Consider the following 247,500-nt stretch of genomic DNA (forward strand, 5'->3'; position numbering starts at 1 on the left):
TGGACAAAAATGTATAGCTCGATAAAAACAATAAAAAAGGAAACAGCAAACTCCACAGTGGTAGGACTGAGCCAGCGACCTAGACCAAAGCTGATGATTTCCAACTAGAAAAAAAGGAAAGAAAGAGAGAAAGAGAGAAAGAGAGAAAGAGAGAAAGAAAGAAAGAAAGAAAGAAAGAAAGAAAGAAAGAGGGAGGGAGAAAGAGAGAGAGAGAAAGAGAGAGAAAGAAAGAAAGAAAAAGAAAGAAAGAACGAACGAACGAACTGTGGTCTGGTAGGATACAAGGAATGCTCTCATTTTGTGTATTTGTTAAGGTTTCATTTGAATCCTATGATGTAAAATTTTTCAAGCAGGTTTCATGTGCTGCTGAGAAGAATGGTCACTCCCTACATGTTGGGTGAAATATTCTATATATCTGCTAGGTTCAGTTGGTATATGGCAAATTTTTCTTGGAAGGTTCTTTGCTTATTTTTAGTTTGGAAGGTCTATCAGAATATTAGAATACAGTCTTAAAGTCTCTCGTATTATTGTCTTAGGACCTTTGTGGTTTTATGTCTTTTAGTGTTTGTTGGATGAAACTGGGGGCTCCAATATTAAATGTATGAGTATTTGCAGTTGTTCTATTTTCTTGATGGATTATTCCCTTAACATGTAGTGCCCTACTCATCTCTTTTGATTAGTTTTGGTTTGAAAATATAAAAATAGCTTTGCTTATTTGCTTATGTTTTCTGTTTGCTTGATAATTTGATATCCATCCTCTGATACTCAGTTGTTGGATGTCTTTGAGGGATAAATGTTTTTTAGAGACGATAGTTGGCTCTTGGTTGTTGGTTCTTGTTTTTGTTTGTTTAAACCCAGTAGGTTATTCTGAACTTTTTATTGGTGAGTTGTTATAGGCATTTATATTTAGGGTTATTACTGAAAAGAGATTGTTATTTCCTAAGAATTTGTTGGATTATTGCTATATTCCTTCTCTGCTTTAATTTTGGAGGTTTGCTGGTTTGTTGTGGAAGACATGGTTAATTTTTCCCAATTATTTATTTATCTGTTTCCTTCATGGAGTGTATATTTTAATGTGTTTGTCTTGAAATATCCTTATTTCTCCATCAATTTTGAAAGATAACTTGCTTGGCATAGCATCCTTTGTCCACACCCATTTACTTTCAGAGCTGGAAATATATTATCCCTTATTTTGCGGACCCTTGGGGCTGTTGAAAGGTCTGAGGTTATCCTGATATTTCTGTCTTTGTGTGTGAGTTGTCATTTTTCTCATACCACTTTTAGTATTGCTTCTTTAATTTGCATTTTTGACATCTTGATTATGTGTCTTACAGAGATTTTTCTCTGGTGATATCTATGTAGAGTTCTAAATATCTCTTCTATTTGTATGTCTACTTCATTCTCTAGGTTTGGGGAAGTTTTCTGCTCTAATTTCATTGAATGGTCTGTCTATTCCTTTTTTCCCAATGTGTTATTTTTATTGATTATTTGGGAATTTTCTACACTTCATCCCAATCACACTCAATTCCCATTACTCCCAAGTATACCCCCCACCCTGTGTCTCCCTGCAAAAACAAAACAAAACAAATACACTAAATCCAATTTGTGTTGGAGCATGGTCAAAGTACCAGTGGCCAGTCCCTTAAAGAAAACTGAGTTCTTCCCCCCACCTCACCACATTCCCTGCCAGAAGCCTTCAACTGTGCAGAGCTATACTTCAGTATCTTTGCAACAATTTTTAAGGACTCTCTTCAGTGACTTCCTGTCTGAACTGTTTCTTCCCCTACCCACCCCCCCCCCTTTGTGGAAGTGTTGCCTCAGAAGCCTTCAATGTCTCTCATTCTCAATTTTGAGTTGGCAGTCATTGATACCACTGCAAAAGAAGCTTCCCTCCTCAGAACAGCCAGTGGTAACACAGACTATCGCATTCGATATGACTTCAATTGAGCAGCAGCATGAATCACAGATACCGACATGGTCTCCTGTGGTAGCCCTGATCATGAACATCAACATAGCCTCTGGAGGCTACAGATCATAGACACTAACAAGGCCTCTGGTGGGAGCAGAGAACACAGACATCCACACAGCCTCCAGTGGCAACACTTTTTGGCTTTATCTCTGTTCCTCCTTCTACACTATGAATTTCCAGGTTTGGTCTCTTGAATGTAACCCAGAATTTTTAGAAGTGTTATTTATGTTCCTATTTTTTAATTTAAATTTATTTATTTTTAAACAATCTTTCCTCATTTTACATACCAATCCCAGATCCCACTCCCTCCCTCCTCCCATTCCTCCAACCTTCCCCCCAATTTACTCCTCAGAGAGGACAAGGCTTCCAGTGAGGGAGTCAATAAAGTCTAGCAGTGAGGCAGGACCAAGGACCTCTCCCCTATATCTAGCTGAGCAAGACATTCCTCCAAAGAGAATGGGCTACAAAAAGCCAGTTCAAGCACTAGGGATAAATCCTAGTCCCACTGCCAGTGGTCCCAAGCTTCCCCAGCCATACAACTGTCCCCCAGATTCAGAGGACCTAGTCTGGTCCTATGCTGATGCCCCTGCTCTCAGTCTGGAGTTAGTGAGCTTCCATTAGCTCAGGTAAGCTGTTTCAGTGGGTATTCCTGTACAGTCTTGACCCCTTTGCTCATGCTCCTCTCTCTCTCCAACTAGACTTTGGGAGCTCAGTCCAGTGCTTCACTGTGGATCTCTGCATCTGCTTCTATCAGTTGCTTGATCAAAGTTCTATGATGACAATTAATGTAGTCATCGATCTGATTACAGGGGAATGCCAGTTCAGGCACCCTCTCTACTATTGCTTAGGGTCTTAGCTGGGTTCATCCTTGTAGATGCCTGGGAATTTCTCTAGTGGTAGGTTTCTTGCTAGCCCCATAATGGCTCCGTCTATCAAGATATCTCTTTCCTTGCTCTCCGTCTCTGTTCTTTCCCCATCTCGACCATCCCATTCCTTCTAGTTTTCCTACCTCTTCTCCTTTTTCCCTCCTCCTCCCCCTCTGCCTTCCCTTCTCCCCCCCCACCCCCATGTTCTCAATTTTCTCAGAAGATCTTGTCTATTTTCCCTTCCCAGGGGAATCTATGAATGTTTCTCTTGGGGTCTCCTTGTTACTTAGCATTCTCTGGGTTAATGGACTATAGGCTCCTTATCCTTTGCTTTACAGCTTGTATTTACCTATGAGTAGGTACATACTATGCTTATCTTTCTTGGTCTGGGTTACCTCACTCAGGATGGTTTCTTCTAGTTCCATCCATTTGCATGCAAATTTCAAGATGTCATTGGCTTTTTACCACTGAATAGTACTCCATTGTGTACCACATTCTCATTATCCATTCTTTGGTTGAGGGGTGTTGCAAAAGTAAGCAGCGGACTGCATTCCCGCAGGGATTCCGGCTCCCTGGCTAGTTTTACACCCAGAATAATTACATGGAAACTGTATTCTTTTAAACACTGCCTGGTCCATTAGTTCTAGCCTCTTATTGGCTAACTCTCACATCTTGACTAACCCATTTCTAATAATCTGTGTAACACCACGAGGTGGATGGTGGCTTACTGGGAAGTATTCAGCATGTTTTACCTGGCGGCTGGTTCCATAGCATCTGAATGTCTCTGTTTTCTTTCTCCCAGCATTCTGTTCTGTCTACTCCACCCGCCTATGTTCTGACCTATCAGGCCAAGCAGTTTCTTTATTAATTAACCAATGAAAGCATGTTGACATCCAGTTATGCCAGCAACATTTGTTGAAGATGCTTTCTTTTTCCTATTGTTTAATTTTAGCTTCTTTGTCAAAAATCAGGTGTTCATAGGTGTGAAGATTAATATCAGGGTCTTTGATTTGATTCCATTGGTCTACCTATCTGTTTTATGCCAATACCAGGCTGTTTTCATTAATATATTAATTATAATAGAGTTTGATGTCAGGGATGGTGATGCCTCCAAAAGTTCCTTTATTGTACAGGATTGTTTTGACTATCCTGGGTTTTTTTGTTTTTTCATATGAAGTTGAGTATTGTTCTTTAAATGTCTGTGAAGAATTGTGCTGGGATTTTGATGGGGATTGCATTGAATCTGTAGATTGTTTTTGGCAAGACTGCCATTTTTATTACCTATATAAGAGCATGGGAGATCTTTCCATTTTATGATATCTTCTTCAATTTCTTTCTTCAAACTTAAAATTCTTGTCATACAGTTCTTTCACTTCTTTGGTTAATGTTACCCCGAGATACTTTATGTTATTCATGGCTATTGAAAAGGGTAATTTTCTTAGGGCCTTGAGACTGGGCTGTCCAGTTGGGGAGCTGGTCACTCATCTCTTGGTCCACTCTGTGCAGTTAAAGTCTGTGCCTCAGAGTGCTGCTGAGGTCGCAGGGGATGGGAGGATGTTTTTTCTTATTTTTTTATCAATATTATTGATATTGTATATATCAATAATACAATATGACTGTATTATTGTCTTCCCTTTGTACTTAACTCTGAAATGAGGCTTTTTTTCTGGTGTGGTTTTTATTTCTTTGACCATTTCTTTCATTTTTATTATTTTTTCAGTGTTTCCATTTCTTTGCTGAATTTTTTGTCTCATATTTTAGACTTTCTCCTCCAACTTACTTCTTCCTTCACTTAGGAGACTTTCACGTTGAGGTTTTAGATTTTCTTACTTCATGCATCTGTTCATTTGAGTCTTCTATATGGTCATTAATTACCATAAAATATAAGACTTTGAATTCTTTTTCAGACATTTGTTATCTCTGTGATTTTGGATTCCATTATAAGAGAACAGGGGGCTGGAAATGGCTCATGGCTAGGTAATTGTGTCATATTGTGTTTCTTTGTTGTCTTATGTCCATCTGTGGAAATAATCTGTCTTCCAATTTTAACTTGTCCATCTTCCAACTCTATTTGGTTGCTTGGTTTTCTATGAGTATTCCTCTATGGATGGCCACATGAAGTTCAGCTATAGAGACAGATGAAGCTCAGTGTTAATTCCTCAGCGAGGACTCTGAGTTGGTCTGGTCTTAGGTAGATGGCAGCAGGACCATGAGTAGGACTGCATCCTGATCACAGTGGCAACTAGATGGAGTCAAAACCCTAGTCACATACTGACTCTGTGAACTCACTCAGGGGTCCCATGATGAACTCTGCACGTTCCTGGACGGCAGGGCTCTGAGGAGAAAAGTTGTTCACTAGTGAAAAGTTTTCATGTCACTTCATCTTTCTCTCTAGGGGATAGGGTGTGGGTTATATTTATTTATCCATTACTAGTCAACCAACCCAATATTCATAAATTTAATCATTTTCACCATAAATAAGTTGAATCTCATATTCTTTTTATAAACTGTAAATCGCCCGGCAGACGCTCTATAAATTGTACATAGTCCAGACGCTGAAGCTCCAGCTCAGGGGCTGCATCCTCTTCTAGCTCTAGGTGGTTATGTAAATTTGGGCATGTGGACCACAGCAGATGGAGGATACATAGAGAAGACTTCCAGAAGGGAAGATTGGGTTGTCACCACATCTCTGATTGAGATCCAAGCACACATAAGATGAACTGGAATGTTCTTCTTAAGGCTAGAAAGTAGGATAAAGCCAAAGCAATGAGAAAGGTGTGTGAGTAACCAGAAATGACTTGGCCATCAGGAAGAAATGTCTCTTCCAGGGTAATACGACACCAGAAATAGGAAAATCCCAAGTGGCCAAGATATGTGTTCACTGTGGGAAATCAAGAAGGGTTGGATAAATATAACTCAGAAGGTGTTTCAGGAACCCCTCGATACCTAATTGCAGAGCTGAAAATTTCCTTTGCACTTGAGAACAAGACATCCGTGTCTCCTCATTTCCCAGAAGTATGATTTACAAAGCAGAAGCACAGATATAGAGACACACATGGTGCTATAGGAAACATTCCTAATACCACCCTGCAGTTTGAGAGGCAAAGCCACTGTAAATCACTTCTAAATTGTGTTTACTTGTGGGAAAGATGGTATTTATTAACTATGTTCATCCTAGAAACATGGGTAAGAACCATGGGCCTTGAAAACAATCAACCCCCTTCCAAAATTGCCAAGGTGAAATTGCCGCAGTCCAAGTTAAACCTATCTTAAGTCTCCCGCAAGCCCCAGCCAGCTTCCTACAGGGCACGCATTCCATTTCGGAGTGGTGTGGTTTCATGGAAATTGTTACTATTCCTCCACTTGTAAGGAAAGGAATGATAAGAATAATAAATTTTAAATGATCATAGTTCTTTGTACAGCTTTTCCCGTGGATATTTGATCCCTTATTTTAACTGATATATGACATGATAAATATTATACCGCAGGAGCCCAAAGTTAAGTTGTCAAGTCTTACAGCTTCTATTCTCACACTCATGAAACATTATATTTTGTCTATAAACCCAATAACTCACTGGACAGAACACAGAAAAGAGAACTGAGATACTCCTACAGCAAGACAAATCAGCTCCTAACTGACTTCCATGTGACCCTAAAAATGTAAGTGAACCCAGACAACACAATACAGTAGAGGCTTAGCTACTCCAGCTGACCCTTGTCTAAATTACTGACCCAAAGACCCATGAGCAGATAAAAAGGCTCAGTACTAATTAATTCTGTTTGTTTTGAACATACACACGTAAGACCGATGGAAATGTAGACCAAGTCAATCACAGTAAATCCTGGCCCATAGCATAGGCCTAACCTAATCAATGCACAAAGAAATTGGTTTAGGAGTAATCCAGTCAACAAGAATCTTTAGGCCTCCTGAGGAATACCATGCCACAACTGTCCTTCCTCACACTGAATAGTGTATTGTGAGGTAAAGCTTAGAACTACTACACTCACCTGTCTAGTATAACACGAGTCAGCTGGAGGAAGAACGCATTACATGAGAAGTACAGAACACTGCAAAGACATGGAGTCAGACCTCAAACCAAGCCTCTACCAAATTACACAGAAATTCCTATTACCTGAAGACTTCCATAATTACATAAAACATGAACCACCTAGGGTAGTTAGGCCACTTGCATTATAATTCATGTTATCTGAGATTGGAAGCACACAACAGTCATGCTATTAAAGGTCTATGTACTTTCCAACAGACTTCGGTTGCTACTGCTTCTGTTGTTGATGTTTGTCATATTCTTGCTCTTCTGTATCTCACGATGTCAAATCCATCACTTCCAACACTTTATTAAAATACAAATCATGTACTTGTCTTCACAAAGGCTAGTGGCCCCAACACAAAAGCTGTCGCCAGCACTCATGCATTGCCTGGAACATAGTAAATATTCAGAAAAGGAAGGGCAAAATACTGTTATGTACCCTAACATCCTGTATTAATTGCAAAAAGGCATTATTTATTAAATAGAAAAATGTGTTTCTCACCCATCCTTTTAAAGGATAATGATTTGGCAAAAGACTCAGAATCCAGGCCCCAGAGTTATAATATGAAAATGGTCTTGGGTAGAAGTGGGAGGAGGAGAGATCTGAACACTGACTGGAAGTCATCCTTGTCCCAGATTTTCCCCTCATTAAGCTTTTCCTTGATGCTAGGAATCCCACTTTAAGAACCCTAGGAATCAAACACACCCTCTCCTAATTGTTTATTACAGTCTTTGTGGGTTTCAATTACTGCTCATTAGTGATTCTCTGCTGTTTGCACAGAGGCTGGTATGAATATGGAAATAACAAAAATCTCAACTGACTAACTTTTAGTGGATTAACCTGTGAAGCCGCTGCTATGTTAGTATGACGGAGAAAATGAGGGACATTATTCAATGGTGATACATTGGTGGGCATGGTGACATATAGCTGTAGTCGTAGCTACTTAGGAGACTGAGGCAGGAAGATCGTTTGACGTTAGGAGTTAGAGAAATGCACAGGGAGCAAAGGATGTAGAAAAAATATCAGTGAGATCTCATTTAAGGAAATAACTCCTTAGAGCAAATGTTACAGAAGGTGTTGGAGAGAGCGAGCTATGACTTTCACACGAAAGTCTATTTCTATTTAAATCAGGGTTCCCATGTTCACTGGCATCTCTGGCCTCATAAAAATGAGCATAATCAGAGCTAAAGAAACAATTTCGGCCCCTCTTTTTGAATTATATTAAAGTGTATTAATTGTAGCATATGTTGGACATTCTAGGCGCAAGGCTCTTGAAATATATAATCTTCACAATGATTTTGCAGAGGTATTATTATTTTTTATGAATAACAATTTGCCTATTTTGTACATGTTGGGTTATGTCCTGTGGCTACCTTGCAAAATACTTCTGAGATTCAGTTGTCTGGAGAACAAACAAGGTAGCCAGAAAGCTCTGTTAGGAATATGTACAATTACTGCCACCAAGTTTTCACTTCTACCCTTTAATGTTTTTATACATCGAAGCTTTACACCATGTGACTTCTCTTGGGTGAAGTTTACAGTCCTGATTTAACAGTGCTTGGTCGTTTGACTTGCCTGTGTCAATGGAACGTAAGTATAGACCGTGTATATCATGTCAGGTCAAAGACTTCGGTTGCTACTGCTTCTGTTGTTGATGTTTGTCATGTCCTGAATTAAATCTAGGGCCTTCCGGTATGCTAGACAATAATCTACCACTGAGCTTTAAAATCATTGGATGGTTTTCCCTGGTCTCTGGAAGTCTTAGCACTCTCCTGTGAGAAAGGGGGGAACCTTTGGAACATCTTGAACCCAAGTCAAAGACTGAAGCTCATTCTAGCTAATCAAGCTCAAGTGAGTTCAGTCAGACTACAACCTTATCTGCAGATTTAGCAAGAGGAAAAATAAAAGTTGCTGCAAGCCACTGAGGTTTCTGTAGCTATGTATGCAGTGTTACTGTAGCAAGGGCTGACTAATAAGACCCCAAGAAACATTAGTCCTCCAAGGGACATGTCAGTCATTAGAGTCCCGTTGAGTGAAAAGTCAGAGCATTGTGTAAGCAGAAAAACTACCTAAACTCACACCTGTCATATTTCATTTTATATAAGGAAAAGCTGATATCCAGAGATCTGAAACTAATTGTCTAAAGTTTCACAGTTCATCTACTGACACAATTGCAACCATCTTGGAAGTGGGTTGCCCAAACATCTCACTTTGCTCAGGGAAGTTCGAGTTGATACCCATTGACCCACATAATCATCAATATACCCCCTTACTTCCTTACAACACTCCTGATTTAAATTATAAATTATTGGGCTAACCTACTCACTGGCTAACTAAACAAACTGATTTTGGAAGTTGTCAGTAAGAAGATGAGTTCAGCTGTAAAGAAGAGAAAATCCAATTCAAACAAGAATAAATAATACAAGGGGTTTGTATTATTTTGTGTTTTGGTTTTTTATTTTTATTGTTGTTGTTTTGTTTTATTTTTTGCTTTAAGTCTGAGGACAGTTTTAGAGTCCAAAGATAACACCTAGGTCAGACAAGTAGTAAATCTCAGCAGCTACCTGGAAGAGGAAAGTAGAGAGAAGAAAGAAAGAAACAAAATAGCCATGTTGTTTAAGTCAGCATGGAAGTCAGACACATGGTAGACTGTAGGAGGAGACCACTTGTTTGTCCTGGCTTCCCAGATCCGAAATAACCACACAGAAACTATATTATTTAAATCACTGCTTGGCCCATTAGTTCTAGCTTTTTATTGGCTAACTCTTACATCTTAATTTAACCCATTTTTATTTCTGTATATCGCCACATGGCTGTGGCTTACCAGGTAAAGTTCCGGCATTCATCTTTGGCAGCTACATGACTTCTCTCTGACTCCGCCCTTCTTTCTCCCAGCATTCACTTCAGTTTTCTCTGCCTAACTAAGTTTTGTCCTGCTATAGGTCCAAAGCAGTTCTTTATTAATTAATGGCAATCACAACATACAGAGGTAAATCCTACATCAGTAGACAAGCAGTCACGTGGGAAAGGAGCTCTAGTAAAAGAGTGAGAAAACCCAACGTATAAAAACAAAGAAGCAAAAATAAAAACATAGCTAAGTTCTGTCCCACATCTGAAAGAGAAGGAAAAAGGAAAAAGTAGGAAGGTGAACAGACTTAGAACTTCTTGACTGTTCAGCTTGTATGAACTACACTTGATACAGAGATTTTATAGGTAGGGTAGGAACACCAAAGACTTAACTTATTTTGATCTACTTGTTCCACATGTCACTTTTGACAAAGGAAGAAAGATTCCTAAAGAAAGCTTTGACACAAATACCGAGGCTTGATGGAGAACCAAGAACAAGTAAGGAGAAGAAACCGAAGCCTGGATGTTAAATGTGCTATGCACTGCATCTTTAGATCGAACTGAACTGCTAAAAACTATTCCATTCCCATAGCCCTATAATTAATTCCCGAATCCCTTTATCTTCTGCTCATCGTTTCCATGAAACCCTCCTGGCCTTTCTCTAGTCTCCCTTCATTCACCCACTCATCCATTCATCGTTCTCTTTACTGATCAGTTAGGAAATAAAATTAATAGTAAAAGGTATCTTTTCTGTGTATCTATTGGCTTTAAAATTTTTTTCATACAATATATTTTGACCACATACTTTCCCCTCCCCTAATTCCTCTTAAATGTTCCCTACCTTTCTATACACTCAAATTTATGTTATTTCTCTCAAAAAAAACCTCCACAAAACCTAAAAATAAAATAAAATAAAATAAATCCTTCCAAAAAGCCAAAACAAAACAAAAGCACACACACACACATCAGAGACCATTTTGTGTTGGTCAACTACTCCTGAGCATGCTGACTGGTGTCCATGATGCTGGAAGGTATCATGCAAACCGTCAGCAGAGAAAAGTAATCATCAATATCACTTAGCTATGACCCCTGCGATCTAAAATAGGTACCAGCCTGCAAGATACACCAGTAAAACAATGACACAAATGTTATGGAAGTAACCAACCACATTTTAAAATTGGATTTAAAGACCAGTCCATGAGATGAAACACATAGGTAACATTGTTGTAGTGGACAAGAACCCGAGACTAGATAGGTCATGGACCTTGGTAGAAAACTTACTATCATTCTGGAAAAGGAACATACAACAAAATGACTCCCGATAACATACTGCTATACCGGTAGATCATAGCATAACTCAGCCCTCATCAGAGAAGCTTCTTGCCGTAGACAGTAATTAACACAAAGACCCACAGCTGAGCAATGCACAGAGCATAACAAATGTTGAAGTACTCAGTACTAACTGGGATGTCTTTATCAAACCCCTTTCCTCCAGGCTCAGGGAGCTATGCAGAAGAGGAAATAGAAAGAGTATAGGAGCCAGATGTGGTGGATGATCTAAGAAACAGTGTCTTTCATACAAAAGGACTGATGCACCTAGGAACTCACAGGCTGTGACAGCACACACAAGACCTATACAAGTCCAAGCCAGACACAATTCCAGTGTGAAGAAGGGGGAACAGACACAAAGTCCTGTTGTGGATTATAGTAAAACAGTACTAGACTAGCTCGGAATGGAGCATAATAAAGGTCTCTTTATTTAGAGGTAGACTCACAGGTCAGCAGTTGTCTGCATGAGCAGGGAACAGGAACCGAATCCAACAGTCAAGGGGCTGCACACGTTTTTACATCTGTATATATAGTACATTTGACCACACCCAAAATGGGACAGTATGGTTCCTGCTAAGAGACAGAAACTCTGAATTTTTTTTTTTAACAACATGCCTGGATTTATTTAGAGATGGATAGCTATTGTCTAACTCCAAAGCCAGCTTTAATTCTTAAGTGAGTTGCAAATTTTATTATACTGAGAAGTAGACATTAAATTAAATAAAATTTAACTAGGTAATTAAATTTTACCTTGTAGATTTTTTTTGGGGGGGTGGCGATATTTTTGACAGCTATCTTTTTTTTTTTTAGGCATCTAGATGTCCAAGGTCTCTTGACTTTTTGAAGATGGGTACTTTTCTGCAAAGATAAGAACAGAACCCTGCCCCAACCCTCATGAGGTTTCCTTACCACTTGTATGATTGCCACCTCTGCAGATGAGCTGCCATTTCTCTTTTTTAAGAGTTTTTTTTTTTTTCTAAACCGAATTTTTATTTATTTTGATGGTATCCATAGCTCTTCTTCTCCTGTGGAAACAAGAGCAAAATCTCTTCCCCAACATAGCATATCTCCTGGTTTTTGAGGCCAACACATCTTTGAAATATACCTGCTGATTTAATTTAGAAATTTTTTTATTATTCAATGTCTCTCTGTTGCCATTGCTCTTTTTCATTAGCATTAAGAAAATTTAAAGTTAACAAAGCCTTATGCAATCCATTTTGGGGGTATTTTTTATCCCTTTCTGTTTGTTTAACATAACCTTTATAGTTTGATTTGATCTTTTTATAAATACCTGACCTCAAGGATTGTTTGGTATACCTGTAATATGCTTTATATTATAATAGCAAAAAAATGTTTTAATTTTTAGAGACATGTGCTGGACCATTATCTGTCTTTATTTGTGCAGGTATACCCATGTTGGCCATGGCCATAACTTCTAATTAATGCATGATTACTGAATTAGTCTTTTTTGAGCTCAAAGCAGTTGCCCCTTGAAAACCTGAATAGGTGTCAATGGTGTGCTGTATATATTTTAATTTTGTAAAGTGGAACACATCCATCTGCTAGATGTCATTCCTTTGAGTACCCTTTGGGCTACTCCTTGCAGGTAGCAGTGTTTGGTTATAGAAAGAGAAGCAGGACACCTCCTTATAATCTCCTTAGCTTGTTGCCATGTAATAGAAAACTCTCTTTTTAAACCTTTGCTATGGACATGATTTTTTTTATGAAAATTTGAGGCCTTTAGCACATTTCTGATCAATAATTGATAAATTTCTGTGTTACCTTGTGCTAGAGGACCTGGCAGACTCGCATGGGATCAGATGTGTGTTATGTATATGGGACAAAGTCTATTTCTGATTATATCATGAGCACCTGCCACACCTACTGCTTTTTCTATCAATATGTGTAGTTGTCCCAGTGGCTAATGAGTTGTTTTGTAGGTAAGTGAAAAAGCTAGGAAAATGATCATGCTCTACTCAGAAACACACACCATTGCTGTGGGACATCAGGGCTCTCATCTGATATTCTTCTATTTGTGTCTCTTCATAGTCTTAGCTTGAAACAGGAAATCCATGGCAGCCAGTCATCAAATGAATTAGAGTCAGTAGTTCTATGTATCATAGATAGCATGAACAGATACATCATCCAGGGAGAGCAAATGCACTTCTATTAGTTCTAATTGTCTCTTGGGTAAAAATACTTTTTTGAAAAAAATCTTGAAGGTAATTATGATACCTTATAGCTAGTCTGTATTATTTTGATACATTTGAAAAACATTATATTAGAAAACTCGTGCCCAAATTTTTAAAATGTAGACTATGCATAAAAAATTATTTTCCTATGTCCACAATTCAATTCCACATTCCCCTGCCCCGGAAATGCATTAAGAGTTTATGGGATCTACTTCCAAAAACAAATTTCTCCTTACACACTATAAAATAGAGTTATCATTATACATTGTAACACAAATAGAATCATCGTATACTCAGGTTAATATTTTCCCTTTCCACTTAAAACTAGTAAATTAAGTCAGTACATTTATATCACGTGTGTGTGTGTGTGTGTGTGTGTGTGTGTGTGTGTGTGAGAGAGAGAGAGAGAGAGAGAGAGAGAGAGAGACTGGGGATTAAATACAGGGTCTCACACGTGATAGGCAAGTGTTCTAACACTGAGACATACTGGCTGACCACAATGAGGACTAGCTCTTTTTACTCAATTTGAGGTACGAAACATCATTTTTGTGATTAAGGCTGTACAGTTTTAGAAAGGCAAACAAACCATAAAAACTGTATTCGCAGTGCAGCTAGGTTTTAAACTCAAGGTCCTGAGAACTGTAATTTTATTTTATGCCTAGAGCTCTTGCTAGTAATTAAACTTCTTTCTGAAATATTGGATCAAGTGTTGGAGTAAGTCAATGATATTAATAGAAAAATCCTATATCATACCCTAATCTAAGTCAGCTGTTATTTTCCCAGAAATCTGAATTCTTTGGTCCTTCTTGAGAAGGATATGAGTTATCATAGATTTGCAGTTGAATGGTGTTATGTCAAGATCTGCAAAATCCCCTAAGAACCAACAAGGAGACCAAGTCCCGTTTGTAAAAGCAAAGAGCCTTTATTTTATACAAGTTTGTAAACTCAGTCTTTCTGCGTGTCCAATGTATTGGAATAATGGGAAAGCCCCGAGCTCAGTTAGAGTTGAGTTTTTATAGTAGTAAAGGTGGGGGGGAGGGAATTCTAAGACTCAGGACCCCTGATTGGCTGACATTTGTCTAGGGATGTCCTAGTGAGTGTGCTGGCAGGTGATCCTATTTACAATGGTTGGAACTTTCGGAATTTCCTTTGGATGGTCTGTTCCTGGGTGGTGCCTGGGTAATCTCAGTTTATGGTCCTTCCTGCAAACAGGTATTGCTGCAGGGTAAACTGCTGAGACTCAGCCTCCCTTAAGCTTATCATGGTTGGGTCCTACACTGGCAGGTGATAATGGTTAGAAGTAAAGAACTTCCTTTGGGTGGTCTGTTCTATTAAGCTTAACAGGGCTGGCTGAGTCCTACAAATGGCAACATGTTCACTGGTCTGTGTGAGAGAATGCTTGAACTGAGAAAACAACCAATGTGCCAGAAACAAACATATGTTACAGCTTTTCTGTTCTTTTCCAAATTCAAGGCTATAATCTTATAAAATAATACACCCATCAAATGCTGTATGGAGAATAAGCAGATAAAATACACCCCAGTAGCTAAGAAGAATAAACCACAGGAAGAACATTTTAGGAAGTTGACCTTGCTTGGCCTGAGAGATGAAAAAGAGGGTGTGTCCTAAAGTCCCTAAAACTTACTTTTCGGAACTGGCTCCATACCACAGTCACCTAGCTGCATGTTAAAGATGCAGCACTCATACATGACCCTAGAGAGTGAGACGCCATTGGTGTATCCGATGATTCTAGCCTCAACAAGACTCCTTGGAAATGCATAGGTAAAGGGAACAATTCAGAAATTTTCTAAAGTAAAAGACGCTAATACACAGTGTTTTCCTTCTTTAAGATGCATTGTCATCAGTTCTTTTCTCTTGGCTTTATTTCTTTCCCCTGCCTCCTTTTTGAATACTTACAAGATATTCAAAGTGTCTATTCTATGCTAAATGCCAAGATTCCAGTGCATTCTTTCACATTTATCATAATAGATTATTGTAATACCTTTTGTGCTGACTCAGATGAAAGTCAATTTTCATTGGAATTTAACAGTGAAATTAAAGTTCTAGAGTATGTGATTATGGGCCAATTGACTTTTTAGTACTTATATTTCATACATACATATACACATACATGTAATATAGATATGACCCTTGAGCAATACCAGGAACATTTTTTGAAACTTCTTCAGTAGTGCAGAAATTAGTAACCTTTACACTCAACTTTCTTTCTTCCAATGAAAGAAACAAAGTGACTTATCAAAAGGATGATTTCCCACAAGAATGGTCACTATTTGGCATCAGAATTTACCAGAACTTTCTGGAAGGCTTTTTACTCTTCTCTTCTCTAATCCTACAGTACATTGAGGAAGCTCACTGCAGTTCTGTTAAGAATTTTTTTATACTGAGTGTCTTAGATTCTACAGCTTGCATGGAAAGTTCATTAATTCATTCAATAATTTTGAATACATGCAATATTGTAGATATCAGAAATAAAATAAGATAAATAAGGCAGACAACATTTATGCTTTAGTGGTATTTACAGTCTGACGGGAAAGAAAACAAATGATTATGCAATCTAATACAGCAATTGTGAGGTTTTATACAACTAAGAGAGCCAGTATATGCATATACATGCATGTATATGTAGTCCATGTAGTCCATGAGTCTGTATGTATTTGTACATATACTCATATGTACATACTCATATACATATGAGTCTGTATGTATTTGTATGTATATACCTATATACAGATACAGTCTGGCGCCTCTAATATGAAAATCTAAATCCCAAATGCTCACAATTCAAGTTTTTGAATGCTAAATTATGCCCACAAGTAAAAACTTATTCCACGAATCCTTAGATGTGGAGTCCAGAGTGCAAGCATATGAAGAATACTGTGTAAGATTACCTTCAGGCTATGCATATAAAGAGTAAGTGGACCATAAACCAATTTTCTGTTTAAAATGGGGTCCCATGCTCCAGATTTCCAACTTCACAATATGCAAATATTTCAATACTACATGAAATTGAAACACTTCTGGGTGGTGGATATTCCATCTGCATAAAAAATTGTGATTATCAATGTTGACTATGAACTTGACAAATCTGGACACACCTAGGAAGCAAGCCTGTAGGCACACCTGTGAGGGACTGTGCAGATAAATTTAGCATCTGGGGTTACCTTGAATAGGTTAAGGCAGAAGAGTCACCTGAGTAGGGCAGCACCATTCCCTGGGGTTAGGTCCTGGACTGGGTAAAAAGAAAGCTCTGGTCAGCTGCCTCCAGCTCCTGCTCCCACTCCCGGGGCTTCCCCACCACAATGTATTCTCCTTTAAGTTGTTTTTGTCAGGGTGCTTTATCAATCAACAGAAAAAGTACCTAAATCAAATGTAAAATTGTCATTATGTGGAATAGCTTACAAGATTATAGGAACTTGAAAAGCAAGTCCAAAATTCATAGAGGTACCTGTAGCAGCCAGTCATGATAAGCTAAATTGAAGCAGGCCACCCAAAGGAAGTTCTTTACTTTTCCAACTATTATCACCTGCCAGTGTAGGACTCAGCCATTGTTAAGTTTAATGGAGGCCTGAGTCTCAGTAGTTTACCCTGCAGCAATACCTGGTTGCAGGAAGAACCACAGACTGAGATCACCCAGGCACCACCCAGGAACAGATCATCCAAAGGAAATTCCTAATGTTCCGACCGTTTGTAACCTGCCAGCACACTCACCAGGACACCACTAGACAAATGTCAGCCAATCAGGGGTACTGAACCTTAGAAATCCCTCACCCCCACCTTTACTACTATAACAACCCAACTCTAACTGAGCTCGGGACATGGAGAGATCGAGTTTGCAAACTTGTATAAAATAAAGGCTCTTTACTTTTATATATGGGACTTGGTCTCCTTGTTGGTTTTGGGGGGAACTTTGCAGATCTGGGCATAACGGTGCCATTAGAAAGCGAAGGCTGGAAATTCTCAGACATGATCTGCATCTACAGTTCATAGAGAAATGTCTTCATCCTCAGAGAAGCTCCGGTCATGCTTTTAAGGTCTTATGATGTCTTGAATAATGACTACCACTACAATAGTGGACTTTTTTTATATGTATATTAAAAGACAGTTGGGGCATCTATTAGATAGTTCCACAGTTAAGGGTACTTACTGCTCTAGCAGAGGACCTGAGTCCAGTTCTCAGAACCAACAATGGGCAGCTCACAGAACAATTCCAATTCCAGGGGATTCAACAACCTCTTCTTGCCTCCACGGGCACCTGCATCATTCACATATACACATACACATAAATTTAAAAATAGTAAAAATATTTTTTCTTTAAAAAATGATAGTTGTTTGGAAAAATCTTAAGAGCCCTCCACAGATGCAAAATAATTCCAATTATACCAGATTAGACCAAATTAATAATGCCTACATTTAATGAATGCAGTGCTCTCGCGGTGGCCAGAAGCATGGGGGTGGTGAGACAGAGAGGGGGAGTTTTATTCCTTAAAAATATAATGCTGGCGTGACCACAGCCGCTAGTCCAGGCAGAGACAGCTAGAGTGGTGCAGATTCCCCACAGCCAGTCGCAGAGCGGTTGCTCATCCCGGACAGGCCTGGTGCTGCCATGCAGCCGGGAGAGTCACCCAAGCGGGTGGGTGGAGACGGCAGATAAAAGGCTTACAGGACATAGTAAATAGACATAAGGCTGAACATTTATTACTTAAAAAGAGAAAGAAAGACAGAAATAGGAAAAGGGAGAGAGAAAGACAAAAACACGTATGCACACGCCAAGAGAGGAAACAGAAAGAGAGAAAGATGGCAATGAGAGGTCAGAAGTCGCTGGGAGTGGGCGTGGCTTGCCCCTTAAAGGGACCAGAGACCAAAAGAATAACAGGGAGACCATGCAAAACTTGTGATCACGTGTTCCTTTTTCCAGCAAGAACCTAAATAGCCTGTGGGAGAGGTCCTGACCCTCCCTGGGGAGGGAGTCAGCGTTGGTGGGGAGGTGGAGTCTACCCAAAACAACTCCCAGGCCAGGGGCTGGGGTGATGTTTCCAACTTAATATTACAATAGTTAAGACCTGAAAAGTGAGTTACAACCAGAAAAAAAAAAAAGGCAGACAGAAAATCCAAAGATATAGGAACAGTATTAAGCAAAGGCCCCAAAATCAGAGAGAACATGGCAGGTGGAATTTTCTTGCCATCACATTTATTTCTGTCATTCTTGTTATGATTGTTTGCCACTTTAAGAGACAAGCCACGCCACTCCCTGTGGCCCCTCCCCTCCTCTCGCCATCTTGATTCTCTCTTTGTTCCCTTCAGCCCCCATGCTCCCCTTCTTTTCTCTTCCCCCATCTCTGTCCTCTTCTTTCTCTTCTCTCTCTCTCTCTCTCTCTCTCTCTCTCTCTCTCTCTCTCTCTCTCTCTCTCTCTCTCCTCTCTTTCCCCCCTTCTCCCCTCTTTCCTTCCCATTCCATAATTCAACTATTAAATATCGAATTCTATTCTGTATGCTGTGTCTGTCCATGTGCCTCCCACCCGCTCACCTGCCCACATGCTGCTCTTCGCTGGGAACTTGGGACCAGCCCGCCCGCCGCTGCATGACTGGGCCCTGCCCAGGGCTGGTGGCTTTCCAGGTCAGGTAACCTCACTGGTGCCAGGACCAGCCCGCCACTGCATAGCCATCTCTGCCTAGGACTGGCTGCTCCCAGGGCCCGCTGCCTTCTGTCACATGGCCCGTTACCACCATTCAGGGACCTACAGCATTTCTGCTGCCTACTGCCACCGGCAATCTTGCAGCATTTTTTTTTTTAAATCATAACAATTCTGTCATTTTTTTTTCAGAATCCCTTTAGTAGAATCCAAGTGTTGTCCTCCGTATATAGTTATATTAGATGACTGTAGTGTTCTTAGTGCTGAATCAGATAAAACTATGTTCTCATTTTACTTGCATTTCTAACTGCAGATGACATGAAGCTCCTTCTCATATGCCTACTTGACATTGGAATTTTCTCTTCTGTGGACAGCCAGCTTATAATTTTTGTCCATCATTCTTCTGAGTAGTTTCCATTTCATTTTTGATTATAGAAATTAGACATAAATGAAAGTGTTTTATCTTTATATACATTCTCCTAAGGAACAGCAGTCAAAACGTGAAGGGTTTTCCTGACTGAGAACAAAGGGACCCAGTTAAATCAGAGAGTGGCTGAGGTGATCTGGATTCTAGACCAGATCTTGCTTCTAATCAAAGCCTCTCTATTAAGCAGGAACAACAGAGGTGAAAAAGAAAGAAAGGAAGGAAGGAAGGAAGGAAGGAAGGAAGGAAGGAAGGAAGGAAGGAAGAAAACTAGATTCTATCAAAAAGCAGTGTTTCTACGGAGGAGAAAATTCTAGAACTCTGAATTGAAAAGTTTTTGTGCCGCAATAAACCTCTACACCAGACCAAATCAAACCAAATTAGAAAAAAATACCAGGTTTAAAGGATATTAACACTCCCAGGTGGCCTTCCAGCCCCCCAGAGAGGAGACAGGGAAGGAAGACCTACTGGAAAACCACGTGTTTGTTTTCGGGGGGGGGGGGGTAGTTTAAATACCCTGTAGAAGTGGTCTTGAGCATCTCTGGGGAGGGGTCTTTGTTTGGCTGGCATTTTTGGAGGTAGAGTCTAGACTGAGGCAACTGCCAGGGGGAGGGGGCTTGGGATGGAACTTCCACCCAAACATTCCAGACTCTTTGGATATATGGATGCCAGGGCTGAGGTGACACTTTAAACCAAACATCCCAAACCTCTGGAATATATGGACGCCAGTGGCTGGGGGGGTGACACTTCCATCCAAACATGAACTAGGAAGCTACCTACTGACTGTCTTTCCTTCTAGTACAGTCAAATACATTTTACTGAAATATAGACAGGAGGAATAATAAAAAGTCAAATTCATACAAATTATCATAAAGTTATATTCTTTCAAGAAATGAAAATAAGCCAGAAAGGCATACATATAAAATAAAGGAAACTTTTATCCTCAGATTTTAAATAAACAAGCTAAATGTTTTCTAAACAGAATTTAAGGATACACAGTTGGGAGACAGAGGAGAAGCAGGAGTAAATCTAGGAGGAATTACAAGAAGGAGTGAGGTGATTATAATCAAAATACATTGCAAAAAATTATCAAATAATTAATAAAAATGTTAAAAATTTTAAGTAGTTACGAATTTAAGAGTGAGTAGAAGAAAATGAGAGGAGTGGAGGGGAAAGATTGAAATCACATAATACAGCACTCATGTGAAATTCTCAAAAATATAAAAATTTTAACTTAAAAACATAAGTAAATAATAAAAAGTATCAATATTAAAAAGATAAAATAATAGTAAACTTTACAAACAATTTAAATTTGGACCAAAATAACTCAAAAATAATACTGAAGAAAAGAACAGGAGGATGCAAAGTTGGAGTTAGCAAAACCAAAGAAAATATTATACACATGAAAACTATTTTAGAAGTAAATAATAAACTAAAAATAGTATACTAGTAAATAAATATCATGGATCATAAAGACAAAAGTGGGCAAGGGGAATTCTTCAGTTAAAAATATGAAACATAAAAAACAAAAGTGAAGTCATCTGATGCTATTTGTGTGTGCATATGTGCATATTTGCATGTAGCTATGCATGTGCTGTGTGCACATATGTGCACATCAGTTGCCGGTTAACACCAGGTGTCTTTCTTAATGGCTCTCCACCTTATTTGTTGAGGCTGGTATTTCACTGAACTAGGAGCTCGTCCATTTCTCTAGACTAGATGTCCAGGAAGCCTTGAGCTCAGCATCTTTATATGTACTCTGGGGGACTGAACTCAAGTGTTCACGCTTGCATGGAAAGCACTGGGCCAGCATCTCTAAAGTGTCTTAAAGTGAGGTAATTCTAAAAAATATGAAGTGAAATTAACCAAGCATAGAAAGGTATTGCACATTCTCGTATGTGGGAGCTAAGTAAGTTGATCTCATAGACTCTGAGCCCAGAAAAACAGTCACCAGATGCTGGACGCCTAGGAAAGAGAGGGAAAAAGAAATTGGCTACCAGTTGTAAAAATACAGTCAGACAGAAGCTGTTTGTTCTAATGTCTAGTCCACTAAGGTGACTGGGGTTGATAAGAAATTATTGTACATTACAAAATAGCTAGAAGAGGGGATTTTTAGGTTTCCAACTCAGAGAAATAATAACAATTTGAAATGATGGGTATACTAATTACCCTGATTGATCATCACACATTATATACATGCTTCAAAATATTACACCATAAGCCATAAGTATGTATCAATTAAAATGTTAAATTACATATCACTTAAAATTTTAAAAACATTAAAAATAAAACAAATTTAAATTTGATCTCTTTCTTTTATCAATTTAACCTTTTTATTTGTTTTTCTGAAATACCAACTTTATGACTGTATTTTATATAAGATTATATTCATTCATTTTACATTATCAGTTTGGCAAGTTCTGACAAAAAAAATCAATACCAAAATCAAATAAAAGCAAAAGGAAAAAAAAGAAAGAATAAGTAAATAAACTTGTTTTACATAAAAGAGAACACAGGCCACATGGGACAAAGTCAATATAAATAGAAGACTATCTCAATTACATCAGAAATTGTTTTCAAAGTAAGTGAACTAAACATTCCAATAAAAATGATGGTCCAAACAAGCATGGTGTCTCATACTTGTATCCCCGAACTTTGGAGGAGCAGGTAGAAGATGAATGCAAAGCCATTTGCAGCTACCTAGAGTTTGAAGCCAGTTTCACCTACATGTGTCAAACAAGCCATAAGGAAAGCTGCATAAATGCACAACGACCCTGCTTTCAAATGTTTTACGTGAAAACATGAGCACAATGTCCACAGTATGGCTGCAGAATACCAGATAAAACAGCCTTGACTCATGACATCTTACAAGTGACACAGAGATTTCAAAGTCTTCAGAGAGGTGAAACAGAAAAATCCTTTCATTTTTAGTGCCTCTAATAGGATAGACTTGTAGCTTCAAGATACATACAACAGAAATATAAAACTAAAAATATAATTCTCATTGTTGAAGAAGTCAGAACATCTCTCTCAGTAGCCATCTAGGGAGGAAAGGGCAGCCCCCAAATTACAGTGTTATGAAGATTTGGACCACACCATTAAGCAACTTAGCCTAACTGAACAACTACAGAATATATACCTATTCAAGTATACATAGGACATTTTCCAAAATAAGCACACACCAATCATAAAACAATTCTTAAGTTCAAAAAAATAGAATAATTGAGAGTATTTCTTTGATCATTGTAAAAATAATTTAGAAGTCAATAAAAGAAAAAGTAGGAAATACAGAAATGTTTGCAAACTATGATGCAGCTCTAAATAATTCCTGCATCAAATGAAAATAGAGAATATTTTAGACTTAGAAGGAAAATGTGGTCTGTTGAATTTTGTGGAACAGCAAAAGATAATAATGGAAAAATTGTGTTTCAATACATAGTTTATGAAAAATGAAGGCTCAAGAATGATTTACTTCAACTTCCATTTTAAGAAGCTAGAAAAACACAACATAAATCAAAACAAAATAAGAGATAGGAATAATAAAGATAAAAGAAGAAGTTAATGAAACAGCAGAAAGAAAAATCAGCAAAGCCAAAGTGGCTTTTTGGATGAATACCATCCACACACTTCCAGCCGGAGAAAACATAAATGCAACCCTCAGAAACAGGTACACGACCAGAGGTCCCACAGATAGTGAACAGGGCATACCACCAAAGGTCATACAGATAGTGAACAGGGCACACGACCAGAGGTCATACAGATAGTGAACAGAGCACACGACCAGAGTGAACAGGGCACATGAACAGAGGTTATACAGATGGTGAAAAAGGCACACCACCAGAGTGAACAGGGCACAGGACCAGAGAGCATACAGATGGTGAACAGGGCACACCACCAGAGTGAACAGGGCACACGACCAGAGAGCATAGAGATAGTGAACATGGCACACCATCAGAGTGAACAGGACACATGACCAGAGGTCACACAGATGGTGAACAGAGCACACCACCAGAGTGAACAGGGCACACCACCAGAGTGAACAGGGCACATCACCAGAGTGAACAGGGCACATCACCAGAGTGAACAGGACGCACCACCAGAGAGCATATAGATGGTAATTGTAATAAGAGCACACTATCAATATTTTCTGAAAAATAGACACGTCGCCAAAATTCACATATCAGGAAATGGGAGTAGGACCGGTTGTGAGTCTAATAAAGAAGTTAATGTATAGCTTGAATTGTTTCTGCCCAGCAGATTGCAAAAAAGGAATACATTCAACCAAAAACCCAGAGAAAACTGATGCATCTCCCAGCTAACCTTACCAAAGCTTGTGAGGACGTTGCCAAGAAAGGAAAGAAGAAGCAAAATCTCCCACGTATAGAAGTGTAATCCTAGACAACCGGAAAGCCAATTTCAGAGACCCTGATCACCTCTGCTGCTCGCTGCTTGGCTTTCTTTGCGTTCTCACCTGTACGTGGTATTTATACTTGAAATACAGATTTTTTTCTGCCCGAAAGTCAATTTAATTTGCCACTTTAGCAGAATAAAAGAAATACTCCACGCAATTGTCTTAATGTATGGAGAAAAGCTCTTTAACGAAACCTAAGATTCTTCTTGACACACACACACAAAAAAAAAAAAAAACCCGAAAACTTCATTTATTCTGAAAAAAACTATTTATTTTTTAAGAAATATATCTTTTTTAAAAAAAATGGCATTGCTATCAACATTTAATGTGCTAACAGTGAGTTCTTCTCCCCTGGGTTTGCAGAGAGCAAATGCATGCACCATCACCAGCTCTTTTTGTGCAGAACACCAGCAACTGTCCCCAAGGCATTTCTACGTCAATTAAGCACCAGCGACTTCACTTCTTTCCTGTGAATTTAATTATTCAGGAATGAGAAACATTTCCATGGGTTCATGTTGATTTCCTCTTCAGGGGATTAATTGCTCTAGCAAGAGCTCTTGCTATCTAGATAGCTTTCTGTCGCCACCTAGTGGTGATACTCTACCAGCCTGCGGTTTACCCTTTACCTCATAGAGAATGGAGAAAAGCGGTCATTAGGAATCAAACTGATTGAAAGGTGAAGAAAGAGAGAACAGAGGGCAAGTCCAGGCATCTCCGTCAAGTCATGGCACCTACTTCTCCCAGCCCGTTTCACATACCACTATGAGCAGTGTAAGTATTGGTTAAGAAAAGAGACTCTGAACCCAAACTACCTGGGCCCCAATACCCAAGCTCTATCACTTTGTAGGTTTTGGCTTTTCAAAGTGATAAGCCTTGCTTGCCTCAGCTTCATCACCCATAAAATGGGAATAATACCAGTATCTATCTTGTGAAAAATGTAAGAATCCAAATTGCCTGTACACAGAACTGGATAAAGATACGTGCTGTAAACCAGTTCCACCAATGATAGATACCGTTGAACTCTGCGGACTTTGGAAGGAATACAGCGGAGCTTTGCAGAATATAGTACTTTGAAAAACATGCTAGCGAGTTCTATAAAATTAGATCTGTCACCCTTAACCTAACAACACTAGCAATTCCAGTCCTTGTGCAAGAATGTTCACAACTTCGTTATCCACATCCGTCGCAGATGGAAACAACTCAAAATTACCAACATATAGAAGGCTGCACAAAATCGGATTTGTCTACACAACTGAATATTGATCACCCATTAAAAATAATAAAATACTAATACGTGAAAGGAAGGACAGACCAGGACCAAACAAGTCCAAGTTTTCAGCACAAAGGAGATTTATTTGCCTCAGAGGAACCGAGGGCAGGGAATAAGAGAAGGGACAAAGGACTGCCTCTGGGTAGAGAGGAGACAGATGTGGCCCATAGGCAAACCACAATTTATACAGGGAAAAAAATGGATCCTCCCCACTCCCCACGCTACTTTTCTTAGGATGAGTTGATTTGTTTTGAATGGGCATGTTAGTTAGGGCAGTCAAAAAGGGGGCTTTTGATTGCTGGACTTCAGTACTTTGATAACTGGGCCTTAGTGATCAGCCTCAGAAGGAAGACGTATCCACATAAGGGAACAGACATTGGTGGCTAGCTTTAGGAATGCACTCTCACAGCTTAGCAAGGAAGACAGAATGGGGGAGAAGGGTAAAAGTCAAAACCTGGTCTACAGAGTGGATTCCAGGACAACCAAGGCTACACAAACAAACCCTGTCTCAAAAAAACAAAACAAAAACCCAAAACCTAATGCTCTATGAAAGAAACCAAACACGACTGGCCACTACCGCAAAGTCCCTTATTAGTTCTCCAGGAGATGGAGTTGAAAGCCCTCCTCTTACATGGGTCTGGCTTACTGGCTTCCTTCCAAAGGATCCAATATGGAAACAAACAACTTGGTAGTACAGAGACCTTTCAGGACCAAAGCTGAGATGACATGTGACAAATCCTGCTGACAGCAGGACCACAATATGGTGGCATGGGAAGGGGACTTCATTTCCGGGATGCTCTTTCCCAGACACCCCAATGCCAACCTAAATGTGAACGAAACATTAAACAATTTTTGTAGAATTCAGGCAATTGTACACAATGCCGGGCCCGAACTCTTCTAAATCCTTTATGTCATTAAAAATGGGGCGGGGCCATGAAAAACTGCTATGGACCAAAGGAAACAGGATGACAAAATGCAATGTAGCATCCTGGATTAGATCTTGGGACACAACAATGAAACTGGAAAAGGGACTAGGAAACTTGGAACGGTGCTTGGAATCTAGCTAATGGGTAGCATCCAGCGTCACGCTCTAGATTCAGACTAATATGACCTAGTCGTATAAGATGGCAGGAGGAGGTGGCAAGCACATGGAAACTCGGAACTACCTTTGTAACTTTGCTGTGGATCTAAGATTATTCCAAAATTAAAAGTTATTTTTTTTAAAAGGAAAGAACAGGATAGACTGGAATGAGCTTGTTTTTCATAAATGAAGGGTCCAAGAATAAGAATACAAAAATGTAGTTTCCAAAAATAAAAATGTAGAAATAAAAAAAAGTACAAATTTGTAAGCCTAGGAGAATGAGCACAGACTGTCAGCAGCTTTCTCAGCAGCTTAAGGATGAACTGTTAACAGTGGGTTACTCCGCTTTACAACTCATAGATCTGTTTACAATGCCAAAGCATCTCTCTGCAAACTGAGAGGTAATGAGCTGAGTCAACTTTTAGGAAATAGCTATATGACCTCTGGGTTACGCATTAGCCCTGCTATGTGAAACTGGCAGCATCAAGGGAGAGATCACAGGGCTTCGGTAAACACCACCTGGAAGTGCCAAGGAAGACAATAGATTAAGTACAAATACTAATTTAACTAAAAACTGTTAATAGAGATTGTAAAACAAGGCAATATGTATCTGAGTTTTACCTCAAAATTGTAAAAATTCCCTTGTTCAGACCTAATCTTGGAGCCTCTACTATAAAAAGGTGGGTTCAGAAACCAGCCTTTGCCACAGCCTTACAGAATCCATCTTTGGCTGGGTCTCAGCTACCTGAAAAGCTTTTTGTGCCCCATGGAGATTTTTTATTTTATTTTTAAAATTTTTTCCTAGATTCTGGTTTCTGGAATAAAGTTTGCTTCTGATTTATTAGACTTTGATGGTCTCTCCACATCTTTGTGTGACCCCCCCCCCCCCGGAGCCAACAATAAATATGTTAGCTTAAGAGGATATTTTACAATAATGAAAAGTAGGTATAAAAGTATATTTTCTGTGGAAGTGTTTCTAGTTGAAAACGATTCTCTCATAAATCCAAGGAAGTCACAAGCTAAGTTTCCCTGTAACTTGCCAGAAAAGAATGAACAGTGAACCCAGGGTCAGAGCCCATACATTGAATAATCTCAATTACTTTTACATAGTGTATGCTTTAAATTAGAGCCCGTTAGCCAGGTATAGTGTCACACACATTTAATCCCAGCACTCAGAAAGCAGACAGAGACAGGCAAATGTGAGTTTGAGGCCAGCCTGGTTCACATAGTGAGTTCTAGGACAGCCAGAGCTACATAGTAAGGCCCTGCCTTGAAAAATCAAATAAAAAAAAACAATGCCATTTAAGCATCCTAGATGTATTAACTCGGCATCAAAAAAGAACACTGGGCTTTCCCTTCCAGAAACATGTAAAATGGCCCATGCCTAATAAGGCCTAGAATATGGATTGCTCCCTGTCTTTTTTGGCCCTCCTCTATGGCCAAGATAGAAGTAACTTTCTTCCAGTCCAACTGTTTAGGTTTGAAGGGCCCTTCAGGGCCAGACAAAGAAAGCCCTTGGAACCCACACTATGGTCATAAAATGATTCTCCATCATAATCCCAGACCTATTCAGCCAGCCTGACATCACAGTCAGATCGCAGTGTCATTAGCTCTCTTCCTGACAGTGGCAAAACTTGTCAATGTGAGGTTTGCCAAGTAGCCTACCCCAATGGGATCAACGTGGTAAAGTTCAGATCTGTGATACTGAGGTTAGAAGAGGCCAGAGTTGAGAGGCCTGGTTCATGGGATCTGTACAGAAAGTCTCAGTGACTGAGCTGTATCATTTAATCAATTAAGTGTTTCTTCTAAACATCATGATAAAAAGATAATCACAAGAACCATTAGAGAAAATCACCCCTGTATACAGAATGCCCTCAAAGTCCAGAACCCCTGGCGGTTCCTGATTCCCAGCTCCCAGGCCCCCGGTCTAACTGTTCTGCTGACCGCACAGAAGGCCCGGCCACAGTGCACAGCACACCTTTTCCCCTGGAACTCAATAGCCCTGGCTCTCAGCAGCACAGGGATCTCGGTACCTGCTACATGGACAGGTGCACTTAAGACTGAACATGTTTCACTCCTGCAATGTACAACTCTAGCCTTGAAACACTTGGCGAGAAAAGGAGCAGCTAAGCTAGCAGCTTGCAGTGGGACTCCTTCAGTTTGCGGCGCCCGCCGTTACCAGCTAAGCTCCTTCTTCTTACTGTTTCCTTTCCTTGCTTCCTTCCTGCAAACCAGTGAATGTGGTTTCCCTTTGGGGAGTTAAGCCCATACTTCAGAGCTTGAGAATGTGCTTAGGAGCAGCAATAGACTGGACAAACGGTCACTGCGACTCAGGACACGCAGCAGTGGGTGTACAGAGGTAAGTCTTCTGGAGAGGACACTGAAAGCTCTGGTTTCCGGGGCGTCTTTTAGGTAAAGCTTCTGGACTTCCATTTTTTCCGTATGCGCGCATGTGTGCGTGCATGCGTGCCTGCGTGCATGCGTGCATGTGATGCTGTCCCGTACTGAGAGAGTAGCAAGTGTTCTTAACCTCTTAACCACCTTGCTAGTGGACAAGTTCACACATCATAAATCAAGAGGACTCAGATATGTGGCATACCAGGGATGTAGAGGACGTGTGAACTGTTCTGGTGTCCCAGCAGCCCTTGATACTCAGAAGAGGGGTCCCTTGCCTCTCACTAGGCAGTGCTAGCTCATACCTAGCTGGTCTCTTTTCTAGGTTCAGGGTGCACAGGGATTGGGTCAGAGAAGAGTTTCCCCCTGGCCCTGTAACACCATGCATTCTCTAGAGATGTCCCAGACCTACCTCAGATATTTTTTTGTCCCCACCCACTGGCAAGCCTTTGCCTTCACCCGGCAATTGTGAAATGAAGTCACCTTGCAGGTGGGAAAGAAAAATAGGTCGACCAGATGCCCACGTGTTTTCCCAGCCAGGGCCTCTGGAAGATCAGTGGTGTTCATGCCCTACTCCCTTCTAGCACATAATCCATTGCAGCCTTAGAGAACTCTCCCCTGGAAGCTGAAAGCGGAAGGAAAGTCTTTGTCTTCCTATCTCAACTGCTAGCAGCTTACGGGCAGAACTTTTCTGGGATCTGAACAAAGTCATTCCGGCTACAGCTGGCCTCCATCTTCAATGAAGCTTGAGAACATCTGGGCCCCAGGTCCTAGTGACCAAGGGAAGCTTGCTGAATTTCTGGACTGTCTCTTTCATCCCCGCCCCAGGATTAGTCATCTTGGACTCGTGGGGACCCTGTAAGGGCTTCACTTGGAACTCTCAAATGACTCCTGTTCCTCCTCCTGCTCCAGCTCCCTGGTTTCATCTTCACAGAGTCCCTTGGCAGGGAAACAAACCCTCTGCAGGCACTGCCTACTTCTCCTCCAGATAGGCAGCCTTCCAAGTCCCTGCTTCTGTTCCTGGGGTGTGGCCACCCCTCTCAGGGCTCCCAGGACTCGGGGATTTGTTCCTCTGTGCACCTCAAATGCTCCTTTACCAGATGTCAAGCATTGGTGTCGTCTCTGAGAAGAGACATAGTGATTACAGGAACAAAGAAAGAGTAGGTGCTCCTAACTGTCCTGACTCACCTGGAGGATGTCACCTAGGAATGTCCACCTCCCATGACCAAGATTTTAAGTGTCAGAAAACGACCCTGGAAAACAGAGAAGAACTCCACAAGATACGGCCTACCGATTCCAAGCTGGAAACAACACACAGCATTCCACAGTCTTTTGAACTAATGGTTTATTTATGGGTCTCTTGCTTCCTGAAGGACTGATCCAAGCCAGCTAGGATTATGTTCATTTTGTTTTCTACAGCTAAAGTAAAAAATCTTCACACTTGCTTCTGGACAGCTTCTGTCTGAATACCTGGTTCTCCCCTGCCATGCCAAGCTGCGTCCATCAGCCTAAACAGATCCAGAAGGCCTTGTTTTCCCCTATGCCTATAAATCCTTAGGCCAGTGCCCTAGGTTCCCTCAAATTTCCACAGCCAAAGTAATTTCCCAGCTAGGAATTTCATGTTCCAGGCCCCATTTCCTCTCTTTTCAGTCGTTCCAATCACCCCCATGAGGTAACTCCTCATGCTCCTTCCCCTTCTACAAGTCAATTGCAACACCCATGCCTGTGTGGAGGACTTGGTCACCAACACTACATCCCAGCTCCTACACAGGGATTTATATCTCAGCTGTGTATCTGTGCAGGGAACTCCCAGTGTCTCCTAGGAATCCATGTTTCGAAGGATCCTTTTCCAAGAGGGTGTTGTTACAAGGAGCCACATGCCAGGTTTCTAGTGTTGCTTCTTTCTGTCTTTCTGGGACCTGAGCAAAGAAAGTCTCTCAAAGACTTCTTTGGGCTGCTGCTTTCCTGCAGCAAAGGGACTGCCTTGAATTTCAAAGGTGTCAGGGAATGTGAATAGTTTGGAGGCTTGAAAGTACAGGGACTCCAAGTTTGAGGATTTAGTCTGTCTCTGTCTGTCTGATTGTCTGTCACACACACACACACACACACACACGGGGAGAGAGAGAGAGAGAGAGAGAGAGAGAGAGAGAGAGAGAGAGAGAGAGAGAAAGAGAGAGAGAGATTGATTTGTACTTTCCACCCACCCATCAGGGTAATGGCAGCCCTTCAGGAGATTGAACTCCAGATTGTTTCCACAGCTGCCTAAAGCCAGGGACTTGTTGACACAGCAGCCACCACAGGGCGGGCAGGGCAGGCCAGGTTAGTTCACCTGCTGCCAGGCTCTCTGGGCCAAAGGGTCAGGTACACTGTGGCCCATTCTCCTACACCCTCCAGAGGAACACAGGATGCACAGCAGGCCCAGCATTTTCAGAAGTGTTTGTGCTCTGCAGAGGACAAGCATCCTCACTGGAAGCCCATCTTGAAATGGGCACACGTCAGGGGTTCTTGGTGTCCTTGCCTTCTGCTAGCTAACTCATTGTGATGCCCTGAAGCACTGCAGCTGGGACCCATGCGTATGCCATCAACATACACAGAGTGTCACTGGAAATCATATTTTGTATTTAGGACACTAAACTGCATGCACGCGCACACACATGCACGCACATGCACACTCCCGCAGAAACTTCTTCTCACACATACTCCAGCAAATGAAACTTCTTCCCAAATGAATGCTTCTTAGGACCCAGCCCTGCCTCTTCTCCCCCCCACCGCTGTCCCCCAATGTTCAGGGAAGATTTCAAGGCACAGAGCACCCTGGTCTCCCTGTCCTGGCTTCTGTATCCTCATCCTCTGCAAGGAAAAAGGCATAGCAGGAGTCTTGCTGAAATGAGGTGAACTCTGCTCCTGGCTTGAGAGCTTGGGCTGAGGTGCTTCTGATCCTACAGATGGGCAGCTTGTCCCTCTTCCATTTTTCACAGGGAACACTGTTTTATTGCTTGTTTTATAATTTATTTTTTAATGTATGCATATGGTGTCTTGCCTGCATGTATGTCTGTGCACCACATTCATGCAGTGCCCACAGAGGGTAGAAAAGGACATCAGCCTGGAACTGAAGTTAGAGATGGTTGGGTGCTGGGAACCGAAATCAGGTCCTCTGCAGAGTGAAAAGCACTCTTAATCTCTGAGCCATCTCTCTAGACCATGACAAGTTTTGGAGATTTTTCTATGTTGTTTCATGCATAGCACGTGTCCTTTTCACCTTTCCATTATTGAGTAGTTCTTCACCGTAGCATGAATAATAAAAACCCAGAGTCAGATATTGGGGTTCAATCCAAAAACCAGAAAAGCAAAGAAGCCAATTCACTTGAGAAGTCTTGCCTCTACCAAAGCTGAGCGACCAGACTAAGCAGACAGAGCCTCTCCTTCCTCTCATTTTATATTCCCTCCAGTGCTGGGATTAAAGGTCTGTGACTCCCTAGTACTAGGATTAAAGGTGTAGGACACTACCACCTGGATTTATTTCTACGTTGATTTTGTGTAGCCCAGGGTGGCCTTGAACTCACAGAGATCCGTCTGACTCAGTCTCTTAAATTCTGGGATTAAAGGTGTTTGTTATCATTGCCTGATCTCTAGTGGCTATAGCTTTGCTTCTCATCTTCAGGCAAGATTTATTTATCAAAATATAACTAATATACCACTCCACTTCACTGCATTACCATAACTGCATACCAGTTATTTATTGGTTCTCCTGCGGATAAATACCTTAATTTATCCAAACCTTTTTTGAAAAATATGTTAGGAATTTCAGAGAGATGTTCTATTTTACATTAATTAAGAGGTTATATATTGACATTAGTGTTTTACTATATATAGTTTATTATATATATATAATTACTCATGGTCTTTGTATAATTATTTTTGGATTTTCAAAAGTTTTATTATATATTTCAAATATTTTCAAAAATTCAGTAAACAAATGTTGAACTCTTTGAAATATTTTTATAAATATTTATAACAATATAAATATTTTATATGGAGGAATATAGCCTCTATAGCTATCTTGCTATTTTCCTTTTATTTATTGGTAATAAGCAAATTCTCAATATTTATGATGAGAACTCTGTTATATTTATATTCTAAAATAAGCACAGAGGATTAATTATATGCATATTAACAGAATGCTGTTCTTTAGACTATAATACTACATTCACATGCACACAAACACTTTACAGAGATAAAATAGATATTTTAGATTTTATTTTAAATTCACGGATTAGTTTTTGACTATTATTAGATTCAAAGCTAGGAGCTGATTTAAAAAGTTCTGCTATATAGTAATACATCATTTAGTCAAAATTTATTTTTCCAAAGTTTTCATTTGCTCTAAGATAATAGCTCCTGAAAATTATTTCAGCGTTCAGGTTAAAATACTGCTATTGGAGCAATCCATGTGTGAGTTAGACAATATTTCTTGATCTGTGCCCTTCCTCTATCTTGGCAGGATTTGAAAATTGTTAATTAGCTGAAGTTTTTCAAACTGCACAGAGATTATGGTTTTCAAAGAGAGATCCAAAGGCCTCTATCATAGGGGTCATTGTACAAGAAAGATCCAGCAAAGGAAAAGGAAGGGTTGCTAAGCTGCCACATATCAGGTCATCAGAGAGCCCTTAAGCACTGCCTTTAGAGAGCCATCCAGTCTAGACAGAGGGTACCCAGAGGAGGGTTCTTCTTAGGGATCTGGCAGTGCTCAAATCATTCTGTTTGGAAATTTACAATAAACTGTTTCATATTTAGAGAATCCTATATGTACATAGCTATGTATGTACATAGCTCTACCATAAACAGATACAGGGAAACTCTAAAGGTTTAAGTCCAAACCTAATTGTAAGATTGTAGTCTAAAGGCATTAGCACATAAATATAAAGAAAAGTACAAACTGAGACTTGAGATCCCAAACTATTTGTTTTATGAATTATTAAACTTGAGTTAAGTAGTAATAGTCTCGTCTGTGAAAATTCATAAACCAACATTTATCTAATTCCAGCATAGGCTTTTTACAAAAACTACATTTATCCACAGACATATTTCTTCCAGATTTTCTAACACAGTGGGTTCTCTAGGACAATATATATATTCAAAGAAAATATAGCTAGTTCTTTCTACTCAGACTTCAAAGTAAGAAAATTGGTTTTAATAAAAGGCACAGAAAGACAGTGTAAAAATTACCCTGAAATACTGAACATCTCCAGCTTTATAACCTGAGATTGTATGCTTGCCAATTTATTCAAAGTATATCTCCAAAGATAAGCCTAAACATTTAAATTACAGTTAAAGAAAAAATTACAATTTGGCAACACATTTTATTCTTTGTTGGCAAATCTGCCTTAAAAATATCAATCCATTTTGCTCAATTGGTGTAGGCAGAGGCTACTCATTTGTTCCCAGCCTCCCAGACCCAAAATAATCACACAGAAACTATATTACTTGCAATATTGTTTGGCCAACAGCTTAAGCATATTTCTAGCTATCTCTTACATCTTAAATTAACCCATTTCTATTATTATTGTATTTTACCACAAGGTTTGTGATTTACCAGCAGGTTCCAGCTGGCAGCTACATGGCATCTTTTTGACTCCACCTACTTTCTCCCAGAATTCAGTTTAGTTTTTCTACCTATCTATTCTGCTAAGTCACTGGCTAAAACAACTTCTTTATTAACCAATAGCAATAAAACTTATTCACAGCATACAAAGGGGAATCCCACATTGCCTCCCCTTTTCTAATTATAAAGGAAGGTTTTAACTTTAACATAGCAAGATTGTATTACATATAACAAAACAGGTATCATGCAAGAATTACAGTTACAATATTTATATCTACTTTATCTTTTACCATAACTAAGGAAAACTATAATTATAACTCTCTATTTTTCAACTCCATCAAAGACCCCAGAAGGATATAATATTACCTAAGTTAACAAGAAGTGCATTGTAAACAACTTCCAAAACTCTAGAATTGACAGAGACATCTCACTGCCTGAACAGTCACCCAAAGTTCTTCTGTAACATTGGGGCACCCATCTTTGGCTTACTGGTCCTTAGTATCTAGCAGATTTTCCATGAAGCAGGAAATTTCAAAGACAGTTCCACCTGTATTGGCAGTTTGTCAGTCACTTTCTTCTGTGTCCTGCAGAATGTCTGGCAGACTCTTTTATGAAGCAGGAACTCCAAAGGACTGTCTCACTTTAGGTAAGTTCAGCAGTCATTTCTCTGTGAGTCCTGCATGTCCAGTTCATACAGCATAACATCAAGCAGTCTAGGTAAGAGCAGTTTCTTGCCCAAATTTCTATCAACTCCATAAGGAGCCTCTTCAATGCCCAACATCCTCTTGAAGTAGATTGGTGCTGCCAAGAGCAGAAGTGTCTCATTGACGTGAAAAGTCCTAAGTACTTAAAACATTTTAAATGCCATATTCTGTTAGTCTTTGAAAGGTTTGAAGAATAACTATCCATCTGAAATATATTTCTGTACATCAAGAAACCCTAACTAACATAACTACAAGCTTGCCTATTATAGATGACTCTCTATTAACCTATATTTCTTAATTATACATTACATTTTTAAATGACCTACACAAATACAATACCATAATCAAGAGCAAAAATATAACAAAATAGACCTTAAATTGGTATCAATAAACCAAGATCCATACCAATGCAAAGTATTCATCTCTATATCATATTCCCCTTTAAATGTAAACAAACATTTATAACAATATTTGGGCAATTGGCTGTAGTTCTCTCTAAACTGTGTCTTGCTTTTTGTTGGGTGAAGTAATTTTGGGATATGTGGAGACCTTTCAGAGGGTCTTGGTCCTTCAAACCACATTAGTCTAGAAGGAATCCACAGGTTCTCATCCTCTGTGGAAATAAAATCAGAACTTCTTTTCCAAAGCAACATTCCTTAGACCCAAATTTTGAAGTCAAGATATCTTTAAAGTATGTATGTTAGTTTAGCTTAGCAGTCCATACAATGAAATGTCTCTCTGTACTTAGCTCATTCACAGTCAAAAAATTCAAGGAAAACACAATAATAAACATAATCCAGACTCTCTGTGTATTTTTCACCTTTATGTGGCTTATTCTTCTTACTCTATTACTTTTTCTACAAGTTTGATAATTATTTTATTATCTTTACTCTTTTAATCTATGACTGTCTGTACTCTTTTATATTAAAACTGTCTATACTCTTTTTTTCTCTCTCTTAAGCCTACATAAATTTATCCAACATTGTGGCCCATTTAGAAGTCTTTTTTATCTGAATTTGTCTTTATTGCTTGCTTATCTGTAATTATTTTAATAATTTAAATAATAATTTTTTTAATGCTAAGTGGGCATGACTAGGACCAACTCCATGATCCTGCCTGTTAGATTTGCCCAGCCTAACATGGTGCAGGCATTTTCACTGCTTCTGAGAGCATGCATATCACCCCAGTTCCAGGGTCACAGCAGGTCTATGTCACCATTAAGCAATTTGTAACACATTGAAAGAGGCAAAGCTGTTTGTGCAAGCAGCACGAACCAGGAAGCTGCTCATTTCTAAAAGAAGTTGTGCGGGTTTTTATTTTTATATATTTATTTATTTGTTTGTTTATTTATTATTTTGCTGCTAATGCTGAGTCAGGAAGATCTCCCTTAAAGGAACCACGGTGCCTGTTCTCACTGCCAGCAAACAGAGTCCATCCAGGAAAAAAAAGTGTGGCTACCAAGAAGCTACACTAAACTCTGTTTCTTTGTGTCTAGAATTCCTTACCAAGCTTTTTCAGGTTTTATGTGGATGTACTCAGCCCATGTCAGCACACCAATCTGTAGGCAGAGGCTGCTTGTTCATTTTCCTGGCCACCAAGACCCAAAATAATCACACAGAAACTCTATTATTTGCAATATTGTTTGGCTAATAGCTTAAACATATTTCTAGCTATCTCTTACATCTTAAATTCACCCATTGCTATTATTGTATATTTTACCATGAGGTTCATGGTTTACCAACAAGGTTCCAGTTAGCGGCTTGTATCTTTCTCCTCCAGCAGCTACATGGCAGCTCTTCAACTCCACCTACTCTCTCCCAGCATTCAGTTTAGTTTTTCTGCCTAACTCTATGCTGCTAAGCCACCGGTTGAAACAGCTTCTTTATTGACCAATGGCAGGAAAGCATATTTACAGCATACAAAGGGGAATCCCACATCAAATTGGGACTAATATTTGTAATCTGCTTCAGCCTGGAGTACCTTCTAGAGGCACAGAGGCCCCAGAACTCACACCACATTCTGGCTCTTGCCAGCCACTCAGTGTGTGCTGATGAAGAAGCCACTCACCGCTGAGAATGTCAGCTTCCACATTGTGAAGCATGTTCCCTCACAGTTCTTTCAATTCTGAAATACTATGCAGTTGTGTAAATGTGGTGCCAGCTATCTCTACAATGCTTTTGTAGAACACCAGCTTGCTTAATGCCTTGCAAAAATACAGCAGAGATGGACAGAGATTACAGCGTGAGGTGTGATAAGGAAAACTACAGACCCATACCTCGGAGGACTATTAGACAGAGTTTTAAACATTCTCAGTGGATAGGAAGGGAGGGAAGGGGCACTATGGCCTGTACTGCATGTCTCAGTGACCTATTCCTGTTTGTTGACTTCAATGCTGGGGATCAAGTAGTACCCTTACCCCTTTTTAATTTTCGTTTTGAGATAAGAATTTACTAAATTACTCAGGCTAACCTTTAACTCACTCTATAGGCCATAAAGGCCTTCAGCTTGTGACCCTCTTGCCTCATCCTCCCCAACAGTTAGGGTTACAAGCCTGCTCTACAACTTCTGGTTTTTATGGTTCTTTTAAAAAGGCCTACATAGCCTTTAATTCCAGCACTCAGGAGGCAGAGGCACGGGGATCTCTGTGAGTTTGAGGTCAGCCAGGGCTACACACAGGAACCCCGTCTCAAAAAAAAAAAAAAAAAAACAAAACAAGGGATAGTGAGAGAGACCTACTCTGAGAATAAACTGTCTCTGGATAACATCATGTCTTTCTATAGAAAAAAAAAAAACTTTCACTGTCACTGTCATGAAGCAATTAATACACCTAGAGGTAAACTTCAGCCCTCAGCCCTCTAAGGAGGTCTCTTGTCATGAGTGCCCAGTCAACCACCTAGCATTGGTTCAGGGCCCAGGGTGTGCCTCAACATGTACCAGAGTGCAGTGATTCAAAAGGAGAATGGCAAGAGTCTGTCACCAGGAATCCAAGGTCATTTCCATGAAATTATCAATGGAAAAAAATTAAAAGAGGGTATCACAACATGAACGCTGTGCTCAGTGACAAGAACAAGTGTTGGTAAGTCTCAGAGGGGATGAACCTTGTACACTGACAAGAGATGTGAGGAGAGGCAGGCAGGAGACAGCAGTGGGGCACTCTCTGGGAAGTCTTCATCTCCTGTAAGCCTGTAACTTTCCCACTCCATCCAGCATTCAGAATTATTGTCCTCGGATCCAGAGAAGCACACATTCCACTCTACCAGCTACCTCTGATTGTCCCTTATGAAACCAGAAACCAGAATAATTTTTAAAGTTGCTAGGGAAAATGAGCTGAGTACAATGTCACAACACAATGCTCAACTGCAAGTCCTGGTTGTGACTCTAAGAGCTGAAAATGAAAGATTTCTCAATTTGTTTCACAATAATTAAAATTCTATTTTGGCAGCAGCTAGATGATTCTTTGTTTCCACTGACGGCACTTTCTAGATAACTGACGTTAATATTTTAAATGTTCAGAGTTGTTTCTAATTTTGCAAGTCAAAATATTGAAATATATACTACACACTTGCACTGTACCCTTAGGTTAGAATATTCCGAGAACAACTTTAATTTTGAGACAGTGAGATGGATTGGGGGTGAAGGGTCTTGTTGCCAAGTTGACAATGTATATTTAATCTTCAGAACCCACATGGCAGAAGGAGAAAACAAACTCCCTCCAGTTTATGTCATGTTATATAATCGTGTTATTTAAACACAAATAACTTTGTAATGGAAACTGGGGCCACAAATTTGAAAGAGAAAAGAAGGGGCACATGAGAGGATATGAAGGGAGGAAAAGGAAGGGGAAATAATGTAATTATACTATAATCTTAAAAAAATTAAAGCCATAACATCTTAACCTTCTTTGACAAGGATGTTCATTCAGTAAGACCATAAACATATTCTGCTGGTCTACATAAGCTGACCTCTGCCTTGGAGAGGAGCACAGTTGATATGTTCCACCCTAAATAAGTCCAGACTGCTGTGCCTTTAGGTTTTTACATCAACATTTTATAATTATTGTTTCTTTTTTCCACCATAAGATATTGACATCCCTGTAGCCATTGTTAGTGTGACTGTCTCTAATATTACTTTAACCTATTGTATACATTGCTTCTTCAAATCTACTGTTTTTAAAGGGAGCACATATCAAAATTTTGTAAAGATACAGAAAGAAGCTTTCAAATTAAAACTTTTAGGTTTGAGTGGCATTCATGAGTTTTTAAACTAAAGTTTGTTACATACATTTTCCTTTTATTTCTTGCTTAGAGTTCAGTTTCTCATCTAAGACCAGCTGCTGCTCAAGGCCCTGAGTAATACTTGCCATGATCATGCTCTTAGGAAAGATAAGTCTCTACGTAACTCCAGGGAATAGTTACTAACCCAACACTAATCACATTTCCCATGCTATCCATGCATATAGAACTATTGCATTACCTCAGAATACATAGCTGTAACAATAAACTCATTTGTGATTGTGTGATGGTTGCAGCCTCCACTAAACCACCAACCCCAGGAAAGCAGAGATGACAAGTTGTGCTCACATTATAACCCCATTCCCTAGCTTAGTAGATACTCAGCATTTTATAGTGCCCACTCATTTTGTAAATGGATGACTGAAGTAATAATACATGGCATGTCCAAAGCCCAAAATTCTGTTCTCACTGCTGCTGCCTTGCATGATCTTGAACAAACACAAACCTCTCTAACTCCCAGTTGCTGCATTCAGAAGAGAGTCTTCAACATGAGACTAAGTGTGTTTTTCATCCTCAGGCTCCCATTGGATCCAACCAGGGGAATGCCAGCTGTCAAGGACATAAGCTCAGTGGGAAGCTAGCAGGCCAGGAGTACCAACAGTGGGCTGCTTAGCCTCAGAAAAGAGCGAGAATGGATCCTAGTCCTCAGAAAAATGACTATTTCTAAATTGATATAGTCTTTGGGAAAGAAGTTTCTTATGGAAACTCTCTTTTCCTTGCCTGTGTCTTATATGTGAGTTTAATATATACCATGTTTATGAACTATATCCTCCATTCATCAGACTCTATCTTTTAAATTTATATATAGTTTTTTTTCAGAAATGTGCCTTTTGAATTCGAAAAAATAAATGTGAAAAAGCCCCTTTGCCTGACATATGTTTATGACCAAAGCATCACATTCTAGTGGAGGCACTGCTCCTTTGAAAGCTCAGCATCTTACAGTTCTAGGTTAGCCTTAGTATCTGAAAAGCAATGGCAGCTCCAGAAGAGAATCAGATTCCCTGAGATGAGAATTACAGTTATAAACCTGCCATGTGGGTGCTGGGAATTGAATATGGATCCTCCTGAAGAGCAGCCAGTGCTCTTGAATGCTGGGCAAGCTCTCCAGCCTGTAATGTCCTGAAACTCATGATCCTCCTACTTCTGCCTCATCAGCATATGCTATGGTTAGGCACCACCTAATGAATGTTTAAGTCATACAAATTAATTTTGTAAAAAATGAAGGTTCCAGAAACGGGTAGGAGGAGATGTTTTATAGTTGAAGAGAGACATTTCAAAGGGGTCTTCAAATCCCACTTGCAGATATAATTATCATCCTCATGTCAGTTCCAATCCCCTAGAATACCATGGAAAAACAAGTATACAAACCTAGGTCCTGCACACCACTTTATAATCAAAACCGTCACCTAAGTAGCCTTTCTCCCAGACTCAGGTGCAGCAAATGAGTTCACTTTGGGAGCAGAATTTAAAGGAGCACCATAAAAGCTGGTAATCAAAATAGTATTTCAATACAACACTTTATGATCAAAAAGCAGAATTCATGAACATGTTATGAAATTTTTAATAAGGAAGGAGCTGTATTATTGATTTCTTTTCTTTTGCCTTAGGCTCCAATATGGTTCAGCTCAACACTTTCTTACTCCCCTCTGTTCCAATGCAAGACACCACACATCTGCACAATGGAATATGCAAAGGAGGTCAGTTTGTGCTTGCCACATCACTCTGAGCCGGGGAAGCCCTGGGGAGTGAGCACCCAGAACTATAGCATCAAGACTCAGCAGACAGCACTTCGCAGGATAAGGAGGGTTGTTTCTCACGCTGTTTTCCATTTCTTGCTATGTCCGGAAATTTATAAAGAAAAGATATTTACATCGCTTACAATTCTGTAGGCCCAAGAGCATGGCACCAGCATCTGTGTGGGGCCCCTAAAGGGAGGGCTCTATGCTGCGCATGGGCAAAGACAGTAGAGAAGCTGGGGCAGATTCCTGCAGAAGAGCTGACATGGACAGAAAAGATGCAACAGAAAGCCAGTTTACTTTATTAACAAGCCTCCACAGGATAAACAACTCATCCCTGAGGTAACTACGTTAATCCCTTTGTGAGTGTAAAGTGCCCACAACCTAATTACCCCTTAAAGATCCCAACCACTCTCAACACTGCCATATTAGAGGCTAAGCCTCAAGATCAGTTTTGGTGATGAGAAACCATAACAGCTCCCAAAGGCCAATAAAAAGAGGGTCTCACTGGAGCACAGGCTGTCCTCCTCTCCGATACAACTACTAGCACTCTGCACAGAAATGGCAAAGGCCAGCACGTGGTGTTCACATTTCTCCAAGAACTCACTCCACTTTGCATCAGAGAATCCCGCAGTAGAACAGTGAAATCTCTACTTCTAAACAGCCCTGTAGTAGTAGTAGTAGTAGTAGTAATAAACAGTATTGATCAGTGTCTACCACTCAAAGAGCAAACGCTGTGAGACAGAATGATAAACGGGGTGCAGTAATCTATTTATCTTTACTGAGTACTGGCAAAATAAATGGTTCCAGAGAAGGTTCTGTGCCCCGAGTTTTAGTTATTCCTTAGCTTATTCCTTAAGGGTCAGTGGGGAAGACATGAATGCCATCAGGGCTGTCGCTCAGAAGGGATGGTAGCAGGTGATTCTGCACTTTCCGCTAAGGTAGCAGGGAAAGAAGAAATGATTCCTTAACCAATGTAAATTGGAGAATTTTTCTAGAATTGAAAGGAATATGTCTTGAAAATAAACAGTGAAGGGATGGCTTTATAGCACAACCGCTGGCCAAACCACACACCTCAGGCCTTAAGATGATGTCAGGAAGGAGGGCAAGGCTGATATCAAAGGTCAGCACGTAATATTACCCAGCTCCCAGTGCTCCAACATTACCATTCCCCAATCGCAACCTCCATGTCCATCCTGTGACACTGAAGGCTAAGTTTAGTAATAACATCTCACCATTATTCTAATCTACTAGGAGATTAATAATAAAATTAAGGAACCTTTCAAGATAAAATATCAAGCATTTTAACAGGCAGTAGCTGGGTAGCCCATAGGTGGAGATCCTGCAAAAAAAAAAAAAAAAAAAAAAAAAGAAAGAAAGAAAGAAAAAGAAAAATTAAAAACTCCGTAGGGACTTTGTTCTTATGCACCCAAGTATCTTCGCTGTATAGGACACGTGCACAGAGTAGGCATTTAATAAATAATTGTATGAATAAGCTAATGAGGACTACTAAACTTTTTCCCATGCTGAATTATAGTCACAAAGCAGCTTTTCAGGAGTCTCGAGCCCGGCGGGTCCTGTGTTGCAAACAATTGTCAACAGAAAACAGGAATGTGGGCTGACTAGCAATATAAAAATCATTGCTTCTGCCTCCAGAGAGACCGAAAACTTGAGTAGTCAGTGCTAGCCCTAATAAAACAGGCCTCTAAGATTACGAAAAAGAAATCAGTTGGGGGGGGGGGGGGGAGAGGATGGGCAGAGAAGGGTGAAAAGATAGATGACCTGAACTAATCAGAATCTTCAAAGAGTCCTCTCAAAGAAATGCTTCGTAACAAAAGGCGAGATTGTAGGCGAGGTTATTTCCTTTTCCGACTGATCTGGGGACTCTGTAATGGATTTATCAGACTCAGTTAAAGACTGCAGTTCTGATAACCTCTTCACCACCCATAGAGTGTAATAAACAAACAGACGGGGCAACTGTCAATACACCTTAAAGACCGGCATCCAGAGAGACAGGGAGCACCTAGCCCAGAGCAATGCTCACATGATCAACTTCTAGAATGGGGCCTGTGGGCTACGTGCCCACCTGCGGTGGTGGTGCTCACCGAGGGCCAAGCCAAATCAAAGGTTTGCAGATGGGACTCTGAGCCAGGGAAGATCCTGGAGGTGGCTGACCCAAAGGGCCTGAGCCCACACTCAACGAACCAATGGCCGTGGAGAAGGGGCGGGCCGTCGGGAGTGCTGCAGAGTCGGAGGGCGCCCCAGCCTCAGCGCCACCGACTGGTTAGCAGCCTAGCCCGGGCCCATGTTGGAGCCTCCCGGAATCCAGAGGTGTGCAGCTGCGCTCGCGGGCGCGCTCCTCCTGCTGCTTTTCGCGCTGGTGCTCCGCCAGCTCCGGAGGCAGAGGCGACCGGCGGGCTTCCCCCCGGGGCCGCCGCGGCTGCCATTCATTGGCAACATCTGCTCCCTGGCCATGTCTGCCGAGCTTCCCCACGTCTACATGAGGAAGCAGAGCCGGGTCTATGGCGAGGTAGGCCGCGACGCAGACCCTCTCCCGTCAGAAGCAGCGTCCAGAGGGAATCCCGCCTCGAAGGCCGTGCCCCCGACCGGAAGCCGCCCCACGGGGGCTGTCACACCCGAGGCGCTCCGGGTCGACATTCCCGCCCACGGGCGAGCATGTGCGCGTGCGCCGTGTGGCCTGTAGCCTGTCTGAGCCGCCTGCCCCTAACAGGAACTTCTCGGCCCCGTGGCCCCTGAGTTTGAAAGAAGACGTTGTGAGTTTCTAAGACAGGGTCAGTGTTAGTGCGGGTTGTCATTTAAATTTTTCATTTTTTTTCACATTTAACACTAAACAGCCCTTAATTTTTTGAATCTTAACTTTTCTTCATCGGGGTTCTTAGAATAGTAGTAACCAAAAGCAGTAAAATGCTACCCAAATACATTGGCTATTAAATATGATTTTGGTTAATATATATGAAAGCTACCTTTATTTAGTAGTATTAGGAGTTGACCATAGAGACTCACATTCTAAGTAAGTGCTCTACCCCTGAGACACACACCACTCCAATAGAAATTTATTATTCTTACAAATGTAAATTATCTTTAAACCAGTTATTCTTAATGGCTTCTCATTGAATAGGAAATTAAAATTTTTATACATAAATATTTGAGCTGAAAGGAATTATTTACTATGAATAGTCAAAAGGACAAGGGATATAGGTCTATTACAGAAGCTAAAATTAAAATATAAATGTGTAGAAGACTCATCAAGAAATAGGTTTATTGGATTAATTGCTTAGAATTTGGCATGAATAATTTTGTTTCTGGTACACTGAGAAAACTACATTGTTTACAGTGACAATTTACTATACATCAAATAAAGCTAACCTGTGCTAATAGCTGCTAAACTGCACCGGGCAAAACTGAAGATGTGTGCATTGCATAGTAAACACTGCATTGTTAGGTTTAATTATCACCATACATTAACTCTCTTTAAGCTGCTGCTGCATTTGATCTGTATTCTAGCTGTAGAACACCCCTGAAGATCTCCCATTAACTTAGAGATAGTTCTCAATCCTGACAGTGTCAAAATTAATATGTTGTTAAAATACTAATCATTTTTAGACAGTAGGAGACTGTTACCTCCTGTACTTCAGAAAGGTTGTACGAAGCAGTTTATAGGAGTTATTTTTCCACAATCTCATTTAAATCCCATTTAAATTTGAGATGTATAGTCAAATCAGAACTTTCCTGCCTTTGTACACTGTGAGTTTAATCCTTTATAATTTTTGAAAGAGAAATAGCAGTGCCCAAGATTCATATTTATGTCTAGGCAATCTTATAAAGAAATGTGCTGTAGCATAAATTGCCATTTCTTTGGAGAGTCACTTTTGATTATTTTAGTTTCTGCTGTGATTAGATTCTTAATGTAGACTTTGAACAGCATTCCATAGCTGGCAAAGCTGATATAAGTAGATTTGTCAGACTCTACTCTTACAGGCAATAACGATGATTATTTTGCATTACAGCAAACAGAACTGGCAGTTTATTAATTTATTTTATAGAGAACTTTTATTGAGAACTTATTCAAGGCACTGAGTGGGGTTCTGTGGAGAATTTAAAAATGAAAAAAATCAGTCATTTTAAAGGTATTTATAATTTGGGAGCCAGAAAGATGAAAATGTTTCAGGCTCAAACTAGTATTAAATTAATGTCATGAAAGATTTTATGTGAGCTGTGATGGCTCAGAGAAAAGAGAATAAAAATGTATATATTTTTAAAACCTACATGGAATATGGTCTCTAAAGGTAGTATGGCAACCAAGGGGGGCATTCCAAATGAGGGAACAGATCAAGCAAAAGTAGAAAATGTGGCAGTCACTTATCAGCAGTAGCAGTATGTACATTTGTTTGTTGTTGGTACTTAGTCAAAGATGCTGTAATAATATGCTTAGATATGTTTGCCAAATTCATTAATTCAACATACATGCATCAATTGTCATAAGCTGTGCACTATCAGAAGTGCTGGCAATTTAGTAGTGAACAAGAGATCTCCGTCTCTAGTGGCATACATTCTGTTTGGGGGAAGATGGACAAAATAAAGATAAGTAAAGTATATAATAAATTAGAGTTGTATGGGGCACAACAGATGCCAAACTAGGGTAATGGAAATGGATACTACTGGCGGGTTGAATTTTAAGTTAGTCAGAGCAAGTGTCGTTGCAAGGACATCTTAAAAGGAAATGAAGGAGCAGGCTATGAGACCATCTTAGGAAAAAAACACACCAAGAACAGAGCAAACACCAAGGACAAGAAGCAGCATTATGTGACCTATCATAAGGGTGAACGAAATGCAGGTGGCTTGAACCAGAGCCTAGAGATTGTGAAAGCCAGCTTTGCATTACTGAAACAAAATGCTTAAGATAATAAACTTAGAAAAAGGAAGGATGCATTGTGGGTTGTGTCTTGAATGTTTAGGTCATTAGTTTGACCTCATTACTTTTGGAACTACAGTGAGGCAGTGTATTATGGTAGGAGTGTGTGGCAGAGGAGACTGTTTACATCATGTCAGCCAAGAAGCAAAAAGGAGTGAAGAGGAAGGGCAGGATCCTTCTTTCAGGGGTACACCTGTAACCTAAAACCTCCCACTAGGTCCCTTAAAACTTCTGCCCTTTCCATGTAGCACAAACTAAAGACTGCATCTTTAACATATAAGCCTTTAAGATACATTTAAGATCTGAAGTGATAAGATGTTTGGTCAACTTCTTTTATAACTTCACAGTAGAAACAATATACATGCTGAACAGTTTACGGTGTGACTTGGGAGGAAATCCAGTCAACATGGGTCAGGACTTTGTTAGTCGCCTTTCTCTCTTGCTCAACACCTCACAGAAACAACTTAGAAAGGAAATGTTCATTTGGGCTTGTGGTGCAGAAAGTACAGCTTATGACAGCTAGTGGGTCAATTTCTGGTGTAAAGAGTTGACAGTGGCTCCCCACTTTGTACCAACTAGGAAGCAGGGGCAACTTGGCTGGAATCAGGACCAGGATGACCCTCACTGCCAAGTCCCAGCAACCCACTACCTACTGTTAGCCTCTACTTCCTAAAGGTCCTTTCAGCTCTCAGAACTGTTTGCAGCTGATAGCAGTGTTCAACCACAAGTCTGCGGGGAGGCATTTCACATTCAAACAGGAACTGAACACCTTGAAGGATTTAAAAAGTGTGGTTATTAACTGACGGAGTAAAATTTCTATGTAGAGCTAGTTTGGGTGGAGAAGAAGTTATGTAAAGATGATACAGAAACTGCTAGAAGGCAAGAATGTTTGATGTATTTCTGTTTGCATCTCTGCTAGCACAATTATCTCATAATAGACATTTTAAAACTGTTCAATAAATCAAAGATTGAATAAACCTAATCTTGGACTCTTCCACAGATTAAAACAGTTTAAAAGTAAGTTTTTGTAGTTTGATTGATGAAACTTTGCTAAAAGTTCTCAAGTATAATATACAACTAGATCAAGTAAAATTTCCCCCAGTTCTACTCTCTTAACAGACAACTATCTCAATGTCCTGAGTAAAGGTAGACTATATAATAGCTTTTTAAGTGATTAGTTCTTTTTTTTTATATAATTCCTAGTAACCACAGTCTGAAGATTTTCCTTGAAATATATTCTCCCTCTGTTCTGCCTTCATATTCACGTAGCTTTCAACCCCATGGTCTTACGCCATTCTGGTAAAATGATGATCTTGCTTTATTTCCTGCATCAGTACCACTTCCTGTAGATTAATGCCATTCCTGTTTAATTTTCACTGAATACATTTCTGGGGGAAGACTTTTCTTTGACAACACTAATACCTGCTTTGGGAACTGAAAAGATCTCTCATTTGCTTATCTGGTAGCAACACCCTTTGTGCTAAAATTCCTCCATGGCCTAAAACTAATGCCAATGTGTACAAAATCTATAATTTTCCCACAACATTCTTAATGTACACACTTCTTTGTCCCAGGGCCTACCCTTGTGCCAAAACCTCTGGTGGGACTGATTGTATTCCTTCTTGATAATCTTTATCACTTTTGCTGACTTAGTTCTGAAGAACTCTTGTTATCAGCTAAGACCTCCTTTATTCTTCTGAGGCAGAATTTTTTCATGATTAAATTTACCTTTGTTGTTTACGCGAAGATAAGGCTTATCTCGGTATTTTAGCTGTAAGAAACTCTGGGGCAGTTCCTGGGAGGACAGTGATAAGCAATCCCTAGGATTTATTGATAAACAGGCTTTTCACTGGGTTAGGCCTCCACATTAGGTTAGCTAAAAGACACTTCAGGAGGAATGACATTATAAGTGAACATGAGGTGACCCTATCATGTCTTGGCTAGTTTTTATTGTTAACTTGCCTCACTTGAAGAATTGTCTCAATCACTTTGTCTTAGGGCCTCAAAAGAAATTGTCTTACTGATGATTGGTATTGTAGGGCCCAGTTAATTGGGTATAGGGCACAATCCCTAGTGTGATGACTAATTTTATGTCAATTTGACATAAGCTAGAGTCATTGGAGAAGAGGGAACCTTGATTGAGAAAATGCCCCACCAGATTAGGCTATGGGCAAGCCTTCTCTAGGCTGGTGGTCCTGAGTACTACAAGAACGTAGGAAGAACAAGTCATGAGGACCAGGTCAGTAAACAACTGTCTTGCATGACCTCTGCATCAGTTTCTGCCTTTAAGTTCCTGCCTTCCTTGCATTCCTGGTCTGACTTCCTTCATGATGGATTGTGATGTGAAAGTATAAGATGTAATAAACCCTTTCCTCTCCAAGTTGCTTTTAATTATGGTGTTTTATCACAGTAATAGAAACCCAACTAAGAAGCCTGGAAGGTATACCTGGGCTGCATAACAAAGAGCTAAAACATAGAACCAGGGATTAAGCTAATAAACAGAGTTCCTCTATGGTTCCTGTCTCCAGATTGCTGTCCCGACTTCCATCACTGATGGACTGTGATCTGGAAGTGTAAACTAAAGTAAACCCTCTCTTCCCCTGTGTTGTTTTTGGTCATGGTGTTTATCACAGCAAAACAAATCAAACTAGAACATTGGGCAAACAACTCCAGCAGGTTACAGGATTATCCTGTTTTGCTTTCCCCTTAGATGAAAGGTATACATTGTGTGTACATTGTTGCTGACAGAAGTTTCTGTCCAGCCTGGTCCCTTAGCTGTTCAGTTCCAAAGAAACACACAGAGGCTTATATTAATTATAAATTATTTGGCCAATTAGCTCAGGTTTATTATTAACTAACTCTTACAACTTAAATTAACCCATAATTTTTATCTATGTTTAGCCATGTGGCTTTGTACCTTATTAAGTGAGGCATTCTCCATCTTGTTTCCTCTGTGTTTTGCTGGTGACTACAGACTGAGCCTTTACTCTTCCCAGAATTCTAAGCTGATCACCCTGTCTATACTTCCTGTCTGGTTATGGGCCAATCTACATTTTATTAAATCAATACAAGTGACAAATCTTTACATTATCCCACAGCACGTGGTAAATATCTTTCCTCTAAAGTTAGGTTCCCTTAGAATCCTGGGATTTAGAAAGGTAAATACAATTCGCTCTCTCTTTCTCTCTCTCTCTCTCTCTCTACCCCCTCTCTCTCTCACACACACACACACAAACACACACATGCTTGAATTTCAAAGCTGTTTTTTGACTTTTCAATTCCCCTCTCCCACTTCAAGATGATATATAAATAATGCTAGTTATAAATTTGTCTTGGAAATAAAATGAGATGTCTATGTAGTAAATATTTTGAGATGGAATGAATTATAATATATCAAAATCAAATACATTTTGTTTTTGTTTTGCCTTGTACCTTAAACCTATTTAACAGCAAACCATAAAGTAGAATACAGGGCTCCCCTGTCCAGTACTTTTTCCATTATACCTTATAAAGTGGTTCCAGGCATGGAGTGATATAATTAATCATGCTGTCTAGAGACTGTCAACTGACAAATCCTTATGTTTTTAAAGAAGTGGCAAGTAATAAGAGGGATAGGCTGAGAACATGTAGATCATTTTGTTGATTCACTGTACATTTTGCTATTTGATTGTTGTTTTTCTTCTCAAAGATTTTCAGTTTAGATCTTGGAGGCATATCAACTGTGGTTCTAAATGGCTATGATATAGTAAAGGAATGTCTTGTTCATCAAAGTGAAATTTTTGCAGATAGACCATGCTTTCCTTTGTTCATGAAGATGACAAAAATGGGAGGTATGTTTTTTCAACTGTTCATTGCACCTATTTTTTGAGATCTCTTTTTAAAAAAACAATCATTTTTCTTTTTTTTATACCAATTCCAGTTCACTCTCCTTCCCTTCCTCCTGCTCCCCACCACCTTCCACCCACCTAAGCCCCCATCCACTCCTCGGAGAGGGTAAGGCTTCCCATGGGTAGTCAACAAAGTCTGACACATCACTTTAAGACAGAACCAATACCCTCCTCCCTATATCTAGGCTGAGCAAGGTATCCCTTCAAAGATAATGGGCTCCAAAAAGCCAGTTCAAGCATTAGGAATAAACAGTGGCCCCACAGACTGCCCCAGCCACACAATTGTCACCCACATTCAGAGTGCCTAGTTTGAGCCTATTCAGGCTCTCCTGCTGTCAGTGCGCAGTCAGTGAACTCAGATCAACAGCTTCTGTGGGTATCCCCATCATGGTCTTGACCCCTTTGTTTATATTATCTCTCCTCCCTCTCTTAAAGTGGACTCTGGGAGCTGAGTCCAGTGCTAGCTGTGAATCTCTGCATCTGCTACTATCAGTCAGTTATCTATTTTAAATCACATTCCTTATTTTAAATAATTTTAGTGTAGACAAATTGTTTTGTACTTAGTGAAACCTGGATTTGAGGAACAATCAGACTGCATTCAATAATAGTTTTAGGCTATTATATACTAGTTTTATTGCCATTCAGTTCTAAGAAACATAAGTAATGTTTTAAAGAATTAGTACTTGATAAATAGTGAAAAAAATATAGGAGTGCACAGACATACAACACATGCACATCATGAACCAGAAATTTCCTTTTGGTCACAATCTTGAGTACTTGGTGACAGACATTTTATCATGTACAAGCTTACAGAACTAAAGCAGACTTTCTTAACTACTCGTCGTGCTATACAAATGGAAAGCTGTAGAGTTTATACAAAGGACAGACTTTTTGTAGGACTGAGCAATGGGCAGATTTGGATGACTGTCTGTCTAGTTTACAAGGAAGAAAAGCAGAAAGTTGACACAATCAAGGAGAAAGCAGCAACAGGAAGTCTAAAAAACTGTTGACACCAGAGAGAACTGATATCTGATCTTTTTAGTCATGTTCTTAATTCTGTAACGATACCTCCACACTTACTTTCAAAATAATTTAGTGTCTTGCTTAAATAAGCTAAATGGCAGATAATAACATAATAACATTAGTAAATTTTGAATTCATGTTTTTTTTTATTTCATGAGCTTTTCTATGTCTTTGAACAATTCAAGGCTGTCCTTGACTTTGGCATAGTTACCTTGTGGGTATCATATTCCTTCAGCAGAAGGAAATTTATATTGTAAAAAATCTGGTTTCTTCTAACAGAAACCTTGAATTTGGAGGTATTTGTTAAATCCAAATTAAATTTTGTCCATAGGACATATAAAAATTTGCCTTTTATAAAATATTCTATCATATATATATATATATATATGCACATACATACACACACAAATATCTTACAGGTATGTTTGAGGAAAGCTGAGTAATAGATGTAGGCCTAGTTTATCTTTTTGATTACATAAGACTAGATTGTTTCTTGTAACAAAAAATGATTATTGTAGGTCTTTTCTGCCAGTCCTTTCATGAGGTTTAGCTATGTTCTATGGCTTTTGAGCAACACCAACTTGGGCACAATCATGTACTTAGATAATTGGGAGCTAAAATCACTGACTATCCATCTTTGGATTTTTCCTTTCTGTTTTTTATTCCACAGCATTTTAAATACAGAGAAATATGAATTACACACCATTTTTAATACTTTTCTTTCAGGCTTACTCAATTCCAGATATGGCCGTGGATGGATTGATCACAGAAGATTGGCTGTTAACAGTTTTCACTATTTTGGATGTGGTCAAAAATCTTTTGAATCTAAAATCTTAGAAGAAACTCAGTTTTTAATTGATGCTATTAAAACATACAAAGGCAAACCTCTTGACCTCAAGCAACTAATAACAAATGCTGTTTCAAACATCACCAATCTGATCCTTTTTGGAGAACGATTCACTTATGAAGACACTGATTTTCAGCACATGATCGAGTTATTTAGTGAGAACGTGGAACTAGCTGCCAGTGCTCCAGTCTTCCTGTATAATGCATTTCCATGGATTGGCATCTTACCTTTTGGAAAGCATCAAAAGCTATTCAGAAATGCAGATGTGGTTTACGATTTCCTTGCAGGGCTTATTGAAAAAACTGCAGTCAACAGAAAACCTCATTTACCTCAGCATTTTGTTGATGCCTATTTAGATGAGATGGATCAAGGTAAAAATGATCCGTTATCTACGTTCTCCAAAGAGAATCTAATTTTTTCAGTGGGTGAACTCATCATTGCTGGAACAGAAACTACAACTAATGTGCTTCGCTGGGCAATTCTTTTTATGGCCCTTTATCCTAACATTCAAGGTAAGGATAATCTTGACCTCAGAGTCTCTACTTACATATAGGTCTTGTGTGCTTTAGAGTGTTTGGCCATGCATAAAGCAGTTTTAGAAACTCCAACTATGGTAGCCAAGAAAGAAAATATCTCATAATTATTGTTTTCAAATCTAGTATTTTAGTGCAAATTTAAGATAGGAAGGAAGAAAGCATCTGAAGGCTAGGCATGGTGCTGATAATCCTCTAATCTCAGAAACCAGGAGGCTGAGGCAGGGAAATCTCAAGTTCAAGGCCACCACAGCCTACATAGTAAGTTAAAAACCAACATGAGATATATAGAATAACATTGTGTTTTTTTTAAAAAAAACTTTAAGATAGACCTTAATATGTATGTTTTATAAAGGATGACAAAAGTTTAGAGTCTGGAAGCTACAAAACTGGTATGTGAACTCTGCTTTTTCTTATTTAGGTCTAATATTTCATTATTTTCCTTACTGACAGTGATACTACTCTGATTCTAGGCTAATTACACATTTATTCATAATCCTTTTCTTGACTTTACCAAGAGTGTTGGTTATTACTAATGCAAGATATAGGGGAATATAATTAACTCATGTAGCTACCAGATGATGGAAAATTCAAATCCAGATATACCCATATTCTGTTGATTTGTTATGGGTTATCTTTGTTGTACCCCCCCACAAAAAATAAGTTTATATAATTTTAAGAATTCCATAATAACTTTAACATGTTTCTCTGACAGGACAAGTTCATAAAGAGATTGATTTAATTATAGGCTACAATAGAAGGCCTTCTTGGGAAGACAAGTGCAAAATGCCTTATACTGAAGCAGTTTTACATGAAGTTTTAAGATTCTGTAATATAGTTCCACTGGGGATTTTCCATGCAACCTCTGAAGATGCAGTTGTACGTGGTTATTCCATTCCTAAAGGCACAACAGTCATTACAAATCTTTATTCTGTTCACTTTGATGAAAAGTACTGGAAAGACCCAGACATATTCTATCCTGAGCGATTTCTGGACAGCAGTGGATATTTTACTAGAAAGGAAGCTTTCATTCCTTTTTCTCTAGGTAAGAAAACATTCACATGTATATAATTTTAAAGTATAACAATGATTCATTATTCATACACTCTCAATCTGAAACAACCTACTCCAGAGTGCTTAATTCTGAATACTTAAAATTAATTTTTTAGTATTTTTACTGAAAATAGATTTTTTTCTCACATAATATATTTTGATTACTGTTTTGTCTCCCTCTACTCCTCCCTGTTCCTCTCCACCTCCCATCCCATCTGGATCCACCCCCTTTCTTGTCTCTCATTAGAAAACAAACAGGCTTCTATGGGATAGTAATAAAATATAACAAAGTAAAATATAATAAGACAAAAATTAGCATAAAAACAACAATGGAGTTGGAACAGAACTTGAGAGACGGCACAAGAATAAGAGACCCACTCACCCACACACTCAGGAATCCCATTAACAAAACTAAACTGCATATATATGTATGTATACATATGCATATATATATATATATATATATATATATATATATATATATATATGCATGCAGAAGACCTGGTACAGATGTGTGCAGGCCCTGTGAATACCCAGCTTCTGAGGTCATATGAGCTTTGATCATAACAGATTTAGAGGGCCTTGTTTTCTTGGTGTCCTCCTCTTACATATAACTTTACTTCTTACAGGAGAGGATGGTTTCATTAAAATGATCAACACCTGCTTCTATTCAAAATATCTCTTAGTTAATTAAATAAAGCTAAAGTTGAAAAGCTATGGTTGACTACTTCAGAAACATTTTATCTTATGAATGTGGGGGTTGTAGTCAGACTTCTACACCAAAAATTCAGTAATAAGTATGAGAAAATGAAACCCATATCAAAGAAAGGAACAAAGACAACTCGAAAAAAAGCTAGAATCTTGCCTTCTAGTTTATCATGTCATCTCCAACTAGGAAATTATGAAATTTTTCCTATGAAATATAACATGAATCACAGAGCTTGGAAGATGGGCTACATTTTCATCACTAAGGAAAGTACTCATTGCTGGTTGTGGTGACACATGCCGGTAGGATTTACTGAAGGAAAGTACTCAGTAGGCAGTTGAAATGGGCTTCCCTTTGATGTCACATCCCAAAGCATGTGATATTATAGTAGATCATAAGCTCTATTGCATTGCATAGGAGAAGTCAGAGATGAGAATAAAATCTTAAGAATCCCATGATCTCATATAAGGAAATAAAGGTATGTGTTTCTTCGATGAAGTGCTAGTTTCTAATCTTTGAGATTTGAGAGACTCTTCTCATAATATGATGTCTTCAACCTACTTTAAATTACTAATTTCCCTGAATGACACCCAAATATTAGATGCTAATTTTAGTAAATGGTTCAAACTTATTTCCTTTTCTGTTCAGGAAGAAGACATTGTCTTGGAGAACAGCTGGCTCGGATGGAAATGTTCTTGTTTTTTACAGCATTACTTCAGCAATTTCATTTGCATTTTCCACATGAGCTAGTTCCAAACCTGAAACCCAGGTTGGGCATGACATTACAACCCCAGTCCTACCTCATCTGTGCAGAAAAACGCTGAAAGTGCACAACTGTATGTTGTGTGATGTTTTACTCTTTTGGCTTTTTGAGGGGCTCACCACCCAGCTCCAAATAAATCACACACAGAGGCTTATTCTAAGCTATGAATGCCCGGCCTTAGCTTGGCTTGGGTTCTTGCCAACTTTTCTTATCTTAAAATAACCCATCTACTTTTTCCCTCTGTGGTTTTATCTTTCTTACTTCTGTAATCTTACTTTCGCTCTTACTCTTGGCTCTGTGACTGGGTGGCTGACCCCTGACATCCTCCTCCTTCCTTTCTTCTCCTTTGATTTATACTCTCTGTTTGCTAGCCCTGCCTGTCTTTACTCCTGCCTTGATATTGGCTGTTCATTAGACAGACCATCAGGTGCTTTAGACAGGCAAAGGATCACAGCTTCACAGTTAAACAAATGCAGCATACACACCTTAAAATAATATTCCCCAACAACTATATTATTAGGGTTTAATCAATAATGGTATTTGAGCCAAAGCCACAGTTTTATAAAGCCAGGTGAATACATATGCATTGTTTAAAATAGTACTGGAGCAATAACAAGCATCAACTATGTTATTTTTTTCTAACTTCCATGAATTCTTGTAGAATGTATTGAACAACACAAAGGTGCAGCTGTTATGTACATATTAAAAGGGGCCATGTATGCACTAAAAAGAGTTCTTGTTTATTGTAAGGTTCCTCTGATCTGGCTCCATCCTGGGGAACTTTGCTTTTTGCTCCCAAACTGACTCCTTTATGATCAAGTGTTGGGATTAGCAGACTGTGATATGAGTCCAGGACTAAATAAATAAAACCCACATAAATGAATTTTGACAACAGAAGTATTCTAGATAATGATGGTAGGCAATGGAAAAGCTTTATATTTAATATAGACCCTCCCAATGCTTTCAGATATTCCTCTCTACTACGTATTCATAAAAATTGTGGCATTCTTTCTATAAATAAGAGTTTCTGTGATCCCTGAGCATCCATCCTTAAAGCATCAGTTCAGTATATGCAAATAAAATATGCAGTTGGCTATTTATTCTTTCTTTGTAGGTACAGTCATTACACTGTTTGTGGCACTACTTATTTTTAAAACCAGTCAGAGAGCTCAAAGATTCAAACATCTTACCTTACTGAGGTCTTAGTTTCAGTTAGACAGGTTTTCCCAACAATATTCAAATCAAAAGTCTGCTATAGAGACAGGGTAACTTGTAAATTGGGTCACTTGAGAATGATGAAATGTTATTACTAATTATACCAGGACAAATGGCATATTATCACAGGCCAAAACAAACTGGAATCCATAACTATTTTTTCATTATTGTTTCTTCCAAAGTTCTTCAAAGTGCCCATGTTCATATAACTTGTGAAGAGTTGTAGTCTTAGAGTAAATAAATATAACAATGGTTTGCATGATGATTTTGAATCGAGAGCTCCAGAGAAGGCTCAGCAGTTAAGAAAACATACTGATCTTGAAGAAGACTTGAATTTAGTTTTCAGTGTCCACATCAGATGGTTTACAACTTCCTGTGACTCAAGCTCCAAGGGAATGCAATACTTCTGGCACCCATGGGTATCTACACTCATGGACATACACATAATTATTATTAAAAATAATATTTTTTAAAAATAGAACTTGAATTTAACATTAATTTGCCTCATCTGGTAAAAATTTCCTAGTTTCTGTGGTTCAAATCAGTTTTGTGTTGTAGAACATTATTTTAAGATGTGTTATATTTGTTTATGCTGTGGAATATTTGTTTAATGATGCAAAGATGTGTCGCATATTTTTTGTTGTATTTGTTTAACTCTGTGTGAAGCTGTATTCACTTTGCCTGTATAAAACACCTAATTGGTCTAATAAAGAGCTTAAAGGCCAGTAGCAAGGATAGGTGGGGCTGACAGGCAGAGAGAATAATAGGAAGAGAAATCCGTGGAGAGAGAGAGAGAGAGATCTAGGATGGAGAAAAAGGAAGACTTCAGGAACCAGCCACCACGTTACACAAGACACAGAGTAAGAATGAAAGAAAGGTATATAGGATAACTTAACTGTGGTTTAAAAAAAAAATCAAGTAGGCTTTGTTCTTCTTTCAAGTATGGCTACTGCTGCTTTTAGTATGCACAAGGACTTCATGCACCTCTTCAGAATGGTATTTTGTTTACCTATACTTAGGAAATCGTTGTAATTTTTCTTACATCTATATTCATAAATAATTAAAGGCAGAAGAGCCTTACTTTCACTGCCCCTAATTCTATAGTCAAGAATAAGGGGGTTCAGACAGGAAAATGAAGTCTTCTGGATCATGACAGATACATGCTTTAACTTACATTATTCTTTTTTTTGGGGGGGGGACAGAGTTTCTCTGTAGCTTTGGAGTCTGTCTTGGAACTAGCTCTTGTAGACCAGGCTGGCCTTTAACTCACAGAGATCCACCTGCCTCTGCCTCCTGAGTGCTGGGATTAAAGGCGTGCGCGACCACTGCCTAGCTTCCTTACATTATTCTTATGCCCAATTATTTACACAATTTAGTCTATATAGTCTATATATAAAAATATAAAAGAATGCAAATTACTATGGAATCCATAATAAAAAATATCCATTTGGGCAAATATATACTAACAAATATATTGGGCCTATGCAGTGACTAATGGTTTCTCACTAGTCATAACCTACTAATTAGGATGTTGAAAACCTAACTTTTGATTCAACTTATAGCAACTGAGCATGGGTATTTCTTTTTACATGCTATCAAAGTAATCTTAATTTCAGAAAGTGTAATGACATTGAAAAGACAGAAGGTGAGTGAACAAATCGTGAATAGGGTCATCCATAGACAGCCTAGGTGGGTTTGAGAGCATGTGTATGTTCATAGGACAGTCATGGAGAAAATACAGCACATACAAGAAGACTAGACAAGAAGAGAAAAAGCAAAAAGAAACCAAGCTGTGAAATTCAGAGATTTCTTGATGGTTACAAGCACTTGATGCTCTTGCAGAGGACTCAAATTCAGTTCTCAGCACCCACATGGCTGCTCACAACCCCCTGTAACTCCAGTTTTGATGCCTTCGGCTTCAGCAGGCACCCACTCTCATGTGCACATAACCACACAACACATTGGGGGTGGGGTTCGAGAATGAATTAAAAGTAAACCTTTTAAAGAAAGCCAAGCTGGCAGAGTCCTCAGGCAAATAAATAAACAAAATAAAGTAACAGCCTTACTCTTCTTTTCCTTGCGTTTTGTTCATGTACAAAATGTGCTCCCAATGATGAAATATCTCAATGATTGTGTACTATGATTAGAAGACAGTACTGCTTCCATATGCATATGGTATTGCTGCCCTAGACTAGACATATGTATATGATATTTGTGACCATTTAATTTAATCTGATCTACAAACTAAAATCCTATTTCACTCACCCTGGAGATCTGTGTATTTCCCTAAAAATGGTAATTGGGAAAACATCCGCAAAAGGACTTGCATTGAGAGTTTAATAAATTTAACTAGAGAATCAAGACAAAGTGAGATAAATGGACCAGAATAGCTATGTGTTTTATATCACTAAGGGGAAAAAATACAATTTCAAAAACAATGAGTAATGATGTAACATTGCCTCCTATAGTTGTGCCTAGATTAACCCAATGCAAAGTAGCTTGAGAATATTGTGATTTAAAAGGTAAAAATACACCTCGCCTACTGAGTGTTACTTTAGCCAAAAAAAAAAAAAAAAGTGTATTTCACAGTATCGGTTGTTTCCTCTGCTAATTGTATAATTGACTGGGACCTGTATCTTGTTACTGCTGCCCAGGATCACAAGAATCATGCCATGGAACACTAGCGTGGGCGGGGAACATGGGGAAGGATAAAAATATAAGGTGCCGTAGACACTCAGATTATGTCACTCCACAAAATTAAAAAATTACATCATGAAACATCTGTACTTTAACAGTGGAGTGTTGCTCAAGTGTAGGCCATGCAGTCCAAAACAGCTAAGAAGCCCACCTGGTCTCAAAAACCTCCTATGCCCTTGTTCAGATCCTAAGGACCCAAGCTGCTATCACCTCTTCCTGCCCACTGTCCATAACTGCTGCCATGCCTCTGTTCCTACGTGGGTAGAAACCTGCTGCTCAGCTGTAGGCCAGGCCAGTTAGAAAAACAGAGGCCCCCCCCCACACTTTCCAGGTGCTGGGCCAAAGGCCAGAAATCCAATACCCAACTCTGAGGGAGACTCCCTGCTTGACCAGAGGTCACACCTGGCCACCAGAAATACAGACCACAAAGATCAGAGGACCAAAGAGGAAACAAAAACCAAGGAATAAACCACCCATCCAACAAAAACAAACTCAGAAATTGGTACCTAGACCAATATTCACCCCAAACCCAGACAGATGCCTAGAAACCAGTGTAAGAACACAATAACCAGGGCAATATGGCACCATCAGAGCCCAGCAATCCTACTAAATCAACCCGTCACTATTCTAACACAGCTGAAACATAAGAAAATGACCTTGAAACCACACTTATGCTAGAGGTCCCTAAAGAAAAAATGAATAAATCCCCTACAGAAATAGAGAAAAACACAAACATTTCAACATAAATGCCTTAAAGCCAAGAAAAGAAAAAAAAAAACAGGTAAAAGAAGTGAAGAAAACTTCTCAAGATCTGAAAATGGAAATAGGAACAATAAGACACAAACTGAGGGAATCCTGGAGATAGAAAATCTAGGTGAGCAAACAGGAATTACAAAATTAAGCATCAACAGAGTACAAGAAATGGAAGAAAGAATATCAGGCATAAAAGATATGATAGAAGAAATTGATATATTGATCAAAAAAAGTTAAATCTAAAAAATTCCTAACCTAAAACATCCAGGGAATCTGTAACACTATGTAAAGACCAAGCCTAAGAATACTGGAAATAGAAGAATAAATATCTCAACTTAAAAGCTCAGAAAGTAATTTTAACAAAATCATTGAAGAAAAACTTGCTGATCTTAAGAAGGACGTGCCTATAAAGGTACAAGAAGCTTACAGAACACCAAATAGATTGGACCAGAAAAGAAAACTCACCCACCATACCTCCTGCTGCCACATAATAATCAAAACACTAAATATACAAAACAAAGAAAGAATATTAAAAGCAGCATTGGAAAATTGTCAAGGAACACATAAAGGAAGACCTATTAGAATTACAACCAACTTCTCAATGGAGACTCTAAAAGCCAGAAGGACCTATACAGATGTCTTGTAGAATCTAAGATACCACAGATACGAGCCCAGACTACTACACCCAGTAAGACTTTCAATCATCAAAGATGGAGAAAACAAGATATTCTATGACAAAGTCAAATTTAAACAATATCTATCCACAAATGCAACCCTACAGAGGATACTAAAAGAAAAACTCCAACCCAAGGAGGTTAACTACACCCATGAAAACAAATAATAACATCAGCAAAACCAAAAAAAAAAAAGGAACACACACACCACCCCCACCCCCAATAACAACAACAACAAAATATCAAGAATTAACAAGCATTGGCCATTAATATTGCTCAGTATCAATAAACTCAATTCCCTAATCAAAAGATATAGGCTATCAGAATGGAAGATAATACAGAATCTATCTTTCTGCTGCAAAAAAAGAAACAGACCTCAACATCAAAGGTATACATTACCCCAGAGTAAAGAGTTGGAAAAAGATTTTTTCCAAATAATGGACCCAAGAAGCAAACTGGTATAGCTAACCTAATATCTAACAAACTAGATTTTCAATCAAAATTAACCAAAAGAGATCAAAGAAAAAATTCACCAAGATGATCTCAATTGTTAACATCTATGCCCCCAAACACAAGTGCACCCATATTTGTAAAAGAAATATTAATAAGATTAAATTATATATCAAACTTCACACATTAGTAATGGGAGACTTTAATACCCCCACTGTTATCAATGGACAAAAAGACAAAAACAGAGAAATAATGGAGCTAACAAATATTCTGAACTAAATGGACCTAGTATACCTACTGAATATTTCACCCAAACACAAAGAAATGTACTTTCTTCTCAGCACCTCACAGAATAAACTCCAAAATTGAACACATACTCAGTCACAAAGCAAGTCTCAAGAGATACAAGAAAACTGAAATATTTCCTATATCCTATCAGACCACCACAGATTACAGCTGGATTTCAACATGAGACATCTTACAAACTATGGAAACTGAAAAACTCCCTATTGAACTTGATCAAGGGAGAAATAAATTAAAGACTTCCTAGAATGAAATTCAATGCACAACATACCCAAACTTATGGGATATAAAGTGGTACAAAGAGGAAAGTTCATAGCACTAAGTGACTTCATAAAAAAATGGCAAGATCTCATATTAGCAACTTAACAGCACACTTGAAAGCACTAGAACAAAAAGAAGCAAGCACACCCAAGAGAGTATGATGGAAAAGGGTCATCTGTCTATGTGTAACTTTCATTGGTTAATAAAGAAACTACCTTGGCCCTTTGATAGGACAGAAAATTAGATAGGCGGAGTAAACAGAACAGAATGCTGGGAAGAAGGCAATGAAGCAGACGCTATAGCTCTCCTCTCCAAGATGGACGCAGGTTAAGATCCTTCCCAGTAAGCCACCACCTTGTGGTGCTACACAGATTATTAGAAATGGGTTAGTCAATACGTAAGTGTTAGCCAGTAAGAGGCTGAAACTAATGGGCCAAGCAGTGTTTAAATGAATACAGTTTCCCTGTAAAGCTAGCCGGGAGGCAGGACGCAGCCCTCCACTCCTTTTTCGGAGTGAGCCATGCAGGAGCCAGGCGGGAATGCAGCCCGCTTTTCCTTTTGCAACAAGAGTAGATGGCGGAGGAGCTAGGACTTTCCCCGACCCCATAGACTCCCAGGTCAGCCTGCTCTGCTGGCTCCACCCTGCTAGCTTCCCCGCCAGCCTTCCCAGCTTCCATCCAGAGGGCCTTCGGAGTGGTGAGTTGATTCGGGCCCGCGGCAGGGGCCCGGCGAGGGGGAGCTAGGACTTTCCCCGACCCCATAGACTCCCAGGTCAGCCTGCTCTGCTGGCTCCACCCTGCTAGCTTCCCCGCCAGCCTTCCCAGCTTCCATCCAGAGGGCCTTCGGAGTAGTGAGTTGATTCAGGCCCGCGGCAGGGACCCGGCAAGGAGGAGCTAGGACTTTCCCCGATCCCATAGACTCCCAGGTCAGCCTGCTCTGCTGGCTCCACCCTGCTAGCTTCCCCGCCAGCCATCCCAGCTTCCATCCAGAGGGCCTTCGGAGTGGTGAGTTGATTCGGGCCCGTGGCAGGGGCCCGGCGAGGAGGAGCTAGGACTTTCCCCGACCCCATAGACTCCCAGGTCAACCTGCAGTGCTGGTTCCACCCTGCTAGGCTCTCCCGCCTGCCATCCCAGCTTCCATCCAGGTACAAATTTCTATATTTCTCCCCTCCCACTGAGGCCATAAAATTTCCCCAGTTCAGCTGCCTTGCACACTGGGCCTGCTCTGTAGGGGCATCCCGGAAAGAGGGAGTGCCTGTGCTTCAATACCCTGCCTGGGGAAAGGTAGGCATTCTATCAGTGAACTCCCTGCCCAACAAGGGAACCTGACCCGATACCAGAAGTTCCAATAGAGAGCATTTGATCGAAGATATGGGCAGACGCCAAGGCAAGACCTCCTCCAACAATCTGAAAAACAACATGAAAATATCAGATCCCAACGACCCTACAACAGAAGGATTTGAACACTCTAACCCAGATGAAGTAGAAAAAAGTGCCATTATGAAAGCAATAGAGTCCCTTAAACAGGATATGAATAACTCCCTTAAGGAACTCGTCGAGAAGTATAACAAAAAGTTTGAAGAAATGAGTATAGAAATGGATGAGAAATATAACAAAAAGTTTGAAGAAATAAGTAAATCTGTGAGTGATACCCTGAGAAACCAAGAAAAAACAATCAAACAAGTAAAGGAAACAGTCCAAGAATTGAAAACTGAAATGGAGGCAATGAAGAAAACACAAAACGAGAACCGGCTGGATATGGAAAACCTAGGTAAACGAGCGGAGACTACAGAATCAAGCATAACCAATAGAATACAAGAGATAGAAGAACGAATCTCAGATTCTGAAGATACCATAGAGAAAATAAATGCTCTGGTCAGAGAAAACGGCAAATCCAACAAATTCTCTTCACAAAACATTCAGGAAATCTGGGACACAATAAAAAAACCAAATCTAAGAATAATAGGGATTGAAGAAGGAGAAGAACTGCAGATCAAAGGCCCAGAAAATATATTCAACAAAATTATAGAAGAAAACTTTCCCAACCTAAAGAACGATATTCCTATGAAGGTTCAAGAAGCATACAGAACACCGAATAGATTGGATCAGAAAAAAACATCCCCGCGCCATATAATAATCAAAACACAAAACATAAATATTAAAGAAAAAATTTTAAGAGCTGCAAAGGAAAAAGGTCAAGTAACTTATAAAGGTAAACCTATCAGGCTTACACCGGATTTCTCTATGGAAACCATGAAAGCCAGAAGATCCTGGATAGAGGTACTGCAGAAACTAAGAGACCATGGATGCAAACCCAGACTAATATACCCAGCCAAGCTATTGTTCACTATCAACGGAGAAAACAAAATATTACAGGATAAAAACAAATTTAAACAATACGTAGCTACTAATCCAGCCTTACAGAGAATATTAGAAGGAAAATCACTACCGAAGGAATCCAACATTCCCTACACGACCTACAATAACTCGAACATCTAGCGACCATTCACAAGCACAAATCAAAGAAGAAAAACACATACACTCTACTACCTAAAAAAAAAAAAATGACCGGAGTCAACAACCACTGGTCATTAATATCACTTAATATCAATGGACTCAATTCACCTATAAAGAGGCACAGACTTAGAGATTGGATACGAAAACAGGATCCAACATTCTGCTGTTTACAAGAAACACACCTCAACCACAAAGACAGAAACTTACTCAGAGTAAAGGGTTGGGAAAAGGTTTTCCAAGCAAATGGACCTAAGAAACAAGCGGGCGTGGCCATTCTAATATCTAACAAAATCGACTTCAAACTAAAATCAATCAGAAGAAATGGAGATGGACATTTCATACTCATAACTGGAACAATTCATCAGGAGGAAGTCTCAATCCTGAATATCTATGCTCCTAATATAAAGGCACCCACATATGTAAAAGAAACTCTTCTAGAACTCAAGGCAGTCATCAAACCACACACACTAATAGTAGGAGACTTCAACACTCCTCTCTCACCAATGGACAGGTCAATCAGACAGAAACCAAACAGAGAATTGAGAGACCTATTGGAGGTATTGAATCAAATGGACTTAACAGACATCTATAGAACACTCCACCCAAGTAGGAAAGAATATACCTTTTTCTCTGCAGCTCATGGAACCTTCTCGAAAATTGACCACATACTCGGTAACAAAGCAAACTTCCACAGATACAAAAAAATATTAGTAACTACCTGTGTCTTGTCAGATCACCATGGACTAAAATTAGAATTCAACAACAATGCTCCCCCCAGGAAGCCAACAAACTCATGGAAACTGAACAGTCAACTACTAAATCACCCCTGGGTCAAGGAAGAAATAAAGAAAGAAATTAAACTCTTCCTTGAATTTAATGAAAACAAAGACACAACATACTCAAACCTATGGGACACTATGAAAGCAGTGCTAAGAGGAAAGTTCATAGCACTAAGTGCCCAATTAAAGAAAGCGGAGAAAGCACACATTGGAGACTTAACAGCACACTTGAAAGATCTAGAAAAAAAAGAAGCTGATTCACCCAGGAGGTCTAGAAGACTGGAAATAATCAAACTGAGGGCTGAAATCAACAAAATAGAAACAGAGAAAGCAATCCAAAGAATCAATGAATCAAAAAGCTGGTTCTTGAAGAAAATCAACAAGATTGACAAACCCCTATCCAAGTTAATCAAACGGCAGAGAGAGAACATGCAAATTAATAGGATCAGAAATGAAAAGGGGGACATAACCACAGACACAGAGGAAATTCAGAGAATCATTAGATCTTACTATGAAAGTTTATATGCCACAAAGTTGGAAAACGTAAAAGAAATGAACATTTTTTTAGATAAGTACCATATACCAAAGTTTAACCAAGAACAGGTGAACAATCTAAATAGACCTGTTAGTCGCGAAGAATTAGAAGCTGTTATCAAAAATCTCCCTACCAAAAAAAGCCCAGGACCAGATGGTTTCAATGCAGAATTCTACCAGAACTTCCAGGAAGAGCTAATACCTATACTCCTTAACGTATTCCACAATATAGAAACAGAAGAGTCACTGCCTAACTCCTTTTATGAAGCTACAGTTACCCTAATACCAAAACCACACAAAGACACAACCAAGAAAGAGAATTACAGGCCAATCTCACTCATGAACATCGATGTGAAAATTCTCAATAAAATACTGGCAAACCGAATCCAAGAGCACATTAGAAAAATTATCCATTATGATCAAGTCGGCTTCATTCCAGAGATGCAGGGCTGGTTCAACATACGCGAATCTATCAATGTAATCCATCATATAAATAAACTGAAAGAAAAAAACCATATGATCATCTCACTAGATGCTGAAAAAGCATTTGACAAAATTCAACACCCATTTATGATAAAGGTGTTGGAGAGACTGGGGATACAAGGATCATACCTAAATATAATAAAAGCAATATACAGCAAGCCGACAGCTAACATCAAACTGAATGGAGAGAAATTCAAAGCCTTTCCACTAAAATCAGGAACGCGACAAGGCTGTCCACTCTCTCCATACCTCTTCAATATAGTGCTTGAAGTTCTAGCAATAGCAATAAGACACCATAAGGAGATCAAGGGGATTCGTATTGGAAAGGATGAAGTTAAACTTTCGTTATTTGCTGACGATATGATAGTTTACATAAGTGACCCCAAAAACTCTACCAAAGAACTCCTACAGCTGATAAACACCTTTAGTAACGTGGCAGGATACAAGATCAACTCCAAAAAACAGTGGCCCTCCTATACACAAAGAATAAAGAAGCAGAGAGGGAAATCAGGGAAGCATCACCTTTCATGATAGCCACAAATAGCATAAAATATCTTGGGGTTACTCTAACCAAGGAAGTGAAAGACCTATTTGACAAAAACTTTAAGTCTTTGAAGAAAGAAATTGAGGAGGATACCAGAAAATGGAAAGACCTCCCCTGCTCTTGGATTGGGAGAATCAACATAGTAAAAATGGCAATTCTACCAAAAGCAATCTATAGATTCAATGCAATCCCCATCAAAATCCCATCAAACTTCTTCACAGACCTTGAGAGAACAATAATCAAGTTTATATGGCAAAACAAAAAACCCAGGATAGCCAAAACAATCTTATACAATAAAAGAACTTCTGGAGGCATTACCATCCCTGACTTCAAACTCTATTATAGAGCTACAGTATTGAAAACAGCTTGGTATTGGCATAAGAACAGAGAAGTCGACCTATGGAATCGAATAGAAGACCCAGATATTAACCCACAAACTTATGAACACCTAATTTTCGACAAGGGAGCTAAAGGTATACAATGGAAGAAGGAAAGCATCTTTAACAAATGGTGTTGGCATAACTGGATGTCAACCTGTAAAAAAAATGAAAGTAGATCCATATCTATCACCATGCACAAAAATCAAGTCCAAATGGATTAAAGACATCAACATTAATCCGTCCACTTTGAACCTGATAGAAGAGAAAGTGGGAAGTAGTCTACAAGATATAGGCACAGGAGGCCTCTTCCTAAGTAGGACCCCAGTAGCACAGACAATAAGAGAAACAATGAATAAATGGGATCTACTGAAACTGAGAAGCTTCTGTAAAGCAAAGGACACTGTCAGTAGGACAAAAAGGCTACCTTCTGACTGGGAGAAGATCTTCACCAACCCCTCATCAGACAAAGGTCTGATTTCCAAAATATACAAAGAACTCAAGAAACTAGGCACTAAAACTCTAATTAACCCAATTAAAAAATGGGGTACTGAACTTAACAGAGAATTCACAACAGATGAACTTTGAATAGCCAGAAGACACTTAAGGTCATGCTCAACCTCCTTAGCGATCAGGGAAATGCAAATCAAAACCACTTTGAGATACCATCTTACACCTGTTAGAATAGCTAAAGTCAAAAACACCAACGATAGCCTATGCTGGAGAGGATGTGGGGTGAGGGGAACACTCATCCATTGGTGGGAATGCAAACTCGTGCAGCCACTGTGGAAATCAGTGTGGCGGTTTCTCAGGAAACTGGGAGTCAACCTCCCTCAGGACCCAGCAATTCCACTCTTGGGAATATACCCTAAAGATTCCCTAACATACTACAAAAGCATTTGTTCTACTATGTTCATAGCAGCACTATTTGTAATAGCCAGAACCTGGAAACAGCCTAGGTGCCCCTCAATAGAAGAATGGTTAAAAAAAGGTGTGGAACATATACACATTAGAGTTTTACTCAGCGGTAAAAAATAATGACATCTTGAATTTTGCATGCAAATGGATGGAAATAGAAAACACTTTACTGAGTGAGGTAAGCCAGACTCAAAAAGAGGAACACGGTATGTATTCACTCATAAGTGGATTCTAACCATAATTAAAGATCTTTGAGCCTATTATTCGTGATCCTAGAGAAGCTAAATAAGAAGATGAACCTGATGAAGATTATTTAGCTATCCACCAGGAGGTAGGAAATAGACAAGAGTCCCAGGTAACCTCGGGTGCATGGGGGGGTGGGAGGGTCGATGGAAGGGGAGAGGGTTAGAGAGAAGGGAGTAGGGGAGGAACGGGGAAAGCTTGGTGGCCGGGGATGGGGGGGGGAGGGAGGAAGGATGAATATGGGATTAGGGAAGAATATATTTCAACTAAGGGAGCCATTTTAGGGTTTACAGGAGACTTGATTATATATGGGATCCCAGGTCCAAGGAGCGATCCCCCAGATTGCTCTCTGGACAGAGGAGAGGGTGCCTGAATCGGCCGTGGCCCATGACCATACTGAAGTATATTTTGCTTATCACCATAGATCCTTCATCTGGCGAAGGACGGCGATACAGTCGGAGACCCACATTGGATCACCGGACTGAGCCCCCCGAGGTCCAAATGAGGAACAGAAGGAGGAAGAACATGAAAAACGAAATCAGTACTGCGAGGGATGCTATCACCCACTGATACAAGGGAACGGATCTGATGAGAGTTTACCAAGGCCAGTTGGACTGGGACTGAACGAGGACGTGATCTAACCAGATTCTCGGAATTTGGCCGGATTCTCTGACTGTGGCTGGCCCGAAGTCTTTCTGAAAAGCCATTGACTATGACACTGGGATCTGTTTCCTCTACATATACTGGATTTTGGGGATCCAGTCTGTTTGGACACTCACCTTCCTGGACCTGGAGGGAGGGGGAAGGAACTTGAACTTCCCACAGGGCAGGAAACCCTGACTGCCCTGGGGGACGAAGAGGGAGGAGGAGGGGGAGTGGGGGGAGTGGGAGGGTGGGCGAAAATGGAAACTTTTATAATTTAATAAAATTTACTTAAAAAAAAAGAGTAGATGGCAGGAAATGAACTTAGGACTGAAATCAATAAAACAGAAACAAAGAGAACAATACAAAGAATCAACAAAAGAGTCAGTTCTTCGAAAGAATCAACAAGATAGACAAATCCTTATCCAAACTAAGAAACAGAGATAGAATATCCAAAATTGACAAATCAGAAACAAAAAGGGGGATATAGCATCAAACAAAGAAGAAATCCAAGGAATCATTAGGTTATACTTCAAAAACCTGTACTCCACAAAACTGGAAAATCTAAAATGAACAATTTTCTTGAGAGATACCACTCACCAAAGTTAAATCAAGATCAGATAAACAATTTTAATAGAACTATAATCCCTAAGAGAATAGAAGCAATCATTAAAGTCCTCCAACCCCCTCAAAAAAAGAAAAAGAAAAAGCCCACCGAGCCAGATAGTTTTAGCACAGAATTTAGACCACTGTTAATATTCATCAAATTATTTCACAAAATAGACACAGAAGGAACATTGCCAAATTCATTTTATGAGGACATAATCAGTCACTCTGATACCTAAACCACACAAAAACTCAACAAAGAGAATTACAGACCAATTTCCCTCATGACTACTTATGTAAAAATAATAAAATACACACAAAGCAAATTCAAGAACACATCAAAAAGATCATACACCATGATCAAATAGGCTTCAACCCAGAGATGCAGGGATGGTTCAACATATGAAAATTTGTCAATGTAATCCACCATATAGACAAATTGAAAGAAAAAAAAAACACATGATAATCTCATCAGATATTGAAAAAATCTTTGACAAAAATCCAACACCCCTTCATGATAAAACTCTTGGAGAGATCTGGTATACAAGGGATTGTCCAGGCAACAAGATGTCTCTGTCATTTCTAGAACTTTGGAAGTTGCTTACAATGCACTTCTTGTTTACTTTGGTTATATTATATCCTTCTTGAATCTTTGATGGAATTAAAGACAGATAGTTATAGTTATACTTTTCCTTAGTCATGATAAAAGATAAATTAGATATAAAACCTTAGACTCACAAAGATAAACTAGATGATAGAGTATTTTACTTAATTTACCAAATGTAAATGGATTAAATATTGTTAAGCATAATTCTTGCTTGATAACTGTTTTGAATATATAATTTTACTTTGTTAAAGTGGAAACCTTTTTTAATTAGACAGAAAAGGGGAGATGATGTGGGATGTCCTTCTGTATATGTGTTGCTTTTATTGGTTGATGAATAAAGGTAGGTGGAAAATCCTAACAGAGATAGAGGAAGAGAGTAGGCAGAGTCAGGGAAGATGCCATGTAGTCACCTAAGGAGAAAGATGCCAGACCATTACCAAAAAGCCACAGCCTTGTGGCGATTAATAGAGTAATAGAAATGGGTTAATTTAAGGTATAAAAGCTAACTAGAAATATGTATGAGCCATTGGCCAAACAGTGTTGTAATTAATATAGTTTCTGTGTGATTATTCAGTTCTGGACAGCTGGGAAACAAAAGTGTAGTCTCTGTTTACAATTCCACATGCAAACACATATACATCAACAGGTGGACACACGGAATACAGAAGAATGATATTTCATCAGCAGCAAGGCAGATCTAGTGAGTATTTATCAAGTTCCATACAGTCTTTACAAGTGTCTTGTAAAGGTCTTGAAAATTAAGCATATAGTATATCGAAATTAAACTTCACTAAGTTCCAAATATACAAATAGTATGTATACTATTCTCTGAAAGTGATACAATGTAAAGGTGGGTTTTAAAAACAAAATAAAACTAGAAAACAAAATTTGTCTTAAATCCTAAATTTTTGTTGTAAAATAACCTTTGGTAAAAGGGGAAAAATAAAAATGTGAGTCCTTAAGACAATTTAAACTCTCCATATAAGAATCTATACAATACATTCAAGGCAATATTCCGGGGAAAGAATTCCAAAACACCTATTTCAATAAAAACTGAAATGTTGCAAATAAAGCATCCCAATTTTTAAAAGTAGAAAATAAACAAAAACATAAAGTTAAAAAAATCCTAATAACCTCTAAAGAAATTACCACTTTCAGGCAGGCAGAAATTAATGTTAGGCAAGAGAGAAATAAAACTAATAAATATTTTCCACCTTACAGGTTTAGATCAAGTGTCATCAAATTATTCCGAATCTGGCCTGCTACCTACTTCACATGGGTTATAAGCTAAAAATGGTTCTACACTAAGTGGGTGAGGAGTAAGATTAACATTTTGTGATACATGAGACTATATTACTTTCAAATCATGTCCAAACTCCATATTGAAATACAAAAACATTTTTCGTATGTTTACAGTTTTTGTATTTTAAATGTGTAATTGTGAACAAATCCATATGCGATGTGCTCATCCACTGTCACTGAGCACCCCACAAATCAGTGACAGTTACAAGTTGGCAGAGTTTCTAGTGCTATGCATATTTATAAACAGCACTTCATTTTACTTTCAGATTTAATTTTATATTACCAATCATACTCAACAAGTCATACAAAATCACAAATTCTAAATGACAAGCTTTTAAAGCACAGTTGTGTGTGAATTATTTTGTTAACCAAATAAAGTGATAAAGAATTATGTTTACTAAGCATTATATACCTCTACTAACAAAGAGTGTCTTAGTGATCACTAGAGCAATCAATTCTCATAACATTCCTGACATGTGAGCAACAATCATACTAGGATTTCTATAAAGAAAATTAAGCTGAGACAAAAGTCAATTTGTTTGCTAAGCCAAAAAGTCCTTTGCAACTGTGAGTTAATTAGAATTACATTGTATTTAATTGTAGCAATGAATGTGTCCAAAATTAAAAACTATACATTTTTATTTATTCATTTATTTATAAAAATTTCCACTTCCTCCCCTCCTCCCAATACCCTCCCATTCCCCCCACTCCCTCTCCTCCTCCCTCTTCAGTCCTAAGAGCAGTCAGGGTTTCCTGCCCTGTGGGAAGTTCAAGTTCCTCCCCCCTCCTCCCTCCAGGTCTAGGAAGATGAGCATCCAAACTGACTAGGATCCCAAAAAGCCAGTACATGCAGAGGAAACAAGCCCCAGTGTCATTATCAATGGCTTCTCAGACAGTCCCCGTGTCAGCCACATTCAGAGAATCTGGTTTGATCACATGCTCGTTCAGTCCCAGTCCAGCTGGCCTTGGTGAGCTCTCATTAGATCAGTCCCCTTGTATCAGTGGGTGAACGCACCCCTCGCGGTCCTGACTTCCTTTCTTATGAAAACTATGGCTAGAAATGTTGACACTAGCAGTATCAAGTCACTCCAAACACAAGATATTGCCATCTGAGTCTGGTCAAAGCCTATTGTCAGGAAGTCAAGAATTCTAGCATGAGAATGTTCACTGCAAAAATGACCAACACAGAGACCCTTTTTTGTATATGATTTTTCGTTAAAGATTCATTGTTTTATGTATACTGTATTCTGCCTGCATGCCAGAAGAGGTCACCATTCTCATTATAGATGGTTGTGAGCTACCATGTGGTTGCTGGAATTGAACTAGGACCTCTGGTAGAGCAGTCAGTGCTCTTAACCTCTGAGCCATCTCTCCAGCCCTAGATTCACTGTTTTAATTATGTGTTCGTGTGGGAGTGTGTTTGTGTGCTCAAGAGGCCAGATGACAATACTAGAAATCCTGAAGCTGGAGTTATAGGTAATGTGAACTGCTCAGTGTCAGTACAGAGAACTGAACTCAGATCTTCTCCAAGAACAGAACAAACTTCTAACTGCCAAGTTATCTCTTGTTCAGACCCTATATATTATTAAAATAACAATGAACCATTCTTAAGGTGTAACTTTTTAAGAAGTTTTTATTTTACCAGCTGCAAAAATACTTTCTTGGGAATCTCACAAGAAATCCCATTTATAGTAAAGGATATGACTCAAATTCTGTGTAATCCTTACAATCCCTGGTTTTTATCTTATTAGATAATAAATCCATCCAAAGCACTTCCAGGGCCACCTTATAATCCCATTTGTAAAAGAGAGGTGGGGAGTTTCTTAATACTTTGAGATGTAACATGAAAACAACTGTAATAATATATATGACATCTCCTAGGACAAGCAAGCATGAATCTTCCTTGGGAAGCCCAATCACATTGACTATCCTATTCCTTCCTCTGAGTTGGGTGCCTTTCAATTAACCCCAGTGCTTAAATCTATTTTTAAAATCTCTCTTTAATAAACACCAACTCTTCTGCATATTGGCTCATTCTAAAATTCTTCTCTTCAATCAAGCCATGAAGACCAAAGAACTCCTGGAGAGAGTATTTTCAAAGATGGACAACCTGCTACTTCAGCATAACCTGGTAAAATATGTAAAACTCAGAATAACATTTCTCTCAGAACAGCCCTGTGATGGGAAGGTACATTATTTAATCCCTCATAATATCACCACCTTGTTGTATCTCCAACATGTTTTAAGTATTCTGGCATATGTCCCATGACAACAACAAAATTCCTTTTGCAAACAATATAGGTGATGCCATTCTTGTTAAAATCAAAACATTTTCATATTATTATGATGGTTTTATCTTCAGACAGCATGTAATATACATTACTGATCATGTTTTATAAAAATTATTTGAGACATATGGAGATTGTACATATGGAGATCAGAAGAAAAGTTGTGGGAGTTCTCTTCTTCCACTGTGTGTGTTCTGGGGATCAGGCACAGTTCCTCAGGCTTAGTAGTAAGTATTCTTACCTGCAGAGTCTTCTTACCAGCCCTGAGGTTTCCTTCTTGAAAGATCCATTTACTTGGACTTCTGATTGTGCCCTTTCTTCTTTTTCTACTTTATCTTAGAAGTCTCCTTCTCTATGTAGTTGTTTCAGTTCTGAACCCAGTCTTATTACTCTTCTTATTCTGACTCTACCTTGTAGTTGTCAATATCAAGTGAATCCAGACATTATTAGTCCTTATCTCTCTTCTGAACTCATTGAATTACACCAGAATATATCAAACCCTTCTATTCAATTTCAATCTGAATTAATTTGTTTGCCCTCAACTGCATCTAAAATCTACTCTTTTTCAGGTATTCTGTCTCAGACTGAGTTTCCAAATCAGAAATCTGTCACCCTCCTTGATATCAAATCCAATTAATCACCAAAGAAATTGATTCTTTGTCTTAAATCTCAAGACCATTAATTTCTCTTTTACTCTACAACCTATCCTAGTCAAAACCCACAAGGTCTCCCTGTCTCTAAATCTTGTTCTTCCACTCTGTCAAAAGCAAAAATTAGAAATGTCAAAGGAAAAAAATTATATAACAAATTCAGTTACATATCTCATAGGTTTTTATCTGTCAAATATAAAGCAAAGTACCCTTGAGTCTAAAAAAATATACAAAGCGCTCTCTTACTAGACTATGTGGCAAATGGGTTTTTTGTACGGTGGGAATACGGAAAGAGAACAATTGAAAAGCATTGATTAACAGGGTTAGTTTTTCCTTTTGTTTTGTTCTAGGTGAAAACACGAGAGACTTCCTTACTGTGCTCAATTCACTCAGACTAAAATCTGTTTTTCAGCAAAACAGAAGTTGGGACTCTATTCTCTTGAAGTTTCAGTCTGATTATATAGCACTGACAAGTTTTAGCTGTCTTGTCTGTTGGGGCTGAGGGCAGAAGTTCAAACCCAACAATGATCACCCACAACTTTTTAACAATTCAAAATCGTGTGATAATGATCCCCATATAAAAAATTATTTCATTCAGATCAAAAGTCCTCTGGTTCTTATTTCCTTAAAAGAGTGGAACTTAAATGCCATACCATGCTTTAGAAGAGACTGTTAACCACCCTCTCTCACTAATCAGTCCCTCTTCTTCCCCTCTACTCCAGTCAGCATAAAACTCTTGGCTTGTCCAATGTGGAGATGATTTCCCCTATCCTGGCCTCTGTTTGTGGTTGTTTCTCTTCTACTCCAATCATATCAAAACTAACTGAATTCTTCGGTGCTCTGTGTAAAACATTCCCTTCCCCAGAGAACCACTTCATTCCTGACCTACCTATCTCTGCTAACCCACAAGCATTTAAGAGCTGTTCATAGTGGCCCAGCAATTATAATAAAGGAGCCAACTGGCTCTACTTACCTCTTTTGTAAAGTTTGTTTCTATGAGTTATAATTCAGAGAGAGAATTTTTGATTACTTAAGTAATGCCAGACTTTTGTAAAAAATAAGCAGGTAAGGTCAATACCAAGAGGAAAGTAGGTAAGAGTAGCTGGAAACAGCTTTCAAATAATCAAATAAATAACAATGACAAAAATAGGTTTCTATGGAGAAAAAAAATATGTTAGAAAGCACATAGATATTTCAGTTATATATTTATAACAATAATTTACAGAGCAGATTTGTGATAAAATCCTAATAAAAATTAATCTGATCCTATAGTAAGCAAAATAAGAACTATGAACTGGAGGTACTGTAGAATAGCAGAGTGATCACACAGCAGACAAGCAGCCCTGGGTTCTATCCTCAGCATACCGCACACAAGACTTATAAGGCTTAAGACAATTCCTCAAGTAGGACTCCACCTAGCAGGAGCATGTATATTTTTTGATATATTGTCACATTAATGACTTTCAATCACAATACTTAAAATTTTACATGGGTAATTTCAATAATTTTAATTTGGGGGGGATTTTTTGATTTAGTTTACTAAGCAAGGATTAAATAATTTAAGAACTATTTTCAAATGAGTTTCTAGTAACATTTTTAGTAAAAGTAAAATGTACTTCTTTCAAAACAGAATTTAAAACTAAATTACTCCAATAAAAAATGTAAGTAACAATATTTAGAGACTTGTTTCTCATAATACATGCCTGTACATGTATGAACTTAAACACACATGTATACTGTTTTCTGTAAGAAAGGAAGCAACAGAATAAATACATTTGCATAGGACATAAAATATATTTTAGAGGAATATACACACAGAATGTATATAAACGCAAATTCAATATATTATCAGTTAAAGTTTTATTACTCAGTAATATATGGTGGAACCAATTTACAAATGTGGGTGTGGTAGTAAAAGTGACAGGAAGGAACTCAACACTCAACATGTTTAATAAATAAAGTGTAGTGATTCATTAAATATGATATCTACGGGATCAAAAACCCCAGTACTCAACAGATCTTTAACTGCAGCCTTGTAGACAACCCAAATACCTTAGGTAGGCAGGAAACTCCAGCATCACAATCTATAGGAACTACTATGGAAACTGACAGTTAACTATGTATCAAGTTGAATGGCTCCAAAATATTGTACAGTCTTCAAGAGTAATGAGAAAACATTTTACCATCTTGGTATAATTTGGTTGCTTTGTATAATTTCAATAATTTTTCACAACTAGGGCACATAGCCACTTTCTAATGAGGTTATGTAAACATTATAAATGTGGTCTGTTTTCTTAGTAAGGTATTTATATGCATTTGTATGGAATTATTTATTGAACTATTTATAGTTTTTATGTAAAAATTAAGCATGTATTCCCATCATTTACTTCACCTAAGAATTCAGTTTTCTGTGGAGCTCTAATATTATTACATAGTGATGAGTCATCTCTGTCGTGTTTTCTTGGATCAGAAAGAAATTAACAAAAGAAAAATACCAATTTTTCTATAACCAGACACCTAAGGCTACAAGACACCTAAGACACATATCTAAAGATAACCAATTATTTAGGCAAGGTCTTTGATGGGACTGGTTTCATTTGATTTTGCACTAAGGCCCAAGATTATCTCCTTTCTCTTGGCTTTAATTAAAATGTTGCTCATTTTATAAAAGGTAACATCAATATTAGGAAAATGGTTTTTTTCCTGGCAAATCTATGCCATGTTTATAATAACTAAATATTTAAAATTACTTATCCTGAGCAAAAATAAAAATAAGAACAGTTTTGACTAAAGAATGAAGTTCCTTCATTGTTAAACACCTTTAAAATTCAACCATGGAACAAAATCAGTAAGACTAGAATTCAGACTTCTGATGTCCACAGCAAACCTGAATACTTTAGGCAGAAGTAAAACACACAAGTAGATTATACACAACAATAAAAAGCATCAGAAATTGATGCACCTGGATTTTGTTAAGTATAACAAAGGTCCTCAGTCCTTCATGGATGAAGCTGGGAGAACCACATTGAACAGTGTACTGCCATGAGCAGAAATCACTCAGAAAGACCACAATAAATTCCTTTTTGTATTAGGCAGAGGTTTGTTTTCTCGACCCCAAAACAAAGACATAGAAGATATATTTGGAAATACAAGATGAATCCTGTTTTCATAAAAAGCATTATGGCCACTTCGAAAGCTGAAGTCTCTTGAATTTCCCGTTTTAGCCTTCCCTCGCCATGAAAAGTAAAGAGCAGACTGCCCAGCAAAGCAGCATCATGACCAACTGTTTACACCCAGTGAAGGCTTGGAGGAAAGGCTTTGCAACACATGTCAGCTGCAGCCAACTCTAGTTTGTGATCAAAGTGCTTAGGAGTGAGAACTGCCAGGGCAGCAAGGATTCTCTCACAGTATTAAGGCCTGTCCACATGGGAATGGTCAGTTAATGACTGCTAACCCCGGGCACCAGACCCCAGGCTTCTTCAAAACAAGCTTTCTTCTATTCAAACATTTGCTCTTCCTCTTCATCTGCTTCTTCAATGACCTGAATCTCATCTGCTTGAGGTAAGGAGGTACTCTCCACCTGCAGTTTGTTCCCCTCTGCTTTACGCCTTTCTTCTTCTTCTATGATTTCCTTCCATATCTTGTGGTTTTCAGTGAGGTGGTGCATTAGCTGACAAAATATCCGCCGCCTGCCTTTCCTTCTCTGGGGTTCTGTGAAATTGAAAACAGACATTTATATCAAAGCAAATAAAATTCAATCGCTCATTCCACAAATGCCTAAGAGTCCACTCTAGTCTAAGTAGTTTTGCAAGCTCTAAGGCTATAAATGTGAACAGTAAGAAAAAAAATTATCCACACTATGGAGCTTACATCCTAACAGAACAACAGACAAACAAAGCTGTGAGTGACAGTGGTTGTTCTGTATAGAAACTAACAGATGAGGTCCAGAGAATACTGGGTTGGAGGGAGTATAGTGCTGAAATCTAAGATGAAAATCTTAACAATCCAAAGTTAAAATTCAACTTTGTAATGTTTTAATGCAGTAAACTAAAAGTAATTGCTACTATTCCGGTGAATATTACATATTCTGAAAAACCAGTCAACTAACCCCAAGTTGGCATAAGGTTATTCTCTGCTTTACTAGCCCTAAACACAAGGCATTTGTGTCTGAAGCAGGAAGAGCACTGGTTGGAGGACAGCATCTACAGAGAAGTACCTCCAAGAGATAAAAGCACAACTCTCATTGTGTTATAGTTCTGATTCTTAGTATACTAGGAAAAAAGTGCCCAGTAGATGTAATTTAAATCTTACTTTAAAATAAACATGAAGTGAAATTTCATTAAGTTTCAAAGACAATTTTTAAAAAATTTTCCACTAAATGTCTTTTTCAGAAAAATATGTTGCTATATGACTCATTCTTAATATCAAAACCTTGGTTCTTCTCTCAGAGCCAGGGGCTTATTCTCCTTTTCTCCCCACTGTTTTGATTCGTTGAAGTGGTGCTCCCCGCTGTTCAGATACTCGAAGAGAATGAGACGAGGAGTCTAACTGCTAGGACTCACTTCAGAGAAGGTCAGGTGAGCAGCTGCTGGAGGACAGCATAATTAAGAGTCCCCGTTGTGCTATAGAAGTAGCACACGGCAGTTATCCAAAGCCTGACTACTGAATCTGAACACTCTGACAGAAGTTAACATATCTGTACCGCAGATGCAAAAATCTAAATCCAAATTAAAGAATATTTGTAGTTAATAACATTAAAGAAAATATAGTTTCCTTCCATTCTTACTGGGATTTAGATTGTCTTCTGTTTCTTCATCATCTGAATCTAATGCTTCACCATCATCATCATCACCATCACTTTCAGTATCATCATCCTCTTCTGCTTGTATCCACTGACCAGGCAGCAAGCCAGCAGCATCATAGGAGTTGCACAGGGGCCCCACAATGTGAGTGATAAAAGATTCTTGGAGTTTTGCTAGTTGAGGAGAAGAACGATCCATAAAGGGACTAATAGGCAGACCAAGGGTTGCTTCTTCATCTCCCTGAGCATTTCAAAAAAAAAAATTACATTTAACTACCAAAAGTACAACCATTAAGGTTTACTGTTAAAATTATCTTGCAGTTTTTTCTTTTCTTTCTTTTTGGTGCTTTGAGACAGGATCTCTCTACATATCTCTGGCTGTCTGGGACCTCACTCTCTAGATCAGGCTGGCCTTGAACTCGAAGAGATCTGTCTGCCTCTACCTCCCAAATGCTGGTATTAAAGGTGTGCACTACCACACCCAGAATCTTGAGGTTTTAAAAACACAGTCTACATCAAAATAATCTTTACACAAAACACTAATGACTGTGATTATTGTTAGGATGGAGTATGGCTTGATGGGCACATGTTTAACAGGGGTTCCTGAGACCTGTATCAACTACCAGTACAAGAAAAAAAATGTTATTTTGTCTTTTCTCCATTTGAGAAATTTTAAACAAAACTGGATTCTGATATTCTGTTTATACAAACTAGAACAACTGACAGGGAAGATAGATATATATGTATGTATGTATATATACATATTTTTTAAGTAAATACTAACAATTTTACTATTAACCTGCAACATTCCATATCAACAATTAATAGTTTATAACTAATACATTAAAGCAAGATTATTTGATTTGGAGTGACTATATTTACTTAATTTATGACTATATTTACTTATATTACTATATGTAATATATATGCAATATATCATATCATGATATATAATATGTAACACATTATATATTAATTTACGACTATATAATCATATCATGTAATATTAAGTAATATATGTAATATAATATATTGGATATAATATAACATATTAATATATTACTATATTTACTTATATTACTATATTTATGGCTATATTTACTTAATTTAAAATTATAATGTAATTTGCAGTTTCAATAACAGGTTACACAGTATGGTATTATATAACTCTAAACGTAGGTAAAAGACATTGTACCTCTTATAATACAGCATGGGGTCAGTGCGCATGATCAGACAGACTCAGTTTTATTACTCCTATTTTCTTACACACAGAAGCTCTAACTATGTAAATATCTTCAATACTTATGGCTATTAGGGTAAAGGACTCCAAAGAAATAGAGGTATAAGTGGGTGCTATTTGATATTTTCAAGATAATGAAACTTGAAGCTTGTAGGAAAATCAGTTTTCACCTACATTATGGGGAACAACCCGCCCACCCCCACCCGCAAATAGCACAGATTCTGCAAATGGGTAAAAATCTTTTAAAGTCAAGATTTTTAAAGATATAAAAAAAAGTAGCACGTTTATAATTCAAGTCTTTGAAAACAACTGAGTATCTACTTTGATTTCACTTCTATCCTTTATTTTCTGTCAAGTTTTATCCCATGGATGCTTCCAATGCAAAGACAGTCTTTCTACAACAGACTTGAAAGTGTCTTTAGATGGTTAAATATGTTCTGAGAAGACTATAAAATAACTTAAGAACTACGTCATTTGGTCCTTCCTCAATCCTCATCAGAAGGGATCAACCATGAAGAGTTATGCTATATTTCAGCATCTTTATCAGTTTTTAAGAACTCTCTTCAATACAGTCCTATCTAGACTGTTTCTTTGGGGGGAGGGTTGTTTCAGAAGCCTTCAATGTCTTTCATTCTCAGTTTTCCGGACACTGGGAGTTTGACCATGCTCCTATGAGTAGAAAAGCAACACAAATTGGACTTGGTGGGGGGGTTTTGTTTGTTTTGTTTGTGGAGTGGCATAAGGTGGGAGGGTAACTTGGAAGGAACGAGAAGTGAGTATGATCAGGATTTATTGTATGAAATTCCCAAATAATTAATAAAAATATTATTTTGAGGGGGGAAACTACTTCATTTGGAATCAACTGTTTTAAGTTATAGATTCTCAGTTTGAAAGTGACCTTGAAAATTGTAGTCTGTCCTTATCTATTCAGCTAAGAGTACAATCACCTTATTCCAGGCAAGTAATAAGCTATATATTTTTGTTTGCTACTACAATGTTAGCAGTAGTTTAACTCAGTTGTTAAAAGCACCAGCTGCTGTTTCAGAGGACCTGAGTTCAAGTGTCAGCATCCACATGGCAGCTCACAACCATCTGTAACTCCAATTCCAGTGGATCTGAAGCCCTTTTCTGTCCTCTATAGGCACGAGGCACACACATGGTGCACAGACATACATGCAGGCAAAATATCCATACACATAAAATAAAATTTAAAAAAAATTAGCAGCAAAGGTAGAGTTGAGAAACCACAAAGAGCCAGGGTACACTCAATGTTTAATTCTTTCAGGACAACTCGTACACTTCCTGCAGCAACTGAAGCTCCCAAAGGTGCTTTCTTCATATGGCAGATCTTCAGAATCCCACCAATCTCATGCTTCATCTTACCTGTTCATAAAATTCATTCACGATGCCTTCTGTCCATCTCAAATGTAGATCCCGAGCTTTTGCTGGGCCGTTTATATCTGCGAGTTTGATGCACACCTGGCAGACTAAGAGGCGATCGTTTTCACTGGTCCATTCTATACCATTACTATTTACATCATTGGCCTATTTTGAACAAAAGAGCATCGTTTCAGGTTCTGAGTCACAAGAAGTTTCCAATGTTTGTTTGTTTTTTACCAATTACCATAAAATTGTTTCCTGTCCAAAGAACAGGGAGAAATTTCAGGAAATGCTTCCTTAAAATCAGAATCTGCTGTAATGTAGTTCTACGTGGTAAAATGTCCCACTGAAATAGTATTAAGATTTGGTTTCAAAGACAGTATAACTTTCTATTAAAAGATGATCAGCTTTGGTTTCATTATTTGCAATTATCACAGAGAATAATATATATGTATGTATGTGTATTAAATATATGTACACATGAATCTATAAATCATAAGAATTGTAGCTATTTCTACCTTAAAGAAAGGTCACTTAAAAGAGCTAAGGAAAAATCAGTTCTAGCTTTGCCAGGCAGATACAGTTCAAAGACACGAGTCTTAGAAACTTAACTCTAGCTGGTCAGCAGTGGCACACTCCTTTAATTTCAGTATTTGGGAGATAGAGGAATGCGGATCTCAGTGAGTTTGAGGCGAACCTGACATACAGAGCGAGTTCCAGGACAGCCAGGAATGTTAGTTACATAGAGTAACCCTGTCTCAAAAATCAAAAGAAATAAAACAAAAAAAAAAGAAAGAAAGAAAGAAAAAGAAATACTCCACGGTCTAAAGCTTAACTCACAAGGATATTAATTCAGCATTTAACCTATTCAAATCCATTTCTTCCTCTATAAAGAAGTGATGGAGATGGTAATTTTGTCAAATACTGCCACAAAGATGAATAAACAAGAGTGCCTGGCTGATAATAAAGGCTAAGTAAATATTAATTTACTTAATTGACTTACTTAATTTACTTAATTAAGTTACTTAATTGTTTAAGTAACTGCAATTATCATTATTAGATAGGCAAATTTAGTATGCTTTTTATTTCCTCTTGGAAATAAAAACTGAGGAATCAGAAGTTTCCTGCTAGAGAACAATAGAGGGGCAGGGCATAATTCTCTCAAGAAAGTAAAGCAATAGCCCTCAACTTTTTTTGCTTCATGGAACTCACTGCCACTATCATTGTTGTCAGAGAAGTTTAGTGATTCCAGTTGGCACAGGGAGTATGAATTCTCTGAGGGGGCGCTGTGAGCTGATCTTCCTCAATCCACAGCACAGTGACTACACACACATGCCAGTTTGGGGATGAGGAAATCCTTGTCAAACAGAAGAAAAGAGAAACTGCCCTTCAGCGAGGTCAGCAGTAGAAAATTACTAATATAAAAGAGGCTTCTTAGAAATACAACTTTAATTTCATAAAATGTCTCACGAGGCACTGAGTAAACTCAACTTCTGTTATAAAAACTTTGGATATAATTGGTTTGTTAATTTTTTTAAAAAACTACAATAAAATTCATTTATTTGTCAAAAAAAGCATAGCAAACACAGTATTTTAAGGCATAGTGCTATAATAATAAAAATTCTTTATATCTGTTATTTACTCTTACTTCATGTGTAATGTAATTCCAACTTAATATCAAAAAGCACCTTTCATCTATAACACTAACAACAACAATTTCCCTTTTCAAAATCAGGCACTACTTTACGTAACAAACCTTGGCATTGAATTCAGCAAGGAAGTCAAAATGTTTCTTGAGATCTGTGGCAAGGATGGCTTCTATGACTAAAAAACGAAAGCGTTTGAATTCCACATGATCAAGGTTAAGCAAAAAATTGTATTCTGGGCGAGAAAGATAAAGATTCCAAGCTGATGCAGCATGATGATTTTCTAGAACAGATCTGTCATTGTATAAAACTGCCTAAAAAGAATAAAAAAAATGAGACAAGCATCTTACACATAGGAACTTTAATAACTTAATGTCAAAAACAGGTCAGAAGAGTGAGTACCTACCACAAACGAGGCATGTTTCCAGGATGTTAATATCTATGATTAAAGGTTGTAATGGTTTTACAAATAAGTAGAATGCAGTGCAAAGAGGCTAAGGACACCTTTCCTTCACCTTTCCATCAGATCTAAACTAAAAGACTGTTCTCAAATACTCTGCAACATCATGCTTCCTCCCAGGTGATGGAAAAGTACTTTTGAAGTAAACATTCATTTTGTAAAGCTTTTGATAATAAATCCATTGGGATATAAAACAGGGTTGGGGTACAGCTCTATTTTGTAGCCAACACAGAGTTAACTAAAGGGGAAGAAGTGGCCCAGGATAAGCCAGCGATCCCTGTGTCTGAGGGCAGACTCTGCATTCCCTTCCTGACACAGTTTCTAAGTAGTGAGAAATAAGCATAAAATAGGTAAGACCACAAATATCCTGGTTTCAACAGTATGAGCTTGCTTTCCCCTACCCTCACACCAGTGGAAAACACTGAGGCACATTCATAACCAGTAGAATATCAAATTTCTAAAGGTTCTACCATCTCTAAAAACTAAAACATTTTTAAAACTACTACAGCAGTAATTATCATTATTATTATTATTTTTTAAAAAGCCCATGTCAAGTTATGTTAAAGGTCAGGGATTAAGAAACAGAAACAAAACTCTGTGTTTTTCTGGTCCTTACTGCCTAATCAGAAAGGAAGACACAAAAACAGAGGGAACAGTACCATGTGAGACATACGTGAGCATGATTCCTATACCTGCTATCTGAACATCAATGCCTAGATGTAAGCACACCTGCATGCTCATGTGATCACATTACGCAATGGAATGATCTAAGCTGTTATGACCCACATAAAAGCCTCCCATCAATCTTCAGAGACTTCTAAGCATCATAAATCCCCCTAAAAAGACATTACTCCAAAGACTCCATAAGGGGACAACTTTAACAGTGTTGAAAAATTCATGCTTACTATAATGAAGATCGATAAGCTATCAAAATAGTTCCATCATATCAGAAAGAAGTAATGAAACTCCCAGGTCATTAAAACACACACTGTTCATGGATCAGTAAGATGGCTCAGCAGGTAGTGCTAATTACACAAGCCTCATAATCTAGTTCAATCCCTGGAGCGCACAGTTGGAAATCCCGAAATTTGTCCTCTATCCCCCACATGCACCCACCCCCACACACACACATACACACAGTAACATTTTAACATACTGTTCAAGTATTTTCTGAAGCTAGTTAGCTGGCTTTAAAATCTCTCAGAGTCAGGGCAGTAAAATAAAAGTAAGTTTCCAGTTCCTTTACTATGCAAACTGTCCTTGGAAATTACTAAAGAGAAATAAAATGGAAGCAAAAACCAGAATCAGGAACAGAATCTATATATAATCTCCATACTAGAAACTTCAAATACATGGGGACACTAAGAACAGGCTGAGGAAAGACCACGTCACCTGTTGCTATGAGAATGAATTGTGCTGTAAAGAGCCAAGTCTCTGACTGAGGAGAAACTCTGGGGATGTGAATGGGGTCTGTTTCCTAGCTAAGTGCCACCTACTACACTTCTGTATTGAGAACTGTTTAGTCTGAGTACTGAGACCCATATTAATAACTCAATCTGTCCAGGCAGCTTTCTCCTACCTCGAGGTAAATTCAAGACTTAGGTCACTGAGCATGCCCTTGGAAAGGACTGTGGTATGCCAGTCTCCAATTTTTTCACATGCTGATTGCCCTGACACAAGAGTTTTGCTTCACTACAGACTCCTCACCACAGGTCCAAAAGCAACGTGACCACTGACCTTGTAAACTGCAAATATGTATCCCTGGGTAGGTAGTTTCTCCCAAATAATACTTATAAAGCAAACACATATCAATAATCACATTTAAAGTTATCAGAATCTGACTATAGAAAACATGAGCCATGAATTAAGTCTCAACAGAGAAATAAATTATATGTTCCCCCTAATCCATCTCTCTCTCTCTCTCTCTCTCTCTCTCTCTCTCTCTGTGTGTGTGTGTGTTACACACACACACACACACACACCTACATCATTCAACTTGATATTAAAAGGATTTATCCCCTACATTTAAAACCGTTGGCCTGCTTGCTTGAAGAAGATAAGTAAAAAGATAAACAGAAAATGGCTACAAATAATGAAAGGTAAGAACTAAAGTTAAAACAGAATGCTAATGTGAAGACAGGAAATTCATCAGAAATAGTAACAAGTTCCTATGTAAGGCATATGGTTAGAAACACACATACAACATTGCAGCAATCTCCTACACCAACATCTTAAATCATATTAAATTCTTCGAAAGGCGGTATGTTTAGTTCCAGGACCTCATGTTTAAAGTTATTGTAGTACATTGTTCATGTTGGGAGTTCATACTACTTGATTTAAACTGTGAAGTGACCCAAACAGAATTTGATACTTTATCAGCTATATTTCTTCCATACAAAAAATTACACCAAAATAAATTAGTATAGATCTTTTTATCTCATTTGTATGTGCATATCTGTATATGTGGGTTTGGGGATACATGTGCATGCCATGGCACATGTGTGGAGGTCTGAGGCCAGGTTGTGGCACTTGCTTCTCTTTTTCTATCAGATGGGTAGGCATCTCAGAGATCAAACTCAGGTTGTCACGCTTGGTGGGAGGTATCTTTATCTGGTAAGGCATCTCGCCAGCCCAAGGAAAAGTTCTCAGTAGACTAATAAATTTATATATAAAAGACTGAAGGTCACATTGTCAAGACAAATATTAGGAGAGAGATGGGAAGAAGATAACCCTGAGTGATATTCTTGGCCATTTTAACTTTAGCTACACCATGGACCAAATGAGAAGGAAAAAGAGCCAGCCAGAGTTTTACTGATTTGATAAAAGACAAAAATATTTCTATTAAGATTTTGAATTAATGAAACATGAAATTATTTTATAAACTATTTTTTATAGCTGAAGAAACTGATTTTCCCAAATTCCTTTAGCATTCATCATTATGTGTTTTCATGAATTAATTATAATGAAGAGTCTAATGGTAACATGACTCACAGGAAGGATGGACTACGGAGAGATTTGCAATGGGAAATACAAATTCTCAGAATTATTCTTAAGCTTCTAAAAATTTCTTTCCCACCTGAGGTGCATTTGTCGCCACTAGAAATGCATTTGTTCTTCCTGGGTGATCATAATCGTGCATGGCAGCTGCCACATACAAAGCCATCAATTCTAAAGCGGGAATGTTTGAAGACAGGCAGCCATAACTCTCATCTGGAATAGAGCAACTCTTCGAAGAAATGTAAGCAATCTGTCCTGAACCAAGTCTACCATCGGAATCTGTATGACAAGAAGCAGCAAACCAGCATTAGGGTGTAACTTCCTGACAATTATGCTAAGGATGGAATTCCCCAAATCAGTACTAATTTGTTGAACTTAAATAGACGCGGATGACTTAAAGAATCTACTTTTCCCATTGTTTATCTTGCAGGCCATTAGAGAATTCTGGTGCCAAGATGATGCTTTCTTGCTCAGGCTAATTAATTTGTAGAAACTCTAAATTTTCTAAACATTTATTTTAAAGAGCTAAATATAGTAGTCATATAGAATCCTAGCACCAAGAAGGGGAAGTGGACACGAAATACTATCCCTAACCAAGAAGACCAAGCAACTGATACCTCCTGGAAAAAGGAAAATCAATTTTCTCCAGTGGCGTGTCAGTGGCTGTATATCAATCACACTTGAGGGCAGGCCCCATGCCCAAAGGTAGCTAACTAACACAAAACAGATTCTATATTTTGAGGTGTGGGGGGGGGGTTGCTATTTTTTGTCTAATTTTCTTTTTTTAAGTTTTTTATTTATTTTTTGTTGTTGTTTTCCCCAATTTTTTGAGAGGAGGTGAGGAGGAGCTAGAAGGAATTAGAGGAGGGGAAAGAATATGATCAAAATATATTCAATAAAAAATTAACAAAAATTTTAAATATAAATAATAGACATAGAAAAGGATCTAACAGGACAAAGCCTAAAAATAAAATTTGATTATAAAAACAATATAACATGTAGAAATTTAATATATCACTACACTAAGCTCCTCAACACAGACACTGCTTTTCAACTCTCATCCTCAAAAATTATTCCATATGCTGCCTTGATTACAATTTCTTTTCCTTCTTTTCCCTCCCACAGAGTTCTTTACAATGGAACAGAACAAAACGCCTGAACATGAAACGGCCTGAGACACTGAGAGCTTCTCAGGGAGCACTCTCCTGTCTCCTCCTGCAGAAACAGTATGGTCTCCCTCAGAGTGCTTCTGGTTCAGCACCTCATCTGCTGCCCCTTTTGTTTATTAGCCAAGTCTACATGTTCGGGCTATCATTTCTGCTAAAGGCATTTGAATAAATTGCAAAATATATTTTAAATAATTTTAAATTATGTAATTTTAAAGTGTTCATTATTTTCATACTGTTTTTGTTTTCACTCTATACTAAGTTTTAGAAAACTGTACTCTAACACTTCTAAAAACAATTGTAAAACCAAAATGAATATATGGACATGGATTATGTAGTAAGCAAACTGCTACTAAAAAGACTCTAATTATAAATATCAAGTCAATAGCTTGAACATTTTCTTGTATTATATTCATTATAGGTTCCCTCTTAAGTTTTAAAAATCAAATGGCAAAATATATCCCTATTAAACTAAAACGTTAGTTAAGAATTGTGATGCCTATACATGCCAGCACTTGGGAGTTCAAGGACCATCTTTGGTATGTAGGTACTGTGTTAATATGAAAAATAAACAACAAAAATGTAAAAAGCAAAATGAAATAAAAATTCATTAATTGCCTGGAGCCCATACATATACCTTACTCCTACTATCTTTGTGTTGTATTTCTAAGCCTACTGAATGGTAACTGGGGTAGACGGGGGCGGACACACACACCATGACGGAAGACACACGTGAATGATAATAAGCACGGGAAGACAGCACTTCATTCAGTTGATTACTGAAAGCGGCCACAGCAAATACTGTTAGGTAATTTTCTTTGTCAAGGTTCTACAAAAATTAGGTTGTGTAAGTGTGTGTGTGTTGTGCACGTGCATGCGTGCATGCGTGTCTGTGTGTGTGTATGTAAATAGAGAAGAAGCGGTGGTTTGAAAGAAAATGGCCGCCAAAGGGGTGATACTATTAGGAGGTATGGCCTTGTTGAAGGAAGTGTGTCACAATGGGGGTGGGTTTTGAGGTCTCTTTTTCTCCAGCTTCCCTCAGTGTGACAGTCAGTTGACTTCCTGTTGCCTGCAAGATGTAGCACTCTCAGCTCCAGTACTATGCCTGCCTGCAGGCTGCCATGTTCCCCATTATGATGAGAATGGACTGCACCTCTGAAACTATAAGCAAGCCACCCCAATTAAATGTTTTCTTCACAACAGTTGCAGTGGTCATGGTGTCTCTTCACAGTAATAGTAAACTCTAACTAAGACACGACAAAGCTAATATCCATCATTCAGTGCCCACTGAGTTCTATACACACACCCCTAGAACTCCTTCTGGACAAATTTCTACTCCTTTTCTTTCTAAAGCTGTTAGCTACTGACTAAAAATGAGTACAGATCCTTTCCTTTAAACGTCTCTCTTTCTAGACCAAGTGTGCAAGACTTGTTGCTTAACACACTTTTCATTGGTAAATTTTAACTTTTCCTATTATCCAGCCCACGGATTCCACGGTCCGAGCCTATAAAGCTCTATTCATCTACTTTCAGAAGGCACAGACTAAGATTCACCAGCAAGCCTGGCCTTTTGGTCCTCCTTCAGTTAGCTGGTACCAGAAACTTTCCCAGGAAGTCATAAGTATGGATAAAGGAAGCCGATCATCAGTGGGCACTAAGTACAATATGTTGTAACTTAGTTCCCATGATCAGTTTTCAAAATGCACCGGAATACATTAATAATCTAGGAACTATTACCAAAAGGAGAATAGCAATCTGAGAAAGATAGCTTGATTTTCGGTGGTCTACAGAGGCTCCAGAAAGGACAGCTATTTGTAAAAAATACCATAAGCACTGATGGATTGGTCTTGAAATGCAACTTACACAAGTGGAAAATTTTTCATATGGTTTTCATACACTGGGTAGCATATAAAATCCACAGTTTTAGTGTTAAAGGATTGTAGTGTGTGTGTGTGTGTGTGTGTGTGTGTGTGTGTGTGTGTGTGTGTCTGTGAAGATTTAATATTCAGGTGTAGTTAAGTTTGCCATCAGAACTCAAAAGATCCCTGTAGGTACAGATTTTCAAATTTTCAGCTGTCCATCATTTTGCTGCAAAAATCTCAATAGGTGCTCAGACCCCCTAGCTCCCTAGATCCCTTGAAGCTGTCATCCAACAGGAGTGTTGCAAATAAACCTGGGTTCGCTGGAAGAACTGCAAGTGCTCTTAACTTCTGAGCTATCGCTCCAGCACCCATTCATTACTTCTTATTAGTCCAGAGGAGCTACTCAGCATTATCTCACCAATGTAACAGACAGGTATAAAATAGACTACAGAAGGCGCAAATTTTGTATTCCATATAAACTCTACTCTGGTACATGTAGTTTACTAGAGTATTTCACTCTTTTGTAAGTTCAAATAAGAGATAAAGGCACTTTTTAATACATGGAGCTTATTTAAATAATGATATTTATGATGAAAGACAGTATTAAATTTTTGGAACTTAAATTACAATGTTTGTGAATGTTTTAAAGTATCATTTAAATGCTTCCTTTGGTTTGGTATTACTGTGTATTTTAAACATACATAGTAGACCCGAAACAAAAAGTATCAAAATATCCAATGGTTATTATTAATAGTAGTAATATTAAAATAATAATGGTTATATTGGTAGAATGGTAAAAAAAGAATGTGTTGCATATAGTAGTTCTGGATCAAAATCTAGTTTTTAAGATGGTAACAGGTTAAAATTTTTATGTCATGTAAAACATTGTAACTTATACAATCTTTTATGTGTACCAAAGTTTACTTAAAGAAAAACTTTAGAGATTAAAGACTACTACATAAGACAGCTTGCTTTATTATTTCTAATTAAATAATTAAAAGAAAGATTTGTAGGAATAAGTACCTGCTTCGGTTTCTGCTTCATGATTATCGTTGCTCTGCTGTAAGCCAGGAATTGGTCGTGTTGTCAGATACCAAACAGCATGTAGGACATCTGTGGCATGTATACGATTATGATCTGAAATTACCAAAATACTTTATTATAGAATCATTCTGATTAGGTTTGGCATAAGATGTTTGAAAAGTGAGAAAAATTCTAGTTATACTATATTCCATATTAAAGGAATTTCCCATAATTGTATTTTGTTTTATTTTTAAGATATCTCAGTATATTAAAAAGGGTTTGTTTTTTAAAAGAAATGAGTGTTTTCAGATAAAATACAAAAACACATTAAAAGTCCAAAGAACAGAAAGGGAAGGCAAAGATAACGTAAAGGTATGAAAAATTATTGAGATTTCTGTTTCATGGCTTTTATAACATATGGTATATCTGGATTATGGAGACACAATATAGAAAAGTTCTTGGAACAGGAAAGATGGCCCAGTGGGTAAGAGCACTTCATGTAAGCATGAAGATCTGAGTTCAGATCCCAGGCCCCAAGTGATAAGGTGGGCATAACTGTATGTGAACTATAATCCCAGTACTTTGGTGCAGGTGGGGCGGCTAAGAAGACAGGATTGTGAGAGTTTGCCTGGTCTCCAGCATAGAGACAGACAGGTTCAGTAAGAGACCCTGTCTGAAAGACAGTGACACAGAGGATACCCAAAGTCATCCTCTAGTCTCTTTATGTGCACACAGGCATGCTCATTCACACACACACATACACACACACACAAAAAAATAGTTTTGCTCACTGAACAGTTATATAGTCTGCATACCTATTTTTTCCAAAAACTGAGAAATACTCATCTCTTAGGTTTCCTATAAAGCTTAAATGAAAATTAAAGCTTGAGTAGCTCACTTTAAACTATTAAGCAGTATTATTAGTTATACTAATTTAGGAAAAAATTACTAATCTGTTCATATGAAGGGAACTATAAAAAGGTCTAATACATAAAGAAAAACACATTTCCTAACATGTAATTCCAATCATATTCAGTATAAAATTAAAAGTCATTCCATAAGTCAGAACACAGTTTAAAATAGAAAATTATGGGTAATATTTTTAAATGAACAATTTTCTGAAATTGTTGTTTTAACATTCATGAATACTTAAAAATATAAGACTCAAAAAATTGATATACAAGATTGTATACTGGGCTAAAGAACACAAAGGATAAAGAAGCAGGGAGGGAAATCAGAGAAACTTCACCTTTCACGATAGCCACAAATAGCATAAAATATCTTGGGATAACTCTGACCAAGGAAGTGAAAGACCTATTTGACAAGAACTTTAAGTCTTTGAAGAAAGAAATTGAGGAGAATACCAGAAAATGGAAAGATCTCCCCTGCTCTTGGATTGGGAGGATCAACATAGTAAAAATGGCAATTCTACCAAAAGCAATCTATAGATTCAATGCAATCCCCATCAAAATTCCATCAAACTTCTTCACAGATCTTGAGAGAATAATAATCAATTTTATATGGAAAAACAAAAAACCCAGGATAGCCAAAACAATCTTATATAATAAAGGAACTTCTGGAGGTATAACCATCCCTGACTTCAAACTCTATTACAAAGCTACAGTATTGAAAACAGCTTGGTACTGGCATAAGAACAGAGAAGTCGACCTATGGAATCGAATAGAAGACCCGGATACTAACCCACAAACCTATGAACACTTGATTTTCAACAAGGGAGCTAAAGGAAGCAATGGAAGAAGCAAAGCATCTTTAACAAATGGTGCTGGCATAACTGGATGTCAACCTGTAGAAGAATGAAAGTAGATCCATATCTATCACCATGCACAAAAACCAAGTCCAAATGGATTAAAGACATCAACATTAATCTGACCACTTTGAACCAGATAGAAGAGAAAGTGGGAAGTAGTCTACAAGACATAGGCACAGGAAACCACTTCCTAGGTAGAACCCCAGTAGCACAGACAATAAGAGAATCAATGAATAAATGGGACCTCCTGAAACTGAGAAACTTCTGTAAAGCAAAGGACACCATCAGTAAGACAAAAAGGCCACCTTCGGACTGGGAGAAGATCTTCACCAGCCCCTCATCAGACAAAGGCCTGATCTCCAAAATATATAAAGAACTCAAGAAACTAGACACTAGAACTCTAATTAACCCAATTAAAAAATGGGGTGCTGATCTGAACAGAGAATTCTCAACAGAAGAACTTCGAATGGCCAAAAGACACTTAAGGTCATGCTCAACATCCTTAGCGATCAGGGAAATGCAAATCAGGACAACTATGAGATACCATTTTACACCGGTCAGATTAGCTAAAGTCAAAAACACCAATGATAGCCTATGCTGGAGAGGATGTGGAGAGAGGGGAACTCTCATCCATTGTTGGTGGGAATGCAAACTTGTGCAGCCACTGTGGAAATCAGTGTGGCGGTTTCTCAGGAAACTGGGAGTCAACCTCCCTCAAGACCCAGCAATTCCACTCTTGGGAATATACCCAAGAGATGCCCTATCATACCACAAAAGCATTCGTTCAACTATGTTCATAGCAGCACTATTTGTAATAGCCAGAACCTGGAAACAACCTAGGTGCCCCTCAATAGAAGAATGGTTAAAAAAAGGTGTGGAACATATATACATTAGAGTTTTACTCAGCGGTAAAAAACAATGACATCTTGAATTTTGCATGCAAATGGATGGACATAGAAAACGCTTTACTGAGTGAGGTAACCCAGACCCAAAAAGAGGAATATGGTATGTATTCACTCATATGTGGATTCTAGCCATAATTAAAGGTCTTTGAGCCTTTTATTCGTGATCCTAGAGAAGCTAAATAAGAAGGTGAACCTGAACAAAATCATGTAGTTATCCTCCTTGGAGATTGGAAGTAGACAAGAGTGCCAGGCAACCTCGGGTGCATGGGGGGGTGGGGAGGTTGTTGGAAGGGGAGAGGGTTAGAGAGAAAGGAGTGGGGGAGGAATGGGGAAAGCTCGGGGGATTGGGATGGGGGGAGGGAGGAAGGATGGATATGGGATCAGGGAAGTATATACCTCAACTAAGGGAGTCATTTTAGGGTTTACAAGAGACTTGATTATAAAGGGGATCCCAGGTCCAAGGAGAGATCCCCAGATTGTTCTCTGGACAGAGGAGAGGGTGCCTGAACCGGCCTTGGCCCATAACCATACTGATGAATATTTTGCTTATCACCATAGAACCTTCATCTGGCAATGGATGGAGATAGAGAGAGATCCACATTGGAACACTGGACTTAACTCCCTAGGTCCAAACGAGAAGCAGAAGGAAAGAGAACGTGAGCAAAGAAGGCAAGACCAGAGGGAACCTTCACCCGTTGATGGATGGAGATTGAGACAGAGACCCACACTGGAGCACTGGACTGAGCCCCCAAGGTCTAAATGAGGAGCAGAAGGAGGGAGAACATGAACAAGAAAGGCAGGACCGTGAGGAGTGCGTTCACCCACTGATACAAGGGGACTGATCTAATGAGAGTTCACCAAAGCCAGTTGGACTGGAACTAAACGAGCACGTGATCCAACCAGAGTCTCTGAATGTGGTTGGCACGGGGTCTTTCTGAAAAGCCATTGACAATGACACTGGGACTTGTTTCCTCTGCATATACTGGATTTTTGGGATCCAGTCTGTTTGGATCCTCCCCTTCCTGGACCTGGAGGGAGGCGGGAGGAACTTGAACTTCCCACAGGGCAGGAAACCCTGACTGCTCTTAGGGATGGAGAGGGAGGAGGAGGGGGAGTGGGGGGAGTGGGAGGGTGTTGGGAGGAGGGGCGGAAATGGAAACTTTTATAAATTAATAAACTTTTATAAATTAAAAAAGAAAGAAATGGTTCAGTTGGTAAAATATTTCCTTTCTGAGTTTGATCCCAAGAAATCAGATTTAAAAAAAAAGCCAAGCTCTGTGGTACATACTTGCTAACCTGGTGCTGGACTAGGCAGAGACAGGAAGATCCCTGGGACTCACTGGCCAGTAAGAGTGGGCTACTTGATGAAATCCAGGGAAATGCAGACCTCAGATAGCCTGTCCTACACATGTATGTGCACACCCACAACACAAGTACACATCCACACACATACATACACACAAAATGATATGGTATGTAGTATACAATATTTAAGTGAAAAAAACTGGGGATCAATGAGTATCAATATTATAATCCACTTTATATAAAATAAATTTATATGAAGGAAGGCTTAGAGTACATATATCACAATTAATAAGTCATTTAACACCAGGTAATAAGACAATATTCTTTTAAAATATCTATTTTAAAATTTCTCAAATGTGCATTTCAAAAATTATTTACAGGCTTATCTGAAGAGAAAGACAAGAAGTTATTAGAACTTAACCAGGTATTGCCAATACTCACAGGGAATGTCTCGGTAGCCATTTTCTAATGCACGAAAATAGTTCATAAATTCTTGAGTGGGAATTTTAAAGGTTTCCAATAAACCAGTGTCTTGAAATAAAGTATACATAACCTAAATGTAAAATAAAATGAAACTCACTTTAAAAACCTGAATGTCTCTCTGTAGTTTGGTTTGTGATATATTTAGGAATATAACCATGCATACATTTTATTTTTCTTGTGTCATTGGGATTGAACCCTAAGGCTCCCACATTCTAGGCAAGAACTCTATTCACTGAGTGATGAACACAGTCCATCTTGGTTTTCAGAGTAGAGTCTCACTAAGTTGTCTAGGCTGGCTTTGAACTTGAGATTTTCCTGCCTCCGCCTCTCAAGTAACTGCAATCACATACTGTGGCACCAGGCCCATCATAATTTTTTATTTATACTTGTTGGGGCGGGAGGGTGTCAAATATGTGATGCGAAGGTTCTTGTGGAGGACAGAAGAGGTTGTGGGATCCCTTGGAGCTAACTTTACAAGCAGTTATGAGCCATTTGACAAGGGAACTGGGATCCAAACTCAGGTCCTCTGGAAGAGCAGCAAACATTCTTAATCACTAAGCCATCTCTCCAAATCTCTCAGTGCATATTTCTTTTTTTTTTTTTTTTTTGATTTTTGAGACAGGGTTTCTCTGTAGTTTTTGGTGCCTGTCCTGGAACTAGCTCTTGTAGACCAGGCTGGCCTCGAACTCACAGAGATCCGCCTGCCTCTGTCTCCCAAGTGCTGGGATTAAAGGCGTGTGCCACCACCGCCCGGCCTTCAGAGAATATTTCTAAGTTAGTTTATTGTAAACTTCTCAAAAATTATTTTTACCAAACAATAAAAAGGAAGAAAAAGCAAAGAAATTTTATCACATGTATCATGTCCCAAGTAAAATATTTTGCTGACTTCTCTTTAGTTTTTTATTCCAAATTTACTAAAAAACATTGCAAATTCTAATTTTTTCTCAAGTGTTAAAAAAGGCAAAAAAAACCCATAATTTTGGCCCTAAAGAATTCAATGGAAAGATCGCATATTTGTCACAAGGCATCCTTTTAAATTTTGGATTTCACAGATAGGATATTAAAGGAATTAATGAAAATCATTACATTAGGAAGGCCAAACAATACAAAGACTGATTGAGTGAACTCTGACTCTTGGTTCATTTATGAGATGAACTACTCAGCCAAGGTCTGAAGAGGGAGGGCAGATAAAAAAATGAAGTTTGCATTTCAGTAGTTAGTTAGAACTAAATCATCTTTCAGGTCCTTTCAAACCTTAAGAGTCAAGAAAAAGTAAATCTTTATTACTATGCTAGCCTAAATTAAATCTATTAGTAGAGTCAAATCAATGATTTTCATACATGAATTTTTATATACTTATAATAATATATAACACAAATGTATATCTGTATACTTATCTGCATGTTTTGAGGGCTACTTGAAAGATAAATTTAATGACAATGCCATTTCTGAATCTGTACTTAAACTAGTATCAAGATTGAGATTTTGCTTTTATAAACGTACGAGAAAAAATTACAATAATAGAGATATGAAGACAAACCTGACTGAGAATTCTTCCTGATTTTTCTCCCATCTTTTCTACAAGCTCAAAAATCTGAAAATTCCAGCTGCTCATCTTCTCTATTAACAAGTCATAATCTTCTACTAACATCGGGTCCAGTAGCACTTCCTGGTCAATCTAAACACAGGAGAAAAAACAACTTTATCTTTTACAGATATTTGGTTTTTAGTGAACGTAAGTCATTTATTTTATTCAAACCAATATATCTAAAATATTATCATTTTAATATATTAGTCAATATAAAAGCTTTTTGTTTGTTGTTTGTTTGTTTGCTTTTCGAGACAGGGTTCTCTGTAGCTTTAGAACCCGTCCTGGAACTAGCTCTTGTAGACCAGGCTGGCCTCGCACTTTTTAAAGGACTATTATTGTATCTTATGTATGTGAGCACACATATTTCTAACATCTAAGAGAGAATGCTTAGAACTGAATATTAACAGTTAGCCTTCTTTTCTGTAGTGTTTTTTTTCAAATATTCTTTTATCTTGCCTTCTATTTTATCTATTTGTTAAAAGCCATCTCGAGAAAACTTTAAGCACATCTTCTTAGCAACAGAAGGCTGATGATACTTTAGTTATATAAGTAAGCATTTTATTTCCAAATGACTATGTAAATCTAAAATCCATTATTTTCATTTTAGAAATTATATGCAGCAAAGTATAATGGGAAAAAAAAACCTTGTCTCACTACAGTTATTTTTACTAGGATAGTATCCCAAGTACATGAACGGGATCTTGTCCCACAAACTTCACACTGAACTTAGGAAAACGGTACCACTAGAAGTAACTGTTCTATTTTGTATATTTTGTGTGTGTGCATTCACACGTGCAGTACTTTTGTGTATGAAAAAGTCAGAGATTAATTTTTCTCTCCTTCCATTATGTGGATCCAGGGATCAAACTCAGGTCATCAGGCTTGTCAGCAAGCACCTGTGCCAACTGAGCCAAATTATAAGCCCATGAAAATAATTATTCTTTGTTTTTTAATGACTACACATATGGTCTCTGCATTTAAACACAATTTAGCAATAACAGAATGAAATATATCTACTAAAAAACTAAACATTCACACAAAAGTTAATCTTCGTTGTTCCCAGATGATAGACTATTTCAGTAATTGTGACTTCTCAGTGAAAAATTAAAATTCCATTACATTGCTAATTATGTTCTGTGTAAAAATAATGAAGCCAGTACTAACTCATATCATATTTCACCTTAACATAATGATACTGAAAGCTTATTCTTTACATTTGGTTGCTGTGCCTCTTCCACGGGGTGACTATCACCTTCCAACAATAATTCCCTGCGGTCTTTCTTCACTGTTTCTTCTTGAGTTTCCACAATGTTGAATGGTTCTTTTGAGAAAACAGTGTTATCTTCTTCACCTTTCAAAAAGCATACATAGCAATAAATAGAAACAAAAAGTGTCTTAAATATGGAGGTTTATTACAAAAACTGGTCACTTATTTAAAACTATTCTGACAGAGTGAAGCACAATGTCACTCAGTTTAAAACATTTATTCACACCATCAAGTTCTAGACTGCTGACTCTGTGTAGGGTCTTATGCTCAGACAGCACAAGCACTCCACATCTGGGACTCAGTTCACATATCTATTCATGAATGACAGAAAGGGCCAGATAGCTTTATAAAAGCGAGCATAAGAAAAGGCCAGTCCCTATCAACAGACACCTCTTGACAATTTGGTATAAACAATCCTCATATGAGACTCAGATACAAAAATTCAAAATTCTTAACTATATGTCAATGCAATTAAGCAACATGTAAAACTTCAAGTTATTTCTCTTCTTTTTTGATTAATAATATTCTTTTTCTCAAGTTCCATGGAAAAACAGAGTAACTCCAGTAGATAACCAGTATTTATAATACTGTAAACAGGTAGTTTTCCTATGATGGACTCATACACTAGTAAGTAACAAGAATAAATGTAATTATATACAATGCGAGTGAATTCTTAAACATAAAATGATCAATGAAGAAAGGCAGGGGGGAAATCCATACTCTGTTATTCTATCCTTATGAGATGTCCTTTTTAAAAGTCTCAAAACTCGTATTTGGGCCAGAGAGGTGGCAATGCCAGTCAAGGTGACTGCGACACAGCCTGGCAACCTGAGTTCAATCCTGGAACCCAGATGAAGGTGGAAAGAGAGAACTGACTCCACAAAGCAGTCTGATCCCCACATGCACACCATGATATGAAAGTCTCCCTACCCCCAACCTGTCATTATTCACAAACACACAATAAATTTTTTTTAAAAAATTAATGATATGCATGAGTGGTACACATGAGCACTGAAAGACAGGGAAATTGTTACCTTAGGGGTACAGCTTCAAGGGTGCATAAAGGGAAATTTTAAGATAAACATTTAGTTTCTAAATCTGGATACAGATTACACAATGTAAAAAATTCATCGAGCTTTAAACTCACGATTTTTGTGCTCTTCAATACATAGGACTGGAAATCTTTTGTTCTGTTTATTTACTAAGATAGCTTCTCACTAAACTGCCCAGTCTCACCTCAATTAGCAATCCCTCACCTCATCCACACTATAGGCCTGGTTGTTTTAAAAGCGAAACTAGATTTTCTGTTTGTTTGGGCTTGGGTTTGCCTGTTTGTGTGTGTTGGGTGTGTATGTCTCACTTTGTAGCACCAGCTGGCCTAGAATTGTTAATATGTATCTCTAGCTGGGCCTTGAACTCACAGCAAGCCTCATGTTTCACTCTCCCAAGTGCTAGAGTTATAGGCACTCTTCTGAGTTCTGAAGTGCCCTCACTGAGCCCGGCAGCGTCCTATGCCTGTACCAGCAAACAGAAAGGCTGGTCACTAAGCTGAGGCCAACATGGGCAATTTAGAGAGATACTATATCTCATAGAGAGGAAAAAAGTTTTAAAAATACTCATGAAGTTAAACTTTAGAAGGAGGTTTAAAGCCTGTTGTTTATACTTAATGTCAAGTTCCCTACAAAATGTTGATAGTAACTAACCCAACATGTCAGATGTCAAACATAGTAAGCGATTTAAAAATTAGTGAATTCTGTGCCTAACATACTGAATAGCAACCTTATTAGTTTAGGATCAGAAAATACTATTGTTTGTAAAATACTACTTTTCCAAATAAAACATTCATTTTAAAAGCATAACTGCCTATTTATTACAAGCTTAGTTTTAACCACAAAAAGTTTTTAATTTTTCTTTTTCTCTATCTCTTGAGTACATCATATGATTCTTTTGTTCCTCTGTATTTCAATACTTTGGTGTATATGACTAACCTATGGCTGTCCCATGATTCTTTCATTTTTGAAATACCAGTTGACCATGGGGGGACATTTTTACATTGCTAAATTTAGTTTGATAGAATTTTGTTAAGAATTTTTATGCCTATGTACGTAAGAGAAAACACTTCATTGCCTATTGTAATGATTCCGTGTGGATGTGATGTTCAAGAAATATAAGTCTAAGAGTAAGCTGGGAGGTTTTACCTCTGCTTTTGGAAGACTGTTTGAAGGATTAGTCACAGTTCACTTTTGCTTCTAAACAACCTTATAAAATGCAAATTAAATAAAAAAAATAATTTAAAAACTGTCAAGTCATATACTTTAAAAGTAAATTTTAAGCCAAGCGGTGGTGGTGCATGCCTTTAATCACAATACTCTAGAGGCAGAGGCAGGTGGATCTCTGTGAGTTCGAGGCCAGCCTGGTCTACAGAGCAAGTACCAGGACAGGATCCAAAGCTACAGCAACGTCCTGTCTTGAAAAAACAAAACACACACACAAAAACAAAACAAACAAAAAATAAACTTTATAGTCCAGAAGAAATTGATAAGAGCCTATTTCTTTGTGATCCCTTTTGCCTTCTAGAGTTCATACCTTCTATGATAATTTTTTTTAAAAAGTTATGGAATAGATAAAATTTCATCAACTGCATTCTTGTCTGAAGTTATGTAATCCCTTTCAAACGTCAACTCTGTAGTGCAAGTTTCAACATGACTAATTTCACTAGTATCAATACTAGCCATAAACAAAGACTATATTCATCTATACAACACATTTCTTGCTTTTCAAATTGTGCCCACTATCTGTCACTGTCATTTTAGGAGTTCCTGAAGAATAAGTAAAAATGCTGTACTCTTCTCCACTGTGCAGATGGAGAAATGTGACCTGGGATGTGCTCAGTGTCGAGTATTCACTCAGCACAACGCAACTCTCTGAGTTTCATCCCCAGCACCATGAAAAACAAAAATCCAGAAACGTAAAATTAGGTACGTGAAACTTAAAAACCACTGTATCCTTGAACTTAAATACATATGATTGATGCAATCTCACCTGATTTTCCACTGTGATGATCTGTACCTTCGGGTTCACATGTTGAAACATATTTGAATATTTGATGTCCACAGCTTATAGAATAAAATAGATAAATGTATACAATAAATAAAGTTTTTTTACCTGAATATAATTAGGGGATCTGCCTAATTTTTAAATAAGATCCCAACTGTAACATATCCTAATATACTAATCTGTGAATAAACCTAAATGATTTTATTCTAGGAAGCTCCTTTGTGTTTTTAAAGGAAATAAGTTTTTGAAAATCAACATTAGGGTCTAAGAAAAACCTGCATTTCTATTGGAGACAAAAAAGAATACTAAATCAATAAAGGACTGCAAAATAAGCACTAAGTAATGAATATCAAATAATTCTGTTTACTAAAATGTTATACGGAATAGAATATAACTGGATTTTACCATAGAAGGAGATTATTTATCTGGAAACTAATAGCACTGAACTGAGAAAAACGTTTAATCATAATAAAAAATTACTAGGTTAAATATAGGGGATACAGTCTTAATCTAGCCTTCATTTATAATACAGAATCAGAAAACAGCAAATACCTTTCAAGAGAACCTATACACTGAAACAGAAACAAGAAGGCTAGGGGACTTACCTGCTACACAGATTGCTATCAGGGTTTCTAAGGCACTGGTAGATATCTGCTGCATTGGGTACACTGCTCAGTGATCTCTGCAAAATAATACTTGGCTTTGAAAGGAAATCAGCAGTATCAGGAAAGTCTATGGGTGATCGATTAGTTAGAGTGCCTGCAGACACTGGAACATGGCTTGGAGAATTCACAAGACTCAGGCAGGGCAAAGCACCTAAAAATTAAGAGAGAGGATATATAAATAATTATGTATTTACTATGTGTGTTTTGAGTTTTCATAAATAGCATTTGCCTGCTAAAAGAAAAAAATTTCAATTAAATAATACATTTCTATCTATGCTGGGCTTTGAGGCAATCTAAGAATTTAAGAAGTAGGTGTTGTATTTGTCATTATTAATTACTACAAAGCAATAAGTAGTTATCAGCCTCTGGCATAAGAACACATAGTAGATAAATATTGAGAATTCCTTTAAATATGTGGGCTGTGCAGCATAAATTTTTCAAGTACAAATAGGTCTTAATTTTTACGTTTTGTGAAAGACCCATGATTTCAAGAAAAAAAAAAGTTGATGGTCCACATGACAAAGTATTAGCTATTTTTCCTAATTTCTAACATTTAATATTGAACAACTAAAGTTCTTAACAACATTAAGCAAGTTGATGAAATTATACCAGCACAATGACAGGCCCCTTTAAAAGATTATAAACTAGGAACTCCAGCTCATCCAGAAAACACATGTGTTGTGTTGAGTTTCACAATGGAGAAAAACGTTAACATCTCTGCAACTCAACCAGCCTAGAACACAGTAAAGATAATAACACAAATAAAATGAAGAGGAAAAATCCTTCAGGACCAATTAGCATGTCTCTCAAATTATTGGCAGAATCTTTGGTGAACTCATGGAGTTGAAGTGATGAAGGTTTACCTGAGGAGAGGTACACAGAGCTAATACTTTGGTGGGAATTAAAGATCCAATGAAACACAGGTATATGGTGACTGTCTATCACACGTCTTTAAGTATTCATGTACTCACTGACATTAGGTTGTTTGCGTAGCTTGGTTCTTGTTAATAATGCGGCAATGGACATGGAAGCACAGGCACAACCACAGCAGACCCATTTCCTTTTGGGTTATCTTTAGAAGAACTCCTGCTCACATATTTCTAGCTATAAATTTTGAGGTTTTCAGACTGCTATGGCAATTTTCATCCCTACTATGTAACTATGGGTTCCTTTTCTCCACACCTTCTCCAACTGTGGTAGCATATCATAAAAGTTCTTAAACACAACTTGAGAGAGTTTTTGAGAAGGCAGGGCTCTAAATACATTCTTTTGCATATACATAGCCACTTCAAGCAGCATCAGAAATGAAAATACTTCATTCTACTCTTAAGTCATCTTGGCATCTCTTTTGAAAATAATCTGACTATAAATGTAAAGGTTTATTTCTAAATTCTGTTTCCCAAAACTGGACTTTATTTATGTTAATAACATACTCTCTTAATTACCACTACTTTGTAATAAGTTTTAATGACTGAAATTGTATGTTCTCCTTTTTTTTTCCATGAACAAAACTCCATTCACCTCCCCCCTTTTTAAATGAAATCTTTCCTGTTTAGGTCTTTAACCTATTTTGAAACTCATTTTTCACCATTCCTTCTATTTTTCTGAATTCTTTGGATTGTTCAGCTTTTAAAATCATACCTCTCTACCAGCAACGCTAGTTTTTCTCTATTATATGGATCTGTGAAGTGTTAGTCTGTGTGCAGTCATAACTCTTTTCCTTGTTTCAGTCACGTCTAGAACTCTACATGTTTACATCTATTTACCCACTCTGTACCCTTTTCTGCTATTATTATACATGCATTATAAAATGCTATGAGAAATTTACTGTTACTTATGAATGATTTCCTTATACTTGCCTACTTGGGCTAAAGGGTGCTTTTCATTTATTTATGCAGTTTCATATTGGGATGTAAATTATTTTCATCCTATCTAAGAAAATTTCTTTGCAGAATTTCAGTGAGGTTTGCAAGCAACAAATTCATTCAGCCTTGGTATACAGGGAGAAGTGCTTCCTCGCTTCTTTCCTGAACAGATAAAACGAGTTTCTCTAGCTGGACTGACAGCCTACATTGTTTTTAAAAAAGATTATTTCTTACCAGCTCTTCTCAGACCCACATGGTGAGTCAGTGACACAGACGAGGACCTTGGCTTTGGAACTGTCAGGAGACTTGAACTAAAAGGCCCATTCAGGTGGCACCCATGACTAATAAAAAGAAAAGATAAGAATTTTTAGATCATAAAAATTCCTTTTTTTCTTTTTTCTCTTGCTAAACCTATTAGCCATTTTGTACTTATACATTCAGACAAAAGACTTCTAAAGCTCTTTCTACTAAAAGGGCAAAATAATAAATGCTTATGACTTTTCATTTTATAATGTCTCTAATGCAACTCCTAAGTACTGCCACAGTAGCAAAGAAACACCCACCAACAGTATAAACTGGCATGGGTAAGTTTCCTCAAAACAGATTATGGAACAGATTAAGCCCAACAGGTGTAGTTTACTGATCATTCCTAAAGTAAGTTACCACCTGCAAGTTTTCTTGAAACAGGCTCTGGTATCATCCAATTTGGTAAGTGTTGGGCAGGTCAGGTAAGGCCAGGCATTATGGTTTTTAACAAGGTTTTAGATGATGCAGGCTTGCTGAGCCAGGGCCCACACTGAGAACCACTGGCCTAAAGTTAAGCTTTCCCTTACTTTCTGTTCCCATATCTCACAGACACTACCATTATCCCACTCATTTTATAGACCTGAAATATTTACTATAGATTCTAGGGTTTTCACTAAGAAATTAAATATGGATAATAAACTATTCATAGTTTCTCACAGTACACTAAGATAATAAATAAAACCCAATATATAGTATCTTTTTCAAAGTATCTGAAATATATAAATGCTGCACCTTCCTTCTTTATATATTTAATGGCCTACTTTTTTATATTGGCTGACTCCAGATGTGACCTCAATGACAAGAAATGCCACTCCTGTTAGACATTTATTTAGCAGCTATTTTTCTTCATAGTTCTAAGTATGCCTAACTCTTCACAGTAATTAAACAGGCCTCAGTACTACATTCTCCGTCTACTTTCTCTCCATTTTAGTGTTGCAGGCTCAGCTCTCAGTAAGCCCCTCACTAGGCTCCTTCCATCCTTCCAGCTCTTTCAAACTCCATTTACTCAACAAAGAGCTAATTTTGAACTCAGAGGTATTTATTCATGTTTCTATCACAAAAGGTCCCATAATGTTCATAATTTTAATACTTAAAAGATATTTTGAATGTTTATGTAGTATGAGGGCATTTGTATATGTGTGTTCATAAGTATATAAGCACATGTGTGTGTTCACAGGCAGATACACATGCATGTGTAAAAGCATGCATGAGAAGGCTTGAGCCTGATATAAGGAATCATCATTGATTGTTCTCAACCTCACTCAGTCTTACAATTACCCTCAGAGCTTGCTGATAGGGCTAGTCTAGCTAACCAGCATGATCCAGGAACACTTTGTCCTTCTGAGTCAGCCAATCCAGCATTTATATAGGTGCTAGATATTCAAATTCAGGCCCTTACGCTTGTACACCAAGCAGTTTATTCAATGAGCCATTCCCCAGACCCTAGAATTTCTCTCACTGATTTGTGAGTTCCTTTTGGGCCTGTGTCTTTCTCAGATCCAGTACAATAATTGATAAAAATGTTCAAATGACTTTGGAGGGCAAATAAGTAATAAACTCTTTAGGTTATTAGCAAAATAACTTATCTTGTCTACTCTGAAATTTTGAGTGAGCATTTTTCTTCACAGAATCAACATCATAATCTAACATGGATGTCATACTCCTAAAGGGAAATTGTTAAGCAGTCATCTGTCTTTAAAGATCAGTGTTAGTGTAACAAACTTCAATGTAATTGAAAGACTTCAGTACTAATGGGTGGGAATGGCTAGAAAGCAAAAAGTTTCATAAAACAGGAAATAGGTGTTAAGGAAATTCACAAGCTAAACCAATTGCTTTTCTTTAATGAACAAAACTGCTTTTCTCAGATGATAGCATTTTCTGATAATTGAGCTATCTGGAAATTAAATGGTTATTAGAAACCTTCAGTAAGTCTAAAAAAGTTGTATGCTTATTGTTTTTATGTAGAGAGCTTATATTATTTTCAATGCTTTTTTTTTTTTTTAGTCAGCAACATTTTTGTTGTTTCTGTTCTGTTTTTCAGTCCAACTTAACCCAGTGCCCCTTGTTACTCTTGTTCTTTAAAAGACTGCTCCACGGAGATCCATCTTTTCCAAGTAAGGCTGCAGATCTGTCATAAGGTAACAATAGACTTTCAACTTCCAGACTACAAGCTCAAGAATCATTCTATAGGTATCAGTAAGGGATCCCAAGACTTAATGATTAGAAAGCCATATAATCAAAACTTTGCTTAAGGAAGATGAAACAATTGATGAAGGACATAAAAAATTGTCTATGAGAGGCTAATTCAATAGCCCAAGAGAGTTGTAGCAAAACTATGAAACTGCATAGACAAATGATAAAGGAGAAGATGAAATAGAGGGAAACATTACAACGATAGATTTATCTCCTATCTGTGGAATGAGGTAGAGGGTACAAAGGTAACACCAAGTATTCTAGGTAAATTAATTTTGTAAACAATCACTAAGCCAGGAGAAGAAAGAATTATGCCAAAAAATAAAGGCCAAACAATGATAACAGATTTTTTAAAGTGACAGCTGAGGGATGAGAGGTCTGGCTTCAGTTATATCCAGAGAGGCTTACAACTATAATCATGTAAATTCATAGTCAGGGAAGCTATAATCACACATAAAGTTGAATTCAAATCCAGACCCAAAACCCCAGGATAAAAGAGAACTATAACAATATTAGAGTGAACACAGAGCTATTGTTGGGGACTGCAGACCACCAGACTCTGAATTTCTTATAAACAACTTGTTTTTCTCTGCTCTGAGCAGCCTGCAGCTACTCTAAGCACGAGACCCTGATGGCAGGGGAGTGGGTTCTGATGAGTCTGCAGGTGAACGATCTCAAGAGCTGCCCCTGAGCACAATAAAGGGGTGTCCTTAGCATTCTTGTCTCAAGGATGTCACTATGGTCCCATCTGTCTGACTCTGTCTGTTCGTGTGTCTTAAGATTTTTCAACCTAGTTTCTGTAGCGCATAGCATGGAGAGCACAGAACAGAATTGGTGTAGTTTTACAAGTAGAGGCCCTCAGTGAGATCTCCCTCAGGAATGGAGAGGGTGGATTAAAGATGGGTATGTATGTTATGTGTGTTTGTGGAAGTCTTTAAAGAGACAGAGTATAGACAGTCAGATTATAAGCCACGAAAGGATGGAATGTGCACAGAGAATTTAGATTATATATATTATTGTGGTTAATTTTTTGAATGGAGAAATTTGATTCTGGGAACTGCTAAGAAAGGTATCTTGACTTTAAAATATGGGTCAAAGGATTTGTTGCTTTGGAAAAGAGGTTCTGTTTTTGTTTCCACAAAAGATGAGAATCTGTGGATTCATTCCAGGCTAGCGTTGTTTGATGCACCAACCCCCCCTGAAATGTCGCTGTGAGCACCCCCAAAGATACAGCACCCCCAATCAGCAGGAAGTATTTTAGAGAACTATGCCCAAATTTCCTAAATGATTGTTTAAGTGGGGCTTGGGAGCCTGTCCGCCATTGTGAGCCTGACAAGTGGCATGCAGGCATGCAGGCCCGAGCTCGGGTCCCATCAGCCATTCCTGAGCACAAGCTTACTTCCTGGAGTCCCTGCAAGTGGAGAGGTAGTGGCTGGGGCACAGCTTTGTGAGAGAGGCAACCGACTGCTGTGAGCGCTTGCAGAGAGGCCCAGAGGCGGTGCCAGGAGCCATGGCTGTTCCTGGCTCTGCATGCCAAAGAGTTTGCAGCAAGCAGCAGGCTTTTCTGTAGGAGGCAGAGGCAGAAGACCAGCTTTATAACTGCCACTAATCAACTGATGCTGAGCTTCCTGGGGTGAGACTTTGGGATCACCTCGGGTGGCCGCTATTGTCACCTGCTGCAGCCTCCTCCTTCATGGCTGGAATTGCAATCAGACAGATGGCTGCTGTGACTATCTGGAAGCTGGTACCAGCACTGAATACATAGAATGAGCATGTTTGCTAGGGCATTTCCCAACTTATTGCTATCATATTTGTGCCATGCCCATGCCAATCCAAAACCCTGGTTTAATTATATAAAAAAAGGGGGATATGTTCAGTACTGCGGACCACCAGACTCAGAATTTCTTGTAAACAACTTGTTTTCCTCTGCTCTGAGCAGCCTTCAGCTGCTCTAAGCAGGAGACTCTGATGGCAGGGGAGTGGGTTCTGATGAGTCTGCAGGTGAACGATCCCAAGAGCTGGGGTGTGGCCAGCTGCCTACATAAGCTGCCCCTGAGCACAATAAAGTGGGAATTCTTGGCATTCTTGTCTCAAGGATGCCGCATGGCCCTATCTCCCTGTCTCTATCTGTGTTTGTGTTTTTAAATTTTCAGCCTAGCTCCTGTAGCGTAGAGAGCACAGAACGGAACTGGTGTACGTTTTACAAGCTATTACTAAAACCCTAAAGATTTCTAGATAAAAGTATCATTGGTATTCATATGACTTCGTTTAAATAAAATTCTCTAATATTTAATTAAAATTCAATTAGTCATATTAGACACAGCCCAAATGATCAATATTCACATGTAGCTAAAGGCCACAATTTAGACAGTACAGATATAAAATATTTGTTCTGCATAAATTTATTTTGTATAGCATGGATGGGGTGGTTGCTGTTTATATATTCCTGACTGGCTTAGTTAAGGTTTCCTTGTTGTGATTAAACACCACAACCAAACTGACTTGGGGAGGAGTGAGCTGGGCCCTGCCACACTGATCACTAATCAAAAAATGCCCAATTGGTCTGCCTAAAATGCCTAATGGAAGCATTTTCTCAGCTGATGTTCCTCTTCCCAGATAACCCTGGCTGTGTCAAGCTTATATAATACTAGCCAACACACTGTTTCATCCCAACTATGTGTAAAGTACATTTGGAAATTATTACTGAGAAATTCCAGCTTCTGCATACAAGAAAAATAATATTTAACCTTTAAGGTGTGCATCTCTTTAAAGGAGACACACACGGCACCAATTACTTTTCTGGTCAAGTTTCTAAATCTCTGGTGAAAAATATGAGTTTGTTTCAATAAGTTTACTGAAACCAGAGAAACTATCTACATCGTGAACACTTCTTAACTGAGATTTCTCTAAACTATATTTCTAGTTTAAAAATGAATTTAATATGTCACACATTTTAACTGAAAATATATTGATATAATGCAAATGTGAGAAGTAGAACAAAACCTACTATTTCTGTTCTTTTTTAAAAACATTTTCAAAATTTTATTTATTTATATTTTATGGATGAATGCCATGCATGCATGCCTGCATGCCTGCATGCCAGAAGAGGACATCAGATCCCATTAGAAATGGCTGTAAGCTACTACGTGGGTGCTGGGAATTGAACTCAGGTCCTCTGGAAGACCAGCCTCTGAACCTCTGAACCCCTGAACCTCTAAACCATCTCTCCAGCCCCCTTGTTCTTGCTTTTTAAACTCAAAATATTTCCAAGATTGTGATTCCTTCCTATGGCAAAGAAACTTAATCTTCAGTTCACTTCCTATTTCCTATTTCTATTTCCCCACATCATACTTTAATTTAAAACAAAACAAAAAGCACAAAAAAAATCATGTTTAAGTTCAGGACAAAAGTTGTACTGTTTCTCATTCTTCTGTACTATAAATTATTCATAATTCAATCTACTGTTCTAAATATTAAAGTTCGATGAGAAAGGAATTAGTTTGATCAAATATTATAAAATTCAAACTAATGAATCACAAAAGAATGTGAATTATGATTATGAGTGTATCTCCCATATGAATCTTAATATCGATTTTAACATATGAACAGCTATGCTCTAATCCTGCCATCTACTGTTTCAAATGTTTAACTGTACACAGCTCAAAAAAAGTTTAGCTTGACACCTGCTCAGTAAGATAGTAGCTTAACATGGAATCTCCATTCGTTACAATTCTACTAACCCAGGTAACTGACTGAAAAGTGTCTACCTACACAAGAGATTCCCATCTTTCATGGCTTTCAAAGGATAAAGTATTGAATTCTTTGTTACCAGGTAAAATGGTATTTAATAATACTCATAAAATTTCAGTTCCTGTATTTTCCAAGCCACCTTTTAACTGTGATTTCTGATTTAGCAGTGTTTCATTTCAAGCCAGTTCTTAGGAGATTATATAATATGAAGAAGTCTCAGCTTAAGGTAGAACAGGTGTAGATCATTCTTGCTGCCTTACATGAGCAACTGTAATAAGTCTGAGGAATATTCTTCTTTTCCAAGTCAGGAACTGTGGATTCACCTACCCTGGCACCCTACACAATGGATTGGTGACTGCCTCCAATATTTGAAAGCCGCCCCAGCATATCAGTAGAAACCTTGCCTAGCATATGGCAGACCTTTAGGTCTGAGCCTCAGCAAAAGAGACTGGAAGGCAGGAACACAACATGTTAAATTGATTTTAATATCCCTAAGCAAATGTTTCTCAACCTGTGTGTCGCAACCCCTCTGTGAATTAGAATGACCTTTTACAGGGGTCGTCTAAGACCATCAGAAAACACAGATATTTAGTTATGATTTATAACAGTAGAAAAATTACAGTTATGAAGTAGCAATGAAAATAATTTTACAACTGGAGGTGCCACAATATGAGAAACTATTAAAAGTTTCAGATTAGGAAGGCTGAGAACACCTGCCTAAACACAGACATGCTTTTTAAGATTCCAGCATTTGCTGTACCCAGCTGACCTAAGTCTTGAGAGACTGTTGCCTTCTTTTTAAGAATAAGTTTCTTGATTATAACTATTACTGCTAAGGTGGGTTACACAGGCTTAAAAGAAAACAAGGGGTAACCCAAAACAACCTATTCCTACCATGCATCTGATGTCATGCCCCACATTTGAAAACCCCATATAAAAACAGAAAAAGGAGTAGGCCTATTCCCCCAAAATATTCCAACCATCCCTGGAATTCCCTGATTTTTCCTCTCTTTCGAACAATACCTTAAGCAATACTTCCCTCCAATAAAGTATGTCTATCAAGCTAACCAAAATTCCACAGTGCTACTCTCTAGTAACATGCATGAATTCATCCCTTGAGTTGTATTTCTCTGTCTTATAATTAACTTTGAATCTTTGCTTTATCTCATCTTTCCATTTCTTCTTTGACAGAGACAAGGACTGAAACACCAGCTCGAAGTTTCAGTACAGTTTCTACCTTTAGGTCTTCTCAGGTGTCACTATCTTTAAGAATTTCTACCTATGTTGTCCTAAAAATACTGCAACAACTCTTCCTTGATTTTAAAACTATTTCAAGTTTTATTTGCCAAAACAAAATGGATGCTTTTGGTTTAAAAGGCTCTCAGAATTTTACCTTGAAGCGCCTAGTTCTTGGTGAGGCCTTTTGCCACTGCTGCGGTCCCACTTTGAACAGTGCTCATTACCCAGCAATGCTGATGCTCCAGAGCTCCTCCTGAGCTGTGCAGTTGGGAAACTGGTTCTACTACTCAGTCCCTGTCAAACAATTTCAAACAGCTAAATTAGCATCCTTTAATATGCTATGTATAAGGACACATGAAAATATCAATATAATATGTACAGGTAAAACAAAATTTCACTCTAAGAATCTTCCAACATTTCACTTCCACTTCCAGCTTCCACTTTCCATATTGTTGCTCTATTTATTTTTTCCTTATTAAAAAAAGCTCCTGAACTCTTATGACTACACCTTTAAACATTTTACTCATCATTTCAAGAGAAAGAAAAACTTGGAGCTTAAAAATGGGTATGGAAGACTAACACTAAAAATCAACTTTAGAGGACAAAGTTAGGGCCCAGGATGACCATTATTTTTTATATTTTCAGAAAAGGTATCCAAAGTACATGATACCTAATGTGGAAAACCTACAGGGTTCTTGGTTACTTTTTAAATTATTAATGGTTAAATTAATATAATCTTTAAAATGTTTTTTAAATGTACAAGAAAACTTTTCTACACACTAAATATAGCAGCATAATAATGACTTCAATTGGGGCTTTTATGAGTAGTATATTTTCTGTTTGTAGCTTAGTCCCCTGGCTTCCACCTCCAAGAGCTGCAGTTACAGGAGAGTACCACTATATCCTACGACTTTAAAGAATATCTGACTTTAAAAAAAATTGCTATCCTAGATCAATAAATATCATTGGGAAATAAAAAAGGAAATATACTGAGTGAAAATTCAAGAATATTTTAGAATCATTTCATTAGTTAATGACTATCATTACTTTTGCGTGCTTGTGTTTATCTGGAATACTAAAAATGTCACATGAGCCAATACCATTATTAAGTAAACACTAATGAATACTGGTCACTATTTGTTAAACTTTTTAAAAGTAAAATCATCAATTCTCTATGACCCAGATAATCAATAGTTTTCAAGTCCCTATCTTGCTTAATTTTTCAATACTTCTCAACCCTAATGCTAAAAACTGAGAAAATGAAATTATCAAAAGACCTTAAAAAATTGTATTTTCCTTATCTAGGTTTTGTATAACTAGTGCAATTTGACAGAATTAACTTATTGGAATTTTATCTCTTCTTGGTTAGCTCTAAGCTGTATAAGTAACTGGAATACCATAATCCTTAAAATATTTCTAGTTTTAAATCTTTATTATTTTAGCTCTCAGTAAAGACGTCACAATACAGTGACAGATAATAGCATTATGAACAAACATAATATATATCAAGTTAATATATTCTGTATGTACCAGCATCTAACATAAATCTTATTTTTTAAGTAAAACAAAAAAGTAATTCCATATCTAATTATGGAAAAACCAGCTATCAGTGAGTAAAGGGAGGCAAGGTTTTAAATCTGTTAAAATCATTAAGTAATAATAATATATTATTATAATGGTCATTTGTTCTTGGTTCAAGTGTAATTCCTGGACTCTATAAAAGAAAAGAAATTAATGACATGATTTGCTAGTCACATAAGCTTAGAGCTAAGTTCCCTGATGTTTTCTACTTACGAAAATGATATCAAATAGTTCTTAGCATATAAATTGTAACTTCTAAGTACAGCAGTGCTATTTAAAATAAAGACTACTAAAGGCATAACATTTGCCTAGCATATAGAAGACCCTCAGCACTGGTAAGAAATTAATAAAAAAATGAGCACAGAATTACTTTATTTTGTAAATCTATGTAAAGTCACAGACAGCGTGACAGAATATAAAAGAAGCCGATCCTTGGAAAGGAAATTGTGTATTATAAAACAATTAGAGGAATGTTTTAATGAAAACAAATCATTAAATGAGATAAATAGGCTGCATGATTACTGTATTTTAACCTTGTGGAATTTTCGATCTCCTTTCTCGACTGGATCTTCTACTTCAGAGCAGGGATAGAATCCTGGAAATGGTGTGAGAGGATTAATCTTTGGCCTACAGGAGCCTGAGAAAGCACCCATCAAGCTACTGATACTCCGCAGAGAAGAAATGACTTGTGGGGGAAGGCTTGGGTCAATCAGAAGATCTGACACCATATTGCGAGCTTCATTTAGCACTGAAAGATCAACTCCATTTCCACTTCCAGAATTCTAGAAAACAAAAAGGAAAATTCTGTATTTGATACACATAAAGTTTAACATTAAAAAAAGCACTCTGATTTAAACTAAGGTGTGTCTTATAATACTTAAATAATATAATCCTATTAGTTACAAAATTTTAATCACATGGACTTAGCATGAATAATATAACAAAATAATAAAATTCTAATTGTGGTATATGTGGTGTAACAGATATTGTAAGCATTAGCCTTTTCTTTTTGGTATTTTATTTATAATCTGGTTTTATTTTCTTTAGCCTATTTCATGCTAATGACATTTATTACTTTATAACCAGCACACAACTAAATATGTGTTTATTTTGAAGTTTGCAACCCTGCTACTTCAATAATTTATAGATGACTTCCTTTCCTTCATGGCAAAACTTATAAGCATAGAAAGCTATAACCCTGGAAGCAAGCTGAGTAACTAGGAAGAGGGCCTAAAAGGGATAGGATATGTTAATTCTTCAGTGTTAGAAAATATATCAGATTGTACATTTATGAGTTATGACTAGACTTTGATAAGGGTTATTAGAAAGGAAGAAGAAAAAGCAAAAAGGTAGAGATGCCTAACATCCTATACCTGCCTGTCAGACAAGCCCATGGTTCTGACCATTACTGCTTATTTATCTTGAGATTTCATCAGTAGTTTAGAATCTCTTTAACGGGACACTGAGGATCTTTGTGAGCATCAGTGATGATAAAGTCCATTACATAACTAGTCCTGGAGGTACCCTACTTCAGGTCATGTGTGCCTCCTCCTTAGCTTTATGATTACTGTGGTAGCATATTTTTGCTTACCAAGATCCAGAGGGCATTTTCATCCTAGGGGCTATTGTGGCTATTGTACACACTGCTTGAAAGTAAAAATCAGGGGGCTGAAGTGATGATTCAGCAGTTAAAAGCACTTGCTGCTCTTCCAGAGGACCTAGCTTCAGTCCCTAGTACCCACATGGTGGCTTACAACCATCCGTAACTTACACCCTCTTCTTGCCTTTGGGAGCACTGCATGTACAGACAAATCTACAACTACAAAGCAAAATAATAATAATAAACTAGAAACAGTTAAATATAAAATAAAAATCAGTGTTGAGACAACAAGTAAAATAAAGCTAAGAGAATGACAAAAATGCTGTAACATAAATACCTAAGGTTTCTCTATTATTATGAAAAACCTCAAAATGTTATATGAAATAATCAGTTTCATAGAATAGATTGTATATGTGCACATTTATAATTTAAAAAGACCTGCCAAATTAAAAATTAGCAGACATAACATACAAATCATGGTGTTTTAGAATTATTTTTCTTTCACCTTATACTTCTATTTTCATTTTTCTGATACTGATATATAATACTTAAGTGATCAAAAATGATCTTAAAGTATACATTATTCCATTTCCATTTATACATGCATATATAGCATGTGAAAATAAGAAAAAAATACTAGAAGTCAGGACAGGCTCTCTCTGGGGTACAACAGTGCAAATGAGGCTCTGAGGTCGTAGTGCTGTCTCTCAGTTACACACAAGGTTTAGCTTATGAAAACTCACTGAGTTGTAGTTTTCTGTACATATGTTAAAAATCAATAAGAAATATTTCAGAAAATGAAAGTAGAGAATTTGCTTTCCCAACAGAATGTTTTGACAATTGATTTAGTCTTTCAAATATGACTTAAAATCTGTCATTCTTCCTCTGTAGATCAGTGTCTCATACCAAAAAGGGGGGGGACCTCATCCTTAATATATACTATAATCACACACACACACACACACACACACACAAGCTTATTTTGAGTCATGATTTTTTGTTTATGTTTTGACAAATAAAGCTTGCCTAAAGATCAGAGTGCAGCGCTAAGCCACTAGAGGCCAGGGAGTGGTGACACACACCGTTAATCCCAGGACTCCTGAGACAGAGCCATTCTGGGCTAGAGTTCACACAAAGGTGATCCCAGCACTTGGAATCCTAACCTTTAATCCTGGCACTAGGGCAGTGGAGACAGTGGTGATATGGCTGGGCAGAGAGAGGAATATAAGGTAGGAGGAGACAGGAGCTCAGGGCAGTCTGGGGTTTGGTGGAGACAGACGAAGTTGGTGAATGAAGTTAGAAGACAGGATCACCCCTTCCGTCTGAGCATTGGTAGAGGTAAAATAACTCTCTAGTGGTTGGCTACTGTGATTCTCTCATCTCTCAGCTTCCACGCCCTAATATCTGACTCTGGGTTTTTATTAAGAACAATCAGAATTTGTGCTGCAATGATTACATTAGAAGTACTTTTAAAACAACTACTTTGGTTTGTCTAATTTGATTTTACATTTATATTTAATAAACTTTTAAAATTCACTTTCATGGCTTAGCTCAGGTAAAAAATATTTTATTTTAAAGAAAGCCTATGAGTGTAACTTTACCCAAAGGATGGCTAATTTAAACAGACATGAGTACCATTTGTACTTACCTGGTAATGAGGTTTACACCACTGCTTCAAGTCCCAGTCCCAGAGAATCATCTGTAAAAGAATATGGGTTACAAGCTGTGAACAAACACACTCGAAGTCAAGCTGCACCCTTTTCCTCTGATAATGCCTACAACAAAATTAGGCATCAGAAAGGGAGTCGGAGAGATGAGAATAAAAATAATCTCTTTATAGATTACTTCATTAATTAATATAAATTATAACTGAGCAATCCAAATAATAAAGCATTTCAGAACAAATGCACTATAGTAACATATTAACCTTCAAATATTTGTTATTGGGCTGGAAAGATGAATCTCACAGATGACCCAAGTTCAGATCCAATCACCCACATCAGGTGGCTTACAACTGCCTGTAACTCCAGTTCCAGGAGATTCAATGCCCCTTTCTGAACTCTACAGACATTGCATGCACATGGCACACATACAGACAAACACATGTATAGGAGAAAATTTAAAAATTTTTAAGTATAAAAAAATCACAGAAAAAGGAAAAACAGATCCAAAATCATGTCAAATTAAAACGTAAGAAAATTAACTCTCAGCAGATGCCCCTCTCAAAGAGTCATTTATCATCTTAAGCCGGTGTCCACTTGTGAATCTATTTCTTTACTAAAAGGCACTCCCATAGACAAAACTTCTTGACCCCTAGGTTAAATTACATTTAAAGAAATGGTTTTCAAGTATCAAAGTATACTCCTTTCATTACACAAATAAGTAGTGACTGCTTTTGTTTCTTTCCAAGACCATTGATATAACTCTCAGCCCAGCCTTGCTTTCTCTACCATTTTTGTAGGTTTTCTGGCTACCCACTGGTCTAGTACAGCAAGTCACTCATTCAACAGACAAAGTTAACTTGAATTTAGTAAGCTAGCATGGCCACGAACATTGGTATAACCTAAATTTCTATGAAGTGTTTTGAGTTAAAGTCTCATCTTTTTGCTTAACTAATTCCTTCTAATTGTCATTTTCTACAATAAGTCTAATATTGAATAGGTCTATTATATTTCTAATAAAAATCCTAAAATTTTCTGTATAATTCACTTTTTATGTTTTTATAAACCTTGAGCTTAAGTTTATTAGTTGTAAAAAAATCTTTTTTAAAGGCTTGTTTTATTGTAATGACTGACTGATGTTACATATAACTGAGGTCAGTCTATGCAGACATGTGAGGGAAGTCATGAAAGGGAAGCTTGATCATCCTCTTTAAATGGTTTTTGTGTAATTTAAAAATTGTTTTTGAATTTATAATATATTTCTCCCATATATTCCTCCTCACCTTTTTCTCATTCAAATCCATGGCCTCTTTTTCTCTGCTGTTATATGTGGTACCTATGGCAGAGATTGGTTGTAAGAATCCACTTGTTTTTGTTGTGGTGGTGGTGGTGCTCAGTTTTTTGTTTGTTGTTTTTTGTTTGTTTGTTTTTAAACATATTCCCTAAATGTTATGATATATGCAGTGGTTAATCTCAAGTTCATAGTATCTCCTGAGAAGACAGTGCAGGAGGCGATCCTTCTCATTCAAGTCACCTTCTCGGCAATTTAAGCACAAGCACCCTTTCACTGTGCCCACACACCCTTCCTCTAGCCCAGGTGTATTTTTCTGGCATCAAGCCCGAGAACAGACAGTAACAGACTGAGAGATGATCAGCCCATCTTTGATCAACTTCCAGATCTGCTAGTAGGAACTAGCAGTGGCAATTTTATTGGTCTCATTGGGGTTCAAGCAGACCTCCCTTTTTGTCTCAGTAGAAAACATAAAAGACAAGCCTCTTTTGAATGGCTGAGCATGCTCACGGCAATGGCTGGAGCAGCAAAAGGAAAGGTTGCAAAAAAACTTAATGTGTTACCTATTTGGTCACTATCCCAACATTTCACTAGTTGTTGTAAAGCTCTTTTTGTAACAGAACATAGTTCAGGCTTTGCAAGCCAAATATGATCTTTACAGCATATTCTTTCATGTTTGTTTGCTTTCTTGCTTGTTTTTCCTTTAAAAATCTCTAAAAATATAAAAAAAAGCAGTTCAGAATCAGGCTGTTAAGAGGACAGTCTCAGTGGGCTATAATTTGGTGATTGCTAGTTTAGAAAAGGCACCACCTTTATCATTCAAAAAAGGGCTGTGTTTATTATTTCTATCTCTTACAACATCCTTCAGAAAGTAAAATTACTTCTTCCTAATGAAATTTATTTCTTTCTAAAGAAAATCCAAACATACTATATCCACTTAAGAGAATGAACCCAAAACATGGGTGTGATGAAACTACACAGTTACATTAGATAAACTTAATAGATAAAATTATTACATTTATATAGTTGCTTTTTATGGCCCTAAGTGTAGTATTGCAATAATTACTTTAGGCTGTGACTTAATGAGCATGCAATCTGGATTCTAAAGACACTAATAGTTTAAAACATTAAGACTAATAACCTAAATCCCCGAGATTCTCTTCTACTTCAGACTGGTAGGACCATTCTCTGCATGCTGTCTGTATAGGACTCACTTTGGAGATCTAGCTGGAATATTTTAACTCTGTCCTTATTTTTGTATGACAAAGTTTCTTGATGACTGAGGATATCACTAGCTTAATTACCATTCCTCTCATTACTATGATTTTTCTAAATCTGACGTTTTCTCGAGTTTACCAACAGAATCTATAAAAGAAGTGAAAATAGTCATGATGTGTAACTAAAAATATCCTAAGGGATAGGCCATAATCTACTAATTTTCATTCTGATCTATAAGCTTGAAAAACTGTACTATATCATGTGACTCTACTTCAATCGTTCTTTCACAAAGATACCATCAAATAAATGCTGATGTCTTATTTCCAAGACGCATTAGTCAAAGATAAATGGGTTTATTAACACAGCACACTTGCATTGGGATAGCTTACCACCAAATATTCTCCCACATCACTGATTCATCTGATCAATCAACATTACTCTTTCAGCTAGTTCTACACTAATGTCAAAAACCCTATCTGTAGTCATACCTAGTGTTCTTAGTGGAGGTACCACTGACCCTAAACAAATAAGACTGTGATTCTTGAGACCTTCCCCTCCAAAAGGTCTTAATGAAAAGCTATACAGCATAAATAGATACACTGTATAAAGGAGATGTGCTGTACATTTTTGGTATTAAAATATTTAGGAAAATCATCACACACACAAAAGATGTCTCAAGAGCTTCCTGGCTAGGAATAGGCAATTATAATGAAAATAGGTTGAGAGATTTTGGGATAAAGAAGTCCTTCTGCTTGCTTATAAGATCGATCCCATCTTTGCTTACATTCTGAGTTCAGACAAATGAAAAGCAGCTTACTCAAAAGCCACTGTAATCCTAGAAGTTGATTAAACCTTACAGTGTGTGTGTGTGTGTGTGTGTGTGTGTGTGTGTGTGTGTGTGTGTGTTTCCTCTCTGCTCACTACTTTTAGATCCTCTCTACTGTAGCATTTTCTACTGCAGGTCATTTCCCTTAACAAATTCACTCCACATGGACTGTAATCCCTCTACTTGCTAAAAGTTGGCTTCAAATCAAATTCTTATAGCATCAGTATGTCATTATTTTCAGCTACTTTCTATAGGATCAAAATGATCAAAAAGCAGCAGTTCTTAAGATGAAATTCTCACTTATTTCAAAATAAAAACAAATATAGGAAAAGCCACAGGAAGCTAGTAGAATATCTTTTTGTGTAATTCTAATAATGACAATATTAAGAGATTTTTTTTGAAATGAAGTTTTCTATATAATTATAACAAAGGAATGATGTACCACAAGTCCACATTTAGATCTGTATTTTAGAGCAAATTATGGTCCATAAAAGGATAAATCCAGAAATTAACATCTTCAGCTACATAATGAGTTCTAGTCAAATCTGGTATATATGAGACACTGTCCTAAAAAGTTGGAAAGAGGGAGAGGCTGGTGCTGGATATATAGCTCAGTTGGTACAATGCTTGCCTAGCATACATAAAGTTCTCGGCAACACATACGCCAATTCAGCATGGTGGTGCACATTTTAAATCCCAGAAGTAGAAGATAGTGGGAGGATGATAAAAATTTTAAGGTCATCCTCAGTTACACACATACAATTAGAAGATTTGTTCTAGCTAAGCTCTAGGGAAGCATGGCTCGGTCACACTTAACATGTCAAAGGAACACACATAAACCAACCTGGAGATCCTGTCTACCCAATTAATCAGAAAGTAGCTCTTCTGTGATCACACTCATCATCTGGCAACACCATGAAGTAGTCAGGATACTCAGCCCACCTCCTGAAACAGTAACTGGGTGACACTTTCCATTAACCTAAGGGGTCCACACACTGCTAGGCAGCCTTTCTACCAAATGGATCAGCTTGCCAGTTCCCCCCGGGAGCTGCCAGGATGCCATCTTACAGCCTCAAGTAACAGCTGGTGGCTCCTGCCCACCCTCACATAACCTCAGGAAGCATGCATGTAGCCCTGCCAAGACTAAGAAGTGGTTGGGTGGCTTTACCCATTTACCTTTCATCTCAGGAAAAAGCTAAAAGCCTACACTGAACAACTTGGATCCTGAGCCTTTTGAATGAACACAATAAACTTCAACTTAATAAGTAAGTACTTATCTTATTGCTTGTGGCCCTTGGGTACTCACAGCATTCCACCCACACTGCCATGTATACTGTGACATGCCTTTCCAACACCACTAGAGTTGCTCTACAGACAAAAGACCCACAAATCTGACAGGCACCTCAAAGTAGCAGCAATATGCCACACATACAGCCATTGGCAAAAACCACTCTGCCTAACAAAGTTTCATCACAACTAATGGAGTAATCCCACAAACCCCTACAACTGAGAGCAAAGAAATACATAGCCATGACCACCATTAACCATTGCTGGTTATGATACACAATTACTACATTAATTCAATCATTCTTTAGCCAATGCCCACATATCCTATTCAACCAACACTCTAGAAGCATATACATAAGAAAATTTTCTACAAAAGCCACCTTATTAAATTAGTAAAATCAACCAATCCTCCAGGCAAATATCAAAGTATGAACAGAAGAAACATTTAAAAACTTAAATTAACATCATAAAAGTTCTCTGGCAACAGATAGGAGAAAAAGGGAAACTGCCAGACTACATGAATAATTAAAATGAATAATTCTAAGATAATTTAGTGAGACAAAAGAAATTACAGACAAATCAACAAAATAACAAAAGCAATTCATGATCTGAAAGAATTCATTAAAAATACAGAGATTATTTTTAAAAAAAAACAAATTTTGGAGATAAAGAACTCAATGAATAACAAATATAGCCGAGAGCTTTAAAGACAGGCTAGACTAAGCAGTAGACGGAAGAAAGGGAAGAAGAGAAAGAAGTAGGGAAGGATTTGTAATAGCCAGAACCTGGAAACAACCTAGGTGCCCCTCAATAGAAGAATGGTTTAAAAAGGTGTGGAACATATATACATTAGTTTTACACAGCGGTAAAAAACAATGACATCTTGAATTTTGCATGCAAATGGATGGACATAGAAAACGCTTTACTGAGTGAGGTAACCCAGACCCAAAAAGAGGAATATGGTATGTATTCACTCATATGTGGATTCTAGCCATAATTAAAGGTCTTTGAGCCTTTTATTCGTGATCCTAGAGAAGCTAAATAAGAAGGTGAACCTGAAGAAAATCATGTAGTTATCCTCCTGGAGATTGGAAATAGACAAGAGTGCCAGGCAACCTCGGGTGCATGGGGGGGGGGGGGTTGTTGGAAGGGGAGAGGGTTAGAGAGAAGGGAGTAGGGGAGGAATGGGGAAAGCTCGGGGGATTGGGATGGGGGAAGGGAGGAAGGATGGATATGGGATCAGGGAAGTATATACCTCAACTAAGGGAGTCATTTTAGGGTTTACAAGAGACTTGATTATAAAGGGGATCCCAGGTCCAAGGAGAGATCCCCAGATTGTTCTCTGGACAGAGGAGAGGGTGCCTGAACCGGCCTTGGCCCATAACCATATTGATGAATATTTTGCATATCACCATAGAACCTTCATCTGGCGATGGATGGAGATGGAGACGGAGACCCACATTGGAACATTGGACTTAACTCCCTAGGTCCAAAAGAGAAGCAGAAGGAAAGAGAATGTGAGCAAAGAAGGCAAGACCAGAGGGAACCTTCACCCGTTGATGGATGGAGATTGAGACAGAGACCCACATTGGAGCACTGGACTGAGCCCCCAAGGTCTAAATGAGGAGCAGAAGGAGGGAGAACATGAACAAGAAAGGCAGGACCGTGAGGAGTGCGTTCACCCACTGATACAAGGGGACTGATCTAATGAGAGTTCACCAAGGCCAGTTGGACTGGGACTGAACGAGCACGTGATCCAACCAGATTCTCTGAATGTGGCCGGATTCTCTGAATGTGGCTGGCACGGGGTCTTTCTGAAAAGCCATTGACAATGACACTGGGACTTGTTTCCTCTGCATATACTGGATTTTTGGGATCCAGTCTGTTTGGATGCTCACCTTCCTGGAGGTGAGGGGGGAGGAACTTGAACTTCCCACAGGGCAGGAAACCCTGACTGCTCTTAGGAATGGAGAGGGAGGAGGAGAGGGAGTGGGGGGATTGGGAGGGTGTTGGGAGGAGGGACGGAAATGGAAACTTTTATAAATTAATAAACTTTTATAAATAAAAAAAGAAGAAGAAAGAGATGGCTTTCTGACTCAATGCTAGTGGCAAAAATGGGGTGGTTCTTTTAAGAGGCCCTATTACTGAACACTTAATTGGGGCTTATGAGCTCTGGGCAGTATACTACTCAATGGCAGTATGGACCCAACAACTTCCCAGAGTTGGGGCAGTAAACAAGGCTCTCACCACAGTACCTCTGTCATAAAGCTAGGTTCTTAGGAAACCAAGCAGGGAGAAGCCAGCTGCTGAAGCAGAGGCTTGGGTCCCAGCCATGCTGCTCAACAGTTTAAAGGCTCATGAAGTTAGAAAAAGATTGCAGATATACAATAAAGAGAGATTCAGATGGGAAAAAAAGATTTACATGGATTATAGTGTGTTTAAAAATGTACATAGACTTGGGAGATCAAAGAGAATGTTTAGACAATCATAAAAAAGAAATATAGTTTTAAAATAACAAAAATAAAGTCCTTAAAATAGGTGTAAGTGATATAAAGAAATAAGACACATAAAGATGGAAATGGGTATAGACAATGTAATCACTGTGAAAATTCTCCCTTTCAATACTATGAAATCAAGTGACACTCTTTTTTTTCTCTCTCTCTTTAAAATTAAGAAAAATAGTATGGAGTGTCTGTCCAAAAGTAAACATGGAATTTCTACATGAGCCAGCTATTCTATTACTAGATATAGGTCCAAGGGAATTTAAGTAAGTTTATCAGAGCTATCTGTGCTCCCATGCAGTGTTATTCAAAGTAAGTATGAGTCAATCTTTATTTCCATTTATGGTAAGATAAAGAAAAGGTATCGGATACACATGAGGGGATATAATTCTTCCATGAAAATGGATGAAATACTGTCTTTTGCAATTCATATGTGGAAGCTGAAAGTTCATCATAAAAACAGAACACCATTATACCACTGAAAGTCGGGCACATGACTGAGATCTGGGCCACCACCGGGGGTCATGCTGTTGTCCCAGGGCTACCTTGCAGCAGGGACAATGCTGAACTCATTGTCCTGGGCAATGAGGGCATGGTGACATCCAGGCTTGGGATGCCGCTGAGGACCATATCTGGTTCTGTGGTTCTAATACAACCTGTCTCTGTGGTGTCCATGGCCCATGTTGCCACCAAAAGCACAAGAACCCCCAGCCTCTGAGTCACCACCTGGTGCCATGTTGGAGTTTGAAGGACATGTCACTGCCAGGACCATGCCAACCTCAGTGGCCCACGCTGCTACCTGTGGCTATGGTGTTGTCTGGACCCAAGCTGTAGTAGGGGGCAGGGCTTTCTGTGTCCATGTCCCTGCCACAGCCAGAATCTGTGTTGAGGTTTGTGGCTTCTATTAGCATCGAAGGCAGTGCAGATTTCCAGGGCCTGAACTGCCACATGAGGCCAGGTTGGAGCCCAAGAACTAAGCTGTTGGTGGGCCCATCCAGATCTGAGAGGCCTGCACTGTCACCTTGGGTCATGGTGACATCCAGCCCCAAGCTGATGGCAATGACCACATTTAGGTCTTTGATTCTGCAGCAGCTGGGGTCTGTGTGAATGTCCATTGCCTGTGTTACCACAGGGGCCCATGCAAACTTTGTGTTGAAGTATGAGGGCCCTGCTGAGCATGCCCCACCCTTCACTGGCCTGGACTAGCCTGCTCCCATCCCCCGAGGATAGCTGACCCTCTGAACCTCCCTGGTCCTAGGATGACAGACCCTGATGACCCCAACACGGGAAAGCTGGCCCCATTCCCCACCTGAGAGTAGTTCCAGTGGCCTGCACTGAACAACTCAGCTGCCACAAGGCACACATCCGGTGCTTGGATGATGTGGGATTCCCCTCTGTATGCTCTGAATACCATTGGTTAATAAAGAAACTGTCTTAAGCCCATGATAGGGTAGAGTAGAGCTAGGCAGGGAAAACTAAAATGAATGCTGGGAGAAAGAAGGGCAGAGTCAGGAGAAGCCATGTAGCCACAACAGAGACAGATGCAGGATGGAACTTTACCCAGTAAGTCACAGCCACATGGCGATACACAGATTAATGGAGATGGGTTAAAATAGTATGTCAGAGCTAGTCAATAAGAAGCTAGAGCTAATAGGCCAAGCAGTTATTTAATTAATATAGTTTCTGTGTGGTTATTTCGGGTCTGAGCTGATGAGTGACTGGAACAACCAATCAGCCTTATTACAACACTTGGGAGTTGGCACAATCACATCTATTCAGTCTATGGCTTGCTGGAGTGTGTGAAGAGACAGATCATGTGGAACCACAGCCACAGGATCTCTATGATAGTGGCAACGGCAGGACATCACAGAGGAATATCAGTAGGGGGTCCAGTAATGATGGTGTACCAAAGCCAGAGGCCATGAATCTGACCAACAACTCATTACACAATGAACATTTGCAAGGAAAGCTGTCTGGACAAAAGAGTATACTCCATGATACACAGCAGCTCCCAGATCCACTAAGATGAATGAAGAGGCAAGGGAGAGTGAGAAAGATGGAGGCATGAAATGTTTTTCTTTTTTATTATTTTTTATTTTTATCTTATTTTTATTCTTTTTTATATTTTCTTTGAGGAGAACACTAGAAGAGTGAGGCAGATATGGAGGGATTGGGAGATGAGTGAACTGGGGTGCATGATTGGAATTCCCAAAAGAAAATACTGTATTTCATAATTGTGAAATATAAATTTAATTCTGAGTTCCAAATAAGTTTCAGTGTTATCATTTTAAAAGTTATTACTTTTATAAAAAACATACTATTATCCAAAACTTCCTTTTGATAAGAATATAAAATAACTAGTATTTTTATGTCAATCAAACATTTTAGATTTGTGCTTTAATTGTGCTATATTCTATATCCCATGTAGAAATAATAAATGGCTCAAACTACGCTTTCTAAAGATTCATATCATTAAAAATATAGTGACATTACTCAGAACAAATGCTTAGTCTAAATGTTTCAAATCTGTGGTGTGACAGCATTACCCAAGCTCATGAAGGCAGAACTGCCACTAAGACATGCCACAGCCATTATCTAAAAACTGGAACTGTCAAATGGCAATCTATTCTTCTATATGCTTCTGTATTTTGTCTACTTTGAAACTTATTAAATAATGAATAGGAAAACATAGAAACTTTTAAAGGAAACATGAAGATCTCTTCGGTGAACTAACATTTTTTTCTAGAACAAAAAAAATAATGTTTTCATGGATGAAAGTACTTTTATTCTAAATTAAAAAAAATCAACATCACCATTCAGATCCTATACTTCTCATTGCAAAAGTACATTAAAAAGACGAGCCACTGATGATAGATTTGGCAAAACTAAACACAAGGAACATTAACATTATGATGAAACAGAGAGAAAAGAGATCAATTTAAAAAAAAAAATGTATGGACCATGTGTCAGCTGAAGACACCACAGAATAGAAAAGGCACACAATGAGAAGGAGTAATTGTACAGACATTTTACTTCACTGCTGATGAAAACCCTCAGGTAAAGTGCAAACCAACCCTTGGTAAAGTGCACTCCACACAGGAAGATCAGTAGCTAACTTTCTACATGCTTGTCACAAAAGACCCTTGTTATAAAAGCTGGCTTGTTCCTCTTCAGTCATTGTATTGTAAACTTTAGTATAGACTTGGAAGTGTGCCTTGGAATCAAGGAATGTTCCTAGACAGCATCAGTTATCTGAAAAGCAAAAAGCTACATTAAGAACTAAAAATGCCATACTGACACAAATCTGCACACTGCTTTTCATTAAGGGAAGGTGAGGCAGGGCCCTGTGTAGCAGACCAAGCTGGCCTCAAATTCTTGAACTTCTGATCCTCCTGACTCCGCCTTCCAGGAGCTGGGATTATTACAGGTTGTGCCATCATGCCCACCTACCCAATTTTTTTACTTGAAGAAAAAAAACTGGTACTTAAAACATGTTAGGAATGATTCAATATAAACAGCACAAATAAAAACACATTTTGGCTACATATCATCTTTTTTCTTATGCTTTAAAAAACGGAGCAATTACTAAAATATTTTAAACAATATTAAGTATGATACAGCTAATCAATCTAATAACTAATAGACTAAAAGTAGATATTAGTGAAAAATATATTTATAACCCCAAGTTCCACAAATGTAGAGAACTGATAGTAATAAACACTGAGTGCCTCCCCTCGTATAACTATGGTTTAATTTTTCTCATTTAAATGAAGTAGAAAATGACAGGATATAAATGAACCTAAAGCATGTAACCTATTTACTTATCACAGAACTAACTAGAAACGCTTTAGTTACTGCAAACAGCACCCAGTGAAGCAAAAACATTCTGTTTTTAGTTTATAAGAGTAGTAAAAATTTGTTTTTATATATTTATCTAAAACTGGTGGGTGGCTATCAAACATAGTGAGCACACAGTGCATGGCAGGTATAAATTTTGAGTTTTACAAGCATTGGTGCGATTATTTATTTCACCTACATAGTGTGTAGCTCTTTTGAAATCTTGCTTCCAGGTAGAGAGCCAATGTTCTGCATGCACTGTTTCCAAGTCAGCAAAGCTATAGGCAACTAAATGCCAACTTTCATACCACTACAATAACCTAAGTAGAAGAGTGAAGCTGAGTTGTGAATCACAAATAAAACCATTTCTGTAACAGTGTACTTCTAAATATTACCTATGTCCTCCTATTGCCAATACACATGCATTATCTGAAACAGCTATCTTTTCACAAACTATGACTACACACTGAAGCTAATTTTATGAGCACTATAGCTTTCTCTACATAGCATATAAAATGTATATTTTTTTAAAAAAAACATTAGTTGGCTTGATAAAGTTATACCCAAGGCTGCATTTATTCAAATTCATCTTTTCTTTGTGGTTCAAAGTTGAATCCTGATCAAAGTTTCTGTTTGAATATGTTTACAAGTCTAACGTGCTTTACAGAGTTCTACAAACCACCAAAACCACAGCGAATCATCAGCATTGCAACCAGGAGATGTTATCAAGTTCAATTACGTCAATGAGGTTTTACTTCATTTTTCCCTATGTAGCCCAAAAGAAAAACATATATGCACCCTCAAATCAGACTCACAGAACTGTCATACACATGTCAGATTTTAAAGGGTACTTACTGTGGTGCGTTCCCAAGGGAACTGTGAAAACATGCTGTATTTTTACTTCTTGAGCCTCTTGTTTACATCTATGCTATTGAAACTAAACAAATTTCAGTACTTCAGTTTTTCTATTTCTGTGCCTACTATCTTAGGCCCAGTGGAGATAATCATTCAACTCAATGTTTATTGAACATAAAACATAAAAGGGTGAACAAAATGTTAAACTAACTAAAGCTCTAGTTTATAATAGACTCTAATATGCAAACAAAGTTTGATTTCCATGAGACAAAAAAAAAAGAATCCCATTTAGAACATCTGAAAGGGAAAGGGTCTGTGAGGGGCTTGGAGATAGGGAAGGGACTAGGATTAGACTAGTATTATTTATTCTTCTGACTAACCAATAGGATTATGGTCATGGTGATTCTCACCACATAGTATATACCAATGCAATGTGAGATACTTAATATACACTGTCTCATTTAATCTTTACTATAATTCTCCATTCTGGGCCTTCTTCATTTCACAGATGAAAAAATTAGATGTTCAACGTCATGTGACTAGACATACTTTAGATTTATTCTGGTGCTTTAGGGGTTGCTAGTCATTATGAAATACCATCTCAAACTTGTTATTTACTGCTGTGTGCTAGCAGTGTGGCGGGTGCTTGGCAGAGCATGTAAAAGTACTGCAGCTAGGACAATCTGATTGTATGTATGAGAAGAGCATGGTACAGATTTCTCTACTCTTGCCTTCCAGGCCCATTCTTTGTTCTACTTTGAACCATAGGGAAACTAAGCCCTATATTCTGTGTCACCTAAGCAACAGTACAGCTGGTTTCTGCTTAGACTGAACTTCCACAGCAGGAGCCCAAAGCAGGAAACTAGAGTTCAAGAGGAGAAACTTACATTAATTCTTCCATGCTACTTCCCGGGATCTGCATACCATTTCTCTGGCAACAACTTGGTCCTTTAAAAATACAGTTTTCACTAGATGATTCTTCCTTCACAACCTCATTGATGACCAAATTCTGAAAATATCGTGCGGTCTTCAAGCCACAGGTAGGGTAACAGCTTTCTACTGTTGCAAGTTTCTAGTTGTCTAGTCGTCTCTCAGCCATATTCTGAACTGTGTTCATTATCTAAAAGACTTTTTAGTAAAACATTTTTATTTTAACTATCTTTGACTGGATTCTGTTTTCTGCTGTGCTCTTAAGTCTTCCAGTTCTATCATAACTAAGTTTTATCTGTCACTGCAAAATGACAGAATATGAAGTCAGACTCACTTCCTCTAATTTCATTTCCTTCCACTATGCTAAACAGGTAGTAATTTATGGTTTTTAATTCATGCATTTTAAAAAATAAGGCCTTTAAAAATTTAAAATTGTCTATATAGATTGGTGGCTTTTACAAATAAACATAGAGATGCTCCATATAACTTATAATAATTCAGTCACTCTAATGTTACAACCCAGGCTCTCTAAATAGTACAGTTACACCATCTACTGATATCTGGTCCAAACAGACTAAGGAGGCTGTTACAATAGCTCTGCACAATGCACACAACTAAAAGATCCACAAACACCTCATACAATCAAGTAAAACAAAGGAACCAGCCAACTTGGGTATACTTTGTCCCTATCAAAACTAACACACATTTCTGTTGATTTCTTTAAGATTGGTGAACCCAAACCATCAGACTTACTGGTAAAATAATCATATCCCTATAGAAGAGAGAAAACAAATGCACCAAATACAAACATTATCTGCCAGAAGTCCTTTTGCTTAGGAATTCTACTGCTAGTCTCTTTTGATATGTATATCTTTTGATTTATCTATAATCTTTACCCAAAAGCAGTACAGAAGAGGGACAGCACACTCCCCAGGGGGTGGTGGGCATAAAAGCGAAAACAAAACAGCAAAAAATCTTGGTAATTCCCTATAAGGGCTCAACTTCAAAAGAATAACCTCTACAGTTTGCCATCTCTAGCATGGAAATTATCAATGCTAGTTACAGTCCAGAAACAAAGACTGCTGGTTTCCAATTGCAGACACAGGACATGAAGAACTGTAGGTTAATATCTAAATATAATTGAAGCCATGAAATTGAAAGAGAAAACATTGTGAACAGATATGCTAATAAATCTCTACCTATTTATTTTACAAATCTCCTCAGATTTGTGTCTGATTTCTATTTAAACAAATTTTACCTCAGAAGGGTTCAATCCACATCTGGCCATAATATGTTCACTGTATGAGGCAGGCACAAGACACACACACACACACACACACACACACACACACACACACACACTCATATACTCAACCTTAATTATGAGATCAGTATTAGTATTATTTTTCAATAATGATTATAATGAAATATAGATGAATTAACTTGTTAAATGAACAAATAATTTAAAAAATTCCTCTCCTTTCCCATATCACTCTAATTCAATCCAATATGGATATGTCTGGTCTACCCTCACCATGGTTCTTACACTCAACAGTATCAGTCACCATGTTTTTATATCACATCACTTACAACAATCTCTACAATTCTACTCTATGCAGTAAGATAACTTCATAATAAAATAAAGAAAATGAAAATCAGAGTAACTCATCTTCCTCTGTACCTGATCTTACTCAAAAGAAAAACCTGTATATAGACAAACATTCAAGGAAACAAATGAACTATTTCTTATTAGATGAAAAAAAGCCTTCTACAAAGAGAAATAAAACTTTATAATTATATCAGTTCATCTTCCTTACTGATCACTGACCTGATAATGAGAATGTGTCTAGCAGTAGCAGCCGTCTGGCGTTCCCTGCACCTTTCCCTGGTTTACTCTCCACTCACTACTACTTTACTCTTGTTACCTTATCCATCCACTTAAAAGAGACACAGTAACACAATGAACAAATATTCTTTAAATCTAAAGTTTTTTTTTAAAATTCTCCAAGTTTAATAAAAAAAAAGTAACAATTAGAAACTAGGTTACTCAATTTGAGCAAGTATAATATGCAGAGTGAGAGCCATAAAAGGGGGTGGGAGCTCACTGTTTTTGTCAAACGGCTTGTTTTCTAGAGAAATAAAAGGCATTTCTTCCTAAAAGAACTAGGAAAATAGCACAGTGCCTGTAAAAATGTTTTCTTAACATTTTATCTTACGGTAGCCCTTTCCCTAGAGAAACTAAAAACATCGACCCGCTCCATATAGTGCACTGACAAACCAGAGTATGAATGAGCTGGAGTCCAGCTTGAGGAAGCAGTAAGTTTATCAGGCTACTGAGCATGAGTACGGGGTTACTTACAGAAACAGACTCAACTGCAAAGCATCAAAAAGTCTTAACAGAGAATAAATACCCATTTCTCCAAAAATGTAAGGGAGTCCCCACTATCCTTCCACAGTGTTCTCTAGCAACCACAAGACCACGAGAAATTAGGTCAGAAAGTCATAGGAATGGACTGCACCAGGAGGTACAGAAGAGAGCAGAGAGAATCCCAAGACGATAAAATAATGCATGTCAACCCCTCCTTTTATGAGGGAACTCAACAGTCAATAAACATAAACACAGGGGCTGCTCACAAGTACTCGCAACTGTTTTGAAGATGATGGCTGATATACTTGGAGGAAAGTGTTCTATAACAAATGAGTGAGTATAAACAGTAACTTTTTATAGGAAAAATCTTGTTTTACAAAGATAAATTTACTTTATCCCCACTCACCTTTAGTTTAAAACTCAGTATTAAATTTAAGAGATATGTATGTTAAAATTAGCACTAATGTAACAATTTTTTATTTTAATTAACCAAAAAGATTAAAAATAAATTTTTAACCAATTAATTTTCCATTTAAAATAAAAAATTGTCACTTTTATTTGGGACTTCTATTGGCCAAACAAAATTATTAAAGTGATCAGCAGTATCTATTTGTCACTGCTGGGTATTAGCTGAGTAAATTTTGTCATGGTAACCAAGCTTAAATTTAAGTAAACAAAGATACTAGCTCCACAGCAACCTGACTTTGAAATGAAAGTCAGGAATCTCTCCCTTGCTTAAACAGATCAAATTCTTCAAAGATTGTCATGGTATCCAAGAGTTATAAAGCAAATTATACTGAAAGTTTTGTTTTGTATAAGTAAGAAAGCTTTTGGAAGTTTTATAATTAAATAAACTTAACACTATCTAATTTAATAATTTAACACTATTTAATACTTGAAGAAAAACTTTGCAGAGTAGAAGACCACTAAATGCTAATTTCCCATCTATAACAGAGACTGGAATAGTAAAACCCTAGAAATTATTTAACACTGCACTGAAGATTACTACAGTGTGGAGAGACTCAGCTAAAGACACTGACAAATCAAATTGATATTGCAAGTAATTTCTAACTAATACATCCAAATGAAAGCAACTGGACTAATTTATTTTTCAAGCACTGAACTTTCTGATAGTAGCATTCAAATAAAAATTAGCATTAATAGTTCCAAAACATATTAAAAAAACAGGTAGTTGTATTAAGAAATATGAATAATAAAATGGACTCTTAGACTTCAAAGTACTTTATTTTTAAAAATAACACAATGATTTTTTTTAAATTATGACTAGTCACTTATTAGCAGAAAAAGTCACATGAATTTAGTGTTCTGCTGGAATTAAGGCATCTAGTGTGATGATGAACTGGTTTTGTTTGTTTGTTATTTTACCATAAAACTGTAAGAAAATAAAACTCTTGGCTTTTGTTTTGTTTTGTTGATAGTTGACAAGGATGGTTAAATAAACTCATTGCAATGTATGGCAATGGAGGCCTGGTACAGGAGCAACTAGAAACTTGCAATATTAAAGAATCAACCAGTCCTTGGAATTCTCCTGTATTTGTTGTTAAAAAAAATAGAGAAGATGGAGAATAGTGACATATCTAAGAGCTGTCAACAAGGTTATTCAACCTACGGGCCTGCTATAATCTGGAATTCCTCTGCCTTCACTATTAGCAAAAGTATGGCCTCTTATAGATATTAATTTAAAAGATTGTTTCTTCACTATACCTTTATAAGAAAAGGACAAAGAAAACTTTGCTTTCACAGTGCCTACTTCTAATAATTCTCAGCCTACTAGGAGATACTAATTGACCATCCTCCAACAGGGAATGTTCGATAGCCCCACCCTGTGCCAATACTTTGTAAGTCAACCATTGAAAATAATACGCAAGCAATCTCCTAAGTCTATAATTTACCATTACATGGATGACAATTTGTTATCTGACTCAAATGCAGATACTTCAGAAAGAATGTTTGAAGAAGTAAAGAAAGTTTTGCCTAAATGGAGAATATAAATTGCTCCTGAAAAAATACAAAGAGGAGATTCTGTCAACTGCCTACGTTACAAAAATAGGTTTACAAAAATTAGAATACAAAAGGCACAAATTAGGAGAGACCAATTGTAGACTCTTAGTGACTTTCAAAGATTGTAAGGAGACATTTCCAGTCTGATCTAATAATCTAATAATTTAAACAAAACCTTAGATGATAACAATGATTTAAATAGTCCCGGGAATTAACAGCTGAAGCAGAAAAAAAAATTGATGGTGGTTGAAGAGAAATTACAGGAGGCACATACAGATCAAGTGAATCCAAATCTTAATTGTATTCTAGTCATAATGCCTTCCAGAATTTCCCCTACAGGAATTTTAATGCAGGGGGACAATATCTTAGAATGAATCTTTTTACTACATAAACCAAGTTAAAAAAAATTGTGGAAAATATTAAAAAATAAAATATGCTTATTTAAAAACATAAAATAAAAATGTGGAAAAAGAAGTCTTTCGATTATAAAAGGAAATTTGAGACTTCATCAACTAGCAGGTATAGACCCAGCAGAGATTATAGTGCCTTTTACTAATGATGAAATTAAAAAAAAAAATGGGAAGGCAAAGAACAATGGCAAAGAGTTTGTGCTAATTTTTTGGGAGATATTAAGAACAATTATGCCAAAAGTGATAGAATTATCTCAAAAAGAGAACCACTTGCATTCTTCCCCAGATTGTACATGGCACACTAATAACTGGAGCCCGTACATTTTATATTGATGAAAATAAATCAGGAAAGGCAGGTTACAAATCAGAAGAATTAAGTAAGGTAGAACAAAACCTTTATAATTCTGTCCAAAAAGCAGAGTTATATGCTATTCTCATAGTACCAAGGGATTTTAAAGAACCCCTCAATATAGTTACTGATTCACAATATGCAGAAAGTTCTCTTGCATATTGAAACCACTGAATTTTACCAGATGATACAGAATTGACTTCATTATTCAATCAAATTCAAGACATAATCAGGAATAGGCTTTATCCTATATTCATTTATCCTATATCATAACACACATCCGATCCTAATAGGTCTGCTAGGATCTCTAACACAAAGTAATACAGAAACTGACTGGTTATTGATTGGAAATGTGCTGAAGGCCTCAGAATTTCATAAGAAACATGTAAATCATGAAGGTTTAAAGAAATAATTTTCTATTACATGGTAACAAGCTAAGGAGGTTATAAAGAGATGTCCTGTATATTATGTTCATGTAGCTGAGTTTGTAATTTTTATTAACTAGATCAAGTTGCCAGCATTTGTTGGTATAAGTGAGCACTACAGTTATCCCAAGTTGAGTTTTAGCCAAAAAACAGATAGAAAAAGGGTCTTCCTATTATTGGAAGAAGACAATTTTTAGGGTATGTGTTAATTTCAGTTTTGTATGTTTAACTTTAATAAATAAAGTATTTTTAAATCTCAAAAAAAAAATGAGATGTCCTACTTGCTCTTTCTATAACCAAATACAATTACTTGCGGGAGTAACCCAAAGGGTACTCAAAGGAATGAAATCTGGCAGATGGATGTGTTCCACTTTACAAAATTTGAAAAATTAAAATATGTACACCACACCATTGACACTTATTCAGGTTTTCAATGGGCAACTCCCTTGAGTTCAGAAAAGGCTGATTCAGTAATCATGTATTTATTATAAGTTATGGCCATCATAGGTATACATGTACAAATAAAAACAGACAATGGCCCAGCATATGTGTCTAAGAAAATAAAAGAGTTTTTTGCTTATTGTAATATAAAGCATATTACAGATATACCAAACAATCCCACAGGTCAGGCAATTATAGAAAGATCAAATTGAACTATAAAGGATATGCTAAACAAACAGAAAGGGATGGGAAATAACTTACATAATGCCTTATTAACCTTTAATTTTCTTAATGCTAATGAGAAAGAAACAACAGCAGCAGAGAGATATTAGATAATAGAAAAAAAACTTCTGAATTAAATCAGTCAGTGTATTTCAGGATGTGCTGAATTCACAATGGAAACCAGGAGATATGCTATGTTGGGGAAGGGGTTTTGCTCTTGTTTCCTCAGGAGAAGGAAAGCTATGGATACCATAAAAATTAATAAAGATTTGGTTTGAAAAATAGAAACCTCTTGATAAAGAGAAATGACAGCTCATTCACAGAAGTGCCAATCATACAGGTGGTAAGCAAACCTCTTAAGGATTAGGGCAGGGTTCTATTTTTGTCTTTGCAGGAAAATACCCATCTTCAAAGAGTCAAGAGACCTTGAACATCTAGATGCATAAAAATGAAAAGATAGCTATCCAGAAAGAATAACAAGCAAAGAGAAATCTGACTTATGATATTGTATCATCTGCACGATAAAATTTGATTAACTGGACATGTATGGACAATGCTATCCTTCTCTAAATTCAAGCATGTTGTTAAAAAAAAATCAGAATGTCTGTCTCATGTCAAGAGCCATCTGGTATGGGACAAAAAGAAGATAGATTTTTAAGGAACTATTTTACTTTTCTCCATGCCCATTTTGTCCATATCATATCTTTCATTTACCTCTGAAAATGGTCTGTCAGGTACCCTAGGCCTTAGCCAAAGTTGGTTGCTTCAACATTGCAAATGAGACTTTGGCTGATTGCTCAGGCAGCCAGTTGTCTCTGTTATCTACTGTACGTTTTGGAAGCTGCTTGATTGCATTTCCTGCCTAGTCAAGTAATATTATCTCCCTTCTCAAGCCTTTGATGAGGTTGAAGATTAGTTGTAGTTACCATTCTCTTATGATTTAGCCAAGCCATTTCCAATACAAGACTTAGACTCCTTAAAATATAATGTTTATTAAAACATTTAGCATATGTGCCTTGCTTAATATTGCTTATGCTGGTTGTAATTCTAATTTTATACTTGATATCTGTTCCTAGTGTATACAGTTTTATATTAGGTTTGAAACTCTCTTACTTAAACAAAAGAGGGAGGTGCTGTGGGATCCCCTTCAGCCAATAGCCTTTAGGATACCAGCCCACTTTGGCATGCTGTAAAGCCTGCACTCACTCTTGCTTCCGGCTGCTGGATTCAGTTCCTGTTCCCCATTCGTGCAGAGGATTGTGATCTAGGACTGTGATCTGTGAGTCTACCCCTAAATAAATAACCCTTTAATTATACGTAATTCTGAACTAGTATGGAATTATTTTGTAACTTCCATCATCAATCACTTGCAACTGATTACATGGAATAACTCAATTTACAGTTAAAATCTGAAACATGGGAAACCATCGTAAAGAGGTCTGAAAACTATCAATATAAATGTAATTAGATCAAAGAAATACGGACTGAAAATTGTAAGGGAATCTGATCCTGTTATTTTGACAACATGTGATATACAAAGCCTAGTATTACTTGTGATTTAATCATCCACTCTGATCAAAATTACTTTTATCAGCCAGTAGTGGTGCTACACACCTTTAATCCCAGCACTCAGGAAACAGAGGCAGGCAAATCTCTGTGAGTTCAAGGCCAGTCTAATCTATAAACTGAGTTCCAGGACAACCAGAGAGAAATCCTTTCCTGAAAAACAAACAAAAAATTTACTTATATCATAGTATGAACCTTATCCTTTCATTTGTTTTGTTGCTGTTTTTGCTGCAGTTCACATTATATGCAGCCAAAGCTGGCCTCAAATTTGCAATTCTTCTGCCTCTGCTTTCCCAGTTGTACAATTACAGCAGCATACCACTTTGCCTGGCTTTACATTTTTCATTTTAGGTTCTGCCATTCCTTGAAGTTTTAGGTAGAATTTATTAGAAAACATTAAGTCTGAAGTAAAAGACAATTTTCAAAGATAGCAGGTAAGGATAGTTTTTCTCACTCAGAAAAAAACTTTATTCTCAAGCCTCAATTGAAAAAAAATTTAAAAATCTAATTAAAAAATTTTAACTAGATAAAAGCTATAGAAAATGCTTTTTTTTCAAGACTACTAATTTCCTGGTTTGGGGAAAAGAAGACTACAGGGGTTCACAGGCGAAGATATGTAGAGAGTTCATTCTGAACATACTAAGAAGACAGTGTTGACAAGCAATAAATTTAATGAAAAAAATGAAATCTACAAATAGCAAAGTCAGTAGTGTTACTGACATACAGTAAGTTCAGATAAACAAAACACAGAACGAGAGTGAAAACACCTGTAGTCCACAGCACTGCTCACTTTTTTAAAGGGATTTAAAGATTTGTTAAGAATTCTGTTAAGTAATCTCATCTATAAAATAAACATAATGATAGTAATACCTATATTCAGGCTATTGAGAGATTAAATGAGGTAATATCCACAATGGTGTTGCAGTCTTATTTATAGAGGTTGATCTCAAGAAATACTAGAATTTTTTTTTAGCACTACGATGTTAATAATGAGTTCCCTTGATTTAAGAAACTTGTTTAAAAGAGTTTTTTTTTTTTAAAAAAAAAAGCAAACATTAAAATAATGTTCAAGATAGCATCTCCCTTCAAACTGTTGGTCAGGGAAGTTCAAACATCCAAAACAATACAGGCTATTGTCACTGCCCTTCGTTGCCTCCCAGAACTGAAGGTAAGACGTTATTGCTGAAGATACCATAATATACCCTTGGACACAGGACTTGGAGAAACAAGTTGGAAGCCTCATCCCTGAGGAATAGCTCACACAGTAGCCAACAATACTCTGCAAGTTGCCAAGGGAAAAAAGTAATCAATAGTCCTATCCACCTGTAAAGCTTATGGACCGCAACAATGACCAGCAAAGCAAGATATTCTCAACAGTACAATAGTAGCACTACTATACTGAGGTTAACCAACAGAAACCTAGATGTACTTGAGGTCGATTCAATAAGAGGGAATTCATGCCTGGAACTAACTGTAAACCTAGCCAACTACTCATGGCTGAAGAAGTCATGTACATATATAGAGGGACTTACTACTGCCACTTTTATAAACCAGTATAATTCCCACATTCTAAACAACCTTTACTCACATGTAAGTGGATACATTACAACTAATTAAGAAAGCTTCTTTATACAGCAGCTGAAGACCATCACAAAAATCCATAACTGATCAAAATGCAAGAAAAACTGACTGTGATTTGCCCAACCCTAACTGTTACATCTACCCATACAACTCTTATACTCAGGGAACATTGTGAAACAGGGGCAGAAAGACTGTGAAAGCCAGAGGATCAGAATGTTTGCTGTGAGAAAGAATCTTCTATATATAGCAGGGAAGTTGAAAGCAAGAAATCTCAATATGGTTGCCTAAACAAGATCTGAATAAAGACAACACCAACTGTGGCAGTGTGGTTGTGGGTATTTTATAAGGCATCACTCCTAGATGGAGATCTACAGGCAATTAATGGCTGCTAAGAGAGGGAAAACAGTCATTTCTAGGGACAAGTCCTCTAATAGTTTATTCAGTACTAGATGGTCAGCCTTAAACACACATGTATTTGAGCAACACCAACAGGCCTCACCAGATTATATCTACATTATATACATACATATATGTGTATGTATATATGTGTGCATGTATTATGTAACAATAATAATTAAGAAGTCATGATTTAAGAGGGAGTAAGGGAATAAAAAAGGAGTTCAAGGAAGGAGAAATATGGGTGGAGATGATGAAAATATAGCAGTCATATATTAAATTCTGAAAAATACTAAAAAATTTTAAAAGAAAGAGCTCAGAAAGTTATAAACAATCAAAACATCAAGTAAAAAAATTAAAGCTTAATTTCTACAAATATCTTTGCAATTCAAGGAAGACAGCTAATACATGAAAAGTGAACCATCTCTATGCCATGAAATAATTTTCAAGTTGTTAGCTACCTGAGTCAAGCACCATCTCATACTCACATTACTTTATCTAAAATCTTAGCTGTGTAGAAAAGTGTTTTATGTGTCTTATTTAACATAACCTAAGTAGCACAGGAAGTTCCCAACACAATCTTCCACTTTCACTCTATCCAGTTCAAAAGTAAAAACAAACAAACCAGTGGCATTTTTGCTGGTGTGGAATAAACATTTTATAGTAAGTTCTGTTTTCCAATTTAGTAATCTAATATGAGGCACAGTTTAAGAAATCTCCAGTGTCTACTTCATTTCCCATATCCAAAAAACAACTTTTTAAGACATTGCATACATTCTACTTGCTGAAATGTTTCAGCACGCTCGTTGACACAGGAAAGAGAAATGTGAGGTGCATACTATGGGAAAACACGTATACACACCTTAGTAACTTGCTTAAAATCAGAAAATAACCCATGTATTTGGCGCACCAATTTAAAAAAAAGTTTAACAGAGTTATCACCAAAGTTATCTCCCATTTCTGTTTTTCAATTTATCTTTAGCAACAAAAAATAAATTTTGTTATAAATAGTATAATCTCACAATACCCAAATCTTTCTTTTTCTCAAATAATTTTCTCCTTTCTGCTTTCAATGCTTTCTTCCTCTGGTATTTTTCCTTTTATATTCTGGACTATTCTCCATATCTTCTCATTTTAATTAAGAGAAAAATTATTTTCAATATTAAAGGAAAGTACATAAACATATTTCTAATTCTATAACTGCTAAGAGGAAGCTTCTGTATCTCTCTACCCTATAAATAACCAAATAGTATTTCACTTAAGCAAAAAGTTAATAATTATTATTCCTCTAATGTAACAGCTGGTGGATAAGGTGGAAAAGTGGAACACAGGAGTCCTGTGTTCCTGAGGAAACACAGTTATATTATACCTCTCTCAAGCACCACCATACCTCATACCTAAGCACTAAGTTCTTATCAGATCAGAGTTGCTGAGTCAGAGTTGCAAAGTGTACTGGGTGGTTTAGTGTGCCAACTTGACACAAGCTATAAAGTCATCAGAGGAAGGAGCCTCAGTTGATGAAATGCCTCTTGAGATTCACCAGTAAGTCAGTTTCTCATTTAGTGATCAATGAAGGAAGGTCAAGCCCATGGTGGGTAGTACCACCCCTGAGCTGTTGGTCCTAGGTACTATGTCTTAGTTGGGGTTTTTTATTGCTGCGAAGAGACACTATGACCACAGCAACTCTTATGAATAAAACATTTAATTTATGTTTGTGATGTAACTTAATTGTGATATCTTATTATTTCAGAGGTTCTGTCCATTATCATCATAACAAGGAGCATGTTGGCTTGCAGGCAGGTGTGATGCTGGTTACATCTTGACCAGAAGACAGAGAGAAGTCGACTGTCACACTGAGTAAAGCTTGAGAAAAGAGACCTCAAAGCCTGCCCCCACAGTGACACACTTCCTCCAACAAGGTCACACACATCCTAATAGTGCCACTCCCTTTGAGGATTATCTTCTTTGAAACTACCACATATAAGAAGGTTGGCTGAGCAAGACATGGGAAGCAAGCCAGTAAGCAGCTCCTCCCCATGGCCTCTACATCAGCTCCTGCTTCCAGAATCCTGCCCTACTTGAGTTCCTGTCCTGACTCCTGCAGTAATGAACAGCAATAATGAAGTGTGAGCCCTTTCCTCCCTAACTTGCTTTTTGGCCATGGGGTTTTTGTCACAGTAATAGAAACCCTTACTAAGAAAAAACTGGTACCAGAAGTGGGGTATTGCTGTGATGGGGCTGACCATGCATTGGTTTGGAGTAATATGGACATTGGTACCTTTGGTTAGGAAAGCAATGGAATGCTTTAAGCACTGTTTAAGGGGACATACTAGTAGGAGCACGGAAGACAATGGTGCTGATAATGATTTGAAATGCCAGGAGGTTTCGGAGGAGAATATCACTATGTTCCAGTAAGCAGAACTTAGCAACTTTAGCCATGTGGTTCTGGGATTAGTTATGGATAGAAGAAAGGAGTTAAGGAATAAAGATGCTGAGGGCCAGGTATGTTTCAGGGGTGTCCCTGAAGGAAGGCCTAGTAGAGAAGCCACTGTATGAAGCTGTGAAGTTGAAGCCCGGATTGCCTTGGAGAATCCAAGATGTTAGAGGTGCCAGAGTCGTGGGATACCTGACAAGGACAGTTGCTAACAGTGAGTAGAAGCAACCTGAGAAAGAAGAGTGTTGCAGCCAACAAAGCTGAAGAGTTGGAGATGTGGAATGTGTTTTGACATCAGACAATGAGATACAGAGTCTGGATTGCCCTGGTGTTTGGTCTTGCTTTGGTCCAGAATTTCATTGCTATGCTTCCTTCCCTGTGTTTTGGAATGGTAATGTACATCCTGTGCCATTATATGTTGGAAGTATGTGATCTGTTTTTTATTTTGATTTTTACAGGTAAAAGAAATTGACATGCGTCTCAGAAGAGACTTTGAACTTGGAAATATGTTTGAGACTGTTATAGACTATGGGGACTTTTAAAAGTAGATTGAATGCATCTTTTTATGATATGACTATAATCCTTGGGGGCCAGGGAATGGAATGTGGTGGTTTGAAAGAAAATGGCTCCCAAAGGGAGTAGCACTATTATAAAGTATAGCCTTGTTGGAGGAAGTATGTCACTGTGGAGGCAGGCTTTGAGGTATGCTTTCTCAAACTTCATTTAATGTGACATTCAATTAACTTTCTGCTGCCTTCTGGTCAAAATGTAACCAGTACCACATCTGCCTGCATGCCACCATGCCCCAGGTCATGATGATAATGGACTGAATTTCTGAAACTGTAAACCATCACTTCAATTAAATATTTTTATTTATAAGTGTTGCCATGGTCATGGTGTTTCTTCACAGCAATGAAAAACTCTAACAAAGAGACAAAGCAATAGAATAAATGAGAATATAAGTCAGATCATACTAAAATATTAAAACAAAATCATACTAAAATAAAATAAAGGTAACCTTTAGAAGAAGAAAAAAGAATGAGAAAAAGAAAAGAAAGAATTGGATGGGAAAGCAAAATGAAAGAAGTCTTTGTAGTGTACAAAGATGAAAAAACAGTGTTCACTAAAGTCAAAAGGAAAATAAAAAGTAGCCAACTAAGCTCAGAGTTGAGATGGTCAGAAATAAACAGTCCTTAAATTTACATTTCAGTATTTTCATAGCAACAGTCATAATTTCAGCCTAAGTCAGTAACTAATCAAGTGCATGGGTCATAGATGTCAATGAAATATATACTAAATAAATAAATGATCCCAAAGAATAAAACTTTGTAAAGAAAGAATGGATAGGAGGGATTTGAAGAAGTTAACAAAAGCAGCAGATACAAAGGATCAGTCCTCAAAATTATCTATGATTGGAAAGAAACACACACACAAACCCCAAACCTTTAGATTTAATCAATAGAAAACTGACTTATCTCAGAAGATAAAGAAAGAAAAACTCTTTAATAACTTGACTGTCCCACTTTTCTCAGTCAGAGGCTAGGAAGGCTTAAGAAAATGCTATAATGTTATAGTAGAACTAAAGTTCAATACAGGAAAATCTAAGTCCCTGATCAGGACAAATTACAGTCACAGGATACTGACAGAACTAGGAATGGGGCTGCTAGTGGTCTTTGATGACATAGAGAAACCAACTATAAATGATGATTAAAGAGAAAAAAACTAGTTTTAAAAAATAAGATGAGCAAGTATTATTAGTGCCTCATGTCAAAGCCCCTTGGCATTTTTAATAATATCTGAAGCAGACTTTTGTCAGAACACTCAGTCCATAAAGACTGTCACTTAACACATGCATCTGGTCATCCCTCTACCTTCTGTAGCAAAGCTTTTAAAACAATGTACTGGTGCCTTGACTAAGAGCAAGAACAGCCTAAAATAACAACTTCCTAGCCTGAGAGACTATGACCATTCGTCAATGTCACACAAGAGCAGAAAGACTAGTCACCTATCCATAACAACCAACACAATAATGAATTCTTTTATAGGTTTCTCCTACTTTCATCTCTTACTCTTCTCTACTTTTATTCATAATTCTGCTTCATAGAATCACAAATAAACCACCAACACCATGTCTCCACCTCAAGCATGACTTTTAGAAGACCCCAAATCAAACACTAAGGTTAATATTAATTGTTAACTAACAATATTTAAAGAATGTCTTATAAAAAATAAGGTGAAGTAGCAATTAGTAGACATTTGCATCAACTCATTAAAAAGCCAGTGATCATTGTTGTGGAATATCTTTTGTTCAGTGTGGAGATTTGTCACTTGGATTGGTTTAATTAAAAACTGAAAGCCAATAGTGAGGCAGGATTTTAGGGATAGAGAACAGGCTGGGAAGAAGGGTAAAGACACGGACAATAGCCAATTAAAGACAGAGGAAGCAGAAAAACAGCATGGCCAGAACAGAATAAAGGTAATAAAACTATGAGGAAGAAAGTAAATTAATAAAAACAGGTTAATTTAAGTTATAAGAGCTAGTTAAAAACAAGCCTAAACTATCGTCCAAGTTTTCATAATTAATAGTAAGTCTCTATGTCATTACTGGGGAGCTGGTGGTCTTGACAAAAAGGTCCAACTACAAATGTGTCCACCATGAGGGGATATATTTCCACATAAAATCTAAGAAAGCTTTAAAAAGCTCTAAACACACAAAAATGGGACCAAACGTGGCTTCTTAGTCTCATGTCTCTCATGCCAGCTGCTACAGAGACTGTCTCTAGGCAGATGCTCAAATGCTTGAACTAAGACACATGGCAGGTTTAAAGTTTTGCTCATGCAGACAGACAGACAAGGTTACAGTCAAGCAGTAAAGAGAGAACTAGATGGGGGAAAAAAACAGGTTACAGAGTATTTAAAACATGCACAGTTAATTTATTTGCCTATTCTATGTGTCTTTTACATCATATTTATTGATTCTATTCATTTCCCTGTCCCTTCACATCTGCCCTCCACCGCTGACCTCCCACAAATTAAGAGAGAGAGGGAGAGAGGAGGAAAAAAAATTAAATTCAAAAAAGGAAAAACTTAAAAATCTCAAATATTTTACCTTGGTATGGATTTTTGTGTATTGATACAAACTTAAGGTTATTTTGTTAGAATATACTCTATATATGTTTCTATTCTTGTTAAAGGTATTTTACCTATGCTACTCATTTTAAAATGTAGTGTAAAGTGCCAGTCCTTAAAAGCTATTACTACAAACTGTTTGGGATAATTAAAAAATGAAAGTTAGTATTAGTCATCTATAACAATAAAACTTATAGTGATAGTAAATATGTTTTCAATATTAAACAGATATATTTTAAATAGATGCTCTTCAAACACTTAAAAAACATCAAAATATGGCATTTAAAATATTTTAATAACATAAGGCTTTTCATGACAGTGAGACACATCCACTCCTAGGCAGTACCAATTTACTTTAAAACAATAATAATAATAAAGGATAATAGGCATCAAACAACCTCTATATGGAGTATGCCTTCTTTATGGCAAAAGCTAGCCATTTGGGAAAGAAATTGCCCTTGCCTTGACAGCTGATGATATGATGTCTAAACTAAAGCAGCAATACACAAAGAAAAGCAACTGCCGAACTTTGCCAAGACAGGGTAGGAAAGTCCTTTAAAAATTCCTGTCTCACAATAAAGTCTATCAGATATTATAGGCCTGAAGGCAGAAGATGGATGCCCCACCATTGCAGAGGAACCTTGGGTTACTGTCCAGGCAGACAGCTGTTTCTGTTGTTTCTTTTAGTGTTGGAAATTGCTTGCATTGCACTTCCTGTTTACTGAGGTAATATTAGATCCTTCTGGGGTTTTGATGGAGTTGAAGACTATATAATCATAGGGGTTTTTTTTCAGTTATGATAAAAGGTAAATTAGGTACAGAACTTTGGACCCATCAAGATAGAATAAATAATGGAGTATTTTTTTACAAATATTCCAAATACAAACTGACTAAACATTGTAAATATAATTCCTACCTGATAATAGTTCTTATTCTTTATAGTAGTTTTGTTATGTTAGAGTTAAAACCTTTCCTTTTTATTTAGACAAAAGGGGGAAATGTAGGACAATCTTTTTGTACACTGTGAAGATTTTTCACTCAGACTGGTTTAATAAAAAGCTGAACAGCCAATAGCTAGGTAGGATATTTGGGATAGAGAGGATGCTGGGAATAAGAAGGGTGGAGACACAGAGAGTATCCAGTCAGAGATGGAAGAAGGAGAAATGCAGCATAGGCAGTATAGAGTAAAGGCAATGAAGTCACAAGGCAGAAAGCAAATTATTAGAAATAAGTAGATTTAAGTTATAAGAGCTAGTAAGAAACAAGCCTAAACTATTGGCCAAGCTTTCACAATTAATAACAAGTCTCCATGTTGTGATTTGGGAGCTGGCAAGAGGAATGAAGTTCACCTACAGATCATTTTTTTTACAAGATCAACTATTAGATATCACATCCAAAAAATGAAGTCCTAATTTCTCAAAACAAGGTTGTTTCACAAGGAGAAGGGGCCCAATGTGACTACTCAGCAGGTGCCTCTATCTAATCCTGAAGGCTTGAGTTGGATCTCGAGGATTCACATGATGAAAGATGAGAATCAACTTGTTCAAGTTATCTCTGACCTACATACACAAACAGGGCTGGGGAGCTTCTTTATCATGAAGTCAGCATGTTTTAAAACATCATCACTTTAAAATTTCATTATTGTACCTTTACCTTAACTATAAAGCAACTGCCTTAGAAACTGTCCAAAACTCTAATGAATGACTTTTAAAAAAGGCATCTAGAGGTAGTGAAGGTATGGATCAGCAGTTAAGAATACCTACTGCGGGGCTAGAGAGATGGCTCAGCAGTTAAGAGCACTGGCTACTCTTCCAGAGGTCCTGAGTTCAATTCCCAGCAACCACATGGTGACTCATAACCATAGGTAGTAATTCTGGAATACAGACATATATGTAGGCAGACCACTGTATACATAATAAATATCTTTAAAAAAAAAAGAAAACATACTGTTCTTGCTGAGGACCTGAATTTGTTCCCAGTCCCCAAACTGAGTGGCACACAACCACCCCTATCTCTAGCTACCGGGGAGCTGGCTCATCTCTAGTTTCCATGTGTACCTGCATTGAAATGCACATATCCACACATACATACACACAAACATAATTAAAAATAAAATCTGTAAAAACAATAATCAGAATTATTAGATGATAAGAAGTTCACTTAAAATAGCATTTGCAATTTTGAAATGGTTGAAAGTATGAATATAACCATTCTATTTAGATGAATTAATATTTTATAAGTATGATATAAAAATATAATTAGTACTTTTATCTTAGTTTATTTTGAAGTAATTAATTATTTCACAAAGCTAAAAACTCTTGCAAACAAAATCCCATTTAACATATACTCATTACATGAAAATTCAAAAAAACATTGTGACTGACTTTAAAATTACTGTGTGCTGAAAAGCCTTTGGGTTTCTAGGAAAGATTTTTAAAATACACAGGAAAAAGAGTTAGTGTTTTAATTTATGGATGCTGCCACTTCAGGCCATCTGCTTCAATTAAAACAGCTGTCAATGATCAAGCAGGTCTGTATCCAACCTGAAACATAAACAGCTATGTGTCTGAGAGAATAATTAATAAGCACAGAATTTGGCACCCATTTGGCAATCAATTTCAACATTAGGCTCCAATATGAAATTACAATGATATGTCCTAACAGATTCTTCAGTATTATGAAACTTAATTTTAAGATGCATGATCTATTCTTCCAAGTATTATAGGGTGGTATATTAAAGAATTTAGGTTATATTTATATAATGCTAAAAATACTATACCATGATGTGCAGTAAAATTATTAAACATAAAATTTAGTCACTGAAAGTATACTTTCTAATTCAATTACAACCCATAGGTAACAATTAAAGGGGTTTTCAAACTGAACATAAATATTTCTGTAGTTCTATAAAGTGACATCAATGGGAGGCATAGTAACAGATACCCACATGATGTAGGAGGGTCTTCTTTCTATGTGTTGCTTTCATTGATTAATTAATAAAGAAACTGCTTGGCCTGATAGGTCAGAACTTAGATAGGCGGAGTAGACAGAACAGAATGCTGGGAGAACGAAGCAGAGTAAAACAGACGCCATGATTCTCTGGCCCGAGATGGACGTGGGTCAGAATCTTGCTGGTAAGCCACAGTCTCATGGTGCTACACAGATTACTAAAAATGGATTAATCAAGATGTAGAGTTAGCCAATAAGAGGCCAGAACTAATGGGCCAGGCAGTGTTTAAATGAAGACAGTTTCCATGTAATTATTGTGGGTGTAAACTAGCCAGGGAACCAGGATCCCAGCGGGAATGCACCCCGACGCTCCTTTTGAATGGTGCCCACATAAATAACTGCATCCATGGAAAGCCTGAGAAAGCTTGGGAAAGAACAGAGTAAAGCATGTTTTCTTGGTAGCATCAATTTCTCGGGTCTGCTCTGTTTGCTAGAGGCAAGTAAGCACTCTCATTTAAGAGAGGGTTCCAGACTCATCTTTAGCTGCAAAAACCTGCAGCTCTTGTAAGAGGTTCTGCCACGAAACACTTAAACAGTGTTGATGAGAAGCTCAACGCATGCTTTTCGGTTTTCAGCCATAGCAGAAAAAAAACTGCACCGTTTTAAAATGCCGGTTTTCTGGACTGTCCTGTCAGGGTAAACTCTGACTCTTTCAAACAAGCGATCCTGACTACGGAGCTTTTGAGTGTTGTTTAACACTGTTGCAGCTTGCTTGCTGGCAAGGACCTTGAAACGCCATAGAGTTGTGGCAATAAACATGGCTACAGTCGGTACCTCCACCATGAGGCTGGAAAGCTAAGGAATGGGCTGGATCCAGCCATCAAAGCCACGACTTTAATCCTCTCCATAAAGACTCATGTAGTCAGAAAAAGAGAGATATATAGTAAAGAGAGATTCAAAGGAAAAAAAAAACTCTAAATGGTTTACAGTGTGTTAAAAATATATGCAGGCTAAAAGTTAAAGTTCTTAAAGTAAAAAAAAAGAAAGAGAGAGAGAGAGTAGTTGGGTGTGGTGGTATACACCTTTAATCCCAACACTTGGGGGCAGAGGTAGATTGACCTCTGTGACTTCAAGAGGCAGAGGTAGAATGACCTCTGTGACTTCAAAGTGTGGTAGCACATGCCTTTAATCCCAAAGTTTGGGAAGCAGAGGCAGACACCTTTAATTCCAGCACTGGGAAGGCAGAGACAGATGGATCTCTGTGAGTTCAAGGACAGCCCGGTCTACAGAGTTATTCCAGGACAAAGATAAACAGAGAACCTGTCTCTAAAAGTAAAAGTAAAAATAAAAGAAATAGAGGTTAATACACAGAGAATCTTGATACTGTATGCTATTATGCTCTTTTTGAATTGTTTGAATGCTGAGGAAGGAACAAAAGCTGCTAAAAGATATTCGCTTATAAATGTTGCTGAATTAATCCAAGATAGGTATTTTGAAAATACCCTGGCTTCAAAATTGAAGTCAAAAGATATGTTACTTTGGAGAAGAGGATTTGCTTTTGTTTCCACAGGAAATGATATGCTGTGGGTTCATTCTGAGTTAAGAAAAATCCAGTTTAATCAAGGAAGACCATCTGAGAAATCTCCGGTAGGAACAGATGGCCCGGATGTCTAAATTCTTCATCTAAAACAGATTCAAGACTGCTGCCTGAGGTGATCAAGACTCACAGGATACTCCAGTCAGGACTTGATGATAATTCTAAGTTTTTTTTAGGTCCCCATAAGATTATCAGCACCCCCAATCAGCAGGAAGTAGCCTGGAAAACCACGCCCACATTCCCAAAAAAATGGACTATGGATATTTTCCTTTGTTAAAAAAGGGGGGGTGTGGTGCAGGAGAATTGTCTGTATTCTGTCAATCATGTTTTAAATACAGGAAGTATAGACAGGTCAACCAGACAGGAAGTAGAGGTGGAGCAAAGCGAACAGGATTATTCTAGGAAGCAGGAAGTTCCTCCGCCATTCCTGCCCAGACCACCGAGAACCAAGATGTAACCTGTCCATCTATGAAAGGTACCTAGCTGTGTGGCTAGCATAGATAAGAATTATGGATTAATATAAGCTACAAGAGCTAATAAGTAGCCTGAGCTAATGGCCCAATCAGTTTTATAACTTATGAAGATCTCTGTGCGATTTTCTTTGGGGCTTGTCGGTTGTGAGGTACCAGGCGGGAAATAAGCCCCAACAAGCCGACCCTCATTATTACACCCACAATCCCATCTACTCAGGAGGCTGAGGCAGGATGATCACAAGTTCAAGACCTGCTTAGACTACAGAGTGAGTTCAAGACCAGGTGTCTAGGCACCTAATGAGTGACACTTAGTCTCAAAATATAAAGTAGCAAAAAAGAGGGAGGGAATGACATATACTCTGCAGATCAGCACTTGCCTAGCATGAACAATTCTAGACCTATAAAAATAAAGATATTTTTAAATTATTTGCTGCTTAATGTTTTATATATGTACATAAAATATTCTTTTTCCAAAATTGTTTTGTTCAAAATATGAAAGCTAAAGGGCAAGGAAGATACTTGAAGAAGTTATTTTTAAAGTCATTTCCTGTTGCTCCCAGCTCCCTGACATGCATATACTACTGTGTGCACACAGCAAGTACTGTTAAGACTCTACATTATAGTAATTTTCTTCTAAAATTTTTATGCATCAGATAAAGACTAAAAACAAAAACTAAACTTCCCTTTTGTCTCCCTGCAGTTCATTCAACCACTGAAAGGCTCTATACAGGGTGTCTTCGGACTGTCCTAAATATAAAAGAAAGTAATGACAGCACTCACCCTTCTGATGATTTATTTATCTTTTTCCTTACATTAATTTTCACAATCTTGAGACACAACATTTGCATTATCTTGTATAAGTCCATTCAAAATGACAAATTGTCTGGTTTTACAATACTGTGGTTATATACCATTCCTTCTAGAACCAGAGTAGCTGCCCCCACAGAGAAGCAAATTCTATACAGCTAAATCTTTGCCACATCATGTAAGATCGTCTAAATGTTAACACTGAATATGTACTCATATTCTTTCTCTACACTCAGGACTTTTCTGAGTCATATACCACTCGTTTCTATACCTACATGTTAATTGACACTTTAGACAATGGGCTGAGAGAACATAAAGTCCTCTCGAATGCCTTAAAAACAGAGCATCACTTTTAAAATATCATTTCATGTCAGGAAAAAATAAAAAAACACTTGGGAAAGATTTTGTACTCAACTTCTAAAACTTACTAGAAACTAGAGGAATAGGTAAGTCATCAATTCCAAGTTGCCTTGACTTTGTAAAAAAAAACAACAAAAAAAAGGTCTAGGTTATATAATTTTATTATAACATCAGTAAGTCATTTAATGTGCACTTCACTAGAGAGTACCACCTTCTATCTTTGAGAAAGACTCCTTTAAAAAAAATTCAATAATTTCTGAGCAGCACTTCCTACTCAAACTAGTCAACAATTTTCCCAACACTTAGGGAAATACATAATTCAATCCTTTTTTTGGTTTTGGGTTTTGTTTGTTTGTTTTTATTTTTCGAGACAGGGTTTTTCTGTAGCTTTGAAGCCTGTCCTGGAACTAGCTTTTGTGGTTCAGACTGACCTTGAACTCACAGAGATCTGCCTGTTTCTGCCTCCTGAGTGCTGGGATTAAAAGTGTGCTAGGCACCACCACCGCCCAGCTAAACCTGTTTTGTTTTGTTTTGTTTTTGTTTTTTCGAGACAAGGTTTCTGTGTAGCTTTTGGAGCTTGTCCTGGAACTAGCTCTTCTAGAACAGGGCCTTGAACTCACAGAGATCCGCCTGCTGTTTCTGCCGAGTGCTGGGATTAAAGGCGTGTGCCACTACAGCCTGGCTAAATAGTTCAATCTTAAAGAGAAGATGTTGACAAAGTAAACAAAGAATGCATGACTGACAGTTGCTCTATATCCCTACTCTTTCCTGACTCATTCAGATATCTAGTTCCACAAAATCAAGAGAATATAGAAAAGAAAACCCTCACTTTTTTCAATTTCCTGCCAAATAAAATAAGCAGTAGTAGAATAGGCTGAGTACTCCTTATCCCAAATTCTTGGCTTCAGGTGTCAGGATTGTTTAGATTTTTCCATGTTTGTGTATATATAATGAAATACCTTTATATAGGAATCAAGTCTAGAAATAAAATTCATGTTTCTTTTTCCTTCTTTTATATCTATATTTAAATTAGCAAATAAGATAACAAGTTTTATTATGGCATTTTGATATATATATGGCACTGTGCTTTGCTCATATTTACTCTGAAAACCCTTTTATCCCACCCCCACTGGGGGGCTTCCTCCTCTCCCATCCTACTTTTATGTTCTGTTTGTGTGTATATGTGTACAGTTAATATAAATTCCACATAGGAGAAAAAAATGTGACATTTGTCTTTCTGCACATAGCTTGCTACTGCTTTCAACCTTGGCCAGAGAAACTTCTCTGCAGTGATCAACAGTTAATGCAGAGACTCATAGCAGGTCAAGAATTAGAAAATGAGTGCTGAGTACTCAGCCCTAAATAAGACATCGCTATCTGTTTTCCCACAACAAGGCCCAGCGAAACACGGAGAGGTGAGGAGAAAGAATGTGAGAGTTGCATGGTGGAAGAAATGCTGTGAAATGTTGTCTTCTGAAGATAACATGGGCACACACTAGGAAATCACTATAGCTACAATTAGCTAAACATATCTGCACAGGATCAAGCCTACAAGATTCGTCATCATCCCAGAATGCAGCACTAACTGGTCTCAATAGGGGTGCATGTGGTGTGGCCAAGAATGGATAGCCCAAGTACATTGTTCATAAGTATAAAATTGTCAAACAATAAATGACAGGTATCATTTTGTAAAGTTGATCAACACTGTCTGAGCTGAGCCATGATTTGAAAATATGACTGGTCTTGTTATGAATTCAATGTTCCATTAATATATATATATAATTTATATATTAATTAGTACAAAATTATAATTACAATATATTTATAATTAATACAATAATATATAATAAGCACTTTCCAAATATAGTATTTTCATTCTTACAGAGCTCTTTTAGACTCTATCATTTGAAGAAAATAGATAATGACTCAATATCGGCCCGCCTTCTAATCAAACATAATTATGTATGTTTGGCCTGGGATATTGTCAAATACTTCATACTATAATACTAAAGAACATTTTTCTTGTATTTTTCTGTTTCAAAACTTATTTTGTACTTTACTCATATTCTACAATGTGTTGTTTCAGCCTTTTTTAAAAGTTCAAACCATCTTCTATCTAACATGTGATTATCTAACATGTTTGGCAATTTGGCCATTTCCTCAAAGTCAATACATTAAAGCTCTTCCTCAAAAATCATTTCTAAACAGGATAAGCCCTTTAACAGACTTCAGAAAGTGCAAAAGTTAAGTAGATTTTTTTCTGTAATTGAGCAGTTTGGTAACTGTGACTCGTAGAGTGCATTAATTGATAGAAATTGATGTGATTTTGTTGAGAAGAGCAACAGAATTATCTCATGGAGCTCTTTTATAAGAACCCTATGAGATAACTACCCAATAGCTAATCCCATCTCCCAAAAGGGACAGTATGTAAAATCATGCTGAACATGTTTTATAAAAAGCACTATTATTTCCAATTTTAAATTAGGTAATATAAACTCAGACTGCTCAAATAACTTGCCTTTAAAGGGACTAAATCAAATCAAGTCAAGATCAGGAACTGAACCCACCTGATTTCAGGGTTAATTTTTCTAACTATTACCATTGATATTTGTTTTTAAATTGAACAAACAGAGTTTCTATTATGTGTCTGGCATAGTACTTACATACAGAGAAGTCTTAATGACTGAGAACTTGTCCCCAAGATTAACACAAATAGTTAATCAGATCTAACTTTAAATGGCTTATACTAGTGTGTATTCTTCATTCTCCTTTTATGAAAATAAGACGAATGTGGGCAAGTAATTTACATCAAATATTTACTTAAAACAGCTAATTTAGAAATGTTACCATTATCAGAACAAGCTGATTTGTGTCATGTTTCTTAAATTACAGAAATATAGCATATTAGAGTAAAAAATATCTGGATTCCAAAGAGGTAGTATTTATGAGACCTTAACCAAGTCATCCCCTACCCACTTATCTATCTCATCTACAGAATGATGACAGGTAAAAATGGAAATACTACATTGGTATTTGTAAAAAAAAAAGTATACACACACGCACACACACATATATACATATATACACACACACATATATATGAGATGTGTCACAAGTCTGCAATCCCAGACATATGAGAGGCAGAGACAGTAGGATGTGGAATTTATATATATATATACATATATATATATATATATATATATATATATATATTCAAGACCATCTGAGAAAACTACAAAAAAACACCACCCTTTAAAAACAGTAAAACCATGATAGTTTAATATTTAAACACTAATAGCTAAAAACATTTATTATAAAAATTAAATACCACAGAATATATTCAGTTAAATTAATTTGGCATGTATGAAATAGACTTCCTAAAATTTTTCTATAGAATAATCAGAAGAAAAATGTCATGTTATTCCAGACTTTGAAAATTTAGAAACTACAAGTCATGAAGTATGGTACAGAATAAAATAATAATTGTTAAAGGTTTCCTTTTATGTTTATGTTTATGTGTGTTTTGACTGCATGTACATAAGAACACCACTTGCATGCACTGTTCAGGGAAGCCAGGAGAGGGTGCTGGATACCTTGGAACTGACATTATAGTTGGTTATAAATCCCCATATAAGTGCTGGGAGCCAAACCCCAGTTCTCTTCAAGAGCAGTAATTTCTCTTAACCTGTGAGCTATCTCTCCAGCTGCTGAATAATTAACTTTAACTTTAAATATAACCCACAATTGTTCATTTAAGAGTTTATAAAAGTTTAAGAATCTAGTTACATGGAACTAGTAGTTCTAAAACCTAATTTAAAAAAAAAAACTACTCTATAACAAATAAAGAATATAATTTCTGACCCCAGAGTGGGGAGAACAATTGTCTGAAGTGTAAATACTAATATGTAATTATTTACAAATAGATAAAACTATAATTTTAGGAAAACATGGGTATAAAAATAATGTCTACTGTATGCATTCTCCATAAATTTTCTAATACAAAATATGGTAAGGGAAAATAAAGAAAATCCAGAGTAGCTGAAAAAGTCAGTACCCTTCATCCTAAGGAAGTAAAAAAGAGAAATTTTGGTTGCTGTTATTTTCTTTCCCTGGATGATTGCCTGCAGATTTTCTAAAAGACAATAATGACAAACACGTGTTCAAGAAAACAGAAATGCCACAAACTGAAGAAGGTCAGAACATTACGTCAGAAATGAACTTTATTCCACAAAGGCGCATTTCAAACATAAATACCATATTTCAGAAGACAATAGATGAGACAAATTTGTCAGAAGGGGGCTAGGACAAAGTTTGACTTGGTTTCCACAATATTTAGGATCTTCTATGGCCAATCAGAACAAAAGATACTTTCTTGATATAATGCATTGCCAAATCCTTTTTGCCCCTATTTGCTTCCTTTCTGCTTCTTTCTTAGATTTTATTATTATTTTCCACTTTCCCTCATTTAATAGTACCTCAGCCTTTGCTTCAGACCTCCAAGTGAAAATCATAGATATTGCTTCATTTAGACAGTGTGCTTAAAGACAAACACATTCAAATTTCTTGTGTGTGCAATTCCTTCTAATTGCATCTTCTAGCCATAACTGCCATGAATTTAATTTCAAAAACAAAAATTCTACATCCTTCTCATAAACTCCGTTACTTCTTGTTGACTATTAAAGCTTAAAACCTAATGAATAAAAATTAATATGTTTAAGCATCTCAGAAAAGGAATCTAAACATCATTTTTCATATCATTTTATTAAGTAATACACATACTAATAGTCAAAAAAAGTATATGAGTTTGCCAAAATGAATTTGTGCACCAAGCTTTTTTAAATAGTTCAAGAATATGAGGGGCAGAGAGATAGCTCAATCAGTAAAGTGATTTGCCTTGCAAGCAAAGACCTGAATGAACCCTAGAATCTACATTAAAATAAATCTGGGCATGGTAACACATTCTGGTAATCCCAAAGCTAAAGATGTGAAGAGAGGCAGAACCCTGGGGATGATGACTGGCCAGGCAACCTAGTCAACCTGATGAACCTGTCTTGATAAAAAGGAGAAAGTTCCTGAGGGACAATCTCCAAAGTTATCCTTGGGCCTTCACACACGTATGCACATACACACCACAAACATGTGCAGCACCTGCATGTACATTCTCTCAGATTGATGATGATGATGATGAAGACAGACAGACAGACAGACAGATCACATAAAAATAGTCTAACAGTGTGTCTTTTCACTGGAAAGAGAAAATTGCATTAGGCTTGTATGAAACAACGCACAAATAAGTTTCATATCAATATAAAAGATCAAGAAGAATGCTAGGAAGAAAGAGAACTACAATGCTAACCTAGATGAGACATCCTAGTAAGGAATCTTCCATGTTTCTCATATAGGCATTACTTTCCTTTCAATCAAAGTTTTAAAAAAATGGAACATAAGAAATACTTAGGGGCTGAGGAAATGGCTAACTGGTTCAAGTGTTCCCCCATTTCCTGATCTTCTTGAGTCAAGCTTTAGAGCTCAAATGTCACCTTCCTAATTTTGTCTTCTTCAACAATGACCCTTCTCCCTTTAACCTTTGTTGCTTAATTTATCCTAATGTTTCTTTATAAATGGCTGGTAATGTTTTTTAACATTAACTATCTGGGTTCCTCTACTGCCATATCAACTCTAGGAAGACAAAAACACTTGTTTGACACATGGACATCCCAGCATTTAGCTGATTAAAAAGATACACTAGGTGCCTAGTAAGTAGCCAATGTGTGTCTAAGTAAAATTTTAAGATTTCTCTTACCACTATAATTACTTCTAATCACAAAAATACTTAGACAATTACGTTGTTCTGTGTAAACTAAACTACAGTCATAACTATCAATTGTAGCCAAAAAGCTACAAACACTAATATATGTGTTTTACTAAAAACAGAAACTGAAAAATCAGTATCCTGTAATAATACATAAATATATCTTGAATTAGTCAGATTCCAAAAGTTCTTAAATAAAGTACATAATTTATGAGAATAGATACAGTATCTACCAAGACAACTGATCTAAATTCTCTAAAAAGTCACTTTAATAGGAAAAATGTGGTAAAACAATGTCCCAGACTGGAGTTTATGAAAAGGCTGTAGCCACATTTAATGAGTGTGTACACTTTACCTAGTTTGAGGGAGAATGATGAACGCTGCAAAAGCTATCTTGGGAAAGTTAGCTCAGCAGGTGAAGACATTTGCTGCTAAGTCTGACTGAACCTGAATTCAATTCCCAGAACAAACAAGGCAGAAAGAATCAACTCGTACAGGTTGTCTGTCCTCTGACCTCCCAAATGTGCCACGTATGTGGACACATATGCACAGAGATAGATAGAGACATACAGACACATACATCTTAGACATACAGACACATACATCTTATTGTAACTTGATATGTCATGTTCAGCTGATACCCTTGGGAGGCCTGCTCTTTTCTGAAGGGAAATGGATGTGGGGGAAAAGGGAATTGGGGGACAGGGCTGGGAGTAATGGACTGAGAAACTGCAGTTAGAGAAGAAAAAATATAATATAAAAAGTTTTTAAAAAGAGTAAAATTCATTAAATTTTTAAAATATTTAACCAATATAAAATGATAGGGAAGGGATATAGCTATTATTTACTATATAAATAAAATTCCTCCAAAACATTCTAAACACAAAACCCAAGGAACTAAGACATATTGACCTAACAAAATTAGCTGTTCTTGTAAATAAGGCAAAAATTAGAAACACACAGATGGAACACAGGTATTCAGGTTTGGTGACAAATGTCTACTTGCTGATCCATCTCACTTCATACTTAGGATGAGCTAAAAAATATTTATGTAAGCTAGGTGTGGTGTGTGCATGTGTAATTCTAGCACTTCGGTGTCTGAGACAGGAGACTCCTGAGTTGCAACATGTTGAAAGCAAGGCCAGTCTGACTTCAAATTAAGAGTTCCACCTCAAAAGAAAAATATGAGAAAAGAGGAGAGTTCATTTTTCTGGCTATTTTTTTATGATCTAAATTAACTGAGTAAAAAAAAATAATGTAAGTCATATTCAATATGGTTTGGATCATATGTGGCTTATGTCCACTCAAAACAAAAAATATCTCCCAGGTGAAGAAGGTGCATCATGATTCTGGCAAGTGGACAAAGAACAAAACCATCTTCAGATAACTGCCACAGCAGGAATCACACAAGCAATATGGAGCTGTCAGCCAAAGTAGAAAGGATCAACACTTAAGAAGCAGAGCTAACACAGACTATCAGAAAAAGAAAGGGCCACTTTATATCCAAAATCTGCTTGTGTACTTACACACAGGATCCACTATATTTTACATAACTGACATAGCACTAAAAATTAGATGTCACTTCTAAAATCAATCATTTATTTCACACAATATTCATCATACAAATTTTTAAACAAAACTTTTTGCTTAAAGTTAAAATAGAGGAAATTATAAAAATTTTGGCATTTTATTATGTAGTAATTAGTTTCTGCAACCAGGAAAAATAAACAAAAGTGGTAGTGAAAATGTGAGTTGTTTTCATTAGAGTAAAATATCTCACCATGGAAGTCTGAGAAATAACTAGCCTCGTTCTACACAGGATAGAAGTTTATTGCTTTTGGCCAGAGGTCACTGGGATAATAAGCACAATGTAATCTTTGAAATGTTAAAAAATAAATAAAAGTCAGTATATCAAAATTAACCTCAGAAAGGAGCCATCATATTTAGACATTACTATCATTTTTTGAAATGCTTAAAATATTTGGGCATGAATTTCATCAAAAGAAGTATTATGATATTACATTTGCTCACATCAGTCAATAATGTTATTATGTCAGTGTTCTAAAAAACATGGTAGGGAAAATATGTCCCGTTAACATCTTGTCTAATTTATCAAACACTATGACAGAAAAAGCAGGAAATGTTCTCTAACCCAAGGAACTCCTACAAAGACAAACGAACTGAATGGGAGTGAAGACAAGGTTGTTGGTAAACAAAGCATGGTCCAGAGATATCCTGTAATAAAAGACTGTCTGACCGGGTGGTCGTGGCACAAGCCTTTAATCCCATCACTCAGGAGGCAGAGGTAGGTGAATCTCAGTGAGTTCGAGGCCAGCCTGGTCTACAAGAACTAGTTCCAGGACAGGCTCCAAAGCTACAGAGAAACCTTGTCTCAAAAACCAAACAAACAAATAAAAGCTTGTCTTAGCTGTGGAAAAATACACATGATTATGTACATTTAAAGGTTTAGTACTTTTAGTATTCTTAATTATTCTATAGCACTTTGGTACATGCATCAACATGTAACTTAAACAAATGAAAAGACAGGCTAATATAGAGGCAGTATAATGCTTCTAGTTTATGACAAGAGAACAAAATTTAAGTTCTTAGTTCAAAAAAGAAATTCTGCTATGACACAAATATACTCTGCTTTAAAAGGCCCAAAAATACCTCCATAAAGCAAGACCATAGGTGAGACCTGAATATGAAATAGTTTGAGTATTTCAGTTTTCATGACTGCAAACACTTGCCATTTCAAGTTCCACATCTGTAAATAATGCTTACACTGCAAGGCTTCTATGAGAATGAAATAAAATAATGTGTGCAAATTCCCTACAACCGACTTGATTAGAACACAAAAGGTATGACCAAACACTATCTCCTTCATTTTCCCTACTCTCTAGGTCTACTGCACTGCCTCTGACAGTCTTTATAATGTCATCATTAAAAAAAAAAAAAACAGACCTTTCAAAATTGATGTAGTAGAAATACTTCCATTAAGTTATAAGTAAATAATTTTCAGAAAACCATAAAAATGTTTATCCTATCATTACTAGAAAAAAATTTCGTAACATAATCAGTCACATACACTTTGGTCAATTATCTGAAATAAATTAAATTTAATTCTGACAGTAAAATAATAAAAACTTCAATCCATGGACTCTATTGGCAACTTAAGCATATTATTAACAAAAACTTGAAATATATAGTATAATGCTTACTAATATACAAATTATAATTTTCTCTAAGAGATAAATATAAGAAATCTCTAGAGTACCCATAAAAACAGCATCAGAACTCCTCAGCAATGCCTGAGCATGTTCTTTGTCCCTTTCAGAATAGAATATCACAAAACCAAGAGTGAATTTAAGAAGGGTAAACTAATATGCCTACTCTACCATTCTAGCAATGGAACCCATGTAAAGAAGAAACAAATGATTCTCATTGTTATAAACAAAAATACATTTAAAACTCAAGTTCAGAGCTATCAAAGTAAATAGCAACATGAAGAGGAAGAAGATTAACAAACAAGTCTACCTGATTAGTAAATTTACTCTCATTATTATTTTATTAAAGGTCCCATCTATTTCTAGAATTTGATAATTTCAAAATGGTTACAAACTATCCAACACTAAAAGCATGGAATTAGCTGTTGGAATAACTCATCAAATAGATATGTATTTAACATAATTACGAGATAAGACATTGGCTCTGTAAATGCAGAGTCCAATAAGTAAGGTGACTGAGAAGAAAAGCTCTGCAGCCACAGGGCAGCTTTCTCAGTCAACAGATTCTCTGTTGAGCTTAATAACCATACTTGCCTTTCATGTGACTTTCAATGTTAAAATTTAAAAACCAGGGATCCGCAAGAAGGATCAGTAAACGTGGTAAAAATGCCATATAAGTCTAATGACCTGAGTTCAATCCTCTGAACCCAAGTTAAAGGGCAGTTGCAGTAATGCCAGCACAGGAAGGGAGGTGAAAAGCAAAACAAATCACCTGGAAGCTGCTGGACCATCCAGTCTGGAGTACACTGCATGACAGAAACAATTTGAGAGATGTTGCTTCAGAAATAAGGTGAAAGGAGAAAAACATGAAAGTTGTCTTCTGACTTCCAAATGTACACCGTTGTACCACATGCCTGGTGGTGTGCGAGAGAGAGAGAGAGAGAGAGAGAGAGAGAGAGAGAGAGAGAGAGAGAGAGAGAGAGAAATAGAAAAATCTTAAACATGCCTTTTCAAATAGCTCCACCACATACATAGTAAATGTCACCACATGCTATCTAATTACAACTGTCACTATTGTTGTCACTTGAAATGTTCTCCTACAACTATACAACATAATAAAATAAAATCAGCAAGAAAAGTAGAAGCTTCAATAAAGAATTATCATGCACAGAAACAAGAACCATTTACTTAGGATGCTTACAAAATAGAAAAGAGAACTTTAGTAAACAGAAAGTTTGAAAAGGATTAATCTTTCATTCTTGCAAAAAGGAATTCAGAATCAATCTTCCAGTTAACTGATGAGTGAGAGACTTCAATTGAAGAGGAGACAGCAAGGATAGATGCATCCCAAGTTCAGTAGCACTCTAGAGAATACAAAAAGCCTCTCTTGAATCCATTTCCTCCTCCATCAGTAAGCACTCAATTCTGTGTCATTCCCCTTAGCAGCTAAACTTCTCTGAAGAATCCTCTCTTCCTCCTCCTCCCAGTCACTATTCTGTCTGCTTTGATCTGATATATATCCTAACCACTCTGCCAAGGTAACTTTTTAAAGGACAAAACAGTCTTCACCTTGTCAAACCCAACAGCAACTGAAAACCACCTCTGTATCATCTCTTCAACATTATTCAACCTAGTTGTATCCTCAAATCTTTTCCTCTTCAGTTTCAGTGATCTCTCTTCTCAAGTCCTCTTCCTCAGATTGACAATGGAGTGATGGCCCAAGACTTAAATCTGAGTCCCCTTTTGTGCTCTGTATACAGTCTCCCTTTACAACTTCATCTAAGCATATGGTTTTAAGATCCATCTCTATGCTATTGACTATCAAATTTACATTTCAAATCTGAAAGCTCTTCTGTGTTACAGATATATATTCATACAGCAAATACTTATTAAACACTCATTATGGTACTGGGCTTTATCCCAGGCTACTGGGCAGAAAAAAAAAAAGACAAAAATCTTTGCATCCTAAAAGGGAGAGAAAAATAATAAATGTACAATAAAAATCCTAATTTTTAAAAAGATGGGTTCAGAAAATATAAAATGATAGGCAGGTATTTAAAAAAAAAAGAAAAAGAAAGCTTGTAAACTGATGGAAACAGATGCAAAGGCCCACAGTCAAATGTTAGGCCGAGTTCAGAGAATCCAACCAAAGAGAGAGGAAGAATTGTAGGAGCCAGAAGCATCGAAGACATCATGGACTGACCAGCTCTCAGCTACCACACCACCTAGGCCCACAGCTGGGTCTAGGGTTGACCCACCCTAACATCTGCCCCATCTAGGACCTGATGGAGCAGGTCCTGTGGAATAAAACCTGCAGGTTCTCCAAGAGTTGTAGCTGTCACAGGATACTCCAGAGGAGCTCCAGTGAGGATCCAGTGATGATGGTGGACCAGAAACCAGGGGCCTTGAACATCTGCTAGTAAAGCTGATAGGACAAAAGGGTATACTACATGAAAGGCCAAGGCCCCCAATGCCACCAGGATAAAGAGGTACTGGAAAGGCAGGAAAGAAGGAGAAGCAGAAAGGTTTTTGTTGTTGTTGTTTACTTATTTATTTTGTTTTCTTTTGGGGGGTACTGCAGGGGTGAGGGGAGAATATAGGGGAACCAGGAGGTGAGCAGAATTGAGGTGTATGATGTAAAACTCCCCAAAGAATCAGTAAATAAGTAAAATGAAAAAATGGGGGGGGGGAGAAGAAACTCAACTAACACACAGACTCAACTAACCTTGGCTTATGGGGCTCACAGAGACTAAACTAAACCAGGGAGCCTGCATGGGACTGACCTAGGCGCTCTACATATATGTGACAGCTGTGTAACTTGTCCTTCTTGTGGGACTCCTAACAGTGGGATCAGGGGTTGTCTCTGACTCCTTTACTGGCTTTTGGGACCCTATTCCTCATACTCATCCCCTTTCCAGCCTTAATACAAGGGGAGGTGCTTAGTCTTAGTGCAACTTGATATGCCACGGTTTTGCTGATATCCATGTTAGGCCTGCCTTTTTCTGAATAGAAACAGAGGGGTGGATGGGGGAGGGAGGCTGGAAAAAGAGGAAGGAGGGGAAACTGTGGTTGGGATGTAAAATAAATAAGTTTAAAATAAAAAGAGAGGGAGACAGGATTGTATACAAAGGAAGTTCAAGGAAAACCTCTCTCATAAGGTCACATTTGAGCCAACTGCTATTTAAGGAAGAAGCAAGTACTGTGATAATATTCTAAGTGAGAAATAGCAAATACAGCTGGCCTGAAACCAGGAATAATACTGATACTAGAAGGAACAGCATAGAGTCCTGACCAGTGAATGAAAGAGCACTCCAACATGAAGTCATGAAAGTGGCCTAAGATTTGTAAGAGCACTGTAGGTATTTAGATTTTACAGAAAACTGAAAGAGTTGACCAAAAAAGTGAAATGGTAAGATTTAATTTTTAAAAGATTACTCTGGTTGTCATGTGTGATCAGATACAAGAAGATGATATTCATATTAAAGAGAAGAGGTTGTTCCAATTGTCTAGGTAAGAGAAAACGGTGGCATGGACTAAAGAGATAGTACATATAATCAGACTAATCAGATTCGTACATATGTTAAAAGTAGAGTACACAGGTTGGTGCTATGGTTTGTAGTACTCACAGCAGAGTACACAAGTAAGGGGACCAGTCACTCTCTGACAGGATTGAGGTCATCTCCATTGAAGGCAATCTCTGCCTGGACCATGAATCTAATAAAACAAAAATTTTTTAAAAAAAAGTCCATGGTTGAAAAAAGGTCATGGCCCTCAGGGAGAACTTAATGCTGATTTTGGCTAACACAACATAGCATCAAATTGCTTTCTCAATATATATGCTTCTATTCACAAAAAAATTTACTCCCAGACATAATCAGAGAAGCCCCTCTTTCTAGTAAACAGTGTTGAATTCTGAGACCCATGGCTACTCAAGGTGCTGAGAATAAGTGGCAATGACTGCTCAGTCCTAAACAAGAAATTTATGCCATCCCTCTACAGCTAAGGAAACACTGAGGAGTCAAGTAAGAGCCAAAAGATGGAGGAAAGAACTGCAAAACACTATCTACTGGGCAAGGCACAACAATTGTAATCACAAACTCAACAACTGAGATTGACTGCACTGGGATTCCATAAGAAATTAGATATGGGTGAAGAAGGAACGTTAAGAGATCTACTCTCACTGCTGAACTATGACTTACTGTCAGATTCTGGGAGAAGGGGAGTCATTGCCATCATTTGTCTAGCACTGATGAGCCTACTAGGCTACATCAAATAGTTCCAAACTTATGGTCAAAATGATAGATAGCTCTGTTTAACTTGGTGAATCAAAAAATAAAAGACATGAATGAGGGGAAAGACTTACAGGAAGAAGGGAGGATTACGGAGATGGGAAGTAAGAGGGGGGAGGAGAAATGGAAGAATACATTACTAGTCATTTAGATTATCAGACATCTCAAAAGTAGTTTGGCTTAAATGAAGTTGTCAGTTGTCCTAAAGGCCTCATTTCTCTTCTAATCTTTCCCCTCTAACTACCACACAACCCTCTTATATTTTCTTTTAGCACTCATACCCATCTAAGTGAGTTATTTTTTGTTCACTACAGTGCAGGTTTATGTGTGGAACTTGAGTTTCATGGAAAAGCTACACCTGTGTTGCAGTTCTTCACACTGATTAAATGACCAGGAATTCATGACCGGAAAGAAACAGAATGCTGCAGATCAAGAGGCAAAATAATGTTGGACTATCTTTAACTCCTTAACTCCCGTTTACTACCAACTTCTGTATCTGACCTAACACGTTGTTGCTATTAATCAGGCAAAGCTTATGACAAATGATGAGCTTCTACCAATCTAAAAGCTGAGAATGCTGTTGTATCTAAAACCTACAGAAGAATTTTCTGACTTCCTTGCTCATCTTCTCCCTCCTTCTGCTCTTCATCTGGACCTTGGGCGCTCAGTCCAGTGTTTCAATGTAGGTCTCTGTCTCTATCTCCATCCATCGCCGGATGAAGGTTCTATGGTGATATTCAAGATATTCATCAGTGTGGCTATGGGACAAGGCCAGTTCAGGCACCCTCTCCTCTGATGCCCAAGGACCTAGCTGGGGACATCCCCTTGGACACCTGGGAACCCCTCTAAAGCCAAGTCTCTTGCCAACCCTAAAATGGCTCCCTTAATTAAGATATCTTCTTCCTTGCTCCCATATCCACCCTTCCTCCATCTCAACCATCCCATTCCCCCAAGTTCTCTCCAATCCTTCTCTTCTCTCTTTCCCTCTCCTTCCCTCCATCCCACCCCCACCCTCATGCTCCCAACTTTTGCCCTGCGATCTTGTCTGCTTCCAATTTCCAGGAGGATCTATTTATGTTTTTCTAGGATCACAAACTATTTGGCCACCCACTGAGACAATGTGACTGATCTAATGGGAGCTCACCAAGGCCAGCTGGACTGGGACTGAACAAGCGTGTGATCAAATCGGACTCTCTGAATGTGGCTGACAATGGGGGCTGACTGAGAAGCCAATGATAATGGCACTGGGATTTGATTCTACTGCATGTACTGACTTTTTGGGATCCTAGTCTGTTTGGACGTACTCCTTCCTAGGCCTGGATGGAGGGGGGAGGGCCTTGGACTTCCCACAGGGCAGGGTACCCTGCCTTCTCTTAGGACTGAAGGGGGAAGGGAGAGGGGGAGGGGGAGTGGGAGGGAAATGGGAGGAGGGGAGGAGGTGGAAATTTTGAATGGCATTATTTATAAAGCAATAAAAAAGGAGAAAATAAAAGGGTAAACTTGACCAAAATATATTATATAGATACATGAAATTGTCAAAGAATAAATTTTAAAATTTAATGAAAATTATTGGATGTAGAAATTTTGCTTTTCTCTTTACAAATGTGTGCTTACTATATAAAATACATTAAGTTCATTTAAGAAAAAAAGGTAAAATAAATTGTTGCTTCATCAAAAAAAAAAAAGAAAAAAGAAATTTCCTGACCCTCTATAATGTGCCTGATATCCCCATCAATATATTTGGTAAATGCATTGATTTATGACTTCCCTTTGTTCTGTGATTATAAAAGTTTGTGTACCCTCTTCTAACATATATTTTGAAACTCAGGGCAACTTAAATCCAAGTTCTTGGGACACAGAAGCCCACATTCTGGCTCAAAGTACACAGCCTCTTACTCTCTTTGGACCAAGAGCTATGTTCTGTGTTGATAAACTGATGTGAGAATAGTGAAGAATTAGCCTACTATCTCCTTTGCAAGTAACAGTCTTTTCAGTAAGTCAGTACACAAGTTCCCTAATTTCAAAAGTCTTTTTTCTGAACTCCTGTCATAAGGCATTCTTATCCTTTACTTCAATTACTACCTCTATTTACATATTTGAAACATTTTTATCAACAACCTAGAGTTTACAACACAACATATTAGTACTTCTCAATATTTCAATTTGAATGCTTCAAAGGTATCTCAAGTTCAGCATGTGCTAACTAGTAAATGACCTTTACTACTAAACTTGTCCTCTTCCTGATGTTCTGTCTTGATTAATGTTACCACACATCCAGATAGACAAACCAAAATTACTTTTCTCATCCTTGACAGAGCCTTCTCTTCTACCTCTCTCTTTATATTCAACCTATCTCACCATCACTGCCACTATCCATCACTAGCCAGATTCTAGTATTTCTAGAATACTAGAAATTGTGGCAATTCTGGTATTTTCTTCCTACCTTCCTCCAAAAGGCTATTTATATGCAGTCATAGAAACATCCTGAAGTCTAACCTAATTGTGCTGCCTAGACCTGTTTTCATCATATACTACTACTACCACCTGAAGTGTTTTTCTTTGACATCTTAAAGAAATCCTGCTTATACAATAGTTCAGAGTCTGGTTTAAATTCTATATACTCCATTATAATTTTCTGGTCACTTTATACTAAAGTTTCTTTAAAAAAAAAAAAGAGGAGGAGGAGAAAGAAGATACAGAGCCAATTTGTGTGTGTGTGTGTGTGTGTCTGTGTGTGTTGTGTGTTAGAAAGACAGACAGAAATCTGTTTATTTATAGAACTCTATACATATAGATCTATTTATATAAATTTCTCTATAGGTAGAGGTCTTTATATCTGCTTATATCATGACATTTCATCCTAAACTGTTCAGTGTGTGTGATCAATCTACCTATCTATCCATCCAGATCACAGCTTGTAAGTCATTCTAATAAATCCCCTTTCCATATATACAGGGAAATTCATTCTATAAGTTGTTACTCTAAAGAACCCTAACTGATAAACAGTCCAAGTTCAATGTTGTCCTAACCCAATAACATTTTGTGTGTGTGTGCTTTTAAAGGATCCAGTCAAGAAATGGTATTACACTTAGATATTCTCTTCAATCTCCTTTAATCTCAAACATTTAAATAAAAAACTTTTATTGTAACTTAGGACACAGACATTTCTTAACAACTAAGTTCGCAGGGCTGAGGTAAAGTTCAGTGGTTGAAACGGGCATTCATAATACAAAAACAATGTACAATGAATCCTCAGCCCAACCAAAAAAAAAAAAAAAAAAGTGGGAGAGAGGTATGTGTGTTAGAAAGCCAAGTGTGGTGAACAATCTTGTTATCTCATAATCCAAACACTCATTAAATTAAAATGAGAAGATTGTAAATTGGAAGCCAGCCTGGACTACATAATGAGTTCAAATCTAGACTGGACTAAATCATGAGATCCTTTCTCAGAACTACAAAACTTAAGCAGGGTTTCACTGTGTAGCTCAGTCTAGCCTTGCATTCAATGTGTGGCAGAGACTGGCCCCCAACTCCATGTCCTCTGGCTCTCCAACTCTTGGTTGCTGAGATTTCCCAAAAAGACTGTGTTCTTTCAGGGAATTTCTAGATATGAGAAACCATATTTCATTCTGATACTCTGGAAGTCACTCAAGTAACACACTTCCATATTAACTATGGTATCTAATCCAAAATTATAGCTGATTTACCTATATGTCAGGAAAGCATAACTAACACTAGAGAGGCGATCAGTTTTTTAAAAGGTACAAAAATGAAAATAGCACAGATTAAAACAGAATAAAATTGAAACAACTTACAGCTGATTTCCGCAAAGCATCCTCCAGGTAATAAACACTGCCCTAAAGACTTTAAATGTTTTAATTTATATAACCATCATAATGTAAATATAATTTTAATCTTCAAATTACAGGTGAATAAACAAAGGTTAAGTGACTAGCCCAACTTCACCAGCTAAAAAGTGTAGCCAAGGTTCTACTCAGGCAGTCTGGCTCCAAGCAATGGAACATCAAGATAAGGACCATAAACAATGTGAAGCATGTTTTGTTTTGTTTTACTGGTACCAGTTGTATGGCTTAAAGAAATTTGAAAGAACTGGCTCCTTGAGACCTGCCCAACCCTTCCCTGCTTCAGCACCTAAAGTGCTACAGTGCTAGGCAATAGATGAGATGTATCCAGGATAATGTATCTAAAGTAATTAACATGGACTGTGGCCAAAGTACTCATTATGAGCTATGACAATCATCATCATGGAAGTCATTTTTGACAAACCAACCAGAAATATAAACATTAAACAAGCTAGAAAATTTCCGGGGAGGGGGGAATGGCATGAATCTTAAAAGTATACTTTTAAGAAAAATTAAAGAGCACATAAAATTCTGAGTTCATATTACACATACAGGCATTTAAAATATTATTTTGATGACTAGTTAAAAGAAAGAAAGAAAGAAAGAAAGAAAGAAAGAAAGAAAGAAAAAAAGGTTGGTTTCAGATTTTAATGTTCATATATTTAGAGTGTCTAATTTTATAGTCTACATTTCAGGAATGATATAAATAGTAATAAAAACTTCTAAAACATTTCTAAATCATACCTCCAAAAAAATTAATTATTGACATTACTATAGTAAATGGATCTAGGCATTCTACCATTAAAACTAAAATGGCAATTTCTATTTCACTGCAGAAGTTTACAGTAGAATAATGTTCCTACTAGCTACAGTTAGGGAAAGGCCATGTTTTTTATATTTACTTATGTGTTACATATGTGTATGTGTATGGTTATAGGTTCGTGTGCTATGGCGCATGTATGTATGTATGTCAGAGGAAAACTTATAGGAGATGATTCTCTCCTTCTTTCACGTGGATTCTTGGAATCAAAAGGCTTGGTGGTAGACACCTATTCACTGAGCCATCTTGCTGGCCTGAAAACAGTCATGTTTTTAAAAGAATCAGAAATGACTAGGATAATAATGGATTAAGATCTCAGGAAGAACTATTTAGAGGCTAACTAAAAATCATATAACACCTGAAACATTTTCAAAATTGGCAAAACAAGATGGAGAAACAAGGCATAACCCTAAGAGAATTCATCAACAGATATTGCCCTCCAACTGATAGAACAAGCAGACAAAACGCTCTGAAACACACAACTGAATATACAATAGGATACCCCACAATGAAGAATTCAACTTGTTTTCCAGTGTGCATGGAATATATCCATAAATTAGCCAAATGTTTGTGCATAATTAAAGTCTCAAGAATTTCCAAATTATTTAGAGCATGTTCTGCAACTTCAATAGCATTAACCCATAGAGAACAGAAATACAATTTAAAATCCCTCTGATATTAAAAAACTAAACAACCACCTTAAGAATCTGTAAAATAGATTAGAAATAATCTATAAAATCAAGAAATCATGTCAACCTGAATTAGATTAAAGATACAAAATAGTAAAACTGAAGGAATAAAAGTTATTGTGCTTTTATGGTAGATAAAGAAGCCACCTATGATATTTGTTAAGAAATTTTAATTCCATGGCTCTTGATATAGTAACCTCAATGGGTTGGCACATCAGTTTGTGACTTCCTATAAATTTTAAGGAACTGGAGCTGAAGAGATGGCTCAACAGTAAAAAGCACTGGTACTCTTCCAGAGGACTTAGGTTCGATTCTATGCACCCCCGTTGTGGTTCACATGCATCCGTAACTCCAGTTCCAGGGAATCTAAAGCCCTCTTTTAGCCTCTGAGGGCACTAAGCATTCGCATAATACATAAATATGCATGCAGATGAAACATCCATCCACATGAAATAATGAAAATAGTAATAAAAAACATTTTGATAGAATCATGAATGTTATGTTATAATGGTAAGATTCCCAGACTAATATGATGTCCTGTTCCTATATCCACCACACTTTACAATATTCGTCCCTGTGAGTCCTGTCAATTAAATCCTACCAAAATAGCATTTTGGAACAGAGTTCATCAATGCTCTCTGGAAGTCATTCTGTCTAAAGGTGAAAAATCATACCCTTCATCATAGAAAGCACAAATTTTTCTACCTGTTACATCATGGTGGCATTACTTACCAAAAAAAAAAAAAAAAAGAAAGAAAGAAAGAAAAGAAGAAGCAAAGCTGCTGTTACCATCATTGAGACCAAAACTATCGTGGAGTTTGTAGAATGTGATCCTACTGATTTCCGGATTGGCACTAATTACCAGACTCCCAGTGTAATAAATGGTGAAGACCAGACCAACATACAGCAAATATGTGCATGCTGGAGAACACACAGCCATTTCTGGGGTCTGAACTCTCATCTGGACCATAAGCATCATCTAGTTTATGCCAGGTAAGGAGACGATGAAGTAGAGCTTCTGAGGTACATGGTTTTCAATAGGTATACTTTTGATCTACTTTTGATCTGCCAAGCTTACCAGAAGAAAATCCATCCCCACCCCTTCAAGAGAATGACTACTCATCATTCAAAGCACACACAAATGTCATCTTGTCACAATGTCCTTCAGAACATATTAAAAGGGTCATTCCAGGAAATAGAGAGACCTTTCCTACAGATACCCTAAAGTAAAGATTACCCACATGCACAGTTAAAAATAATACATTGAATCTTTCTTAAAATCCTTTTCTTATAAGACACAAATTTATATATTATGCTACTCAGGCAAGAACATAAGACTGTTCAATCAGTAATTCCTTTCCTAAAATCAAATTTTTTGAAGCAAAATTTCTACCTGTTTAAAAGATGTGGTTTGAGAGCTGTATGTATGTGATATCTGAGACTGAACCCAGGACCTAATCTATGATGAGAAGCACTGAACCAGTGAGCTTTAGCCACAATCCTCTTTCTAATTTTCATTTTGAGACAGGGTCTCATTATACTTCCAAAGCTAGTTTTTAACTTGTAATCATCTGCCTCTGTTTGCTTAGTAACTATGATTGACAGGTATTCATTATCAGGCCCAGATAGTTTGATAATTTTTGACAAATGTTATTGTTATATAACCACTACCACAATTAAAGTATGTTTCTATTAGCAACAAAATTTCTACAGTAAATTCTACCAATCAATAGCCTCAGGCAACAATTTGCTTCTTGATACTATAAAACTTAATTTTTGGTAATCTTACATAAAAGGCATTAGACAATATGTACTTCTTGTGTGTGGCTTATGGGTTTTTATGGATGCTTACAGGTGCACCCATGCTGTCAGAATCTGTAATTAAATTCACTGAAGTTAATGATCAATGCTTATCTGTTTCTTAATCCCTACTTGCAATTTAGAATTATCTAGGCACAGTAAAGAAAACTGAGACCTACATCCCCACCCCAAATTCATTACAGCAGTGTACTTTCATTAATTACCATGCTTCAGAAATGAAGTATAATCACTTCAAATGAAGTCAATTCCATCTATTAAAATTAAGGACACCTGAAGTTTTAAGTATGTTTTGTCATAACTATTGGTAGTATGTAACTGGAAATTAGAACACTGATTATAAAAATTAATTACTACTTAAGCATATGATAGGTAAACTTCAGGTTAAGTATCAAGTAACTAGGCAATTATGCCAAACTTCCAAAGTAGGGACAAATCTGGATTGGCAGTGGTGGTGCATGCTTTTAATCCCAGTACCCAGGAAACAGGCGGATCTCTGTAAATTCAAAGTCTACATTAAGTTACAGGACAGGCAGAACTACATAGAGAAACACTGTTTCTAAAAACAAAAACAAACAACAAAAAAGAGGAAAAAAATCTATAAAATTTCAAAAACTAAAAAAGATGTGAGGAAGAAAAACAAAGAGAGGGGGTGATAGCCTCAAATTTTATGCTTAGCTAAACTAACATTCAAAAGCAAAAGCTAAAAGTTTCCAGAACTAGCCACATGGCTTCAAGGGACAGTGCTGCCATGTGAGGCTGATGAACCTAGGTTTGAGTCTCAGAAACTAAATAAAGGAAGAACAAGAGAACCAACCTCACAAGCCTGTCCTCATATGTACACACATGCCCACATAATTTTTTAATGTTTTAAATTTTAAAAAGAAATCTTCAGACATATTTAAAAAAAACTGGCAACCAGTAGACCTTAAAACTGAAAGGACTATTTTTAATGTACGTTATGAAGCATCAAACCAGACTGAAGAAATACGAAACACAAAACATAAGCAGATCCAAAGGTGTTAAATCAAGCATTCAAGGAACAACTAATTTCAATTCTAGGTAGCAGAGAAAGACTAACACTTTTTCCATAAGTCTAACATTACTTTGACATCAAAAATGAATGAGGGAAGACATTTTAAAAAGAGAACATAATAGGTCAAGATGTCTTATGCAAATAGATATGAAATATTTACTAACAGCAAAATAGGAGAAAAAAGACAATATAGCCTTGATGTCAAAGAGTGAAGGCAGTTTCCTAAAGTTTCATCAATATATTCTTGGTCTTCTTTCAGCCATCTTGGGACCTAGTCAGATTTATACTAGCAGTCCACAAACTGTACATATGCTTTTTTTTTAAATGTTTGAAACACTATCCATTATAGCTTTTCTTAAGCTGTGAAGAGTAGTGATTCAAATCAGACCTAACTGAAACTACAATGCCTCTGGTAAAGGGGAAAAAATAATAAAAAAAAATTGTTCCATGGAACCCTGCAAGGATTCAGAACTTAGCAATACTAACTGGATGTTGGAATAAGACTCTGTCCTAAAATTTGGACAATTTTGTTTAGAATGTGCATACTTATAAAAGACTCTGTCCTCTTCCACACTTAGTTAAGGACTACTTTCCTTAGATTAACAAAAGATCTTAATTCTGGTCTCTGGGAAAACTGAACTAGAGAACTAGCAATGTAGCTCACTGTTAGAGTGCTAATCTAGTAGGCAAAAGGCCCTGAGTTCAATCCTTAGTAGGTGAACCACAAGAGGTAAGGGAGAGCTACAGAGTCTCAATATTAACATCACTAAGTATTAAACAACAACCTGAGGTTCCATGACAGAACTGGCAGCCCAGAAGTGTCAAAGAGTTATATCCAGGAGCAACCCTTAGCCATCAAGAGGCACACTGGTTTCCTGTAAGTCAATGAAACTACTGAGGTAATTTCTAAACCAGAATGGGAGCGTTCCTTCTGTGCTCTAATACCAGCCACCAGTCACATGTGCCTACTCAGCCCCTGGATATATGTCTAGTGTGAGAAGAAACTCATTTTCTCATTTTAGTCCATTTAATTTTAATTTGTAGAACAACATGAAGCTACTAGAAGAGTAGTGGACAGTACAGCTCTGGACAGCCTATTAGGCTCTCCAACAGAACTGAGCTCCACTGCCCAAAGCAATAACCTATTCAACCCATACACTCCTGTCTTTCCTCTCTTCTCTATCTTACATATTTACTTACTGTCTTACCTACCAAATTAACCAAGGAGAGTAACTTAAGGAGAAATTTAAGACACCAGGAATCTTAAATTAGATGAAGAGTTTCCACTAAAAAGGCAAAGATCAAATGAGCAAAAGAATTTAAGAATGTGAAGAAATGGGAGAAAATGCCAATCAACTACTTAGAATTTTACAAAGACAAAAACTGATGTTGCAGCCAGGAGAGATGACTTAGAGGATAAAGTGCTTGCCAGTATTAGTAACCAGAATTCAGATCCCCATCACCCACAAAAATGGTAAGTGGGTGTGGCTATCCTCCAGCACTTGGGAGGTGGAGACAAAGGATCCATGGGGCAAATAGGTTAAGAAGACTAACTGAAATAGCTCCAAGTTCAAAGAAAGATCCTGCTTCTGTAAATAAAGTGGGCAATGATCAAGGAAGACATCCACTGTCAACTTCTGACCTCCACATGCACACAGACATAGCCACACACATGCAAACACACAAATAACACAAAAGAGGGGGAAAGATGTTGCTTGTCTAACATAAACAAGAGCCTGGATTTGATCCCTAACACCATAAAAAAGTTGGTGTCTAGAAACACTGCCTTCAAGAACAAATGTGTTATATTAAAAATGAGAACAGCATTAGACTATATCTCAGTGATAGAGCACTTGCTTAGCTTACATGAAGCCCTAGATCCAATCCTAAGCACCACAAAAACAAAAAGATACTGAGAAATTAAAACTAGAGTAACAAAACTTTTCCAATTTAGTAGGAAGATAGTAATAAAGAAGAGACAACTATAAAAATAATACAAAAATCTAAGAGACGAACTAACAAAGGGAAACTTCTTAAATTAAAAATTAATCTAGGAATTACCCCAAATTAAAATATAGCAATCTCCTAAATAAAAAGACCCAGCAAATACCAGCTTAAAGATTTCTTAAAAGTCACATTACCAAGGTACTACATAACAAAATTTGTGACTATCGAGGTAAAGAAAATCTTTCCAATTTCCAAAGAGAAGGCAGAATGGTTCTTTACTTTCCAACAGTAATCTTGGCTACTAAAGAAAAAGAATATTTTTCATAAGTAAACAGGTTTTTTTAATCAAAAAAATATAAATGCCGAAAGATTTAAAATTTTTGATATAATATAAAAAACTGAAAAAAAAGGTACAACCTTCCCAAAGTCGAGCAAGGTTAAGACAGCTTCCTTACAAGCACTCTCACTAAGCCCCCAGATCTAGCCTTAGTCCAATATCCATTGCCTAGCCTAGTCTGTTCACCCCTGCCTGCACTGCACACAACTTCTGGGCCTCCACTAGGACCCTCCCTCCCATGCTGCAACCAACCTCTCGGCCCACCCATATCCCGCACATCCTTCATCAGGGTCTAGCACAGTAAATCTGCCTGATCCTCCCATCTACGACCCTCCTCAACTCTCAGATTACCCCAAACTCCAAACCTGGATGCACATCCTGCACACCAGCTCAGACCCCTGTATCCAACTGACATCACTCCACCTAAGCTATTTTCACCTGTAGGCCCAACCTACAGATCCACATCCTGTATTCTGCCCCCAAGTTCTTTTCTGTCTATTATCAGACAGAGTTAACAAAAGTTCACAAAGAACAAAAGAAGCACCTACATCTCAACCCAAAAATACACACATTATAGAAAATTAAGAAAGTACCTCCCCCCACAAATTATTCAGTCCCACAGAAATGTTCACCAATCAGAATTCCTAGATAAAACCCCAAGACACAGCATTTTAAAAGAACTAAAGTTGAAGAAAAAAAATCCAAGGAGTTTAAAGAAGACAAAGAGTTCACTGAACTGAAAGAAACTGGGGAGAAAATGGAGAGTTAGCCAGAGTTCAGGCTTAATTATTATAAGAGAATTAAATAAGCAAAGAAATGGGTAGAAAACCTGTACTACTTTAAATTAAGTATGTTTGGGGGAAAAAAAACATAAGAAATAGGAAAAAGAATTAGAAATAGCTGCTTCTGTGGAGCAGGATTAGATGCTAAGGAAGAACCAAACAGGGGATTGTTAGTTTTCATCTTCTATCTTTTAGTGATGCTTGACTTTTAGACATCTATGTATACTAATCTGAAAAACTCAAATGATAAAAATTAAACATCACTTGTACAATTAAATTTTTCAAATTTCTGAAAGTATTTTTACTATAAAATAACCAGAAAAGAGGTATTTATTAATCATCATATGTAACACAAAAGTGCTAAAAGGAAATACAGTTAAACTTGCTCATTCATATCCAGAATGAGAAAATCTACTTAGTCTGCCACTGAAATATACAAAATAAAATCTATGGGAAGATTAAGTCTCATATGTAAAGAAAATTAATCTCTGTATGCTTTATATAATAAATATTCAAAGTATTAATCATCACTTCAGCACTAAGCCGTTAACTGGAAACAGAAATCAGATTTGGGACTGATAGCTAGATGATGAAACTGATTTTAACTGAGAAACCCTAAAGAATAACAACAACAAAAAAATCAGTACAAGCCTAAATTCTCCTATGGGAGATACACAAGGAGGAACTGACAATGGATCAGTGGACATTTCAGCACTTTTAGTTTCAGTTTCATCTCATGTTTCTTCCAACTGACCTTTTGCCCTCTCTATCAGGTTCCCACAAAGTAAGTAAACCAAGATAAATTACAGAAAAGGACAGCCATGGCATCCAGACAGGACAGGAGTGAAGTGTAGTTACTGTCTGCAGACACTGCTCGCAAGCACCTTCCCACACCTACTGCCTGGATGTCAGAAAGGAGAACATCAAGAAGAAAAACTTCAACTTGATTTTGTATTTTTTTCAGAAAGTTTTTTGAGCAATAATTTCCTTAAATATGAAGGAATTGGCAAGCCTTTTCTACATAACTGTTCAAAGCATAATACTACAGGGGATTTTTAAGCAAAGCATTACAGATACCAGCTGATAAGTAGTAAAATTCAAATCTTTCTCTCTCCTATTATTTCTGATAGCCAGCCAATGGCACATCTCATTGTCCGTGTTTCACAGCACTGTCATACTAAAATCAATCAACTTTTTATAACTTGGAATTTTAAAATAACTTCCAGAGCAAATATTTTCAATGTACTGATCCTCTGAAACTAAACTTGTCATTCAGCACAAATGATTACTAGCATTAACTAACATTTCACCAAAAAAAAAAAAAAAAGTCCTTCTCATTCTAATGCTAAACATTCGGGTCCACATGGTGACCTATCAGACCTACAGAAGAGTGAGGAGTCATGATCTCTAATATACAAATTACAAGGAAGAGAAAAGACCTAAAAATTCCATTGTAAGGTGACCCCACCTAATGCCTACTCCTTTAAACGATATCACAATTACTAGAGACGGGCAAAATTAATGACAATTTTAAAAAATATAAACGTGTATTTTTGAGTATTTAATACTACATTTGTCAGGGAAGTTACCCTATTGAAACAGCAATATTACAAACTCTAGAAAACAAATTATCTCTTTCACTAGCTCAGATTCTAAGATTTTAGTAAAGAACTTTTTAAATTCAAAAGTGTCATCTTTGTTAATATCATTCTCATGGGTTTCCCTAAGCAACACTTTGTTTTAAAAATGAGGAGCTATTACAGGGAGAGACAGACTTCCTACTAGAGTTAACTGGATAGGAGGCAACCTTAGTGAGGCTTTCGTAAGAAGCAAATAAGATCGGATCACTGGCACAGTATAAACTGTAGTAACTGAACAGCATTAAGACCTGGTGGAAAGTCATACAGGAGACAAGCATTTCTAATACAATCTAAAGAAAAACCTTCAAGTAACTATCGAATAATTCATTAGAAGTCAACTGGCTGAAAACTAGATTTTTAAAAGTAATCAACAAACAAGGAACAGCTTTTCAAATGATTTGTGACACTTAACTAAAGGAAAAGATGCTTCCATAGGAAGCACAGCTGAAGAAAGGTGCCCTGGTGATGGAATCTGGCTTCATTTCCATTGTAGGGAGCTTCTTCCCTTATCCATGGGCTTATCAGTGCAGGATGAACTGATTCCTTTATCCTATCACATACATATACCAGAAAAAGTCAAGTTTGGAAATGTCCGAACCTCTACAAATTCAAAGAGGTGTGGCCAGGACTATGTGGATTTCAATGCTGGGGGAGAATCCCAGTAAATTTCAAGTAACTATTTGTTTCTTGCACAAAAATAAAATCGATTTGTTCAGTCTTGGAATGTGTGGACATTTTATTCGACAGAGCCTGAAGAATCACAAAGTTCAGCTAAGCCACAAAAAAAAAAAAAAAAAAAAAAAAAACCCACAAGAACCATTCCTCAAGAGGATTCCTCTTAGCCTGGCTCAGTTTCCAGAGATGTCTGTTAAGTATTCAAAAGAAAACTTGTGATATTCCTTAAGACTCATCTAGCCAGTCAGTTTCTTCCTCCTGCACTAGGCAACACTGGCTTTAAAGTAAAGCAGAATTAGTGTTTGACGTGGTTTGGTTTTGAAACAGTCTCCCTATGTAAGCCAAGGTGGCTTCAGATCTGATAGCCTCCTATCTCTATGTCCCTAGTGCTAGGCTTGGAGGCCTGTGTCTAGTGGCTCTCAAACTCTCTAAGCTTAAATGTAAAGAAGAAAACTATGGCCTATTTTGATAACTATTGCATCAATGTTAAAATGGAAAGATGATAAAAATTTAAAGTAGCAGCAATCAGTGTTGTGCATAGCAACACACAGTAAGTGAGGGGCACACTACTTAAATCACTGTATGAGACCAGCATGATCAAAATACCAGTACTGACTTGGACATAAAAAAATTACAGGCCAGAATCTATTATGAGCATAGATTAAAAAATTAAAAATCAGAATAAAAATGTAAGAAATAACAATATATAAAAAAAATAACCGACTAGAATTTACTCTAGAAACAAACATTTGATCCAACATTCAAAAATAAAGTAACTCATCACATTAACAAAATAGAGGAGAGAAATCATAGGATTATCTCTATCAACACAGGAAAAAGCACTGGAAGACTTAACATTCACTATTCCTTTATTTAAAAAACAGCTGTCAGTACCCTAAGATGGAAGAAAACGCCCCTTATCTGATCAAAGGCATCTAGTATCAACAATAGTAACACATAAACCACTTACAGCTTGCACCATTCTCAATGGTAAAACAGAAAATTTTCCCCTGTTAAGGTGAATAGCGGGTTATTCAATAAGATCGCTTCTAGGCAACATTAAGCTATAGGTTCTAAACAAGAAAACAGGTGACAAAATTATGAGAAAGTACTAAGATGGGATACAAATAAGACATACTAAGAGACAACATGAATATATTAAAAACCCAAGCAACTCTACAAATAAAAAGTTGTAACTAATAAGCTCATTTAGTAAAGTTTTTGATACAAGTTCATGACTTACTCACCGCATTTCTATGTACAAACGAGTGAAATATAAAATTTATGAAACATTTGTTATATGATAACAAAAAAGCAAATGTCAACAAAGAAAACAGTAAAACAGTAAGTAAAAGAAAAACAAAAAGCTATAAACATACCATGGCATTTACAGAGTCAAAGGGCAGGTACATGATTAACTGCAATTTTCTGTAGTCATACCAGTTAGCTAATCCAATGATCATAGGTGAGTGCACCAGTTACTTCACATCCATAGACACTTTGAGCAAAGTGTTTATGTGCTCTGTAATGGTGTGTGGTTGTGTCTCCTTATTTCTCTAATTTGTGTGTCTATGATGTTAGTAATGCTCGAGTACATTTTATGTAAAGTCGTTTTCCATTTGAATATTTCTCTTGAAATATTTGTTGATTTAAATTGCTTTATGTGTCTTGAATGTGTTAATACTAGGTCTTTACACTCCTTTTGTACCCTTTGTACAAAGCCTTTGTTGGACTTTTACTGGTCTGTGCCATACATATCTTCATTCTGGCAAGTCTAAGTCCTTTAACTTTTTTCTTTAAAATTGCAATAAAATTGAAATTAAAAAAAAGAAGTGTGTCAGAGAAATGCAAATTAAAACTATTCTCTGACTCCATCTTGTCCCAGAGATAATGGCAATCATCGAGAAAATAAATGAAAGAATCTTTATTCACTGCTGGTAAGCTTGTAAGCCATTGTAGCGACAAAAACTAAAATAGCAGAGGGGGCAAGAGATGGCTCAACTGGTAACTGCCTGCTACACAAGCGTGAAGACTTGAGTTTAGATCCCCAGTGCCCACAAAAAAATAAACAGACAAATAAATAAATAAATAAATAAATAAATAAATAAATAAATATTAGTATAATAGGATCCCAGAACTGACAAAGCGGACAGGAGGATCCCTGGGGTTTGCTGCCCAGCCACCCTGGCAGAATAGGTGAGCTCCAGGTTCAGTCTATCAAAAAACATTGGGGCACACTGACAAAAGCCTGCACAAGTTAGACAATTTCAACAACTGGCTATGGACCGGGCCTTATTGCTGCTGATTTAATGGCACTAGTAGATTGCAGGAGATGGGGAGGCACAGCATTCTACTATACACTTATTAGTGAGCATGCTAGGCCCTATCAGAGAGTTCTAAACAGAGAGTCACACAAACCTAAGTTAAACTGTGAACCACAAAACAAAATTAAGAAATGAGTATGGGGAAAAGATTTGTAAGAAAGAAGTGGAGGGTAACAGAAGTGGGAAGAAAACAAAAGAAGGCAGGGGTAGACTAACTATATGTACATTATATAAATGTGTGAAATTGTCAAAGAAGAAAACTAGTTAATAAAAATAAATAAATATATAGATGAAGAAGTGACTGAGGAAGACACAAAACATTGATTTCTGACCTCCATACACTCAGGGGTACTGAGACAGAGGAATACGTAAATAAATGTAAAAATTCAAAGAAGAATGTCCTGAAAGCAAAAATAATATAAACAAATCAAATATTACACACAGTATATTACAAGTAGTACTACACACACACACACACACACACACACACAAATAGTACAATCATGACACAGTGATGTGCTGTGGAATAATCCCTGTATATTCTATGAAGACTTACCACTGTGATTGGTTTAATAAAGAAGCTAACTGACCAACAGTTGGACATGATAAGGTTAGGTGGGAGAACCAGAATAAGAACACTGGGAAGAAGAAGGGAAGAGTCAGGAGTCTCGAGCCAGTGCAAGAGAAGCAAGATGGATATGCCATACTAAGAAAAGATACCAAGTCACATAGCAAAGCATAGACAAGAAATACGGGCTAGGTAGTAACAAGCCTGAGCTATTGGCCAACCATTTATAATTACTATTAAGCTTCTGTTGCAGGACAGACACTTTCACCTACAGTGATGACTAAACCAGAAACTGAATACCACTGCTCAATGCTTTGCCTGTCTTGTCTGCCCCTACATCTTGATCCCATTTCTTTTGCCTCCATGTTCTGGCTAATATTTCTGTTTTAACCAATGTGGTTATTTTTTTTTCTGCTGTGTCACTGGGATCTTTTGTTTATCTTTACCATATTTGGATGTCCACCTAACTATCTTTGAAACATACACACACAAAAGACGTCAATGGACTTCACTGTTCCCTAAAACCACTGTTCTTGGAGTCTACTACTACTTTCCCTAAAAAATACATAGCCGTCATTTCTTGCTCCCAAACATATATCCACTATTGAAGGTCATCAACAACTCCTAGTCGTCAAATCCACTCTCTTCCCTAGCTACCACAATTACTATTAAAACAAAATTTTATCTTCTGTCAGTGCACTGTTTCCTCTTAACTTCTTGATTTACATCTTTACAGGATATTTTTTCTCATACATAGGTTTGGAGATCAATTTCCAGCACTAAAACAAACAAGTAACATCTCCCCACACGCAAAATATATTGATTTGGAATTTGCAGTATAAATATATGGTCCATCTTATTGCTCAGGCTGTTACATAATTTCAAATTTGTATATATAGAGTTAAAATTAAGGACTCATTTCATGAAACAATGGAGTCTATTAACTGCATTACTTTAAAACCACATTAAATCTAGGTTTCCAAATTTTTGAAATTATTTGAACAGTTTAAAAATACATACATATATCATGCTTTTTGTTGATTGGGTTTTTTTAAATCAAATAATATAAAGGACATGACATAAGATTATTTTTTCTTAGTTTTGCAGCTGTATGGAAAAGGTATAGAATTGAGGGTGTTGGAAAGTGTTCATTATTTGTCAGGCATAGGCCTAGGTTAATCATGAGCAACCTCACCAAAGCCTGCCCTTATTGTAGAACTCAAATTCTAGTGAGGAGATAGAAAATAAGCAATAAGCATATATATGAACACACATATATGTGCTATCACATAATATTTGCTATAAAGGAAAATAAGAGACAGTAAGATAACAGAGGGATGTAGAAAGTGGTATTTTAGAAAGGTAGTGAATGCCAGATAGGATATACAAATATTGCTTCTGGTCAATGTATTTAGAAAAATATTTTCTGCAAAGAAATATGTGTTTACTAAGGTAAAAATCACTTAAAATTTAATTAAAGCACCATCTACTCACCTCGGTTTTCTAGACTTTAATATTTACTAACACGACTATAGGTTTACTGCATAATTTAAATAAAATTTTATAAGGTTGTGTCTACATCACATTGAAAGAATTCTCAATTTACTAACAACTCTAAATAAATGTTAATGGCCTCCATTTGGGGCATGGCTTACCCCTCTATTAAATAATCACCTTACCATGCATACCTCCAAATTATAGACTGAAGCTTCTGTTTTCTTTCTCCAAATTGGAGGTATTTTTTTTCCACATTGGAGCATCCACACACACTATAAGGCATTTATTCTAGATATATGATTCATGAATAGTTCATGGGCATATACTTGCACAGTCACCACCTCGGTCTGGAAATACCTATTTCTAACATTTCAGAAGAAATTTTCATTCACTCTGTGAATCATTATTGTTGATACTGTTCTAATTTCTATGGTTTCCACTTTCTGATTTTGAACTGTGTGGTTTGTCATCTTTTAGATCCATTATTTTCTGAAAATGATGCCTATAAAATTTGTTAACATTGTATCACTAGTTTTAATTCTCTGTATTCTGTGGCATAAATGTATAATGCTATTTATTTACTCTTTAGTTTATGGACATTTGGTTGTTTTCATTTCGGCAGTCAGTAATAAATACAGCTATAACAGATACTCATACAGCTTTTGTTTGAACAACTTTTGTTGTAAACTACTGCTGTGGAATATTTATTTATACTGTAAAGATGTATTTCTGCCTAAGGCACCTTCTAACTGGTTTAATAAAGAGCTAAAATGGCCAATGGCTAAGCAGGAAAGATAGGCGGGGTTTCTGGGCAGCAAGAGGAAACTCAGAATGAATCTAGGTGCACAAGGGACACCAGCCAGAGGCAGAACGAGTTGGACACACAAAATGGGATAGAGGTAAAAGCCACATGGTAGACTGTAGATTAATTTAAAAATATGGGTTAATAAAAAATATAGCTTAATTTAAATTATAAGAGCTAGTTGAAAAATAAGCCTAAGCTAAAGGTCAAGCTTTCATAATTAATGATTAATTAATAATTCATTATTTGCGAGCTGGCTGGTGGGACAGAGACTCATTATAAACTAAGATTTTGTGCTTCTCAGTTTGTTGGACTTGAGAATCATATAATTCATAGAGATCTCTTCAAAAGAGAAAGAATACAAGTCAAAATTAGATACAAATATAAAACCAATTTACACTGAGAAAAAGAGTCACAGTATCACAAAAATCCATAAAAAGAATTTTTTATCAACAATCCCCTCAAAATACTTCTACCATTTATTGCTTCTACATTTTACTGGATTTTATTACATATCTTTTGTGAGCACTCTTTATATGGTAGAAATGTCACAGATTTTTCTATGAAAAACAATTTACAATTTTTCAAAAACTGAGTTATTTATATTTTAGAAAATACAGTCAGTCTGTGATTCCCAAACTGTTGCTGGTTATATCATGTAAACTTTTGGTACTGCTATCAAATTTAAAGAAACTCAATTGTTTCTTTCATTTGTACAGTACCAAACCAAAACGGTTTTCCCAGACTAGCCTCTAGCTCTATTTATTTTGATCTTAGCCTCTACCACATTCTTCTAGCGCCAGGCAGAAGAGAAAAGTTTCACCACTCTATGACATATGGCGTTGCATCACTGCACCCTACCTATAAGTCAGCAAAATGGGTACACGAATGTCTCCAGATGTCATTCTATAAAAATACTATAAAATCACAAAGGTTGAACATATAATAATCAACTTTTTAATGGTATGAAATGATAATGAATTCAAGAGAAATCATACTTTTGAATTATGAATCTTTACCTTTACTCAGACTAGTGATATACAGTTCTGTAAGGTAAGCTTACACAACATAGGACAGCAGTAGTCAGCTAGAACTCCCAGTCATCAGAATCACAAATATAAACAATCACTGCTCTATTGTGTATAAAATTATTAGCAGTTTTGGGATACTTGCCTACAAAATGCCCAGCTGTGTCTCCTGAATTCATACAGCCAGTATTTTTCACCTTCATTGCAATATTCCATCAATTACATAAGACACTCAATACTTTATCTTAAAATAGGCTTTATAGTTAGATCACTGTACCCAACTGTGGGCCAATGTAGTATTCTAGGCATATTTAACAAGGCTTGATAATGATGAGCTATAATGTTTGGTAAGTTATGCTGATTACAGTGCATTTCAACTTATATTTTCAATTTATGGTGGCTTTGTTGTGATATATTCTATGGCAAGTCAAGATGTGTATGTACTCAGAAATAGCAGGAGAAAAGCATAAATCTATGCCACCTAAATGAAATGTATACCCCAAACTCAACTTCCCCTTTCCTGAAATCCCAAACTGCCTAAACATTACTCCAACGCTACATGCCATGAAGAATGCAAATTAATAACAGTATTAAAAGACTTTTTGAAAATTTTAATCTCACTCATTATTAAATGTCAACTGTGACTTTCAAAACAATCTTCCCTTTTAGGGTCTAGTGACTGTATTATCAACCTGATAGAAAAAGAAGTTTGCATTCTACATGAATTCCAAGGCCAAAATTCTTCGGACACACAGCTGCCAATAAAACATACTGAATAAGAAGGTATATCTCTTGTCTCACTATTTCCAACATCTTGATGGCCTTCTCTACCTAGACAAGTGCTGAAGGAATTCCTACAGCCAAGTTACCTGCCCACTTGGGTGTGGCCTCTTATACTATTTATGCTGGTGTAAAGTGTGCGTCAGGCCTCTTTTCTGGCTGTTCTCCGTTCCAGCAGAGGATATTGATTTGTGAGTCTAACCCTAAATGAATAACCCTCTATTATTCTCAATTCTGAGCTAGTGTGGGATTTCTTTTAAGCATCTTTCTTCAGACAAGAAATATAAACAACAAAAACTGTAGTGATATTTCATTTGTATTTTAATAAATAAAGAATGCCTGAAGATCAGAGATTAAAACAACCCACTGGTCACCATTACAGACTAGAGAGTGGAGATACACACCTCTAATCCCAGTAGCCATACTGGTTTGCCATAGAAACCAGGACATAGTAGTGGTGCATGCCTTTAATCTCAGCTCTAGAGAGGAATGTAAAACCAAAGGCGACATCTCTCAAACACAGTCTCATTCTGAGATTCCTGGAGACAGGATCGCCATTTAGTACTGAGATAGAGCCAGTGGCTGGCTGTTTGCTTTTCTGACCTTCGTCAGGTTGAACCCCAGTATCTGTCTCTGGATTTTTATTAATAGTGCTACAAAAAAAATCCCATAATATTTACAATATTCCCAACTTCAGTTTAATGTTCAATGTTAAGTTTAAATGAGTAGTTAATAATACTAATAATTAAAGTATGATGAAGTGTGGTTTATTCCATACCAAATTTAGGTCACTGTAGCTACTGATTTATGTCATCTGTACTAACCGTAGAAAGCCCTCTGATCAGGTAACAGTAACTTCTATGAATTTATTTAGCAGGAGTTTATTAAATGCTGTTCAAATTTGCTTTCTGTTGCTATCATAAACACCATAACCAAAAGCAACTTGAGGAGGAAAGTGTTTATTTCATCTTATACTTCCAAGTACCAGTCCTGAAAGAAGTCAGGGCAAGAATCCAGAGCAAAGCCTATGGAGAACTGTTTACTGGAGCTTTGCTAACTGTCTTAGGCAGTCTCAAGTGGATCTGCACAGGGTGGCACCGTTCATAGTGGACTGGGCTCTCCCACATCAATCAATAATCAAGGCAATTTCCCCAGATATGGCCAAGAGGCAATCTGATTTGAGTGATCCCCTGCTTGAGGTTCCCCATTCTCAGGTTTTGCCTAGTTGACAATAAAAACTAACCAGTGCAAACACCAAATTAGTAACCGTGTGCTACCTGAAATGCTAATAGTAATAAATGAGGAAGAAGGATAAGACTTTTTCCCTAAGCTTAAGAAACCACAAATCTAATGACAGCAGTTGCATACCTAACTAAAATACCAGGTAAAGGTATTTTGACAATATTTATAAATACTACAAACTATTTTAAAAGAATATTCTATCTACGTATCAGTAAACAGAGATAGGAAAAATTACCTGAGATAGTTCAAGTCACGGTTATCTCTCACTTGACAACTGCAACAGCCTCTCATCTTTCCACTTCCACTATAGCTACTCTATCAACAGCCCATAAGAAAGCCAGGATAGCCTTTCTAAAATATAAATCCCATAAAATTGTCTTGTGACTTCTCATTAGGAACCAATTATAACGAAATGCAAACACTAACATGATCTACAAGGCATTTCAAGACCCACTCTTACCACTTCTACCACTCAGTTTTCTTTCTAACCCCAAAACATGCCAAGCTATTTCCCACCATGGGGCCTTTACCTTGCTAGTCTTCTGCCTGGTTAAGTTTTTCCTCCCAGCATAACAACAGTTCCTGATCAACATTCATGTGCCAGTTAAAACACCACCTCTTCAGAGAGGCTTTCCCTGACAGCCCCCAATCAAAAGCAACACACCTGTACCTCCTCAAGTCCAGGCCTTAGTGTCTCTCTGTCCACTACTATGTTCCACTTTCTATATGCATCTCGGTATTCAACATTAAGTTATCTCACTGTACTTTATTTCCTATTTCTCAAAATTTTTAACTCTATTAGAGCAAAAAAATTATACAGAACAAAACTAGGCATTTTCCATGCCTAATATTTTCCAAGCATAATATTGTAAAACATAGATAGGCCTTTCTATAATTTCAGCACTCAGTGGGTAGAGGCAAGAAGACCAGAAATTCAAGATGACCCTTGACTACAAACCAAGTTTAAGGCCAGCCTAGGCTACAGGATTCTATCTCAAAAAACAAGCAAAAAAAAGATGACATTTATACTGTATTGTTGGGAGAAGGTCATGAATAGTTTATCAGGAAGTACAATGAGAAATGAGGGGAAAAAATCAAACACATTCCATAAGCTTCAATTTTCATAAACTTTGAGAATAAAGTAACAGACTATTGTAGTTAGGAGGTTATATCAAGATTTCGTCAGGGGCTGGAGAAATGACTCATAAGTTAAGAGCACTGTCTGCTCTTCCAGGTTCAGCTCCCAGCACCACGATAGCTCACAACCCATAGTAACTCTAGTTCCGGGAGATCTGACACCCTCACACAGACAAATATACAGACAAAACGCCAAAGAACACAAAATAAAAACAAATTTTTAAAAAGATTTTGTTTGGTTCCTGTCAATTTGAGGCCTCTGTATTCTTGAAAGCATCTCCGGTCTTCCTCTAACATTCCTGATACTCAGATCATTACCCTGTGAGATTACATATTCTTATTCTAGCTGCCTGCCTATAATTCAAAGAATAAATTTTTAAAATAATAATATAAATAAGTAACTCAGGAAAATAATATAAAATAAGGCAGCCGCTTGTGGTACAGTAGACAGAATTCAACAGTTCTACTTCTAGGAAAATGCCCTAAAGAACTGATGGCAGAAATTCAATCATCCATGTTTACAACATTGTATTATTCACAAGAGCTAAAATGTGGAAGCAACCAAATGAACAGATTTAAAAACATGTGGCATACACTTAGATTATTTAGTCACATAAAGCGAGGAAATTCTAAGATATGCTGCAACATATATACCCTGAAATCATGTATAAGTGAAATAAACCAGTAACAAAAGGACAACTATTATTTGACAATTTATATGGAGTTCCTAAAGTAGTCAAATCAGAGACATCAAGGAAAATGTTGGTGGCTGGGGGCTTGAAGAAGGAGTGGAATGAAGAGTTATTAGTTTAGCAGGTATAGAATACTGCTTAGTTTGGAAAGGCAAGCCATTCTATATATAAATGGTGGTTAATGTCCACACAATACGTAAATGTACTTACTGTGAACAAACTGTGAACATAAAAAACTGATTATAAAATTCGACCTCAAGTTAGGTTTAAAATTAATATATATGTTTGTACACATACACACACATTGAAGCCCTCTTGTGATAATATATAAATATCTTCAGGGGAGATTTATTTAACCCTTCTTGGCTCCCTTATGCCAAAGTCAAACTAGGAATCCAATCTTCAAGGCCACATTTAATTAATGTACCTTTACCATAGAACAAGTAGCACTTGTAAAGGAAGTAGCTTTATGTAAGGCTTTCTACTGGTTCCTTTCAACAGGCCTAGGCTTTATATTCTAGCACAATATATAGGACAGACGTAAATATCTAAGGTCTTTGAAGATGGGAGAAACTCTTCAAGCGAACATTGATTTCAATGTCTGATAACCTCACAGGCTTCCTACTTTGATTATCTGGCGGTGTATTAAGTCTTAAGGGTTTTTTTGTTGTTGTTTTTGGTAGGGCTGGAGAGCAAACCCAGGAGCTCAAATATACAAGGCAACTGCTCTACAACTGAGCTATACATCCAGTCCTAATATTTTCTTATCATACCAATTCAACAACTGCAGTTTTACAGATTTTTACAAAAGATATTTTTAAATGTTTGACTTCTAGTTTGTGTCAATGGGGAGTTTTTTTAATGTGTGCTTGTTTATATTTACAGGGGTACGTGTGTATGTGCTTATAAGGCCACAGGGCAACCTCTAGTGCATCTTCAAAAACACCATCCACTTCCTTTATTATATGATATTCCATTACCTTGGAGCTCATCAATCAGACTAGATAGGCAGAAGACCCTACGGATCCTCCTGTCTCCACCTCTGTAGCAATGGTATTGTAAACATGCATGTCCACAATCAGGCTCTTTAAATGGGTTCTGGGTATCAAACTCAGGTTTGCACAGCAAGAACTTTACTGACTGAACTATCTTTCCAGTCCCCTCAACAATGCTGACTGAGCTATCTCGCCTGCCCCCTGAACTGGGATATTTCTCAGAGGCATGTTCTTACGGTGATATTTTACTTATGTTTTACAAATAAAGCTTGCCTGAAGAGCAGAAGGTAAAACTAAGCCACTGGAGGCCAGGCAGTGGTGTCACACACCTTTAATCCCAGGATTTGGGAGCCAGTGGCAGATGGATCTCTGTGAGTTCAAAGACACCCTGGGCTACACAAGATCAATGCAGAAACAGATCCAGGTGATGGTGGCCTACACCTTTAATGCCAGAAATAGGAATATAAACCAGGATGAGACAGGAACTCGTTCTCTTTCAGTCTGAGGATTTCTTAGAGATAAGAGCTCTCTGGTGGCCTGGCTGCTTTGCTTTTCTGATCTTCAGGTTGAATACAGTATCTGTCTCTGGGTTTTTATTATCTGTGCTACATGTTCTACACCACAAACTGTACTTAGCACCTCAGAGTATTTTCTACATGCAAGGTTAAGTGATTGGGGAAAATTAATCACTTCAGTTTCCAGCTGCACAACAGGGCCCAGTACTTAGTTCACAGGAGTGGTAAGCACTTTACAATCCATACTATAATAATCTCTTTTCTAAACCTAGGTAAAATTTTCCTGAATTATTTTTTACTATTAATGTTAGTATTTCTGGTGGAGAACTTAATATCTGTTTTGGTTGTTAGTACTGATTAGCGACTTTTCAGAATCTAGGTTGATTTTTAAAAATCACATATTTTTATATTTAGAAAGAAGTGGAGATAACAAGAGATTTTTTTTAAACTTCCTTGTAAAAACACAAAAGGTAAAAATTTTAATTTGTTTTTATTTTCATTATATCAAGAAACTTCCTTTAAAATTTAAGTTCAATTGTTGCATACTTCTTGAAGGCTTTCAAACTTGTATATAAGGTTGGCTGTCTCTTGTATGACAGTCTTGTGATACCTAGTTCATACCTTTATTACATAAATTGCCACATCAAATTGTAATTCTTTATATATCTTCTATTATTACTGTGTGACCGCCCTGAAATACTTTGTATTTGCCATTTTAGAATCTTTGGCATAGCTAAAATGACAAGTCATAAAAATGTTACAGAAGTCTTCAGAAGGAACCAAGCCTGGAGGCACCTTGATCTTGATCTTCTAGTCTCCAGAAATGTAAGGCTATTTAAAGTCTTCAAGTTGCCAGGCTTGTGGTACTTTCTTGCTACAGCTCTAGCAATCTAGTACATCCCAGTAACAAAACAAACTTAAAGACACAAATGAGCCAACTGTATCACAGCTCTACAGGACAGAAATCTGACTGACATAGGTCTCTCTGACCTAAGTGAAGGGGTTGGCAGGGATTCACTAACTTTCTGAAGAAATCTGCCCTTTGCCTTTCCCAGCTTCTTTCCTGGCTAGCTTTCCTTGGCTCATGATCCTTATAACAACAGAACCAGTAGAGTTCAAACTAGCAGACTAACTGAAGCCTAACACTGCCTTACTCCAGCCCCATTCCCACTGCCCCATTGCCTTCTCTGCCCTCTTGCTTCTCTCTTTTCCTTCTGTGCATTGTGAATATGTGTTACTCTGATTGGTTTAATAAACTGAATAGGATAAGGTTAGGCAGGAGAGTCAAACCGAGAATGCTGGGAGTAAGAAGGGCAGAGTTAAGTCTGTGAGCAGACACAGAGAGAAGCAAGATGGGCATGCTGTATTGTGAAAAGGGACCAAGCAATGTGACAAAGAATAGATAAGAAATATGGACTAAATTAAATGTTAAGAGTTAGGTAGTAACAAGCCTGAGCTATTGGCTGAGCACTTATTATTTATTAATGCTGCGTCTTTGTGTTGGTTATTTGGGAACTAGCCAGAAGTAAAGTCTGCCTACATTCTCCTTTTAAAAGACCTGTGTGACACCAGGCCCACCAGATAATCCTAGATCATCTCCCCATTTCAAAATCCTTAACTTGATCTCAACTGTAAAGTCCCTCCACTATGTATATAAGGTAACATACAAACTCATGGAATTAGAACACAGACATCTTTAGAGTACTATTTACTCTGCTTATAGACATTAGAGCTGAATATGAACACATCTTGCAACCTAACAATTCTACTTCTACACACACATACACACTTCTAACAGGAGATAATAACAAGAATTTTCATAATAGCAAAAGAAAAAAAACTGAAAAATACCCAAGGGTCTACAAGCAATAAAAAGAGTAAGTAAATTTACAATGTTCTGGCAATGAAATAATACACAACACTGAAAAATAAACTACAACTATCCACTTCAACATAAATCTATCTTAGAAATTGTCAAGCAAAATGTAAAGTTATAGATGGATGTATGCACTATATTTCTATTTTATATAAAGTTAAAGAGCAAGCAAGATTACAGATATTATTTAGGTACACTTTCATAGACGGTTACAAGATAAGCAAGGAAGTGAACAGAGTGGGGATAATGCCTGAGAGAGAAGGATGTGATGAATGAAGATGGGGGAAGAAAGGGCTTTAAAGGGAAGCAAGCAGTGACCATGTTACCTCTAAATTTATTTATTTATTTCCTCTAAATTATGTAAAAATATACAGGTAATATAGATTTATTTCTTGTTTAAAATTTCAATTATAATTAAATACATTTGAAATGTGCTGAATGCAAGTTGTATGAAATGCATGTCATGAACAACTAGTCAAACATATAATGTAGGTGATCAAGAGAAGAAACCTATAAAGATAGACTACCTCCTAGAAAATTCAGTGCTGATAAGAAAAGTTCTAGGCTGCAGAAGAAAACAAAAACACTGGGAGATATACTTTCTGACTTTTGGTAGGTCTATAAGAATAACAGGCTTCAAACAAACACCTTCATAATCCTAGGTATGCTTGTAAATAACACAGTGAACAGCAGCTCAAGGCTATAAACTGCCGAGAAGTACCCACAGACAGAATCCAGCTCCCCATAGTTCTGCTCAGCTATGCAGGCACCCTGGTCCAGCAGGCCTCTGCCAGCTCACTTCTGTTCCCTACCCTCTCTCCACTCTCTGCTCTGAGATTCATTGTCAGGTTGGCCGGGACAGCACTGGAGTTTGAGACTAGCCACACACTGACAAGTCAGGTATATAGCATGTAATGTTCATCTTCAAGATGATTATTATGGACTCTGGTTTTCAAGGCACCCTCCTGAATCTCCTCCCCTGTCTCTCCGATTATTTCTCCAGATTTCCTGAAACTACGGACATTGCTCTTTATCACATAACTGAAAATACCTGGAAAATTAGAAACAGCTTTAGAACACTATGGCTGCAGGCAGGCACACGGGCGCTTGTGGAAAGTATAGGTGGACTAGATGTCAATATCTAGGCTCTAGGCCTCACACTCACAGTATCTTAAATCATAAACTGGAGTCAATCTTCTCATTCTTCTGAGGTTCAGTTTCTTTCCTTTCTTTGTAATGAGATTTCAATTAAACTCTAAATTTCTCCAGGATCAGCTATACAAACATTTACACTCAAGTAAGCTTTTCAGCATATGGAAATTCTCTCTTTTTAAAGGGGACATAGAAAGCCTGGAGAGTACTAGCAAAATAGGCTGACCTGGTAAAGAAAAGGAAAAAGGGAAAGGGAACAAGAGATGAGCCCCATCACTGGAGAAGTCAGCCTAAGGAAAACGAAAATAAACTTCACAGCTTTACTTGTGGGTGATTTTCACTCCGTATATAAAAACATGCTACAGAAACGTTACTATCCAATATAATTAAAAATATTCTACCACACAATCAACTTGTATTCTTAAATATGGTCAGGTCTGCAACAGTACATATTTATTCTCCACTTACATATTAGGTACTATCTGTTCAAATATCTTATTCCTACTTATTCCCTAAAGAAGAACTCGACTATTAGGAAAGATAAAAAGGAAAAAAGTCTACAACAAGCTCATTAATAATAAGCAAACTTCAAATAGCTAGAACTAATATGAACACTGGGATGGTGATCCACAAATCCTAAAATAAAAATGAGTAATAAATTCATAATAATAAACTAAAGCAGGTTATGAGAGTCCTTGCAAGCAATGGTCAACGGCATGAACTTTAGCTTGTGTAAAGCCATTGAGGTTTTTTTAAGAGGATGAGGAACCTAGCCAAATCTCTATTCTTGAATGAGACCTGGTGGCAGCACACAACCAAGAGGAGAAAATTGTTATGTAGGCTGTTGTTACTAACAAATGCGGGCACAAACTAAAAGGCTCACTGAGGCTATGAAATAAACTTCTAAACTTTTACAATATTATTAAAAAAACATAGAGTGGGTTATGCCTTGCAAATTATTGAAGACATTAAATAATCACACTTTAAAATCTTTTTTTAAGTTTTCACATTACATATGCACACTTTTTTCAAATAAAATTAGCACTTTAAAGAATATTTATGAGCATTAAGGCCACAGGATCTTTAAATATTTACCTAACCATTTAGAAAGCACTTGGCATTTTAGGTATAGAAAAATATCTTACACACTAACTTTCATTTTTCTAAACCTCACATTTTAAAAAAAAAAATCACACATTCAATGGCAGTGCTGCAAAGCTGACCACCACACTCTAAAATATATCACTGAAATGGATCAGAAATATAGTTCAATTCCTGTCACAGCTATCATATAGACAACTGACTTTTTTTTAAACTTCCTCTTAGCTTCAGCCTACTCTTGGCATGCTGTAAATTTACTGTTTCTATTAACCCTCCAGAAACTACAGTCAGCAATAATTAGATTTTAATGTTAAATTCCTAAGCATGTTAACTAAGAATTGACATATACACCATATTTTAATAATATGAATATAACATAAATATTTTACAGTCATGCCATTATTTTCAGCATCTTAACTAACATTCAAAAAGCCAAATATTACTCTAATTCTATTCTCATGTATATAAAAACATTTATGTTGCTTTGCAGTTTTTAAGTGTTTTCAAAGATGTTAATTAAGACATTTAAATTCTAGAAAATATTTCAACAATTTTATCATAGGAATTTACTTTTTAGAATATAAATGTTTAATTAACAGAAAAAACTCTAAAACTATTAAAGTTATGCAAAATATCACAATGGCATAAAACATGGTGATGCATGAGCAAACAGAGCCTAAATGACTTTATAGTCTACAGTTCCGTCTGCTGAGCCTGTGACAACTATGGCTTCTCAACCGTTGTTTGTGTCATGCTTTGGGCAGTTCAAAGGTACAAGGGCCACCCTTCATTCCTGTCTCTTCCCACACATACATTTTCATCCTTGCATATATCATTAAGGAACCTCTTCATTGTTTCAAAGAAAGAAGAGCCATCACTAAACAAATGCTCATTAGTAAAACATCTCTCATCAGAAATTAGTAGAAACAAGACTTTCTGAAAAGTAAAAAGCCATGAGTCCTCTTCTCTAACCATAAGGCCTCATGTAAAGCAATTTTGAAAGATAAAGAATTCACTTTTTAAAAGAAAGTTCTCTCTAAAAAATACAGTTTTGTTCATTTTTCCCCATCATACCTTGAAAAATATATAGCAGTAACAATCTTCAATATTAAAATAAAACTTTTAAAAATTATACATCTGTGACTCCATATACTTTTATTTATATACTACTGAAAGTATGAAACCACTGAATGAAATTAATTTAGAATTAGAAAATATTATAGAATTTTTCTACTGGTACACAGACACAGAGAAGTTCACTGATGTCTCCAAATTTAAACAGGAAGGCCAAGACTTGATCCTTGAACCTCTGCCTGTGAATCCAGATCATTTTCTCTTGCAACAAGTTTCACCTAAATTCTTATTTGTCACTTTCTGAAACCAGAAAAATATTTTTATAATCATCATATGTAACACTTGAGCAATTAGAAAACCACTTGATCTTCTACTTCCATAAAAGTACTGATGTCTTAACTTTCCATCATAAAACACAGCAAAACAAATACACAAGTCCTCTATGTTAAACTTCAACAACAGCATAAAGATTCTTGTACTGTAATCTTTGCAAGACTAAATACCCTTATCTCGAAATGCCCAAATAGTATTACTCAGATTATTAAACAGTAAGCCAAAGATAAGCCTCTCAACTATGAGCATATACTTTAAGTCGTTCAAAATGTTTCTACTGAAGATCAGAATTGGGTAAGGGTTTTCTACTCTAAGAAATAAGTGATATTATCTGAAATAATACTGCTCTTAAAGGGTAGGGGGGAAAGTTGCTTTGATAACAAGAGAACCAGACTAGGAAAAGAATTTTTCCTAGAATTTTTCAATTTACAAAAGAACAGACCTAAAAGCTCAAAACTTACAAACAAATTACAACCAAAATATTTAAACTGTGTTTTCCTAAAATTAATTTCTCTACAAAAGTGGTGAAACTATGCTAAAAGGCTTTTCCAAAGTTAAAAATGCAATCTAGTCACATAAAAATCAAATGTATTCCAATCTATGAAAATAGCTGACATCATCAGAAAGACAGCTAGTCTTCTAACAAGTTTTCACTTAATAAACATTTTTCTACACATTGTCTATTATTGCTGATAGTAAACGTGTATTAGACAAAAGGTGTAACTGTTTTGTTTTTTTTTTTCCCCTAGCATCTGGCCAAATAATAATAGAGCAAAGAGTGGTTAAAGCCAAGCAAAGTAGTACATTCAGGAGTAGGAGGCAGGAGGGTCCTCCAGTTCAAGGCTTACTAATACACAGCAAGGCTCTGTATCAAAGAAAAAAAAAGCAAGGAGCAACAGAAAAATGTCTCACGAAAACACTACCTATTATTCATAGATCAGTGTCCAGCAGGCCATAAAATCAATGTAGTGGCTCACAGATTATTTCGAAGAGAACACAAGACAGAGAGATCATTGCCTCAAACGTGTAAAGAACAAGACACGTTTGTTTCCCGTCTACTGGGTCACAGTGTAAAAAATATCACTACTCAGCAAAATCTGACACATTCCTCCAGACAGCTCCTAGGAGTGCCCTCAAAGTTGCACAGAACACACCTCCTAGAAGTGCGAAATCTCATCAGACCCTAAGGCTGCCACTTCTGTGGCCCTGTATCTTCCGTTCCTCTGAAAACACGCCTGTCTAAACTAACGTTAATGTTACCCAACCAAAGGTAGTCCTTGGGAAGATCCGAAACAATGAAGGGAAAGTATTGGCACTAAAGTGTTCTATACGGAGTGGCTATACTCTTGGCGCCATATGTGCATTCCCCAACGCTATAGAGATGCAAGTTCATTCCCTCGTGATGATTCCAATTTCTTTTTAAAAAAAAAAAAATGAAAGCCTATGGGGTTGGGGAGGAAATGTCTCGGGCATCTTTCCACACACATTACTAAGTTTAAAGGTTAAATTGCTAAAACCTTCTCTCCTAATTATGCAAGAAATACACAAGTCCATGAGTTAGTCTGTAAAAGCACTTTTCAAAATTGCATTGCTGTGTTCTGCTGCCTATTCATCTAAGTCAAGTCTCAATTCCAAAACTCTTCTGTTAACTAAGGAAACACTCATCTGTCCTCTCGGTCATCACCATTCCTGACGAGCCCTGCACTGTGACAAGTCTGCACACACTCTCCTTCTGAAGGCTGCTCGTCACCTCTGGCAGGCAGCCTCACTGCGATAGCAAGCAGACAAACGGCACCAAAATGCCATGTGCAGGAGCCTAGCCACGTCCGAAGCGGCGGCAGTCCGCCTAGGAAAGCTCAAGGCAGTCACCTCGGTCTGGAAAACTCCCCCTCCACCTGCGGAAGTCTAGCCCGAGAGCGGGCTGATCCGCTCCTCGCCCTGATAAAAAGCCCCCGATCCGGCTCCCCCAGGGCCCCCGTACTGGGGTCAGCGGTTTCTGTCCCCTACTTTCCACCCAGAGCCAGCGCGCTTCCCCAGCGGCGCTCCCCCTCCCGGCAGCCCCTGCTCGCCCCACATCCCTACCTGTTCCCGGGAAATGCAAGGCAACGACGGTCTCCTGAACATCTTGCCACTGCCATAGTAACCGGCGGCGCTTTCTCCCAGCGACACGCAACTCGACCTCCTCCGGGGTCTGATCACCGGCACTTTCTCTTCCGCGGCGCCCGCCGAGCGCGGCGGTGGACAGACTCCCCGGACGTGGAAGAAGTGGTCCAGGGCCAGGGCCAGCAGGCATCCCGCGCCCCCGACCAGGCACGACAGCAGAGGCCTGAGCGCGGGCGGCAGCGCCCCGAGGCCGGAGAACGACACCCACCACATCAGGCCGGCGAAGAGCAGCACCAGGACGCCGTGGCGCAGGCGGACGCGGGGGGCGAGCGTCAGCAGCCCCACGCAGCCCAGCACCAGGCACAGGCGGCCGGCCGCCGCCGCCGGCTCCCCGCGCAGCCACGACCACCCGTGCCACGCCGCCAAGTCGCCCAGGTAGCAGCAGGCGGGCAGCGCCAGCAGCCACCAGGAGCCCGCGGCGCCTCGGCCCGGGCCCCGCTGCGCGCGCCTCAAGAAGCAGGTGAGGAAGAAGAAGGCACAGGCGATGCTGAAGAGCGGGCTGAGGCTGAGCGAGCAGGCGCTCAGCAGCGCCCGCAGCCCGGCCGCCACGGCCGCCCGGCGCTCGGGCCCCGCGCCCAGCAGCGCGGCCAGGACAAAGGCGGCCAGGGCGCCGAGCGAGAGGCGTGCCCCGGCGCGGAGCGAGGCCGCCGGCGGCTCCACGTTGCAGAAGCGGCAGAGGTGGAAAAAGAAGCCGCGCGGGGGGTCCGGCCGCAGCGGGCTCACGCAGCTCTTCACGTAACCGTTGCGCAGGCTCTCGGGGGGCGAGGCGGCCGTGGTGGCGGCCGGCGCCGGCGGCGGTGGGGACCTCATGGCAGGCGCGTCCCGTTCGCGCTCGTCCTTCCTCATGGCCCCGGGCCGCGGGGAGCCGCTGACGCTCGCCGACCCCGCGCCCTCCGCGTTCCGGGCGCCCCGAGCTTCGCCGAGCGGTCAGGGCTGCGCCTGCCGCCGCCGCCGCCCGGGCTCCCCTGCGCGCGGGCTGAGGGGCGGCGGCGTCCGCCTCATGCTGGCGGGGGAGAGTGGCGGGAGGGCCTCCTGTGCGTCCCGGGCCGCCGCGGACGCCTCCTCTTCTTTTTTCCCCCGCTGAAGACGCCCGCTTGGGACGGGAGACCACGGCGGCGCCTCCACGCTCCCGCGCGCTGCAGCAGTTACCTCACGGCTGCAGCCTGGTCCGTTGGGCGCGCGAGCGGGCGCTCCTCCCCCGCGGCTGCCCCTGCCGGGTGCGCGCCCCGCCCGCGGTCCCGCGCGCTCTCGCGGCTCTGCCGCTCGCCACTCGGGCGGCCGCCACCCCCGTCAGGATGTGCAGCCGGGACCCCCGCGGGGGAGCGCGCGCCCGCGGCCAGGCCGGTCGCTCCCGAGAGGCCCTGTGCCCCGTCCCCGCGTCAGGCTTAGAGATTGGAACCCCCTCGGGGAGCGCGCGCGGGTCCCCGAGAGTGGGACACCGCCACCCTGACTGCCTCACAGGGACTGGCCGCAGTCCCGAGACCCCGAGCTCAGTCCCAGGCGCTGCCACAGTCAGTCAGGTCCCTGCGAGGGCTCGGGGAACCGGACCCTAGGCGGGAGTGGAGTCATGGCGTGCCTCGGGACCGCCTGGATGGAGGTGTGAAGAGGGAGGTCGGCCAACGCCAAGCCAGGATGGAGAAACTCCGGCTGTTACACCTGGACTCCCGGGCCCTGCGCAGGCCTGGGATCCATTCCTTCAGGAACTCAAGAGGAGAGGGCGGCGGAGAGTGCAGAGTGCACTCTGACAGCCAGCGTGTCTCGCCGAGGAGCCCTTTCCATGAGACTGAGAACTGATAGCCAGTCCTATGCTTGGCATCCTCGCCACACATGCGCAGCTTCACACCCTCCATCCCACCACAGCGTAGATTTGCTGTCCCAAAAGTTCATCCCAACTAAGCCTGTTTGTGTGCACTGGTGTGTTGGGGGGAGGGAGGGTGGAGCCCCATAGTCCTAAGACCACTCCTCAATGTGAATGGGCTGACGTTGAAAGAAGGCAAATAAGATGCCCTCTGTAAAGGACCAGTGGAACAGGCGACGCTGGGAAAGACTCAAGTAGGGAAGACAGACTTAAAAGAGGGAGAAAAGAACTTTGCTGGACCAAAGCGACTGCTCTGGAATCCAACCAGGCATAACTGCCTTAGAGACTGTGAACTGCTTCCCTCCACCAAAACTCTCCCTTCAACCTCACGACAGGCCTGCTTTTCTCAAAAAGCTAATTCCACATTTTTCCAGGGAGATGAGAAACCTTACTGTGTGGTAAATCCCACAAACAGGCCCATTTTTCCTCCAATTAATCTCACTCAGCCCACAGCCATGACCTAAAGCAAACCATTTTCATATATGGTCATAGTTCAAATACATAATAGAAATCAGTAATGGGTTAACACCAGAGTTTGACAATTGTGGGAAAAGAGCAGAATTTCCTTGGCTTTTCTATATATTGAATAGAGGAAAAATATTTAATAGAGTGTTCAGTAGTTACCCTAATGGCGTAAATGATAAAAATCATTGGGTCTCTTCCTGCTGAACAAATGAAGGTGGGGGCTCATTTTGGCTAAACTCAGCAAATTTGTGTTTTAAATCCTCTACATAGGATCCCTCCCTCCCTCCCTCCCCCCCTCACATACACACAATCAGTTGAAGAGTAACTAGGAAACAGCCTATATATTTAGACCTTGTGTAGAAGGGCATGACAAAACAACATTACTAAAATACCCATTTTAGGTAATTTTTCTAAAGTAACAAATTATTAAACAGGTTTAGATTAACATCATTGCATTGTTGTCTTTAAATCTGACCTTGTCGTCTGAGATAGAATAGACATTCATGGTCATGAAAACAGTAGTGGACCAGATGCTGTTTCCTGAGTCGGGCTCCTACTGTTCATGCCCTGATAACAAGCAAGTCATGGCTTTCAAAAAGACTCATTCTGCTCCATCGTAAAAGGAAGCAATTTAACTTAGGTGACTTTTATGTATTTTTTTTATTTATTTTACATACCAACCAGAGTTTCCCCTGCCTCCTCTCCTCCTGTTTCCTCTCCCAACCTTCTTTCTCTGCCCTACCCCCCCCCCATCCACTCAGAAAACGTTGACCCCATGGGAATCAACAAAGCCTGGCACATCAAGTTGAGGCAGGAACAAGCTCTTCCCCCACTGTATCGAGGCTGAGTGAGACATCCCACCATAGGGAATAGGTTCCTAAATGCCAGTTCATGCTCCAGGAACAGAACCTGCTCCCGCTGCTAGAGGCCCCACCAACAGACCAAGCTACCCAACTGTCATTCACATGCAGAGGGCCTAGGTTGGTCCCATGCAGACTAGGCTTTCTGTCAGTTTAGCTACCACTAGCTCCGGTCAGCTGTCTCTGTGGGTTGCCCCATCATGATCTTGACCCCTCTGCTCATATAATCTCTCCTCCCTTTCTTCAATTGGAGCTCGGCCCAGTGCTTGTCTCTGTATCTGCTTCCATTACTTACTGGATGAAGGTTCTATGATGACAATTAGGGTAGTCACCAGTCTGATTACAGGGGAGACTAGTTTAAGCACCCTTTCCACTATTGCTAGGAGTCTTACCTGGAGTCATCCTTGTGGGAGTTTCTCCCTATCCCCATAATGGCTCTCTCTATCAAGATATCTCTTTTATTGATTGCTTTCCTTTTCTGTCCCTCCCCCAACTCACACATCCCAATACCTCATGTTACCATCCTCCACTCCTCTCCCCCTCACTGTTTAACCAGGAGATCTCATCTATTTCCCCTTTCCAGGGCTACAATCCACATCCCCCAAAGAAGCTGGGTAACAGGGATCAGATCCTAAGAGAGATACATAGGTCGCCCTTAGATGACTTTTAAAATATTCTTGTTTTTAAAAGCTATAATGACAACATTCCAAAACCATAGAGGCATCTTTAGGATTCACCTTTCCAACTGATACAATCAACCTTTGAATTATTTGTGCCACCCAAATTTTCAGTGTTGATAAATGAAAATGAAGGTGTTTGTAGAAAGGACTGTTGCCTGGAAATAGAATTCAAAGCCACTTTCACAAAACTGTTTTATTTTGCTGTTCTTTAAACATCTTTTCGCTGCCATCAAGATCTTTGTAGGTCTAAAACTCCAACCTTCTCAATAACCAATGGATGAAGCACACCCCTCTATACACCAACCCGGTACCTGAGGATTCTAAAATAAAATGTAAGGATTGTGACAAGACCATAAGAAGTTTACTTAACAAAAATAATGAGCTAGCTGTGTTTATAATAGCTCCCTTCTCTATTTATAGACTTTGTCAAAGATTACTAAGCTGCATTTCTTAGAGGGCAAATTAATTATTCTACTGCCAAACTTAAACAACTAATAGATTTCCTTAGTTCTCATCCTGAGATATATATAGACATATATAATTTCTCTTAGCTGTCTCTATTCTTGTTTTGCCTGAGTTGAGCTTGATCTCTATCTCTGCACTTTCAAGTGGATATCTTCACTTTTCAGATTGTTGATCCATGACATGGAATCCTGGTGCTTACCACTCATCTCCTTAGTCATTCTGAAGCAATGCAACCCCTTACGCATTATATTTTTCTAATAATACCCAGATTTGTCATATGTATATAAAGGGTGAGAGTTTTGTTCTATATCCCTTAAAGGTATACCCAATCCAATAAACCACAAATGCATCCCCTAACTCTCGAGGGACCCTGTTCTGATCTTTTCATTCTCAGAGCCTAGAACTGGCCCTAAAAATTAGTTTAGTGCCTAAGGACACTTTTACCGTTGGCAGATGTTACCTGCCTACAATCTGTGTTTCCTTACAAGTTCCATTTGAGAAGTTCCAGCACTCGGGCCTGCCCAGCTGTTAGAATGCCTTCTACATCTGATGAGATCTCTGGCGTTAGTCATTGATGTGAAGCCAAAAGAGTTCTCAGGTTTGATCTCAACCATTTTTACTTCTACTCTATGTTCTAGTAACTAATTCCCTATCCTTGTGGCTTGTATTTTCAACGGTTGTTTTTGATAGGAGCATTTCCTGACTCTAAAACCCAGAAGTAAAGCAATTCCTTTCTAGAGCAATAATCCCAGAAATTACTTTCCAAAATCAAACTGTTTTCAATGAATCTTGACTGCTGCACTTTTGGTGATTATTATAATTATAATTATGGAATATAAGTAGAAAAGAATTGGATAGGAAGTTGAATAAGACCTGGGTATCTCATTTTATTGTCAGACAAGTTACATAATCAGACAACTCCTCAGGTTCTGACAGCTAAGAGAAGCCAGGCATGGTGGTACATGACTATTATCCCAACACTCAGAAGGCTGAGGCAGGAGGATCATGAGTTCAAGGGTAATCTGGGCTAGTATACACCCTAACTCAAAACACCAAAAGAAAGGGGAAGGTGGGAGGAATGAAAACACAGAGGAGCCAAGGAGAGAAAGATGGAAGTAGAGAAATTATGAAATATTTACTAAGAGGCCTTGAAAAGATAATAAAAGATAATAATATTTACCAGTTCTTTAAAAGATGTGCAATACTGTTCCCTCTCTATGCTATCACTTTCAACCATGACCTGTTATGCAAATGATAGGCTGTTTTCATTTTGTTTTGGTATGTGTTTGTTTGTTGAGACAGGATCTCTCTACTGAGCCCTGGTTGTTCTGGCCTTGAACTCACAGTAATGTACCTGCCTCTGCCTCCCAAGTACTGGGATTAAAGGCACATGTCATCACACCCAGCCTTAGGCTGCTCTTTTTTTAAATAAAAATATTCAAACCACTCAGTTGGTCTCTAGCATTTCCTATTCTGAGATAAATCCATCTGTGGAACCCTTGGTTGGGAAAAAAAAAAAGGTTAAAACCTCTGAAATAGTCTCCCTGAAAAAGGAATGTTAATTGAACTCAACTTGGAAATATTTTTTAAAAAATCCCAAATGTTCTTCCTAAACATAACTTCACAGAATTCAATAAAATGCAACCCAGATTTTGTAGGAAAAAAGATAGAAAGCAATCTGGCACATCTTAAGTATCAAAGAAACCTTCAGGAATAAATAACCAGTGCTATTGAGGTTCCAAATTTCTAATATTAATATTTTCCCTTAAGGTGCATGTGAATCTTGTAAGTTTTTTTTTAAAAAGTGAGAGAATTTACTGAATTAAACTGAAAAAAAACAGACTGAAAAAAATAAAAACAAATGTTTCTCCAGTATAAAAAAGATCATTCTGTTTTGAAAATGCAAGTAACTCTGTTGCCCAAAGGTTAACAATGTTTCCTTTCTAACTAGGACCTTTCTCGGAATGGAATCTGCCTTTTATTTATTCCTTTGTTTTTCAATGCATCTGTGTATATGGTATCCATATGTGTATGCTGGGTTGGGGTATACAATGGGTAGAAGAGGTATATCTGTATGCATGCAGAGGCCCAAGATTTACCACCTTATTCATTGAGGGAGGATCTCTAGCTAGCTGAAGCCAGAGTTCCCCAATTCCAGTCTTCTAGCCAGCTTGCTCTAAGGATGGCATCTCTAGCTTCCTAGCGCTAGAATTACAGGTGAGATACCAGGCCTACTGGACAAATGGTGGTAAGAATCTAAACTGATCCTTGTGCAGCAAGCACTTTATCTATGTCTCCAGCCCCTTACTCTTAATTCACCAAGTATTTCTTTGCAGAATACTTACTTTACTGTAGAAAAAAAAAAACATAAAGACCATAAACCATTCTTCAGAACTTCCTCAAAGTTACAGCTGTCTCTAGGAAATAGGGTGTATACACATAAACTATTAAAAAGTACAGCATATCACATAAAAATTTGGCTATAGTTGCTTGGCAGTGGTACTGACACAAGCCTTTAATCCCAGCACTTGGGAGGCAGAGGCAGGCAGATCTCTGTGAGTTCAAGGCCAGCCTTATGTACAGAGAAACCCTGTCTCAAAAACAACAACAACTACAAGTATTGATAACTATTAAAGAAAAATTATTCTTGTCAGAATGCCCCCACTGTGCATCTATCTCACTATCCCTCTTTCTCTATGATAGTTCTCTCCATACTTTCTATTTTTTTTTCATCTCTATACTTTAATTCCCTCACTTTCATTTCCTCTATAATACTCTTCCCCACAAACATTTACTATCCCGTTCTTAGTAGATGCAATCATTAATTAAGTGTCTGGTCCCTGATAACAAAGATAGTGTAACGATAATGATCCACAGTCTAGTGGAACATAGAGGAGTAGAAATAACTGCTAAAGATCAGGAATAGAATAGCTGATGGAGAGCTGAACTAGGCTCTTTGCTCTCAGGACCTAGACTGTCATGTGACCAGCATGTGAGAAACAAGGGTCTGGGAGCAGTGAAGGAAGTCACATCTGGGTCAGTACTGAAAGGCAAACAGAGGTTGCCTAAGTAAAGTAGGAAGAAAAGAGAATCTAGAAAGGGAAACAAACAAGTTCAAAATTCTGTACTCATGCACCCTAGTAACTCCAAGCACCCTATGCCTACAAAGTATATGGTAGCCAAACAAACAAACACAAAAAGGATATATCAGGTATGAGGGGGGGCTAGAGATGACGCTATGCAACATAGAATTGGAGTTATCATTCCTGTTTATTAAATATGTGTGTTGTCCCAATATATTGACCTAGATACCTATAACATATATAGGTATGGAAATTCTCTTATTCAGACGAGCTCAGTCTCCTGACCAACACAGTCATCATCCTGTTGCAAGTATCGGACATTTTACGTTTCTCAAAGCAATTTTAACAGATTTACAGATCAGCTTTCAGCTGTATGTTCTCTGAACTTTTTGTTTCATTAAAGAATTTTAATAGAAATCCTTTAAAAGATTTAACAGAAAACAAGATTTTTCCATATTTTTATAAATATAACATTCATTTTCACAAAATTAAGAAATGGACACTTTTCTTAAGTTTATAAAAAATACTCACATTTGACTTAAATTATAATACAAACTAAATTCTTACAAGAAATGTAGGTGATTTTTAAAATTTAATTCAAGTGATAATGCCTAGATTTCTTTTGCTCTAAGACTACATTTTAATACTTGAAAATTTTTCCTTTTTACATTCTAATTTGTAGAATAACAATTATATTTATGCCAAAAATTCACTGCTAAGAGTTTTAAAAATATAATAATGTTAAAGGTCTTAAATCTCTAGCTATTAATCTGAAATTTCCCAGATTCTGATGTTGTTGTTTTACACCTAAAAGCTCAGTCTTTAACAAGACACAGCCATGCAGAGTCTTTCCAAGCTTTCCTGCTCCCTCCTTGGACAAGCAGTAGTTTCTTCAACTCTGGCTACACCAGCAGATCTGAAGGATCACAGCCACGACGGTGGCAGCCTACCGTTGACACTGAACTTGTGGTTAATTGTGGAGTTCTGCCACAAAACCACCTCACTACCACAAGCTGGATACCTGCCCAGAAGAGTGAAAAACTGCCAGGCAGAGCAATCTCCAGGAGGCGACAAGAGCAAAATGCCTTTTATACCAGACAGCAGTCCTTTCTGGATTCCAAACAGAGCCAGCAGTGGAGCGGAGCACACCAAGAAAAACTTGGAAGTCAGCTTGTCCTGCTAAACCTATTTAAAATTTATTTCATGTTGTTTCTGCAAGAGAAACTCAAGAGAAATCATATGATGCATTAACTAGCATCATCAATAAATGAACTATTGTTTTATAGATTTAATGGCATTAAACTGAAAATGAAATGGTAGTTGTGTTACTCTGAACCGCTAAATGAAGCACCTATGCATGGCCATTGCAAACAGAAGCAAACACTGTATTTGTTTGTGGATGACTAAGCTGTACGCAGCAGCACAGCAGCTCTGGGAGCTGACTGGAAAGGGAGAGCAGCAGGATGTGAAGGAAGAACCTTCCTTGTCAGCCTACTCTAGCTACAGCTTCATAGCTCCTTGGAACTTATTCGTGTCTCTTGTTACCTACCTCATCTATAAAATGCCTATATCCAACTCTTGGAGTTTTTATTATGTATTAAATCAAATGACATATTAACAATTAACAGATGGTGTGTGTGTTCATGTGCCCACGTGTTGTGCACACGTGTGTTTATTTTTCTTACACCTACCCTGCTCCTTACCTCCATATCCTTTCAGGACTTCCCATAATCCTGCTAATTCTGAGTTTTACCCAAAATATCTCCGGATCTCACCACTTGTTCAACTCTTTCTCAACGCATACTTTCAACTAAATTTCATTCTATGTCTTTGTTTTCCTAACTCCATTATATAGCTATATTAACAACCCGCATTCATTACAAAGCAAATGATACAGGGTTTGGGGGCCCCAGTTACTAAAATTGTAGAATTAATATATTACTTTCTGTGGAATAACTATATATTTTGTAGCCTATTCTTGTAGTCCTATGGAAACATACTACAGAAAGTAGTTGATGTGGGGCCTATTCATGATTCCAAGGAGAAAAAAAAATGTGGTATTAACAACCCATTTCATCTATAATAACAAACATCCTGAAGACAAGAAAATATTTATGTTTTTCAGAAGTTTCTTCTTTCATTTAGCATGTACCAGGCACTATTTAGACACTAAAGCTACAAATACATTCAAACAAATGGCAGCTGCTTCCCTTAGTTTAGTAGAAGGGAAACTATGTAAACAACTGGAGCATAGTGTGAAATGCTCGGAGTTCTTAGCAAGTACAGTGTGGAACAGAGAGGAGTTCTCAGAGGAGGAGATGCTAGCCTGATGACTGGAGAATAAATAAATAAAGGCTCCCCAAGTGTATGCAAAGAAAGAAAGGAATCCCGACAAAGAACAGAATGTACAGAATCATGAGAACAAGAAATCCTGGAACTGTAAGCAGGTTGGTATGATTTGGGGTGGAAGGAAGGTGGGTGTGGAGAAAACACAAGATAGAAATGTGGAGACCAAATGTAGGTAAGCCTTTGGGTCACTGAGAAGTCTGAACAACTTGACTGTATGGATAATAAGGAACTGTTAAAGGCTCTAAAGGAGGTTACAGTAAGCCATGATCCCTTTCAATTGTGCATTTGGAAATCAGTACCAGTATTACATAGGGATAGTTTGGAAGATTGTGCAACCAAACCAAGGAAAACCATTTAAAAAACAATTATAAGTTTGATCAATTCCAAATGATTTAAACGGGTACTATGAAGAAAATTTTTTGGTCTAGTCTAAGAATAATTTAAAGATATTAATGGGTATATAAAAATATTAGAGGAATAGCTTAGAGTAAAGATTACAAGTTTCATTTTAAGCAGGTTGAAGAAAAAGGGAGATATTTCTTGCTCTTAAGATATATGAATCTGAAACTCAAGAGCAATTTGGATTGAAAAGACAGATTGGAATCCTGTGGTATATAGGTAGAGCGGGTGAAACAACCAGATTTTTGGTTTGGGGGTTTTTTGTGTCTTTTTTTTTTAATGTGTAGAATATCAGCATGAAGGGGTAAAGAACAAAAGGATGACTATGGAGGAAGAAGCAATAACCATAAAGATAGCCAGGCAATAGATGTGCTGCACATCAACAGGGGTACAGTCTGAGAAAGAAAGATAAGAACAGTAAAGCATCAACCAGAAACTATTGTTGCTATTATGTGAATCAGCACTTGCATTTGTACAGACCAAAGGCAATTGACAGTGAGTTAAAGAATGAATGCACACTTGTGTTGGAATTAACAACAACAACAAAAAAAATGTTGAATTCTAAATAATTACCCAAGAGATAACTAAAATTACCCAGGAGATAACGTTTTTAGTTGTCTTGTTACTTTTTGTTAGTTTTGGCCTTACAAGCATAATTTAAACAATCTAGTGAAACAATATTAAGTTGATATACCTCTGGTTTTTCGGTTGTATAAAGAAAAAAATTGCTAAGTGGCACATGCCACACACTTTAAATCTCAGCTACGGATGATGCTGAAGCAGGAAGACTGCACGCTCAAGAGCAGTCTAGTCGACTGAAGCAGACTCTCAATTTCTTATTTTTGAAGAAAAAAAGTCTGAGGCTGCAACTAAACAGTAGAGTGCTGGCTTTGTGCTGCTCGCCTCATGTGCACAAAGTCCTGAGTTCAGTCCCAGATCACGAATGAACTTACAGATTTCTCTTTAATGGTATAGTTCCAGTCTTTAATGCAAATTCTATAAATTAGCAGTAACTTTGCATTCCTATCCATGTCTTACAAGTGGAAGAGGACAAAACCGAAGAGTGAGACTGTGGTCTTCTTAGCATAAACATGAGCAGGAGTCTCCAGCAGGCCTGAAAGTCTTTTAATTGAACAATTATCCATCCAGCTTCAAAGAGTATGGCAATATGAGCCCAGTTCTTTCTTTCATGTACCCCTTTGAAGTCAGTGACATGTCTCCATTTTTTAAAAGATTCAGATGAGATCGTTTAGTCTTGCTCAATGTTCTTTGCTTAAAATCGCTATATTTTCATCACTCTGGTAATAGCAAACAGCCAACAAGTTCTACTAATTAAAAGCAAAATATATATTTATACATTTAGAGGATGTTTTAATACTTGGTTAGATATTTCAGACAAAACCAAGGGTTCTTTGTGCCCTTCTCCTGCTAAATAACCAGGATTAACTGTAGCGCTTCAGTTTTAACCTAGCATCAATCTTCACTCAAATTATGCTTGGACTCTTCCCAGCAGCAACTCTTGGTGCTTTGGTAGCTATATTAAATATAAGTGCAAGCCGAACAATAACAAGAACCTTACATAAATTCAGGCTTTAGCACTGCTTTGGGAGGTGTTTAATCACGTTTAAAAGGATAGCTAACATCTACTTTAATATGAACAAGACTTTAAACTAATCAAAAATTCTTTACAGTCATGCCTGGACTTAATCCTTAGCAACCCTCTTCTTTACCAGTGAAGAAATTTACATCAGATTCCCCCAATTATAACCTCTCCAATATTGTTAGTACCAACAACCCACTCTCTTTAAACAAATACCAGTCAACCAGGAAACCAGGAGGTTTTATTGTGCTATAAAAGAAGACCAGACATCTCTAAACCTTCATTGGAATGAACCTGACTAAATCTTTACTAAAAATAGTTTCAAAATAAACGGTGGGCTCCAAGTTTCTCTAACAATCAAAATTCCTTCATCCTTCGTCTGTCTTGCTCTCAAGTTCTATCTTCTAGAACTACCTTTCAGGAAATTTCCCAGTCACATATTCATAATAAGAATAAAGTTTACATTTTTGTTTTCCAGGATATAAGAATAAAGGAAAATGTTAGCTTCAATTCCTTACATACATTCACATTTGTCAAAATTCTGTATTCAATTCTCTAGCATACTGTTGGCCCCTAATTATGATCTGCTTCTTATTATCATAGTCATAAAAAGCCTCAGTTTCACAAATACAATATTACTTTGAAAAAAATCACCTCTCTGTTTATTGTAGTAAGCAAATATTTGTTAATTTGATCTACCCTGGACACCCTCAAGGAATGCATGACACATGCAGAACTGTTATGTGATACATGTATGTGTGTATGTGTTGAGATGAGATCAGCTATAAGTGGTCACAAAAAAAAATTAATACAAAATGGTTTGTCCTAAAGGATAGCCAGATTGCGATGGGAGTCATAAAGGAACGCATGAAGTAGGCAAGTCTTGAATAGGGTTATACCTCTCTGGCTGGGAGTGTAGCTCAGTTATAGAGCAGTTGCCTCACATGTATAAGGTTCTTACACAAACACATTTAAAATCTATCTTTAAGAAGTGGGTATAATTTAGAAACAAGAAAAAGGTGTGACTGTAAAGAAAATATTCATGAAAGCCTTGTTTCACCAGGTTATAAAGTTGGAGAATGTTAAAAATCAAAATATACAGCAACAACATGTTGAGTCCTCTAATCCACTTATTAATTCTTCCAATACACAGGTAATAACATCTCCATTTTACATATGAGGAAATTGAGGCACAGAGAGAGTTAGTAATTTGACAAAAATCATACAGTAATAGGCTGATACAAGACTAAGCCCCTGCTGTGTGACTCCAGAGCTCCTATATGCTTTCCATTATATCAATAATTATTAAAATTGGTATGTAAAAATCACAGATAATATGTATCCATATGGTAAAAATGAAGATTTCTGAACTTCAACACTGAAGATTCTGACTCCATAATTCCAAAATGGGAATAAAGAACCTGCATCCTTACCATGCCTCAAGTATCACTTAACAGAAGATGTAGGAGCCACAACTTCCTTAGGTAGACCAGTAGTTCCAATAGAACCTCAAACAGTAAATGGATACTTAATGATTGGACAGACTTAATAATGCATGATATAGGGCTCAACTGTTACTCCAAAATTCATGTGTTGAAGCCCTAATTCCAATGTGACTGTGTTATCAAATGGGCTCTTTAATGAAGTACAGGTTAAATGAAGCTATAAGGATAGGGCCCTAATCTGATATAACTGACTGACATCTTTATAAGAGGAAGAGGTACTAGGGCTGCCCACACCCAGAGAAGGAGACATTATAAAAAGGCAGCCATCTTCAAGAGTTGTAATTCTCGAGTCTCATAACAAAATCTGCCAATACCTTGATTTTTGAACTTCCAAAACTGTGAGGAAATTCATTTCTGTTGTTTAAGCCACCCAGTTTGTGGTATTTTATCATGACAACCCTGGCAGACTAACTTCAAGTGCAGTTAACTTCCTAGTACTTCTAAATAATACATATCTGTCATATATCAGAAACTGTTCCAAAGAAGTCCCCAGACTAACATCACAGCATAAAAATGCACAACTGATACAGCATTTTATAATTTGCAAAGCTTTTTCTCATGTTCTGCTGCACTTGAACTTTGTAACAGCCAATGAGCTACCCAAAATTCGATGAGGCAATAGGACTTGTTTTGGTTTCTTCAATGTTGTAGAACTAAGTTAAGAACTTCTGACCTCAAATCTTTTATCTTATTATTCCTACCTCACACAGACACACATCATGAGGTATGATTGACATAGAAAAGGTTCTTATAGTTTAGCTCTACATTAACATAATATATAATACATACTAAATTGATATATCTGCACACCAAGAGCAAAGATGAGATCTCAGTTCTATACAAGATTTCTAATGTTCATTTCTCATCTTAAATAACTGGCTGAGCAATAATAAATTGCTCTCACTTGTTTGGATTAGGTTGGGTTAGAGTTATGTTTTTAATCCTTTAGGGAACTTCTAAATAAACTTTTGAATAGTCTAATAGTAGACTTGCTCTTTTCAAATGCTAAGTACTATGAATGCCTGACTGTACAATGAAGTATAGGCTAATTTAAAAAAAACTGTAAAAAGGTAAACTATAAGTAGATAATAGATAAAATGAAAGAGTAGTTCAAGGTAGAAGAAATGGTTTCTTTTTTTGCCTTTTTGCAAGCATTTGCTCTGAATTAGGGTTGCAAAAAAATACGGAAACAAATTGCTATTCAGAGAAAACAAGATGCGCATGGGATAGGTCTGTATAGATCCAGTACAGAAAAGGAGGCTTAATCTCTGCTTTGTACCTTAAAATTTTCTTTTTAGCTAAAGTGTCATTTTCCCAGTGGCACGGTCAATGTGTGTCCTCTGAGAAGCGGGTGTCTGACAGAATTAGACTTGCTAGAGATTCACTGAGAGAGGAACCTCTGAAGACCAGGGAAATCTGGAAAGCAGGGAGAGGTTTCAGACTGTGGTGCCAGTGTGACAGTAGTGGAAGCAGGAGAAGAAGGAGAACAGGGTAAGAAGAACCTTAGACTTTAGAAAGACTTAAGGACACTTCAGCCAGGTCAAAGTGGAGACTTCTGGTTGAAGTCATGTTTTAAATAAAAGCACTCCTTTTAAAATAGCAGAGGGCCTATGTTATAACCTCTGCCGGCACTAAATAAGGGAAGTGTAACCCAGTGCAAAACAAGGAACAGATTAAGACAGCTAAGGTCCCAACAATAAATTATGTTCCCCAAAGCAGAAGAATTTGGCAGCGCTTTCTCATGTTTGCAGTGGTCCATCCCTTGATCTGGACAGATAGGTTCCTTTGTACAGATTTAGAATACAGATCGTCTGTAAGCCTTCTCCTCTAGAAGGAATGCTTGCCTGGAAGAGAAGTCAGTGAGATGAACCAGAGATCCCAGGGCTGCAGTAGTTTTCCAGGGCACTGATGCTCATCCTCTCTCACCCCTGTCATCCATTCTAATGCCCTCAGAACCTCAGCTGGTACCTTGACAAGCCCCCATGTATTATATAGTCCTGTGTCCCAAAAACGCATTCCTATTGGCCTTAGCCCTTAACAACCATACCTTTCTCAAGACAGATTTATTTTGCATTGGTCTTTCACAAAAGGCCAAGAGGGTGAGCAGAAGGAGGCTCCCAAGTAGATCAATTTAGAACCATACATACTCTACCATTGTGTAGGGAATGCAACACTATCTCTTCTTTGTGTTCAGGGTTGGTTACTTCTGGCAAGAGACGATGACCATTTCTGCTAGCTAATCTCTAGACACAAGGAATCCAAAGCATTCTATCAGTATTCATAGCTTATAGAAAATCTATTTTTCTGGGAACCTCAAGCCTTGTAGAAGCTGGTATCAAAGAAGTAGAGAGCACAAAGTCTTCCTATGGGAGTTTTGGGGAGTAATAACAAATGAAGCCGTCCTACCTACTAGTGGTCATTAAGTTATTCCTATTGGGGGCATGACCAAACAAAGACTTAGCTAATTTAGCTCAAATTTCCAAGTTGTCTACTATAATTGGAGCAGTGCTCCTCCTCCAGCTTTGCCTTTAGATAAAATGGGGCTAAGGAAGAAAGGTTTTCATACTGCTAATTGAAGGAGGAAGAAAAATTCTGAGCCCTCCAATGAAGAAGGGCACAGCCACCTTTCAGAGTGCTGATTCTCAGCTCTTGTTTCAGCTCTGCCTCTAGAAGGCTGTTTCTGATGTCCTATAACTACATGATATGGCTAGTGTCCGCTAATCCTGGCCCAATCCCCCATTTCTTCACTGTGGAATGGGGCACTTGTTTACATATGTTACACTGTGTGAGATTCCACATTCATGGATCAACATTCCATAAGCTTCAGGATCTGGCTGAAGCACAGCAATGAGTCAAGATAAGGCAATATCCAGAATAGGCACCTATCCCTGTAAGAACCAACTCTTAGCTCTTACAGTTGACTTATTACTAAATGGTCAGTTGGCTTCATGAAGAAATAGTGATGTGCTGGCATTTGTTTCTATTGCTGAAAAGTTCACTCAGAAGCAGTAGAAGCTACTTCAGCCTGGGTAATAAGAAAGAAGCCTGTGCTCCTGGACTCAAGAGCTAGTCTGTTTTGTCAACATGGCCACTTCACTCATGTGCCTATCATGGTAGTTGTATGTAGCCAATGATAAAGGCATACTTATTCCTTTGTTCTAGTTAACATATCTTCTTGGTTGTTTACTACTTTTTTCATAGGTACTTTTTGTTTGGCCACAAAACTGTTGAAACTCGTCTACATTTTTTATCCTAAAGCATTTGTCTTCATTCTTCCAAGGATTTTCAGTTTAGGACCCTGAGCAGACAACTAAGCCATTACCCGTTTGCCACTTGTATACTTACTGGACTACTCCTCATCTTGCCAAAAATCAGTGACTAAGAACGTTCTTCATGGCTCTTCTTACTGGGAAGAGTTTCCTTCTCCATAGTCTTTCAAAGCTTACCTTGAATATGGTAGGAATGTACCCGTGGCCTATTTTCAGCTTGTACTCATATATAGAATATAACCACTGAAAAACCAAAAGTAGACTTTTCTTCCTTAGTTTGGTCATGCAGCCTCCCCCCCCATTCCTATGGCAAAGAAGCAAGCCAAGAAAATCGTGGATGTCATTGTCATGAGGGATATGCCCATCTGAACTATGTTCTGTGGCTTTTGTCCTGCTCAGGTGTGATCCCAAACACATCATTTCTTATATGACACTGGTCTGGTTCTGAGCCTACACAACTCTGTGATAAGACATATCCATTAGAACGCAGCATCATATAATGTGCTTCTCTAGACCATGATCACTTGATGCTCAGTGTGAAACCATTGTCTCTCTCAACAACTCACAAGAGCTTTTGCTCAAAAGACCTGTAATTATATGAAGCAAACGGCCTTGCTGCTGAATCAGAGGGCACTGAATCATTATTCTCCCGGGGGTATTTGACTTAAAGCACTGCCTCTTTTTCTCACGGCTGACATATCCAACACAGTAAGATCTGCTGGGCTTTAAGATCAAACTTACATAGTTGTTTATACTATAGGTAGGACCTCCTCAATCAAAAATGTATCACTCTGTTTATAGAACAGTATTGATAAGTTTAGAATGTGTTGCCTCAAAAACCCAAAGAGGCCTGCTAGATATTTTATTCCATTTTTATTATGCTAAGTAGAAGTTGCAAAAATTTTTATTTTGCTTTAGAGGGGATATCTTGCTATTTTTTGACCACTGAATCCCTAAAACCTTCACTGAAATATTGAATCTCTAAATTTTCATAGAATTTATTTCCAACGTTTTTGGAACATCATATTTGATCAAAGTCTTTAACATACTAGCCCCTTCTTGTGAATGCTGAAAGTCAGCATGTTATTATGCTCTGTGTAATCTGTCTGGAGACTGTCTATGCAAGCCAGATCTCTTCACAGTTTATTAAAACAGCAGAATTAATATGCACCTGAATATTATTGTGTGACTCCCAGAAATGTGAACTGCTTCTGACTCTTCTATTATAATAGAAAAGAACACGCCATATCAATTGCCACATGCTATGTGCCTGAGGCCTTATTCATCTGTGTTATCAATTACACAATGTCCAGCAGAATAGCTGCAATAGACCTAACTACTTGACCTTGAACTCCTCAAAGTCCAAGAAGATATCCATAGTAAATGTTTTATATACAGTTCATAGTCCAGAATATCTAACAACTATGTTGCTTTATAAATGAATTAGTGAACAAAATATGAAGATCAAGAAGAAGCTTACTAATAAAAGTAGATTTATATGACCTGCCTCTAATTCACAGCTAGTATGAGCATTGAGTAACTACTAGTTGAGAGCATTCACATTGGTGACTGACACGTAAAAAACACCCCGTACACCTTATCAATTGTATTTTTCCAAGTCACAGAGAATCATCAGATGTGATAAGGAGATGGTGTGTTAGGTTAACTCCCTGGATTAGAGACTTGAAAGAAATGTGAGCAACATGGGTCACACTTTAAAGTGAAAGTACATGGAATGTTTCTCTAGAGAGCAAGAGGCTTCCAGGAAAAACTAAAGAGAAAAATAATGGCAAAGTTAGGAAGAAATAATTACTTATAAAAACAGGCACTTAACCCTAATGAGGCAAAACAGTGGTTGACATGAGCATTGCTGTTTTCAAGATAGTTTTATAAAATTTCCCAGTTGAAATTATTGATAGATCCTTTTTAATAATCACAAAATCAACTATAGTTTTGAAATAAAATAAATGAACACATCTGTACACAGTAGTCATTCCACAAAGTGATGTTTTCTGTTACCTAAATGCCTGTTTCTACATAAAAATAAACCAGTCACTTAATAGGCCAAGAAAGAACTATCTCAGGTTTAGGGCTTGCCTGCGTATGTATCAAAACCCTGGCTCTACAGCTGAACATGATGGTGTACACCTTTAATTCCAGCTCTTAAGAGGCAGAGGTAGGTAATTCTCTGAGTTCAACACCAACCTGGTCGATCAGTTCCAGGACAGCCAGGACTACACAGAGAAACCCTGTCTCTCCCCCGTCCCGCTTCCAAAAACATCTGCCTCTAATGAATGAAAATACATTCAGACATGCACATTTTTATTTCTTCTATGAGTCAGCATAAGAACTAGTACAAGAAAATTAAAAGGTATTATATGATGATAGAACACGTGCATGTCTAGTCCTCTCTAAGATGACTCATTAAGGCACCTTTATTCTTGTATACTTGCATCTATTCTGTGTCATTAGCTTGGTGGTCAGATTTAAAATTATTTTGATAACTCTCAGGGAACTGCCGGGTCACATAAAACTTTTCTAGTAATTGTCACAGTGAAAGTGACATAAACCCAAAATCTCTAAGAAGAAATCCACACTGGCTACCATTAAGAGAGCTAAAAAAATATTGTTGGCCAAGACCTAAGCATGGCTTCTTTCATCAAAAAATCCATATACTAAGTCTCCAGTGCCCACTCATATCAATGCGCCTTCTCGCGGCTAGGCTTATATGACCTCAGAACTTGGGGAAGTGCTCTGCTCCTTTATTGCCAGTGCTTCTTTCATTGCAGAGCTTTCCAGAACATAATCAACAGATTGAATTTATTCCGCCAGTGAGTCAGTTGCTTATTAGCACTTTTGACATCCAGATGGTCTGAGACAAAGGCAAAACCAAGGGTAACTCCCAAGTGTAGCTAGTGGAAACTCTTTCGCTGAGCGACTCTAGTCTACTGGGCTGTGTTCCAGGGCATGGGTTTCTTTCATAACAGCACTGCTGTGGCCTTTTCTATAACATTTGTAAGTCAATTCACCTGAGAGGCCAAGAGTTAAACTGGCTGAACAGTCTGAACTGCAAAAGTTGGAAGTGAATCCAAATGGACCAATAGCCTGACTCTATTTCATGAATAAACAGAGGCATTCGGGTTTGGGACCCTGTAACGTTACGTCAATATTAGTTATAGAGGAAATCCTGCTTGTTCTTTCTGTTGTAGCTGCTTTTTAAAAAGAACTACAGAAGAATTTCTTTGTGTGTTACAATGTTAAACTTACTCTTTAGAACACATACACAATGTTTGCAGCCTCAAAGATTAAGGATTGTAACTCAGTGGTAAAGTATCTTTATAGAATGTACATGGACTTAGGTTCAATTCCTAGCATAGAAAAAAATATTTAAAGGTGTGTGCCCAATACCATTCAAATATGAAACTTAAAATGCTACTATTGAAAAAAGCAAAAAATACTAACCTAGACTCTGCTGCCATGTAGTTACTGTATTATGATTTTTAAAGATAAGTAAGTGAGTCAATTAAAACCCTTAAGTTCTGTTTATGTGGCATAAGTTTCCTCTGCCTAGAAATTTCATGTAACAGGGCCTGAAAATCCAGTGCTTAGCTGTCTAGGATATTAAGACCATGATTCCACCTGTGGATTTGAAATATCCTATTTTGTTTGTTAGATATCTTAACTAGCCCCTCTGTGGTATGATCCCACATGCCCCAAAGAAAAATATTATATGAAGTACTTTAAGAACACATAAATTTAATATTATTTTGTTTATAATTTGCTTATTTGTTGTATTCTGTATAATTCTTTCTTGACACCTGAACCACCACAAATCTTAGGCAAAAATTAACTTCCTCTTCTGCTATATTCTTTTAGTTCTTTGTATAAATTTATATTACAATATTTTCTCAATTTCTTTTATTTTATGTTCATTGGTGTTTTGCCTACATGTATGTCCTGTATGGGTTTCAGAAACCCTATAACTAGAGTTACAGACAGTTGTGAGTTGCCATGTGGTAGCTGGAAATTGAGCCCGAGTCCTCTGGAAGAGCAGACAGTGCTCTTAACCGCTAAACCATCTCTCTAGCCTGCTATATGTTAAAAATATTTTAACATAGTATTTTTGCTTGTTAATCTTAAATTTTTCTCCCTAACCTAAATACAAGGGCTATGCTATATTTATCCCTTTTTTGTATAGGATTTCTAATAAAGAGCTTAATACAATGAGGAATCAATAAATATTAATTGATTAATTAATTAATGAGTAATTTCCTTGGAAGCAGAAACATGCCAGTATATCAGAAATACTAACCAGAGAACTATTATTCTAGTAATTTAAAAGCTACTCATGTAAGACCCTGTGTTCTAGACTCGAATGCAATTAAAAAGACCATATAAACTTTGAAGTCCTGCATAACATTGATCAAATATCACTGTTGCTTATTATTTCTGCGACTATAGAAAATAGTTTCTCAATGGGTGAATCAACTTTCTGAGACAAAGAAAGTTACTTAGCTCACTAAAATAAGAGGACCATGGAAGGAATAGGAAATAGAAGAATGTTAGCAGAAAGCTCCCCTATAATGCAGTTAAAGTCTCATTATGGAAAATGAGACATTGAGAGCCTTTTCAAATACTCATTTCTGTATTTTGGTGTATAAATGGTTATTTAACTATACATTAAGGATTTGGACAACTCCATAGAGAATTCCACATAGCAATTCCAGAAATGTCTACTGCCAGGTACAAAGCATGCAGTTTCAATGGTCAAGGAAAAGTGTGTTACATTTGAATAATTATCGAGAGACTAAAATAGCAGAAGTATTTTGAAGTGACCATTGGTAACAAGCTTCAGTAGTTCTGGAAGAGGCAATAAAAATAACAGGGCAATTTGACAAAGCTACTATGGTTCAAATGGATGTTAAAGGTAGACAAAGTGCAGAGATAATGCTGGTGAAGCCAGATTCCATTAGGTCAATCAGTAACTAAGGAAATAGTTAAATGAGATACAATCTCAAACTTGAAAAACAGGAAAAATTAAAGAAGTAAGAAGAACAATCACATTTCTGGATAGTCACATGTCATCAGACAGCATAATCTGATGTCTGGAAGATAAAGCAGGCATACTTTAAAAATGGAAAAGAAAGCCATGGTCTGAGGTGTGAGTAATTCCATAATAAGCAATGAAATGAGCACTGTCTGAGAAGCAGATGACGTTCTCACAGACTAAATCACCTAAAAGCAGAACATAGCTCCTTTGCTGCAAGCATAACCTGCCCAGTGTTGCATGGCTAATAAGATGCAAAGTGGGTTTCCAAGACCAGGTTACATCGAAACCAGTATTTTATGCATGTACTACTTTCTGCCAAATGAAGATAATTCAAGGTACATACCAAACTGTCATTTCGCTCACTACCCAAACGATGACTCCCAGGTCCATCACATTCTGCATTCTCTTTGCTCTGGCCTCTGCATATTCTACCACACAGCCCCTCCTTGAAAAAGATGGGGATTCCCTACATAGCCATGCCCTTTATTCTGGATTCAGACTTAACTTCTGGGAAATTAATAAGAGAAATAGAAAAGTCACAATATTTGGAATAAAATATGTTAATTACAATTATATATAATATATATAGTACCACAAGCATAAGCCAGTCACACCAGTAAACAGATGGCATGCTCAGAAGAAATTATTTAAAAGAGTGTAGTAAGAGATTGGTTCACAAAGGTGTACACAATTGAAGACAATGAAGGGCTGCGGTAGAATGTTTGTTTAACTAGGCAAAGATGTGTTACGTTTTGTTTTATGTTGCATTTGTTTAATGATGTGAAGATGTGCTGCTTTGCCTGACTAGGGTACCTGATTGGTCTGATAAAAAGCAGAATGGCCAACAGTGAGGCAGAAGAGGGGTAGGTGGAACTGGTTTGTAGAGGGAATAAGTAGGAGGAAGAATCTAGGCTCAAGAGAAGAAGAGTGAAAGAACTAGGAAGAAAGAAAGGGGTATGCCCTGGGGTCAGAAGTCAGGCAGTCACCAGCCAGACTCAGAGGCATGAGAAGCAATAAAAGTAAAATATAGAGAAGGAAAGAAAGCTAAAAAGCTCTGAGGCAAAACGTAGATGCAGAGAAACAGGTTAAGTTGTAAGAGTTAGTGTGGCAAGCATAAGATAAAGCCAAGAATTTATAACTTATAGTGAGTCTCTGTGTCTTGACTTGGGAGCTGGTTGGTGGTCCAAGAAAGCCTGCTACAAATGGCCAACACTTGACCCCTCTAGACCTGAAGAGATTATTACTAAAATCCAGAAACAAGCCTATAGAAGTTGTGGTAGGGGTTCTGCTTTAGTAGATTAATGCAGACACTGCCAGGACATTTAATATAATGATAGTAGTATTTTCCCTGCCAAGAGGAGTTGGAAAAAGGCTACTATCGTTAGCACTCTCTGTTGACCCCCTAGCTCCTTCCAGGGCTTCTGATTGTTCCAGTCCACCAGAAAGCAGAGACAGAAACCTGATTAATGTTGTACAAAAAAAGTCAACCTCTGAGGACACAGAGCAAGCAGAAAACTATGAAAAACATATCCCATATTAAGCTTATCACAGAGAGCAAACAAACTGAGGACTTCAATGACTCTTTAGAGAACATGATACCTGAGTTAGACACAGAAGATAAGTAGATTACCAAGTAAATAAGCAAAGACATGCCAGGAAAAGAGAGAGCATGTTTAGCTGCTCATGGACACAAGAACATGCATAGTCTGTTGAGACAAGCAATGTGTGGTGGTTAAAGCAGGAAGTGTTCCACATAGCCTCAGTTAACTGCATACTTAGTTGCCAGTGATTGTACTGATTGGGGAAGTTGCGGAACCCTTGGGAGGCAAAATCTTGCTGGAGGAAGTATTTTACTGGGACAGACTTTGAGAGTTTATAGGCTCACTGTACTTCCTGTTTGCTCTCTTGATTCCCACATTCCTATAAAGTGTTATCAATCAGATTCCTGCCTCTTCCAACCAAATCTGCTGCTTGCTTGCTGCTGTGTCTTCCCACCATGATAGACTCTTACCCTCTTGAACCACAAGCCAAAATAAACTCCTTTTTAATAAATTGTCTTAGTAATGTATTTTATCACAGAAACAGAAAAGTAACTATCATATTTGGGAGAAACACAAGCTCTTTTCAAAAATGATCTTGAAATAGTTAGGGAAAGATTATGAAGTCTCCTGTAATAAATGAGAATCCATATAAAGTTTTAGAAAGAAAGTAATATGAGCATAGTTTAGCTGGAAAGGGTGACCCAGGTATGTACAGTCTCCATTAGAACAAAGATTCTTAAACTTTTTCCCACTTGTGGCTCTTTGTTTAGGAAAGTTTTATGTGACCTAAAGCATATAGATAAATAAAATTGATTTACCAATGTTTTATTAACATGTTGATAAAAATTATGTATTTGTTTTAAATAATTCTCAAGAGAGCAGGTCTTGCACCTTGCCTAGGCAGTCCATTATAACCAATTCTGTTGAGTGAGTAAGGCCTGAAGTTATAAGGATGGGAAAGCTGTCTCCACTGCTCATCTGTCATGTGGTGGCATGGGTGAGGGAGAGAAGCCCTAGTTCCTGCTCATGTCCATTAATGCATGAGGCAGGTGAGAGAGCTGACCCTGAGGTCATAACGGTGGAAGAGCTGTCCCTATCCACCACCAACTGCAACACTTGGGAGAGCAAGCTCCGCACCTCTCATGGACAGCACAATAGAGCCAACTCCATTGGCAGAGGTGTGGGCAAGCCAGTCCCGATAGTATGAGCATGGAAGAGCTGTACCCATTACCATGTATCAGTACCCTGCCCATCAATGCCTGAGGCAGCTGACTCTGAGGTCATAAGTGACAGAGAGCTGGCCCTGCCCCTCAACCGCTGCAGCGCTTGGGAGAGTGGCCCCTATGCCACGCCTGGGCAGCACAGTAGAGCTGACTCTGATGGTGTAGGTGTGGGAGCTCTGACCCTGAGGATGTGAAAGCAGGAGAACTGGCCCTGCCCCTTTTCTCATCACTGCGAAGGGTGAACTTGGTGGGCTGACCAACTCTGCAACTACTCAGGTTCAGACGGGCTTATACATTGGCCCACCCCAACGTCCACCCATCTGTGATCTGCTGGAGCACGTGAAGGGACCGGTCCTGCAGACCCAAAGCTGCAGGATCTCCACAACACAGCAACAGCAGAACCAAGAGGACTTCAAGCAAGGGCCCAGCATGGATAGGATAGCAGAAACCAGGGGCCTCAAACCAGATCGATGACTTTGCAATGAATACTTACAAGTAAAGACATATGGACAAAAGGGTTTAATACATTCTCACTATGTCACACTACAGCTTCCATGATGAGATTTTTTTCTTTTCCTTTTTCTCTTGGATTTTATTGAGGTGTGTGGGTAGCTGAAAGGGCAGAGGGAGGATATGCAGGGACAAGAAATGCCTGGGATCAAGATGCATGCTGTAAAAGACATGAAGAAAAATTTTAAAAGTTTAAAAATATGAATAAATAAAATAATTCTTGTGAAAAATAAAATACTCTGGTCTTCATATAATTTTACCATTTATTAAAGATGAGGGAAATTTGCATACCATGAAAAGAAATGTGCTGGCTTATTTTTTTAACATCAAGAATTAAATATTGTTCAGTGCTTTCTGATGTGTTTATGTGTGCGCGATTGTGTGTGCTGTGGTGTGCTGTATGGACACCACATGTGCACGTGTGCAGATGTGTGTGCAGGCATACTCAACGGTACATGTGCATTTGTAGACAGATGTTGATGTCAGTCATCCTCTATAGTTTCCCCCTCATATGTTTTTGAGACAGGGTTTGTCACTGAACCTAGAGCTTGCCATGTTGACCATATTAGCTGACCAGCAAACTCCAGAAAGTCTCCTTGTCTCTACCACAACCTTCCATGCTAAGGCTGGAGACACTCACCACCACCTCAGCCTTTTGACATGTGTGCTGAGGAGCCACCCTCAGGTCTTCATGCTTTCTCAAAAAGCACATTACCTGATGAGCCAGCCTGCCAGGACCTAGGCTGAACATTTAATATTACAGAAATACTGCCTCTTCAATATTTTATTCAGAATTGATTGATATTTTGATTTTATAATTGTTAACGCTGAGAACACTGCTTTGCACACATAACATAGTACAAATTAACAGAAGTATGTTTAGGGCCATTTTAGAAAGCATAGGAAATTCCATCCTTATTGGAAGACAAATATCATTTTAACGATTTTTATAAAAATCAAGTTACTAATTTAAACAGCAGTTTTTAAAAATAAAACATCCTAAATATAATCCAAAGAAATACTGATTGATAACTGTCATGCTAAATAATGTCAATAAGAAAATATTGTCAAGCCTGGCGGCATTGGCACATGCCTTTAATCCCAGCACTCAGGAGGCAGAGGCAGGAGGATCTCTGTGAGTTCAAGACCAGCCTGGTCTACAAGGGCTAAATCCAGGACAGGCTCAATAGCTACAGCGAAACCCTGACTTGAGAATATATATATATATATATATATATATATATATATATATGTATTTGTATATGTATATATATATACACATATAGTCTTGGTTTTCTGTAATTAAACCTTTATGTAATAGAAAATTTTATATGTACAATAAAAAAACACTGAAATACATAACACAATAGTCACAAATCTGAACTATATGATTCAGGCAGCAATCATTGGCATTGTGTGGAATGGTAACATGTACAATGCAAAGCATGTATGTTGTGTGTTCACAGCCAAGGCTGCAGTGAAGCCATGTGATACAACATAGGTGAGCATGATCAGAAACACCTTGGATTCATTACACAATTGATTTTCAATTTATTTATAGTTGTTGTAGTCAGAACTATTTACTGTTGCAAAAAAAACCATTTCATGATTCCCACATTCAGTTACACAATCCCCACATCAAGTCAGACCCTACCGTTTAGGAAGTTGTGGACCAGAGCAGGTCCAGAAGCAGGAAGATCATTTTGGGGTCTTGATGGTGAAGGGCGGCATACAGCAATGGCAGTGATGGTGAAAAGAAGAGTTTTAGGCCTACTGTGAAAATAGAAGCAATAATTTGATGACCAAAGGGAAGAGTGCCCCCCAAAAGGTACAGGGACTGGATGAGTACCCATTTCCAGCTTCAGTGGCAAGGCAAATGGAGACACTGTAGGTCAGAAGACAGAAAGAGGTCTGGCTCCTGGGAGTCTGCCTAGATTTCAGCCTCACCAGACAGAGTTTGTTGTAATTGTGGAGCATTAGGTGATAGCCAGTTGACCACCAGATGTTCTAGTTTAGGGGACATTTTTTTTTTTGCCTTATATAAAACATACCCACCAGATTTTTCTGAGCCTCTGTTGGTAGCAAAGAAAAAAGAAATATGACTCCATCATAAAATGAAGTAAACTTCAATAAGATTCAGAAATAAACACTACTGCTCTTCCTTACCATGGGAAGGGTTTCTGTTTGTTTACTGGTGATACAGTTCAGAATTACACAGTAGTTTTAAAGTGTTTTTATTTCTTATGGGGAAGAAAAACAACTGTAAGTTTTGAACACTGAGGGCTGTTTGCCCTTTCACTTGAAACCCATTCCCTCTTGTAAATAAAATCTGAGTTTCCCATAGTGGTTTCACTCGGCTTTGTAGCCCACATCCCAGTGATGTGTAATCGTTTCTCAACTAAGGCATTTGCTAATACCGGTACAAGCCGAGCTCTTTTCTTCACGGTGGCTACATAATAAATATTTACTAGAGAAATGGTTGGATAGGTAGGCAGGCTGATAAATAAAGGTAGTAGGCTGTATTAAAGTCATCTTGGTCTCTTTCTAAGCTTGAAATGTATATAGTAATTTTCAAACAACCAAGGGAATTAAAAGCTGTCCAGTTTGATTTCATCCATGAGACAGGCAGAATTATTAAGGCTGCTGGATTCTCCTTTGTGTCTATCTGCCGTAACTGCTTTATTTAAGAACTGACATGCCATTTTATTCCTGCTAATCCATGGGTTAAATACATAGGTTTATGATCTCACAGCTTGATTTCTTTTGTGTAGTCCCCAGCATAATTGTTCTGAAGTTTCAGAAACCTGGTTCTGATTATCTGAAACCAACAGGAAGTCTGCCATTAGTCTTGCATGAGGAGACACAGTAGAGCATTTTGATTTTTTTCACTCCTAACTTTATTCATTACCATTGTGTGACATAATATACCTCCTAAAAATGAGGGTGTGACTCCGGTGGAGGGCTTGTTAGCATTGCCAGTGTCCTTGGTTTGATCCTGTTTTAGGAGGAAGCCACCATTGATTAGACTCTGTTTGGTTTAAATTCTCCTTTCAAATTTTTGTTCAAAGTAAGCTTCAAAAACACTATGATGTATGTGGCTGTGCACCTTATGAAGTGTGGAACAAATGAAATCGGAACTCAGAAGCTGCTTTTGCTAAATAGCATCAACTTCTTACTTGGACCCCAGGTGACTGAAAGCAGAAGCAAAGTCTGATATCCATGTCTTGATTTTGTGTCTCCTTTGGCTGAAGGCACAGTGTAGTGGGAATTTTCTTTGGGTCACCAACCGGCTCCCAAATAAAGACACAAAGACTTATTATTAATTATGAGTGTGTGACCTTAGCTTAGGCTTGTCCCACTGGCTCATTTAACTTACCTTGTTTCTCTTCATCTACATTCTGCACTGGGGATTTTAACTTTCACTCTCCACGTCCTACTTTCCTGCTTCCTCTGTGTCTGGCTGCCTGGCCCCCAGCATCTTCTTTTCTTTCTTCTTTGAGCCTAAATTCCTCCTCCTACTTACTGCCCCCCATGTCCAGAAGTCCTATCTACACCTCCTCCCTTGTTATTGGCCATTCGATTTTTTTATTAGACCAATCAGGTGCCTCGGGCAGGCAAGATGAAAGAACAACATATCCTAACATAATTAAACAAATGCAACACATCTTTACATAATTGAACAAATATTCCACAACAGCACAGAGGCGAGTAATTGTCCTAAACTTGAAGTCACCTGGTTTCCAGGAAAAACAAATCTTCACAGGACAGAACCACGCCTAGGTTAGGACAATAATCCATTACGGTAACACTATACTCTGGGGCAGAAATGATCATTTGTAGGAGGCAGATTGATGTCTTCAAGAGGTAAGAGTCAGAAGGACTTCATCAGACCCCCTCACAGCACAAGAATCAAGTCAGGGATCAACCAGACCACACCTGGTCCTCTACAAGAACTAACCTTCATCAATAACGCCCCCAAACAGATCTGGGGCTACGGCTTTCCCCCATTACTCCTCTCTCTAGCTAGGATGTTGAAATGTGGCCAAACCTATACTGCTGGTCTGTTAGAGCCCTAACTATGGGCACATGCGTAACCCCGACTTGTCCTCACCTCCGATTTGATAGAGTTTCTTTGCCTCCCAGAGACATCAGTTTTACACTTCTTAATATTCATCCACCTGTTGTGTGATGTTTTACTCTTTTGACTTTTTTTGAGGGACCAACTACCCAGCTCCCAAACAAATCACACACAGAGGCTTATTCTTAGTTATGAATGCCCAGCCTTAGCTCGGCTTAGTTCTTGCCAGTATTTTTTTTTTTAACTTAAATTATCCTGGCTACCTTTTGCTCTGGGCTTTTATCTTTCTCTGTTTCTATATGCCTTTCTTTCTTATTTACTCCATGACTAACTGGGTGGCTGGGCGGCTGACCCCTGATGCCCTTCTCTCTTTGTTCTCTTGCTCCTCTGCTTCCTCGTTTCTCCTTCTACTTATCTTCTCTGGCTGCCAGCCCCGCCTATCCTTGTTTCTGCCTCGTTATTGGTCGTTCAGCTCTTTATTACAGCCATTAGGTGTTTTAGACAGGCAGACGATTATGGTTTCACAGAGTTAAACAAACGCAGCATAAACCAAAGCAGCACACCTTAAAACAATATTCCCCAGCATCCACCTACTCTTCCAACCCATCTAACAAATGGAAAGATTTCTCCCTAATTTCTTCTTCTCTGAATGTTTCAGCTTTAATCTTGGCAGGTTCCAGGCACTCAAATCACTAATCTCTGAGTAAACTAAATCTAAGTATAAAAGACTAAAAGAAACAGGTCAATGCCAGAGTGACAAAAGGCCCAGGACATTTTAGACTTGGTTGGTTATTTAAAATATGTGTTTTGCATGAGTGTCTAATAAACATATAAATTTGAATCTATATTCCACATGTGAGAGAAAACATGCAGTGTTTGTCTTTGTGCCTAGCTTATTTCACTTAATGTAGTGCTGTCTGGTTATATACAATTTCCTGTAAATGTCAAGGTTTAACTTTTCCTCATGACTGAATAAAATTCTATTATGCATATGCAAAAAATATATATGTGTGTTTTATTTGTGTGTCATTCTCTTAGCAGGTACAGTCTATGTACTGTCCTCTGTGAGTTCTTCTTAGCGCCTAGTACATTATTAGTTGCCAGTACAATGAAGCACTCATACCATACCCATTTTCTGATTTCTCACTTTTGTAGTATCCAATTGCTCTATAATAACTATAAACTTCTGTATAGCAAATTACTTAAAACTTACAATATTTTGTGTTCTAATAAAAACGGTCTATATAAATATATGATGCTACACATTAACAGTTGGCATTCCATATTTATGGATTCCTCATCCCTACATTCAACCAAATACAGATCGAACTTATTGAAAAATAATTACCTGTATCGAGCACAAACATGTTTCTTCATATAGGACTTTCCTTGCATAAAATGAAGTTAATCTATCATGATTTAAAAGTATATAGGGTGATAGACACAACTTATATGAAAATATTACCATATTTTATTTGGCATCTGAACATACACAGATTTTGGTATACAAGAAAGGTCCTGAAATCTAATCCCCATGGATACCATGAGACAGCTGTAAATATGTATATAGTGTATTGTGTATGTACATATGTAATCACAATTGAAGAAACATTTTCAAAAGCTTTAAACTGACTAATGAATAAGTAAATAATTCAGTTTCAATATCTTAAGATAAACTGCTAGTGACAATGTAGAATATTTAAATGTGCATTCGTGTTATTCTAAACAGATGGTCAGGAAAACTGAAACGAATGTTTTGGTTGTTTTCCTATAACACAACTGGGTGAAAAGCAGAAGTGCACAGAAGTTTCACAATGAAACTTCAAACCGCATCAGACTTGTCTGCTGTTAGGTTTGGTGCATTCCCTCTAACACAACCCAGACTCCCTGAGGTTGGCCAATAGGGCAAAGTTTGAGTCAAAACCACACCCTTCCTTTGAGCTTTAGGGGTGCACTTAAATTCTAGAGAAATCAAAAGAAATGGTGATTTTTTTTTCCTCCTGATGTGGTAAGCCTGTCACATCCAGTGTTTATTCAAATTCCAAGCTTAACATGGCAAATACAATAGGTGGAAGGTTAGGGAATCTGAGAGTTCTATTCCACTCCAAACACTGACGCTGAAGATTGCTAAGAGGGCACAAGTTAGAAAGAAGGTACGACAGAGGGAAAGAAAGAGGAAAGGACAAAAAGAACAATGGAATGAACCAATGAGAAGTGTATGCTAAGGCCAAAAATTAAGATTAATACAATTCATGGTTATGAGATAAAAAAAAATCCACATCAGACTTAATCATGTTCTTTTGCCTAAGGTATATTGTATTCTAGATGTTCACCCAAAAAGACAATTTAAGGCACAGAGTTTTACTTTTTACTTAAGTACCTGAGAAAGATATTTAAAGAGAGATGGCAGTCAGGTGGTGGTGGCTCACACCTTTAATCCCAGCACTCAGGAGGCAGAGGCGGGAGTATCTCTGTGAGTTCGAGGCCAGCCTGGTCTGCAAGAGCTAGTTCCAGGAATCCAGGACAGGCTCCAAAGCTACAGAGAAACCATGTCTCAAAATCCAAAAAGACAGGGGGTGCTCAGTGGTTAGAGACACTTGCTGGTCTTCTAGAGGACCCAGGTTCGGTTCCCAAGCAACTACACCAGGTAATGCAAACACCTGTAACTTCTCAAGGGGCTCCAACACCTTCCCACCTCCATCCCAAGCACCCTCACATACATGGTACACATGAACTCACGCAGATGTATAACACATAAAAGGTGACTAAATAAATCTTTTATAAGTCTGAGAGAGCAAATATAAAGCAGTGTCGCAGTAAGCTGGATGGCTTCCATTTTTACTCTTCTACCTTAGCTCTTCCTGTAAACAAACTGGGAAGTAATTTTCATCTCAGTTTCTTAGTCCGGCTGTAGATTAGTCACCATTTATTATAGACTTCATTTTAGGTGCAGCGATAAATATCTTGCCTAACTTTATAGAGGAGCACTTATTCCTCAATCCTGTTTTCCCTTCGTTGTGGAATGGCATTCATTATAATAACCACTTTACTAAGGCATTGGCTGGGTAAAGGAAAGACTGCTGTGTTTAGGGTAAGGAATGGGACCCATGACGAAAGCAAGTATCACTGATGTTCCTTCATCGACATCATTCGTTTAGATGTTCCAACCTCGAAAGCACGTTTTTGGACTTCTCTCAGCAAGACCAGCAGCAGAGCGGCAAAGGCCACACCTGGGGTGGCTAGACAAAGGTATTGATAAGTCAAGCCAAGGATAGGATATGAATCTACAAAGAAACCTTTTATAAGAATATTAGGAAGTGCAAAAAGGTGAAGGTGAGAACAAAAAGAAGTGTGTTTACTACTTTGCTTTTAGTAAACACAAAATTCATACAGTTCATGTATGTGAGGACTAATCTCAACTGTTAACTTGTTTGGGTAGAGAAATATCTAGATTAGCAGAACACACCTGTGGGTGTGTCAGCGAGGCCTTCCAATCAGGATTAACTAAGAGGGAACACTGAATATGGGTAGCAACTTTTGTTCCCTAGAGCCAGAAAAAAATAAAACGAGAAAGGAGAAGCTCACGAGCATAGGCGCACACTCTGCGCCTCCTGGCCACCATATGTGCACCCTCCTGGCCACCATATGTGCACCCGCTAAGATGTGAGCCTCCCTACCACGGTAGGGGAAACTCCTAAACTGCCACAATAAGTAATTTTCTCTTTAAGTTCTTTTGCTAAAATATTTGTCATAACAAAAAGAAACTAATACGACATCTGGACAAGACATGCCATGTAATAGTTCTTTCCTCACTGCCAGGACCAGATAACCTTAAAGGGATCAGCTTAGGGGAGGAAGGTTTTATTTTGATTTATGGTGTGAAGGGTTATTGCAGCTCAGTGTGGCCGGGAAGGCAATGCAAGCAGCTTTTGGCTCTGGCCGCAGGAAAACAAAGTTGCTTGCTCATGGTTCAGTGTGCCAGAAGGCAGAGAAAGGAGAATCCTGTCAGTTAGCTGGCTTTTTCCTCTTTTACTTTTTGCTCAGCAAAATTCCAGACTGAGGTACAGTGCAGCTTACATTCAAGATAGATCTCCTCACCCTCAGTTAATTCTCTCTGAAAGCCCCTCATATATATTCAAAGCAGTGCCCATAAATATCCTACAAGTTTCCTCTCTCTCTCTCTCTCTCTCTCTCTCTCTCTCTCTCTCTCTCTCTCTCTGTCTTTCTCTCTATAGTGTCTCACTATGTAGCCCTGGCTGTCCTGGAACTCACTTCAAGTTTCTTAATTCAGTCAGTCAGATTGACAAACACAGTGAAACATCATACCTCAAATTTCAAAACCTAGAGGAGCTATAACAAAATGTCTGTCTGGGCAAGAAATGGAGAAGATATCTGCATAAGAAAGCAAGAGAACAGGAAAGTCCAACACAGTATTTTCTTATCACAGGCACAGAAAGAATAGGACCACACCGAATTACATGCTGAATTGTTATAGACTCAGATGAGTCTTTTTAATGAAGAGTTGTAGGACACAGGAGAGAAACACACTTCTCTTCAGAAAAAGATATAGCCCAAAGAAATGCTGTTAAAGATTGGGACAGTCAAAGGAAAGAAGAGAAATGACCTTGACGATTTCTCAGAAAATTAGGAAACAGCCTTCCTCAAGACCCAGCAATACCACTTTTGGGTATAAACCAAAAGGATGCTCAATCGTACCACAAGGGCATATGCTCAACTATGTTCATAGCAGCACTTTTTATCATAACCAGAAACAGAAAACAACCTAAATGCCCCTCGACCAAAGAATGGATAAGGAAAATGTGGTACATTTACACAATGGAGTACTTCACAGAGGTAAAAATAATGACATCTTGAAATTTGTAGGCAAATGGATGAATCTAGAAAATACCATATTGAGTGAGATAACCCAGACACATAAAGACAAATATTATATGTACTCACTCATAAGAGACTTTTAGGCATAAAACAAAGAAAATCAACCTACAATTCACAATCTCAGAGAACCTAGAAAACAATGAGGACCCTAAGAGAAACATACATGGATATAATCTATAAGATCTATAAGATCTCCTGAGTAAATTGAGAGCATGGGGACCATGGGAGAGGGTTGGAGGGGGAGAGGAAAGGAGGGGAGCACAGAAAAATGTATAGCTCAGTAAAATCAATTTTAAAAAAAAAAAGAAAGAAAGAAAAGGCCTTGAGTACTCCATGGCAGACATAGAGAGTCCCAAGACCAATAAGAGCACAGGCTTCCAATATAGGCTTAATTAAACTTCTGCTAAATTAAATTCTAGGATTAAATGCAACTCTGAGAAACAAGAGGAAGGCATCCATAGGAGACAGGTGTCTTAGGTCACAGTAGGTGTGAAAGTAAAGGCTACGTGGCATGGACTGGAGAATCTGTCCGTAAGGTATCACAGAGGGCTTTGCACTAGATACAAGCCCTCTTTTGGCACAGGAATCAGGAGCATGGAACTCTTTGGGACAATAGAAATGAAGAGGTTAATAAATACATAAGCTAGAAAGGAAAACAATTTTGGTAAAGTCTAATATCCGCTGCCATGTAGAGATATTAAAACCTTTAGAAGTGCTACAAATGAAACCCTCAGAGAAAGGAGGTGATACACAAAAAAGAAAGAAATTTATGTTGCATATACTTGATGCTTAATCTATGCAGGGATTATCTGGCATGGAATTGGAACTCTTGGAAATAAGTAAAAGATTCAACCTCAAGCATTATGACTAGATTAACTACGTGGTTTTTTGCTGTGGCAAAGTATATGTCAAGTCAATTCAATAAAGGAAGGGTTTATTTTTGATTATCATTATAGTGCACAGTACATTATGGCAAGAAAGTAAGGATGGCAAGAAGTTGAATCAGCTGGTCACATTGGATCCACAGGAAACAAAAAACAATGAATGCCTAATATTCAGAACTCTTTCTGCTTTTTATTCTGTCTGAGACCACCATGTAATGGAACTGCCCAATTAATCTGATCTAGATAATTCTTCTCAAACATGCATAATATTGCAGAATATTTGATCACATTGTGAAGCTCCCAGAGTGTGTTAATAAGATTAATCTTGGATCAGGGTGGATCCAGCAACTACTTGATAAGAATTAGCAATAGAGAATACAGAAGACCTGGTATAGAGAGATGAATAGAGAGACATGCAGGAAGGAATAGAGAGAGAATTAGAGATTCACAGTCCTTTTTGGTTTGGGACAGAAGGAGAGATGCCCTCTTTCTGGGTCTCTTGACAAAAGGGAAGGTCAGCTGGTTGCTTCTCAACTTCTCTGATCTAGAAGGTTTTCACAAGAACCTATTTCACCATTGCATGAGAAAACTAAAGAGGGGGTGCCTCAAGGTTATTAGAACACCCACCTTAGTTTATCCAGTTGCTATACAAGAATGACCAGCAGATGATAGGCATCGCCAAGGTTTTGAAGAATTTAAATGGAATCCTATAGAAATATTTGATTTAAGGAGATATAAGGAAATGACCATTTCAAATGGTATGCATTAATACTATGTGAAGCAGGCATTAAATTCATGTGTGACTCAGAACAGAATTATCCCCCAAGACTAGAAAATTTTAGTTACAGCAATATTGAAGGCTAGTCCTCAGTTACAATAGAAAATATGATGGAAAAAGGAAGCTCTGGTCGTAACAATAAAATAGTGTCAGAGGTATTGATATTTCCCAAGACAAAATTCTTGGTGAAGTCCAGTATGCTAATTTGCAAAGGCAGGTTGAATTTCATGATCATACCTTGGCACTTCATCACTTAGCAGCTTTGAATCCTTGGGACAAAGATGACAAATCAGGAAAAAGGTCTGAGTCATTCACTAAAATTATACAAGACACAAAAGAAGTATTCAGTAATTTTTTGGCAAAGATCAACTTCAGCTGCAAATAAAATAGTATCAGAACCAGAAGTAAGATGAATATTAATTAAATCTTCAGCTTTTGAAAATGCTAATTCAGAATATAAAACAATGATTAGGTTTTTAAAGGCAAGATCAGCACCCATAGATGAATGGATTAGAAATACAACTGATGTTGGATCTTACAATTCTGATGTTAATTTGATAGAAATGATTTCTAAAAATTTTAAGAAAAATCAAAATGTCTAATGTTCTAATTGTGGTAATCAAGGTCATCCAAAAAGAAATTGTAGGCAAGGCATTCCTAGAAACAACGTTTTTTAAATATATAATCCATATGAAAGGCCCTAGACTTCTGAAGTATGCAGAAGGTATGTCAAAGGCTATAATTGGACTAATGAATGCAGGTCAACAAGGGGCAGGCAGGATAACTCTTTGTCATCAGAGAACACTTTAAGGGGTCTTCTGAAGGCCCCATACCAAATTTGGTTCAATCATTCCCTGTCAACAGTGGAGAAACTCATCCACAGTGCAATTAAAAGACTTAATGCCTGTTTTCTGAGTCCACTAAAGATGCCATTGCCCCCAGGCAGCAGGAAATAATTTTAAAAACACACCACCCACATTCCTGAGAGGTAGGATGGATTGTTTTGATCATTGGGTAGGTTATGGATGTTTGTCATTGTTTAGGGGGATTAATTTCAAGGTGTTATCGGTGATGGTCACGGAGGAAACTACACAAAGGAGGTTATATTCGGGGTTCTCTTTCTGAAGAGAAGAGAGGCAATAAAGGATGATAGGATAAATTAAGAGATTGTTTAACCTACTTTTAGACTAAAAAAGCAACTACCAGTCTACAATTTTTACATTGGTATGGATTTTTGTAAATTGATACAAATTAAGGTTATTTTTATTACAGCATACTATAAGATATCATGCCTATGCAATTCATTTAAAACTCTAATATAAAGTTCTAGTCCTTGAAAGCTACAATTAAGAACTGCTTAGGATAATTAAGATAACAATAAAATTTATAGTAAGAGTTTAGATATACACAAAAATAAACTTTATTTAGCCTCATGTATTTTAGGTAGATAGATGGTCTTCAGACACTTCAGAATTCTACAAACTATGGCATTTAAGATATTTTAATAATGTAAGGCTTTTCATGACAGAGAGATACATCTGCTTCTGGCAATACTAATCTACTTCAGAGAAGATGATAGGCATTGAAGAACCTACATATGGAGTTTACTTTAATGTTGCAAAGCTAGTCACTGGTCAAGAAACTTCCCTTGCCTCAACTGTTAATAGTATGCTGTCCAAACTGGACAACACTTCTGTATACTGTGAATATGTATTCCTCTCATTGGTTAATAAAGAAGCTGCTTTGACCTACAGTAAGGCAGAATAAGGTCAGGTGGGAAAACCAAACTGAAAATAGAGAGAGGAGAAGAGTAGAGGCTGGGAGAGACACCAGCCAGCTGCCAGAGGAGCAAGATGTATTAGAGCATAGGTAAAGCCATGAGACACAAGGCAAAATGTAGATTAATAGAAATGGGCTCATTTAGAAGTAAAGAGCTAGTGAGTAATAAGCCTGAGCTGTTTGGCCAAGCAGTTTGTAATTAATATTAAACCTCTGAGTGATTATTTAGAAGTGGCTATGGGAAGGGGCAGGACAGAGAAACCTCTGTTTACTGAAAATTACTGCCAAACTTTGCCAAGGCAAGGTAGACAAGTCCTTCAAAATTTCTGCTTCACAAAAGAGTCTTTCAAACAGATATTCTAGACCTGTAGGCTAAAGACAAAAGCCCTAATGTTGCAGAGGAGCCTTGGGTGACTGTCCAGGCAGCCAACTGTTTCTGTTATTTCTACAGTTTTAGAAATTGCTTGCTCTGTACTTCCTGTTTACTTAGATAATATTATAGCCTTAGAACTCTAATGGGGGTTGAAGACTAGATAGTTATATCATTTTCTTTGTTATCAAATTTAGAAAAGAAACTTACAAAGGAAATGTAAAGTTTATAAAGTCGAGAGACATAAAAGCTTAAGTTGTTTAAGAAACTGTTTTAAGTCTCAAAAGATATTTTTAGGTTGATAATAAAATTCTGATAGAAAGTGATAAAACTTTGGACTCACTAAGACAAGATAGATTAATAAAATACTTTCTCTGAATACTAATGAACTGGACATCATGTATGTAACTCATACCTTATAATTGTTTTCATTGTATATAGTTCTACTGTGTTAGAGTTAAAACCTTTCCTTTCATTTAAGCAAAAAAGAGGAAATATTGTGGAATATTTGATTGTTTTGTGAAACTCTGAGACTGTATTAGTAAAATTAGCCTTGGATCAGGGGTGGAGCCAACAAGTAGTTGACAAGAATTAGTCATAGAGAATCCAGAGGACCTGGTAAGATTGTGAGAGAGACAAATAGGAAAGAGTAGGAAGGGACTTAGAGATTCATGATCCTCTTTGGTTTGAGATAAGAGAGACATTCTCTTTCTGGATCTCCTGCCAGAAGGGAAGGTGAGCTGGTTGGTTTTCAACTTCTCTGATATATCAGGTTTTTGCCCCAATATCTGATTCCCAAGTCTTTGCTGGTAAATAGAACAATATAGATAAAAACACACAAAGACTTTTCTGATAGGTGAGTCTAGATCCTATTAAGTTGACAATCAAGATTATGATGACAAACCATCATAGACTTGAAAGATGGCTCAGTAGGAAAAGGCACTGGCTGCCAAATCTAATGACCTGAGGTCAAAACCCAAGACTTACTGACTCTTACAAATTGTCCTCACTCTTCTCTTATTTCCACATTTATGTTGTAGTATACATGCAGGCACACACACATATATAAATGTAAACTCTAAAATCCTCGTATTATATTTAATTTATGTGTGAGTGTAGCATGATTTCTAATTAGTCTTAATAATAAAAAAACCTGGAGTCAGATATTAGGGGGGGTGAAAGTGAAAAGATCAGAGAAACAGAGCAGCCAGCCGCTAGTTCTTACCTCTATGAAATCCTCACACCGAATGGGCATCCTGTTTCTACAAGTCCTCAGACTGAATGCTGTCTCTATAAAACCTCAGACTGAATGTGGTGAGTACCTGTCTCCTCCTGCCTTATATTCCTCTCTCTGCCCAGCCATATCACTCCTGTCTCCACTTCCCTAGTGTTGGGATTAAAGGTGTGAGCCACCACCACTTGACTCTTTTTTCTCTTTTAGATTGATTCAACCTTGTGTAGCTAGGGTAGCCTTGAACTCACAGAGATCCATATGTCTCTGTCTCCCAAATGCTGGGGTTAAAGGTGTGTGCCACCACTTTCTGGCCTCTATGGCTAAGTAGTGTGGCTAGCTCCATACTCTGATCTTCAGGCAAGCATTATTTGTCAAAACACAAATAAAATATTACCACATGTGAGTGTTCTGCATACATGAATGTCTATGTACCATGTGCATGCCTGGTACCCACAGAAGTCAGAAGAAGAAATCCAGTCCCATGGAACTAGAGTTAAGGATGGTTTTAAACAACCATATGGGTGCTGAGAATTGAAGCCAGATCATCGATGAGAGCAACAAATGTTCTTAACCATTGAGACATCTCTCCAACCCTGTAAATTAAAACTTAATTTAAAAAAAAATTAAAAGTGGGAGGGAACATGCACTGGAGAGATGGCTCAGTGTTTCAGAGCACTTACTAGTCTTGTAGAGCACTCACATAGCAGGGGATCCAACACCCTCTTCTGGCCTCCATAGGTACCATGCACACATGTGGTACACATGCATAAAGGAAGAAGAGCTAAACACTCATACACATAAAATAACAATAAATCTTTTTTAAAATAAAGAATAACTGTCACAGAAAAGAACAATGAAAACTAACTTTGCCCTGCTTTCTTGTTATCCATTTAGAGGAATTAGTCCTTCAAGAGAAATTCAGAACAGGTCATTCTAGAACAATGTATACCATTTGAGTGTTCCTTGTTAGAATTCAGTAATCCAGATGTTCTATAACATAAATATAAATAAAATCCTGACTTTTATTTAAAGCTGAATCCTATCCCCTGAAAAGGCGTTTTTGGCAGCAGGAGACCGTTTGGTTAACAGTGCTTCTGTCCCACTTGGTGCTTCTAGTCTCCCTTTCTCACCGTTAGGCTGCTTCTTCCTCATCCAAGATTAAACCGGGGAGAAGTAGAAACCATGACAGGAAGCATCTGTCTGGCACTACAGTTGCTTCTAGCTAGAGCTAATGTCTACACTCCACTCTAGTGATAGTCAAAGCTGACTTCTCCCTCCATGGTATTTCTAGAGAAGCCCCCATTTTTGCAAGGGCCCATGCTCTGCCTTCTGTTGGTCACTTACATTATTCCTGAAGAAGAATAAATAAGGTAAGTAGGGTTATTAGGGGTTATGATCCTTTCTGAGTGGAATTCTAGTACTACTGTGAAGTGACTGGACTGGCTCTGCTCTGAAGAGCCCTCTACTACCCCATATGAAACATGTTTCCCTGCTTCAATATAAATGTGATTAATACTCAAGATAGGTTTAACTCTGTCTTTGTTTCTTCACACTTCATACTAATAGCTTCAGCCTCTTATCTTACTTATCTACACTTACATATTTAAATTTAATCAACATTCACCCATCACATTACCAGACCATCTTTAGTTTTATTGTGTTTTGTTTTATTTTTGAGACAGGGTCTCACTATGTAGCCCTGGCTGGCCTAGAACTCATCATGTAAATGAAGATAGTCTTCTCACAGAGACCTGCCTACCTCTTCATCCCAGGTACTAGGATTAAAGGCATGTGCTACCACATCCAGACCAAGGAACCATTTTTTAGTACCTGTCCAAATATTTCTGCTCTACAGTTGAGTTTTCTTGTGAAGACCTATGGGGAGCTTGCGAGTGAATATACCAAGTCAAGGAACAGACCATGAAATAAAATCTATTCTTTTCTCTTAAACATATATCCCAGAGAATGAATTTCTGTGTAGTTTTTCCTAGGGAAACATTAAATAATGTTTATTCACCCCAGATGGGGCACTAATGACAGACCAACGAAATGGTTCTAATAAAACCAATTTGGTGAAATAATAAGTTTATCGAGGACCATGAGTGACTCAGAGACAGCTTTATCACCAAAAATCCCACCCCAGCATGCACGACCACTGATAAAAGCTGCATCCGTGGGGCTCTCTGCCCAATTTCCAGACAGCTCCACCAGAGTCTTTCTCCCAAGCAAGTCTTTACTGCCCAATAATCCGGGAAAAGGGCCTCAGCAACCTGTACTTTGCTGAGCTTCCCCAGTCTCAGGAGCTTCCTCTCAGGAAGGAATGCTTCCATTCAGAGGACATTGCTATAGAACAGGGGTGATGAATGAGGTAATTTCCTTACTATTACCAAACATTTGGTAATAGCTCAACTTTCTCACTGAACTAGACAGTTTTGCCCACATGCCCAGTTCTGGTAGCCATCTCTGTGAGAGCAGCTGAGATTGCTAGCAGGTCACATGTTCCTCCATGGCTAGATTCACTTCTTTGATCGGTGTACCCTCATAGGTTGTCCTAATGAGTGTGGATGTCTTGTACCTATGCTGGATGTGAAGCCTAAAGTCATACATACATTCAAGTCAAAAAAAAAAACCCAGTAAATTAAAAGTGACAGAATTTGGGGTAGAAGTGAAATATCGAGCATAGTTAAGTGAGGGCAAGGAAGTGAGTGTCATTGTCTTTTCAAGCCTCAGCCAATCACAGTGCTTTCTCACACGGGAAGTTACTCGACACAGATTTTGGCGGAAAACCAATTTAGCGTAATAGTTATGTGTATATGTGTTGAAAGTTGGTAAGTTGGATTTTTAATTCTCATTCTCATTTATTATATATGTGGTCTTACACAAACTACCTTAGCAGTTTTGTTGAGAGCTAGGAACACTCACTTTTACTCTTTGAAGCATCAGTTTGGTAAAATCAGGTTCTGAAGCCCAGAGCAATCTGAATTCCCCTTACAGGGAGCATATAATCAGGATAATTGCTCAAAGAGAATTCCCCAAAGTAATCAACCACCAGGGAGACCAGCCAAAGAGCCATGACTACAGGCTCCAAGGCAAGAAGAGAACCAGTTTTGTGATTTGAAATGGAAAATGACACCCCTTTAGGATTTTAAGTGGGAATTAAATAAGACCTAGAGAACCCTATATAAGTATGTATCCAGAAGGTAAGAACCCAGTTTAGGAAAAGAACCAATCTACAAAATCCTCAGCTGTATAGTTTGGAGATCTTTACTCCTCTATGAAACCATTGATTGGACAGCTATGTCTTCGTGTCTCATTTCAGTGAAAGTCTCTCTCCCATCATTTTAGATGGCACCCTCAAGCTGGCCTTAACGCTATTTGTATTGCAAATTGATGCAAGTTGCATGCTGAAGGCCCTGGCCCCCAATCCTGAGCAACTCAACTAATACCTAAAACAGGGACCAATAATGCATAGCAGAATGCTGGTCACTGGAGATGAGTGCTTGTTTCCCTATTTAAAGTTGGACCCATTGGTGACCGTAGAGATAGCTCTGTAGTTAAGAGCACTGGCTGCTCTTCCAGAGGACCTGGGTTCCAATCCAACACCCACATAGTGACTCACAACCATCTGTAACGCCAGTTCCAGGCAATCCAATACCCTCTTCTGAACTCCTCAGACACAGCATGCACATGGTACACAGATATAAATTCAGAAAACACATACATAAAAATAAATAAACAGAAATTAAAGGTTGACCCTCCAAATATTGATTTGAAGATATGTGTCTTAAGGGAAAAAAGCATACAAGAAAACTACAAAAGATAAACACTATACAAAAGTAGGAAGTAAAAAAAGTAGAAATTTTATATATGTTTAATCAATGATAGCTACACCCATACACATTACATTTAATCTTAACTAGCATGTAACAACTAGAATCTAATGTTATGCTATTTTTTAAATTCCAGATAAGTTAAAGTGTTAAATTACAGTCAATATATGTGATGTCTCTTATTTCAAACACTAGAAAGAAACCCATAATTTCAATGAGAAAAAATCAGATTTCTCATTCCTATTAAATAATATTGAGCAAATATTCTATGAATATTGGATTAAAAACATGTATTTTTAACTTGTACATCTACCTGCCTTGAGCAAGACACAATGAAAATATAAGCAGAAGCCATTCCTCTTCTCCTGCCCTATTTCCCACGCTCATTTATATATCTTACCAAGGAGATGTAGACCTCTTTATGGGGATTTCCTCAGTGTGCACTGCTTCTGTCTAGTGATTAAACTATGGCCTGCAGGAATACATGCAGAGGATGCAATGGGTCCTATTTGCTACACGTACCGGTAATATTCATTGCCCACAAAAAACAGAAAACCTAAAAAATAACTTTTTACAAAACATTTTTATCTCATATGATACGAAATCCAAGTAAGTGTGTGGGCTAGCTAAGTAATTAACCATAGATGCAGAGTCTTTTTTGTAGTGTGACTTTCTCCAACATCCAACATCACGTGTAGACACGGCATCTCTTTCCTGTTCAAATCTCAGGCATGCACAAGCAAACAATGCCCAGAACTCTATTTAGCCAGAGCTACAGAAGGCAGCCTGTTGGTTTTTATACCATCACTGGTGAGCTCTAAGGAAGCACACTTTAAAGTGTGTCTCCACTGAGGCTGACAGAAAGGGACAAATGACGGTTTTGTAGAAGTGAAAAAAGACAATAGATGCTGAAAAAACAACACTGAAGACCATTCGTTCATGTTGATGCCAAAACTAATTTTTAGGACCACAAGTGAAACTACTCAGACTTTGCGCAAACAAAGGTAATGTTCATCTCTCCCTGTCTCCTAAGCATAGAATGGTGTTCTTAAATTGTACAAGTTTCACCAACTTCCCAATCAAAAGGTCAGAAAAAAATTGGGAATATTTCTAAAAAATCTATCCCTAGCACTCTAGGAATATTACACTTGAAAGGACTATGGTCATACAGGTCTGAACAGGGATACACGTGCTTCTTTTTCTTGCCATTTGTACATTTAAAGGCTACGAGGAGTCCTAACGTTAAGTAACTAATAATGAGTTAATAGGATCCAATCATCTATGTTCAAATCTAGATTCTATCGTTTTCCAGCTGTAAAGGTTCCATGATCCTGTGTTTCTCATTTGGGAAAAGGGGAACCTAACGACACTTAAAACTTAATTGGGCTTACCGCGAGATGCCTGTTAGGCATCCATGGGGAGCTTGGAGCTTTCAGCACAGTGTGTATGTTCATTCACTTGGCATGTTTATTAGTTATCTCCTGTATGCCAAGATCCCGGGTATCTTGGAGCCTACAGTCAGATGGTGGGGAGAGGAGGCAGATGCTAAGCAGGTAAAAAGCAAATGGTACCATTTCAAACTGTGATGAATCCTCTGGGGGAATGCAACGTAACGTTGCCGCCAAGGACTAGGATGTTGTCTTAGTTAGGGTTTCTATTGCTGTGAAGAGACACCATTACATTTTCTTCCAAACCACCACATCCCACTCACTGGCTCCCATAGGCTTATAGCAGATCACATGTTCCCAACATAGAGTGGCACAGGATATACATCACCATTCCAAAATGTAGGGAAGGAAGCATATTGAGGAGATACTGAACCAAAGCAAGACCAAAGATCAGCTGGGCAAACTCCAAACTTTGCATCTCCATGTCTAATGTCAAAGTACTCTTCAGATCTCTAACTCCGTTTCGCTCTGACTACAACATGCTTCTTTCCCTTGGGCTGGTTCTGCTCCCTGTCAGCAGCTCTCCTTGGCAGGTATCCAACAACCCTGGCATCTCCAACATCTTGGAGTCTCCAAGGCAATCCCGTCTTCCCCGTCACAGCTTCACGCAATGGCCACTCTAGGCTTCCATTCAGGGACACCCCTGATAGATGTCTGGCCTCAGCAGCTTTCCTTAGTCACAGAGGGAGATTCCATAAACTCTTTCTTATATCTGTGATTCAAAAGCCAGAACCATGTGGCCAAAGCTGCCTATTTCTGCTGCTTGCTGGGGCTGGAGCATGGCCCCTTGTTCAATTACATCTTCACCAGCTTTCTTTTGCAATGCTTTCCTTCACCGCCTAAGATTGGCTAGAACTCTATCTATAGATCAAGCTGGCCTTGAATTCAGTGCTCCTCCTGCCTTTCCTCTGGAGAGCTGGGATTACAGGTATGCATCACCACACTTTGGTCTAAGTTTTTCTTTAATTCCTTTTCACAAGTTGGAAGCTTAGCTGAGTAGGGTCTTCCCCTGAGATCGCCATTCCTTATCCCATTTAGCATGCGGTATTTCTTTAATCTCCTTGAACACAGGACTTTGCTCCATTCCACTTCCTGATGCCCCTTTTCTCCTCAAACTACACATTTTACACTTTTCCTTACTCAGTCTACCAAACAAATGTTTATTAAGCACTTACTATATTCTAGACTCTGGAAATAAATCAACTAACAAGATAGATAGTATATAGACTTAGGTTGACCAGCTTCTGAGTCTATGCTCTTTTTACTATTCATGGTCCAGCTAAAATCTAGCTAGAAAAAGAACAGGTCTATCAGGAATTACTTTTTCTTTCCAGATGAATGGAAGCATTAAGAAGTCAAACCTAAAATAATGAAGCAATCCGTAATCTGTCGATTAATGAGATCCGGAAGTCATTCCTTTTGTTGCATGGGTGACGCTGGGAAAAGAGGGTGTTCCCATTGTGCAGACAAAATGAAACTGCAGGGTAACTGCTCAAGAGGTCATGTTCCACAAAAAGCAGAAAAAGAGAGAGTAAGAAATGCCCAGGCTTCCCACTTTCCTGCCATCAAACTCCTTAAGGTGCTCTCACTACCTAGGTGAGTTAAAGGTCAAAGATTCTATGGGATGTAGTAACACAGAGAGCAGTTAATGGGTGGGAGTCAATCAGGATGAGTAGAAAATAGTTCTATCAATATGATCCCTTGGTAACCATCGAATGACCCAAATGAATGACAAAGATGCTAAATAAATTCAAAAGGAGGAAAGATTGGGACCAGCAGTTTCTCTCTGCAGGAGAGCAGAAAGCAATGCTGAGTCTCACAGAAATGTAGATCTGTGGGTAAATAAATGTAAGTGCTTATTGTGGCTTGAATCTGAAATATTTTCCACGCATCCCAGGATACTCTGTTCTTCATCTGGTGCTGCTATTTGGGGAAACTGTGGCACCTTTAGGAAGCAGATCCTCACTGGCTGAAATAGGTCACTAGCAGCGAACTTCTGAACGTCATTACCCAGTCTCTGGTTCCTTCTTCTCCAGGTTTTCCATGATGTGAACAGTCTTAGTCACACTCCTGCTGCCATGGGCTAAATTGCCATGCCTCCCCTGCCATGATGGACTAAAACCTAAAAATGAAAGTCAAAATCTCTTGTTCTGAAGTTGTCTCAGTTTGATTAGAGCAACAAAAAGTAACTGACAGAATGTTCATAACAGAAACCATCTCAAGTATTTTCCTGTGGACAAAGACTAATATTCAGTCTCCATAGACAAAATGGAGTGTCTATAATATATGTGCACAGTAGAGAGTAATGAAAAACAACCATAGAGCTACTGAAGCACAGAAACTGACACGATTATCTTTGTTTATTTACAAAAAAAACTTGTTGATTAAAAATATATATGTGAAACTGGCATGTGCTAATCCCACCAGGTGAAAATAAGACCACTACCACAGTTTTTTGAGCCATATTGAAGCAAGCTTTATTATACTGGCCAGGTCCATGAACACTGGCCAGGTCCATACCCAGGATTCCCAGAGTATGGTACCGAATTACATTAGTCAGAGGCTTTGAAAGGAAAAACACACACAGCTATGTACGTCCCACCTACGTCCAATCAGGGGCAAGCATGCATCCTGACGTACCTCCTTCCTATGTGTGATCAAGCACATCCTGTGCAGTTGGGACAGCCAAGCTTGTTTACAGAAGCCAAAGAACATGGCTTGCTATCTTATAGGAACAACATCCGCCAACATTCCAGGAAGTTGTCCATCCTTGGACAAGTGGGGATTACAGGTTGGAGGCATTTTGCTTTCTCTATCTCTTAAGCACAGTAATTTAAAATTAAACGTGCAACTTTCGCCCTCGCATTCCCCCTTTGAGCTGTATCCTAAGTCAAATCGTTAATTCTGGGGTGGGGATCTGTTTATATTGGAATCTAATAGCCATCAGCTTAATGGCACCCAGATGGGAATTTATTTCCCTAGTGAAGGTATTAATGATGCAAAGGTCAACCGTAATCAGCAGGAACCAAAGGGCCAAAGGCACTGTGATGGCTGACATAAGGGTCACTTTGAAATGAGACTAGGGACCAGTCACATATCTTCATTTTATCTCGGGTCCCCTTTTTGCAATTTGTTTGTTGTTGTTCTTCGGGTTTTTTGTTTTGTTTTGTTTTGTTTTGTACAACCAGAGTATTTCTAAAGATTCCCAACTAGTTTGTATACAAACAGCATTTTTTGTCCTTAAAGCCACACAATAGTCTACTTGTTCTACATAGAGCAGGCTGAGTGCCCTATCACATTGTAGAACTACTTCAGATAATAAATCTACCCTTGATAGCTTTTGGTCTATTTGGTTTTAACAGGTAAGCTTCCTGGTATACCAATTGGCACTATAGGTAAGCATTTTGTCCCCATGTGCCAAGAAGTACTGTTGTTGGTGATGGTGATGGTGGTGGTTTTTTGTTCTTTGGACCTAATGTTCCAGCCTGTTGAGGATAAGGGGTAATGTATTGTCTTCTGTAACTATTTCCTGCTGAAATTATGATGTCATTGTCAGCACCCAGGGATCTGGAATGCCAGTCAAGGTGTATGTAGAGGGGGTTCAGGCAATGAGGCATTCTCAGCTGCATCCGCTTATCTGACTCAGCTGATGAAACAGAGCGCCATCACATCAGCTAGACTGGTTCACATCACTTTTCAGCAAGCCCAGAGCTTACAACCATTTGGAGCAGTTTGTAATCCAAAGCTTTGTGGGGCGTGTGAGTCAAGTGGAAATCTGCTGGGACAGATATAGACTTGGGGTAATAGTTAAAGACTAGGAATTTAGGAAAATTTTGCATTTGGAGTTTCCTTCTCCAGAAAAGCAGTGATCAGGAAAGCTTAAGGTGTTGATTGACATGACAGGAACACTTATCCAGGGTCCATTTGACCCGTGACAGATGGATTCAACGCCTAAGACTCCCTTGAATCTCTGATGCTTAGACGATTTTTTTTTGCTTACAAATATATAAACATTTTAGATATATTAACTTTATCACTGTTTGTAATCTATACTGAAATCCACATTGTAGAAAAAGCAGCTAACAGGTGTCTGCAAAACAGCAGGAGTAGACTCAAGCCTTTGCATCAAGCAAAAGCTATGGCTTTGGGTTTAAAAACCACTATTTCCTCTGTCCAGAGAGCTGGATAGATAGATGGGACAGAGATGCCTTTAGCATGATGAGAAGCACATTTAAGTCTAAACCTAGAGGTCAACCAAAGGAAATGGAAAGTCTTAAGCTTGTGACTAAAACCAGCAGTCAGTGCTTTGCCAGTTTATCAGAACTCCACTGATGAATGTTAAAACGCCGAACCTTTAAAATCTTAGTATATTGGTAACACAGGAGGGGAAAGAAATCTGAAAGACTTCTCATCTTGATGTCCATTAAATCAGTTCCTTAGACTTTTATAGCTCGCATACACAGTTTAGACCCTCACGATTTACTTCAGCTTTCCCATCCTCAGACAATTATAACACTGTCTTAGACAGCCCCTCAGAACCTGTACAGACTTTAACATTTTTCTTCCCATCTAATCGTTTATCAGAGACATGAGTCCTTATTAGTGAGAGACGTCATTGCAATAAAGGAATAATAAAAAGTTACATATGAAACCTGTTTTGCAAGACAAACATGTCTGCTTTCCTGAGCAGGATACATAGTAGCTCTAAAAAAAAAGGAAGGCCTGGTTTTTACAAGTGAAATGAACTAACAAGGTGGCTGCAGCCCTGGAAAGAGAAGCTGAGTACTTGCTCTCCAAACTGATAAAGCTACAATTAGCTGTCAACATTGTCAGAGATCTGAGAAGGACGTATAACCCAAACGTTCTATGTATTAATTAAAATGACAGAGAATCACCCACCACCTAGACAATGACCCTAGGCTCCTGTGGTCTCCATGGCTTTGTTGGGCAGCATCAGCCTTCAGCTGCCGGAAGCATGAGGGCTGAGAGACTTCCTGTGGAAAAGGAACTTGGGGCACTGGCCTTACCTTGTCTAGGCTGAGTGGGGCAACCAACAATTCTGCCCTGCTTGTCCACAGTTTGGACAGAGTCCTCGCAGCAGGCAAGGGCTGGGGCAATTTCTCTCAATGATTATCACCATCGGGGTGGCATCATCTGCTCCCCACAGTCTTCTTTAGAGACCTTCCAGTTGACACTAGGAGCTGGAATTTCTGTCTATCACAAGAAGCTTTATTCATTAAACATTTTAAATGGCATATTCAGCATATCTGAAGAGTTTGAGGAACATAATCTATTAAGTATACCCTATTTTAAATAAACCGTACTTATGTTTAGCTACTTTGCCTTAACCACAAAAACATATGCAGGAAGCTAAATAAAGCTTATTCCGGTAATTAACTACATCTGAATTTAGCATGACCACAGATACAATTCTGAACGCCTTAAAGAATTTGACCATAAGGTGGGTGGTGGTGGCTCTCACCTTTGATCCCAGCACTCAGGAGGCAGAGGCAGGCAGACATCTGAGTTCGTAGCCAGCCTGGTCTACAAAGTGAGTTCTAGGGGAGCCAAAGCTACACAAGTAAACCCTGTCGCAAAAAAAATAATTTTGACTATTTATAAGGTGACTATTAACTTACATGTCTAATCATCTTTAACAATTTGTAACAAGTTAGTAACTATTGTAAGATAAGGATTTGCATTTTTATCCCTGTTATGTTTAGCCTTAAAAAAATAACAATTTTTAACTGAAGCTCATTTAGTATCAAAATAAAACTTTCAGTAATAAGTACAGTCTGTAGGGAGGCTGGAAATTTTTTACTTCCCTAGTCCTTTCACAGTCATTACAGAGCAGCACAGTTTCTTCTATGACTCAGTTTACCCTAACAGCTAAAGCTTAACCAAGCTAGCAAATCCACAGGGGGTAGACATACATTCTTCAGTTAGTCTCTGCTAGCCTGAGCAGACCTTTGGTTAGGAGCAGACAATAGGTTCTTTGCCAGACTGCTTAGGTCATTGTCTTGCTGCATCATAAGATAGGAATATCCCAGTTTCTAGTGTTTAGTGTTGGGTGCTCATAGTTGTGGCCCTGACTCTTTAGCTTTTTCTTTTTTGCTTACATACTAATAAAGGCATCATAATACAAAACATTCTATGAACTTAAAACATCCCATAGTCTTATAAATTTAAAATTTAAAAAGTTGCTCCTTATTTTTAAAGTCTAGCTTTTTAAATTTAAATTTTCTATAAAACTCCAAAATTTATTTTTTTTAAAAAAAAAAAAAGTTTAAAGTCTCTCAATAGTGGGCTCCTACAATATCGGAAAATAAATTAAGTACCTTTTTTACTTCAAGCGGAAGAAAGAGGGCACAGCCACAGTCTGGACCAGGCAAAACCAAAGTCTAACAGCGCAAGCAACTCAACTGCCAACATCTGGGATTCACTCGTGGTCCTCTGGCTTCCCCAAGAGGGACTGGGTTGGTCTCTGGCCCTGCCCTTGGCAGCATACATAGTCTGTCTTCTAGGCTTCAGCTGGCTCCACCTCATTGCAGCTGCTGTTCCTGGTGGCCATCGCATGGCCTGGTATCTCCGAAACTACTAGGGTCCCTCTCCTGGCCCCTCTTTAGGAATTTCAGCCCTGCCATACAATGCCAAGTCTCAACTGCTCTCCACAACCCCTTCATGCCTTTAAAACCAACACCACCTGGGTGACTTTTACATTACAAAGTCTGGCTGCCACACAAGGTACATTCTTGACGGCGTGGAAGAGCAGCTTTAATGCCTCGTTAGACAAGCATTGTTTTTAAATCTGATCTTTCATAAACCTTGTTTTCATGACTTTGTTTTCAGAGCAAGAATTATCATACAAAAATGTTATTGACTCTTTGGTTGGCTTATACCACGCTGTCACCTTTAATCAAGACAGTGGTGAAGTCACACGGCATCTACCCCTCCACCACTAGCAAAGATGGCTGACATTCATGTGGCTGCCTCCATCTCGATGGGGAAAAATGGTTAAGATGGTGGCAGCTGCATAATGTTTATACCCCAAGAGGGAGTCATGGCACTTGGTTCCTTTAAGATTATCTATATATGATTTTGAACTGTCAGGCTCTTGTGTTACAAGTTTTGAAGATTTCTAACCATACCCAATAAATGTACAAATCTTGAAGTACAGTAAGTTATTATTGTCTCATATCTTAGCAAAAGTTTGAGCCAGTTAAATGAAATCAATAGTCTAATTTTTGGCTGTTTTGTGTTGCTCTCTTTTCTCTGTCACAGAGTCAGGTGGATCTCCTGATATAGGAGAGATTTTTAAATAAGCATGCTTGGGTCTGGAGAAGGGGAAGCCATAACCCAACTCCAGAACCAGCTTTCCTATAAAGTAGAACAGCACAAAACAACTTGAATAGTATCTACACCCAAAAGACATTTGAATCTCTGCTACTGAATCCAGTGACCAGAAAACCCAGAGATAAATTCTGAACCCTGACCATCAAAGCAGCCTTGGTAAGCAATGTTAGCAGTGGTAGCTGGCAGCAGTAGAGAAAGCAAAAACAAAGTCAACAAACACAGAACACAGAAAGCTCATGCACTCAGATCAAACCATAGTGGCCACCATCATTCATACACCCAAATGAGC

The 247,500-nt window shown here is 37.9% G+C and overlaps 3 protein-coding genes and 1 long non-coding RNA gene across 6 annotated transcripts; 2 read left to right on the plus strand and 2 right to left on the minus strand.

The window, feature by feature from the left end:
• Nucleotides 1-42,106: 42,106 nt before the first annotated feature.
• LOC146893430 (uncharacterized) lies at nt 42,107-43,042 on the minus strand. The gene is made up of 2 exons (XR_015003037.2): nt 42,924-43,042; nt 42,107-42,160 (listed from the first exon to the last, which is right to left on the minus strand). It is a non-coding gene; the product is annotated as an uncharacterized LOC146893430 (long non-coding RNA).
• Nucleotides 43,043-43,123: 81 nt separating this feature from the next.
• Cyp2r1 (cytochrome P450 family 2 subfamily R member 1) lies at nt 43,124-57,843 on the plus strand. Of its 3 annotated transcripts, none has more exons than XM_048460291.3 (5): nt 43,124-43,348; nt 49,440-49,581; nt 51,388-52,020; nt 52,757-53,086; nt 54,449-57,843. In XM_048460291.3, the coding sequence occupies exons 1-5, from the start codon at nt 43,124-43,126 to the stop codon at nt 54,622-54,624; spliced, it is 1,506 nt and encodes a 501-aa protein (XP_048316248.2). In that variant the 3' UTR covers nt 54,625-57,843. The 3 variants fall into 3 exon arrangements, with proteins under 3 accessions (XP_048316248.2, XP_048316250.2, XP_048316249.2); XM_048460293.3 differs by lacking the exon at nt 43,124-43,348 and adding an exon at nt 43,431-43,592; XM_048460292.3 differs by lacking the exon at nt 43,124-43,348 and adding an exon at nt 43,488-43,610.
• Nucleotides 57,844-75,241: 17,398 nt separating this feature from the next.
• Nucleotides 75,242-196,620, minus strand: Pde3b (phosphodiesterase 3B). Its single transcript, XM_085692939.2, has 16 exons — nt 195,624-196,620; nt 115,204-115,254; nt 112,489-112,737; nt 110,529-110,668; nt 103,121-103,227; nt 100,962-101,172; nt 100,342-100,415; nt 97,247-97,383; nt 95,982-96,119; nt 94,400-94,511; nt 89,981-90,094; nt 86,009-86,208; nt 82,583-82,786; nt 80,830-80,991; nt 78,192-78,447; nt 75,242-77,116 (listed from the first exon to the last, which is right to left on the minus strand). Exons 1-16 carry the CDS (start codon nt 196,548-196,550, stop codon nt 76,902-76,904), a joined length of 3,297 nt encoding a protein of 1,098 aa, XP_085549065.2. The 5' UTR covers nt 196,551-196,620; the 3' UTR covers nt 75,242-76,901.
• Nucleotides 196,549-204,634, plus strand: LOC146893429 (uncharacterized). The gene is given in 5 exon segments (XM_087908698.1): nt 196,549-196,630; nt 196,686-197,014; nt 197,016-197,048; nt 197,166-197,431; nt 203,941-204,634. Coding segments are annotated over 5 exon segments (1,068 nt in total). The 3' UTR covers nt 204,299-204,634.
• The last annotated feature ends 42,866 nt before the right edge of the window (nt 204,635-247,500 follow it).

Source organism: Myodes glareolus, chromosome 7 (assembly GCF_982192425.1).
Source record: "Myodes glareolus chromosome 7, mMyoGla1.1, whole genome shotgun sequence".
Lineage (NCBI taxonomy): Eukaryota > Metazoa > Chordata > Mammalia > Rodentia > Cricetidae > Myodes > Myodes glareolus.

Bases quoted from the DNA above. Each gene is read 5' to 3' on its own strand.
- Pde3b (XM_085692939.2), bottom strand. From the start codon at position 196,550: ATGAGGAAGGACGAGCGCGAACGGGACGCGCCTGCCATGAGGTCCCCA. The intron at 86,209-89,980 runs GTACTTATTCCT...CTTGTCATACAG, and splicing joins TGAAGCAGAAACCGAAGCAG to ATTCCGATGGTAGACTTGGT. The intron at 77,117-78,191 runs GTAAGAATGGAA...TCAATTTCACAG, and splicing joins AGAAGACAATCTAAATCCCA to AACCCCAGAGAAGGAAAGGC.
- Cyp2r1 (XM_048460291.3), top strand. From the start codon at position 43,124: ATGTTGGAGCCTCCCGGAATCCAGAGGTGTGCAGCTGCGCTCGCGGGC. The intron at 43,349-49,439 runs GTAGGCCGCGAC...TTCTTCTCAAAG, and splicing joins AGAGCCGGGTCTATGGCGAG to ATTTTCAGTTTAGATCTTGG. The intron at 49,582-51,387 runs GTATGTTTTTTC...CTTTTCTTTCAG, and splicing joins GAAGATGACAAAAATGGGAG to GCTTACTCAATTCCAGATAT.